Source organism: Molothrus ater, chromosome 18 (assembly GCF_012460135.2).
Source record: "Molothrus ater isolate BHLD 08-10-18 breed brown headed cowbird chromosome 18, BPBGC_Mater_1.1, whole genome shotgun sequence".
Lineage (NCBI taxonomy): Eukaryota > Metazoa > Chordata > Aves > Passeriformes > Icteridae > Molothrus > Molothrus ater.
Window position 1 is genome coordinate 5,375,318 of NC_050495.2, and position 286,347 is coordinate 5,661,664.

The 286,347-nt window shown below is 43.8% G+C and overlaps 10 protein-coding genes across 18 annotated transcripts in view; 3 read left to right on the forward strand and 7 right to left on the reverse strand.

Annotated features, from left to right (window-relative positions):
• Positions 1-6,790: 6,790 nt before the first annotated feature.
• On the reverse strand, positions 6,791-22,980 carry PITPNB (phosphatidylinositol transfer protein beta). Its single transcript, XM_036393245.2, has 11 exons — positions 22,921-22,980; positions 21,966-21,996; positions 20,970-21,115; positions 20,311-20,402; positions 20,176-20,183; positions 18,983-19,057; positions 17,738-17,821; positions 13,703-13,780; positions 13,086-13,196; positions 12,434-12,556; positions 6,791-8,579 (listed from the first exon to the last, which is right to left on the reverse strand). The coding sequence occupies exons 1-11, from the start codon at positions 22,938-22,940 to the stop codon at positions 8,529-8,531; spliced, it is 819 nt and encodes a 272-aa protein (XP_036249138.1). The 5' UTR covers positions 22,941-22,980; the 3' UTR covers positions 6,791-8,528.
• A 2,617-nt stretch (positions 22,981-25,597) lies between these two features.
• TTC28 (tetratricopeptide repeat domain 28) lies at positions 25,598-134,539 on the reverse strand. 3 transcript variants are annotated; one of them, XM_036392964.1, is made up of 23 exons: positions 134,456-134,539; positions 128,497-128,775; positions 73,081-73,228; positions 71,210-71,482; positions 70,074-70,204; positions 57,378-57,885; positions 53,424-54,765; positions 52,578-53,101; positions 50,872-50,981; positions 50,574-50,703; positions 50,005-50,223; positions 47,915-48,080; positions 45,089-45,229; positions 41,511-41,655; positions 40,447-40,626; positions 38,746-39,466; positions 36,907-37,031; positions 35,644-35,875; positions 35,181-35,257; positions 33,137-33,160; positions 32,203-32,332; positions 31,565-31,672; positions 25,598-31,094 (listed from the first exon to the last, which is right to left on the reverse strand). In XM_036392964.1, the coding sequence occupies exons 1-23, from the start codon at positions 134,537-134,539 to the stop codon at positions 29,467-29,469; spliced, it is 7,425 nt and encodes a 2,474-aa protein (XP_036248857.1). In that variant the 3' UTR covers positions 25,598-29,466. The 3 variants fall into 3 exon arrangements, with proteins under 3 accessions (XP_036248857.1, XP_054372694.1, XP_036248859.1); XM_054516719.1 differs by lacking the exon at positions 33,137-33,160; XM_036392966.1 differs by lacking the exons at positions 128,497-128,775; positions 134,456-134,539 and adding an exon at positions 104,769-104,876.
• Positions 134,540-136,665: 2,126 nt separating this feature from the next.
• On the reverse strand, positions 136,666-148,624 carry CHEK2 (checkpoint kinase 2). Of its 4 annotated transcripts, none has more exons than XM_036393620.2 (15): positions 148,382-148,624; positions 147,186-147,437; positions 146,542-146,666; positions 146,136-146,283; positions 145,295-145,385; positions 145,079-145,187; positions 144,001-144,054; positions 143,398-143,459; positions 142,811-142,910; positions 142,263-142,349; positions 141,397-141,560; positions 141,070-141,185; positions 139,730-139,815; positions 137,493-137,573; positions 136,666-136,897 (listed from the first exon to the last, which is right to left on the reverse strand). In XM_036393620.2, exons 2-15 carry the CDS (start codon positions 147,430-147,432, stop codon positions 136,802-136,804), a joined length of 1,566 nt encoding a protein of 521 aa, XP_036249513.1. In that variant the 5' UTR covers positions 147,433-147,437; positions 148,382-148,624; the 3' UTR covers positions 136,666-136,801. The 4 variants fall into 4 exon arrangements, 3 of the variants coding, with proteins under 3 accessions (XP_036249513.1, XP_036249515.1, XP_036249516.1); XR_004981233.2 differs by lacking the exon at positions 136,666-136,897 and adding an exon at positions 140,598-140,777 and having other exon boundaries at positions 137,547-137,573; XM_036393622.2 differs by lacking the exon at positions 148,382-148,624 and having other exon boundaries at positions 147,186-147,462.
• A 152-nt stretch (positions 148,625-148,776) lies between these two features.
• HSCB (HscB mitochondrial iron-sulfur cluster cochaperone) lies at positions 148,777-152,455 on the forward strand. 2 transcript variants are annotated; one of them, XM_036393455.2, is made up of 6 exons: positions 148,777-148,976; positions 149,043-149,139; positions 149,528-149,617; positions 150,074-150,218; positions 151,089-151,136; positions 152,298-152,455. In XM_036393455.2, the coding sequence occupies exons 1-6, from the start codon at positions 148,777-148,779 to the stop codon at positions 152,387-152,389; spliced, it is 672 nt and encodes a 223-aa protein (XP_036249348.1). In that variant the 3' UTR covers positions 152,390-152,455. The 2 variants fall into 2 exon arrangements, with proteins under 2 accessions (XP_036249348.1, XP_036249349.1); XM_036393456.2 differs by lacking the exon at positions 149,528-149,617 and having other exon boundaries at positions 148,870-148,976.
• Positions 152,456-152,979: 524 nt separating this feature from the next.
• On the reverse strand, positions 152,980-162,880 carry LOC118693121 (solute carrier family 2, facilitated glucose transporter member 11-like). Its single transcript, XM_054516790.1, has 13 exons — positions 162,716-162,880; positions 162,326-162,415; positions 161,241-161,339; positions 159,556-159,716; positions 158,754-158,878; positions 158,391-158,520; positions 157,734-157,882; positions 156,701-156,888; positions 156,088-156,198; positions 155,876-155,977; positions 155,266-155,341; positions 154,704-154,831; positions 152,980-153,787 (listed from the first exon to the last, which is right to left on the reverse strand). Exons 1-13 carry the CDS (start codon positions 162,731-162,733, stop codon positions 153,569-153,571), a joined length of 1,596 nt encoding a protein of 531 aa, XP_054372765.1. The 5' UTR covers positions 162,734-162,880; the 3' UTR covers positions 152,980-153,568.
• Positions 162,881-163,290: 410 nt separating this feature from the next.
• On the forward strand, positions 163,291-169,997 carry CCDC117 (coiled-coil domain containing 117). The gene is made up of 6 exons (XM_036393008.2): positions 163,291-163,373; positions 163,479-163,762; positions 164,362-164,412; positions 164,755-164,988; positions 166,383-166,520; positions 167,053-169,997. The coding sequence occupies exons 2-6, from the start codon at positions 163,485-163,487 to the stop codon at positions 167,303-167,305; spliced, it is 954 nt and encodes a 317-aa protein (XP_036248901.1). The 5' UTR covers positions 163,291-163,373; positions 163,479-163,484; the 3' UTR covers positions 167,306-169,997.
• A 1,719-nt stretch (positions 169,998-171,716) lies between these two features.
• XBP1 (X-box binding protein 1) lies at positions 171,717-174,768 on the reverse strand. Its single transcript, XM_036393009.2, is given in 6 exon segments — positions 171,717-172,715; positions 173,471-173,554; positions 173,557-173,625; positions 174,133-174,270; positions 174,348-174,444; positions 174,528-174,768. Coding segments are annotated over 6 exon segments (1,155 nt in total). The 5' UTR covers positions 174,737-174,768; the 3' UTR covers positions 171,717-172,157.
• A 10,695-nt stretch (positions 174,769-185,463) lies between these two features.
• On the forward strand, positions 185,464-251,752 carry ZNRF3 (zinc and ring finger 3). 3 transcript variants are annotated; one of them, XM_036393051.2, is made up of 9 exons: positions 185,464-185,866; positions 221,171-221,296; positions 237,929-238,003; positions 241,310-241,441; positions 242,375-242,485; positions 243,459-243,626; positions 245,533-245,635; positions 246,360-248,105; positions 249,123-251,752. In XM_036393051.2, exons 1-9 carry the CDS (start codon positions 185,627-185,629, stop codon positions 249,164-249,166), a joined length of 2,745 nt encoding a protein of 914 aa, XP_036248944.1. In that variant the 5' UTR covers positions 185,464-185,626; the 3' UTR covers positions 249,167-251,752. The 3 variants fall into 3 exon arrangements, with proteins under 3 accessions (XP_036248944.1, XP_036248945.1, XP_036248946.1); XM_036393052.2 differs by lacking the exon at positions 185,464-185,866 and adding an exon at positions 186,492-187,006; XM_036393053.1 differs by lacking the exon at positions 185,464-185,866 and adding an exon at positions 194,277-194,347.
• A 196-nt stretch (positions 251,753-251,948) lies between these two features.
• On the reverse strand, positions 251,949-282,083 carry KREMEN1 (kringle containing transmembrane protein 1). Its single transcript, XM_036393054.2, has 9 exons — positions 281,888-282,083; positions 272,272-272,434; positions 269,310-269,401; positions 264,566-264,690; positions 263,978-264,131; positions 262,851-263,183; positions 262,063-262,221; positions 260,807-260,891; positions 251,949-260,061 (listed from the first exon to the last, which is right to left on the reverse strand). The coding sequence occupies exons 1-9, from the start codon at positions 281,964-281,966 to the stop codon at positions 259,899-259,901; spliced, it is 1,353 nt and encodes a 450-aa protein (XP_036248947.1). The 5' UTR covers positions 281,967-282,083; the 3' UTR covers positions 251,949-259,898.
• Positions 282,084-283,613: 1,530 nt separating this feature from the next.
• SUSD2 (sushi domain containing 2) overlaps positions 283,614-286,347 on the reverse strand; it is a 17,240-nt gene continuing 14,506 nt past the window's right edge. Inside the window, 2 exon segments of the mRNA XM_036393625.1 lie at positions 283,614-283,921; positions 284,231-284,321. Coding sequence (XP_036249518.1) covers positions 283,909-283,921; positions 284,231-284,321 — 104 coding nt within the window. The 3' untranslated portion in view covers positions 283,614-283,908.

Consider the following 286,347-nt stretch of genomic DNA (forward strand, 5'->3'; position numbering starts at 1 on the left):
CCCCGCCGGGCGGAGAGCCCCGCTCCGTGCCCCCGCCGGGCAGAGAGGTCCCGCTCCGTGCCCCGGTTCGTGTCCCCGCCGGGCGGAGAGCTCCGCTCAGTGCCCCCGCCGGGCGGAGAGCCCCCGCTCTGTGCCCCGGTTCGTGCCTGCGTCCCCCCTTCGCCCCGACGGCGGTCGTAGAGCCCCCGCTCCGGCCCAGGGTCCGTGCCCCCGATCCGCCCCGGCGGCGGGCAGTCGGGCGGGACGGGGCGGGCCGGGACCCTCATGCGTTCCTGGCCGCGGAAGGGCAGGGTTGGGTGCGGGGGATGTCGGGCGGAGTCGCCGGGAGAGGATGCCCGGATTTGTCTTGGGGCACCGGCGCCGCCGCCTCTCCCTTCCCCGGCCCGTCCTGCCGCTTTTCTGGGGGCCCAGGGCCGGCAGCCCCGGGATGCCGCCGCTCCCTCCCGAGCCTCTCCTCGCCGTGGGCACGGAACGGCCTTAGCCCAGCGGCGACGTCGGCCCCGGGGCTGCACCCCGCACCTCGAGTCCGTGCGCTGCCCCAGCGGCTCGGCCCCGCTCCCTCCAGAGCCACCCCAGCCTCGCTGGAAAAGTCAATTTTGCTGAAATCTTATCCCCAGCCAGGGCTTGGCCCTGCTCGCCCAGCACCGCTCCTTCTGTGGACCTTGGTGGGAGCCACATGGTGTCTATAGCTGGACAATGGCAAACATGGAAATAATCTCAGCCGAAGTATTCTGACAGTAAAAACCGAGCGTTTGGAATGGCAAGGTCGGGGGCTCTGCGTGGGGTTCTGCTGTCCCGTGGTGTACTTGTGGGAAGGTGGCTCAGCCCATTTCTAACCTGAGATGAGCTCTGGGGCTGCCAGCCTGCAGCTCCCACAGCTCCCGGGGTCCAGCACGGAGCTGGGAGCACTGGTGGGAGCGTGGCCCTGGGCTGGGGCCAGCACTGACAGGTCACCCGTGTCACAAAGGGTCACAGTCCCCAGCCAAGGAGAAGGAAGCCTCTCTCAATCAGACCAAGCAGTGAAAAGTGTATTTTCTAAAACATATTTTTACTTTCATTCTTGGGGTTTTGGTCATCTTGGGGGAAGCAAGGAAAGGCATTATTTAAATAGTTGTAGCTGCTGGGGATTATTTTCTAAATTAACAATAGTAATTGTGCCTGCCAAATCCAAAGTTGAGGGGATTCATTTATTTCAACTCTCCAGACAATAGCACAATTTTGGGTTTCATATTGCAAGCTCTGAAAACCAAATAGTGGGACTGATGTTTAAAAAAAATAATTCAAACAACATCAATTCATCAGACTTAAATCCAGCTCTTTCCACTGTGGCAGTTTAACTTGCACTTAAAAAAGTTGCTGCTCAGCAAAAAAAAAAAAAAGAAAAAAATTCCTTTTTAACAAAATGAATGCATCATACATAAAACATCACGGACCATACAATTAGTAAGCAAATGTAAGAGTTCAGCTCAGTTCATAATTATTCAGCAAACCTATTCAGAATGATTTTTTCTCCCTCCAGCAATCTACTGTGTGGGCTCATTACCACTGAAAATCTAACGAAGAAACCACCACAGAAACTGCACAAAATAAGCCCATATGCTCAAGACACTTTAGCTCAGCCAGCCCTTAGCAAGAGCCTCTTAAACCCTGACATGGAGGGAACCAACCCAAGCTCAGTTTGCACTCCCAGCTCTCCAAAGGTGTCCTGTCTCCAGTGCAGCTCCAGATACTTCATTTGTAGCCACTCCCTTGTCCCCTGTGCTGCCACCAACGCCTGCTCCGTGTCACACACCCCATGATGGGCTCTGTCCCTGGAGCTGAGGCTCCCAACAGCCACCGCACTAAAGAACTGAGGGGTTTCTCCTGGCAGGCATTTCCCTTCCTAGCAGGGATATTCGGTGAAAGGAATTGTAATATTTTGAAGGACAGGTCTCCAAATCTGGCAGCTGACATTTTCAGGGAAGTTTTCAGCATTTCTGCTGGGAACAGTTTAGGGAAACTATTGTATGTCCTGTCTCTCAAACTACAGCGCAGGTGGTGGTGGGACGGATGCAGGAGGAAAATGTGTAAAATGATTACACGAGCTTGTGAGTGCAGGGAGTGCAGAGCCAGCTCCCGAGGGAGGGCATCACTCCACAGGGGATGTGTCTGTCTGTCTGTGTGCATCTGCTCAAGCTCCTGAGAACAGAAGGGTTTTGGGTATGGAAGGGCTCTGTTCTGGACAGGTCCCAAGGCCCAGCTGTGCCCAGAGCAGGCAGACCTTCCCTGCACATGGTGCCTCACAGGGATTTGCTGCCAGCACGGTCACACTGCTGAGCTGGGAGGCTCCAGCTAAAAAGAGACATGTAGGCACTCCCAGTGATCTGACCTCTGCCACTCCTTTTCCTTCCCTGCTTGAGTGTCTGGAGGTGACATGGTTTGTAATTGAGATTAAAGACAATTTCATCTGCGAAACCTGATTTGCATTCAGTTTCTGGGAAGTTCACCTTGCCGGTGTAAAAATTTCATGCTTAGTTTTACCAACAATGTGGTTTCTGAAAAGACTGAACCAAATCCCTTCAAGACACTTTACTGCTTCCCATTTTTAAAAATGCATAGCTGAATAAACAGAGTTAAGGGACTAAAACCACCTCAGTCATTTCCCATAGGGGTAGACAGCATTTTCAGAACTTAGCCCTTCACAGGGATTTTCCTGTTTGGTTCTTCTGCAAGGTTGGTTAAATTTGTTTTAGTTCCTTTACATGGCTGCAACCTTAAGCTGTTTATCTTTCCTGTTTGGGTTCCACAGGTGCTTCAGTGTGGATCATGATATTTTCACAATATCAGTAGAGTTTTTCATTGCTGCAAACACTTTTTTTTTTACCAATTTGATATATTGGGTGCCCTTTATCCCATTAGGTGAAAACTTTTGCAGCACACAGGGCACTTTGGTGTATATATTATGAACACCAAAAATATGTTTTGATTGAACATATAATTTGGATGACCGAAAAACAGGATAGTGCTAAAATCATACAACACTGAGAGTGTGCGTTAGTAAAAACATAGGAAACCCTAAAGCAATTTTTCCGGTCCATAGCACAAGTCTTGGGCTTTATTTTTCCTCTTCAAATTCCCATCCCTAAAACACACATGTAGGATCAGGTATTGGGAATATATATATATATATCACAACAGAAATAGACAGAAGTAGTGAATTAGTTTGACTGCAGGAAAAGCAAAAGTTTTATGTTTCCTAAAATAGCTCAGTGAAACATAAATAACAAAATGGCACCTCTCTGTATGGATAACCATGTTTATCCATACAGAGTTTCATGGTGGGAGTTTGTGTGACCAACTTTGTTCTGCTGTTTTCCTAAACTTGAACCAGGTGGGAATTTATACAAGTGTGGTGGAGCAAGAACAATCTTTGAGCATCTGGAAAGTCTGGCTCACTGTGGGTGATGCCAGAAAACCACCAAAGTTAATTCATTTTTCATCATCTTATAAACTGAATTACTGTGAAAGGAGAGAGCCAGAGGGTGTTTTATAAAGTCCTGATGACTTAATTTCCCCTAAGTATTAGCTTCAGGAGAGCACTTGCCTTGGTGGTTCCTCTCCCCATCCTGCCATCCCCTGGGATGTCACACACCGCGGTCCAGTCCTGCCCGGACAGCGCAGGGCACAGCGAGGCCACTGGTGTGGGTTTGGAAGTCACTGGTTCTCAGGAGGTCACCCCCATCCCTGGGGCCCAGGCCGGCTTCTCCTGGAGAGCCTCCCCCCCCGGGCTGTGTCTCTGAGCATCCCCTGCATTCCTTGGTGCCCTGTGACCGCTGCCATCCTTCCCATTCCGTCAGGGCTGGGGACATGCTGGCTCCAGGGCTCCCTGCCTTCGGCCCCTGACCTCCTGGAGAACACACTGCACATCCTGGGGTGACTGATGCTCGAGTCCACAGGGCCTAGAACTCAAACCAGCAGGCAAATAAAGCTGCTCCTGCGTTTGTTATTTATCGTGTTACTTCATAAGGTTTAACAGCACAACGTGCGTTCCTGAGCCACTGGTCAACCTTGGCTCACAGTCCTGACTTTTCCAATTTAAATCAAGTGCTCCTGCCCACACACTGCAGGGGGAGAGGCATCCCAAGGCAGCAAGAACCCGGTCCAGCAGCATGAATTCACCTGCCCTGCCTAAAGAATGATTTGCTTTCCAGCAGGAATTATCCAGCACTATTGGCTGCTCCTCACAGCTGCCCCGGCTGCCCCTGGCCCTCGCCGAAGCCTCGCCCAAACCTCCCATGTCCCCGCCAGAGGCACAAAGGGTTAACGATCTCCTGCTGCCCACAACCATCGCTCCTCCACCACCACGGCCCCTCAGCATCTGTACAAAGGGCCTGATTTAATCCGGGTTGCAGACGACTCACATTGTACTCGCAGCCTCGGAGTGATGTTGGGTGATCAGGTTTCCAACTAATATCCAAGGCACAGCCCGAGCACTGAGCGGGAACAAAGGCACCTTTGTTACTGGAGAAAAAAAAATCCCCTGAAGATATTAGCAGTGCAGTAGAGTTCAAACTGTTAAATGATTCAAATATTATTTAATGAATACATTTGAAATGAGGTCTCACAACCCAGAACACTTTTTAGATCATCATTTACAAAGAGCCGCCTCTTCGCTTACTTCTTTATGAAGTTGCTGCTTTCAGATTTCAATTATGGTCATTTTGCTCCAGCCTTTTTTAGGGACTTCCCATGTTGGTGTAGCTCCGTTCTTTTTCTGGTATAGTTTAGCCAGTGACTACTGGGTTTTTCAGAAGTCCTGATAATCACACTCCTTTAATTTACCTTGGACCGTGTGAGAAACAAGGGAGACAGAGCCTTTTGCAAAAGGAGCAACACCATTAGGTGTTGTTCTAGAGGGTGCTAAAGCCAAGCTTATAAAACAGAAATTTGGTAAATAAGCATATCAAGATTTTAGCTGGGATTGGAGAAGCTCTATAGTTCAGGTTCAACAAATACCTCAAATTTCTTGTGTGTCTTAGATATGCAATTCTAAACCAGAAAGCCATGTAATTCTAGAGAGAAAAATTAAAGAATAAAGGTAGATGGGGTTCAGGAAAGAAACATGTCTCCAACCTGAGGAATAAAGTTTTTAAATTATATTAGAGCTTCCTGTGCTTATAGCAATAAGAAATCCAAGGCTGCTCTGAAGCACGGACAGCAGATATTGTCCCTAAAGGGTAACAGCAGCACATCTGGGGCTGTGCTGGTGCCTGCTGAGAGGTTTTTAAAAAATACAGCATAAGTAGCAAAAGTGGGGAAAGAGCACCAGAACAAAATGACTACAAGTATCAGAACAAGCACCAGCATACCAGCAAAAAACAGCACAGGGCAGTGGCAGAAATACCTCCAGACTCTGTCTTCAGGTGCACTGCAAAGAAATCACCTCCCCTCACACCAGGCAGCCTCCTGGCTCTGCTGCCAGCGGCTGGGACCTCAAACAGCCTCTGCCGAGGAGACAGGGACAGCAGCACAGGATTTCACGTAACTCTCATTAAAGTCCTCATGCAGGTGATGCCTCAGGTGGAAGTAATTGAAAATCTGCCTCCAAAACCTGGGCTTGACACATTATCATCATAATCTTTAAAACTACTGTGCATGCCAGAGCTCTCTTTGTGGTAGGGTTTGCACACTGAACTCTGCCCACAGCAGGCATCAAGGAGGAGAGAGGCTCCCAGGAATAAAATGTCTGCAGCCATCACTCTGGATAATCTCTGCTTCCCTACAATTATACGCTGTTGATTAAAATTAATTTTTCATATAAATTCAAGCAAGTAGAAAGTCTTTCATTAAAAGTTACAAAGCTTCAAAGAGAATCTTTTCCCAATGACTTTATCAAGACAGAATTCAACGGAGAAGACTCTTGAATTGTATGAACTGAATAAAAACCACAGCAACAGCCCTGTGCTTCAGATTTTGCCATAAAACCATGGCACTGCATTTCAAGGACACGATGGAGCCCCTAAACATGGCTGCATCAAATGAGGCTTGGAAATGCAGAGTAAGTTGTCTTACAGGACATTTTCAGATTGCTCAGAGTATTTAGAAAGACCTGAGGGTGGAAAATCCCAAAAGACCGAAAATCTCAGCAGAATTTTTTCCCCTGACATTTCTCAGTCTACATGTAAAAGACAGAAATCATTCTCCTTTCTCTTCAGTGATTAAAAATCCTCCAGAATAAAAAGCAAATTCCTTACAAGTCTCCTTTAGATCACACTTGTGTACAGCCAAGTGATGGATTTCAAAGGTTACTGCTGGAATATGGTTCCCAGCAGTCTATTGCAGTGAGTAACTATCACGTTTACATATCCATTACATCAAAACTACGTTACACTTCCACTGCTTCCTGTTGGCTCACCATCTGGAGGCTAAACAAGCTGGTAGTAAAGACAGAATTCAATTCTGCATTTACCAAAGGAGCTGTGCAAGCCTTCATTTGCAGCAGGTGATTGCACAAGCTGAGCAGGCAGAGCCCTGCCCCAGAGCCAGCCCGGGAATGGGACCCCAGGGAGGGACATCCAGGAGCCCCTCAGCACCTCTGGTGCCCCGTGGGGGGCACTTCCCTCCTCATGCCCAGTCCCACCTGTGCCAGCCCAGCACCTCACAGTGAGCAGCCACAGCACAGAGTCCTCCCAGCTCAGCAGGGTCAAGGTTCCAGGCGCTGCTCAGCCTGAGATTCCAAACCAAACCCAGCCTTTGGGACCCCAAACACCAGCTCAGGAGCAAAATGTGAGTGCCTGAGATAAGAGACAGAGCTTTTTATGATCAAATTTATTTAATTAAATTTCATTGCCTGCTTTACTTGTCAGTTGCACCAGAGACTGCCAAAGGAAACAAAACATTGTACATTCACTACAAGATTCTCTCAAATTTTCACAACTAGTCCAAATCCGTGGAAGTCACAGGGCCCCTTTCCCTCTGCATTGCAACACATTAAAAATGGCAGGACACAAACTCCAGCACTGAGACCTGAGCTCTTGGGTTCCAGGGGTACTGAACGACCTCTGTGTGTGGTTCCAGGGGTACTTCAATGACCTCTGCATTTACCAGCCCAACCTCCTGGTGGTACAGGACAAATAAGCACTGAACTAACCCAGAAAGGAAACCAAGCACATTAAATACTGTGGGGCTGGAGGGTGGCTGGTGCAGCACGCAGGTGAGGCACCAGCACCAGGCAGGTGTGGCAGTGCCAGCGTGCCCAGCACCAGGACAAGGTGCACAGCACACCTGGCCCCTGCTGCCAGTGCAGGAATGTTTTGTCACTGATGGTAACAGAAATCAGAGCCCTCCTGGGAAGGCAGGCAAGGCTTGCCCTGCCAAGGCTGCTGGGAAGAAACCAGGCATTAATAGATCTTTATCTAACTAGTGCTTTTAAAAATACTTTTTCTTTGATCTAACAAGCATTAGGTTAATATCCCCCTGTTATGTGCTCTGAATGGTTCCTCAAACATGCTGAAGACCTTTTCCCTTTGGAGTTTCCTACAGGAGGCATCTGTTATCCCAGGGGCTCTCACACATCAGCCCCACACAGACAGCAGGGGAATGTGTCAGGGGCTACAGCTGAAACTGTCAGCATATCTCAAAGTCTACATCTCCCAAAGTGTATTTCCAACATGAAAACAGCTAAAATCACAATTATATTCCATTGCTGTGTGTGAAATCCAGAATGCTTGCATGGCTTCCAAAGAGAAGCTCTGGAAAACAGCCACTGCACTGGCAGGAGAATTCCTGGAAATGGAAGGGCTGACCCTGTCCTCACTGCCCAGCCTAAGATACACTGGAAAATGCTCTACAGGTACTGTCAGTGTACTTGTCTAAAAAGCAGGTTCTGAAAAATTTCAAGTTGCAAATTACTTTATAAATCACAAACCATTTTTCCTTAGTCTTGCCAATTTTAATGAAGAAAACTGTTAGCATTTCAATGTACAAAAGTCCAATAAAACATGATTTTTTTCTTTTAAATCAGTGAGTGGGTAAAGTTTGGGTTAAACTTATTCAACAGTAAAAGTCTTCCAATTTCCACTAATAGAAATTTTTTTTCTGATTTGACTAGAGGATAATGACAATCCAGAAATAAATAGCTATAAATACATTCATTGTTCCTATTTCAAAAACTCATCACATAGGGAAGACATAAAACTGAAATTAACTTGTTTGAGTGTTCCTTTACAATGAGAGATGGACAAGTTAGAGCAGAGTGACTTGGACAGGAGAGAAAACAAGTAGGGCAGAAATTGGTCCAGTATTGACATTCATGAACATACCAGTTAGCAAAATTCATCCTTTAAATGACACTACTCAGTTGATTTTTTTATTTGCTTGGGGTATACATAATGAAAGCAAGTTTTCCTTGGAATCTTTGCTAGGACAGGTATAGCACCCAGAGAGAGACACTGTAACCACCCCTTGTGTCTGCATGTGTGTGTGTAGTTATATACAGAGTCATGCACCCACACACACAGCCAGGATCCGGCACCGGCGTCCGTCCGGCGTCACTCGTCATTGGCAGCACTCGTTCCTCTCACTTGGCCTTGGTTACGCAGCTGTGGAGAGAGGAAGGGCAATTTCTGCATCAGCAGCTGCTTCACACACAGCTCCAAACACACAGGGAGATTATCTCCAGGGAAAAGCAGGACAGGGCCTCAGAGTCACACCAAAGCAATGCCGGCTCCTGAGGGAATCTCAGTGGGAGCTGTCCTTGGTCAGGACCTGCCCCCAGGGCTGGGAGCAGCTCCCTTCACTGGGGAGCCCACACAGATCAGTGGCATGTGGAACCCTTGGGCTGGGATGTTACAACAGTCCCTGTGAGGAACAGCAGCACCAAAGGGCTGGGCACAAGCACCAAGAGCCTCTAACTCCTGGAGAAGCTGCTCCTGAAGTAACACCTCTGACACAGTTTGGTGTTCTGGGTGGAACCGGATTTCTAAGAACTGAAAGTGTTTGGAAGGTGATGCTCCACAGCTTCCCTGTGTGACATGGACCAAGTCCAGAGACCACTTTGCTCCTGTGTGTGCAGCAAAGTGATGCTGGCCTGTGTGACTGGAGCCCAGAAGGGGCGAGCATTGCCACGACAGCAGCACATCCCACACCTGGGGTGCCTGCACTGGGCGAGCATCAGGCACCAGGGCAGGTGCCCAACGCTGCAGGAACTCTGATCCCAGCCTTAGTGCCTGCATCAGTGCCCACCTGCTGTCCTGGGCACCGTGGGTCAGCCCCACCTGCTGACCACCACACCACTACTGAGCAGGAGGAAGGCAAGGCCCACACGGGTTATGTGGACATTAAGATGATTTCTGCTAGCAATTCCCATCCAAAAGAACATTAATCCCTCTTCTCCTTTTCCATCCAGCAGTTGACTTACACAGCTCGCTTTGCCTCAGAACCTACAGAGAACTCCTCTAGACGTCCGCAGCCAAAGTGCCTCGAACGGAACCCTTCTTACGCATCTGAAGTGAAATAAAAGGTGAGCTCCACACACAGAACCTGCCATGCTGTGGTTAGTATGAGACAAGGAATGACCTGCAGGGCCAGGATCTGCCTCTCCCTGGCCAGGGCCAGCTCCAGCTACAGCTCAGGGGGTTTGGCCAGGCTATGGTATTTCTTTTTGGCAAGGAGACCTGGGAACTGGAGAGCAGCTGTAACTAATGCTGCTTGAATTTTTATCAAGCCCACGATGCTCCAGTATGGAATCACTGCTCAGGGTACCCAGTGTGGCATCTCTACCCTCACACAGGCATGAGAGAGGTTGGTCACAGGGCTCTGGCTGGACCTGATGCTTTCCTACTCTGCACTGATGAGCTGATGCATGTTTCATGGAGCAGAGGTGCTTCTCATCTCCAGCAGCCAGAGACAGAATCCACCAAGTGAAACATAAACAGTGATAAAAAGATGGACTGGGATAGAGGAACTCTGGAAGAACACTGATGAGGATTCAGAGAGTAACAGAAAGTAACAAAAGCAGAGATCCTGACTATAAAAATCGACTGAAGATGAAGAACAGGAGCAACAAAAGAACTGGAATGTGCACAGAACCCAGAGAAAGATCAGCTCGGAGCAGAAGGAAGAAAGGGTGTTCATGAGGAGGGGAAGAGAAGCAGGACACTGTGGGGGAAAGAACATGCACTGCCAGCCCTGCTTTGTGCCAGGTTTGGCTCTCAGCATCACAGAACTGCCTAGGGCTGCCCTGGCCACTCCTGACCACTGCAGGGACGGATCTCTGTGTCACACTGAGCACCTCACCCCTGAGCACTCACTTCCCAGAGGTCCTGGCCATAGAACACTCTTCACTGGGGATGTAATGGCAGTTACTGGTGAGCACAATGGATGCAGTAGTTGAATATGAAACAAGATGACAAATTATTTTGGATAAAACTAGCATTGATATTATTTGGCAGTGACATTTTTGCCCTTAGGTTGTCTAATAATGCACTGCACCATAAACCCATGGAAATTACATCATTTATAGGTGTTTGTAGATACCCCTTGTGCAACAACTGGAAAAACCCCAAGACAGTAGGTCTTCTCACTCCTCTCACATTTCACAGAAATCTGGGTTAGTGTAACATCATACATTTATCTTGTGAAAAAGAACAAACCAAAACAACCCAACTTTTTCAACAATACACAAATTCCAAATTCCTGACACTAACATCTTACACAACAATTTATTTGTAAAAAACAATTTGCCTTTGCAAAATGAGAAAATATTAAGTAAATTTATCTGATGTTTAAGAATGAGGATAAATGTTACAGCCAGACACGTGAGCTGGGTTTGGCTTAAGGTAAGAACTAAAAGAGCAGCAAATATTTTGGAAAAAATATTTAAAAGGAGCTACTTACCAGTGAGAAATGTGAAACAAAACATCCACAGTCCACAGAGACACAAAGGAACAATTTCACCATGCACACAGGTATGTAAAATTCTGCTGCCTTTCTCCAGCACACCTCTGGTGTGCACTCCTCACTGCCACTACCCTTGCTCAGGGAAACTGGATAAAGTCTGTTTCAGTCCAAATTAAGAACTATGGATGTGCAAAAGGGAACCCTTCTGGCAAAAGTCAGTTTGGAGAGGACAGCTGTCATGCTTCCTCCTCCACAGACACCTGGGAACTGGTGGCTCTAGGAACAGGATCAAGCATAAATTAGAATTCAAGAAGAAATCCCCATGATTTGGGAAAACAATTGCCAAAAATACCCAAATGCCCATGAGAGAGCACAAGATCTGCTCACGAGAGTGAGTGAACACCAACCTTGTCCACAGCACATTCTGGGGCTGCTGACCCAAACCCTCCAGCTTATGGGCAAAGAGCATTTGGTGCTACAGCTCAGCACAGGACCGTGAAGAAACACTTTTCCAAATGCAGGAAACATCCCTTCACAACACAGGCTGTTCCACACTGCTTGGAAAGCCCCTGGAGAGCACAAGTGGGGAGGGAGGAGCTGCAGCTGCTTTGGTACCAAGAGCAAAGACTCACCATGCACAGAGCACAGAATGTGCCCCAGGGCTCCTGTCCAGGTCTGGAGCCTTGGGCAGCCAGGTCAGAGGTGTCTGGCATGGCTCAAACCAGGCAAACAGCAAGTTTTAGCTGAAGACACATTGTGTCTTGGAAGAACCAAGACACTGGAACTGTCTGGGTAACCTGATTGGGTTTGAGGCATGAAGCAATTGTCAAAATGGGAAGGAAATACAACTGCAAATCCAAGAACGGCAAAAATGCCAGTGAGATTGAACATGGGAAAGGCTCATGCCAAAGGTTATGTTCTGTAAAGACTTTACAGAAGAAGGCTTTCTTCCCAGCCTGTGGTGGTGCTCCACCTCTGAATGGAGAGAGCAGGGACAGTGCCCTAAGGCTGAGCTTTCTCCCAGACATCCGCCCACGTGGATTTGGTCCTCACAGCCACTAAAGCAGGAAAACTGACATGATCTCAGCTGACTTTACTGACTTTCTTTTTGGAAGTAAGACTTTGGTTTGGTGTGCTAATCAGAAGTGGAACAGCTGACAGGTGACACAAACTTGCTTGAAGAGAAAAAGTAATCAGACCTAACGATGAGCAGAAATGAAACAAAGCAAGACACGAGATAGAATGGGACAGTGACAGCTTTGAGTTCCAACCAACAAGTGGCAGAAGGGCCCTGAGTGGGACTTTTGCAGTGGGTGTGGTGCCATAAACACAGAGGTAGTCAGGGCAGACATCCTGCAGTTAATGACATCAGAGGTACTTACCTTAAATCAGCACAGAATGCAGGAGCCCATGGGGCTGCACCCAAGGGGCCACCATCAGCCATTGCCCAAACACACACACAAAGGCATGGACACCACACAAGTTGCCTATCAGTCTCTGCACAGATATATCTGCAGGTAGAAGCACACACAGCCTTAAAAAAAAGCTTTCTTACCGCTTCCAGCTCCTTCTGGGTTTCATCCTCCATCCTCCTGATGTCCTCCATAGTCAGCTCAATCCACTTGTCAATCCAACAGAACAGCTGGCGGTGGAAGTTGGTAAATATCCTTTTTTCTTGCTTTAAGAAGATAAACAGGCATTAGATCACAGCTAGGACTTGCTAAAGGCTGCTGAAGTGATAGCAGCTGCTCAGTTTGAAGAGTTAAAATCTTCAAGTGAGTGCTGCTTCACACTGCTACAGATTCAGCCACCTCACACCCCTGGATCCAATTTAAATTCACCTCATTTCTCAAATGCTTTAACATGGAAAGAATGAACAAATTTCACTATCAAAAAAGAGTTTCAACAAAGTTCAGCCATTCACATTACTTGAGAATTATGAAGAATGTTGTTAAAATCTGTTCCAGCTCCAAGGTGGCAGCAGCCAAACCAGATCAGCCACTTCCTGAAGACTTTGCTTTTTTTTTCCCTAGAGAATTGTTCTGGTAATTCCAGTGAAACCCCACTTGCAGCAAACCAAGACACAAATGGTTTGACAGGCTGGGGAAAAGGACAGGAATTTCCTGGCTGTGAGGAATAGGAAACTACACCACTGTTCCTGCTCAAACCCCCACATCAACACAGCCCCAAAACGCAGAAGTACTCACCTTTTGTATAAAATTTTCCACTTTGTTCTGCAGTCCCCACCACTTAAATTTGATGGTCACCAATTTGTAAGCACACATTTTGGGACACTCCTCATCAGTTGCTAACTCCTTCTGTTAGGGGATAATAGAAAAGAAGTTTTAATACTTTAAAAGTTTAATTATTAGAAATTATAATTATAATTAGTGCAGTAGAATGATAAACAGTATAATTTATAGTAAATTAATGAAATTTAACGATGTTGTTATGATAACAAAATGTGATTCTAAGCATTATTACAGAAAAACAACATTCTAATCAGTAACCTGGGGCTGTTCCTGACAGACTCTCTGTGATTCACTCCAGGGCACAGAATGGGATGCTCAATTCCTGTGGGGGTTCTCTGGTGTGCACACACAGCCCATTCCCTCCTAGGACAGATTCTGATGGCTGGCAGGGGGTACTGGCAAGTTCTGTGCTGCTTTTTGGGGTGTCACATGAGGGATGCGCTGGGCCACAGAAAATTTGTTCCTCAACTGGAGCTGAGCCAAGCTCTGAAGGAGCCATGAACTTTGTTCTTCTGCTGATAAAGAATTCCTAAGGCTGTAACAACAGTTCCTAGAATAGAAGGTATTCCTACCTTCCAGTTTGGCCCCAGAGGTCCTCTCTTTGTCTTAACTGACTGGAATAATGCAGGATCTTCATCAGCTTTGTAGTCCTGCAACATAAACCACTCTGAGAGTCAGAAAACACCACCAGATTCAATATCCCACTGTGTAAAGCTTCTGCTGGAGCAGGATGGGTGCAGCACAGCTGCCAGGCTGGCTCCATCACCCCTGCTCCCAACACAACACAAGAGCTCTCCAGGGCTGCCCTGTGCTGTGCACACTGTGAATCTGCACTGTCCCTCTGGGTCTGTGACCCCTGACAGGAGGAGAAGGCAATAATTCAGCAACCAGCATGCCAAAGCTATTCAGGCTGCAGCACATGGCCTCTGCTGGGGAGGCAGAACAGGAGGGAATCGTGCTCAGGACTGCCTTTTAAAAATTTCACACAACCACTGGATAGAAGACATTGAAGTGAGTCAAGATATAGCAATGGATAAACAATTCTGCTCTCTGTAACTAATTGTTGGCAGAACTGCTGCTGGTTTGGGGCAGCAACATGCCAAACAGAAACACAAGAATTCCACCTCTTAGTGCCAGTTTTATAAATAAAGCAGGTACTGCATTGAGACAAGCCTGAATTTATTTTCACTGTGTGAACATCCTGCCAAAGCAGAGCTCACTGTAGTGGTGTGAGGCATGAGGCATTTAAACTGAGCTACATGTGCAGCCTTGATCTGCCTGGTTTATGGAGTGGAATGATTTGTCTGGCTTCCCCAGGGACACTCAAGTCCACATGATGCTGTTACCTGCCATCCCACCTCCCTCTGCACAGGGACTGCTAAAAAGCAACTGTGCTCTTGCATTTAGGACCGACATAAAAATAACCACAGCTGGAAACACTGGGGAAGAAAATGTTGTCTGTGAGTAAAATGTAGGAGTGAAAACAGAAATTCCAAGGAAATAGGTGGAGTTTTCTATGCTAGAGACAGAAGCTTTGAACCAAGACCTTTTGGAACTCAGTTAACCCAAATCCTATTAAGGACAGGAAAAACCCTTTCTAGACTAAAGCCTAGATGGACAGGAGAGCATTGTAGGAACTCATCTCTACACACAAATCCTACAAGCATGCAGGGAAGAAGACTGGACTAGAGCCAAAGTACAAATAAACAACAGTTCTTTGCAGAGTTTAAGGAAAATATCTGTGCAGCAAGAGCTTAACTCCTGACAACAACAAGTCCTTCTTAGGAAGAAAAACAGGCAGCTGCTGGAGCAAATATTACAGCTCAAACCCCTGAAGCCCTCTGGAAAGCTAGACAGGCAAACACCAGCCTGCAGCAGCATAACAGGACAGAGGAGCAAAACCATTTCAAAGAAATACACAAATACTATTTCCCAGGCAGTTTCTGCTCAAAATCTAGTATAATATGCATGAATGTAACCATCTATTAAAAAGAATGGTTTAGAGAGACTGTGAGCCACATACAATAAAGCAATATCACAACAAACCCTGGGCACTTCTTTACAATTCTCATTCTCAGTCTTTAGACCTGCTCAGAGTGGTAACAGCTCCTGAGAGCTCATGATTCACTATCAAACTGTATAAAAATTCAAACAGGACAGAAGGATTTTAAGAAAACTTTTAAAACCTAACATGAAAATTACACAAGTTTGATGCCTGATCTTCAAACCCATGAAAATGGAACTGAACGTGGAGTGGCATCACACTAACTAGGCAGGTGGATACAAAATCTGGCTTCCAGCTCAGTACTGTATTAGTGTTTTAAGCAAGAGAATGCACATACTACTGGTGTTATGAAGCAAAAAACTCACAAACAGATCCTGAGGAAGGTACCACCTACCAGAACTTCCCTCCAACATCATCCACAGCTCTGTGAGTGCTCATTCACAGCACACCAGAAGACCAGAATCAGGTTTATCCAAGTATGCCATACTCCCAACTCAGTGCATGATTCCCATATCTCAGAACTGAAGCAGTCACCAGCACCACTGTACATGCCCTGACAGGCACTCGTGTTTTAGGCAGATTTAGCTAAATGGCTTTTAATAAAAAATGCCTTGCAATCACTGCCATCTCCTGAAGAGTCCTGCAGCTGCAGCACAGCTATCAGGGGAACCATTGCCTGAGATCACCTTTGAAAGAATGCCAAGGTTCAAATGGGAAATGGAACCAGCCTGGCTATCAGGGACACACATCGTGGTGCCAGGCCTAGGAGGTAAAGGTCACTAGGAACAGGCTGGGAGAGATGAATATTTATAAACAGGCTCAAAAGAGAGCTACAAAACTAAAAGCACATCATATTTGTACACAGATAGGCTGTCCCATGGGATGTGTCATTGCATGATGACTCCAAGGTTCAGCATTAACAACGTGGAGCTGTTTAGCTGCCCATTGTGATAAACTAAGTCTGAAATGGGAGAGATCCACCTATCAAGCTCTGCAACCTGAGAATCTTTTAAAACTTCCTTACAGACTACAAAAGAGCAATTCCTATATTCTAATATATTTCCTCAAAGTATAGAAAAATGGACAGCACACAGAAATGCCAACTCCAAAATCCAAATCCATGTGTAATCTGACTGATTCATACAAAACTGTAATTTTAGAACTTTCTTTCAAGTAATAAAGATCCACTATGAACAAGACATTCAATGTCTTCATTGTACAAAAATAGCTATAAACCTGATTTCAATTGTTTTCACTACACTCTACTTTTCTACAAATTATTTCCAAAACCACAGCCTCCCCTGATTTTCATCAAGTGCTCATTTTTGCTTACACTTTAAAAAGTCTTTCTCTCCTGGCAAGTCACTTTTATATACAAACAACATAAAGTGGCACAGACTGCATGCTGGAGATGATTAAGAGAAGGCAGGGTTAAATGTGTATCTAAAGAAAGTCACAACTGTCACCCAAATTATTTCTATACATACTTAAATGAGCACGAGTCAGCATGTCAGTCTTGGCAATTTTGTTATGATATAGCTGAACTTCCAAGAAAAAAGAAATTCAAGTTCCATTACCTAAATTTGATAAAGATATCAGCACAAATAGAAAGTGTCTCTCCTGAAGTCCTAAGAAGTAAAGAGAGAGAAGACAAAGGCCAGAAACTTCAGACTTTTATAACAGAAGAGACTTCAAGTGTGGGTCCCAGAGGATTCCTGGTGTCTCATCCCAGAAGGGGAAAACAAGTAACCAGCAAGGATGTCAGTCTGCAGGTAACTCAGAGTTACCAGGCTCTGTTAAGAGTTTAATCACAAAGCCAGGCTTTGGCTAATGAAGTCAGGACTTAGCAAAACCGAGTTTCTGGGAGATGAAATGGAAATAAAAAATTCAATCACATGGTGAAAATGAATCCCAAGTATTCCTACACAAAAATGGACTACACTGTGAGCTTGAATCTACAAATATCCTCTAAAATATTTGCTAAACGTGGAAATGGTGTTAGAAGTTTATAAAAATGAAACAGAAATGTAGAAATTTAACAATGTAGACATGTACATCAGAAGAGACTTAAGACTCTGGATGAGACCACTCTGCATTCAGTTTTGATACTCTGTAGGTCAAATACACAAAATAAAAAAGAGGATTTTGTACTGAAAACAGTTCCAAGGACTTCCTGCAAAGGAGTCCTCTTCCCAGAACGTAGGATATCCAAGTATCTACTTTCAGAAAATAACAGTTAAACAGTATAAAGAGCCTCTCCCTGTACAAAAACAAGAAAATCACATTTATTGTGCAAACACAGTCTCCATATTAGTGCCTACCATTTCCCTACTGTCCAAAAAATATTACACATCCAACAGTCCAGCTGTTACAATTTAACAAACCAGGCAACAGCCCCAGAAGATCCAGATGTGCAGAAAGAATCAGCAGTAAAACCAAAGAAGGAAGGCAGGCACATAAATGAATGGTTCTGTCAAAGACACTTCTCATGTCTCTATTGGGTGAAATCCACTCCATTTAAACTTATTCACCAAAAACACAAAGCACAAAAGGAATCAGCTGCATGCTACATCCCAATCCCAACAGTAGAACATTCACTTACTCCTGGTTCTACTTGAGTTCTATCTGCAATGTCAATATGGACAACCTCAACACTCTTCCATGTGTTTGGATCTAAATTGTGAACCTGCAAAAAAAAAAAAAAAAAGGAATCATTCCCATGCTGGGAATCACACAGCAATCACTTTGTGCAGTACAGGGGTGTGCCAGGGCGTTATTCAGGATGCTGTAAAGGCAGCATTCTCCAAACCTACCCCTTCTTCCTCTGCCTTTCTCAAAGGGAATGATCTCCACAATTACAGTTTAATTCACTCACTAATCAACTTTAAACCAGCACAAAGCCTTCACTTCTTGTGCATTCAGGAAACCTGGATTTAAGATTAAGCTCTATTCATCTGTCACATTTGTTAGCACTAATGAAATCAAGCTCTAATTACAACCATTACCCATTCCATAATCTGCATGAACTTTTGGAGCTAGAAAGAAGGTGTAAAAATTCCAAGTGCAAATATGCAGATTTCAATAACCTTGGTTACTGATCTCACAGGTTCCCAGAATCATAGGACTGCCTTGAAGGTGGAGCAGGTGCAGTCTGAGGGTGTGTGAAGGTCAGAGGATGGAATCAGCTCCACACCTGTGGTCTGTCCAGCACACCTAAACTCAGTTACAGCCAGGGGAGCTGTCCAAGAACAATCCCCCTCCTGTGTAGCACATCCAGAGTTACAGCTCACCCAAGCACTGGAAACAGTCTGACAACTACTCCTCTCTGGATGGTTTATAAATGTTTGCCACTACAGATCAAAAATTTCCTGAAGAGACACAGGAACCAAACTGATTGTCTGAGGAGAAAACAAGAACATCACCAGCTGGGACAATTCACAGAGGCAGCTTCAATATTTAACTACAGCATTCATAGATCAACTCCAGTGCTCTTGTGAAACCTGTTTTCAAATAAATCTATCAGCCTAACTCTCAGTAGCACGTCCACAGTAAAAGAACATGAAATCACCAAAAGGACCTGCTGAAAAGCTATAAAGCTATTTAAGTATTTGCATGAAAATCAAGCATCTGTATTGACTTCTAAACATAAAAACCAAATCCCTTCTCCTGATCTCCTAAGATGAGACAGCTTGACCACCCTGCAAGGACTGAAAAATGCTCTTCTTGCTTTACTCACTGGTCAGGCATTGACTTTATGCAGTAATACTCACCATCAGCAGGTATAAAATACTTTATCTGTACTAATTGTACAATTGCATTAAGCCTTGGTATCCAAACCCCAACTCACGTTCTCTGTTGTTCCCAAATCTGGTTTATGCCAGGTCTCAATTTTTATGAAGAAGTCATCTTTCATGTATTCATTCTGTAAGAATTAAAAGCAAAAGGCACAAGTCTGATTACACCTCTCTGCTCCAAGTTCAGATAAATGGTATCTACAGACATGCCACTACTAATCCCCGACTAGCAACACAATATATTGAAATTACCAGAGAAACAGCCCCTTACCTACACACAGAAATAAGTATATGATAATCTTAAACTAGAGCAGTGAGTACTAAATTAAAACCAGTCATGTTTATGAAATCCAGCTCTACCTGTGCACACCAGTAGAAATAACCCTGCCATTTGCTGTCCTCAACCCTGAAGTTCTTTACCTCAATGTTCAAGTAATTTTCAAATTATCAATCCTGCAGTTAGATGTTACTGTACAGCACAATGACAATCATAAAGCTGGATCATAATGGTCCAGATGCCACCAAGTTGTGCATCTAAAGAAAATGACAGAGCCCTGCTGATTCCAAAAGTCAGAGGGCACACACCTGTGTGCACAGGTACCAGGATGAGTCAAGCTCAACAGCTCAAACTCACTTGTGTCACATCCACATGGTAACAATCTAAACCATGTTTGCAAGGGAGCAGATAAAGCAGTTTAACATTTAACTAAAAGTTGTCATTAAACAGGTCACCAAAACATGTAAAAAAATCTTAATGATGTGTCTCCCATGCATCTTAAAAAAACAAACCCAAATCCTGAGCTGTGCTGATCCACTTAGGCTCCCAGTTACCCCATTTTAACTGGGGCAGGAATTCATTTTACAGCAATGGCATTTCAGACAGGCAGGGACTGATTCCTCCTCCCTGCTCTTCCTGCATTCAGGAGTGTAGAAGCCTCTGATAAGTCACCTTTCCCCCTCCCACTTTTCTTAGCATTATGTCTTACCAGGACAGGCATTATGTATCATAATTAAAGGCATAAAAGAAGACATAAAAAATGAAATAATTTCTCTGACAAATTACAGTTCTAATTATAGCCACGTGCAGACAAATAAAGTAAAGGGAGTTACTTTGTTATATTCTACACCAGGAGTCCTAGCAAGGCACATCTGACAGGCTGGAGCCAGACAACTGTAATGGGTAGTAACAGATAAAATATATCTCAAAAAACCCCAATATATGATTGGTAGGATTTCAAATACTCACTGTCACAACTGGAGTTGTAGGAAAACACGTGCAATGCAAAGGAAAAGAAAACATAGATCGTTATTAGATACAATTGTTTCTGAAGAGTTTCACATATAAAAACACCAAGAGAAGAACACACAGGGGGAGACTCACTTGTTCTACAGTAGGGATATGCATTCCAGGCCTTCTCATGGAACACCAGGGAGCCTTCTGGAGCAATCATCCTTACAAACCCAGGGACTTTACTGGGAAAACAAACATGGACAATGTGTTTAAAATCCTGCCAGCTGAAATCCCTCACTGCTTCCTCCCACTCCAACAAGAAAGGCACATTCTACCCAAGCATTTGAGGGGTTATGATGCACATTGTCACCTGCAGTGAAATACACAGGACCTTCAGAAACCTTCCTGATCATGACATGGTTGAGAAAAAATGGGAAAGGTAAGGATAAGGTAACTGAGAGTGAGCTGTGTGACCATGAGGAATGCTGTGCTATCCTTCCTCTTGCAGAGCAGCAAAGACACCTGCTGAGGAAGAGCACAGCACAGAGCCCTCACCTCCAGCTCCCTGGCAAGCAGCTCCTGACCTACAGCAGGAACTCTATGCCCCACTCATCTCTGACTCCTGTCCAGAGCAAGCAACAATTCCTTCAGCTGTCCCAAACAACTATCCCACATATTTAAAATCCACAGTATTTCACATTTCCCCACTCACCAGAGCACTCATGCACAATTCAGCAAATTAAACCTCACCCTTCAACATTTCTTGCTCGATATCAAGGGACTACAACATACATCAAGGCTTTTCTCACCTCTTTAAATGATAGATTTTGTGAGTATATTGCCCCTTCTCGCCATCCTGTTCATAAGGCTCGTTTTTTAAGACCTGAATTCCTTCCCCACCTCCTGTTTCGTTTTTGCTAGCTTCTGCCACAGAATAAAGTTGCCCAACTTGATACTGCAAAAGGAAGAGAGGTCAAATGTTAGCACCAAAGTTGGCCAAAACCTTTTAACACGTTAAAAACAATTAGCTGTTTCCTCTGACAATTCAGTAGTGCAAAAAAGACTATTAGCAAAGTAAAATAGACCATAGAAAAGATATTTAGTGAACTCAGACAACTTTTTGGCAACACATATCTGCAGCTCACAAACACCAGGTCTACACCCCAGCTGTTCCACAGCCACCCAACACTTTGGTGCACACCAGAGCTTCATTTTTCCTATGCCAAGACCTAAGTGTATTTGTTGTCCTTCACTGCACCAAGAAATATCAATTTTGAGTTTACAGATTTTGGAGTGACTGATTTCCAGCTCTGAGCCTTCCCAGTTCACACTTTCAACCAACTAAATGCTGCCCTTACAGGACCCAGGACATGCACACTACAGAACAAATGTGATATTTCTCTCAAAACCACATTCAACACCCTGTCATGACAGAGATCCTATCATGACTCTCATTTAACTGCACTTCAGTGCCACTGAATTGCTGGCTTCAGGTCTGGGAAGACAATTCCTTCACCTGTGGCTTCAGGAAAAGGCTTGGAGTCCCTCAGTGCTGGACCAGCAGCAAAGTGCTGCCACAGGGCACAGCTGTACTGCTGGCAGAGGAAGGCTCAGAACACCTCAAGGCTCAGTGCTGCATTTGCTTCCTTGGAAATTCCTTGCTCAGAACAGGGATCACACCTGTGTCACTCATCTCTGTCAGTGCAGCCACAGCACAGGGAATGTTTGGACTCAGGCTGGCCACAGTTCTGACACAAAACCCCCTCCCAGCCCTGAATAAAGCAGGGAGGATGAGCAGGACATACCTCTTGCACGGAGCAAGGTAAAACCACTCGGCTGAAAGAGGAAAAGAGAAAACTCAGTAAAATGAGTGATTAGACTTCATCTGCAGATAACAGATATAACACAGATGCTAAAGAAAGAAGTGTCAAAAGAAGCCAATTCAAAATTTCTCTTCAGAAATCTCTGTGATAGGAAGGCTTTGGATATAACCCAACAAACCCAAATAAAGTGCAATGCCAGACACAAAAAGAAACACAAGGGATGGAACATGTTAGAACTCGCACAAAAGAGCCAGGAAATCTGAGATCTACTTCCAGCTCTGCCACAATAACTTCGTGTTATGCCAAATTTGTTTACAAACTTTTCAACCTACACATTACCTGTACTACCACTGACAGTCACTGCACTTTAAAACAATTAGCAAAGGGTGGGACAGAGGAACAAACCAGCCTGAGCGGTGCTGGCAGGAGCCCCCTGGGCACGGATCTACCCATTGCCAAGGAGCTCCCGGCGCCACCGAGCAGGGAGCCGGGAGCAGGGCAGGGCTGCGGCCCCGCTCGGGGCTGTCCCCGCTGCCATCGGCGCCGCTCTCTGAGGAGAACGGGGACGGAGCCCCCGCGGCTGCCCCGGCCCGGCCCGGCCCGGCGCGGAGCTCGCGGAGCAGCCGGTGCGCGGCCGCGGCTCTCGCTGCGGGCAGGGCCCGCCCGGCCCCGCTCGAACCGTGCCCAGCGCCCTTTCCCGTCACGGCGGCCCCGCCGCACGGAGCGGCCCCGCGCCCCGGAGGGAGCGGCGACCCCTGGGGCCACACGGCAGTAGCGGCGCGGGCGGGCCCCGGCGGCGGCGGGCGCGGCCGGGAAAGCCCCGGCGGGTCTCGGCCCGAGCAGGGCGGCGGCGGGCGCTGCGGCGGTGGCGGCGGCCCCGGTGCCCGCTCCGCTCCCCCCGGCCCGGCCCCGGCGCGGCCCCGCCGCCCCCACTCACAACTCCTTGATCAGCACCATCTTCCCGCCGCTCCGCGCACGCGCCGCTCCCCGGCCAGGCCCCGCCCCCGCCCGCGCGCCCAATCGCGCTCGGGCCTCGCCCGGAGGCGCGCACGCGCCGGGCGCCGCCAATCCGAGGGCGCGCAGCCCCCGCGAGCTCACACCTCACCCGTCGGCAGCCAATCAGAACGAGCCGGGCCGGCTCCGGTGCGCCTCCGCCCTCCCGTCGTTGCTGACGGGGTGACGTCATCGCCGGGCGCCGGTGCGGGGCGTGAGGGGCCCGGCGGGGAGCGGGGATAGAGAGCGGGGCTGGGAACGGGGATGGGGCTGGTCTAGGGTGCGGTGCCGGCAGTTCCTGGTACCGAGCGCGACCCTGCAGGGCAGCGGGACGGACCCTCCGCACTGCCGGGCGGGCCGGTGCCGGACACCCCGGTTGGCCGCTCCGGGCCCTCACGCCGCCGTTGCCGGATGGGGTCACCCGCGGTGTGCGGGACGTCAGGAGCTGCAGTGTTGGTGAATTTTGGGAGCCCGGTTCCGCTGTCACACCGGCTCCACTGCCCTCGCGACACCGCCCTTGGCGCTGTGCCGCTGCCCGCCCGCTCCTCTGCCACACTAAAATTCCCTTTTACACTTTTACAATCTGCTTCAAGCAAAATCCTTCGCTCGCGGATCGCGGTTAACCCTGGGCTGCCCCGGTGTTGCCACACAAATGAAACGACAGAAAATCCGTACAGCCTCGGTTTCCGCGGCCAATGCCGCCCTCTTGTGAAACCATTTCTTTTCGCCTCCATCGCAGTCTCGACAAGGACAGGGATTAATAACGACCTGACAACCGTACAAGGTTCAGCCGGGCTGGGGCTTCCACCTTCAGCTGGCGCTAAAAAATACAAACTGAAAGGAGTCTGCAGGTCTGAAAGCTCAGAAACATTGAAAGAAGGCTGAAATCAGCCCCAAGTAGAGGAGCCCTTCAGGCGGTGAGGAAACTGGAGGAGAGAATTGCCGTGGTAGCTCAGGGGTGTGATACCGGGCAGTGTGACAGGGACAAGTTCTAGCGAGGCTCCTGCTTGGGGGGTGTGAATACCACAAAACAATCCTCAGCAGAATCCAATTACCAAATTCCTTCTGGTAAATAATCTTCCAACACATTCCACACGTTCACAAACACAGGAGCAGCAAATGAGATAAGAAATGTTTTGATCATTCTTTTCTCTGCTTCTCTCACAGCTTCCTCTGTTCAGAGGGCATGTGAATACCACAGGGGGGAAGAGAGATGGGACCACCTAAGGCCTGTTCTTTGTGTTGAATTTGGCTTTCTCCTGGTTTACATAATGATGGAAGTTATCCTGTGGCAAAATGTTCCCTAAGAACAAAGCAGCCCGGAAATATACTTCCACTTGGAGGTTCTCAAAGTTGTAATTCAGGGATAACTACAGAATTTGCTTAAAATAATGTGTTCTAAATATATTGATTTGCTTTCTCGTTCCTGAGCATTACCTTTCATTTTTATCCCCAGATGTTTTCCACAGCCATGCGGGCTTTTGCTTTCCCTCTGTTTGAAATGCACACACAAACATAAAACCAGGGAAGCTGGAAAGAAAAAAACCACCACAAGCTGCACACTTGTGTTCCAGTGGTGCATCCTTTTCCCCAGGGGTGACCCATGGTCCTCTCTGCAGCCCCCAGCTCCCCTTTCCCTGGAGAAATTCCACATTTCCTCTTGCCAGGAGCCAGAACCAATGAGGTATTCTCCAAAGGACAGAAATGCAGATAAAATTCAGCGTTGCCAAACACTCCTCCCCCACATGAAAGGCTGTATGGACATCTATTTCCATGGAAGTCCTTGAGTGGTGACTCAGGCCTGCCCTGGCTCTGGCCATGAGGAGCAGCAGCGATCAGGGCTGTAAATCTCAGTTTCCCCAAGCATTCAGGATTTTCCTTTATTTGGTTTTTCAGAACGCTGGCAGTGTGCAGAGCCTGCTGCTGCTCCTTCCCCATATGGACAACATTTGTGTGGTGTTTGCTCAGTGCCCAAAGCCTCTGTTTACAGCTGCATCCTGCCACACACCAGGGTCACAAGCAGCCACATCCTGCTGAGCCCAGGCCTGGCACACACAAACCACTTGAGCCCACTCCAGCACAGCCCCTCTGGAGGAGGGAACGCTGCCCCAGGAGCTGCTGCTCATGGCAGGGCTCCAGCCCAGGCTCAGAACCAGCACTGCCAGTGACCCCTGGCTGCTCTGAGTGTGCAGCCTGCAGCCCCAGAGCAGCTCTGTGGGTTCAGTTTCGTGGGTCTCCAACACTTCCCTGCAGTACAAGGGCACCTTTCACGTGGGGGCACAAGGATTTAACTCATCAAGTTCCAGCTGGCATCAGTATGGGGAGAATCTCTTATTCCTTCAGCACTCTCACGACCCTCAGAGCTCCTCCCAGCCCTGCCAGTCCTCTCCTACAAGAGATAAAAGTGAATACTGGTGCTCCCACCACCTGTCAGGAGGAGGAAAAGCAATTTCCAGTGAGCACTGGTGACAGGAACACTGCATTGCACAAAACGGGAAGTTCCAGAAGGAGCTGAGGAGAGCTGCCCACAGGACACTGTGGACACCAGGGGAGCTGGGTGTGGGGTGAGCAGAGAACCAACAATCACCCTTCCCAAATCCTTCCAGATCAAGACACTGAGGCACTGAGAGAACTCATGCTTTAATAGACACTGAAATCACAAAGAAGAAAAGGCCAAATGCCTTAGCAATTTCAATAAAAATATGAAAATCTTTTTACATGGTAAATTTCATAATATAAAAAGTTTAATGCTGTCTGGAAACAGAGTTTTAATTTACAAAGAAAGTCCATAGAGGCCAAACATGGCTAACACTGCACGTAGGGAGAGCGAGTGCTGAAGGGCTGCTGCTGGGAAGCCTCTGCTGAGCATCCTCCTCTCTGGGTCACTGTGCTCTTCTGCAGCTGAGGGAACCAGTGCCCACACACAGTGCAGCCCTGCTGGGCAGCATGGCAATGCAAAGAACCCAAAACTGCTCAAACCCATCATCACCATCCAGCTGAAACTACCAATGCTTCCTAACAGATTCTCAGACACCTCTGTGCCCCTGGATCTGTTCTGCAACTTGAAGAGATGTTCACAGAACGAGCTTGCCCTAATGAAAGAAAATATGGCCTGGAGTGATATGCATGGGTGTAGCACCCCCTCAATGCTTTTTTTCCTTGTTTCAGTAAGGTATGATTAAACAGAAGGAAAACCAGTATCAGGCCAGAGGTACAGGCTAACCAACAAAATCAAATTAAACTAGATTTCGATCACAGGGGTTGTTTACTGTTCCCATTTAGTCGGAGCTAAAGACAGTCAATAAAAAATCTGAAATCTCACACAGTAAAAGGTACAGGGCAAAACCAAAACATTCTGTGGCCTTGGGGAACGGTTGCATGTGGCAGGTTTAATGTGGAAGTGGTTAATACCTAATTGTTATTGCTCACTGTATTACGCAGTGTTGTCACTTGTACCATGCACAAATACAACAACGACAAATGCATTAAACCCACAGAAGGAATTCTAACAGCAAATGCAGAACATGTGATTTTCATTTCCTGAATTTCTCTACGTATTGGGCAAACCTGATAAAACTCTTTTTTTTTTTTCCTCACAAAGGGGTTGTTTCTCATTCAGGAGGTGGAGGAGTGAGGGACAAGGTGTGCAGTGTCTCCCAGCCACGAGTAAGCATGCATTTCATGGCTCCTGGCAAGCCAATGGAAGTGACCTGTGCCAAGTCAACGGAGACCTATTTCCCAAAAGACTTGTTCTAGTGACACTCACCTTCCATATTTATACAACATCAAATTCCCCAAATACTGAACTTTCTCTACATCTGAACCCTTCCCTGCTTCTAATGCTCCCCCCTCCTTAAAAACAACAACAGAAGAACCACTCCCCCACACCCCCCACCCCGATTTAGCTCTGTCTGAAAGCTTTAAGCCAGCATGAAACCTGCTGGAGCACAGAAATGGGTTGTAACAAAATGGCAGCATAGAATTTCTACAGGTTAAAAGATCCTTTAGTTATGGAAGTAAACTACAACAAAGAGGCTTATTTCTGGCGTGTTATGCAGCACTACAGGGAGTATTTGCTGTTGCTATAAACAAAAAGCTGCCCACTTCCATCCTGGGTGTTCCTGGGATGTCGTTTCAAAAAGTTTATGCTGGTTAGAAACAGAGCAGGTCACATGAAGTCTCTCAGCAGTCCTGTGACCACAGCAAGTGGCACAATCAACAGCATCTCTGTCTCCACAAGGGGCAGACGCTGTGCTGACTCATTTTGGCCCACTATTCTAATTTCTCCTGCCAAATGACACGAAGGTGATGTTTAGCACCAAACCATCACAGGAAGATGTCATGTACAGACAAATAACTTGCACCATAATGAGTTGAACAGACTGACTCAACTGTTCTGCTACATTGTGTACGAGTAGGTAACTACTCCTTCTCTCTGCGCTGAAAACTTTGGTGATCCCCCCTCCCTAGTTAGCTGGCTGTAACAACCCAGCCCAATATCCTTTGCCTTTAGTGCTTGTGTTCATTTCTTGCCACAATGAAAAGGAAAACATTCTCCTGAAACCAGCAGACTCCAGAATATTCTCACAGCATGCATCTGATTATGCCTGCGAGTAAGCTGAGCCTAAGCATTCTCATGTTTCCATATCAGAACTGAATTCTCTGCCCTGCTATCATGCTTTTCCTCCAAGATCCCTAAGAAAACCACAAATCATCAGATCCACATTTACAACAAGAGCATCCAGCCATGCTAAGTACAATTCTCTGCATCAGCAACGTACTCTGGTACGTCCACAGAGCTGCCTGCACTCTCCATCCAGCTGCAAGACTGGAAGTTGACTTCAGATCCAGCTAAAACTCAGGGCCTAATGAATTCAGCCTCACAACACCTCTGTGAGGTAGGTAGGTAAGTATTTACTATCCCCATTTAGATAGAAAGGGAAGACGAGGCACGGAGAGGTGAAGTGATTAGCCTTCAGTCACTCAGCCAGTTCTGGGAGTGCAGAATAGACACCAAAACCTTGGTGATACAGTGCTCTGACTTCACAGCCTGGGAATACCTTGTGTGGATCTGAGCTCACATGGTGGGGTCGATGCTGCTGCACCCCACAGCTTCAGTGCACGTAAACCATCACTGGGATCCTGATCACAGCACTGCATTCCACAGCCCTCTAGAAACCATCTCCAGCCTGCCCCAGCTCCTAAACCCCACCTAGCCTAGAGAAGCTGACTGTATGTGTCGCCCTGGGGGTGCTCTTGGTCCCTTTTCTTCCACATGTCAGAGGGCACTCAGGTTCTGCATCCAGCCCCTCCGCTTGCTGCCTCGCCTTCTGCCTCCAGCTGCACCAACACTGGCACACCTGCTCCAAAGGAAACTTGTTTCCACACCTGCTCCAAAGGAAACCTGCCCCCACAGCAGGGAAAAGGCTCCCAGACCTGCCTGCACTGAGCCCTGGCAATGATTTAGCAGGATCAAGGAGGGATTTTTTTGGCCTGGTGATGTCTGAATCACACACACTGATATCACATTCTTGCCTGCTGTGGAACTGCAAAATAATGTTCTGAGCTGCAGCATCTGCTATTCTTTTCTGTGCTCACTGAGCAGACAGAGATGTTAAGTATTGCCCAAAACTTGCCAGGATAAAAAGTTCACTTTCACAATGTGGTGTGCCAGAGAGACCAGAGCACTCAATAAAACCAGAACTTGTCTCTCTGACACACTCACTACCACACACACAGGCTCACCTGGTTTGTTAAGCCCCAAACATTTCCTTCGAGCAGACCAACCAGCAAAGTCTCATCTGAGGGCTTTCCCTCCAAAAAAGTTACCTGAGATGCAGATTTTAGAGCAGGGCACCTCTCTCCTCTTGTCTTTGTTTCACCAGTCTCTAAATGATGCACCAGAACTGCCAGATCCTGCTGCTATGGAGTTTTACTGACAGCAGTTTCTGGTTTGGCCAACCTGGCAGAGGTATCTAGAGGCATGTGGTCCTCTCTGTCAGCCTTTGAAAGCAGTCGAGTAAATGGCTCATCCTTCTACAGGCAGAGACTTGTACCTATGTTCTTTGTGGTACACAGAATGTTCTGCCTCCTCTCCCTTTCCTCTCTAACCCCTGATATGTGTAATTTCTCGACAAAAACCCATCTGTAAAACTTCCGGTTAAGAAATACAAGGAGGTGGCTTAAAAGCCAGTGTTTAAGGAGCAGACAAGCAGATACTTTGCACCTGCTGCTGCAAATACTGAATACTACAGAGAACCTGTTATCAGGTGAGTCTGGCCAAGGTCCTGATAAGGGAAACAAAAACCCTATGTGTGTGAGGCCGTGTGCCCCCACAGTGACAGCAGGCCTGCCTGTCCCATCCCTGGGCACTGCCAGCTGAGGGCATGACCACGGCTGCTTAGCTACTGGTTCTGTTTTGGTAAAGGCAAGTGGGCAGAAGCAAATACTTCAACAAGACTGTAAGTCATCAGCTGGTTCTCGGGACATTTCAACATTTGGAGGAAGGGAAAAATCTTCCTGGTGACAAAAATTTATACCCGTTCCCAGCTGGCAGCCTCAGGGGACGCACAGCTCCCAGAGTGTTGCCAGGTGAGGAATGAGCTGATGTCATGGAATTTGTGGTTTCAGGGCATCTGTGTCCATTTGGAGGGATCTTCTGTGGTGAAGCAGTAAGGTGTTGCCCAATAGACAGGTCCTTCAGTTCCAGCTTCTCTGCACTTTCTTCTTTGCTGTGCCGTGGTGATAAATTGAGCAAGCTGAGGACATCTTTCTTAGAAGTCATTGTTCCAGGAGCTCCTCGGAGAATCTTTATTGGACCAGTGGAGTGGTGGGGAGTGCTTTGCCAGAACATCTTTAAGTTGTGAATTGCTTGCACTTTTTCATCGATGGCAGCCAATTTTAATTTGTCAATGTCTGGGGCATCAGCTGGGCTTGAGCGAGCAGAACCAGCTGAGGAATAGGAAAGAGCAGGAGATGGAGTGCTGCCACCAGGAGACTGATGCCCTGAACTCGGAGAGATATTTCTGGGTGATTTAGAAATGTGAGCACTATAAGGAGAGCTGGGGTACTTGAGTTTAAAGGGAGGCTGCTCATTTAAGGACCCATGTGAGTCACAACCCGGAGATGGCTGCCCACTGTACTGACCTGTGCCTTCTCTGTTTGACATCTCCGACGTCGTGGGGCTGTTATAGCCAGAGCTCACCTTCTGAAGGGATGAACTCCTCGTTGGAGGCTTTGGTTTGATTGCAAGAGGGGAAGAAGCCTGGTTCCTGTGGCTGGAGCTGAGCGGGCGGCTGAAGGCGCTGGTCTCCGAGGAGCGGAAGGCGGACACGCCGCCGGGGCTGGGAGCCCCGTCCTCGGAGCTGCTGCTCTTGCTGATCTGGCTGCTGCTGCTTCTCTGGAGGCGTTCAACAGCAATGAGGTGACTCTGAGTTTCCTCCAGAATTTTTTGGGCCAACTCTTGTGGATCAAGCTTTGGATTACTGTCCTCCTGGGATTTGACGGTGCTGTCAGTCTCAGTGCTAGACTGGTCAGATTCCCCAGTATCAGAACTTGCAAGTTTCCCAACTTTTTGGAAAGGTGAATTTGGGCTGGGGATGAGAGTCATTTTAACAGGAGAATTTGGAGTACTTATGCTCCCTTTGGAGTTGATGGATGCTTTAATGCCTCCATTCTGACTAGTTTTGGGCTGTTTGTGATCAGGGGAAAATCTTGGTTTTATGTTTTCTTGGTAACTGGCCAAAGGCTCATTGCTGATTATAGAGAAACCTTCATACTCTTCCTCATCTTTGCTGGCTGCAGTGGCTTGTGGTGACAGCTGGCTCTGAGCTGCAGACCTGTGTGGATAGATATTCTTGGGCCTCTCATAATCCTGCCTCCCTCTGTGTCCTGCCCCATCCAGCATGTTCTCTGGCTTGGAAACAAAGCTCATGGAAGAAGCAATGGAGCTCAGGCTGTACACAGAAATGGCATCTGAGGCAAGGCTGTCCGGACAGGTAGGAGAGAATGGAGGGTTTTGATACTGGGGTACAGGGTTGGAAACAGACTGAGCAGAAGCCAGTGACTCCAGTGATGAGGAACTGTCCAGGCTAAGGCGCTTGGGCAGCTCTGTAGAATCTGAAAAAGAAAAGACAACATTATGCACATGCCTCTAGATACACCATAAAATCAAATAAAAGCAGGTAACATTCTAGCAGAATTAAGAGAAAATGCTACAAAACATGTCCTCAGGTTCTGTGCTACCTCAGAACGACCAACTAATACTTAGGTAAGGAAAAAGAAGTGCACAGGCCAGGCAAGCACCTCTGTCCAAGTATCCTAGATGGAAGCTGTCAGTTCATTATCATTTTATTTCTCAACACAAAGAATGAATTATTTGTCCTCCAGTTGCTGGACACTATCTCCAGCTTCTGCTCAGACAAGTCCTTCCCATACAAAAATAACATTTACTCCAGTCTCTGTATCACACCTGGTCTGTGTGACACATGTGTGACCTCTGCAATGATGCAAGTGTGAGATTTCAGCAGAAGCCATTCTGATCAAATCACCAGATGACACAAGAGCAAAAACACACTGAACAGCTTTACCAAAAAGTGCCAGCAAGGATTGTAGAGCAAAGTGCATGGTCCTCCTGGTAGCTTGTTTCCCAGTTTTCAGAATGACCTCCTCTTGGCCAACTTCACAAAGGTCAAAACCTGTAGTGGGACATGGAACAGAAAACTACAGCTCACAGAAAGACACTCTGTCTCAAATAACAATAATCTCATTTATAACACAGGCAGAACAGAGAGGAATGACAGCCTGCAGCACCCTCAGAAGGATGACTTCACCTCTCATGTGCAGTTTGTTGTCTGTTTTTTTCCTGTTTAGCACACCTTCTCCAGGTGTTGGGAGCTTTGTGGCTCTGGACCGGGATCACACACACTCATTAACAAATCACTCCTGTCAACACTTCTGTAGCTGCAAATTACTTGGAGTTGTCAGGAAATTATATACCAAACACATCTCAGGGGACAATGTTCTACATGCCAAACAATTTATTATTAATTCCAGGGTTTCTCACAGAAATAGAGCTGAAGAGCACAGATCTTGGAATTTGGCAAATGCAGGCTGGGCTGCAGGGGGCAGACAAATGTGAAGCTGTGAGTCTTACCAGTGTTTCAAGTCCCCACATGAGACACCAGCAATGGATTTAGAGAGACAACAGAAAGAAGTGTTTTCCTACCTAAAGCTGCCAGAAATTCATGACAGCCAGGCAGCCTCCAGAGCTGGACACTGATGGAGACCTGGATTGGTGCAGAGGGGAAATCTTGCTCCTTTTCTCCTGCTTGAAGTTGAACCAGGACTTGATGCAGCTGAAGACAGCAATACAGACATTAGCCATTCCTTACAAGTCACATCACTGCTTCTCCTACAGCCACTGATAAAAGCAATGCCCTCTGCACACCCTTTCCCTGGACACCCAGTTCAGCTGCTGCTCCTGAACAGAGCAGTGAGATGGGAAGGTCTGGGAAGAAGGACAGTTCAGGGACAGCAACATCAGACAGCCTGGAACAGCAACAAAGGCAGGGACAGACCAGGGGTGAGGGCTGGGGGGTGGCCAGTGGAAACTGAGCAAGAAGGAAGCACAGCAGGAACATCTGTGAAGGGAAAGAAAAGGAAAGAGATACTCTGGGGCTGCTCACAGAAATTTACTAAAGCCCATTCCATAACTGAGCCATACTCCTTATGCAAATCCTAAGAAACTCATTAACTGGGCAGAACAAGTCATATGAAACCATGGAAGACTTTCCTAACATCTCCATGGCCTCCAGGAAAGAAGTTTCTCAACTGTGCCCAAGGGACAGGAGTAGCGAGCTAGAGAGAAAATGTGTTTATGAAGATCTGACACAAATTAAGATGCCAGGATCCAGTGTAATTCACCAACACAGCCAGGGCAGCAAGGATGGAAAGCCATTAATCAGGGACCAGCTAACCTCAGGACCACCCATCTCTCACAACCCACAAAAGCTTACACAGGCCTTTTTCCACAGTAGCTGTGTGGAGCAAATCCCAGGCCTGAGAGTGGGAGCAGACAGGGTGCAGCACAGGGCAGGGTGTGCAGTGACCCCTGCACTGCACCCTGCACCTCAGTGTCCCCCCCTGCACATCATACTCACCATTCCCACCACATTTCTAACAGCCTTCGGGCAGCAGGCAACAAGAAAGGAAAAGAGGAGAAAAGAACATGGGTTACTCTGTGCTACAAAGTGCCTGTGCTGAGGAACCTTGCAGGGACACATCCATGTCCAAGCCAGCACCCTGACTGCAAAATGCTCTGTCCAGAGAAAGAAGGGAGCAGTGGGAACGGCCTGGGCTGGGAATCCAACAGCATGGGAACAGGCAGCTGGAATCTGGGAGTGCCCAGCTCATGACAGCTCAGACACTTAGCAGGCAGACACTCAGGCCAGCCCACACTCTGGCAGGAGGCTGAACATAAACCAGCCCTTCTCTTGTTTCCTCTGGGACACAGAACTGGTGCTCAGTGCAGGCAGAAATCACTAACTTTTCCTTGCACATGCAGTAGTCTGAAGTTCTCTCTTTTGTGGCTCCTGCCTTCTCTTTTGTACTCAAAATAAGCATTTTCTATCCAAGCAGCTGCTCAGGCTCCCACCTTATTGCTTCACTAATGCCAAGAGCACTCACTCCCCTGTGATGCTGGTCACCCACTCAGGAAAACCAACCAGCAGCACGCAGGGACTGACATTCTGACCTCCTGCTTCTGTCTGGAACAAAGTCTGCTTTCCTCTGGGACAGGCAGAGTCCCAGCTGCTCACACCATCCACTGCCAAGAGGCAAGAGAGGAAAACAGCAATAACCACAATGGAGGGGAGAGCTGCTGAAAACCACCATGTAACAGGGTAGACTGGTGCAAAGGGGAGTTCTCTGCCAGGGGTCTGGGCTATGGAAGAAAACTTGCAATATCTCTGCCAGTATTTACTCTGTGGGGCAGCGAGGAAAGGGTGTGTCTTTTGTTTGGTAATTACCTTGGGTAATTTAATTATCTGAGGCAGGGCAGCAATCATGAAGCCACCTCATTAGCACTCTAAGGCATTTTGAGCCATGGGAATGTTGTCCTGTCCTCTTCACACCCCTTGGACCTGGCCTCCCTTGGGTGGCCATTAGGGAAACAACCCTGAAGTTAACCACACACATCTCAGGCACTGAGGAGAGCCAAGGCAAGAGGCAAAACACCACCAAGGACACTGGAAACATCTCAGACATCTCAAACTCTGCTGCAGATCCTAACAGGGTCCTAACAGGAACCCTTTCCTTGGAGCAGGCTCATCCCAGTGGGCTGCCAGAGCTGCTCAGCAGGTCACAGAGAGGCTGGGGCTCTTCTCTGGCTTTTTCTGCAGACTCCAAGGGCAGCCTGACACCACACAGAACCAATCCCAGCTCCCCATCACAGCATTGCCTGGAATGTTTCTGCATGGGGAAAAGGGAAAGACAGTGAGATATAGGCCCATTCCCTGTGTGAGTGTGTCCATGTACTACAGCAAGCAAATGATGAAGAGAAACCTCATTAGAGGAGCACTCAGGACAGTCAGAACCATGGAATGGGAAGCAGCCAGGCTGGTGGCACAGAGAAAGGTCAGGTCAGGCTAGGCATGCTCCAGAGACAGGAGAGGGGAGAGTGTGGAGGAGGCTGAGGGGAGCAGGGAGAAGTCCCATCACCACAGGTAGCACTGCCCTTCTCCTAAAGACCAGAAATCCCTTCCCTGGAGCTGTGGGCACACACAGGAGCAGCACAGGCTCAGGGAGTTTTCTGACAGACCTTGCATTGTTCACAATCAACCAAACCTTGGGACTTCAGTAAATAGAGTGGGCAATGAGCAGCCAACGTGGGCCTAGGCAGGATGGCCAAACAGCAATTGAGGGTGTGCTACTCAATTCCCCCACGCTGCTGGAGGGATCATGCTTTCACTTGTCACTGAACAGGGAGTCCCAGGGCCATGCAGCCCTGCAGCCACCTGCATATTTGCCTTCTGGACACACACTTTCATTCACACAAACAGGCTAGTTTAGAATTTCAACCCTCAAGTCTCCTAGCAAGCTCTGGGTTGATAAACCAGGGCATCAACCATTCTGCATATTTCTGCATTTACTGACCTGGGAAGAGCCATTTGGAACCTGGTACTGGAGGAAAACCTCCCAACTCACCCTGTTGATAAGCTGCTCTCCTGTTTCTGAAGCTGTGATAAGTTTACAAAGTGCCTGAAGTGCAGGGTTAGGCAAACCTGAAAAATATCAGCAGAAAAATCTGTATCTGTTTCTTGACTGAAAGAAATGCAACAAGCCTGAACAGAACACACACTTGGCTAATTGCTAAAACCTCTCCCCCACATCACTGGACAGCTCTGGAAGCAGCAGCAATTTCCAGAAAGCAAAAGGTTTGCATCTGATGACAGGCTTCCTGACTGAGAGCTGGGAGAGAGGAACAGTCACCTCACGCTTACTCAACCCAGCAGCAAATGATTCTCATCAGTGGCAAAATTTTCAGTTAACATTTACTTTTAGAACTTCTTCCCAGTCCAATACATTGATTTCATTGCTGTAAAACATCCCTTTTTCACATGCTGCCATCATGAAAAGGTGTGAAAGGCTGATGTCTGCCTCCTCTCACCTAGGAGGGACTGGATGGTGGTGCTGCACTGCTGCAGCCTGTCCCCAGGGTCTGAGGTTGGGAAGAACACTGCTGCTGGGAGGCCGCTGGCTGGTGGGTCCAACCGAAATCCCACTGCTGTCAGGAGTGCCTGCCAGCCTGGAATGCCACCAACTTTATTCTCCACACTCTGCTGGGAGGTGTACATGGAGTTGTGCTGCCCGTTCTGGATTCGCTGCAATGATTTCTCCACCTGTGGGGAAATAAAACACCTTCTTGTACAAGATGCTGCTACTGACTGCTTCTTTTTACTGGAACAGCAGGCTGGGAGACAGCAAATCCAAGATTGATCCTGGCCTGTCTCACACAAGAGGACATTAGTGCCTTGGAAAGAAAAGCTCCAGTAACTCAGCTTTCACAGCTGCAACATCACAGTGATGAGTGTCAATATTCTCTGGGACGCTGGGAACAATAATGCCACAAGAAATGAAGTAGCAGTTTGTTTGGGATAGTTTCCTGTAAGCCTGGCAGCTGCATTTTTCCCTAAAGATGATTCACCTTGGGGTTCCAGGCTGCTTATTACCAGACAAAGAGCCTGCAGCCACACAGCAAACAGGAAAGAGAGATGAGTGTCCACAAACCCCAGCAACTGGGAAGACCAGCAATATTCACAGGTTTCCATCATTCTGTGGATACTTCACACTCCTGTGAGACCACAGATGATGCACTGGGAAGAAAAGTATTAGAAGTCATGAGTGATCACTGCAGCCACCTGGCAGTTGGCTCCGGTCCCACTGTTCCCCAGGACAGACTGGTGGCACAGATGGGGACAGAAGGGCCTCTTATCTTCCAAACACACAGAGACAGCAGTGACTGTGCTCTGTGTTTCCATGACTGCCATGTTCAGAGCTATTTCCCTGTATAAACAATTAATCCCAATGCTTACCCCTTAAGCAGAAACCCAATTCAACAGCTAATGCAAAGCAGATGGGTCTGGGGAGGATTCTGTCACAATACAATCTAAGATTTTGCTTACTTTGCCTCTTTTTGCACTGAACACTTCCTTAGGTGTCCAAGTCTTTCCACACTGACCCGGAGTTTTGCAAGAGGATACCTCATGGCAGGGGAGGGGGGATGAAGGTGTATATATAATTTTTATCAAGTGGGAGTGGCTGCACATCAGGGAGTGGCTGCTGTTCCACTCATGCCCTCAGGTGAGGGTGTCTCAGGACTGGGTGGGCTGTGGTGCCACTCATGGCTGTGACAGTGCTTCCCTTCCCTTACCAGATGAAGGAGAACACGCAGAGCATCCCGGGCCCTGTCAGGGTGCTGCAGGATCTCAGTCAGGGCCTGTCCTACCAGTGAAGAAGGGCTGTTCAGCTTCATATCACTCCCAATAAGCATGAAGCCTGCAGGATTCAGAATGAGAGACAGTCAACCTCCTGTTGTTATGGAAAATGCTCAAACCAGACACAGATGTCCTCTGCCCTCAGACCAGTGAATGATGGTTCACTGTACCTTGCACAGGGACATTCTTTTCCCAGAGCTGCTGCCCACTCCCTGCCCAGTCATGCAGACTGAACTTCCAGAAGTTTCTAGATACTTCTTACTGTCTCCTGCTATTAAATCAATAGTGTCTTCCTGTTCAAGCAGGCAGAAAACCACTGGATTGCAGCTAAACTTGTCCAGGCATGCTCCAGGTCTCCTCTGCAGCCACAGAAATCAACACATGCCAACAGTGGTCATAAACCAGAACTCTGAACATGAAAAGTTTTTGCTGTTCTGGTCAGAAACCTGTCCTGACTCATGCCCCATTCAATGCCAGACTCCCCAGATGCCAGCACAAGGAGCTCTTCATGTCCCTTCCCACTCCTGCAGTGAGGATGCAGCTGCTCCTGGCTCTGCTGCTCTGTCCATGAGGATGCAGCTGCTCCTGGCTCTGCTGCTCTGTCCAAGACTCAGTGCCAAGGGCCAGCAGTGGAAGTCAGGGACTGTGTGGGATGGACTTGCACAGTGCCATGGAAGGGGCAGTACTCAGACAGCCTGAGCAGCTGAAAGCCTCTGCTTGCTGGCAATGCCAAGCACTGTGTCCACACTTTCTTTTCTGCCTAGGAAGTGGTCACTTTTGGGGCTTTTTAGTGCTCTTTTCTTTTGAGACAGAAATATCTTGGAAGGAAAATAAAATCCCAACTGAACTGTGGACTGTAACCTGAACTCAGCTCACAGCTGGTACTACCTGAACCACATCCTGATGCTGGACAACATGCCTGAAATCACTGTCAGCCTGACTCATTTTAACATGTTCCCACTCCTCCAGCCATATGCAGTTCACACCAGAGCCATATTCACCACAGTTTCCTGAGCTAAATAACATGCTTCTGCTGCCTGTGCAAAAATCAATTTGGGGAATGCCTGCAGCTTTCAAAAACCAGGCCTCATGCCAGGAAGAAAAATTAGGTTTTCTGCACATATTCCTGTCACAGCACTGCTGAACTCCAAGACTTTGTCATTCCAAATCTCAAAGTACAGATCTAATTGAGAGGGAGCAAGAACCAGCACTGCACAAGGAACTGACACTGCTGAGACATTCCCAATGGAAGCAAGGGAAACCTTTCTCCTAAAAGGACCAAAGGAATAAGCCCTACAAGGTTTATGTCACAAAAATCACAGCTACTTGCTGCTGCTTCTAGCAGCACTTCTCCTGCCTCCTGTGGAAGTGTCACTAAATTTTCCATTTAAAAGTCTGTATGTGTGCTCCAGCTGACTCCATCCCACGGACACAGGAAGTGTGAGCCTGGAGATGTCAAACATAGAGAAGGAGTTGTTGTACTGCACTTTATTTCTTTCCAGTCATGAAACACACTTCACCTCACAACTGCTTCTAATTATACCAAATCCAGACCCACCTACTGTGCCCAGTGAAATGCTGATGGGTCCTGTGACACTGACATTCAGCCACACTCAGCTGAATCAGAGTCTGAGGCACAGGGGCTGAATTCCGGGAAAGCACAGGGCACACACTGCTCCCAATTACCTGCCAGCACTGCTCCCTGCTTAGCTCACATAGTTTGGCAGCTCCCTGGTTAGAAACCCATCTGATTTTTTCAGAAGAAGACTTCCTACCTGCCCAGTTGGCTGGGTGGGAGAACTGCTTGCTGCTCTGCACAGTTTTCATTGCTTCTCCCAGGGCTGCGCTGGCTTTCATCCCGTTTAAGAGAGAGGAGTAGAAGGCGTGCACAAACATTTTGGAAGCAGCCACAGGAATGGGCCAGAGTGACACAAGGACACACTGAGCCCCAGCAGCCAGGAATGCTCTTGTCAAGCCAATGACTCCATCAGAAGTGACTTTGCTGTTGGACTCTTGGTAAGAGCCAAGAACCACCAGCTTGACAGGAAGACGCAGATCCAGCACATCAGCTGCTGTAAGCAGGAACTCCTGGAGAGGAGGGCAGTCTGAGATGCTCTCCACATCACTGGCATCATCCTGCATCCTAAGAGACTCTGGGATTGTGTAGGGGTTCCCAAAGGAGCTCTTGCTGCTGGCTGGGTTGCTGTCAGTGTTGGGTGTCAGGACCAGAGCAGCCAGTTTCCAGGAGACGTGGGTTGCGAAATGGACGCATTCTGCCTGAGTCAGGGCACTCATGACTCTCTCTTTTGTTGATGAGCTGCCAACTAAGGGCTGGCAGCCAAGTAATTCAGATACCATATAGGCTTCCTCTTCTGCAGAGGGCATGGGTCCCCAGAGCCACCTGTCCATAACTGCTGAAGGGAGCTTGGGATTTCCTATCACAGCTGCCATTGAGGTAGAACTGGAGTAAGCAGGAGTATTCTTCCTCACATGGGACTACAGAGAGAAAGAGAAAATGCTGTTCAAAGATCTGATTTCTATGGCCCTGGAAATAAAATATCCTGTCCCTTTGGCTCTAAACATAAGTCTGGTTGTCATAATTACAGGAAGACTGGATTTCTTTAGTTTCTTCTGTTTAACTATTCCAAGGAACACCTTTGTTTGAATCTTCTATCCCCAGATCACAGATATAGCCCAGGTCCCTTTGAGGGCTGCAGCAGAGCTAAAAACATAAGAGCATTCCAGGTTCTCACATTCTGGAACACCACCTGCAATCACTCGCTAAGTGGTTCCTCATACCTGTATTTCCAAGATCAGCATCAGCACTGCCAGCAGCAGGTGCTGCACACGGCTGATGCTGAATGGAACAGCAGTGATGCTGACAAGATTCAGACCCTTCTGCTGTTCCACTGACTGTGCTTAACCCAGGGCAAACCAAGATGTGCCACAAAACACTGCCCAGCAAGAGCAAATGTGATTTGGTGCATTCTCCCAGAAATGCTGCTGCCAAACCTCAGCATGAAGATACTTCTGCAGGATTCACCTGTGGGATTTGCTTTCCCTCATAGCTTTGGTGTCCTGAGACATCAGTGGCCTTCCCCACTCAGAATGCTAAAATGGAGGTGAACATACCAGCAATGTGACAGGACAGTCAGCTTGGCAAGGAAGCTCAGCACAGATCACAGACACCTACATCTCTATAGTTCCACAGCCAGCACATGCAATCCTTTAGAGGAGGACATCCAAATGATCCAATCCCCTTGTCCTTCCTGGCATGCCTGGGGCTGTGATTGAGTGCTGCAGGAACTACATCAGAACCTACTTCAGAGCTGTGGTGCTCAGGGTGCTCCTCACACCCAGGGTGGCCTGGTTGTGGTTTCTGTTGCTGTGTGTAGCACAGCAGGACAGAGCTGCTGCCTTGTGAGCATGTACCAGGACCTGCACCAACAGGAGAGGTTTCATAAGCAGTGTCAGACCTTGGAGCTGGGGTTCAGTGACTGGATGGAGGGCACTGCAATGAGGCTGAAGCGCTCGTAGAGGTACTCGTTGGAGGAGCTGCCCTTCAGCAGAGCAAAGGGAATGAGGTACAGTTCTCCCTCCAGAACCAGGACCAGCTGGCGGTGGCGGCCCACAGGCCCACTGGAATGCATCAAACCCTGAAAAGAAAGAGCAGAGAATTAGTTTGGCCCTTTCACTCCACCCATGTCCCTGCCTGCATTTCCCAAGCATGAGGCTCTGCTCTGACCCCGTATCAGTTTGGAAACACCCACACCAGAACCATGCTCTGTGTGACACATGAGCACGTCCTGTGCAGCTGGGCTGCTGCTCACCTGTGCCCAGCCAGTTCCACGGGGACAAGGGAGCACTGAGGGCACTGACCTGTCTGCTCTGGGTCATCACCCTGGCCTCAGCCCACTGGGGCCCAGCCTCATCCTGGTTCTGCAGCTCCTTCTGCTCCAGCCTGAAATCTTGGCTAACCCCCACCACCTATGCCTTGTCACTATTGTCATCATCTTATCCTTTGTCAGAGAATATTCTTTCTGATATTGAATTTCTAAAAAGCCATTTCCTCTGAAGAGCAAACCATCTACAGATAGATTTGTCCATGGCCTGCACTTCCAGACACTTGACGTCATCATCAACCCAGAGTCACTAAAAGATCTAACCAGGAAGCATCTTATGGATGGAAGTGAAGCAGAGAGATTAGTCAATAGGGAACATGCAGCTGGGCACAAAATGTGGCAACTGCTCCTGGTCCCATGTAACTGTGGAAATTTATTCCTCTAGTGTATCATAAAAACAGTTAGTTTTCACTCCAGGAAAGAGTAACTTCAAAGCACTGCAATTTGCTCCAGCTTAAACACTGGCAGCCCACAAAAATAAAAAAAGGCAGGAATATATCCTTGTCTCTAGGTGGTCACTAAGACCCCTTCCACCCCAGACTGTTCTGTGAAAATACCACAATTCAGAAATCAGCCCCAAGCTGTTTGTTCTTGCTCTCCCACACTGAGAGGGTTTTGGTGTCTGTGCAAAGCCTTACTCCTTCCATGGGTCCTATCAGTAAGTCGTAGAGAGCACGGAGTGGGGGCTTGGTGAAAGAAGTCTGCCTCCTTGGAAGTGATGATGTTCCATCCTTAACAGGAGACATGGTACTGCTGAACAGGCTGGTCATGCTCTGACAGCTCCTGCGGGCAAAAGCCAAGGGAGAGGTTAGCTGCAGGAATCTGAGCTGCCCTGACTTCTGACAGCGACCCTGTCACCCAGGGCACTCTGCTCTCTAAGATGCTTCATAGGAGGACTCCAGTCTACCATTCAGCTTCACACCTCAGTGAGCAGTGACATTAATGGCAGGATGAACCAGCTGCAGACAGCACATGACATTGCTGTGGAGTTTCTCTCCACACTCCAGTGCCTCAAGTGCTGTTCCCAGCTGCTCCTGCACACCTATGGGCAGCAGCTGTGTGCAGGCAGGCATGAGACCCACTGACAACTGACCACAGCCACAGGAGGATTTGCACTTGGGCTGTGCACAAACTGACCTGGTGATGTCAGAGGAAATGTGACAGCAGGCAAACCACGAGACATCAAGATTCTGCACTTCTCAACACCTGGTGCCCATTTCTGATAGTCCCACAGAGCTCTGCACGTGATCTCCTGGCATCAGCAGCCACAAGTGTCTGCCCTGCTGGAAATGAACTTGCCCCATTCTGGGCTTACTAGTCCAGCAGCTGTGCTCCCCAGAAATGTTATCCTTGGCTTGGGACCATTTTATGTGGAAAGGGTAACTTTCCAAAACTTTTTAGCAGGTGAACATCAAAGGAAAGGTAGGGAGGCCCAGGACATACCCCAGCCATTTCTGATACATACAAACACACAGACTCAGAAATTACATTTCCCCCTCTCTTTCTCCCCTCAGCTGCTGCAACCAGCCTTCTGACCCAGCTCACATCATGCCTAAAACCTACAGCTCTCTGAAGAAAAAAATGCTTTTACCACCCACAAGGAATTTCCATCTTATGGGCACACAGGAATAACCTAAGAGTGCCAAGAGAAGCCTGGTTTCTGACTGCCCATGCCCTCCAACCCAGAGATTCCAGTAACAGTATGAGTATGCTGCTCCTGCTGCTGCCTAGAGCTGCTGGAAACTCATCTGGGGGATTTGTGCAGCAGGGTGGATCAGCACAGGCTTGGCACTGTGTGCTCCCCTCACACCCATCTGCCCTGCTTCACTGCAGCACCTGACTGCAGGGTTCAGCTTTATGAAGCACAGATTTTAACATCAGATCAGGAAAGAAAATCTGTGCAGGGATATCCAGTGGTCTCCAGGACCTTGTGCCCTGATGCTCCCTGAGTGGCTTGTTGCCATCAGGCAGCACTTGCCAGCCCCACAGCCCATGTTCAGCCATTGTTACACTCTCATTTACTGCAGGGAACTGGGGCTTCATTACTCCCATCAGCAAAGCCCTCCTGCATCTTGGGTTTCCCAGCCAAGCAGCTCCAGATTTATTTCTTCACCACTCAGACTGCTTTTTATGAGAACCAATCCAAGGAAGCACCATAAATCTCTCACATCTCCTGCCTCTGTGTGTGTGTGTGTGTGTACACAAAGAGTGAGGAAATCCACAGGGGAGGATGGACAGATCTCTTGTGGCAAGTGGAGCTGACCATGAGCCCTGGTCAGCCCATTCTTTCCTCCTAAAGAAGCCAGGAAAAGGCTCCAGGTGCACTGATGATTTGCACCTTGCTCTTGCAATGCAGAGGATCCCCTGATGTCTGAACAGTGAAATCTCTCATTTGGAAGCCTCTGCTCAGACTCTGCAGTGCTGCTGATTTATAACCCTTTGTACAGGCAGCCTAGCCTGCAGCAAGCAGAGAAACAGCACAAACAGGCAAGGCTTAGCTCTGCTCCCTGCCTTTGTCTTGGGGATGCAGGAACAAAGCAAAGCCTCAGAGAACAGGCTCAGACTGACCTGGCTGCAGCCTCACAGGTGCTGGCTCTGCCTGCTGAGGATGAGTGGCTGGGCCCAGGCAGAAGGAGGGGTTCATCCCAGACCGGGACAGAGCTGCTCCTGCCTTAGCACTAATTAGGATTTTGATCAAGTTAAATACTCCCCATGCCAGTGGGAGGGATGAAGTCAGGTTGGTGCTGCAGGGGTCTGACAGCCTTGGGAAGCTGGAGACCCATCAAGCCTTCCTCAAAGAGACTCTTCCTAAAGATGCAGCCCTAAATCCACATTCAGGGCCTTGACACACACACCATACAAAGCTGCAGTAAGCTCCAGAAAACAGCCAGATCTGAGCTCCCTGTAGATCCTTTCAAGGATCCACAAGTATACTATTCTCTGCATAAAAGCACCTACCCTGAATTCAGGGCTCAGCAAGCCAGCTGCAAACAGATGTGGCAGTGTTAGCTCCATCCCCAGGTCCCTTGCACAGGCAAAGGGAGAGGGGCAGGCAGGGAGGCCATCCAGCAGTGTCTCCTTATTTTTTCACCTCAGTGCTCATTGCAAGAACATCACAGACACGGCTGCTTCTAATGCTTCCCTGCTTCTCTTCTGAGGGTGCTTTTAGTTAAATACCCAAGATGCCCCATCCCTGGGCTGCTCCTAAGAGCTGCAAACTACTGACAAGACACCTGAGCTAAGCTCCTAGGTCTGGATTCAAAGTAATGTATGTGGCTCCTGTGAAGCAGAAAGACAGATGTGGCATGGTTGGCCACTGCAGTGTTCCTGAAGATTAGCATTCCCTGAACAGAATCACATCCTACTTTCCCCTGTAATCAGAAGGACAATCTTCTCTCTTTCTAAGCCTGATAAACTAGCAAAACATCTCATCAGTTCTGGGGATCTGCCTGTGTGATCCAAAAGTAGCAAGCAGTCATAGTCCTTCATCAGTGCAGCAGCTTGAACAGATATGCTCGTGGATTCTGAAAAGAAAACCAGGCCAGTTGCTGGTGCCAGCAGGCAGCTCCCAGTTCTGTAGGGATGATGTAACAGTTCACAAGCTCCACTGGTGGTTCACAACACTCCAGGCTGATCACATTTTCTTTTCCAGCTGAGAAAGGCCTAGGGTGTCCTGTGCTCATAAACCACAATCGAGCACAGATCCAGTCAGAAACCCTGGGTTGCATCACGCAGCCACACTGGAAAAATTCTGTCCTCAATTTTCTTTCCAAATGGTTGCCTTAAGCCCTAATCAGCACAGTCATGTGAAAGGCTGAGAACAAGTTGTAAGAGGCAGAAAATGAGTGGAGATTTGCAGCTAGTACAATCCTGTAACTCTGGAAATGCAGCATATTCCCACCTAATTGGTACAACACTTGAGAGCAACAGAAACATGTATTTCTGTAACAAGTGTGCAGGAGAGAGCTCCAGGCTGTGCATCTCACACACAAGCAGGGACAAAACAGCTGCTTGGAGTCTCAAAATCAGCCCTTGGCCAGGAGAAGAGCAAATTCAGAAGAGCTTTCCCTCTGGACAGTCATCAGTTACAACGGGGACCAGTCCTCGCTGGCTCTGCCCTTGAGCCCTGGCTGCACCTACACTTGCAGTTTGGAGAGAAGCCCATCACCCAGACATCTCCTGCCTGCTGATCCCCACAGCAGTGCTGCGTTCTCACCTGTTCAATAGGTTGTTCCTGCTGACCATCCTCAGGAAGCCAGTTGGGTCAGTCATGGAGTTCAGCTTGTTATTCATCTCCTCAAACTGCTGGTCCATGATATCCCCAGCTTCACTCTCTGTCTCGCTGCTAGCACAGGCTCTGGGGGGAATCAGTGAGATGAAGGGTCACTGATGCAAGAAGGAGCAACAGCTTGATGACAAATGCTTGGCCAGTCTGAGTAAAAATGTTTTTCAAACAGAAGCTCAACCAAACACTAATGCCAAATCTTCCCTGGCTTGCCTTTTGTCAGGCATATAAAACAGCCCCAGCCCCATTTCCTCCTCTTCTGGGATTCCTCAAGGTTTAGTGAGTGGCGCACACAGGTGGGAGTGCAGGACCCTTTCTGTGCACTGCAGGCAGGGATTTCTAAAGCTGCAGCACAACACTGAAAAGCTGAGTCTGCAGGAAACACCAGCTCAACCCTTATCTGCCTAAGAACACGTGTGAGCACATCCTTTCCAAATCTCCACAGCTAACTTCAGGCTCCACATACTTCCTTCACATAGCAGAGGGAGCTGTGCTGCCACTCCTGTTACACAAAGAGAGAAAGCACACAAAGATTTACTCTGTCAATGCCCCAAGTGAAGCAGCAATACAGAGAAACAGCCCAACAATTCTGAATTCCCAGTCTCCTGATATTAATATCTAAATTTTCTCAGTGCAGTTGGGGTGCTCATGGTGGACTGGGTTTGGCTCAGTGAGCATTTTGCATGTGAATCATTCTCTATTTTGTACCCTTTTTTGTTAATGTTGTTGCTGTTACTGTTTGTTTCCTTGTCTCATTGCTGTTTCCAGTAAATTGTTCTTGTCTCAACCCACAATCTTCATCTTTTGTGCTTCCAATTCTCTTCTCCAGCCACCAGGAGGGAGAGAGGGGGAGGAAGCAAGCAAGCAGTATTGGGGTTTGGGGAGTCTCAGTGGGAGAACCAAACTGGGGAGTTCCATTCCTAAACCACAACAACTGCACATCACAAACCTTGGAATTTGTACATTTAGGATAAACCTAGGATGCTACCTGATGAAGCCTCCTTGCATCCCATTTCTGCTTTTTTTTGGGTTCCTGACAGCTTGAAGCCTCTCCTCAAGGGCATGTTTCCCAATAAAGAGCACAGGAATTAAATGAACACACAACCTGTACTTGTGCAGGCAACCAGAGCTGTATCTCTGCTTCTGTATGGATCATGGATCTCTTGTGAGTGAATTTCCTGGTCAATATGATTTATAACCTGTAAGTCCTGACAAAAGCCAATCACTTCATGAACACTGAAATGGGGACAGCTGAACCACAGACGGGGGATTAAAATAAAAACAACATAAGGGGAAAAAAGGAAGAAGAAAATGTTGTCAACAGCTTCTCCCTGAACATTTTTCCTCCAGTTGAGGCATGCTCAGCTCTGAGTCCTGGCACAGTTTGGAGTAACACTCACAGCTCCTTAAAGAGGCAAAAATCTTGAGTTCATGAACCCAAGAGAGCAGGTCACATGCTCTCCCTAAAGAGAGTGGAGTCTGTTCTGACACAAGTTCAAGCAGATTTTAAAATCGCTTACACTTCTTTTTTTTTTTTTTTTAGCAAGAATGCATTACTTTGAGGATTAGTTAGACCAGCTGAAAGAAGCCTTTCTAGCAGAACCTGAAGGCTGCAGTGTGGAACTGAACATGCTGTGCATCCCTTCCCCTCCAGAAAGTGTGAAGCCATGCTCTGGAGACTCAGCACTACCTCTGACCCTGCTCACAGCAGCGTGGACACAAAAACTCTTCAACCTGAACCCCAGAGCACTCCAGCAAGCCAGGACTGAGCAGTCAAGCTCCTTTACATGTGCTGTGCAGATTCACACCCTGCTGCTGGGCAGAGCCTGGGGCTGGGACTGAGGCTGGCAGCTTCTGCTGGGGGGCTGTGGAATCAGCAGGGCTGAGGGGAAGCACTCGAATAACAGAGGGAAAGAGGTTTCAAAGTAGAAAGTGATGCTCACCCACGTGGAACAGCCAAGATTTGTTTGCTTGATCCCCTGCATGTGATTTTGACATGGGGAAAGAATTGACTGCCCATGATTGTACCACACTGGTCCAAGGATCTTGGAGAAAAGCATTAAACCCAGAATCCTTAACCAAAACCATACCCTTACCACTACCACAAAGTGAGGAAGAAGCTGAAGAAGCAGATCCCTGCAAATTAAAAACTCATCCCAGAATCTGAAGACTGAAGGACTGCCTTTGCCAGGAGGAGAATCTGTGGTGACAAACAGTTAAGGAAGCTAAAAATTGCATGTGCAAAACTGCTGCATGAGGCCCAACTGCAGATTCCAGTTACGGATCTTGTGTATCTGCATATCTGCAGGCTAAGACTCAACAATCAACATGTGGGTTCTAAATTATTCACTCAGCTATAGCCACAAGCCACATTGGGGGGGGGGGGATGGTTAGAATTTCTATGGTATTTGCAGTTTTTCAAAGCAAATCATTGAAAGAGAATTAATTACACTGGAAACTGTAAGCAGGATGAAATCTGCCCATATGCAGTCAGACATGGCACCTGCCTCCTCATCCAGTCTACAGATTGACCACACACTCTCTGGGTTTGGATGTTATTTGCATGTGCAGAGAGTTGTTTGGCAGGAAAATAATCATGGTTACAAAAAACAAAGCCTTTTTTTTTTTTTTGCTGCACTGAAAATTTGCCCCTTCTCTGACTCTCAGCTCTCAGACTTCTCAGTCAACTAGCTCATCCCAAAATGTAATAAATTCAGGTGGGAGAGCAGGATGTTAGAGCCCCTGATCCCAACTCACCTGGTGTAGTAGGAATCCACCCCCAGAGCCTCCCTCACGCTGGAGATGTGCTGCTCCAGTGCTGAGTTTGTCAGTGTCTGCAGGGCCACGCTGTTGGCTTCATGGAAGTCCCCAGCATTTTCTGTCAGGCTGTCACCCAGATAATATTCATGGAATTTCAGAATTCCTGCAAGGCACCAGAATCAGGAGTTATTTCTGCAGGGCTACAACAGTGCTGCCAGCAGCTGTCTAAGAAGATGGCACAGCCCCAAGCATTTGGCATTTCCAACAAAACTGGGGCAAAGTGTTCTATGCCAGGTCTCCACTGAACTTCTCCAGCATTTCCCAGCCTTGTTTTTAAAATCTGGGTTTGTACTTTGCAGATAATGGCTCAAAGGCACAAAGGCAAGGAGAGCTTTTACGAGATGCTCAGAATGCCTTTGCTATTGCAGCACTCAAATAAATTATAAACCAGATCTTCCATACAAGCCCCTACTAGAGTAATTCACATTTCAATTGATGCACATGAAAAATACCTATTAATAGCCTCTGAGAAAATTAACTGAACACACAAGGCTGAACAAGAGTGTTGTTACTACAGCAGAATCTCCTCACATCACACACAGTGATTTCACTCTATAAAAGGAAAGAAGATGGATTAAAGCACAGTGAATTATTAAAAGATAGCATTTCACAATAGGTAAACCAGATAAAGGCCACTTCCTGTTTTGCTGAGAATTCCACTGCTACTGCAGATAAAACCTTCCTGCTTTCAGACTGGTCTATTCTTCCTGAGATAATTAATTCTGCAGCCTGTGATCAACAGTAAAAGGCTGCTCTGGATGCCTTAGCAGCATCAATTATTACACACAGTCAGAGAAGAGCAGAGGAACAAAGAATAAAGCAACTCCTTCTGCAGCCACAGCAGCAAACACAGCAACAGCCAAGAGGTTCTGAGGGTTCCACATCAGTGGGACAATGAGGACCCTGGGCTGCCACTGAAGCTGCTCCCTCTGTCAGTGAACAAGAACAGGTCACCATGGCTGGACCAGAGTCACTACTGAAGGGCTCCCAGCAAAGTTTCCTGAGCAAAACACCACAGCCTGTACCCTTCCCATCACCTGATAGAACCTTCAAAGAGGCAGCCACAAACCACGGACTCAAACACTGCTTTTCTCCAAGGCTCACTCTGGGCAAGGAGAAGACTGATTATGATGCCCAGTGGCAAATTCTACACTTGATCCATGTAATTTTAATAAGCTCAGCCTGATAGTGATACTATAGAATTATTGGCATTTTATTGTGCAAACTACAGCCCTGAAGAGCCAATTAGTGACTGGATGCAGAGCAGGACAATCCCATCTTACACTCAGACACTGCAAAACGCTCCCAAAAAGTGTCTCTTCCAACCACTGTCACCCCATCTAAATCAGGCATGTGTGAGTGCTTCCTTCCCTTTCTGAAGCATTTTTCATGCAGTCTAAATAGTGCTTTTTATCTCTCTAGCTTTGTCATGATGAAGGGCTGCAATTATTAAATTATATCCAGAAAGAACTTGTTAAAATTTATAGTCATCACTTTATTAGATAATGAATAACAGCTGTCTGCAAAAAGCAATCCTCTTCAAATTAATCCTCCTTGCTCCTCTGTGATAAGTGTTTCCACATTCATGTGAGGATCAGGCAGTTCAATGGCATATCAGGAAGTGGGGATGCCCTTCTGTTTTCTGCAATCCACTTCAGTGAATAAACCTCAAAAGCTTTTGGAAGAATAAAGCACAGAACTATAATTAAAATAGGGATTCTTATGCAGAGAAGATTCTCATAGAGCCAACATACTTGGAATTTCATTACTCTTCTGTTCTGCCCTGTGGGAAATATAGACAGATTGGAGGTTGAAAAATGAAAATATTAAACATTTCCATCTCCAGGTGAACATCAAAGTCCTGAATAAGCACTTCTGAGTCATTACTGCTGTGGCTATGCCATAGCTTTTAGTCTGTTCAGCTTTAAGGTACTAGATGGAAATGATTCCCTCCTACATTCACTCTGGTCCCAAATTCATTCCTATTCTTCCTGTTCCCAGGCTCTTGTGTCCAAGAAGGAGCTCACCTGCCCCAGGAGCCAGCAGCCAGCTGTACAGATAACCTGCAGCCAGTGAGTAGTAGAGAACAAGTCCCCTCTGGCCATTCACAGTCTCCAGGACCTGGTCAAGGGTCACAGGAGAGTAGGGATCTGAGTCTTGCTGCCCAGTCTGACGTTCCACGAGCAGGTCAGCAAAAGCCCTCGTTCGTCCTCTCTCTGCTACTGCCAGTGCCTCATCATGGTGACCTGAAAAGACAAAGCCATGTCTCACACCTGACCCAAGTGTGGTCTGCAGTGCCACATTCATGGAACAGGGACAGCTGCTATCCCAGTCCCAACCTGGGGAAGCAGTGCCTCCTATTTCCCAAAAGAGCAGTCTCTGCACTGGAACACAGTCTCACAGGATATATTTGCTGCAGGCAATAACACAATGAGCCACAGGGAGGCAAATCAATGGAGGAAGCAAGGAAGAAGAACCAAAGGTGCCCCAAACTCAAAGAGAGAAACCCATCATGGTGTCCTGAACAGAAATGCTGTGCTGTTCACTCCTGGCATGAGCCTGGAGTTCAGCCTCAGCATCTGAAGGCATCTCTTACCCAGGCTGACAAGAACTCGCTGCAGGGCCTGATAGGAGGATGTCTGCAGGTCAAAGAGGGACAGCTTGTAATCAGTGCTCAGCTGCACCTCGTGGCGGATGGTTTCAAACAGCGCGGAGGCGCGGTACAGCTGGGAGGGAAAACAGCCACAGTCACCTCCTCATGGACACCACACAGCACTGCCAGGGCCAGCAGCCACCCCCTCAGGATGGGGAGCTCGGCCTCACAGCCTCCCTGGGACACACCAGACATCTTCTTCCCAGAGAACAGGAAGCACACGGGGCAGACCATGGCGTACCTGGTGCTGGGACTCCTCCAGGTTCCCGCTCGCCCAGAGGGAGAGGCCGAGGCCGTGACGGATCTTGGCTTCATCTTCTCTGCGACCCAGCTGCTCTGCCAGCCTCAGTCCTGGAAAGGAGTTAGAGTGAGAGAGTGCCAGAGGGGAGAGGGGGACTGTGGTCTCAGTCCAAGGGGGTTCCTGTGCAGGCAGAGACAGGTGTGGAGCTGCCAGCACTGGAACAGAAAGCGGGGCAGCACCAGTGGTGGGGTGGTGAGCAGGGCAGGGACGGCACCAGGATGACCAGTGGGGCAGTACCAGTGCTGGGCAGCTGCTGCCAGCCCTCACATCAGCACCAGCATGAGAGGTGACAGACACTTCCATGGACTGAGCCCTCCCTAAGTGAGGTTAAGGCACCATCCCCTGAGACACACTCAGTAAGCCCCGATCAGGAAGTTCAACATTTAAACCCTAAAAGCCTAAAAGCCACTCAGACAAACAAAATCACATTGAGCTGCCAAACACTGCCAGAAAAGACACCTCTTGCCACATTCCTGGCTTGCTTCCCATCAGCTCTCCCCAGCCCTCTGGCAGGCTCTGCACGGTTTATGTGCTGAGCCTGAGCAGAGGGCAGGGGCCTGGCCTGAACGACCTGGAGCTCACTTCACTTCCAGCAGCACTTTCTGTGCTGTCCCCCCGCTTCCACACACTCCAAACCTCTGCCTTGGTGGCTGGCCCCTGCTGACAACAGGGACACCTCCTCTGAGGCACCTCGGGTTTCCCCCAGCCTGGGGAGCAGGGCCCTGGCTGTCACCATGCAGCTCAGCAGCAGCTAGCATTCCCAGGCTATGCAGGAATTCTGCAGCACACCAGGAGAAGGAGCTGTGCTTCATTTCTCCCCTTCCAACAGCATACTGGAATCCTGCCAAGGTCAGTTTCATGAAAACCAAACTAACTGATGTAATACATCCTTCGGCCTCCAGCTTCATACACTCCAGCTACATTGCTCATCTGCTGCATCAGAGCCTACAGCCTGATCAGCTGCTGCCTGCATGCTGCACCCCCCTTGCAGCAGCACAGCTCCCAGGCCAGCACTGACCCAGCACTCAGCAGTGGCAGACAGCTCCTGGACACCTCAGGCTGAATTTCCCTCACCTCTCTATCAAACAGCACTTGTTTTCACTCAGACTTTAGAGGAACTCATCCACTTTGTCTCACTCCTAGGTGAACATGTTAGAAGAGCAAGGCATAAATCTCTCCTAACAGACATCTCAGGATCAGAGAGATTCATCACAATCCTCTGTGATTTTCCCAGAGCCAGATCCTGGTATGCAATGCCATTTATAGAGAAGGTTTACACCTTCAAGCACAAATGAGCTTTACAAAGAGACTCTGCTAGCTACAGTCTAGATTCATTCTTGGAGGCACCTAAGATGCCCTGAGGAAGGCACAGATCATGCTTTGTCTAGAGGACACCAAGAAGGCTCCAACTGAGATGGCACACTGGCCATAACAGCTCCATAGACAGCTACTCACAGATGCTCAGCAGTAGCTGTGGATGTCTGCAAGAGCTTCTGCACTTCTGTTTATTTCTAGAAGTGATCAAAGGCCACTGTCAAACACATCCTTTTTGAGCCATGTTTACAGTACCCCATCTCTCCCTGTCTTCAGGTCTCCCTTCCACCCTTCTGACCCTACATTCTCTATTGTGCAACTCATCCTCTTACCTTCCTGCAGGTACATCACAGCCTGAGAGTAGTTCTGTAAAGCATGATGAGTCCTCCCCAGGCTGCTGTAGGACACAGTTTTGGCCACGAGGTCGTTCATTTGCGCCGCGATGCTGAGGTGCTGCTCCTGGTACACCACAGCCCTCTCGTAGGTGCCCAGGGACTCGTAGGTGAGGCCCAGGTTGCCGTAGGCACGGCCCTGCCCCGCGGGGTTCTTGGTCTCCTCGGCGATCTGCAGGTCCAGCTGGTGGTACTGCAGGGCTGTCTCGTACTCGCCCATCTGCTGGTACACCCCGCCCAGGCCACAGGCGGCGTCGCTCTCCAGGGCTCGGTCCTTCATCTCCCGGGCGATGTTCAGCTGCCTCTCCAGGCAGGAGATGGCTTGCTCATAGTTGCCCAGCTGGCTGTGCAGGCTCCCCAGCTCCCCGTAAGCCTGGGCTTTGTTAAATGCCTCGCCCAGCTCGTGTGCTACTACAAGCCTCTTCTCAAAGCACACCAGAGCCTGCTGTAAACTTCCCATGGCCCTATAAGGGAAGAAAACAGCAGTGTTTATTTTGCCGGTATTTCCTCGAGAGAAGGTGTTTTGCCATTTCCCCCAGAGGCCAGGGGCTCTCCCCCAGTAGACATCCCCAGCACTTCTGAATCAACCTCCTCCTCTCTGGGCAGTGTCATCAGCTTTGTATTTTGAGCTGTCAGCAGAGTCCTCAGCATCCACAGGACTCTAACTCACTCCTGTGTCACATCACTTTGTGTGTGTGTGTGGCCCTCAAACACACCCATCAGCACCACACTGCATTGATTGTACTTGTACTTCCCTGACACCAGAACACACGTGCAGCTCCTTACCTGTGCCCACTGCCCAAGCCTCGGTAGGCCTTTGCCTGATCTTGCATACGGTTCAAGCTTTGAGCCACAGACAGGTACTGTTCATAATACTTTATAGCTTCCTCAAAATCTCCCAGAGCCTCATAACAATCTCCCAGGTTCCCATAGGCTCGTCCCCGATCCAGTACGGATTCGTTCCCGCTGAGCTGCTGCAGCATGGCCAGCTGCTGCTCAAAGTAGCCAATGGCTTCCTCCATGACATTCATGTTCATCTTGGTAATGCCCATGTTACCGTAGACCTGGGCTTCGATGCTGGGGTCCTTCAACTTCTGGCCCAGCTCCAACTGCTCTTCGTAGCACTTGAAGGCCATGGTGTACTTCCCAAGTGACATATACACTGCAGCAAGGTGACCATGTGCTCTGCATTCACCCGACATATCCCCCAGCTCCTGGTACACCTCCAGCTCCTGTGTGTGGTAACCCAAAGCCTTGTCACACTTCTGCACCATCCTGTATGCAGAGCCCAGGGCTGCATAGGCATTGGCTTCCAGTCTCCTGTCTTTAACCTGATGGGCTAAGCTCAACTGCTGCTCATAAAATTTTATTGCACCATGTACATCTTTTTTACAGACAAAAATATCCCCCAAGTTCCCCAGAGCTCGGAATTTGGCCTGGGAATTGTTCAGAGACTGTGCCAGGGACAGCAGGTACTTTTGACACTCCTCTGCTTTGTTGAAGTCCATCAAGGCTTTGAAGGCCAGGCCCAGGTTGCAATAGGCTTTGGCTTGGCTCAGCTTGTCATGAAGATCCTTTGCTAAGGCAAGATCCTGCTCGTAGTACTTAACAGCTTCCTCATAGTTCCCGAGGCAATAATGAGCATAGCCAAGGTTGTGACAAACCTTCCCCTCTCCTTCCATGTCCTGCAGCTCTGGGGACAGGCGCAGGTACTGCTCATAGTACGGAGCTGCCTGCACGAACTCTCCTCGTGTGCAGTGGAAGTTGCCCAAATTGCTGAGGGCTCGTGCCTCGCTCTGGATGTCCCGCAGCTCCCGGGCGATGTTGAGATGATTCTGGTAGTGCTGCAGAGCACGGTCGTGGGCCCCCAGCGCCTGATAAGCAACAGCCAGGTTGCCGTGTGTGGATGCCTGAGAAGCTCGGTCGTTGACTTCCATGGAGATCTGCAGCTCCTGCCGGTGGTACTTGACGGCCTGGTCGTACATGCCCAGGGCGTTGTAGGCGTTGCCCATGTTGCCGTAGGCCCGGCCCTGGGCCGCGTAATCGCTCAGCTCCTGCGCTATGGACAGGTGTGTCTTGTGCAGCCGCAGTGCCGTGTCGTAGTCACCTTTCATCTGGTGAATGATTCCTGGAAAACAACAGAAACCAGCTCAATAAACACAGAGCCCTGTACTAAACCTCTGCAGCACCCTGCACACCAGGACTGCCTGCAGCCTGGCCCCTTCCCTGCCGTTTGTTCAGCCCTTCTGCCTCCTTGCTTCTTACAGGGAAGGCCCTGGGAAGGTTTAGGTTTCATGTTATACAAAAGCACCCATTCACCACGACAACCAGACACAGTCTGGCCCTATAAAATCACTGTTTATTTCCAGAAGTGATACCTGGTAGCTCCAGAGCTCAGACTCCACATGTTCAGTGAGACAGCACTTGCAGATGCTTTTCAATTTCAGTTGAATCATCTTGCATTTGTTATGAGACACGGGAACAGGAGCTCTGATTCTGCTGATGATACCACCTACATTTCAATTAAACTCTGTGCTAATAATGCCTGTGGCTACTTTGCAAACACCTGTGAACAAGCCTGGAGGTTTGGGAGCCACTGAAGGAGGCCCTGCAAATGTTTTTTGACATTAATTCCAGAAGCTTCAAGAGAAAATATCTGGCATCTTTGGGCAACATGATGAGCACATGAAAAGAGGTACAGAAGTTCTCTTGGAGCTGGAAAGAGGCAGCACCGAGAGACTTTAAATTGTGTTCTATTAATAATGTGAACTGTCTTCTCTTCATCATAGTGGGAACCCTTAAAAGCTGCAGAGGCTGCAAAGCCTGGTCTCCACATGGAGCCTGAGTGTTTGGAAATACCAGATGCTTTGCAAAGGTTGAGAACCTGAGACTTCTGGTTAAACTCCACGTCTTGTGAAAGGCTGATAGCTTGTGCTTCATCCTCAGTCCATCACCTCCTGCTCACCTCATCCCAGAGTGCAGAGTATCTCCCTGCAGAACACTGCAGCAGCTGGGCTCTGTTACACTCCATGTCTGCCCTGCTTAACACCGGATCACGCACTTAAGGGTGCTTTCCATCTGCATTAGGGAAATGCAACAGAAAATGTCTGTTGCTTCAGCAGAGAGGCCAACTCTAACATTCTGGCCTAGAAACACACATTTAGATACATTTTTTTGCCTGTCAGCAGGGTTATTTTGATGAGGTTTTGTTTTGCATGTGGATTAGATGAAAGAGACAATTAAAACTTGACTTTTTGATTGGTACTGGATGCGTTTTAAACAACAATAATAGAGTGTCTCAACAAGAACTGCATGTTCCCTTTCTCCAGTATAACTTAACTCTGACAGAGAAGACAAAAAATACAGCCAAATAACAGCTGAAACGTGAGACCCCTGCGCTCAGAGAACTATTCTAACACAAAGTGTGGAGTGGCTGAGTCAGCATACCAACTCAAAGTTATATTTAGGCTAAAATCCAACACTGAGAAGCATTCTCTGCTGCAGCAGTCCATCTCTCACATCTCTGCATCTCCCCAGGACTGCAGCCACAGCGTCCCCAAGACAAGGTCCCACACTGGAGAAGAGATGGGGAATATGGTTTGTGCTTTGCTGCTCATGCAAGGCCTCCTCTCCCAGCCCTCCTGCTTGCTGGGTGCTGTCACATTAACAGAAACCTTGCTCATGCTCACTGCTCTCTCATGCTAAGCAGCCCACTAGCATTTTTGCATCACAAACCTATTTTGCCCCACGGATCCGCCTCAATTTGTGTAAAGGAGGAGATTTGCAACACTAATTAAAAAGCTGTGATTGTTTTGTTTTCTGAAGCTCCCCTTATCTTCTTCATTCAGCTCCTGAAGACTCAGCTACTAAGAGAAATTAAGTAATTCATCAAGCTCTTTTCAATTACCTGCTGTTGATAACATCAGAGTACAATTAGCATCTACAAATGAACCAAGTGCCAACTGCCAAGCAGAAACAGGAGCTGATTTACAGCGTGGGGCAGCCTGCAAGGGCTGGGATTCAGGGGCTGCCAACAAACACTTATTTTGATATCCCAGCACCAGCCCTGCTTTGCTGTTCCCAGCCAACTGAGAACACATCTCAAATAACAGCTGGAACACTGGCAGCACAACTGCCACAGCCATGGCAGAGATGGAAATGCATCCTTGGTAACTCCCACATCTGGTGCTGTGAGGCAGCAGGAGAAACAGGCTTCACTTGAATGGAACTGTCTCTCCCAGCCTGCCAGCAGCATGCCAGTGCTGCTCCTTAGGGGAATGCAAGACTCCTACACCCTAGTATTTCAATGAGTATATTTGGAAAACAAACTTAGGTAGGATTTGATCCACGTGTATCTCGACTTACAAGGCAGCAATATATCAAGAGATCCTGCTGACAAGCTCCCAAAGAAATGGCCAGGTAACATGCCACATCACTTCTTGCATTAGTGCAAAACCTACATTTATTCCTAACTCCTGAAGAGCTCCCCAAATGCATTTTATCTTTTCATTTCCCTTTTGCTGTGAGTTTGTGCTTTCTAGTGTTCTTCTAAGGAATTTAATAATTGAACACAGAATACAGTACAGCAGCACACAATCTGCCAAGGGCCTGTTTAATTTACTAAGGCAGCGTGGTGAAACTGGGGTGACTAAGAAGACAGCACAGAGCAGATCTTGGCCATCCTAAGCACTGATAGTCTCAGCAGCCCATGACAAATTCTGCTCTCTGTCAGGACCTTACCTAGATTGGAGGAGGCTCTGCCTTCAGCAGCTCGGTCCTGCAGGCTCTCAGCAATGTGCAACTGTTCTTCATGGTACTGCTTAGCCCTCTCCAGGTCTTGCATACATCGAGCTGCATGGCCCAGGCCAGCATAAGCTCTCATCTCAATGGCCTTCTCAGCCAGCTCCTGGGCCAACTCCAGCACGTAGTTGTGGTAGGACATGGCTTTGTCGAAGTTCCTGCGGTAGTGGTAAGCACTGCCCAGGTTGCTGTAGGCTCGAGCTTCCTCCCGCTTGTTGCCCAGCTCCTTGGCAATCTTCAGGTGCTGCTCGTGGCACTGCACTGCGTTTTCAAAGTCCCCCATGGCAATGTACACTGCTCCCATGTTGCCCAGCTCCCGTGCCTCGGAGAGCTCATCCTTGGACTGCTTGGCGAGGAGCACGCACTGCTTGTGGCTGGCCAGGGCATTGGGGTAGTCCCCGATGGCTGTGTACACGTGGCCCAGGCTGCTCAGTGCTGAGGATGCTGCCTGCAGGGGTAAGGGAGACCATGTAAGTACCAGCACTCATGGCAACAAGTCAGATGGCCCCAGTCCTAGAAATCGAAACCATGAGAGGCCATTCTGGTGAAAGAATGTGACTACCAACTAGAAAACCTGCTCTCTGCAGCTCTAATCTGCTCAGGCAGCTTCTGTGGAGGCAGCAGGAAGGGATGGGGCTGACTCAGGAGGACATGGGTTGGACTACCTCTTTCTTTGATGTGTGCAGTGTGTGTTTGTACCTGGCAGAGGGGAAGGACAGCACTGCAAAGATGCAGAGACTACTGAGGAGACAGAGAGAGTGATTGCTGTAGTTAACAACATCCTTCCATACCTCTGCTTCACCAAGCACCATGCTCCAAAGAGCACAGCTCTTATTGTGCAGCATCAGGGCCCTGAGCCTCACACAACCCTGGGAATGCAGCAAAGACATCAGCATTTCAGTAGCTGGATCGTCCGTCCCTTAGGCGCATCTTACCTAAATATAGTGCTGTGAAAACCCAAGTTCCTACCACCAAGAAACAGCTGTATTTAATAAGAAAAATTATCTGAAAATCAGATTCTTTTGCCCCCTGCATCTCCCAGGATGCAGACCTGCCTTCCACCTGGCAGAGCCAGAGCTCCCAAGCAGTCAGCAGGGCAAGGAGCCAAGGGCAGGGATGTGTTCCTCACACACACTGCTGCCTCAGCAAGGCTGCTCACTCCATCGTGCCGACCCCGACTCCTCTGCAGCTCCTGCATGTGCATTTCCTTTGCTGCCCAGCTGTGACCCAGTTCCAAACCTCCCAAAAGGAGCTGTCAGGGTGAGGGCAGCCGCTGGCCAAGGGCTGCCACTCATGGCTCCTGGGCAGTCCTGGCAGTGGTCCCAGCTCCTCCTCAGTGCAGCCAGACCAGCTGCTGTTGGTGTGGCCACAGGCTGAGCTGGGACTGGGTCCTGCTCCATGCTGGTCACACTGGCTGCAGTACTGGGGTGGTCTGGCCCTGGACAGGCTCTTCAGCAGCACAGTGACATAAATTCTTGGCTGACAATGCGAGGGAGAGCTCTTAGAGGGTTTGAGGGGGCCTGTTTGGAGGCTGCTACAAAACCAACACAAAAATTATTGCTCTGAATTGGACTCCATTTTTACACAAATCTTCATGAAGCTCAAATACTTATATTTAAACTTATATACAGTGTACTGAGTCATTTGCAACCTAAGTAGGGAAAAAAAGGGAAAAAACAGATACAGGCAGGCCCCACTTGGCCCAGACCAAAGTGGGGCCCATTACAGGCCTCAAGATGCATCAGAGCTCCCTTCATCCTGATAGGAAGCATCATGCCCACTGCTGTGGAACAGGGCAGCAGCACCCCCTGGGCCAAGAAAAGCCCAGTACTATGCTGTGAGAACTGATCCAGCCTGAAAGTTCAGAAATTCTACAACACTGGCCACCACCAGCAACAGAACTTCTGTTATTGCTGGGAAGAGAATAGAAATGTCTTTCTGGAAAACAAGGAGTCAGTGAAATCTGGTGTCTCCTGGGGCTGCTAAAATAAAAAAAGTGGACATCCATGCGTGCAGATTGCTGAAGAGATGAGCTCTGGCCAAGAGCCATCAGGCAGAGACTCAGATGATGTTAATGGGCTATGGCTGGGGAAAAGAGGCATAAATGGAAAGCAGCAGATCTCAGATTGTGTGTGCACAAGAGAAACTTGACAGAAGCAGGGACTGCGCATCCCACACATGGGAAGAAATCTTTAGGATGTCTCCTAGAATGGGAAGCAGATGATAGGAATTGAAATTTGTGAGGCTGGAAATGTTTATTCTTAGGGCTCCTAATCCCTTAGCCCAAGAGCATGCCCAGGCTCACATTAAAGACCTAGAATGAAGGGTACAAGCTTGGCAACCATTCTCAGAGCATGCAAAAACACTTGGCTGACATGCTTGAGTGCCCAGGGCTGGATTATCTAAACCAGGATGTGGCAGGAGGACAAGTGAAGCAGAAAAGAAAAGTAAGTTGAAGGAGACAAAAAGAGAAATAGAAAATAAAGGGTGAAGAACTGATGAAAAATAGCACAACTTGATTACAAAGCTGGGGCTGTTTTGTTTTTTGTGGCTCACCCAGACACACAGACAAGGCAGGAAAGCCACCTCTACCCTCTGGTATGTCCTTCATTACAATGGTCCTCATATTTTATTCTGCACCAGCTTCTGCTGTTACCTGAGCTGAGAACAGCCCTTCTCAATCCTCTGGGAGTCAGCATGAGGACAGCCTGTGGCACTCCTGGCTTTCCCAGGCTGGGGCTGATTGTGCAGCAGCAATCCTCAGCAAGATAACCATCAGTGCTCTATGTGCTCTGGGGGCAGTAAGGGCAGCCTGCCCCTAGAGCAGTGTTTAGGAACAGTTTGGTGATAACATCTGCTGGGTGACTCCAGTGACTCACTTCAAGGAATTAGGAATATATATAATATGAATTTATCCAGAAGATAAATTTATGAGTGTGTATTTAATAAAATCCTCCACATTACAGGATCCACTGGGAACCCCAAGTGGCTCAGCCCCAAGAGGGATGGGGTGTTCCCTCCTCACTGGCAGGGAGAGCACACAGCTGCCACATGGCAAACAGACTCCATCTCTGCTAGCACACACCTCTGCTTGGTAGCAGGGTGAGACTGCAGCTCCATACCACAGGGGGCTTGCAACAGCAAACAAAGAAAATCAATGTTTTATGTATCTGACAAAGACAAATTTTACAGTGGGGGTTGCTTACACCTCCAATTAAGCAATTTATCAATTTAATAGAAAGCAGATTCTTCTGCCATTGAGCTGAGGCACAGAAGGGAGCTCTGAAAAAGATTCCTAAGTGCTCTCTTTCTCTCAGAAGCAACAGCCAGCTCAGGTTTTTCAGCTGAGTAAGGCAGAGTCTGATGTTAAGCAGATGTGCATCACAGAATGGCACCTGGCAATTCAGAGATGCATTCCTTAGGTATTTCACCCTTGCTGGAGAATGGTCATTTGCCAGTCATGTTACATTTAAACAAGCCTTCACCTGACTGCACAGCCTGCTTAAATAAGAACACTCTATAATCATCCTGAAATGGACAAGGTAATGGAAAATGTTCTGCCTGGTATCTCACTGTAAGGTACCCTTAATCCCTGAACACAGACATTAATTAAGACTGATCAGAGATGGAGCATCCCTGCTTCATGCTGCTTCTTTCAAATTCCCTTCTCCCTGTGGGCACAGAGTAATAGCAGCTTGATCTTACAGATGTAGTAGAACTGTATGCAGCAAATTACCATGCATATTCATCCCAGCTGTCCTGGGGGCAGGCAGCAGCACCCCTAAAAGCCAGTGAACCTCCTCATCTGCCCCCCATCACCCCTCACCTGCATGCCCTTGCTCCTGAATGCAAGCAAAGCTGTGCTGGTTCACTGAGAGTGCTCTGAGGGTACTGAGGGGAGCAGATTGTTCCAGAACAGACACACACACAGAGCTCTGAAAGTACAGGCTGAGTGCTGTGGGTAAACACACTCAGTACAATCTCACTGTGCCCTCCACTGCTGGAATTGCTCCAGGTAGGAAGGGCTCAGGATAACTGACACCAGGAACACATCCCAGCTCTTTCTCAACAGGAGCTGTTTGTTTTACAGGTAAGGACCAAGGAACTGCTGTGTACACAGACAGGACAGCACTGTGATGGGGGTAGTTCCAGGACCTGCTAAAATGATAATTTGCTGTAAATTGCACTTTAGCTCCACTTCTATTAAGCCCCTTCATCATTTCCTCAGAATCCACAGGTATGCCTCAGCCTGCCTTGGACAATGGCTGATTTATGCACAAAGATAAGTCTCACATACAAACAGAGCAGGTGCCCCATCAAAATTAAAACTTGTCCTTCTCTCCTCCCTTCAAGGTGAGGCTGATGTGCCAGTGCCACATCTAGATTCTTCCTTTGTGTGCCATGCTTTTGAAAATCAGAAAGGAAGCAGCAGGCAATATCCTCCCTTCTTATACATGATCATACACACAAAGAAGGAATGGATTTGCTTTTAGACAATTATTTACTGAGGGCAAAATATACTGCAATCAATATCCCTGACAATCAATATCCTTATTTATTTGTAGAAAATCTCAGTCTTTAACAAAGAGCAAACCCCAAAAAAGCCAAAGCCATGGAACAGCAGCACTAATATCTGAAAGCCTGAAAGGAGCTTTGTACCTACCAAATGAAAGAGAACAACAAGAAATTAATGGCACAATAGAAAGACTCAAAATACACAGCATAAAGAGATGGTCCTGGCTCCCATTTGATTAATGGGTAAAATTCACAGAGCTGCTGCTCACGACAGAGCCTGCCATGGACTGTGATGACAGTCTGCTCCCAGTCCTCTCTGTTTTTACTTGCTCAGGAAATTGCTAATGTTTCAGAGAACTCCTCATTCTCCCTGTTCCATGGCAAAAGTATCACACAAAGTACATGAATCCAGGCAAACCTGAGCAGCACTGGGGGTTTGACTGCCAGAATTCACAGTTTTTCCTCTTCAAGGGGAATGCTGACTTTCAGCTGCTCATTTGGAGATCAAAATAAGGCTGCTCCATTCCACTGACTCCACCTCCTCCCTTATCATTTAGAAGCAAGGTGCCTAGTTCTGCCTAGAACACTTGTAAAAGTAAACCTGAGCTACACCCTTAACAGAGTAATTCTGCAAATAGTTTTGACCAAGTTAGCAGGGTTTTGCTGGAAAGCTGGAAGCAACAACTATTTCATTCCATTTTTTAGGGGTAAATCTGCCTGTCACTCGTACTGACCAGGCTGTTCCCTGTGGGAACTGGTGCAACACCCCTCACCATGTGGTGCTGGGGACCTGGGGGAGTGGGCTGCCTCTCTGGGTGGGCTCTGCAAAGCTCCACTCATTCTGCAAAGAAATCACACAAAAAACACCAGCCCAGGAACACTGCAAAGGAGATCTCATCATCAAGCCTACCCATCACCTGGGGTTGATCTATCTTTACCCCAAGTAGCCCAAATTTGGTCGCTTTCTGGACATAATCTGAAAGGCTCCTGTGAGCAATCTCTTTAGGGAGGATGGCTGACTTGACATTTTTAGTGGTGATGTAAGTATTCCTCAGTTAAAACCACAAGCTTCTCCACAGTGGTGACCCTGAGGAGTGACTCATACCCTGGTCAAAGTCAGGAAGAATAAGCCAGCAAGTCACAAAGTTGGATCTCACAAGTTCAGAGCAGGCAAAGAACACATCAACTCCTACAGCAGTGTGCTGACCCGTGCCAACCCTTGCTACTCTTGTTGGACATCCCCTCGTTGCAAACTCAATCCAGAGGAGAAAAGCCCTGGCTGAAGTGCCTCCTGAAAACCCAGAGTGCTGCAGCTGCAGCTCTTGCATGAGTTTTCTGCTTCATTTCTTTTCCTGCAGCCAGGTCCAGGCCTCAGCAGCAGGCTGAGCTTTGCAGACACTGTGAAAGTAAAACCAGAAGACTGCATTTCCTTCAGCTAAAATCCATGTGCTGTGGAGGTCAAATGGGGACATTTAAAGGAGATCCTCAGGAAGTATTACATTTCCCTCTTGAGTCACAAGTCCAAACAAAACAAAGCATATGGCCTTTTAGTGCATTCCCAAATTTCCTGCACCAGTCAGATTTCTCTTCCTTCTGCTTAATCCTATCACTTTTGAACCAGACAAACCTGTATGAGTCTTGTCAAGCTGACTCTAAAAAATCTGCTGAAGACAGAAAAAGGCAAAGAATTTATACTCTCAGATAAAAATCCAAATGATGAAGGTCAGGCTCTAAGGCTGATTCACATCACTGAACTCATCCTTTGAGGCTCGCAGGTGATTCAGTCTGAGCTGTAATGCAGCACTAGTGAACCCAGAATTAGAAATTAACTCCAAAGGTAGGTTCTTCTCCCAGAAGCTGGCACTCAGCCTTCCTCCAGGGTACAAGGCAGTCTGCCCTGGATCCCTAATAAAGCAAGACTGCTGTCTGCACTGAGAGGCTGGAATCATTTCCTCATCACAGCCTGTCTCTGACATCTTAGTCTATGTTTCCAGGCATGACAAACTGCTTTAGCCTGAAGACTCTTTCCAGTTCTCATTTGTAAGGTATTTATATCCTGTCCTCATTTTCCAGATTGTTTGCAAATATAACAAAACAACTGTGGTCGTAAGATTTTCAGATTTTTCCTTTCTGAAGAATGTGGCAGCCCCAGGGCCAGACCACCTCTTTGTATGGCTGAGAGCCACACACATCCCACGGGCAGGGACACTGCCACGGGCTCCCTCCTGCTGCAGCTCATGAATGGATGGGATTCTCCACACTCCATCCAAGACTGCTGGTAAGGAGCACATCCTCTATGAGATTTAACTCAGAAGAACAGAAAAAAACCCATTCTGCTGGTCCAAACCAGAATTCATACAAGTTCAGGGAGAAGGCTGAATCCATACAGCCCTGCTATTCACTGAAGATGTGGCTTTACAGACAAAGCAGGGCTGGAGGGACACCTGGAAAGCATTTCCCCTTCCCCTCAGGAAAGGGCAGAAAACCTTGGCTTTACAGAATTTACAGATTTCATTAGAAAGGAATGATCTATCTTTCCTTCTGCATCTCCTTCTGGAAACAAGAGGGTGAAATTTGATCTTTGATTTGCACAGCCTGAAGCGAGGAGCTGCACTTTACCAAATGCGGGAGCTTTATACTGAGTTTCATTGCTTTGAAGGGGACTGGGAAAAATGACCAAAACTGCAAACCTAAATAACTACTTTGTGAGATGCTCCCAAAGTATGTTCAGACAGTTGCAGAATGTTCAAATTCCCAACAGAATCCAACCAAGGATTATGTCTGCCCCAGTAACCATACTCAATAATACTCCTCCTCCAGGGATGCCAGTGCTTGGTGACCCCTCCCAGCCATGGCTCCAGGTACATCCAGCAATCCCAGGTTTATCCATGGCAATGCCCTTTGTAGCAGGAAGCAGAGCACCCAGCTGGATTCTGGAGTCTCCTGGGCTGCAAGCCCATGGTTTCTCTTTCCAGTGGGAATTTCTGCATTCTGGTATTTCCCCTGCCACACAAGAACCCTCATAGATATGCCAGAGCAAGGTGACACAGAAAACCCACCAAAGCCTGCTTAATAAAGATCTTTCTTCTGTGCTACTTAACTACTCAGTTCTAATTATCATCTTCATCATCCCCATTTCCTGCAAATAGTCAGCCTTTCTGAACAAAATCTGCTGAAGCTGCAAACATGAACTCTGCCTTACATTTGCAATTGTTTTAAAAAGCATCCTGAGACAGCAAAACCTGGCTCATCAAGTTACTGAGCACACCCACCTGCTGCAGAGAATTCCCAGAGCCCCAGATGCTCCTGGAGATGTCCAGGGCAGCAGCCAAAGGCTGATACAAAGGGTCAGTAACAGGAGGGCACTGAGACCCAGCAGTTCTGCACCTTTTCCTGCCACAAAGAGCTGCTTCCAGAGGGAGGTGGGGGGAAATCTCTTCAAAACCAGGCCAGGAATGGTTGCTACAAGCTGTTGGTCATCATGAGTCAACCCAGGGGCAAGACAATACTGATACAGTCCGTCAGTCTGTCCTCTGTAGGAGTGTGCCCATTGTTGACAGAGTGACAAAACTGTCCTTTGTCCCTTCAAAAAGGAAAGAAGCCCAGAAGTTTCTCTCCTTGATTAGGTGAAAAAGCCACCCCACTGATAGGCCTAGGGGACTTCACCTCAAACTTAAGGATAGCTAATTGGATAGAAGCCAAAAAGCCCCACCTGAGCAATTCACTAGAAAAAGAAGTGAACAAAGAAACTAATTGCTTTTGTAAGGTGTTTTACCAGGAGCAAGGACCTTTTGCACCTGGCTCGATTTTTCTCTGTTTATTATTTTGCCTTTTATTAAACCTTTTTGTTTCCAACACTGCAACAGAAGCCATCCTGCTGATTTTTATGCCTCCAAGGGCAGCTGAGCTATCTTGGGTGTGTTACAGACCTCCAAGAGCTTATTAGACCTGGCTCGAGGAGGCTCCTATAACAGTCCTCAGCTCTCTGCCCTTCCCTCAGGCACACTGCTGAGAAAAGGGACACCAGAAAGTGCTCAGCTACACCTTCATCCCAGCCCTAGGAGAATTCAGGGCTGCAGACAATCCTCTTTCTCACCCAACACTTGTGTTCACTCCTGCATGGTGCAGAGATGCTGCAGCCCAGGGAAAGGCTCAGCTCAGCTCAAAGCATGCCTGCCAGCCAACACAGAGGGGCTGCCAGCACCCAGTGGCTTTCTGGCAGCAACATCCTCCCCAAGAGCTCCCTGCTGGCAGCACAAGCACTCATTTCATGATGGTTGGTTTGTGATCCTGCCATGCTGCCCTGCTATTTCTGAACAGCAGGGCTGTAATCGAAGGCGTCTGAGGGCCCAGGAGAGCAGGGAGCTATGAGACTGAGAGTTCCTGTGGTGTCCATGGGCTCTGCATGGCAGGATTCAAGCACAGCCTTTGTCAGGGTTTGGACACTGCACCCAAGAAGGAGCTCCACAGTTTTCCCTTTCCTGTCTATTTCTGCTTGTCAGCCACTCACAGCTCCAAAACTCAAGTGTTACTTCTCTAAATGAAATGCTCTGGAAGGAACATTCAGAATGGTCATCAAAAAGGGCCACCCCAACCTGTCCCAAGAAATCACACACCACTGGCTCTACACTGGCACTCTGGCCCTACAGAATTCCTAATACAAGACAGTTCTGGACACCTGAAGAGCAGCTAGCAATGAAAAGGGACACAGGGGACTATTCTCTCACATTTACATTTTGATTCTATTCTTTCCTCTGATCCTGGCATAGCTCATCGGCTGCATAATCCTTGTCTAAATCACAGCTTGTCATCTGGCATCAACACACCCTACCTACATGAGTTACCTGATGGTTTCCAGAAGATTAGGCTACCTGGTGTTAAAACCAAAGCAATTAATTCAGAAATGGAGTACAGACATAACACTCAGCACCTGCCTCATGGGCTGGTGTAACTGCAGCCCTTAGCCCACTCTGAGGAGAAACAGGCTGCAAGCTTCTCCTGCTCATCAGAGCCAGCTTTTGTGACAAGACAACAAGCTAAATAATGTGATGCAGTCTTCCCTGCTAACATCATCTGCCACTCCTCCTCTGGCACATTCTAGCACCTTGGCTGCTGCTTTGGGGAACCTCTCTTTGTACAACTCCCAGCACTTTCATGAGCACTAAGCAGAGACTGGAAAAAAGAGCAGCAGCCCAAGCTAGCAGAATGGGATTTCCTTGGCACATGAACTGCTGGACAGTAGTGCTGACATTTCAGACACAGAGAGCAAGGAAAACATCACAAGAACATGAGGCTGCTGCTGCACTAGGACAGGGCTGTGATTCTTAATCTATCTTTATCAATCAGCAAGGAATAAAGACTACATTTCACTCCACTGGAGCCAGGTCTGCTCAGACTGGACCTTCTTGTTCCTGCCCAGTGGCAATGACCCCTGCACAGGCAGCAGTTCCTTCCTGCAGGACAGGAATGAGTGAACTCCAACAGCCTGCAGCTGGCTCTGAATGAGGGAGGAAAAGACAAGACCAGGGGCCTCACCAGCCCAGGAAAGTTTGATTTTCCACCTCTGCACAAATTGCATGGGCCTTAGTTGGAGCTGGTGCCCAAAGATCAGCTCCTGAGGTGCACACAGGCTGAGCCAGGGTCCTGCAGCCCCCTGCCCATGTGTTCCCTGTGAGTTCAGATGGGCTGTGAGCACCCTCCTAACTCAGGATGGGATGGTTACACTTTGTACTGCTGCCATGGGGCACACAATGAGTGATGCCCACCCTGCCACCAGTGACAAGGCAGAAGCAGGGACAGGTGTAGCCACAGAACCAGCTCATTTGAATTTCTTGACCAGCTACTGAAGCTGGTCAAAAAAATCCATCCCATTCCTTACCTGAGGTGTCTGTTTCATGGCGCCCTTCACAGCACCTCACTAAGAACAAGTCTTCTCCCTCACCTGCACAGACCAAACCCACACTTGTGTTCAATCCCCCAAATTCCCTCTTAGAGACACTACAGTCACTGCCAAATCCCAGTGACACCTGCCCCATGCTCTCTCTGGACACAAGGACAGCAAAACAGCTCTAACTTCTCCCCACACTGACTGAAAGAGCAAATGGCCTGCCTGGACACAGAGCCTGTGTTTGTAACAGGAGCTGCACAGACTCCCTGGGCCAAGGAGGAAAAACATGTAAAATCCTGAGTCTCTGGGGGCAGCTGAGATCTTCCCTGCTCAGCTGACAGCTCCCCTTCTCCAGACCTGCATGGGGAGGGCACACCTGAATGCTCCAAACAGACCCTCTGCAACCTCCTCCTCCATTTATGAGCAGCACAACACAGCAAACATTTGCTCCAGCAGCCTCAGAACCTGACAGCCCCTCCAAAGACAGCAGTATCCCATACAAAGGAGCACTTTTTACCTTTTCTGCCAATTCTCTGTACAGTCAGGGGTAAAACAATTACCTCATTACAGTCACACACCAAATTCCCTTCTGCTGGAATTCACATCAGCCCTACTGCAACTTTATAACATTTGCATTATAAAAATGTCTGCAAAGGAGGCCAAGAAAAACAGCTTTTTGTTCAGAGGAAGCTCTGTGGTCAAGATGATGTCATCAGAAAGCGCCAAATTAATTTCCTGTGGTTACATCCTACAGGAAATCCAAGAAGCTCAGCTTTCTTGCTAAACCAAGTAGTCATTTGTTGTCAATAACTGTTAATTATGTGCCCAGATGTGTCATGAACTAAGGACTATTAGGATTAGCCCTCATTCCCTGGACTCCCCTCAGTGAGATCTGTTTAAATCAGTGGGCTGAACACCAGGAAAATGCTCCAGCCCCACATCCCAGGCCAGCCTGGGGTTCTGGGGCTGCTGTGCTCTTGCCAGCACATCAACTGCCCTGCTGCTGCCTCCATGCCCCACACCAGGGGATGAAACCCATGGGGCTCCTCCATGGGGCAAGAAACCCCACAGAAGAGCAGCAGCCACACAGGTTACTCTGTCAGCAGCAACAGGGACCCCGATCAAGAAAACTCCACAAACAGTGACAAGTAACAGCTTTTCTGCTTTTCATGAACAGAAACAAGCAAATCAGGAGGGATTCAGGAGGTTTTCCAGCTGGTAAAATAATCAAGAAAATGTCTAGGAAGTCCCACCCCCAGCCAAAGTCCTTCCACAACCTACTGAAAGATGCATTTTTCCAAGGCTTACCTGATATTTAACTTACCAAGTTAGTAAAGCAGTAAAGCATTCAGCAAATTCTAGCAGATTTTTTCCACAACTTGCCAATGGGAAATTGATCTTCCTCAGCTTTTAGATCTCCCCCAAAACCACTTGTGCTTACATGAATTCTCACCTGCCCTGCTGCCATGCAATCATCAGTCTCCATTTTCCCACTCACACTAGAGGGGAATCCCTGGAGCAGGGGATGGATTTTGTATCTGTGCACTAAAATATTCTGTCCTTACAGTGAACTTTCAGTAGAAATGCCTTGGGACAGCCTCCTCAGCCCATGCAGCCACTTCCCTGCACTGGCAGGGAGCCCAGCATAACTGAATGGTCAAGGCAAAGCACATCCTGCACAATTTGTTTTCAGGTTTGCATGGGTTCTTTTTGCTCTCACTGGTGTTTAGACTAAGTGTATTTTATGCAAACACTGGGGACAGGAATCTTGCCCATTTCTTGTCAGGAAAAGGCACAGCTTGGATGCAGCTTAGCAGAGTCCAGGTCAGCAGCACCTGTAACACTGGGAAATGTGCTGAGGACAGAGAGGGCTCAGCTGCAGCAACGTGGTACTGACACTGACCCAGCAGCAGCTCCCACCCCTGGAGCCCAGAGCCTCTGAGCTGTAGGAACATGGATGGTAAGGGAGAGGGAGGCAAAAGGACCTGCTCAGAGCCCAGAGATGGGGGAGGCTAATGGGCAACCCAAGCATCCTGCCCCTTGCATTCACACATCATTATCTACTGGTACAAAGACTTTCCTTAACAAAACACAAGTGGACACCCAGGAGGAGAAGCCACAGCTCCCAAATTCTTGGGGTAAAACAGGGCAATCAGAAAAGTCAGTTTGACCTCTCTGGAAAACCATGCAGTACAGACTACCAGCCTTGACTGTTTAAAAAGCTTCCTACCTACCTCTCTGTCCTTGAGCTTCATGGCCAGCACCAGCTGATGTCTGTGGTTAGTAAGGGCTTCCCGGTAATTTCCTTTGGAGAAGAATGCAGAGCCCAGATTTCCATGAGCTCGGCATTCTCCTGTCTGGTCACCTGTGTCACATGCAAACAAAACAAAGATTAGCTAAGACAGGCACTGCTGGAAGCATCCAGTGGGAAGACTGAAACATGGGGTACAAGCTCTGGTGTGAGAACCAGCATTAGAACAAACTCATCTTTATGTTTAACACACAGCCAAACTTTCCTCTTTGCTGGCCTTCAGAAACTTCTAGCCATCAAGCCATCAAGCTTATTTTTAGAACTGTTTTACTTTCTTCTGTGGCCTAACACTTGGCAATTTTCCATTCCTCCCTGTTTATTCCTTGCTTGACATTGTGAAGGTCAGACAATGGCCAAGGCCTAGAATAAGCACAAAGCATGCCAGCTTTCTCCAGAAAGCAATTCTGCAGCACAGCTCAGCTCAGATGTACGAAGTACACCTACAATCATCTTCAAGAGAGCAGTTCCTATGCTCTCAGTGAACAGTCCTGGCTCGAGCCCTTGGGCATTGTCTTTCCAGCTCTGCACAGCCTGGGCTTTGTCTCACACCTGTCTGCTCTCCTACAGCACCCCACGAAGTCAAATGTTCTCACTGTTGTGCAGAATGTACTAAACTCAAGAGGGATTTTTGAATTTGTTTATTTTTAAACACTCTTTGTTCATTATTGTGTCACTACTGATTTGTTCCTTCCCTGGCTACTGCTCCAGAATCTCAACAGTGAGTACTTTTGTCCATCTTGGAAAAGCAGATGGCTTAATTTAAGACTCATGTAAGCTTTTGAGGCCGAGTCAACACAGGCAATAAGAGCAATTCTCACATACATGACATCAGGTAATTAGAAGACCCAGTAAAACCTTAGCACACCCACTGATCATCTGCCCCTTCACACAGGCAGGCAAACAGGGATGCACAAACCTGCAGTCTGCACATTTCAGAAGCTTCAGATCAGATTTAGCAGCTTGTGAAAACCCACAGAGCATTCAAGAGATGGCTGATCATTAACTTAGCTCTTGATTTGTTTCACCAGTGCCCACCCAGCACCCCAGGAGCATTCTTACCTAAACTCTTGGCTACGTCCAAGTCCTGCTGCATGTATCCAGTGCTTTTCTCCGTGTTCCCCAGGGACCAGTAGGCGCTGCTGAGTGCAGAGAACACCGACCCCCGCAGCTTCAGGCTGCAAGTGCCAATCTTCAGGGCAGCCTCCAGCACCACCACAGAGGCCCCGTGGTGGCCTGCAGTCAGGAGCTCCTGGCCAATCACAGACACCACAACAAAAGGGCTCTTGTCCAGCTTCATCTTCTGCAGTTGTTGGTAGGTGGGCTCCAGGGACTCTGAAGCGCAAAACCGAAGACAGAGGTACTCAGCAAACCAAGATATTTGCATCAGGAATCACCTTCACAAGTCATCTTGATTTTTTTGTCAACAAATGACACATGACTTAAGGGCCAGACAGCCCAAATTCAGTGAAGATTTATTAAGGGAGCTTGGGGCTCAAAGGTACCATCTAAAATCTGGCACATCAAGACAGATCACCTGGCAAGCTGCTCTTTGCCTTGCAGAAAGCACTTCAGGAAGGCAGCATAAAAACAGAGCTTAGAGCAGCCTCAGCATAGAGCAGTCTCATCCTGAGCTCTGAAGTCTGGCCTAATGGCAGAAGGAATACAGAAGATATCTGTGGAATTTTTTAGGAAACTGGAAATGGGCCAACTGCAGTGTCTGAGAGCATTGCAGTTTTTGCTCTTTCAGCACAAACCTTCAGATGAATGTCTGCAAAGTCTGTGCCTGTCCAGATACTCAAGCACATGATGTGTGCTAAGAGAGGTGACCAAAACTGCAGAAAGAAGCTGCTCCTCCTGCAGGAGACAGTGCTCCTGTGGCATGATAGCACTGGACCTGCCCAACTGCTTCAATCTGTCTAACTGCAGCAGGGAGCACAGTTGATACACAGCTGCAGGGCAGTTAGCCAGAGATCATCCTGCCAAATTTGGGGATGCTCCCACAGAATACCATGTAGCCTGCATTCTAAGCAGCAGCCTTAGTACCTTTGGGTAGCAAATCAAATTGCATTCATCAGGTAACTGCTGTATAGGCCAGAAACTTCCCAATGAATTCGTTTTGGAGGATGGAGAAAAACACTGTAAAAAAGCAAATACCAACAAGGATATTTTTTCATTTCAGTGCTCCTTGGCTCCTAAGCCCTGTGGCCCCCAGCACCATCTGCTGAGGAGGACAATTGCCATGTTCCCTCCTGACTAGCAGCATTAGGGCATTGCAGCACAAAGGCTGCAAGAGACACAGAGCTAGGAGGAGACAACCCCCTTCCTCTAGAGAAAAAAATCTTGGAAACGGGGACACGATGAAAGAGAAAAACACTGCACAGCTCATATGGCTTCAAGGTCTCTGTGACTGCAAACACTGCTTGAACAGAAGCAAATTAGCAGAGCAGCCTTTTTGCCTTCTGGAATGCTGTGTTTTCAGAGACAGCAGTACCACAGAAAAGCTGCTGATGTGCTCTTCTGGGGCAAACACTGGCCTGGGGCATTTCAGATGTGCTGCTCCCAACCTAAACATTGTGGGAAGTTGCTCCAGTAACAACACAGACAGTGCCACAGCAGCACACACCTCTGCCTGCACTGACACTGGAGAAGGGAAAAATGAACAAGGACTCCATGGGAACTGCTGTACAAACCCAGTTTGATTCATCTCCAGTGCCCCTCAAGCTGGCTATCACCATCTTAACCAGAAAGACAGTTTTTGTTCCTCCTGTAACTTCAGGCTCCATTCTTGGCATCCTCCTGACTCGGCAGAGAAGCCAAATCTTGAAATCTTTCCCTTCAGGCCTCCAGGTTCTGCTGTGCTCCCATTCTGGGACTCCCAGCTCTGGCTAGCTCAGCAGCAGGTGAGACCCTGAGAACCCCCATGTGCTTACCTCTCATGGGAGACTTCATGGCGGCCTCGACCATGCCCACCAGGAGCTGCAGGCTCTTGGGATCCTGCGCCAGCCCCGAGGCAAAGGCGGCCAGAGCGTCCGCATGGCGTCCCAGGTACTGCAGGGCCACGCCCTGACGGAAGTATGCCTGCAAAAACAGAGGGAAAGCAATGCCCATCACAAACAGGAACAAATAACACAGCTCCTGCAGGGACAGAGGCAAAGCAATGCCCATCACAAACAGGAACAAATAACACAGCTCCTGCAGGGACAGAGGCAAAGCAATGCCCATCACAAACAGGAACAAATAACACAGCTCCTGCAGGGACAGAGGCAAAGCAATGCCCATCACAAACAGGAACAATAACACAGCTCCTGACAATGCCCATCACTGAGCCATCACAAACAGGAACAATAACACAGCTCCTGACCTCGTGCTGATGGACAACAGGCCACACCATGGCACCTCTGGTCATGAGGTTACAATCACTGCCACCAACACTGCAGTCCGGTCTGTGAACCCCACCAGCATGGACCCCTTCATTGTGATCACCTTCTGAGCTTTAGCAAGGCCTCTGAACTGTTTTGGGAACCAGGGTTGGTTACTTCTAGTAAGGCAAAGCTTTCCCCTTGCATTTGGCCCAATACTAGTTCTTAACTACTTATAACCAGTACTTTTTCTCAAGACCCTCCTGTCCAGTCTCGGCTCACACAGACCAGAAGCAACTCACTTCCTCTCTCATCAGCTCTTGCCAATGAGCCCAATATCAACATCCAGCACTAGCAGGGCCCAAAATGTACTGAGAGCTCAAGCTGCAATGAAACAAAACAAAGATGCAGCCAGGAGCTGAGCCTTCTTTCTCCACTGTCCAGCACTGCCCCACTTGCTAAGTGCACTATATATACAACCCACACACACATACACATGTGTACATTGATCTATACAAGCTTCTTAGACTAAAGCAAGACACTCATAATTCTGAAACAGTTTACAAGACCATTTTTCTTCATTTCTTCATTTTCCAGAAAACCATTTATGGGAACCTGCAATACCTTCAAAGTAACTTGTATCTCCTATCACTATGTATCTCAATTTCTGCATCAGCAACATCAATATGCAGCTGCAAAGCCTTCCCATACAGAGCTCCCAAATCTGCACAAATTGGCATACCAGGAACCTACACACAAAGCAGGAACTTCAGACACACACTCTGCTCACATAATGAGCACAGACAAAGCCCTGGCCCAAAGGGTATCCAGAGCTGCCTGGGGGACACTGGGGAAAAAGACCACAGAAACCACAATCCAGTATTTACAAAGTATTCAGGTATTTGTAGCACACACATCTGGACACTGTGTTATAAAAAGGTCTTGAATCTTTAAGCACCTTTGATGCCTGTTACTCAGGTTTTACCTTCATGCCCAGCTAATATGTTTCTAATGCAAATTTTGCTGCATTTTGCGTTCGTTCAAACCTATTTCAATAGCAAAAATAAAGAGGATAAAGCATTATTTGTATTATTTAAAAGTGCTTTAAGAACCAATACTGCTCCTTGAGATTGGCTCTCTTGGCTAGGACCTCCATCACTCTCTCTCTTGGTCCATAATAGCACAGAGATCTGGATACATTAGGTATACATCTGGGAAGTCTTTTTACTTAAACAGGAGAAATCTTTAATTAATTTTTGAACTCGTTAGAGCATTCAGGCACTTTTGGACTCTAATCCAGGAAGGTAGAGATTAAGGAAAATCAGAAATGATGTGAGAAATTTAGAGACATGAATATTTAATCTCTTTTCCATTAGTAAGTCTTGATTGTAGAACCCCTTTTAATGAATTCAATGAAAGCAAAATGCTTTTCATTAACCTTTAGTATAAATGTGTTCTTATTGAACCAAACAAGTCACTGTACTGGAAACCCAATTCATTGTTAACTAGATTACAAGCATGAAGCTTTAAATCAAAGAAAATACAAAGAACTAACAACACACAGCAGCCACCAAGCACAAGTCCTCCCAGCAGAGTGTGAACTGTCACCTAAATCATGCTGTACACTATTAAGTCTTGTTTTTGCAGAATTACCATCTAATTGCTTTCTTTACTGCCTGATGAGAGAGGGAGTTGGACACAGCACGATTCTGACTGGGACCTCTGCAGCCCACAAGGCTGCTTGGTCAGGACAGCCGTGCCTGCCCGGTTCAGCTCTGCAGAAGGACACACAGCCACCAGCACTGAGCTCCATGTGGGCATCTTCAGCACCTTGTGCTTCACTGGCACATCCTGAATGCTGACAAATAAGAAACCCCCATCTGTCACCATGATATTTTCTGAAAAATCCTCTTGGCCCAGGATTTTCTCCTGGGAAGCTGAGAAGCCTCAGAGAGGAATGAAAACAATAATTATCTGATTGCTGCTCCTGTGTTTGCTGCTTTGGAATGTGGCTTAGACATTGTTTACCAACAGGTGAATGTTTGATTGGTTCCATGTGAATTGTTTTAATTTAATGATCAATCATGGTCCAGCTGTGTCGAGGCTCTGAGGAGTCACTGGTTTTTATTATTAATTCTTGTGAAGCTTTCTGATGTATCCTTTCTCTTTCTTAGTATAGTTTCAGTATAGCATGAATGGAATGGAATGGAATGATGAATAGAATGAGAATAGAATAGAATAGAATAGAATAGAATAGAATAGAATAGAATAGAATAGAATAGAATAGAATAGAATAGAATAGAATAATAAATCAGCCTTCTGAGAACTTGGAGTCAAATTCTCATCTCTCACCTCGTCCTGGGGACCTCACAAACATCACACCCATCCCCTGAACCCTGCACATGGAGGGGACACACAGGCTCCAGGTGACAGGAGGAGACAAGACCCACAAACATCCAGTTCAGTTCCGCACATTCTGAACATCCTTTATGGAAAGGGCTTTTATCGCTCCCCACATCTATTCCTGGAAGTGCCCCTGGAAACTGCTTAATTTGAATACAAACACAACATTCAAAGCCCAAAAGAGAACCCTATTAATCATAGCAGAAAGTACAATTTTGGCCTATTTTTCTCCTGCAAAAAACCCTTCCTTCCTTCCTCTTCCAGTTTCCAGCATACACGAGAATGCTTTCTGCACATTGTGTTCCCCACGGACCTTTAACTAAATAAATAAAAAGCATTCACATCACCTATTTCCTCCCCAAGAGGCACTCACAAGTTAGTTTAGCATTGGAATGAAGACACTGTAGCAAGGGGAAAAGTCTGCAAAAAGGAAATGGTGAGAATCACCCTTTGGAAGAGGAGAGGAAAAGGGAAGGCAGGGAGCCAGCAGCTGCAGCTGAAGGAATGAGCCAAGGAGCAGCTCCTGGTCCCGACACAGACAGAGCCTTCCCCTGCTGAGAGAGCTTTAAATTTTAAATCACATTATGTGAAGATACTACAGTGCTCACTCTACAGTAACAGTTACATTAATTTTCCAGTGATCCCAAATAAGAAAAAACTATCAATTCCTTTTAAGAAGATTAAAGCAAGGAGAGAGACAATGTTTCACTAAATACAAGACAGAAACAGCAGGTGTTTTCTAACCTGGCTCTCTGCATTCTCATTGTCTCAATACAGACAGCTGGAACCATCCCTTTCATTTTTGCAGTCTCTGCACCACACTTTCCAGGAACAAGGCACTGTGCAAGAAGAAAGCCTCATTCTCAGCTGGAATTTGGCACCAGATGCATCTCCCTCAATGGGAATTATTTTCTCCTGTCCTTGTTTTAGCAGGATGGACACAGCTGTGCTGTCCCCACCCCCAGAGTCCCAGCATGTCAGGGATTCCCAGCACCTGCACCCACCCCTCCAGCCCGAGCTCTGCCCAGCACACCCAGTGCCTGCAGAACAGGGAGAGAGCAGCTCTTGCCAGCGGGAGCCCTTTGGGAAGGGAAGAGGATTAAAGAGTCCACAGCAGTTCTACAAAGCAGCCAATCTCATCAAGTCCCTGATTCTATGTTGGAGAGGCTGTTAAGTGAGCATTCCCACACATCTCTGAGAATCAAACACCACTGCAGGCTCTCACAGCCAGGTGGGCTCAGCCTTCTGCACAAGAGGCTGAGCTTCTGCCCAGTTACCAATTTCAAACAGCCAAGGGAAGGAGGGAGGACAAGGAATAGATAGCACTTCTTATCCATAACACCTTTGAAAGCACTGTTGATATTCTGGAAGCAAAAATAAGTTCCTCTAATTAATTAACTGGCAAAATATATTTGGCACTTGAGACTTCTGAGCCATGCAAAACACAGATGCTGCTCACACTGCTGGCCTCAGGACAGAACCCAGCCAGGTGAAGTGGCAAAGCTCCCAGCACAGCACCCAAAGGAGAATAAGTCTTCCTTCCCCATTCAGGCTTTCCCACCCATTTTTGCACACTTGCCTCATGTTTTTCAGAACATTCCATGTTTTCATGGCTGGAATTAAGTTTTTTACTGCTTTTCCTACCCTCAATATAATTTTACCAAACTTGTATGAGCACAAGAAGAGCACAGGGCAGTTCTGGGGGCCAGGCCACAGCACAGTCAGCATCTGCCTGGGCAGGCACAGCCCCTCTCTGAAATTCTAAGCACAAGTCCTAGGTTTTCTGCCCAATTTATTGACCCACGTAGTTTCTGTACACACCAGTATTTTCCACTTGTGTTTATTATAGCCCATTTAATGTAAAAGGAGAATTTCTGTCTGTCCTACTAGGAGTTGCCACTGGACTGATGGCTGCAGTGTCCAGGGAGCACAAATAAACATGCTTATTAGCTTTTTTGATCCTCATCATTTGAGATCCCATCTAGGTAACTGTCTAGATCCTGAATACTGGATTTCCCTGTGCAATCTGAAACAGGATTAGAATGCAAATGTCATTACTGAACGGCCAATATCAAGAAGGGAGCTGAAATTTTTATTAAATCTTCTGACATCAATATGCAAGAACTGTTTCAGGCAACAGTAACTGGTTTATAATTAATACAAAATATACAATGAAGATAAAAATACAGTACAAAGACTGTACAAAAATACATTATTTACACAGCATGTAAATAATGAATAGGATCTTTAAGTTCCCCAAGATTTTGCTAAATAAAACTAAGTCAAGGTCCTGCCCGCAAGGAATGCAGCAACAGATTCTACATTTGGGATCTCCCTCCCTGCTCAGGAGCTCCTGTGCCTCCCCCCTTTCTGCAGGAATCCCACTGCCATCACAGGCCACCCTGCCCTGACAGGCTCACCTGGTCCCTCTGCCACCAAACCTCACCCCACAGGCTCATGGACATGGCACAATGCTGGCCAACTTTAATTGGATAACTGAGACAGAGGAACAAAACTGGAACAGCATCAGAAGAATTGCAGCAGAAAATTCCTGTCAAACAAACATGGAAAACGTGAAAAAAAAGCACCTTGGTCTTAGACAAAGGCTGCCATTGTACACAGGGGAGGAAACTCCAACCACCCTCGTGCTGCTGTCAGCTTCAGATCCTGGACAGTCAGCCATGGGGGCAGGAAAGGCAAACACACAGAAAATGCTTCTTCCATAATGCTCCCTTGGTTTGCCAGACCAGGAGAAGATGCCAAAAACAGCAGGAATAATCTCTGATGCATTCAATGCCTGTTCTCAGTCTGCAGAACACCCCTTGTGCAGTCAGAGGTGCCCCTCAGGGCTGCCCATGCCAGCTGTGCCCAGGGCTGAGCAGAGCTTGCGAGGGACCAGCAGAAGGGAAGGGATGTGTGAACAGCTGCCACAGCTTCTCAGGGCCAAGCACCAGGTTGGATCCATCCTCTCCCCTTGTAACTGTTTTACAGCCAAATTTTAGAGAAAAATACGGACAAATCTCTGCTGTGGGATTTCAGGAATGCGAGGAGAGGGAAGACTGCACTTTAATTCAGAACACATGTAGCACATGCATAAATACTGCTGCTGACCACACCAGCTGAATTCCTGCTTTCCCAAAATTAAGGTTGTACTCCAGGTAACACTTTTCCTTCACAGTCCTACATCTGGCTGACACCTGAACCACAGCTGTCAGCCTGCCCTAGAGAATCAGCACAACAGATTTGTTGTCTCTGTAGTTTTGTTTCTTTATCTTCTACCTGTTTCCAAGATGCCTCTTACAGAACTACACTACTTAGAAATGGGAATTTCCTCTAAGACCCATGGAGAATATAGAGAAAAACAAGATGGGTGTGTGTGCAAAATATCTTGCCTGGTTTTATCCAAAGAGCATTTAATCATTCTTATTAACTGTGCTTCCACTACCTGCTAATGGGATTCTGTGCACAGCTCACTTGCCCACCTGGAATAAATCGAATTTAATCAGTAAATAAAGAGTCAAGCCTTTGTTTACTTAGTTGAAGTAAACAGCTCAGCTTCCTCCAGAGATCTTATCCTTGCTGCTCCTTTCTGACATGCTTCAGGCTTACTCTAGGAACAGCAGCTACATCCTGGAACCTCTCTTCAGAAGACATCCCTCTCCTTCCCTAACAGCAGGTGCCAGCAGTCAATCTTCCTGTCTTTATCAGCTACAACTCTTAACCACCACTTAACAGCAAGAACCAGCCATGAGTGGAGGGAGGAAAGTGCTCTGGAGGAGTAACAACCAACCTGTCAGTGCCCAAGTACAGCACAAGGAAAACAGAACCAGCCTCTTCTGCCTGAGGCCAACAGGCACAGCACTGCAGCATCTGCTACAGATCCTCCACAAGGAGGACAGGGACAGTTTGGCACAATTTTTGGCTAAACAGCTTCTTTTAGAAATGGCAGAAGAAAGGATGGGCCACCTTTCATCCTGCTCAGAAGTAACACTGGTCTTTGTAAGATATTATTAGATATTTAACAAATACATAGTTATACAAAACTTAAACTAAATGGATTAGCTGACACCCATAGGTGGCTTCTCAGGGAAGCTTGGGGCATAGGTAGGGCTGGTTTGAACACTGTTATTACCTGGTGCTTAGTTTACTTTCAGCACTGTACTACGGACCCCAATACTGGGCCCTCTTGGCTTCACTCTCCATCTGTAAAATCCCTGTGTCTTGCACTTCCCAATTATCCTACCTCCTCCTGGTCTTAGCTGTTGTTTGATTGCTGTGAATCTGAAAAGCATTTAGGGTTGTTTTGGAAGCACTTTTGTCTGCACTGAAACAAGATACAGCAGAGGTCATTTAACAACCCTTTAACAACTTTGGTGAAGGTAATTCACCCAAATGACTCAAAACCTCTGTAACTGCTGGAAGTCAGATAAAGTTTGATCAGCAAATGGTGATTTGTGTCTCACAAGAATGAGTGAAGGGTAATGTTTTAAACTAGCATTTCAGGATTTTAACACAGTTCTTCCAACACAGCAGACAGACTACACAAGAGCAACACTCTGCATGCAACCAAACATTCGAAGAGAAGTGAAATACACCCTGAGAGCCACCAGAATTACACTGGGCTTTGTGGAAAACAAGCCCCAAAACTACTTCCTTACCACACATCTCCATGGGTCCATGCTCAAGACTGTCCTGATCTTAAGCTACATCTTTTCTTACTGGTGAAGTAGAAAAAAAAATCTGAGCAGTACAATCCCCAGAAGACAACAGTAAGATAAAATTCACAGCAGTTTGAGCACAGGATAGCAGTGACTGCAGGTGGGGGCTGCAGAGTACCTGCAGTGGGGAGTTGTTCCATATTCCCTGGAGGAGCAGCTGGTGCTCAGCAGGGCTGTGACAGAGAAGCCCAGCACACACCTACTGCAGACATCTCCTGCCTCTTGGCTCACCCTGCCAGCTCCGCCTGCCAAGGACAAAGCTGATGACAGGGGAGAGGGGAAAAATCAAATTTGCAAAAGTACTAAACATATAAATCTCTTTGGCCCAAGTGAACGTGGGAAAAATTCTTCAGCAGGGGCGTCCCATTTAGCAAGTTTTGCCAGATCATTACTCTTGTAATGCAAAGGGGAAAAACATCAACACCATGTTTCCCTACAATGATTCGCCTCCTTTATCACAGATCTCTGAAGCACCAAGTAATTTAGTAGTTGCTATGGAAACTGCTAGTTTTATTGAACAGCCCTGAAAGGGTCAAGAGGTACCATCAAACTGGCCAATTGTAAATTATTTCCTTGCTAAACATCTGCTTTATTTTAGTTGCCCTACCACTTCTCTGTTTTGCTGTTAGAACAGTATCTGGATGGACTCCAGAATAGGTGTCATTCTTCAGTGGGGTTGCAAGAGCCAAGTCCAAAAATAGCGATTTTCATTTTCTAATACACTGCAAAATCCTTCAAACAATGGAGCCCTACTGAGGGCAGAACAGCAAAGACCTGGGGACTCTTCCCTCTCACACACACCAGCACCAACTTGAGGCAGTGGTAACCAACACAAAGAGCTGGTTTTCACCATGATCCCTGGGGTTTTCACATGTCTGCTTGCAGCAGCCACAAGATGAACAACCCATCAGACTGATCCACTTGTGCCTTCAGAAAAGGGACAAAACAGCAGTAGAGCAGCACCCTGCCCTGCTCAGCAAGCACCCAGCTCTTCTCAGCTTTGCAACCCCAAGAAAATACAGTCTCCCTTGCCAGCAAGGGTCTGTGCTCTAGGAACAGAAAACACTGCATTGCCTGTACTGGACTACCAGAAAACAATGTAATCTACCTTCCTTTATCATACACAAAATGGCACCAGAGGTTCCAAATGCTAGTTAGCAGCTTCTATTCCTACAGGCCAGGAGAACAGCAGGAGTACTGGCTGCATTTCCAACATTGCTATTGAACTCACTGGATTTGTGTCAGTTCCATAAAAGTGCCAAATTTCTTATTATTCCCATTTACTGAATGTGGGTCTATGGAGCAGGCTTCCTCTGTGGAGGACATGAGCAGCTCCCCTGTGCAGAGGCACTTTCTGTCTCTTCAATATCACCTGGAAATTCTTATTCCAACATCTTTAACTTGCCTTTAAAGTTATCTTTAAGTAACCTTTAAGTTATAACTGTACTTAATTCAAATAACTGGAATGGGCAGGAGAGAGCATTTTATTACAGAACATACCTGAATTTAAGAGGCTGCATGCTTTCTAATGACAACCATGCCTAAGTTCTGTGCCCAGGGCAAGCCAGTAAAGGGCAGGCTCTGTTCCCTCCTCATACATTCTCTCCGTTCTTCATCTGGCTGAAATTACTCAAGTGATGACAAAGAAAGCAAAAGCTGTGTCTATGTAGACAAGCTCTGGTCTTTCTCACATATCCTGTGAGCTCCATTACTTGTGTAAGGTCTTGGCTTGGAAGAAAATATTCTAAGTTCTGAAGTATTTGGCATGCCTTGGTATGGTGACTCCAACCTTGATTCAGAGTTTCCATCCCCAGGAATCCCAGGAGAAATGAAGATATTTTTCTGTACATCCACAGGAAAATTTCTCCTTCGTCAGGCAATGAGTTCATAGTATTAATTTCAGTTCTGTTTTCTAAAATTATCCACCACAGACTAAAATTTCCACACAGCAGATACTGGGGCATTGCTCTGTTAGGATACACTCAGCAGAAGGAATTCTCACAAGGCAGGGCTTGCCTCAAGCCTGGACTCCTGAGAAAGTTATCAGGGCTGTACAGAAACTGCAAATCATGCAGAAATAGCTACAGAGAGACCAAAACCAAAGAGAAATGTCTGATGTGTCACAGTTCCTTCCAGCTCATGGGAAATCACTACATCTGGACTCTGATGCAGGCAGGTGCCAGGTGGTAGAAACACAAATATGAGGGGACATGCTAAGCCAAGAGAGATCTTGCACTTCCAGAGGCACAGTTCAGGAATGCTGGAGGAGAAAACCAAGCAGTGCCCTGCTCCAGGACCACAGCCTGCAGAGAGCAGAGGGGAGTCCCAGCTCACTGGAGCTGCTCAGCAGCAGAATCTGGTGTGTTAATTCTCTCCTGACTAACAGACACAGCAACTGCCCCTACAAAACCAACAGCTTGATGCTTATGGCACTGAGGATCTGTTCAGCATTCTGCAACACAGCACCCCATGGTAACAGCTCCACTCCAGGAGCCCCTGGGCACAGGCAGAACCTCTAGCATCCGGCAGGCACCACTGGCACAGACCTCCTCAGCTGTGCCCCCGAGGACAAACCCTTCCTTAAGCATTTCCTGCATCCTCCTCTTCCACTGGCCTCTCTTTTGGCACTTCCCAGAGGATCTTCTGACAACCAGGTCATGGCTGTTCAGCTGTGGAATTTGTGCAGGGTAAATGCAGCCACAGTGAAAACTCTGTCCCTAGGGAAGGAGAAAGCTCACAATAATTACAGCTCACTGAGAAACCTCCAGCAATGGGGATGGCTGTAGACTCTTCCCTGTCTGTGAATTGTACAAATTTGAACTTTGGGTGAGAGGTTTAATACAGTAAGCACCAGGCAAGTCTCCCCCACAAGTACCAAGAGCAAGCAGGAAAACAAAGAGAAGAAAGCACTGCCTGCTGCTTGCCACCGGCCTGCAGCCCTGTCAGAGTGCCAGGAGGAGAACAAGAGGCTTAGTGAATAATTGAAGTTACAGTGATGAAATCTCAGAATGTCAGAGGCATAATACAGTTTTGTAGGTTTCATCATGAAGCCTTGAATTCCCAAATAAGACACACTGAATAATTTATCTCCGTGTCAGTACTGGGTCATCAGCTGCTCACTCACAGCACGCTTCAAGACATTTGAATGGGTCTGAACACACTAAAGAACAGGGTCCAGAGGGAAGAGGTGATGAAAACTCAACCCACTCACCCTTCCAAACACTAAGCTCAGATAAAAATGTGCAGAGCCCTCAACCATGCCCAGTGCATGAGGTCCCACAGGTTCTGAACCTGCTTTAGTGCTGCCCAGCACCACCTTGCCCCAGTGCTGCTCCTCAGCACAAGAGACCAGGGAGCTCTCCTGTGCTGGCTTCAGGCTGGCATCTGCCACCCTGTCACCCAGACTCAGGCTCATCCAGCTCAGATCCAGAGGCTCACCTGTCTGTAGCATCTCAAAGCCCCCAGCCGCAGCTCTGTGCCACTAAAAACCACTCTGTGCCACTAAAAACCACTTGCTCAGCAGAGCAGGGGATGAACACTGCACAGCCTTTGCCCAGACATCATTTGGAGCTTGCCAGGTAGCTATGTGCACTCAGATTTTATTGGTTTAGGGCTATTTTTTTTTTTTCACATTTTTAGCATTCACTGCTGGGCAGGTACCTGTGCAGCAATACATACCCAGCCTGTTTAATCAATAACTGTATGGCAGCAAGTAAAAATCCCTGCATTTCCAAGTGGAATTCCACAGTTGCCACACCCAACCACCCATGATGGGATCAGAGAGCACAGCTCAATCTGTCTGGGCAATCTGCTTTCCTAGAAATCTGCTTTAGATAATATGAGCACACAGGCAGGTCACACACAACAAAGCTTGTAGGATTTAAATCAATTCTCAACCATCAAAGACTTTCCCACGTACTAATATCCTGAAACAGCCCTCATCAATACTGACTGACCTGGCAGCATGAGTAATTACCTCCTAGTTCATCCTCTAAATGACAGAGGAATCCTTCCCAGCTGAGCTATTCCCCTGAGCACCTCCCTAGGAAGAAGGAGCAGTATTCAGAAGCAGAGCTGCATGCCTGTAGCTTTCCCTGTGGAAAAGGCAAGCAGTCACCAAGGAATTCCCCTTTTCACCTATGCTGACAGGAATTTTGTAATATATTGGATTATTTGAGAGGGAAAAAATTAAATGTAATACAACTACACCTGCACATATTCTTTTGGCTTTCACAATAATAAATTTTTTCTGTGCTTCTTTTAAAAATGTAATTTAAATGAAAGAGTCTAGATTAAATTGCAGTAAATTTCCTGAGGCATTAATTATGTCCATTCATTACTTGTAAGATAGAACAAACTTTTCAAAGGCTCTTGGTATCATCACATATACAGTGGGATTTGTGCACTGGTGATTGTAATTAACTGGATACAGAGAGTCAGAAAACACCTGGGTGCTAAAAAAGGCAGGGGAAATGTTTCATTAAAAAAAAAAGTGACACAAGAGTCTGGAAAGAACTGGTCATTTAAATGACAACATGCCAGACAAAGGCAAAAGACAAGGAATGAAGAAATCAAATTCACTTAAGTGAGCACGTGTGTGCACTCATGCATATGCAACAGGAAAAAGACAGCCAGCCACAGATCAATCATGCTAACAGACCATATGAACATCAGAAAATGCAGGTCTGAGATAGTCTGTATCCAGTGGGATAGAAAAAGAGACATAAACAAAGGTACAACTGCAACAACTGCCCCAGTGTCACTGTGTCCCTGCACTGTCCTGCAGCAATTTTTTCTGCAGATCAGTTAAGCAGTCTTTCATTCAATGATTGCCTAATTAAGTGAAAAACAAGAACATCATCCTTTAGGTCTTTGTTAACACTTCAGTAAATAATTCCAAGCTTTTCTCTCATTATATGACAATCTTTCAAGGCATCTGTTCTTTCTCATCACACATCTCCAATATTCTTCCAATCAGGGTGCCACGGGTCAAGGACACCACTGTGCAAGATGACAACCACCACACTGGGTCTAACAAAAGCTCCTGCAGTCACCTATTTGTGACTCAGTACAACTGGAAATGGCAAGAGAGCAGCTTCATCACAGCCCACAGCTTTAAATGGGAGAAAAAGCTCCATTCTTCACTCAACCAGACAATGAATAGGTGAAAGTTAAAAACTTCTCCTGAAAAATGAAACAATTAGGAAGTGCCTTTTTCTGGGAACATGCTGCTTTCACAGCAGCATGACAGAGGTTATTTTGAACTTATTACTTCTGCTAGATTCAGCTGTAAGTAATTAAATTTAGTCATAGAAGTCTGATCTATAAATGGAACCTACAGAAGCAATTACCAGAGCTTCCACTGGATCAGGAAGCAATGGCCTGCTCTGTTTGATGTAAACTGAAAAGAACATTATTTATACTGCATGACAGGTCACAGTAACATGGTCCCCTTGCAGAGATTTGCTTTGAAAATTACAGTTTTCAGTGAAGAGAGTCACAGGTTATAAATTCCAGCCATGCTCTGCTCCTTCCACTTGGACAGTCTCATGGCCAAAAAAGACAATTGTATGACACAATTTTAAAAGGACTGTTTTGGCTCCTATTCTATTCTACACTCAGAAACCACATGAAGGAGAAGTTAATTAAACATGCAAGAGATGGGGTGACTAAGCATCAAGATTTTTTTAAATAATATATTTTGATACTTTATTTTGGTCTGTTTGGAATCTATACTGCAGAATCTGATGGATCTGTGAACCCAGTGGGTCTCTCTCAGCCCAGCTCCTGAGCATGCACTTTTTCCACTCCTCAAACCACCTCTGTACAACTGGACTCAGTCAGAAAAAGCTTGCAGAATTGTCTGTTCTGAACACAGTGGTGGAGAGGGGCAGCCTGACAACATCTGCTGAGGACACCAAAGTGAGTGGGGAAATGCATACTTGGGAAGGGAGAGCCAACCTGCAGGAATACCAGGATAGGCTGGAAAAGTGTGCAAACAATTTTCTATCTTTCTCCACAGGCAAAACCACTGAAGTGCACACCAGCTTGTGCAGGAGAAACAGCTGAATCCTGCTCTGCCTTGTCAGAAGATGAAGAGCTTGCGTGCTGCTGGAAGTGAGATGTGCCACATGCTCACAGAATCTGAATCCCCATCTGGAGCTGCAGCCAGGTAGCAGAAGGTCAAGGCAGTGAACTCCTCTGTGCTCAGACATCAGCACTGCCATCAATATTTCATTGCTCCCCTTCATGGTACAGGCAAGGATAACAACCTACTCTTCAGCATATTTCTTTTACTTCACAGAGGAAAAAAGAAACAATACTCTGTTAGCAAGTGCAACACAATTAACAGAGTAATAATGATGAAAACTACTGCACCTTGTAAAATCTTTGCTTGGTTATAAAGAGTTCTTCTGCTACTAATGGCATTGTGCAATGAGGTCTGCAGCAGCTTGGCAGCCATTAGCAATGATTCACTGCCACAAGGCACTTCTCAACCAACATATTCAGGAATCTGAATTCTGAAAGCTTTTCCTGGTCAATCTCTGGGCATAAATACATGAGAAAAACAAAGGATCTGTGAGGAATGAGCACAGATCCCCACACACTGAATATAATATAGAGAATTGTTATAAATATGCTATAGGGCATTCACTACCAGATGTCCTAATTTTTTCTATAACACAGAAATTGATATTTTCATATTTATAATTTGATAAGGAATGTGCTAGGGCCGTCTCTTACTGGGACTGAACACACAGATTATGCACACATTCATGCTACTGTGGCAAAATTGCAAACACACAGCCAAGCTCTGAAAAATGGCCATGTGATAGTTCTCACACAAGGCAGCCTACAGCCAGAAAATAAGTCAAACCTGCTTTAGCAGATCAAGAAATCCTCTAGCAGTCTCTTCAGAAAAATTACGTAGAGCCTGAAGCCTCTTAGGCCTGCCTAGGACAAACTTTTTTGAGCCCATCTTGTATTCTCATTCTGACATTGTGTTACAGGTCTCTCTATAACAAAACCCAAACCAAAAAATGCACAAACAAAAACTTTTACCAGAAAACCTGAAAAAATTCCTATCTGGGGAAACCTGCCTCCACAAGATTGCCTGTTTGTCAGCCAACCATCAGCTGCTGTCCTAACCTGGCAAACACCACCTCAGACATGGGCACCTCTCACACCAGATCCTTCCTTTGAGGAAAGCAGTTGATAAACAATGATGCTGACATGTAATTCTGTGGCTATGCATTTCATTTACAGCTGGGAGATTCTGTACAACAATCCAGGAGAAAAGCAGCCAGCAGCCACCATATTCCCAACAAGAGCATCTGCTCCATGCCCAGCAGACACAGCAGTTCCAGCCACAGCAATTCTAATGCCATGTGCAGCACCTTACCCCTGCCACATCTCATCTCACATCTATCCTAGAGAGGGACACAGCAGCTACAGACCTGGGTAGGAGTAAATGTTCCTTCAGTAATTCAGTCCCATTTAAAAAAAAAAAGAAAAAGTAATTCAGCAGGGTCTGAAGGTTTCAATTTCAATCATCTCCCCTCTGCCCTTTCACGTGACTGCTCCCAAAGGAAATCCTGCTTGGAGGCATCACTATTTCATGTACCTGAGTCAATAAGCCTCTGCTCTGAAATACACAATACCAAGAGAATACACTATCCCAGTGCCTTTAAAGACACCCATCCCTACCCTACGCACACTCTGATCCTCTCTTCTGCACACACAGGACTCAGTACATCTCCTGCCAAGCATCTCTTCACATCACTCATCACCTGCCTCAGCTCCTCCTGGCTCGTGCCAGACCCCACATGGCTGAGCACAGCCCCCAAGAGCAGGGACAGAGCTCACCCACAAGCACAGGACACTGCCTCAAACAGGTTATTTACTATTCCCAGCCAAGCAGAAAAAATAGACTGCTACAACAGCTTATACTGGCAAAGGTATGTTAGATAATGTAAAAGATTTGCTTTAAAATATAAACAAGGTAGAAAATGATGACAACAACCCTCCTCCCAGGCTTTGGTATTATAAGCAGGTGGGAAAGAAAACTTTCAAGCCACCACTTCAGTTAAAATAAGTCTTTAGCTTGAAGACAAAGAAAGATTCAGCTGCAACTGAAGTCTGGAATTTCCAAAACATGTTTTGCATTTATTAAGATATTATTAACATCAGTAGAGAAGATAACCAGTCAATTCATACAGCAGCCCAGACTCACGTAAAGATTGTTAAAAATGCAATTCAGTGACAGAGGTAGGAATGTAGCTGCCATGAAATGCAGAGCACAGACACCTGGCACAAGGCATGAAAGCAGCATCCTGGAAATACCATCGAAAATAACATTAATTTCTGCAATTGCTGGTTCTGCAAGTAAGGTCCTGGATCCCACTTTAAAGTCAAGGCAGCCCAAACTGCTGAACCAAAGCAACACAGCTACTGACTGTGTGAATATTCCTCTTCTGAAATGCCAAGAACCTGCAGCAGGGCAGAGGCCACAGAGAGGTGACCTCTTCTCAGGCTGATCACATTAGCCTGATGTAAAAGCCAGGAAAGGCCTTTTTCTGACAGCTCATTGCTCTCTGTTCAGCCAGTCCCACCCAAGCTGGATGGACCCTGCAGATGCAGCCACAGAGGCCAAAGGGACATAAAACCAGAGAGCCACTGCTGCACCAATCTTCACTTTACATTCCTACCTCTATTTAAAACCTTTTGTATGCATTCATTACGAAATTAAAAAGCAATAGCTTAAGTCACTGGTTTTACAGCAAAAGACAACTGAACACCCAACCTCATTGTTTGGAAATTTTCCTATTTAACAGCTTTTTGCCCCTTTCTACTGTAATTCCATTGCCCTCATCATCCCACATTGAATAATCTCTGCCTGACACATCCCTGTTTATACACATTCCATAATCACAGACTTTTATGTTCCCTACTCAGTCAGTTATCCAAATGATACAAATTCAGCCCCTTTGATCTTTCCTCATACATCAGTCCCTCCAGGCCCCTAATCACTTTTTTCACTCTTCTCTGAACTCCCTCCAGTAATGATGTGATTCTAATCCTCTGAAAGGAGAGGGTTTTGGCTCCAGTTCTTCCCACAGATGCAAGCAAACTAATTCAGAGAGACTCCACAAGCTCTGTGCATAGCACTGTCACCAGCCACCACGCATTAGACAGTGACACTGAAACAAAGATGGAATTGTGTTGTGAATGCTGGAGAGCCACAAGCTAAAGGAACCACAATGAAAATTAAAACAATGAATTGATCAGTGCTTTATACAGTCACCAGGACTTCAGGGCAGTTTCCTGCCAGATGCTCTGAAGAAGCCAGGGTGGCTGTCCCAGGGTTTTACAGAAGTACAGCTCCTGTGGCAGCTTCATGATAAATAAATACCCCAAGAAAATGGTGCCCTGCCCACAGCCTGAGAGCTGTTTCATAGTTACCCTGCAGCAGCTGCAAGTGATGAGTCCTGCTTATATTGGTCAAGTGCCTGGCATCCCACCAGAGGAGGAGACACTATTCACACCTCCACCAAAGACCCTGGCCAGCTTGAGAGCCTCCAGAGGCTACACAAGACTTGTCTGCCATCATTCAGAACCAGTTTTGAACAATTTCCAAACTGAACTACAACAAATTTACTCCAATTTGACAGCCAGTAAGTAAATAACCATTAAATTCTATCCACAGATGTGTTGCCTGATTAGTGCATTCTTTGCTACAGTTCTGGCAAAGGAAGGTACATCAGAATCCACAAGACTTGCCTGCTGCAGAAAACTTCCCATTTTATGCACAGGGATTATACTGGGTCACCGATCATACTGGAATTACAGGTACTCCAAGCTGGATCCCATGGGCACACCACCACCTCTCCTCTGGGGAAGATGCAGCTCTCCTGACTTCTCACCCATCATGTGAAAGCCAGAAGAAGCCTTATGCAAAAAACAGATGGCAGAAACAGCTCAAAATGCTGCATTTCAATGATTAAGAGGTATCAGAGTAAGAGAGAGACAGCTTGTGTTGGGCCACAAAGCATTACATCTGAGACTGTATGTCTGGGAGGGCACTGTGCTGTGAGCATGGAGAAGATGGAATTCATCAAAGCAGGATTCAAACCAGAAAAATGCTGATGGAAGCAGGATGATGGGAATTGCAGGCACAGCAGGAGCTGCCATCTCAGCACCACTGTAATGGCCACTGGTGACACGTCTCCATGGCAGCGGGGACTGAGGTGGAACCAATGCAGGAGAGGGGACAGCCCCAGTCCCAGGGGACAGGAGGCCAAACAGGACACACTCCAGTAGTGGCAGATGGGCTCTTTCCCTCATGTGTTCCTAAATGAGAGACTTGAGATAAATGGGAATGAAAACACTCCTGAAGTCAGTCCATGACAAAGCCAGGTCCTGAGCCTCAGCACCTCAGACTTTCCCCATCAGATGGAGGCACAGGGCTGCAGTGGAAAAAACCCAGGATAAGAACCCCTGAAAAAGGTCTTTAAGTGACCTTTTGCACAAGACAAAAGCAACAGTGCTGTCTGCATCCCAAGTGCCTAATGAGAGCAGGTGAGCACCTCCATAGATTCAAGGCTGGTCAAGTGAGTGACATTAGCTGTGACATTAACTCAGCTGGTCAGAGCATGGTGCTAATAATGCCAGGGCCATGGGGCTCATCCCCATATGGGTCATTCACTTAAGAGTTGGACTTGATGATCCTTCTGAGTCCCTTCCACCTCAAGATTGTTCTGTGATTCTGTGAAAGAGTATTTTCCAACAAAAATAAGTATCAGGCAAGGAAATGCCTGTGTCCCACTGGTCAAATGGATTCAATTGGACATGGCAGATGAAACAGCAGCAATACAGAGAGTGGGGACACCTGCATGTAATACCTCCACTCACTGTCACAACCCAGACAGAGATGGGGTACAGCTTCAGGTGAAGACAGTGATCCTTTGGACACTGGGTGAAATGGCATGAGACACATCCTAGCTCCCAAGGGATGAACCACAGTACCTGTGTACACAGCACCATTACCTTGGGGTGGGGTCCAGGGTTTCTAGGATTTACTACAGAAGCCACAGACTTTTCATGGAAGTAGATAATTCAACCACTATCAGGACCATAAGGACTCCAGCAGACTTGTTAATAATGTCTCTGGAAATGACTGCAAGGTTTGAGGTCACTTTTGCCGCAATGCAATGCAAATGAGTCCAGGTTAACATAGCTAACACTTACAATGGGGTGAATCCTGGTTTTAACTATTGAACAAAAACATAAATCAGTCAATGCCGAGATGATTAACAAGATAAGATTAAGGTTAAAACTAGAAGTTTAAAAGTAAATGTGGCACCTGGCAGGTCATCAGTCTTTTAAGCCTCTAGGGTGTAGATGCTCTAAGCAAAGAGGAGGCAGCCAAAAGCTCTGTGTGAAGGTTACTGGATCTGTTACTGCCTTGCCACATCACAAGGGACATTACTCCTCCCTAAACTCAGCAGAGTGAGCCACAGACCATCAGCTTCCACTGCCAAAGACTCAATGTACCACAACCCTTGGATAGGGTAGGATCTGGGAAGAAAGAGCTAGTAGGAGGTTGAACATACAAAAAGAAGCACAAAGAAAAGAAATCAGCAACTAGAATGGCAGATTCAATTTCATGTCTATATCCTAACAGCTGTGAATTCAGCTCATAACAAAAGTTTTAGTCAGAAAACTATATTCACCCATTCTGCTTGTCCTAGGCTGCATATCTGCCTGTCATTCAACTGTCACACTTATCCATTCACTGTGTACTGTGATAACAATTGTAAAGAATTTTAATTATGCCTCAGAAGACACATCATCTCCAGGAGAGAGAGAGAGACACATGGTCCACCTGCATATTTGAGTCTAATTTCCCTCAGGAAAATTTTCCTCTAATGCATTATTTCACATCAGACAGCTTACCACACAGAGCAACTTGCCAGGCTGCACTAATTGTTATCAGTTTGGGGTTTATCACGTTCTGGTTTTTAAAGCCATGTACAGAGCCAGTCAGGATTGTGAGAGCACAAAGACAACCTATTCAGGGGGTGCTGACCTACAGAAGAAAACAAATGCTGTAGATGAGAAAATGAAGACAAAAAAGACGGTTATTCAACCTGTATCCCAGAGCCTCAAATTTAAGCATGACTGTAACTGGGCAGTTCCCATCTCAGTGCCATCAAACTGGATCTCTTTGTCTGATATCAAACTGAACAGGGAATTTTTGCTGCTAAGACCTTTGTTCTATAACAGTGAGAACCTAAATGCATTACTAGTCTTCCAGGACTTCTTCTGTGCATGGAATAAAAACTAGGGGAAAGTTTAAGTAATTGTGGCTTTGGGGAACTTTGTATCTTCCTCACTGAGTACCTGTGCAAAATATTAAATATTTCCCTGCATTTCTTTACCCACAGACCTAGTCATTCTAATCACTGCACACTTTGATATCCAAAATAAAAGACATCTAGACTTGGAAGAGAGAGGCAAAAGGCTGCAAAGAACAGTACCCAGGCCACTGGAACTCCTCCTCACTAATTATCCCAGAGTGTCCATTTGCTATGTAACCAAGGGAGAAGTGTGTCAGACTGTGGCAAAGCTGTCTTCAGCAGCTTATGGAATGTTTCTCCGGGCCCTGATGCAATTAACTGCCAGTAAAGTGCTGAGGCAGGCAGAATTAGGAAGCTATAACAAATCAAGTATATAATCCTACACCATTTACATTTAAAACAGCTGAATTGCTTTTAACTCAGAGAGCTGTAGCATGTTTACAATTTCATTTCATCTGATCTAGATGTCCTATTCCCCAACCAGGACAAATAAAAAAATCCAGTTTCAAGGCAAAAATGGGGAAGACTCAAAAACAAGGTACAGATCTCCAGAGCTCCCTGACCCAGGGGACAAGACTGGCCATCCTGAGCCACCAGCACACCCTTAAACTCACTGCAAACACTCAGAACCACTAAAAAACCAAAAAATTATTACCCCAGAAGCTCTTGTTTAGCTCAAAGGAAGTTTGAGTAATGCACAATATGGAGATTGCTGGGTCCAGGAAACACTTTCCCATAAAAACAAGCATGCACAAACTCCAACATTCTTGCTGTAATATCCAGTTAGCTGCAGAGAGAGCAAAGCAACTGCTGCTGAAGTGTTATAAAGCTTTGTGGTGGGAGAAGGGGGAGGTTTGAGGGGAAATGGACATTTCCATAGACTCTGAAGAGCTCTAAGGAGGTGTATTAGAAAAATCCCAACAAACCACAAACAAACACACACACAAACCTGCTTCTTAAAAGACAAGGTTTGACAAGGTCTTAAGCTTAATCTACAGTGTAAGAAAAATAACATACACTATTCAACACTAATGTATTCAGCAATCCTGGCATAAAATGGTTGGGCAGACCCAGATCCAACAGTTACTGAGGACAATGGGAATTTCTCTGCTAACTTAGCTGACTTTTAGCCTGGACTGTTGGATGGACTTTGCTGCTAGTGCTCAGAAGATAATGCCAATTAGAAAGGAAAGCAGCACAGAGAATCCACCAAATGCTTTTAACTTCTGCCAGCTACACAAAGAACAGAATTAATGTCTCAGAAAAACATAAAAGTGACACCTGTACTCAAACAACTCACCACCATCCAACCATTACAACTGGGAGCAAGTGCTGACACATTTCCCTGACTCCCACAGCTGCATTCCCACCCTTCCCCAGGACAAGAAGATGCAGGACACCCAGGGGTGCTGGCCTCGCTGCCCAGCACTGCACAGCCACTCACACTGCTTTAACTGCTTTAACTGCAGGAACAATGCTGATTTCAAAGGATCATGGCTTGTTTAGAGTCACCCGAGCTGGAGCACAGCTGGGGCTCCTGCCCATATGGCAAATTTCTCTCTTTAATCTAACTTTGATAGTGAGATGTGTTAAATCTTTGATTTTATTGGCAGATACTGACTGTATTTGCCTAACCTCTGAAGCCTGGTGATTGACAGTGTTAATGTACTTTTTAATAGATGAAAAGGGAAATGACAGCTTTTGGCTCACTTTCAAGCACATTTCTTCACTGCAAAATACTCTACAGCTCAACCTGCTTTTCATGCAACCTAAGAAATCTATTCTTTATAGTGTTGCTAATAACTGGTGGCATGCTGAAGAAAACTGTAGCTCAATAGGAACACTTTCTGTGGGAGCTACTTGACTTCCTGAAGGGAAGATGTTTTCTTCCTTTCTTTAATCTCAGCTGCATTGATCTGATCTTAGAAAATCCCAGACAGAAGTTAAACACTACTTCAAAATGACTTCTCCATTCTTTCTACACCAAACAAAGCTTACCCTCAGACTTTTCAAGTGCAGCAGTTATAACAAGGCACTGGTGCTTCCAGCATCAAAGGTGATCTGTATGGACTGCTGAGGCTGAGGGACTGCACTGCTCCACATGAAGGAAACTGTTCACAGAATCACTGGTTCTATGGTTTGGACATTAAAGCCCATCCTGTTCCACCCCTTGCCATGGGCAGGGACACCTTCCACTAGCCCAGGTTGCTCCAAACCCCATCCAATCTGGCCCTGGACACTTCCAGGGATGGGGAAGCCACAGCTGCTCTGGGCACCCTGTGCCAGAGCCTCAGCACTCCCACATGGAAGAATTTCTAGCAAGTCTGAGGAGGGGGAAGCTGTGGTTTGCATTACATGCTGTGAGAGACTGGCAAAGGTGTTTCTCTTCCCAGATATCCTTGTCACAAGTCTGCATCTGAGTAAGAGCTAATACTCAGAACCCAGAAATTCATGAAAGGGCTCTCCAACCATAACAGAGTAACATTTCTATGGAAAATGGGACGGTGCCAAGTCATAAGAGTCTCTGCAAAGGCCTAATTAACATGAATAACACAGCTGGATATTTTATGTATCACCTAAGTCCCTCCTTCCTGCCACTTAAGAGTAAAAATATTTGAATGTTTTATGGAGGTTAATTCATGCTTGCTTAGGTGTGATTCCACTTTAAGAGAGGGCAGAATAGACTCTTGCAGCCATCCATACAGGAGGCACAGGGACAGCCTGTCTAAATGGTGTTTGCTGAAGGAAGTCACAGCAGAGGAGGTTTGTCAGAGAAATGTGAATAGTTGCCAGAGTATCAAAGGAATTGCCTTTCTTTCCATTCCAGACTTGGGTTTCAGAGTAGATGAGCTGATATCATCACCTGGCAGGTTACAAGATAATCAGAAAAGGAAAGAGTAATGGCAAAGTACAAAGAAAAATACAAAGAAATCTAAAAGAAAAACAGCATGGTTTACCAGGAGGTCAAACAGTTGGTTTTATCCCTCTGATGGCTGTTCAGTTCAGAATACAATCTGGCATGCTCCCTTACAAATACACAACATCATATCAATTAATCTGAGGTGGCAGCAGCTCCCAGACCTGCACAATCCCTTTGGACCCTCCACCAGAGCAATGGCCAAGAGAAGCATCTTGGCAACCAAATCCTCTGCAGTGTTTTACCATGGGCTGCATGTCCACCACTGCAGCACTGAGCCCAGGCTGCAGAACCTGCCCCCTCCTGACACCACTGAGCCCAGGCTGCAGAACCTGCCTCCTCAAACACCACTGAGCCCAGGCTGCAGAACCTGCCCCCTCCTGACACCACTGAGCCCAGGCTGCAGAACCTGCCTCCTCAAACACCACTGAGCCCAGGCTGCAGAACCTGCCCCCTGCAAACACCACTGAGCCCAGGCTGCAGAACCTGCCCCCTGCAAACACCACTGAGCCCAGGCTGCAGAACCTGCCTCCTCAAACACCACTGAGCCCAGGCTGCAGAACCTGCCCCCTGCAAACACCACTGAGCCCAGGCTGCAGAACCTGCCCCCTCCTGACACCACTGAGCCCAGGCTGCAGAACCTGCCCCCTGCAAACACCACTGAGCCCAGGCTGCAGAACCTGCCCCCTGCAAACACCACTGAGCCCAGGCTGCAGAACCTGCCCAGCTCGTGAGGTGCCAGCTCCAGCACTACCCACCACTGCAATACCCAACTGCTCTGCTGCTCCATGGCAGGACAAACAGCAGCTTGTGTCCAGAAAAGATTCAATCACTTGTACAGTAACCACACAAAGTGTTTCTATAAACTGTTTTCCATTAAAAGGACAGAAATTATTTGCAACTGAAGGCACTACGCTTAATTCTTATTCAGAGTCTCAGACTAGCCTAACCCATAAACATTCCCACCTCAGCTGTGCAATTTTATTTCAATGTAGGCAAGAAACTATACAAGCCTAGATCTGGGTTATTCACATAGCTGTAGGCACTGAATTGTTAGTGCTGCCCTGGAAAGCATGTAATCATAGCTTGCAAAAAGTTGTCACACTTAAGTGCATCTCACAATCCTCATTTACTCCATTAAATGTAGTAAGCTACTAAATAATAAAAACAAGAATAAAAGAAACAATAAGTAACTTTGACAGGAAGACCTGTATTTTTATATAATGGGGAAAAAAACAGTGGTTTTTTTTTAAACATGACTTTTTACCCTCTATCAAAAAAAAATTAAAAAATACAAAAAAAAAACACCTTACCAGCAAGGCTCAGAGGGCAGAGAGGTGCTGAGGAGCCAAGCCCCCTGCCACCAAACACACTTTTCAAAGGTCACTCCCAAGCAGCACAGCCACTGGATCCACACAGCATCAGAGCCTGCCCCAGGATGAACAGGGAGCAGCTCTGGCCAGGCAGCTGAGCTCCTGGGGAACAAACCCAAGCTATGCTGACAGCACAATCCATACAGCTTTAATAAATATCCCAGTAGGAATGTTACTGACACTTTTAACTGTGGCTAACCAAAGCGTAATGGTCTCAGAGATTGTTCCAATTAAGCTGATGACACAGACAGGTATTTTATTATTTATAAAGCCCTGGTTTTTGCAGCATAGGAGAAAGCAATCTGAGAGCATTTCCCTATTCATTACTCCAAACCTTTTCAAACCAGCATCTCTGCAAAAAATCCCTCCATGCTGGGCTTCTGCTGTTACCCCACATTAGGCTCAGTTATGAACCACTGTGTTTGCCTCACAGAGGGAATCCTTTTCCATTCCTCCAAAGACAAGATTTCCTTCCCAAACACTCTGTGGCTGAACCAGTCCATCCAACCTGTATCAAGGAATTCTACAATTTCATTTTGCCTGTATTTTCTCAGATTTGTATGCTTAGCTGCTCCTGTCAACCTAATACTCCAAGTTCCAGTTAAATACACTCAGCAATACAAGCAGCTGCTTCTCTTACAAATTGACCCAGGAATCTCTATTACAAGGGTTGATTTACCAGAGCATGGTATTTCTACATAAATAAAGTAACACAGAGAAGAATGTTACAAATATACTAAAAAGCACTAATGTCATTTGGCAGCTGAAGATTTCATTCTTTCCACAAAACATTGTGAAGTGACATTGAAACCAATCAGAAAGACTTCAAATAATGAAATTATTTTCCAGTGTTCAATTCAAATACACAACTCTGACAAATATGTACAAACACAGCAAGATGATGAGCTGTGCTTACAAATCCAACCTGACTCCAGGGTGCAATGCAGGTACAATGTACATATCATGCACCCTTGCTATAAGGGATAAGTTCTGACCTTACCCAGCTCTCACATCCTCTTCTTTCACCTCCACCTACATCTAACTTCATGCTCCTTTTTAACCTCTTTTGTCAGCTCTTGAAGTAACAGACCCAGTTTAAGAGAAGCTTTGTGCATGTCATGGATTTTTCTTCTAAACCAAAGCCAGCTCTAGTAGAAATTCAAATGGATGAGTAGGACTGAAGGGATGATTTTAGATGTATCAGAAGGTTACAAGACCCATACATAGGAATTAAGGAAGATTGAATTAATCATCTAAAAGGATTCAAATATTGCAAGTAGAGCAATTCCATTTCCTAACAGGAACAAATTCAAACAATTTCCCTTGCACAAATTTCCATAATTACAAGTAATAATTATCTTCTACACTGAAATTCTGCAGTACAGCACTTACTGCAAAGGACATTCCCATCAAATGCTCTATTTAGGAAATAGAGGAAGAATATTTTTTTTGGTGAATTGTATGTTGCCATCACATTGATTAACCCACGCTTCTGCTCTGCCAAAATATGCATCTATCTTTGATAACCTTAACAAGAATCACCAAACCCTACTTAATGACCCTATAATTAGGTTTTCATAAAAGCCTAAAATATATGGATTTTTAGAAGTGCATGCAGAAGAAGAGGAATAGATCATAGGCACAGATTACATCAAAGGAAGATCAATTATAGCACTGCATATTGGACATTCAGTTCTGTTCTGCTGAGGGAATCAAAGGCTCCAAGACAGCATTTGGATATGCATTCCTTTTTGGGCAATAAAGACAAGTATGGCAACAGCTGCTCCAGTATTTGTAAAAACTGTATAAATGCAAACAAAATACCAGAGGTTACGAGAAACTAATATTTGCATTTGTTGCTTTTGTGCATAAGGAAAATGTCTGTCAGCTGTTCTTCTTGTGCATAAGGAAAATGTCTGTCAGGAACATGTAATGTCAGTTATTCACCATTTTTCATAAGCAAATATGTACAATCCCACATCTCCTGTGACCAGCTGTGGGAGCAGAGTCCACTGGACTGCTGCTGCCCCATACATCTCTGTTATCCCATAATATCCCGATTCAGCCTGCCAGCAGTACAGCAGAACATCCTGCTCCAAGCCTGTGGGAAGGGGAGCACAGTGTTCACTGATCTTCTGCAGTGCTGGGCTGAGCTTGCTCAAGGCACAGCATCTTCCAGGCACTGCAGAACAAGAGTTTTCAGAGCAAGTTTATCAGAGCTCACCACTGACCCAACAGATAAACAGCATTATCAATGAGTGTTCAGTGTGCTGAAAACTCTAAATGGTCACAGACAGGTGAAAGGCAATCATCCATACAGCAGGAGACCCTGAAGCACAAGAGATGGGAAAGGCAACAGCAATTTGATAGCAAGAGGTAAAATGATAACATTTTGGGGGACTGTCCCCTCAGAAGTTGCTGGGTCTTTGCTGTACACAGTACAGAAAAAGAGCTTGCACAATACCAAGCAGGTGTCAGGTATCTTACAATGCCCATAAGACTGGAAGTGAAGATACAGAAATTCTCATCAGATATAAAAAAATCTTAGATAATGCAATGTAGTTACACAGTGCACATTTCATCACAGAAATTTGTGAGAAATGGGCTAAGACCTATCAGGATTTTGCAGACTTTTCTACTGGAAATATTCAAATCAATATTTGTTCCCACCCAGTCAGCCTTGCCCTCGAGGAGGTGCCCTCAGGCTCTCCCCTCTCTGAAAGAAGCTTTTTGATTTCAGTCATTGTTATGGGGAAGGCAGGACACTGGTCCATCACAGCAGAACAACAGATTACCAGCTCAGATCGCTATGAATTCAGGCATAACATCATTCCAGAGCCAAGGACTGGATTGCCTTAAATGGAAAAGATCTGCAATATTTAACAGGTCAGGAATACTATCCTTTTCTGTTTATTTAAGCATATAAGAGGGTAGATTTAGATTTTAAAAGTCTCTTTAAAAATATAAAATAGGAAAGCTCATGAATACTCCTCTGATAACTGCCAGTTATGAAAGTGGGGAAAGAAGCAAGGGTGAGAAAGGAAAAGAAGAAAAAGGGGAAAAAATATTTTTTACAAAAATTCATTTCCTTATTTTAATCTAATATGAACAGAATTCTGGAAAATCAGTTCGACTTTCCAGCTTAGAAAAATCATGGTATTTGGCACATCAATAAATCCTCATGCAACCACTCCCAGTGCTGCCCATCACCTGCCAACCTGCCCAGAGAAGGACACCAAGGTCAGCTAAGCTCGTGCTCCTCTGCAGGAATTACCAGCCTTGCAAGCATTCCCCAGCCCCTTTCCACAGCATAAACCATTTCACCCCACAAAACAGAGTGAAAAAGTGACTTTTACACCAATAGCCCACCCAGGGGCCTGCCCATTCCATTCCCCATGGAAAAGGACTCTACAGCCTGTGACATTTTAGCTGCAGTACAATACAGATTGCAATCACTGTAGATTCCCCACAGTGCTTGCTTGTAAGAGTCACACAGACATCATTACTGACAAGAACAAGGTCACAAAAAGGTATTTCATTGTTTCTAGTGAATAACAGAGGTTGTCCCAGGAACCCAAACACTCCCATTCAACCCCACTTCAGCTCCAAATGGCACAGCAAGAAAACAGCTCCTCTCCCATGGAGAACATGATGTGTGTGCCCAGATTCAGTAGCAGCAGGAACAGATGGAGCCAGGAATGGTGGCACAAAGTTACAGATTACAAGAAAAAAAAAACATAAATCTGAGCTTTTGGATCCTACTATTACACAGTGACCAAGATGAAATGCACTAATCCAGTCTCCAGCACGTACTGAAAATGCAAACAGAGGACATGGACATACCATAATATACACATTCAGATTTCAAAAAACAAATACAGATCTCCAAGAGAGTAACTTATGGCAGAGAGATAATGAGATTTGCATGAATTTCCTAAGAGCATCTTTTCTTCTGTACTCCAGGAAAACTGAAGAAGCTGTTTGTACACAGAGGCTTTACACATGAATGAATCTTCTTACAGAAATGTTCTGGGTAAATATGCCTAACTTGTGGCAGTCAGGAACAAAGGGATAGCTCAGCTCAGCCCTGTGTTGCTATTGATGATTTACTGAATGCTTCATGACATCCACACCCACCACAGTCAGTTCAGATTTTGTCCAGCATTTGGTCACAGAATTGATTAGCAATTGACTCCTCTGTGCAATTTTGTTTAGTATCTAAACCAGCTGCTGTTATCAGGCTCAAGCAGGCAGAATTTCCCACACTGCTCCTACATATAAACAAGGTACATTTCATAAACATGAAGCACCACTTCATACAACTTGCTGGCTTGCACAGTTCGGAAAGAAGGGCTCTCATCTGAACTCCAGTACCCCATCAGGCACTCACAAGTATAAAGACATCTTTATTATTAACCATAGATTCACTATTCTCCATCAGCAATCATGACCACACCACCATCCACGCCATTTTCTCTCTCCTTAGCCCAGAGGCTGCAGCAACCCCTGGCCAGCAACAGGTCAGAGCAGCCCAAGGCAAGTCCAGGGCAATGGAATCCAGCAAAAATCACCATTTCACTGATGAGGGAGCCACTGGAGCCAGCATCCTGTGGGCAGTACATGTGGCTCTGGCAGCAAACTGTACCCTGGAGCCAAAGGAAGCTTCAGAAAGAGGTGTTGAAAAAGGAAAGATTTACTTCCAGAACTACAACACTGTCAGCCTGCCCTCAGTGCCAGAGAAGGTCGTGGAAGAGATCATCAGAGAAGGGAACAGAGCTGGGGAAGGGTCTGGAGTAAATCTGATGAGGAGCAGTTCGGGAGTTGGGGAGGCTCAGAGGGGATCTTCTCCCTCCCTACAGCTCCCTGAAAGGAGGCTGTAGCCACCTGAGGGTCATTCTCCTGAGTAACAAATGACAGGACAAGAGGAAATGGCCTCAAGTTATACCAGGGAAGGTTTAGTTGGATATTATTGAAAATTTCTTCATGGAAAGAGTTGTCCAGCCCTGGCACAGGCTGCCCAGGGTAGCAGTGGAGTCATCATCCCTGTAAATGTTCAAATCCATGTGGATGTGGCACTTGGGTACATGCTTTAGTGGTGAACATGGTGATGCAGGGTTGACAGTTGGACTTGGTGTCCAAACATAACAATTCTATGAAATTCCTAAAATCTGGGCTGCTGAACACACTGACATGGCTGATTTTATGCTTTTCAAAGAATATGATCAATGTAACGAATCAGTCGTGGCTGCAGCCAGACCCAGAATAATTCCTGGCTCCTGAGATGCTGTCAGTGCAGTTGTGCTCACCCAAAGGCAGGGGATGGCTCATGCTGGAATTCCAGCCTGACTTCCCAAGGCAACAGACTCACACACTGCACTGGCAGCCCCTGGCTCCTGGGCCCAGTGCCTGCATCCCAGGGCACTTGGCCAGCATGGACCTTGCTCTGGACTAGAAGACAAGGATGCAGGGGAAACCTGGAAGGAAGTGGAGCCAGAGGTGAGTCACCAAGGCCCACAGGAAAAGAATCTTTATTCGTTCTGATGCTTGTGGGAAAAAATCAGTAAACAACAGTCATTTTTTGAACTTAAAAACACACATGGTATACAACAGGAGTATTTCAGTCACAAGCAAATTCAGTTTTTCACATTCTATACAGCAAGAGAACCAGTTACACATTCCAGGCAATAGCTGTATCTGTGAATCACCAGACAAAGGAGCATACTCCAGGGTTACACACAGGACTAATAAACTGCATGAGATTCTATACAGCACCATTTCACAGCTGTGAAAGCAAATAGCTCTCAATGAGCAAAACACCTTAAACATTTAATAATAAAAACATGGGTAAAGCAAAACAACACAAGTATAAATAAATAAATCAAGGGAGACTCCTGATTCAGTGAAGCAGCACAGGCATTCAGCTCCTATTTGGGTATTCTAATAGGGACTAGGCAGGGAAATGACTTCTCGGAAGTCACTTGAGGAAAGGACCAGCAGTACCACGGGCTGTGGTGCCACTCAGTGCTGCCCTGCCTCATTTTCTGTGCCACTCAGACCTGGGGCAGCAGAACCTCCTGCCTGGTCTGCACAGCCCCTTTCCCTGAGGCTGCTGTGAGCAGCACATGACGCCAGCACTGCAAGGGCACCGGGCCAGCAGAAATCCCAGCCGTGCTCACGTGAGGCTGCTGGCAGCACAGACCGAAGAACCTCTGCTGAGATTCCCTGGGACTACAGCTGAACGCACAACCTACTCCAACACGAACACAGTTTGCATCACATCACATCAGGAACAGGAATTATTTTTTGCTCAGACAAGCCTGACAGTTCAGAGAAGTTCAGCTGTCTCGTGTACCTTCTACACGATCAAATTTGGTTGCCCTAAATCAACTCGGTTTGGACACAGACAATAATGCAGGGAAAAAAAATAACCATCTGACATGGTGATTTAAGCATAAGTGGGTGAGCCAATACTGCCGAGTGAATCCTGACACTCTGAACAGAATCTTCCAGAGCCGAGGAGTCCAGCCAACAGCCAAGAATAATATTTCAGTGGTTCAGTCAATACAGCTGTAACCATGGCCTGGAGGGGTTTCCACAGCCGTAACCACAGGAGTGACTGCACATTCACTTGAAAATAGTAAAAACAGACATTAAAAAACCTACAGCTTGTAGACATCTTAAAACCAGTTTGAAAGGAGGCACAGAGGGACCTAAAAAATGCACCAACACTCCCACCAAGCTTGACTGTCATCTGTTTATCCTTCTTACGAGACAATGACTTGAAATAAGAACTCCTCTCACTAGGTACAATCACTTGCTTGAAAAAAAAACCTGAAGGAACAGCTTCAGACTAGCTGAAAAGAGATGAGGTTCCCGTGTACAAAGCCTGAGTGATCAGCCGGAGCTGCAGTGGCACAAGGCACGTTCCAACCAGGACAGTCTAACACCGCTTATTCGCGTCTCACACTCACAGCCAGAGACACTCTCATGCCTTTCACATATGATTCCGATTTCTTCCCTGATGTAAGACACAGTATCACACAACATGCTACAGAAGGAGCCCTGCTGGTTCAAGCAGGCTTTCCCAAACGAAAAAAAAAACAACCAAAAAACCAAACAAAAATCTAAAATGGAAAAAAAAAGAAAATAAAAAGTTTAATAGTCCACAGCTGCCAGGAGCAAAGGGTCACTGCCGCAGAGGGGCGGCACAGCCCACTCGCTTTGCTGGGTTTTCCCTTCAAAGAATATCCATAAAACGCACTGCCAAGCGCCACGGAACAGCGTCCTGGCCGCGGCCCCGCACGGACCCCGCGCACGGACCCCGCGCACCGCCCGGCGCGGGCCCTCCGCGGGCACCGGGAGCCGCGGCCGTGCCGGGGCGCGGCCCGAGCGCCGCCCGGACCCCGCCCGCGGCACCGAGCGGCGGCGGCAGCTCCCGCCGGGGCCAGGGCAGCGCCGAGGGAGCGGGGCGGACCCTGCCGGCACTCACCTTCTTCCGGGGCTGCCATTTCATCATATTTGTAGAGCGGGGACGTGCAGCATCAAGGTGGCGCTGGGGCGGCGGGCGCAGCGGGGCCGCAGCCCGCGGTCATGCTGCCCGGCCCCGCCGCCAGGCCCGCGCCGCGTCCCGCGGGACAGCAGCCGGCCCGGCCGCGCGGGCCATGGGCGGGGGCTGTGCCCAGCCGGCGGCTCCGCCCGCACCGGTCACGCCCGGGGCCCGCGGGGCGCGGCCGCTCCCGGGCGCATCGCGGGCGGCGAGACCCGAACCAGGACACGGCCCCGGCCCGGCCCGCCCGGCGCGCGGCAGCTCAGGGGCGGCGCCCGCCTGGCCCCGCCCCCGCCGCGCGCCCGGCCCCGCCCCCGCCGCACGCGAGCGGGCACGGACGCACCGGGCCGGCAGGGGGCGCTGCGAGCGGGAGCGGCTCTTGCGCCCCCTGTCGGTGTCACCCGGCACACGGGGACAGCCCCCAATGTCAGGGGCACACGGGGACAGCCCCCCTGTGTCCGGGCACGAAGTGTCCAAGAACGGGGACAGCTCCTGTGTCCGGGCACACGGGGACAGCCCCCCTGTGGCACGGGCACGGGGTGTCCAAGGACGGGAACAGCCCCTGTGCCCGGGCACGAAGACATCAGGGCACGGGGACAGCACCCTCGTGTCAGGGGCACACGGGGACAGTCCCTGTGTCCTGCACACAGGTGAGCCCCGGGCACACGGGGGAGCGGCGGTGCCGCAGCAGGAAGGGCTGTGCTGGAAGGGCTGTGCAGCCCCAGCCCTGCCCTGTGTTCACGCTCTTTTCCTGCGGAGCTGTCGCTGCGAGGGTTAGGGCTGAAGGCAGAGCTGGGCACTGTGGCCATCTCCAAGGATCCAGTTATTCGAACATCACACAGCTCCAGCCTGAGCTCAAGGGCTGTTCTGAGATTGCTCTAATAGGCTCAAGAGAGTAACAAATCCTTAGGGTATGAACACAACACAGTTTAACTCCAGGCTTACATTATTGAAATGGTGCAGAGGTGTAGTTTTCATTGCTGTGGGAATGACCAACAGTGGAGCATCTTGGAGGTAAACAATAAACGTAATGGCAAAATGTAATATCAAAACACAGGTCAAAAAATATTCACTGCCAGGTCCCTTGGAAATACAACAGTTGCTTCTTTCCATCGCAGTCCTCAGTCCCAAAGGACAGCATGCCTTGGGTCTCAGGGAGGCCAGAGCACTGATAGGGGTATTTCAGCCCTGATGCTTAGATGCAACTCCCTTCCACAGTGACACAAAACTCAGACACAGACCCAAAGCTGCCTTCAGCAGGTCCCATCTTGTCCCACTGTCCTCAGACATGAGCTCTGTGTTCTGTTCCCACACCTTCCCCTGGATTACTGACAGTGCACATGGCAGCACAGAGTGAAAAGTGAAAAATAAAGCTTTGAAACGCAGCAGGGACTGAAAAGAACAGGTGTGACCTGGAACAGGAACTCCTGCTGGTTTTACTCCCCAGAGCTAGTGTCTCACAGAGCTCTGCCCTTCTATTACACCAACAGCAGAGCAGTGGGCCCTGAAACTCAGATTTCCATAAACTGAAAAACTGGTATTGACAATTCTGAAGAGTTCTGCACATAGCAGTTGGTGCCTGAGTCAAGAAAATAAGTGCTCAGCATCAGACAATGCCATTCTCCACGTGGCTGTCAGAAGGAAGCTTCATCAAATTCACACAGATTACAAAATGTGGTGTTTTGACATAATCAACAGGAGGTTTTTGAAATTCTTCCCAAGTAAGGATAATTAAGTGGAAGCAATGCAGGAGCTGTTGTGAGAGACTGTGATGTACAGTTAATGGCTTAAACATTGTTATGAAGGACTTTTTGTCCATTATGGCAACACTTGCGTAAAGAAGCTGAGACCACCAAAGCCCATCCCTCCCTGGATGTGACCCCTGACTGAAGCATAAGGGAACTTGAGATAAGATAAAGGTGACACCACCTCCAATCATCTCAGGTCCAGTGACAAGGAAATACATTAACAAACATATTTTATTCCTTTTACTACTGTAGAGTGAATAATGGTCATAATTTTGGCCAGCTAGTACAAAATAATCCAGCACAATGACAGCCTACACCAATACTTTCTATTTTTTACTATCCTTGATTTACTGGTTTTTTTAAAATTTGCATTGTAGAGCTGACAGTCCAATATATGGTCCTCCTTTCCTACACTCAGTGAACATCAGAAGCAAGCTGTGCATTATTAGACATATCTGATAGCTCTCAATCTTACAACTCAATGGATAAAAAACCTTTTAGAGTGTCTTCTTCAAATTAATCTTTGGCAAGAACCTAGAACTGTCTGATCTATTATCACATTTCTTGCATAATCCTTTCTTTTCAATAAATTCTAAGTTGATATCTTTGTTACACTTTGAAATTCCTTCTGCTCAACCCAAGTGAGCATCACCCCGAAACAATCACACAGTGCAAATAGGAAAAGGTCCTGTTGGAGATGGTTTGTTGTGCAGTTTGCAGGTCAGGCTATCCAAGCAGAATGAGAATTCAGTTCATTGTGTCACTCTACTTAGATAGCAGCTAAATTGGCCAGTGCTGGTCCATGAAGACTCAGAGTAACAACCTGCACTTTCCTGGCAGTGTGAGATGCCAGCACTTCAGTAACTCCCATACAGCCAGAGCACTGCAGACCAAGCTCCTAACAGCTGAGTCCCCTGGCAAATTCATGAAGGATAATGAAATCAAGTCCTTTAATTTCTGAATTTATTAAAGCAGCTTTCAATTCATTACAGGGCTTCCATGTCTGTCACTTTACCCCCCTCCAGCCAGAGTGCTGAAGGCAGACACAGCACCTCACAAGGGTTTACAGATGAGACTCTGCATGAGTGACTGAGCTACAGCAGCTGCTGAGCAAGCCTGGCCTGTAAAAGGGAAAAAGGAGTTCAGAAAATTCTGCTCTGGGAGGAGGGAACTCCCTTCAAGTGCAGGAATTCTCTTTTAATTACCAGACCAAGTCTTGTGACACAACTCCATCTATTTCACACCCTTCAGGAAATAAAAGGTCAACACTCCATCATTATCCATCCTTTGGTGTTTCAAATGAAAGCCCTACTCCGTGCCTTGGAGAAGAGAAGGGAAAATGGGGGGGATAACAGGGGGAAGAGAGGTGATAATCAGAGAGAGAGAGAACACAGTGCCCTCAGTGCCCTGTTCCATCATCCTTCCCTTCACAGAGCAGTGAGAGTCTCTGCTGGCACCTCAGTAGTGACTCTGTTATATAAGCATGGTGTGCTGAAATATCTGTGTGATAGTCCTATGGCAAAATGTATTTCTGTACTTCCATGGATAGGAAACATATCCTAAATTTTAACTGCATCTTACCAAGGAAGGTGTTTGCCTTCTGAACTGTTGAGACTCTGTTATTGGCTTAGGAGGCTTCAATTCTACCCTTACATGATCCTGAGCAGAAAACCATGTTTGGGACCTGCTTCTAATTATGACTTGCCCCTCCTTTTTTCCATAGGAAGTACAATTACTGCTGCTATGGAGACAAGTGTAATTCAGGCAAGATGTGGGTCAAAGCAATACTTGGAAGGCAAAGACACAAAAAAGCAAACACCCTTTCTGCTATCTGTCCTCTCCTGGAGAAGAGGAGTCTCCCAGTCTTCCCTTGCCAACTTCCATCATCATCTGCTGTCTCAGGTAAGGAGGAGCCAAATAAATCACCTGTAACTTCTCACCAGGAGAGCTGCTCTTCCTCCTTTGCCCCACCTTACCCAGTGACTCCAGCCATTCACAGGATCTGCCAGCACTCACATCTTCAGTGTCTCTGTGGGCGTAACAGCCTCAAATAAACTCTTACTAGCCCAAAATGGGAGATTTACATTAATTTAGTGGAGAAGGCTATACAAACTTAAATAGTTTTTAAGGTATACTTGCAATGTTATCAGGTTCCTGAACCAAAACACTGCTTTTATTCCCCAAGATCATCCCCTCTGCTTGCCCCTCAGAGTACACCTTAAACACATTCCTATGAATTCTTTTCAAAAAACCCAGTTGCAAGCTGGATTATCTTACATGCAGACACTAGTGAGACTAAAACAATCTTGTCCTTCCTGGTACGACGCTGCTTGGACAAAAGGCCTGAGATGATCATTTGCTGGAAGAAGCAATTGATTCAAAGGAAAGGTTTGTGTTGAAGTGAAGGAATTCTGTGTCTGAATATGAAATAACATCAAGCAGGATAGAGGATGGCTGTGGTACCTTTAAGGACACACTTGCACTGAGGAAACAGATCCATCAACGCACTGGAGGAACCAACAAGCTCCTAAATCCTAGCAGCAAATTAAATGTGAAACCTTTCAATTATGGTTTAAAATCACATCCCCACTTAGACACTTCTCCTAAAGAGGTGGACTTCAGACACACCTGACAATGACATGAAGAAAATGAAAGATAAAATAAATTAAAGTCAAACTTATTGCTTTAACAATTAGCTCTTCTGGAGCTCACAGGTGAGCAGGGAGGGAGTTTGAGTTTGGTGACATACTCTCCATATTAAATTTGTCCTGTTTTCAGGATACAGAACATACCTTCTCAATTTAAAGAAATCATAGGAGCATATGAAAAGTTTTAATAAAAATTCTTTTTTAGCTTTGTCTGAAAGGGCTACACAATAAAACTATTGTATTGTAAAGGATCTGTTTTGTCTATTCTAAATTTCTCTTCCACACAGTGGAAATGTAAGCATGTTACCCAAGCTATCCTACTCCTGAGCCCTGAGACACTCAACAAAAGATCCTGTAACTGTCAGAAACAGCCCTTAAAACTCCCTAAGGACTCTTCTCTTACTGATTTAGAATGATAGGCAGTTCACCTGCTGAACTTCCTTGTAAAATGTGTACCAGGAATTTTGTTTGTGTCTGTTCACATTTTCAGTCAGGACTGTATGAATAAGAGATGTGACACAATTTATCCATATGCAGCACCATATCTTCCCAAAGCACAGCATGCTGTATCTCACAGCTGCCCTTTTCACTGCTGCAGCAGTAAGAAAGCAGAGGAAAGAAATGAACTGAACTCCTCTACAATGACAAAGTGTCTACAGACAGCCAATGAGCCCTCAAAACCAGAATCAGATAAATCTTCTTTGGAAAGATAGATGTTCAAGTAGCAACTCCTTCTACAGTTAATCTGAAGAATCCCTTGTCACTGTCATGTCAGAGATAACCATTTCAAAAGTGGGAAACAAGGTGTTGTAAAACCCTACAGCATCATTGAGATCATCGGAGCAGAGACAATTTGGCCTCTCTGAGGAGTCACATCTAAGATCCTTAGAATAGAAGAGTTCCAGTTGGGAGAGACCTGAAACAATCACCCAGTGCAGTTTGCTGAGGAAAAGCATCTCCAACTCAGCACTACAATGAAGGCTTCTGATGCAGTTTTAGTTAGCTTCACCCCTTCAAACAGGAAAATTAGGAGAGCTCACCAAAATAGGAACTTGAGACGCTGTCAGTGACCAAGCAGCCCCAATTAATTTTGTCCTACAGCAGTGAAGCCAGCACACAAGGCTCAGTCAGAACCTGACTTCAATGGCATTTTTCTGCATAAAGTTCTGAGAGCATTTAAGAATAACCAGGACAGCTGTTGGCTCCAGCCTAAAAATGCAGAACACATCTGTTTAATTTACCTTCATGTGCTCAAACATCCAGCACTGAAAAAGCAGAAGGCTTAAAGAGGTACTAAAATTTTTCTCTGTGGAGAAACAGAAGGAGACAACCATGCAGCAGTTTCCATTCATGCCTGACAGGAAAGGTGAGGGGTGAACTACTTGCAAGAACCAAAAATAAAAAAAATATTCAATCTGTACCTACATAGAAGTGTTTACTGATGATAAGAGATAGGTTTAAAATATATTTTTGAAGGTTATGTAAATGGAAGTTAATTACTATATATTAGATTACTCCATAATCTATTTTTGCAATTAGCATCTTTTCTTACTGAAGTTTTATTACAAAAGGTGACCCCACAGCAGACCCAAAAGCACAAACCAACTCTTGAAATCTGTTCTCACTTCACCCTTCTTTTTCTTCAGCACAGATTTTTCTATTTAAAAAAGTGAGATTACCAGCACATACCTTAGAAACAGAAGCTTTTTGCACAGGCACAGGGCAAACAGGAAAAAATAACATTATCTGCTTCCCTGGAATGTCTGTGCTGATGTGTCTGGACCCTTTGGAACAAGGACTCTGGTGTCACCCACAGACCCCAAAGCCCAGGCCCCACCATGCAGCACAGAAAACACAATTAGAACTGAAATGTAATTATGTAATTATAGCTGGAAAACAGATTGTGGTAAGTATCTTTATCCTCATACACAGTAACTTTGACAGCAGGTTCTGAATGTGGGTCAGAAATATTAAAAAAAAAACCAAGCGTGGGAAGGAATTACCTGAATGAAATAAGCAAAAATAAGAAAGGGGAAGAATTATCCAAAAACTTTTCAATTTATTAAGGTCTAGGAGAAATGGAAAAGACTCAACAGATCTTGAATTACCCTGCTACACACGATGCCTCCTTTATATGCTGCATGTACAAGCAATGACAGACAAAAGAGACACAAATTGGTTTGATATTCTCTCTGCCTGGGCACAGACTTCCACTGTTCAACACAACATCGTAGCAGGCTGTCAGAAATGCAGTGATTGTCAGGTTTTCACATTGCTACCCAACCACCATTCTATAAACATCAGAGTTTAGGTAAAATGCTGCCAATAAGCCCATATATACATTTCAGAGAAGTGTGCTGTTATTCTTCTCCTTCTAATTAAGTTGTATAAAGGCTTAGGCCTAATTACCATGACTTTAATGTCCTAAAACTGAAACAGTTTTACAATGGTTTATTCCAAATAATTCCAGGCTCAATAAAAACCAATAAAATAAAATAAAACAAAATAAAAATAAAAATAAATAAATAAAACTAAAAATAAAATTTAAAATAAAATTAAATAGAAAAATAAAATAAAATAACAATAAAAATAAAAATTAAAGAAAATTAAAGAGCTGTTGTTGCTAGCCTCAACTGAGATGCTACAGGAAGCTCTTATCAAGATAGACAAGCTGGTCCCAAAATCTAACAGCCTGGCCTATTAAATCTGATTTTTTCTGCTGGGGGTCCTAATCATTCTAAGAGAACAGACAAAATCTGGGAACATACCTCTTGTAGATCCATCTTCTAAAACATGAAGAAGACAGCAAATGGTGCATCTTGTTTATGAGGAAGAAAACTCCTTTCTGACGCCACTTGTTAGAAGTTTATGCCTTGAAGTCTGGGAGCAGTAACCACACCTATCCAAGCACAGGGACACTTACAGGGCTGTGCCCTTCCCTATTAAAACAGCACAGAACACAATTTGCCTCCTGAGTTTTCCAGCTGGAGAATCACCATGGCTTGCTGAGGCCAGGGTCTCACTGCCAGCACGGCAGAAGCACCTGGGCATCCCAGACAGGAGGAACCAGATCCCTGCTGTGGTACAGTCTCTGAGCTCAGCAGAATCATTTCTACTCAGTAAGTGTACAATATGAACCTTCTGGCAACTCACAGATCTCGCATTCCTCCGAGAGGAACCATCAGAGCACCCTTAAGCTGATCCTCAGCATGGATCCAAAGATTCCAGAGTGGCAATTTACCTGTGTGATTACTACAGGAGACTTCTTTCTAGCCTTGTACACAGACCAGCAAGATTATAATACTATTAGCTAGCAATGATCCTTTTAGCAGGAAAAATCATCAGTAAACATAAAAAAAAACATAAAACAGAAAAAAATCTCTCAAGCTTGAAATGTTCCATTTGGATAAAGAATTCCTGACTTTCTGTAGGCGTTCTCCTGTTGCTGCCTTCCAGCATCTCCCCTCCTCCCTTTAATTAGAGCCTGTGCAAAAGGAGGGAGAAGCAAAGCTATATTTAACTCTCTGTACACCAATGACCAGATAACATATTCTGTACTGGAAAAAAAATATTTTTAGTTGACCTCAAAATCCAGGGGAAAAAAATCTAGGAAGAAATCCCATATTTTCACCCTGAAATACAGAAAAGCTTAAACCCACCTTTGGCTTTATTGCATGTGAAGCACTGTTGGGTAAGAGATTCAAATAATTCCAGGAGGCCAGTTAATCTGCAGAGAGAGCTGTGCATCAGTAAAGAGAGCAATGTCTGGCACCAGAGCCTCTGCTGGAATGTGGAACCATCCTTAATAGGAAGTACAAGTGAAAATTGGAGTCAACAGATTCCTCTGATTCTCCTCTGCTGCAAGTAACTCCTATGAAGAAGCCCTCAGTATGTTTTCTGCATAAAACAGGAATTTCTCCGAGCTCATCTCAGAAAAACACTGGGAAAGGCATTCTGCTCCCAAGAGCAGAACTTGGGCTCCAGGACTGAGAAACCCCATGGAGTGTATTTGTACTGTGCACAGAGCGTGGCTGAGCCCAGGCTCAGCACAGGACATTTCTCAGCATCTTTACAAAGCTGCTTTTTCCATTTTTCAGAGCGCACATCTGGCAGCGCCGCGGCGCGAACAGCAGTTCCTGGCTCTCAGTGCATGTGTTCTGCATCCCATGACATCATGCACTCCTCAGCCTGCCAAGGAGCAGGCTCTGCTCTACAGACCACCAAAACAGAGCCCCAGCAGCCCTGTGGGGAACAGGGCTAACTTCCAGCCCCAAAAGTTTTCCCCTTGCAAAATCTTGTTCAGTGTTTCATCTGTTGTGCTGCACTCTCTCCCACTCACATCCATTACTCAAAAGCAGTTTTCAAATCATTCCTAAATTGCTTCTATTCTATCCTGCCTGTAAAGATATTTTCTTTGCACAAGGCTGTAACTACTCAGTTACTTCTCAGCAGAACAACCCTTTTTCCTTTTATTCACAGTGGGTTTTTAACTCTTTAACGACCTGAAAACTGGGAAATCTGTATTTCCCAAAGAAACCTACATTTGTTTTTCTTTGCTATGGGTAATAGTAGGTGGCACTGTACAGATTGATTGTTCTCTGGAGATGGGATTAATGGCTCATCTTGTGTCATACTCATTACTTAACACTGCCTCAGCAGCACAGAAGCTCTCTGGCACACTTAAGAAAATAGGTTCTACATTGTAGGGCAAATCAGAAGAAAAATAATTCTATTACCTGAAAAACGTTCATGCTCAAAATCTTTCAAAACCATTTAAAAAAAGGCAGACAAATGCCAAGACCAAAGACCCATGGCTTACACACTTATTGGTGGAGAGACCTGGAGCCAAGAACTGCTGCACAATTAAACCCTGGAATTTACCAAAACTGGCTCTCTGCTCCAACTCCTGTTATCAATCCCAAACTAATCAGCCAGAAGGAAATAGACTTACAGATACTGCAGCTTGGTCATGAAGTCACAATGAGAGATAAGGCTGCAAGACTTCCCTGCAATAATTTCACTAACAGAGGTGAAAAACAAGGTCTCTAAACCTGATTCCTCTTAAATACGGCTTAATTGTCAAAGGGGAGAGAAAGTTGCACCAGACTGATATCTCAAAATGACAAATTTCAGTTTTCTTCTCATGCAAAGTGGTCTCGTGCAAAAGAGCCAACTCACTCATCAGGAAAGGGTCACTCAGAGGTTATCCACAGAAACAGGACACAGCAGAAGCCAGGTCTGTCACAAATTACCAGGCACATTGGCTCGAGGCAGCAGCAGCCCATAAATCCATTTCTCCCAAGACAGTACTTGCATTTCTAGATACAGTGATTCCACATCTCCTTTGCTTGCCACCAGAGCATTTCCAGATATCAGTCTAATGTTCCAGAACAGAAAAATGAGGGCATTTGAATGATTTCAAGTCACTGCGCTCCCAAATGAAAAAGCAATTTTTTCCTATTGCCTGCCCCCCTGACTGAAGGTTCTCAAGCCCAATTGCTGTGTTTGGCATCAGGTAACTGCACTCAGTAATTGTGGCTACTGCCACTCACTTCAGAGCACTCTTGGAAAGGTCACCCAGTTAACACCCTTGAATTTCTTTTCATCCAGTATTATTTTTAAAAAATAATTATTATTTTAGTATTTTTTCCAGTGACAACCAGTGTTTAAGTAATTTTCTTTATATTAATAAAGATTAAAACATGCTATATGCACATAACTATGTGTTTCTCACACTGAAATGTATGTTTTGTTTATTCTACCTCTTCCCCTGAAAAAAATCTCATATTAATTAATTACCACATATGATACTTCAGGGATAATGTACTTTCCTTTTTACTTTTGGTAGGGAAATACATGATATAAAGAGAATCCCAACTGTAGATAAAGTAAAAGACCTTAGAAATACCAGATTCAAAAAACACTGAAAGAAGGAAGAGTCAATCTGGCACTCCTACTATGACTGTCACAGGGTGGCTTGTTTTGACTCAGGGAGTCCTGAATATTTCTGGTCCTTCTTCACTTGTAACAGCAATGCAAGGAAATTCATGTTCCTGAATTTCAGTTCTGTGTCTGTTTTCATGGCAAGTTATTCCTGACAGAGTCTTTATAGAAGCTTTAAAGAAAAGTTATCCTGTGATCATAAAGATGGAGCACTAATGAGTTTCATTAGAATGCAGTGCATCAACCCTAGATTGAGACACAGCCCAACATGATTAATTACCCTCTTGGAATGGCTACAGCAAAACAGAGAGGGCTATCAAGGCTATCCTCTAATAGCTGAGTCCACCCACCTCCTCCACCTTCCTGAAGAGGTGCTCTCCCTTCCTGCAGCTTGGCCACCACTGTGACAGCTGTGGGTGCTGCCAGTGCCAGCTCAATAGATGATCATCTTAATTCATCATCTTCTCTATTAGCAATTACCCTTGCTCATTTCAACAGCAAGGTCAGTCTTATTGAGCACATTTCTTTCAGAAAAGTGCCAGTGTTCTAAGCATGAGTTTTTCAGCCTCAACTACTATTTAGTTATGTAAAAACAGGAATCTTCTTATTTCACGGCTAAGCTTATAATCATGTCCAATCAAACTAACTCAAAAATTATCTCAATTACTCCTCTGAAATGCATCAGCCAATTCCCCAGTTCACCCAGTTACAGCAGTATCAAAAAACTAGAGCTGAAAATGTATTTACTTGATTTTTACTTTTCAGAACATCTTGAAAAGAGATTTGACTGCAAAGATAACTGAACCCTATTTGGAAAGCAGACTGCATGTAAACCTACAGGTGTTAAAGTTTATTGTCTTTATTAAAAAGGCATTATCTTGAAAGCCGTCACTTTCTGTAGCTCTGAGATGCCCCCAATGAGGGTTTAGCCATGAAATATTAGGCACCTGAACACACTGTCCATATGCTCCTCAAACATTACAACCACCAAACTGCATGAAGGATCTCAGCACACGTCCCAGTCAGTCATCAAAATTAAAATTTTTCAGTTATAAAATCTCCTCCATATCTTGTTGTTCCCTAGCTTGTTCCAAAAACCATACACCTCCTAGAGATGCACATTTAAAGACATTTAGACTTGATGGTCTTCAAAGGTCCCATCTCACCCAAGCCATTTCATGTGAATTCTGTGTTACAATAAGCATAGAATACGGGCTTGAAGCTCCCAAAGGATTGAGTCTTGCATTGGTAGGAACAACAGAAATTTCACAATAGTCCTTCAAGGGTGTCCACTCTAGAACATTCCTGTGACGTGTGCCAGAGGCTCCCTCAGTGACCTCACTCTGTGTGTGGCACAGGCACGGCTGGGATGTGAATGGTGCTCACACACTCTGTTATTTCCCAAATCAGGACCTCCATGCCACTTAAGGTCCTTGGCTCTGAGGGTGGGGAGGCCCTGGCAGAGGTTGCCCAGAGAGCTGTGGCTGCTCCATCCCTGGAAGTGTCCCAGGCCAGGTTGGATGGAGCTTGGAGCAACCTGGGACAGTGGAAGGTGTCCCTGCCCATGGCAGGGGGTTGGAACAAGCTGGCTTTAAGTTCCCTTCCAACCCAAACCATTCTGTGATTCTAGGAAAAGCTCTACTAAACCCTACTATGTCTCTCAGCAGCTGCCAAAAAGCTGCAAGCCATACCAGCCCCATTTCAGCTCTTCCATTTGTAACACTTCTAATGAGCAGATGGTTAATTTTTGTGAGCAGGGAATAAGAAACAAAACAACTTTTGTTGGTGCAAGTGTCTCAGGGTCCTTTAGGTTATAAAACCCAGTTGTTTTGGATATCTGCTTAAATTTTTGACTGCAAATTTAGCTTTCTCTAGATTACGAGACAAATGTTCATATCCTCCATTTGTTTTCAGGTAAAATAAAAACCTGCCAGACATTGTTCAAGGCTTTTTAGCTATTTAGAAGTTGGGAAATACTTCAAGAGTAAAAAAATTTTATTGTGCCTGTTTCCTGTCTATTTCCAGCAATAAAATTTTTGTACCTCTAGATCACAAACAGTTGTGTTTCTCCACCTTTATTATTGCCACCTCACTAAAAACCAGCAGATGAAATTCCCACACAACTGAGAGTACCCGACCTTCAGAGCCAGTGCCTCAAACACAACCTCAGGCTGAACCTGAAGGCTACACAACACTGAAAGTGTGAATATTTGAGCAATGCTACTGCTCACTTCAGAGGCCAAGGGACTGAGGCAACCCCAAAAAAAGAAAAATAACTTAGTAACAAGCTTTCTTCATGTTGTACTGAGAGAATTTTTGGGGGTTGTAGCACTAGAGAGATTCACAGAGATACCTAAAGTAAAATGTAAACACTGCTTTCTTTACCATGGTAGAAAGCAAAAATTCAGTTAAATGTACACAAAAGCCCATCAGAGACCTCAGCATTTGAAAGGCCAGGGTGCTCACTGCATTTACCTTCCTGGCAAAACTGTCTTTAACTGAGAGTCACAGAATGGAGAGCTGTAGATCTGCTACATTCAAGTTGCTTCTTTATGTTCTACAGTGTGATTTTATGAAACATGAATTCACAGAAGCTCCAGTAAATTTTTAATTAGTGAAATACAGATGGTTATTTTCATACAAATTTTAAATTTTCCTGTTTCTATGAAGCACCAACCAAACCCAACACAATGTGCACCGTATTTACAAATGCTTAAAAATATTTATAGCTCCAGATATGATTTATCACTGTACTGAACAGTATTGAGCACTCTAAACTAACAAACAATAAAAATTACATTTCTGTGATTTTTTTTTTGTTTAGTATAGACAAAATTTAATAAAGAATAAAATATAAAACAAATTTTAAATATAAACAATTTTGTGTGGGGGCACAGAAGAAAAAAAGAACAAAAGCATTAGTATTTGGGAGGAGAAATTGTGTGAGAGCACGAGAGACAATGGATGTGTCTGAGCCAGGAGTGAGTTGCTGGTTTGGATCATTAACTGAGAGCTCGATGCTGCTCCCTCTGCAGACTCCAGGATCAGTATCCTCACCCAGAGCAGAGTGTGAGATCAAGCAGAACAAATGTGGGAGGGCACAAAATCATACAGGCAACTGATTTCTTTTTTATTCATTGGAACACTAATTTAGACTCCTTAAAAAGCACATTTACTATACACACTCCTCTTATCCACGCTCCTTTTTTGCTGCATTCCCTATTCTGCTACAGCTTTCCAAAGCCTCAGTGACTGTACCTTGCAATACCAAACACTTCCATCTGAGTTAAGTGCACATATTTTCTGCTTTAAGCCTAGGAGGGCTCAGTGCTGTAGCTGTCCTTTCCCAAACAGTCACAAAAGCCATTATTTCTCAGCACACTTTCAGAGTGCAACCAAATCCAAGAAGCTGACATTTTTTATTTAGTACCCATGGGCTATAACCATGAAAAATTTACTCCCTGAAATACAGTTGCATGCATTTCCTATCCACCCTACTCATGATAAAAAGTAATTTCCTTGCACAGCCTGGTAACAATGGCAACTGAATGAGATGTATCACCATAAAATAAACATGAGCACATCGCACATCTGAATTCTCCAGAGTGAGACTACTACTCTGTGTTCCCAGAGAACATTTAAAAGAATAAGAGGCCTTGAAGCTTGACATGTATCTCTAAAGGCATGGGAGAGGATTCAGGGCAACTGTCATTAAAATTAATCACTATTAGTGATCACAAACCTTCAGTAACACCGTGGCTCGCTGCAGGAGAGCTATCAGGGCCAAAACAAGATGTCTAAGCAATGAAAACCAAGAGCTGATCAAGAACTTATAGGTATTCCTGTGTGATAACTGGGGGGGGCTAAAGGTTACACAACCACAAAATCTGACATTAGATTGTTTTCCAGTTACTACTCATCTGGTAAAGGAAAAGCAAAGGAGAACCATTATTTTGTATTCTGAACCAATTAAGAATGAATTACAGTGCAAGAAAAAAAAATAAAAAGAAAATTAAAATAAGAAAATATGTCTAGAATTCCTATCCTGAGTTATTGCAAAAGTCCACCAGAGTGAGGCAGGACCCAACCATGCTCTGCCCAACTCAGGGGGGAGCTGTCCAGCAAACACAGAACTGAACGTTACAGGGTTAAAACCACCTTTCACCAGCCTTTTCACGCATTCAGAAAAATTACAAAACTGAATTCCACTAGATGTTATGGCTTCACAGGACAAATGGGCTCAGAAATTCAGTTCTTGAGAAGCCCATGAGTGATAATGAAGATACAACAGCTCAAATGTAACCTCGAGGACAGAAAGCCCCAAAATCTCTGACAGCTGCCTGACATGTTTGCCAGGTAAACCAACCCCACAATTCCTCTTTCCTTAACCATCTCCTACCCACCAGGGCTTCAATTCCACCATGTGGCCCTTCAGTCAGCTCAGCACAACAATTCTCATGGAAGAGCCAACACCTCCTATAAGAGGGGAACAGAGCTCTCCAAAAGGCAGAAGAAGGCTCTGTGTGATTCTGTGTGTGATTCTGTGACACATGGATCCCAGGGCTTGTGAGGATGTGAGTTTATAAAGTCACCTTTAATTACATAAATCAGGAATTATTAAATTATCATTGAATTGTTTAGTAGTTTATTTTGTATAATTCACAATCCCCTTTCTGCTATGTCTCGCACTGCTTTTTTGTGTTTTATTTGTGAAGGACGGGAGCCTGCAAGCAGATAGCCACAAGGAGTAAAATACTTGGCAAAAATTAAACCTCCTTTTTCACCCTGAAAAAAGCTGGAAAATTATGCCTGAACTACCCATTAATGCAGTGTTTCAAGAAAGTTTCTTTCCACTACCCATATGAGACAAGCTTCTATTAACAAATGTTTCATCCAAGTACATTCTCCCTTTGTTAGCATCCAGAATATCTAGGGCTTGGTATACATCTTTGAAGAAGTTCATTAAAAATGAATCATAAAACCATGAATTTAACACTTGTCTAAATAAAAAATAAGTTTTCCATTAGGGAAGTGAGCACTGTATTAGCTCTAACCCAAGAAAAACCAAAGGAATAGTTTTCAGTTCCAGACCTATCAAGCACATGGAATAGAATTTTGACCCTGGCTAACAAAAGCCATCACATACACTGCCTGAGGAGAACAGTCTCAAATACTGGACACTAAGAAAAATGCCTTTATTACATTTTTATATATACTTCAATATTAATATGATAATATGAATATATATATCCATATAATTTTTTGTACGAGCTGGTTCCTCAACTGTTTTAGAATGAAAAAAGCAGCACAGGAATTTGCATACCACTGCCAACTTCTGGTAAAGTCATCAGAAATTACAAAAATAACTGCACTGAAGAGCATAAAAAATTGTGTCTATGATAGACTTCTAAGAACTTCTAGAGAAATTCAGTTATTTGACTTCCAGGACAGAAACTTGACATTCCTGACTGAAGGGAAGAAAGGAAGAGTTCAAAACTAACATAAACCCAGAAAATAAAATTGAAACTAGAGTGCCCATTCACTACATGATAGAAACTACAATATTGTTCAACCTCTCTTTTAAACTTCAGGGGCAAATTCTCTGTCAGTGGATAATAGCTGATAAATAGCAGTGGATAATAGCTGATAAATAGCAGTGGATAACAGCTGATAAATAGCAATTATTTCTGTTGTTCCATGTAACACAAGGGGCTTTATAATTTCCTCTTTGGAGCAAATGAGAAATCATGTACAAAGATGCTTGTGGCAAAAGGGAAATGTCACCTGCTTTGTGCAGCAGTTCAGACCTCAGTGCCCTCAGACACAAATGGAGCAGTGACTCAGAGAACAACAGGTTATAGAAATAAAAATAATTGCCACAAACCTCTTCCCTGCTTGCATTAGTTTGAACTGTCACCATGCTCTTGTCTCAGAAAATGCCTGTGCTTAATGCAGCAATTATCCCTGTGCTGCATCTCCTGCTTGTACATGATCACAGCCACTTCACATCTCACTCGGCTGCAGGGAGGGAGATGGAATGACCTGAACAAACCCCTGCTGGCACTATAAGGCCAGGAAGATGGAATGTTAAGCCCTGGATGTATTTTCAGCTGTCAGGGAGCTCTCAGCAAGGCCCCTGCTAATTGGCTGGGTTTTCTTGCCCTTGGCACAGTGTAGCACACTGTGTAAATGGTATCCTTGAGTGCTTCCTACTGACTTGCTAGTCAAGGCAATTTCCTGCTTTCTCCATTTTTAGTGTTTTCTCCTGTCTACCTGCTCTCATAAACTCTCAATTTAATTTAATTTCCTCAGAGACTGGTTGGCATTGTAGGTCTGTGATGAGGATCCAGTGAGGTCCAGAAAGGCCATGATGTATCAGCCTGTATACCCAAAGAAGAAATGCAGGTTTATAAGAGCATTCTTGTCTATCACAGAGAAACCAGGTACAGCATCCTTGAATGCACTCAAATCCCCTCCTGTTCTTTATTGTCACTCAGCCACCAATGGGCAGCTCTCAAAGGAGAGGAGGGCTTGATGCACTCCTTATCATCCACAACCTCTTAGGCAGTCTCAAATTCTAGTCCTTGGCCAACCAGAACTACAGCATAAATTCAGAGAGCTGGGACCAACCCAGGATGGCAAATCCTAAGAAAAATAGGACTATTTGCTGTAGAACAAAACCAAAAATATCTGAGACATGGTTGTTGGTGATTTGATTAAACAAAGTAGCAAATAATGTAATTGTAGCAAAAGGAAAAATAGATGGGGATAAGGGGCATAAAGACAGTAGGGTAACAAAATTAGAGTAAACAATTAAAATGCAAAGACATCCAGATAAAGTGGATGCAAAGCAAAGCATTTCAGAAAGCAACAGCTGCTCTCCTTCCACTGCTGAGCATCAGTGACACTCAGGAGCCAGATCTGCCAGCATTGCCCTGCCAGCCACTCCTGCCTGATGTCAGAAAAACACAGTGGGCAGCAAGAACAGCACCAACTGTGGAAAGAAATCAACGAAATTCCACTTAAAAGTATCTAAAAAATGTGAATTTCTGCAGAGCTGAAATGAGATCCCAGGCCCTGCTGAACGCCTGAGCACAGAGCGCCCTCTCATGTGCTTCACTCATTTCTCCACACATCCCTCCAACCCTCCACAATCCATCTTCACAACCAGTCATCACTATGGTCATATTAACAAAGGAATTTATCTCCAAGATGAGAAAACTCAACCGTTGTATGCTGAGTAAAAACAAGGAATATATATCTCATTCTTAAGAATAACAAAATTGAAGGAACAAATCTCTGAAGAACCAAAAACTGAGCAGAAAAATCATCTGTCAGTTAACTCCTCAAGGTTTGGGTAGGTGAGAAAAAGCAACAGCAACACATACTGAGGTTTTAGTCTGAAACTATGGGGTACAAAACCCCATTGTGTAAATAAATGAAAGCAGTCCAAATGTCTTAAAATGCTATCCAGTGGTAATGTGCCTGAATCACAATGAGCAGGTAACAAGATATTTTTCTTAAATATCACCCTTGCAGATCAACCCTCACTTCTGCAGTTCAGAATTACTTCTTCATTTGTGCTTTGGATATTCAGATATAGCAGGAATAAAAACCACTATACCATTCCTGCACAGTAATATAACTAGTTCCAGTGGCAAGAGAGCTGTGGGGTAAAAAAACCACCATCTTCCAGGAGGGAAATTTCCATTACACCATTTAGACTAAGTAGAATAACTGCAGTTAATTCCATAAAAGAAAATTTTAAGTTGCTTTATTCCATATACAAAAGGGTTCCGGAAAACAAAGGAAGGAATAATGAAACCCTACAGTAAGTGCTTGGAAAATTTGTGTTGATTTGTTGCATGCTGAGCTCAAGTACCTCTATAAGCTTTTCCAAATCTAAGGCAATAAGCTGATTTCTTAGAAAGGAACCATTTTTCTTGTATACTTGTCTAAGACAGACAACCACTACATGTGAAAATACTTTTCTTTTTTTTTTTTAGGATGACATAATCATAGTGTCATCAGTCCACTGTGTCCCTGTCCCCCACTCTCATGTTGCACTGCTACTGCTCTGTAATTTTAAGAATTTAGGGAAAGGAGAACCTACACAACTTATCTGCATTGCAGTTTTCCCCCAGCAATGCCACAACCATCTCTTCTGGTGCAGAGAATAATTCCCCAGTGAACCTGACTGTTGGGAAAAACATTAACTCTATAAAGCTGTCAAAATACTACATGATGCTCATTATTTAAATATCTAAATGGGAAAAAAAAGTAGGGGGGAGGGAGCAGAAAACTTTTAGGTGAGGGTGGTCAAACACAGGAAAATGTTGCACAGAGAGGCTGTGGAGGCTCTACCCTTGGAGATATTCAAAACCTGACCAGACAACGTCATGGACAACCTGCTCCAGCTGACCCTGCATTCATCTCTAAGGGTCCCAGCCAACTCCAGCTCTGCTGTGGCTTTGCAACACAAAAAGACAGAAAGAAATGCACAAATCTCATGATAATGTAACACAAGTTCTAGCAGAGTGAAAAAAGTCAGTTAAATGGTTTTATGTATGTCTGAAAAACTGGAATGCAACTTTCTGCAAATTAAAGACAGACTGTGAGCTGAAGGACAGGACTGGAAAGTTCCTTGCTCATCAAATTAAAAACAAGAGGTCTATTCATGAAAAAAAGTTATGTGGTCAAGTCACATTCTTTGCTCAGAAGTTTTACATGAAACCAAGGGTGGGCACTCTGCTTGCCACTGACTGAGAAACTCTGAGGTTGCCAGGGATTGCTAGAGCCTGTGAAGGTTTGTTTATAAAGATGGGCAGGCAGTCAGGAGAAGTGCAAGTGGGCATGCAAGTGTCCCTTCTTCTTGTAAAAGTCCTGGTCAAATGACTGACAGCTGGAGGCACTTAACAAAATCCCAGTGCAAGGTTTCTGCCAAATTCCCCTACGGTGAGATGACAACACCTAAACCCCTCTGCACTGCAAACACCCAAAGGCTTCACAGCTCACAATTTCCCTTTCTTTTAGTTCTTTCATTTTTTTCTCCACTAGAGATGCTAAGCCACATTTTTAAATTGAGACAATAATTTTAAATTAGGAGAAACAAAGACCATAAGAGAAAGTCGTGCCTGATGAAAAGTGCTGTAATTTTTCCTAGCTACTTTTGAATTACATATGCACAGGGCATTCCTTTTGCATCAACCACATTCTTCAGACTATTCAGCTTTTCTCTAAAAGGTGTTCCCTCTAAAAAAGGTTGATACAAAAAGGTGGTCCCGTTTCAAGAAATAAGATTATTCCCTGCCTAGTGGCTTGAACAGTTGCAATAATCAGAGATCATTACTGAACCCTGATCTTTGATTTGCCAGCTTGGCCCCCTCTCATTCAGAACCCACTGTGCTTTTCAGGGAATGCTGCTCCTCAAGCACCAGTCCCTGGGGCTTCAAACAGCACAGTGTCACTAATGGTACAGTCAGCATCCTTCTACTCACACAGGACAAAGAAATCAAATCAAATCAAGGTACCCCTCCGAGTGCTGAAAACATCCATCTTTGTGATTCTTGCTTCCATTTGTCTTAGGCTGTGAATGTTCCTATTAGCCAAATGTATTCAATTCTGACAAAGTCATTTCATCTCCTGTTAATGAACAACTTTTCTGTTGAGAGATCAAGAGAATAAATCAATGCCAAAACCCAGTTAATTGTTCAGTAGCAGTAGGCTGTTTGTACCTTTTGTTAGCTGTCACAGCACTGAGCCAGCACTCAACGGGAAGTGAAATCTACATTTTAGCACAGAATTAGGTCCAAATTTCAACTATTTAAGCCACAGCGTTTTTCCTATAATGTGAGGATTTAAAAATACCTCAAAATCAGCAAGAACTAAGGAGAGACTATTCAGGTATCAGAGTCACATAATATATATCCCTCCATTTTCATGCACCATGCCTAAGGCTGTGCAGCTGTGAAGAGAAATAGAAGAAAAATTTTCTACAGCACAACCGACAGCAAAACAAAGCAAACTGTTCAGTGGGAAATCAAAGAACAAAATGAGCATGATCTGATTTGCCTCTTGGATATTTCCAAAATGCAGTTTAATTCCTGAAATATTCAGTTATCCTTTCATTTCTCAGTGCTATGTACACAAAATATTTTTCAAATAGCAGAACACACAAGCCAGCCCTCTCAGACAAAGGCTATGAACAGGTTTATGTGCTGCTGTTATAAACATGTTTCAGCCACACACAACAAGTTCTTGTGGTCTGTAAGAGATCTGATGTTTCTCTCTGCAATCACTTTCTCATTGTTCATGTCTTGAGCTGCATAGATAAGAATATGCATTTGTATAAACACACCTGCTCATTACCCAACATTAATTAATGCTTTAAAGAAAGATTTTGGGGCGGGGATGTTAAGAGCATGTGACTTTCAGCCACAGATTTTATTGAACTGATGCTAACAAGCATTAAGTGGAGTAGGAGCAAAAAAGTAAGAATTAACAAACTACCTAAGAAATGTAGTTTGTACCCAAAGGAGGAAAAGAAATATAGAAACTTATATTTAGTAGTTCAAAACTCAAAAAACCTGCATTCAAATTAATGTTTCAGCTTCCTAAGGGAAAGGAAGTCAGGTTCCCTATTTAAAACTCAGCCCTTTCAAACCAAATACCAGTTGTCCCTACTAAGCTCCCTCTTCTGGCTAATTAATAAACTTGCTTAGACTTTGTATGCAGAAGTTTTGATTTTCCCAGTTCTGTTCTATCAAAAGAAATCAATTCTTTTAAAAAATTGGTAAATAAAGGTTGACATTGAAATATACAAGTTTCCAGCCTTAGACAAAGCCCTCCTTTTGTCTCTGCAAGTTCCACAAACACACACAAGGAGATAAACATCCCTGTACTGTGTAGGGACACTCTGCAAACTGACACTTGACCATTTGCACTTCCTCTCAGCTTCTGAACACCACTGCCTATTCTCTGCTAGCAGATATTCTTGAAATGCCTGTGTTCAAAACACACCACACTAGTTAATTTGTTCCCCAAAGTACACCCTTCCTTGTTCTGGCAAAACCTAGGATTAAATATGTAATAAAAACACAAATACACCTTTTAGGAATTGTAAATGTTGAAAATGAAGAAAACAGAATCACAGAATAAAATAGGTTGGAAAAGACCTTGGAGATCATGGAGTCCAACCTGTGACCTAACATCACCTTACAGCCAAACCATGGCACCGGGTGCCTCATCAAGGCTTTTTTTAAAAACCTCCAGGGACAGTGACTCAAGCACCTCCCTGGGAGCCCATTCTGAACCTCTCCATCTGTGAAGATAAATCATCTCCCTGACAAAGCAGGACTCTCTTCTAGTGTGGACTAATTAAAGTCTTAAGGAAGCATATGAAGAAGCTTTTCTAGAGGCTAATAAACAACTGTAAATGAAAATACAATAATTAAGAGTGATCTGCTTTGAAATAAAAGAAAACTTCAATAGTTTGGAGCCCAGCTGGTGCAGAGCACCATGCTTGCCACCTGCTCTAATTTCCGAGGAGAGGAACCTGGGTGATGAGTCTGCTCTTAAACTGCACCTTTAGCTGAAGCGGCTCATAAGGATGGGTGAGGGATTGACAGGAGAAATGGAATCTGGAGCAGATGCTGTTAAAATCAATTAGCATGCAAAGGGCTGGCCCTGGACTAGCCAAGGCCAGGCAGCTACTGGAGCAATCAATGGCAGCTGGTGGGAAGCAAGCCCAGGAGGAAGAGGCAACCAACATCATTTGCTCTATACAAATGTTTCCTTACATAGTCAGTCTTACTGAGAATGCCAAGATACATATTTCTTCAAATGTTTGTCCAAAATACACTACACAAACACTCTTCGAACAGTATTTTGAAAGACCTTATCATTCTAATTTACTAATAAGAATGTCTATGCTACCTCTCAAAGTTTTGGAACCACATGTTCTTGGATGCTGATGAATACTGACTACATTAAACATTAAAACAGATGTCTGGTCTTCACAACCCAGGAACCATGCTGTGTTAAAACAGTAAAATAGTAGCATACTCCCACTGGGGAACAGTATGCTTACACAGAAAACTGTTTAATAGCCAACAGGTAATTCAAGTCAAACAACTTTAAACAGAAAATATGTTATTATGTGGGAGCGATGGGGGGAAGGACAGTCAGGACAGACAGAGATGAGAGATCTCTGAAGGCAGGTCAGGAACTTGGGGTTTATTGCAAAGGACCTGGGTGCAGGGACCCTGCTTGCAGCTGCCAGCCACAGCTCAGAGCAGACCCAAGAGAAGTAAAGAGAGTGTGAAAGAGAGAGAAGGCAAGAGGGTGGTGAAGAGAGAGAGAGCGAGGTTCCCGTTACAATACAATAAATCTTCTTTTGTGTAGAATATTCTCATTCTCACTAACCAATCTAGTCCAAGACACAATCCTATAGCATTTATACATACAGCCTGTAAGAATCATTACATTACCATACTGTGTTACATTTTAAACTCTAAAAACTACTCTTTGGACCCCTTCTGCCAAGCTAGTGGGGTCTGCTCTGACCCTTGGACCTGCCTGCAAGCAGAGAGTATGTCACAGACACATTTTATGAAAAATCCTTTTGCCAGGATTTTTTCTCCTGAGAAGCTGAGAAGCCTCAGAGGAAAAGAAAAACAATAATTATCTGCTGCTGTGGAATGCAACAGGTGCATCTTTGATTGGTCTCATGTGGTTGTTTTTAATTAATGGCCAATCATAGTCCAGCTGTCTCGGACTCTCTGCTCAGTCACAAGATTTTATTATCATTTCATTCTATTTCTATTCCTTGCTAGCCTTCTGATGAAATCCTTGCTTCTATTATTTTAGTATAGGTTTAGTATATACTTTTCTTTTAATATAATATCTATCATAAAATAATAAATCAGCCTTCTGAAACATGGAGTCAAGATTCTCATCTCCCCCTTCATCTTGGGACCCCTGTGAACACCACCACAAGGGTATTGTCTCATCAAAAGGGCATTACCTTCAGCTGGCCATACCACCGTTTTCCAGTTGTTCAGTAACTGAGGTATCTCAAAGTTTGCTTTCATTTCAATCTCGCTTATAGTTTTCATATTCTCAAAATCTTTTGCCGGGCAATCATATTTATAAGGCATTCCTGTTCCATCTTCCCCAACATTATTATCTAGAGCTTTTAGCAAAACCAGACTTTAGCACAGAAATACATGCACTCTTTTACACTGGGTGCTACATACGTGACCAACAACGCCACAGGAGTTCCTCCTTCCCCAGAAGAACGATAATACACAGAGGACAAATACAGCCCCTTACCTTTGGCCATTTGGGATTGAGGAGCCGTGCCTTGATGGCATCATCCAAGGCCTTGTCATACTGGTGGATTTTCATGTAGGCTGCAGAGCGGTTGCTGTAGAGGATGCAGTTCTGGGGGTCCACGCCCAGCGCCTCGTTGTAGAGCACGATGGCCGTGTGGAAGTCGCCGTCATGGCACGCCTGGTTGCTCTGCCGAACCTTCTCCACAAACTCAGCTTTGCTCAGCATGGGACTGTCAGGACTTTTTCTTCTCAAGGATTTTGATCCACAGAAAGAAATCTGACAGGGGGGAAAAGGGAGAAATTGTATGTTAGTGTTAAGAAATGCTACAGAAAAATAGATTAAACTATTAGAAACTGTACAGCAAAAATTAAAGCCACCAGCATCACTGCAGAACAAATGATGAATTAAGAACCAGATTGTTTAAAAAGTAAATAGTTTATCTATTGAATCTCTTTTCGAGGGGAGTACCAGAAAGACTCTTGCAAAACATATAATTCCCTATGAATGATGTCTTCTAGACACAAGAGCAGCTGCAGTATGTTTACATGTGCTGCACTCCACATACTCAGAAGTGCTTTCCTCCTCAGCCATGCTACTGGATTCTACAGCACTAAGCAGAGCTGCCAGGTAGAGAACAGGTGCCAGCTGTGAATATGATGTTGTGCATCTGAAGTTTGGTATCACAGAGAAGCACAGGCGTACACAGACAATGGAAAAATGTGTAAAATCTCTTAAGACCAAAGAACCTGCCCCACAATCTCTACATACAACCCTATGCAGCTGCAAATTGTTCATATTTGGGAAGGGAAGGAGGAGTTTTTAGAACCACATACACTACAGAAGTAAGTAGGACATACAATTTATTTTAATAACAGAACAGTCATCCTTGGCAGAGCTACCCTCCCACAACTTCAGGTAATACAAAATAACAAAGAAAAAATATTTAAGTCTTCTAATTATAAGACATTATTTAAAGTGAGCTGTATAAAATCCTAGTTCCGTTGACTGTGGTGGTCTTTTCCTCCTTACTTAACTTTCTACATTGCACATTTTCCTCAACCACCCCTTTGCAGTCAGTGACTGTTTCTGTCATGCAAACCCTACTCTATCCCAAGGACACTCAAGAACTCAGCAGAACATCTTAGTCCAACTCTCATCACAAGGCAGCTGGGAGTTCTGCAGTAACGGTATTTGGCAACAGGCAACACAATACATATGGTAACATACAAAGTACTTGAAAATATTCATTAAAGGTTCAGACTACTATAATTAAGATTGGTGTCATCTAGCTTTAGTCCTGCAAATTGAAAAAGTTTAAGAATATCACACATTGTTACCACAACACAACAACCACAGAGCTTAAATACATTACCAGAGCCAGCTGGGGAATATTTTTAAAGGTGGAAAGGGAAGCAAGCTGCAAACTGACATCCTGTCACAAGAATCAATTGGTCTATAGATTTTTTTTTCCCTTTCTTCCTTAAGTCAAATAACAACAATAGAAAAGCATCAAGTTAGAAACTACTGATTTCTTATTTTTCTTACTATATCCATTCTTTTCTGACAGTGTTTGTGTGTTTGTCCAAACTTTTTCTAAACTTCTCTATTGAAGGAGATTCTATTCTTTACTCAGGCAATCTCCTTACACTGCTTCAAAATTTTCATCATTTAATTTTTTTCCTAATATCCAAATCTCCTTTATGTCAGTAAATGTACTGTTTCTTGTCCTGTAGTAGACTGAACCAAAACCTCTTTTCCTTTCATCTGTGAGGGTTGCTTTTTCTATAGTATTCTTGCTAATGCTAGCACTGAACACATTGCTTCATTCAAGCAGTGCAATAACTCACACATCTGTGAGATCTGACAATAAACTTCATCCCATGGACACTTTGTTGTGACCTGAGGGCAAGCACTGAGCATGAAGATTCAGCAGCTATTACGTGGGCATGTGTCCAAACACAAAGATGAGGAAACCCTGAGAAAGGTAATTGGTCAGCAGAAGGCTTGGAGGTAGTGCAGGAAAGGGGACTGGTGAGTACCCAGGTGCCAGGGCAGCAGTTTCTTCATGTGTCTTTAAAGGTGGCTGCTGCCTCCCTCCCTGAGTATTTCCTGGTCACTGACCTGCATCAGGGACAATGAAAAATACCAGATGTCATGCATTTCCCACGCTTTTATCACATTCAGAAAAATGCAGCTTCCACCAGCAGCACCACAACAAGCCATGAACTTAAGTTACTCAAAAGATAAATATTTCAAATAATAGATTCCTCACCAGCTGTGGCCGTAAGTCCTCTAGCAGGAGGCTGGCCTGGTGTGAGGGCACAGCCAGTGTGAAGGCACAGCTGCCCCTAGAGAGCTCAGGGGCATCAGTGGCATCTCACCCACCCCTCTGCCTGACCACAGGGACTCTCTGGAGCTGCAAGCCCAGGACCACCAAGAGCTACTGAACCCTCAGCAAGGGCACAAAACACCCAGCCCAACCTCGAGGAGCACCAGTGAGACAAGTCCAACAACAGCTGTCTTTTCTGGCAGTTTATTATGCACAAACAAATGCACACACAAAGCTGGTAATGATCCTTCCAGAATCACACTGTGAGTCTGTAACAACAAGGAGAATCCATGAGGACACATCCTCTGGGTCCAAGTGAAGTGGTTTCTGCCTCTAATATCCTGTGACGCTAAACAATCTCATGAAAAAGAAAACTATGATGGTAATTTGTGGAATATGTTCCTGTTTAATTCCTGCTATCATGAGAACTACGTAAGGCAGTAAAACATCATGAGCTAAAAGAAAAAACCCTGAAACAGTAAAACTGAGTCACTCTGGCATTCAAACCACAAATAAAAAAAGAGTATGATTATGGTACCAACCCACAAAAAGTACTCATTACAAAGCCATCCCCACTTTCCACTGCTCACCACTGCTCCTCTCCTGTTAACACAGTGGAAGGTGATGGTAATGCACATTTTTGGGCTGCCTAACATTTTGCTACAGAAGGTGTTTGCATGTTCTAAACCAACGCTAAAGAAGAAGTTTCTTAGTGCAGCAGAACAAATAAGGTTCTAATGAAGTGCAGAAGAGGATTTAGTGAGAAAGTCTGAGTTAGAAGCTCATATATTTCTCATAAATTAGAGGATGGCATGAGCTTCTCAACACTACTTCTCCAAGCCAGCATAAGACAGCAGAAATCAGCTCTTAGTGTCATGTCAGACAGAAGCTTCCACAATATCTGCTTCAGATCAGACTCAGCAACAAATTTCCTTCACTTGTGAGAAAGTCTCCTCTGGCAGAAGGTGCTCAGGATTCAACCCTGCAGGCCATGCAAGTGGAGTGTTAAAACACACACAACCTTCCTTGGTCTTCTTCAAGACGGAATTAACTCCCAACCACCTCCAAAGCAAGCAGGAACTTGAATATACAGCAAAGCTTCTCTTACAAGAAGTTTTGTCTTCACTGATCAAGCTTGTTGAACTTAATCCTCCCTATGGAACATCCATCAAATACAAGAAGTGCCCATACACACTGAGAGATGTGTCTGAACAGCCATAGGGAACAGATTCCCAGTGAATTCCAGTAAGAATGAGAAAAGACAACAGCAAATCCACATTCTGCTCCAAGAGGATGAAAGAAAACAATGTGATACAAAAGTAAATGTTTTATCAAAACACCAATGTTACACCTCAAAGCTTGTTGGTTTGTATGTAATTCCTCTTATTTAATGCTATGTAATGCAAATAAATATGCCTTATACAGATGATCTCTTGGGTGGCAAGTCCACAGTTAAAACATGTTTTTAAAAAAATTCTTAATAACATTAAAAAAAGATACTGTAAGTATGATATGTAGAATTTTTATATTTAATTTATATAATTTTAATTTATATAAAATGTTTATATTTATTAAATTATATAAATAGCTCAAGATACTTATTGAAGCAACAGGAAGAGGAAACAAACCAAAAAGAGGCAAGCAGAAAAATTGGCATTCCTAATGGATTCTGAAAAAAGAGAGTGACAGTAACTTAGGCTAAATACAGGTTTCCAAAATCACCTTAAATCTGTAACTGAGCTTCCCTTTCTAGGAAAACCTCTACACAACTTATATTTTAAACTGTAAAATGGTTTTATGATTTCTCTGCATATTCTGGGGTATTACTGTTTTTCTGCAATAGAAATTGGCTTCAACAAGAGCCCAAGAACAAATAAAGCACATGAAGTGTGTCCCTGATACCTCCCAGCAGCCAGCACTTCAGCCAGGCTGCACCACACTCCTGAAGAGATACAAAACCTTGCCAACCTTCCCCTAAATAGAGCAGAATTTCAACAGAAATAGTGTGGAAAGAAATGAAAGACCACCAGAACTGGAGGCTTAAGCCACCACAGGATGATATGAACTTATCAACAGGAAAGAAACAGATTTTTTTCTTAACCGGAGCTCAAACAAAATTTTCTATAGAAAATGGTTTTAAAAATTTTTTTTTAAAATGGAAAAAAGTTGTGAGCTTCCAATACTGAGCTTTAGAGAGATCTGCACTTGTTACAGCAGTTAGATCCACCCTAATTTAAGGCATCCTACATATTGCTAAAAATTGTAATAATTACAACTGTAATTGTAATAACATGTTGCTAATAATTGTAATTGTAATTAATCCACAGTTAAATTTAAACAGTACTTTTTGGTTCATACATAATTTTTAAAACTAGTTATTGTTAACAGTGATTATATATATAAATATAAAATTAAATCACAAACTATCAATGAGGAAACAGACCTTTCCTTCCGATCTGTCTATGAGCCAAAGGCAGCAACAAAGGAGTGATGGACCAGTAATCCAGCAAAAACCAGGCATGAACAGTAACCTCGCTCACTCGAGGAACACCTGTTAGGGCAACGTTCAAAGCACATCCACTCATCCGTTTAGGAATTTATCCATTTGCCACATATCCATTTCAAAGAGCCTATAAAGGGCTCCATTAGCACCTGAAGAGCTCTTGTTCCACACCAGAAGAAAGCCGAGGAGAGATATTATCTAAGATTGTGAAAACCTCCAAGGAAAAGGAAAGGCACTAAAATTATGAACAACTCCAGAAGAGAAGAGGACGACAAGAAGGCACAGGCACCCGGCTCTCTGGCTTTCAACTCTAAATTCACTGGCGACAGCCAAGGGCATCCCTGGGGCTGCAACACCGAGCTCGGGGAGCGCAAGCTGCTGCCCGGAGCAGCATCGCTGATCGCCACTCCGTGCTCAGGCACGGGCAGAGCCACATCGGTGACAAATTGGTGACATCTGCTGTCACCCCTGGCGCGCTGACTGAATCCAATCTCCGGCTTCTAAGCTCTGCCAGTGACAAAGCCCTCATAACCAAGTTCACAAGAACTTTCTGTACCACTGGAGCAGGGTAAGGAGCTCTGCAGCGCTGCCAAGTACACCTGACACGCTCACCTCCAAACTTTGCACATTTCAACGAGATTCGAGTTTGTTTACGGGGGCGCCAGAGCGAGCACAATGCCCATGCCGACATCCGAGCTCTGTGCTCGCGAGGGTCCCGCTCCAGCTAGCGGCGGCCGGCGGCGTTCGGGGCGCACAGTCCCCGCTCCGGGGCCGGGCCCGGGCCCTCCGCCGCTCCTCACGGCCGGGACCCGGCCGGGACTGCGGCGGGACCCCCCAGGCAGCGGGGTCACTCGCGGCACCCCAGCGTGCCCAGGGCGAAGGGAGCCGAGCGCTCGGCCTGGCGGCCCCGGAGCCCCGGTAGGAGCTGCCCCACGGCCGCCCGGCCCCTCGCCGCGCCTCGGGCCACCGGGCCTGCGCCCCCGCCGAGCCCCATCCCGCTCCGCGGCGGGACAGCCGCCAGCCCGCGCCCCGCAGCTTCCCCCGCCGCCCGCGTCCGGCTCGGCCCGGCGGCTCCTTGCCGCCTCCCCGGCCGCTCCAGCGCTGCCCGTCCGGCGGCAACTCACCCGGGGAGGCTCCGCGTCCTGCTCCCGCCGAGCCCGGCCCACCGCCACGGCCCCCGGCGGGGGCGGCGGCGCCTGTTGCTCCATCGCGCTGCTCCTCCTCCTCCTCCTTCTCCTGAGGGGGCCGGGGCCGCCGCCGCCCCCGCCAGGCCGATCCCACTCCGGCCCCCGGCGCCACGTTCCGGGCCCGGCTGAGTGGGACCCGCAGTGCCCCGGCCCCGCCCCGGGGCTGGGCTCCGCCCGGACCCCGGGCACCCCCGCCCGACGGCGCCGGGCCCGCGCCGGACGTCCTGCGGCTGCCGCCCGGGCTGCCCCGGCCCGGCCGCTCCTCTGCGGGCTCCGGCGGGAGCAGCGCTCGCCTGTCCGCCAACACGGACGGGCTCCGTCCTCACGGAGGATACGGCTCTGTCGCCGTACGGGTGGGGGATCGTCGGCCAAAAGCAGTGGCAGCCGGAGCTCGAGAGTAAGCGGGGCCCACACGGACCGCAGGTGGTGATGCTGGTCACTAAGGACACCGCACTGACCAGGCACAGCGAGCCTCAGCACTTTGGTTAACCCAACTTCCAACTGCTGTGACCCATCCTGCCTCTTGAAATGAACAGGCAAAATGCAATATGCTGAAGACTCTTGTGCTGCAGATAAGTGATAAATAATGTCTTACCTATGTGAAAATTGGATGCTGCTTCACCTTAGCGAAACTTACTCTTCCACAGAAAAAACTGTGAAACTTCAGAAAGCTTTCTGCAATCAAATGAAGAACACATGGCCAGCAGCCCAAAGGTTTGCCCTCAAATGAGTGAGATCAAATTTAGGACATCATTGGAAAGCAGGTGTTAGTCAGGACCCCGGGAAAGGACCCAAACAAAGCAGTTACTGATTACCCAACAACTGTGGGATGTAAAAAATCATGGAAGAATAAATTATAGAAGTTTTCTATCCATTAACAAATTGACAATGTAAGTCAGAGCTAGGGAATTACCTTCTCATCAGCCATGATGCAGGTAACTGTATCTTTTAAAAGTGACTGGTAACCAAAGCCAAAAGGTATCAACTTTTGCAGTATACCAGGACACAAATCTGGCCCAAACACACTGCATCTGTGATTCTTTTATGCAGCAAATGGCAGCTGAGTGTTCCCTTCTACTTCAAATGAGCTACAGCAAGAACTCCCTGAGGATGTGCCACCAACAGATTTGCACCCAAAGATAGACACACACCTTTGTTCCATCACCCCACTGCATCTGGAGCGGACTAGAATCAGTGGTTTTGTTTCCATCCAGATGCCCACGGATGTTTCTCCATCCAATCCTTTAAGAAAGGTATCAATGTACAAGAATCAGCATTTTATCATTACCATTGGTTAATATCAAATATATCAAAACACACAAGATCTCTGCAACGGCCACACACAGGAAAGTGAATCATGAATATCTTAATTCCTACCCGACATGGGTTTATTCCATAATGCATTAGGTTTTATTCTTTACAAATCAACAATCTTAGAGTAGATGCCTTTAACCAGAAGATGCATGTTGAACAGAGTTACTAAACTGTTCTCTCAGTCAGTAATGATAATAATCAGTAATCCTTTAATAAGAGGCACGCAGTTCAGAATCTTCACCTAACAGGCAAGCAAGTTTTTCCTCTCAGTCCAATTCCTAGTTCTTCCCTGACAGGAATTTATACATCTTCATCTCTTGTTATCATGTTTCCTCTTACTCATCCCTCCTCTGGGAAATAAACATGGTACACAAGTGTTAAAACACCATGCAGATGGTAATTGTTGCTTTGGAAACCAACCAGCCCCATCCCAGTGCACAATGCTGTGATTCTGCCAGTCCAGCATTTACTGGGAAGCTTTACCTGAAGCCCAGAGCACCTCAAGGTCCATCAGAAGTTTTACATCTCAAACTGAATAGTCTAAGTGTCCTCAGAAGTCTGTGGGCAGCATTGTGTCAGGTAATGCTGTGTCTCAGGCAAAAACCCAGCAAGTTTAGTATTCCTTCTTCATCTCTTAGGACTAAGCATTATTTCCATGCCTAACCTAGAAATTGGAAAAGAAGAAACAGAGAATGTAGGTGGGGATGAAGCTAGCCTAAAAAAGTGTTAGTAACTTAGTTCAGGAGTTTTTCTGATACTTTCCTTGAGTCAGACAGCTGGATGGACTAGAACATGATTAATTGTGCAGATTCTCATGCATTCACAGCAGTCACTTCAGTCTTACAAAGTTACTTTTATTTGAAAATTATACATCTTCAACAGTTTATTCCATTATTAAGATTTTTCTTAATAAAAAATTCCGCTCTCCATAAAAAAGCTGTCATTAACAAAGTCATTTTCTCTTGCTTTTCACCTCATTTTCTGATAGGAGGTAGAAGGAACAGCACGTTTAGCAGAGCCATTGTCTTCCTCATTGTCATGGGGACGCTTTCTTGTTGTGGTTGGCTGGAAGAAAAACACAGGAGGCTCCAGGAAACCAGGTAAGGCAGAACCTGACTTTCTGCTTGCTCCAGAACCAGAGGTGTTGGACAGTGTGACCAAAAACTAACCCATGTTTCTCTCCCAAGATCTATCTAATTATATTTGATGGTTCTCATCTAAGACATTGCTCCCAGCTTGAAACAGCCACAGTTTACAATTTTCCTAATTAGCATCTGGTGATGAATGGCACAATGCTGTCCTAACCTTGCACCAGCAGAATTTTTACTTCAATACTAAACATTAGTGACTTGAATCCATTAAAAAAAATACATCCAACAATTTTATTCTAAAGATAGGAATAATCCTTTGAAGCCTAGCAAGTGTTTCTATACATTTAAACACTTTTCTGTACATTTAAACATTTTGTCAACATAAAGTGTTGACAAAACATGGAAATCCATTGTTCAGGAAACAGAACTAACCAGCAGGCTGCCACATACAGCCCAAGGGTACATTTCTCTAAAGTCTCAAAATTAACTGATTTTCTTATTAAAGATTACTTCAAAATCTAGTTTCTCTGTCCATCAAATATGAATCTTCAAATATCTACTGCACATACCATTTTTGATGTTTCTGGTGGGCTCATATTGGTACGTGTCTGAGCAAGTAGCTGTTCAAATGTAGTTTTCATATCCTCATCCTGCAATAAAACCCAGCATCTAAGTAGTATATAGAATATTTAAGGGGAAAGCAAAGATTGGGAAAATCAAAGAGAAGTGAATGGGACATTCAGTGCTAGAGACAATTAGAAATTAAGATCATTGAGGTCCTAAGGATTTCAGCTGTTTTAACTGAGTTTTTTAGGTGAAGGCAATGGAGAGGTCCCTTTTCCTAAGCAATGGAGTATTGCAGTGTCTCCTTTTTTATTTAACTATTCCTAAGTGCTACAAAAAGGATTTGACTCAAATATCCATTTAATTTTATATAGAATTTTGACTTGGTTTTTTTCCAGTTCACCTGATTTGATTGTGGCTACATTTGAATTGATGGATAAGGTAAGAAATATTTTTCCATTGATGTAACAAAGACCTATGGTTTTTCTTCAGCATGCAACCAAACTAATCTTGTACCATTCAAAAGACTTCAGTGAAGATTTCAGAGGCAGAAACAGCAATAATTGTTTATATGCCTTTAGAAAATGTTTTATTAAGTAAATACAGGTAAGAAGACATTTCCACTGAGCAGTACTTAGGTTTACACAGCTCAACAAGGTTTACACAGCTCAACAAGTTTTAAAGTTCTAGATTTGAGCAAAGAATGGAGTAAACAACTTGTTTTGAAAACACTAATTTGAAAGCACTACTAGTTTAAATAAATCTGCAGAACATGCTTATTTCTAGTAAAAAATTTAGAAATTTCCTAGTGCCCCCAAAACGATCAGAGGGCTAACAGGGCACAGAGACAATGGAGTTTCTCCTGCTGACTTGTTAAGTCGATACTTCCAAACAACACAAGAGGGAGAGAGGAGCCAGTAACTCCTCACTGCTCACAGGAACAGGATTGGGGAGCTCTTGGGTGCTATGAGATGTGTGATACCCTAAGCTGAGCATGCTGGATGCTGGCCTTCCAAGCAGGCAGTGTACATCACCTATGAGCACCTGGCACTCTTAATAACAGCCCCTGCAGGGAAACAGCTCAAAGAACAGCAGCTGAGTGCTAGATGACATCTGGATTTATGGCTGTGATGTTTTCTGGAACCTTCTGTCCTGTCTTCAAAATTAAACTTAACAGTAAGAGATATCCTTACATGGAAAATATAATCAAGTTAATAACAATTTGAATATATATACTGAAATATCTTAAATTCTTAGCTCATCTAAATCAGTCATCTATTTCCCCTTCCTCCTTATACATATCAGCAATTTTTAAAATCAGTGTTGCATATTTCTGAGTAATTTTTCTGCTCAGATTTGTAATTCAAATGTAAGAATCTATACCTGATTAACTCACTGTAGATGTTACACACAAAACTACAGTTAGTAAAACCCATGAATGTCAGGAAATGCTTCCTGATGCCCAGGAGCATAATCAAGACAAGTTAATTACTTTAAAGAGTAATCCACACATGTTTTTTGTCTCAGAACACCCATCAGCTGTTGAGCACTGAGGGATACTCCCTTGCTTCCCCCATTTCTTATGCTCTTTACCAAAGCATCTGAAATTCTGCTGTTCCCAGCAGGGGAACAGGAATAGCCTTGTGCTTGGTGTGAATAAACAGAACCTGTTGCATGGCTCAGATGTAGGCTGGGTGACATTTTTCAGCCTCTTCAAGCAAAAATATGCAATAAAGCTCATAGGTTGAGTGGGTACCTCTGCCAAAATTAAGAAAAGACCACCTAAAGACTATCCCTCTCAAACCTAGACTGTAACAGGAGGTAGGGAAACCATCACTTCCTACTCAGAGGGTTCCAAAACCAGGGACATTAATTCCTGCAGAGCAGAGTAAAAACAAACTAGTACTGGATGCTTGCCAGAAACAAACGGCACTGCCTGCCCACACAAACATCTGAGGAGATGGGGCTCTGTTCCAATGCTCAGAAGGAGAGGTCCATCCTACCAGAACCACAGTCAGACCTGGGCTCTAAAAAACACATCTTGATCTCACATGTGAAAGAGTTCTGGGAAGAGGTGTCTCAGAAGGGATGCAGAAGCTGCTTATTGTATTGACAGAAGGTACTCAGGAGACTACTCCATGCTGCTTTTGCAGTCTCTACAGGGACTAAATCTTTGAAAACACAAGATATGAACAAGTTATCCCTCAAACAACTCAGCTTTCACTTAAAACCCAATTCCTACCTGCAGCCAAGGATGCTCTAAGGCCTCCTCTGTGGTAAGACGTTTGCTTGGATCCACCACTAGCAGCTTCTTCACCAGATCCAGAGCTAAGACAATAAAATGAGCTGGTTGGCCTGTGATCAATACAATCATTACCTGAAATATGCCTACACCAAAACTATGTGTGACAATGTGCCTTACACCCCTTCAGAGCAATGCACACAAGTGCAGGGAAGGGCTGCAGACTGCAACCATCTCTCCTTCACATATACACAACTCAGCAATTCTCAGTATACCAGAATTACCCAGAGATATATTTAGCATATACACAGTTTATGTTCTGAGCATGCACAGGAGACAGCTTAATTTATCCTGGTTTACAGTGTCTTAGAAAGCAGATTATCCATCTGGGAAAGTGGGAGAGAAGAGACAGGACATACACATGTATGCTTAACATAAAGTTTCATCTTCTTAGGAAGCTGCTTAGCAGACACTGAAAAATATGGCATTTATGTTGTATTTTATTACTCCAAATCTCCCATAAAGGAATTTCAGCAAGATTTACTTTTCATTTGATCAGATTATTCTGAATACATACAAGTAGGACTATGGAAATTATGTTAAGATTGTACATTCTCATGAATGTCTGATTTATTATTGAATAAGCTCCAAGCTATCCAGGAAGGCATTACATTTGATAAGTTTATTAGACAAAGGATGACCACATCATTTATTAGAAACTCCTCTGCACATACAAAGAAGTGTCCAAGGTAAATACTACAATTATTTTGTGCATATAAAATGTCCTGAAAAACTAAAAGCACACAGACAGTAATTATCATTTTAGTTTGCTATGCAAAAACTCAGTTTCACAGACTACTTCACTTACAGTGGGCCAAACATAATAGATGATTCCTCAAATGTGGCTGACTCTTTCAGCTCAAAGACTAGCACCATGAAAGGACTCTCTTGGAACGTTTGGTTTTTAGAATTCTAACTCGTATTCCTTAAATTCCTGGTATTTTTGGTTCAACACTTGAAGAATCTTTAGGCAAAGTCTGTAGACCAGCTTGATAAAGTCAGAAGAGAAAGTGAAAAGAGGAGAAATAGATGTATGTGCCCACAAACTCTATACTTGTGTGGTTAATTATGCTAAATACTACTAAGAAATCTCTTCAATAATAAAGTATGTTCTCTTTTTAATGCTTTAACTATGAACTTCAAAAAATATATTTAATATATTAGCTTAAAAATTAAACATATTAACACACAGTGTGCCATGCAGCTGAAAGGAGGATAAAGGAAAACAAACTACAAGAAAAGAGGTAGATATTTTGCTACCCACTGTGCTGGAGTCATACCCATGTCTGACACATGCTTCCACTCTTTTGGAATAAATGTGTATTTTCCACGAGTGATTTGATCCCTCAGAGAGAGCTGAGTGTTTTGCTCATTGAATGGTGGATATCCACACAAGCTGTATAAAAGAAAAGGAGTTAAATAGCACTGAATCTCTCATACCAAATGAAACACTGAAATCACACATTTTAAGGCATCTGCTATGGTAGTGTTTTTATACTTGTAGAGTTTTAAACTTTCACTTCCTCATATAGACACTGAAGTTGCCAAGTCTCAAGCCATGTATGTCAAAGACTGCCCAGTGAAGGTACATCTCCACAATATCTTACCATACAAAAAGAATAACTCCTAAACTCCAGCAGTCCACAGCTCGGCTGTATCCAGCAGTCCCAAGTGAATTTAGAACCTCAGGAGCAAGATACATGGGAGTACCACATAATGTTTTCATAAGAGAAGCTTCTCCAAGAATCTTGGATTGTCCAAAATCTGTAATCTTGCATTTAAAAATGGTAACACCACATTACATATTAGGATGGAGTGTACTAGAACACATCATATTGTAGACATACATCAGGAGGTACCATTAAGTTTCTTCCTTCCAAGCCAGTTCCAGTACATGACTATGAATAAAAGTCACCCCAAACATTATTAAGTGAGAATGGGAGAGGAGGAAGAGGGAGAAATATGACAAAGGATCACACTTTACACTAGCAAAAATACTCTAAGATATGGATATAAATGGACAACTACAGATTAAAGGTATTGTAGCCTATTAGAAGAGTTTTTGTCAAAAATAAGCATTTCAGCATGCAAATATAGTCAATGCTTTCTCAACACAAAAGAAAATATACAACCCTAATTCCCCCCCCCCAAAAAAACCCAAAAGAACAAAAGAAAAAAAATCACTGTCACCACACAGCCTGGACATTTGTGGGAATGCTGTCTGTAATTCAAGAATTTAGATTTCATTGGGAAAAATAATTGACATTTGAAAATAGATATGTAGTGTATAGGTTGAAATATCCGTAAAAGTAAAATTACAATTATTAAAAAAAAGGTCTATGTTTTAAGTTACTTCATGGTTTGTATGAATAATTCCATAATATCTTTTTGGCTGTGTTTAATGAAATATCAAGAAGAATGTGAAGAAACACTCCCAAATTTCTCCATTAACAAGAAATGTAGTTTTCCTTACCTTTACAAGACATGTTTCTTCAGTAGATGAAAGTAGCACATTTTCTGGCTTTAGATCTCGGTGTATAATTCCATTGTCATGAAGATACTAAATACATACAGATGGGTAATTAAGGAAAAACAGATTATTAACTTATTTTAAAATGTAAGCTTTCCATTTTTTCTCATGGCAATGGCAGGATAACTGAAATGGCTGTGTAAGAGGAGGGCAAACATTTAAAGCTTCCTAACATGAGACTGTCCCTTAAAAAAACAAAGCAAAATGAAAACAAAACAAAACAAAAAAAAACCCACACCAAAACACCATCACAAAGAAACAAAAAAGCACCTTAGAAATCATTATGCTTCAAATGTCAAATCTCATGCAAGCACAGTGTGCAGACCCATGTTCTGTGTCACCTTTGTAGGAATTCTGCTTTTCTGTCTCTCTCTTGTTAAACCAACTTGTTAAGAACACTGTGCTGATTGCTTACATGGGTTCCAGCAATGACAAGTGACAGAAAAACTCATCTTAGTGACTTTTTTTGGGTAGAATTCACAATGATGTACCTTTACTGCCAGCAGCATCTGATAAAAGTACAACTTGCAGATATCTTCTTTCATCTTGATTGGCCTTGACACTCTGTCATACAATTCTCCTCCTTCCATCCTAAAACAAATGCAGGCTAACAAACCAACATATAACTTCCAAAAGATTCATCTCATTAGACAAGACTAAGACCAAAACATTTGGCTATTCTGGCTACAGGGAAAGAATATATTTCTGAAAATGAGTGAGCAACATCCTAAACACAGCACATGCATGGCTGAGTTAAGGTCAATTTCTTGAGTCTTCACTGGCAGTTGTTACATGATTTTTGATCAGCCCCCTCTTATGAGCTCAAAAATAAAAAAATAAAATAAAAGCAGCAATCCAAAACAGCAGCAGAGCAAACAGTACCCAAGCCCTGAGTGCCTACAAAGAATAAAGGATGATTTCTCCTGGTTATCCTAGCTCCTAATCTTACAAAGGTTTTAGAGGAAAGTAGAGGCCAGCAAAAGGAAAACAAAATAAGAAAAGCAAAACCTCCACAGCTCATTGTGGTTATCAAAAAAGCATTTCATTTTATGCATTTACTTTCAAACAGGTTACTTACAGTTCCAAAACAATGTAGTAATCGTCTGCTTCAAAGAAGTTTTTAATCTTGATTAAGCAAGGCTAACAGAAAAGGAAACACAGAGACACACAAAATAGAATAATTGGTAAAAATTAATCCTAAAGTTCTTATTTCAGTATTTCAAACCAGGTCACTTAAGCTGACACTTAACACAAGGGACTTGCAAGCACCCCAGACCACACCCTCAACATTTTATCTATTTTACATGGAGAGGAAAGAGAGATACAAATTCAATAAATTGCCAGTGAAAACTAGTCTTTACATTTAGTCAATTTGCAGCATCTACAAAAACTTGCATCAAATAAAAATTTCTGCAGGCAGTTAAAACTTCTCCTGTGATGTTTCTTCTCAAATTTATATCTAAGTTATCCAAAGCTTTAAAATCTCAATCTGCTAGGATATAATACTCTTAAAAGAATAAAAAAAGACCCATTCAATAAGTTACAAGGGAAATTATATATCTCCTTTAACACATTTCTGAATGGATAAAATTGCTCTTTCATTAATACACTAAAGTCAGTAAACTAAACAAGTACATACAGGAGAGAGCAAAAAATAATAAAAATGTATAGTAATACTCACATGATCTATTTTCTTCAAAATTTCAATTTCTGTATTGATATTTAAACCTGGGTTCTATTAAAAGAATCAAATACCATATTGGGTAAGACAGAGCTGTTCTGGAATAAGACATATGAGAAATAAGAGACAGTACCAGGAAAGACATAATTCCGTGCCTTTTGCTACTCTTAGTGACCGTAACATACAATTTTTTTTCATAAAATTATCAGATACCTTCAGCGAATTAAATAAACAGAGTGCTGTCACTATCTGGAGCAAGATATTGCTCCAGACATGAAATTTCACTGCAGGTTAGAAATCCCCAACTAGCTTCCAAATTAAAAAAAAATAAAATTCTTTTTGCTTATATACTTGTATTTAAACAGCTTTTCTCCCTGCAAGATGCTTTGCAGATGGGCCAACCTAAAATTACATGCTACTATTTTGCAAGTTAACATAAACAGATTCTCTAACCCGTGGCTTAGGCTCAACTAATGAAATCAGCTCAGCAGGGATTTTTTTGCTCTTCTTCCAATCCAAATCAATCATCTTGGAAGACACAACTTAACCCATACACAACATTCCAGATATACTCCTGTGCCTGTTTTGTAGAATGCCATGCATCAGTAATTATAATTCTCAACAGCATCTTGAGCCAGTTGTCTTTGTACTTCTCCAAATTCTGGCTTCTGCCATTAGACCTTCCCTAAAGGCTTCATACAATTTTCTTAAAATGTATTACGATGAAGCATTCAACAAAATTAGCTTAGTTGGTACATTTATGGTCAAGACTGTGCTGGTTATCTTGTGTCTATCTGATGCATTTTAGGACATAAACCAAACCCTGCAAGACTCCACTCCACCCATTGTACACATCCCATTAACAGCACTAAATGATGAAAATAATGGCATGTGGTCAAGGAATAAAACCAAGAATTTTGTGCAATATACAAGATCAAAAAGCATCTTAAAATTAAATACTGAAGACATTAAGTAAGAAAATCCTCATTTAAAGATAGCTGAGGAGTCTGAGAAGCTAGCAAATATTCCAGGACCACTGCAAGGTGGCCAAGACAGACAGACAGACAAAAATACTTACTTCTTCACTCAGGCCACTTGCCACAAACTTCCGTTTATTGATGATTTTCACTGCAACTTTGTTACAGGTGCTCTTCTCAAATGCCAGTTTGACTTCTCCACAGGCACCACTACAACAAGAGCACAGCTCTGTCAAAACTCTGTGTAACGAGTGCAGGCAAATGAAAGCATAATTTGGAGCTGGCTGCTTTCTAACTTTCTGAATAAGGATGCTTACCTTCCCAAAGTCTTTGACATAATGTATTTCTCTCTGAATTCTTTAGGAAACATCATCTGATCATCCACCGTAAGATCAGAAAATACAAACACTGGGAAGACAAGTGGACATAATTTTCCTATTATTAGGTTTAATTTTTTATTATAACAAACAGCTATGTTTTGTGAGCTTTTATAGTCAACAATATAACTGAGAAAATACTGCCTGCTAGAGGAAAAACTAAATATATGCTATAAATTATACCAGCTATGGATTAGCAAGGTGATCTTATTGCTAAAAAATTACATTTTGGGATTAAATTCACAACAGTCTTTAAGTAATTAATTACATTTAAGGACAAAAGGAGCAAAAATTTCAATGTTCCAGCAAAGATCAGAGAGAAGTAATAATCAAGAAGACAGCATCTTAGTGGAAAATCAAAGACAAAGAAACAAAAGCCCAGCCTTGTTTATTTTTACGAGGATTTTCTATTTATTATGCAGGTATTATGCAGGTTAGGTATCTGGGGTTTTTTTTTTCAACTTCTCTTGAATAGCCTGTTTCCCCTGTTCCCACCATCATATGCACAGCTACTGAAGCCCAAAAGGGTTTCAAAAACAGGAAAAAAACCTATAAAAGTTTATACTCTAGTAAGGTGCTGCCTGATACAGATTTCTTTAAGTTTTCTTTTTCAGATTTTTTCCTAGGGTTGACATGAATAATTTTTTTGTGAGTACTAAAACACCTATTAATGAGATGTGCTCACAAAGCAGCTCAGCTCCCAAGAAACAGACTCAAATCAATGCAGAAACAACCTCTTGTCAGTACATGAAAAATCTACTAAAGTTAAAGCACATTTTACCCTTATTGGTCTGTACAGACAATGCAATTTCAGAGTTGTGTGTCAGTGGAAGCCTCCTCCCTCTTCCAACGAGCTCTCTATTAACAAATGTCCCATTTGCACTGTGGTCTTCAATGTAGGCAACATAGGAATTTCTTGGACCCATTTCCTCAAAGAGAAAAAAATGGGGAAGATGACAGTAAAGAACAAATGACTTTACAATAAAGACATGATACACTAAAAATTTACTATTGTTGACTCAAGAAATGAGACTAAGTTTATTTCATAAGCCATATGAATGGGGTATTGCCAAAAGTCACGTTAAAGGAGTCAACCCTGAAGATACTCTGATTTCTTACGATTTCTGCCCCAAAGTGTCTTTCTGAATTACACCAAAATAGACAGAGTTAATATTTTTAGCACTTACCCTGAAAATTCGGAAGTGCTTCTTGCTATAGTTTTGGTAGAAGCCAGTCTCAGACAATCCCAGCTTAGAAAAACTGTAATCACAGCTTTTGTCCCTCCCAAACCAGTACTCCTCATTGACACAGTCTGCAGAGGAGGGGAAGGTACAGCAGAGAGAGAGAGAGAGAGGATGTTGCAGGAAGTTAATAACTATGGCACCACAGAATGACCCCAAATGGTAATGGAGAGGATAACAGAGACAAGATTCTTCCCATAGAATCAAGTTTGTCTTAACTCATACAAAGCACCACACCTTGTCAAATGCTTTAATAATTTTACCCTCTTCAGCAGTGGTATTTTTAGTTCACTGTCAGCAATATAGAGACATATAACTAAATAAAATAAATTATAATTTTTTTAATTAAGCATATAACAAAGAATATGCACACCCCAGAATTTCTGTAAGTCTATGGCAGCTGTGTATCTGAGAACTCAGTGTAAACACTGGGATGTAGTATGGAATAAAACATTATAGCAAAAAGTTCCATACCTAAATTTGCTTGTACCTAACTTGAAAATGAAAATACACTGCTCTTCAGCAAGCTGCTCTGAACTTTTCTGAGATCCTACAAAGAAACCAAGAGATTTATTACAGTATGCACCTACCACAGTTGCTGAAACCTTTTCCAAGTGCAAAGAGTCGGCCCCAAGGCTGAGGAACCAGCTCTTCAGATTCCTGGTCCTCAGGGATGGAGGGAAGCTCCTGAGTGGGAACCGTGTCCAAGGAACTGAGAGTCCCAGAACTTAAGGAAGACTGACTAGTGCTCTGTGAGCCACTGGAAGAACTGGTACCACTCTGAGGCTGCTGGGCACTCTGAGACTGCTGTGCTTCACTTCCAGTCTCTCGAGACATGTTGGCTTTAAAAGAGAATGTTGAAAAACCACAATTACTACAGCAAAGTAAAACTGGCAAACACTCACACCCTGCACTAATAATGTCCAAGTCCATTCTCAGCCTCAAAGAAGTAAAACTTACAACCAAAGCGTGCATGTCTGGGTTATACGTAAATTCCCAGGAAGTGTGCAAACCAGGATGGTTTTCCTTTTAAAAGGCAACGAGGGGCGGCCTCTGCTGGTTCTAAAGCAGAACTAGCCCTGATTAATTCCCAGATTGCAGGCAGCGGCTGCGCTCTGACAGAGCATCCCCGCACCGAGCAAGGGACCACGGCTGGTCCCCGACACAAAGAGAAAACCGAAAGGAGTAAGAACTGTAAAATCACATAGGTTTTCTGGAAAGCCTCCGAGAGACTTATCACACCTGTACATAATAAGTGTACAAAACCTTGCCAGATTCAGACACTGCCCCGGCAGCTGCCGGTTAATTTTCACACTGACCCAATGCAGGAAACAGCCCGGAAATTCACAGCCTGCGGTGCCTCCTTCTTTACTTAAATGCTACCCCAGGCCCCCTCTAGCCAGCTTCCTCCAGCACAGCAGTGCTCACGAACCTTCCAACCTTACCACCTGTTTATGGGGTTTTTAGCTCGTGCCATAGAGTTTAATGTATACTTCTCCTTACCGCTTTGCTACATTTCATTACAAGCCATAAAACCACGACAGCTCCCAAGTTCCCTCACCCGTCCCGTTCCTTACAGGTGTTTACAAACACAGGCGAGGCCCAGAGCTCCGCCCGCAGACAGAACAGAATCACGGAGCCATTCGGGCTGGAAAACTCAGAGGCCATCGAGTCCCCCGCACTGCCAATGCCACCGTGCCCCTGTCCCCTGCTCCCACACCCACAGGGCTGCGGGACCCTCTAGGGATGGCGACCCCACCTCTGACCCGTGCAGCCCTTTCCATACCAGCGCTTTCCCTCGTGTCCAACCTGACCCTCCCTCTGAACGCTCAGACGGCGGAGCCGGGCCCCAGCGGCCGCTTCGCACCGTGCGGCCCTGCCCGCCGGAGCTCTGCTGCCCCGGACCGGCACCGGCACCGGCGGCCCCGCCGTCCCCACGGAGCACTGCGGCCCCGCGCCCGGCGTGTGTGTCCCGGGAGAAGCGGGGCTCGCAGCCCGCGGCGGCGCCGGGCCGGGAGAGGAGCGCGGGGCGGGGAGCGGGGCAGGGCCGGAGCGGGACCCGAACTCACGGCTCGCGGGGCTCGCGCCGTCGGGCCGGGGCCGCCGTGCGCGCCGCGCGCGCGCCCCGAGCGCAGCCAATGAGCGGGCGGCCCGCGCGGGGGCCGCCGGGAGCGGGGCGCGATGCGGGCGGCGCTGCGGGCGCGGCTCGGGTGGGCGCGCCTGGCGCTCCGTGGGGCCGCGCTGGGCCGCGCCCCGGGGCCGCCGTGCTGGAGCTGCGGCGCTCCGCTCCCCAGCAGCGATGGGCCGCCCCACTTCTGCCCCGGCTGCCAGGCTCTGCAGCCGCCGGCGCCGCGGCCTGACCTTTTCCGCCTGATGGACTGGTGAGTGTGGGCGGGGCGGCCGCGAGCCCGGCCGGCCGCGGGTCTCACCCGCCCTGTGTCCTGCAGCGACCGCTCCTTCCGCATCGACCCGGGGCAGCTGCAGCGGCGGTTCCGGAGCCTGCAGCGCGCCGTGCACCCCGACCGCTTCGGCAAGAGGCCGCCGGTGAGCCCCGGGCCGGGCGGGGGAGCCGGGCCGGGAGGGGCCCGCGGGGCTCGGTGAGCGCCGGACGAACTCGCCTTTAGCCTTCGGCTGCGTGGCGGGGTCGCAGTGTGGAGTCCCCACGTCTCTCCCGCTCGGGGAGTGAGGGGATTCGCCTGTGTTTGTGTTTCGGTGCTCAGAGAGGCTCTGCCGTGGATTTGCGGAGGAGGCGGACGATGCGGGGCCGCTGCGGTTCGTCAGGCCTTAGCTGAGCGCAGTGCCACAGCTGCCAGGTCCACGGAGCCTTCTCCGTTTCACACGCGGACTGCTGTGGGGACGCTGCTGTTCCGCATGTAACAAAGCGTATTTCGCCACTTGTAATTAGCTTCCATTATTTGCCATCCATTTGCAGAAAGAGCAGTACTACTCTGAGCAACACTCTTCCCTGATCAACAAGGCCTACCAGACTCTGCTGAACCCTCTGAGCCGAGGCCTCTATCTAGTAAGGTCCCCGTTAGGTATTGCAGTGTTCTGTGACTCACCCTGGGGCTAGTAGGGATCCCACCCTCGATTCAGTCCTTAATGTGCTAATTTGTGCTAATTCCTCTGAAGAGGATCACCAGAGATTAAAGGGAGACCAGAACCAAGTTTGTCCACAAATTAATCAGCATATTATCTCATTTATTACTCATCTTACAGTAATTTCACATCACACGTGGTGTTTGGCTATGGCTGCTCATTCAGAATTTCAGTCTGGCCCATGGCAGCCTTTTTTATGTTTTTTTTGGTTTATGGTCAGCCTATGTATGGAGTTAATTTTCAGACTGACTCAAAGCACTGTAGGTTTATCAAATATGAATCTGAGTATGCCCCACTAAGAGACTTAATATTAAAGAAAATAATTTCATAGGAATGGATGTGGGAATATTTATTTTCAAATTCCCATTTCCTCTGCCAGCTGGAGCTGAGTGGAGTGGAGCCAGCAAAAGAGACAGACTGTGATGGAGACTCAGCGTTCCTTATGGAAATCATGGAAATTAATGAGAAATTAGCAGAGTCCAAAAACAAGGATAACCTTGAAGAAGTTGAAACTTCAATTAAAGGTAGGTTATGACTTGAGGAATTTGTTCAGAACTAGCATACTGAATCTTGTCTAATACATGAGTGTGAAAGCTTTAAACTGTGTTGGTATATTTCTTGTAATGTCTTCAATTTGTGTTAGTCTGGAATTGACTCAATGCAGGAGCTTCTGCCCTTTTCACCTCTTTTCCAATGTTGTCTTTACCTATTTATGCATCACATCTGTCTTCATGTGATACATTTGTATAACAGAACCTATTCTGATGTCAAAATAAATTTATATAGACAATAAAAAGGAATTTACTCAACCTTCATCAGGTTAGTCAATTGTTAAAAAAAAAAACCTGTCAGAATGAAATTTATTAAAATGCTTGTCTGACCACACTAAATAATGTTATTTATAAAGGCATTGTAGTTCTTTCACCTTCTTCATCTGGCAGCCATTATATTAAGTGGTTATTCTCTTTACACAAGCAACTTTCTTTCTATATTGTTGGTGATACCAAAAACATTTGGTTTACTGATATATTTAAGTTTTTTCAATAATAGCTATGTGCTAAAAGCAATTACAATAACTAGGAAAAAAACTGAGTAGCACAGAAGAAAGTCAACTGTAGCAGGATAAACTGATACACCAAAAATAAGTTAGATTGCTGGGAAATTAGTGACCACTGGTGTGCATTGGAATTGCTGTCTCAGTATACCTGTTTAAATAAAGAAATACATGTTTGAAATGAGAATTAAAACAACATTGACAGCATTATAATGAAAAACTCGCTTGGCTCCCGAAGGCTGAAACTAGTAATGAACTTTCCCACCACAGGCAGTCAGAATGTAGTGGTATCAAATATCCTAAGTATAACAAAAAGTAAATGAAATCATTTGTTTTGCAGTTAAACAAGAAGAACTGACCAGAGAGGTGACTGCAGCTTTTGAAAGAGGTACCTGATTTTATGAAGTTTTTAGCTGCCATACATACCTGTCAAATGCTTAAAACTCCACATTTTCTTACTGGCAAATATTTCCTGAGCTATGGAATAGAAATACTGCATTGACAAGGGTTCTTTGTTAGGTATTTAGAATAAGTACTTCTAAACTGACATTCCTGCTGATTTGGGAAATTCAGGACCTCACATTAAAAGCAAAGTCCAGTACAAAAGTTCCATTCATCTTGCGTCTAAATAATCATTTTCAATGGGAATGTAGATGCTAAGAAATTGTTTGTGTGTTTCCCAGAATGCTGGGAAGGACAGTTGTGATCTTAGACATGTTCTGAGGTTTCACACTCGAATTTGGGGGATGTTGTTCTGCAGTCCTGGAGCTGCAGCAGAGCAGTGAGTGCTTTCTTTGCAGTGAAAGCCACAGCTGCTGTGTGGCAAGTAAAGGCCTGTTCAGCATAACGTTTTGAGGACTTCCTGTGCAATAATCAACGTAACTTTGTTCTACAGCCAGTGGATAGGCACAGGCTTGAACCATTCCTGAGCTTCTGAAGCTGGGAAAAAACCTTTGTGTTTGTGTGCCATGTCCAGAATGCTGCACTTTGGTCGGGGTGTGTGGAACTGCAAACATCACAGTGGTGCTGGCTGTCCCTGCCCATGAGGAGTTACATTCTGTTACTCTGTGCCATGAGAAGGATTGTGTTGCCTTTGTCTGGAGGTCATAAACCACCCTCCCCTTGAGCAACAATTGTTTCAATATGAGTTTTGGAATTGGCACTGTCCAGACCAGACTCCTTTTATTTGCATTTTTCAGTTATGTCAGTTGGTCTATTTATACACATTTTAAACAAAAACATTTGTCTTGCCTAGTGGGTAGATCAATACTGCAGCCATTTTAGAGGAGTCATTGAAGGGCATTCATCCACATTTCTTTTCCAAATTGTTCATTGTTACAGGTTTTGTGGAACATTTGAGTTGAGATGTTCCCAAACCATCTGGGGTTAAAACAATAGGCAGCATGGTTTTAATAGAGTCTGAGTCCTTGCAGGTCAAGGACAACTCTTGGTACTAAAACAGGTGCTGTCACTGCAATCTTGAGATGCATTTTGAAAATGCAAATTCACCTTTTCTTCTGTAAACCAGTAATGTTTTATTTCATTTCAGATGATCTTCAAGAAGCCAAGAAGCTGCTAGGAAAAATGAAGTATTTTGCCAACTTAGAAGATAAATTAAAGGCCAAGAAGATCCCTTCCTGATGTTGCCTTCTTAGCTACTAAGAGTTAGTGTTATTTTCAATTAAACAAATGGTTTTATTAGCAAAATCAGACCAAGGGTGTTTGTTTCCTATACTTCCATTAAAAGCTTTAATTCTGAGAGGAGGAAAATAAATAGAAAAGAAATCCATGCTTGCTGCAGCACTTGGGTAACAGATGGCATTTGGAAATGCTTACAGCCAGGAAAGGTTGCACTGGTAAGGTGGGCCACTGTCCTAGCAGTGGCAGGTATGGAAACAAATAACAGAGAGGCACACAAACACCAGATGTGAGATTTCTTACTTCCTAACATGTGAAGAATTTATTTTAAGTTGAAAAAGAGTCCATGAAAAAATACTGGAGAGGGGGCAGAAGGCTCATTCAGCATGTCCTTCAGGCTCCCTGTAAAGGTAAAAAGTATTTAATTCCTGTCATCTGTCCTCTCTGCTACTTCAGGCTTTTGGGTATGTAGATCTCAGTCTGATGGGAACTAACCTCCAAAACTAGAAGAATTTTTACTCTGTTGCATAGTTTAAAATGTTAAGATGCTAGGTTAGGGGAAAAAATAAACCAAATTGAAACCCCAGGCAGTCTTTTATCAGGATAAAAGTTTTTTATTACAAATACCAGTAATCAGAGAGTGCTGTACTTTCATTGCACAGTACAGTAGTAGGAGTGGATGAGGAATGTCTTTAAGGCTTTCAAAGTTACATAACTGGAAAAACAGAAACTAAATACCACTATTTCTATACAAACTGGAATATCAGAAATACTGAAATAGATATTTCAAATATCAGCTATCATTTCTTGCGTGGGTTTTAACAAGAACTCAGAATATTACACTCAGCAGAGCATTTGGATATGCCCAGTGACCCCAACTGAACACAGGGCTTTGAAATGCAAGAGTTGCTGAATTCTCTGCAGAAATCTGCCAGAGGGCCTCACTGAACATCCTCCCTGGCATTTCTGCATCCCTACAGCACCAGGTTACAGCTAAATATCAAGTTTTCTGTGGATAATGCAATATGTTGTTAATAGTATTTCAGCAATACATGTTTTAACAGCAGTACTAACTTGCCTTTAGTTACACTTCCTCTAAATACACAGGAAGATTTAATAAGCCACTTGATCACTTATTACAAGGTTCATAATTTTCACTGAAGTTCTGTTGCATTTGTGAAATTATGCAGAAACCCTTAAAAATTCATCTTGGGGTTGCCTTCTTTCATAAAGCTCCGTTTCCTTTTTCCTGGCATTTCTTCCAAAATTAAGCTTGTTAAATTCCTTTTTGATTTCCAGAAAAGATTTGTTTTTTGTCTCAGGAATTATGAGGAAGATGAAAGCAGCAACAAAGAAGCACTCCAGTAAGAACACCACAAAACAATACTGCTTCAGCCCATTCTGAAAATAAATGTGATTGCAACATATTTCAAGAGTAATAATAGTAGGTTAGAGAAAACAAGCTTTTTGTCTCCATTTACACTTAACATTGCTGCTCAGATAGTTTTCTAAAAGGAGTCATTCAACCTAATCTTTACCTGTAACTTTTTAGATAAAAGACTGTCAAGTGCTGTGCAATTATTGGGAAGACTTTATTATAAAAATAAGATAAACTATTTAAACAGTCAAATGTCACAATCTAGAAATCAACATTTACTACTTAGCTGTCACATATTTTAAGATTATATAATTTAAGTTTCTCTGAATGTTAACATTTTTCAATGCTGTGCATTAAAAAAAACCAAATGTCTTACTGAGAAGCACAGCTCAACCATGAAGGAAGGACAGGCAGATCCAGATACCCAGATTCATTCTGTTCCTGCAGGTTTTGCTGTCAAGAACATGTGCTAAAACTAAAAATACAAAGCTGGATATGAAAGCCTGTCTTGGCTTTCCCAATAATCTGCTTACAGAACTCTGTCAGTTCAGCAAATTCTCAGGGATGTGACTTACTGGCCACAGGTACCACCTCAACATTACTTTGCCATAAAAGCACAAGGCACTATTAAAAAATGTTTTGTGTAAATCTCAGTATCTGATTAAGTATTTCTGTTTTTGATACCTTCTGTTTTTTTTCATCTGAACATGAACATTGCCCTCCAGTGCATTCCTTTACTTTTCATTTATCATATTATATTGAGGTTTGTGATGTGTAAAAAATACTTTTAAAAGGGACTGAATCTAGTCAAATTCATTTGAGGGGCAGTGTGCATCCTGGTCAAGTGTCAGTAATATATACAAGTGTATATAATGCAATACAAGCAATAGGATGGAAGCTGGGAGCAGATGAAATGGAAATTGTGCTGTTCATACTCACCACTATGAAGGGAAAGAGCATTCCAACTGTAAAGAAACTAATCCAGCTCACAGTCCCTGCAATCATGTAGGCAGCAGGACGTGAGGACTGTACAAATAACTCAGCTGTCAGGGTGTTTGTTATGCCACCTGGGATGGTTCAGAAACAGAACAGAGAATTGTGCTGAATGTCAACTTGAGGTATTTCCAATGCTACAAAAGACTGAGTTGCTTTTGAATATGCCATTAGCTGATCTATTATAATTCCTAACAGCACAATTCTGAGGCTGCTGCCCTTGCAGGAAGTGTCCCACTAAAACACAGCCCCATTTCAGCAGCACAGATCAGGGAGCAGGCCCCTTCTGACAAGTGTAGATGCCCTGTGCTCTGAAGGGCAGAACTGAGCCCTCCCTCACATGTAGCTGCCCTGGAATCATGCATGGTAAGCCTCAGCTCTGGGCTACAGGATGGCCTCACCTGGGTTCCCCAGCCAGAGCAAGCAGCTGTGCTGCAAAGGCCTCTTGGCTGTGTGACACCCCAGCCCTCCCAGACTTCCCCCATTCACACAGATTCCTGTGCAATACCTGGGCCCAGCCCAAAGCTCAAGATGAAGGCAAATACACACATCATGCTCATGTAAGGCACCCAGGAGTACAGCTCCTGAAACAGAAGACAATGAGAAGGTTTAGTTCAGATTTTGATAATCCAGTTTTAAAGTCTGGCTTTACAGTTATGTTTCTTTCTGTATTTTATTTCAATTAAGACCAGCAGTCTTTCACTACTCTTTTACAGCTAATTTATTTAACAGTTCTGCTTCAGAGACATTAAACAGTGTTCATTCAATGATTTTTACTAAATCATATCATAGAATTATGTAGTCATAGTGTGGGCTGGGCTGGAAGGGGCTTTAAAGCATCCCAGCCCTCCCCTGGCCATGGGCAGGGACACCTTCAACTATCCCAGGTTGCTCCAAGCTCCATCCAGCCTGGCCTTGGACACTTCCAGGGATCCAGGGGCAGCCACAGCTTCTCTGGGCACCCTGTGCCAGGACCTCAGCACCCTCACAGGGAAGAATTTCTTCCTGCTACCTAATCTAACCCTGCTCTCAGCTTAAACCCATTCCCCCTTACTGTGTCACCACGTGCCCTTTTCACTCCTCAGTCACACTGGGTAACAGGAACGAGTCCTTTGCACCTGGTAAGTCAGAGAGAAGGTCAGAACAGTGCACCAGAGAGTCATGAGGAGATAACCCCCAATGATAAGGCATCTTCTTCCCACATAGTCTATCAGCAAGCCCTGTGGACAAGATACAACCTTCTGTTAATATACTGATCTCATTTTTACCAATATTCTTCAAGAAGAATCATTGCTTTTTGTACTGGGAGGTAGAACAAACTGCTCCTTACACAGGAGAGGGCTGTGAGACACTCACAAACTCCAGTGCCAAGTGTCACATACGGGATTTTTTCTGCCACAATCCCAGCTTGTTCAAAAACGTAAGTTGCATAGAAATAAATCTACAACAGAAAAAAAAAAAAAAAACCAAAAACAAACAATGAGGTTTTTCTGGTATTTAAAACATTGTCTGGAAACAAAGTCATGTTCATACTAAACAGATAGATTACTGTATTTTATGTTGTGAGTTACTAATTCAACATAAGCAGCAATAACAATCTGTTAAATTCATGTCTTAAGTAAATATATTGCTATCATAAAAGCCAAGAGGATCAGTCAACTTACTGAATATGCTTTATATTCTTAAACCAGACACACTGGGATAAGCTGATCCACCTTTATTTATTTTTCAGAGGAAGTATCAAGTCATTCTTTAGAAAAGTTTGCATACCAGAAACACAGAAATGAGAAAAAAATGAGAGAGAAACACCAAAATAATGCAAGGACATTCTTTCCAACTCATCCCATTTCACTGAGCTTCTCCTCATGGATCTTTTGTGTTAACAAATGGTTGAAAACCAGGTGGAAATGAAATACTTATTTAAGCTGTTTGTTCACTCTTACAGCATTAATGCCACTGAGCTGCTGGCCCATGGTCATGACGATGACAGTGATCAGCTGCCATCTCACAGCAGGGTCAGTGAACAACTGCCAGGGCTTCCTGGCTTTCTCCCCATCCAAGGCAAAGCATTCCCGCTGGATGTCTTCCATCTCCCTCCGATACTCTGAGGAACCATGAAATCGTTTCAAAGCTACAAAGAGAAAAAATCATTTACATTTATCTATTAGCCACAACTCCTGGGAAATAATCTCTTTTCATAAAGACCTGGTTTTTGTTAGGATATGAAAAATTTGCTTTGTGACTTGCTTGTTCCTTGATGTTTTTTCAATACTTTTTGCTGTGGTGGATTTGGAGAATTCTGTGGCATTTCTTTCCTTCTTTTTAGAGGAATATCTGACCTTGAAATATTCACTAGGCAAAATATTTTGTATCTGAACCTCAGACCTTCAAATAGTCTTTTCCTTAAAGGACACTCTTGCCATTTTGATTAGTTTTGCCTAAATTCTAGGCAGATATTGAGTCCTTTGTTATGGCCTTGACTTTAATGTTGCCAATGGATGCAGTTAGTGAGCTGGAGCAAAGACAGAAAATTCTTCTCCTAAGGCAAATATAAACAGAAGTCATTTGGACCCCAGACTAAAATCTTTACAAATGGTCTTAAAACTTAAAGACTATACAGCATCAGTTCCTTTAAAATCTTCATGATTAAACATATCTCAAATTACAATCTGTCTTCTTAAGGTCAACAGTAGGAGTTTTGATGATTCTGTTAATGAACTTTCCACTGAGAGTAATCAGCTTGGAGCTCCAGTCAATGAACTTATATTTGAAATAGGGTAATAAAGTTTTGTTCATAACCCATTATGGGCTCCTGAGTTCCACAATCCCTTCTTCCATATAAGCTCACTGGAGGAAAAATATGGGCCAAAAAGCACTAGATGATACAACTGTGCTGTGTGGATAAAGATAAAAGGAGAATCTGGAATCCAATATATTCATTGTACCCTTCTGGAGAACAGAAAGTATAGATATTACCTTTGGCACAGCTTAGCTCATCACCTCTGTCAATAAGAAGATATCTGGGACTTTCAGGAAACCATGGAAGGAATAACAGTTGGGCTAATGCTGGAATACAGCTGCTGGATAGCAACAGAGGCCAATGCTTTTCTCCACCCAATAATTCTCTGTGAGAAATGTGGAAAAAGAAGGCAAAGAAATATAATAATTAGCTATTGGTTACTATTTAATGCAGTCTCTGCTCTTGGAACTTCTAAGTTCCAGCTGGATGAAGGCCTGAGCAACTTCCTCTGATCACACAGGGGACAAAAGCAGTGCTAGTGCTGTGATACAGAGATGTGGATCCTTTGCTCTCAAGTCCTTGCCAACATCCACTGTCTCCAGCAAGAAATTGGCAGAAAACTTGAACTCAGCTCCAGTGTGGCTGCTTTACTGATGCTGTTCTGGTGACCCATCTAAACTGACACGACTCCCCTGAGGAGACAGCACTGATGGTTGGCAGTTGTAGCAATAAGGTGACTCAAGCAGGATTTTCTTCTCCCAGGGGGACCTTGTGTGTGAATTCTAATGCTACAATGGCACAAGGAACGTGCTGCAACGAGCTGTAGGAAATTGGAATTCTTTACATAGGAATAATACAAAACAGGAAAAAAAAACCCCTCAAACATTTCTTACCTCAAACCAATTATTTGTCCTGTCAGAATTCCCCCAGTCAGAAAGATGGAAGTCCCCATGGCCAAGCCACCTCTGAGGTGTTTTGGGGCAAACTCCCCAATATAAAGAGGCTGCACACAGAGCCCAACACCTGCAAGTAAATGGAAAAAACATTTTCCTATCAGTAGAAATTGCTTTGCAAAGCAATTTACTAAACCAAAACACACACAAAGTGGGACTTAATTAATTTCCTATTCATTTAGCTGCCTTCAGATTCCAAGCTAAACTACAGAACATTTTCATCATAAAACCTAAAGGATCAGAAATAACAATAATTTATCATTCACCGTAGTTTATTGATAGTAGGAATAAGAAATCATTCACCTGAATTTATGCCAATCAAAAACCTTCCAGCAATCAGTAACTCAAATAATCCTGTAGGAAAACTGATCCCCATTAAAATGGAGGCTAGTATTGCTATAATATTATTCATCAAAAGAGCTCCTTTCCTAAAAAGGAGGAACAAAAATAAAATAAAATAATAATAATAATAATAATAATAATAATACCCACAGAACAAACAAAAACTGATTAAAACAAACAAAAAACCCCCAATGTCTCAACCAGACATTATGGAAATATGTAATAATGTGGGTTTTTAAAGTTTTCTTTTCTGATAATGTGGGGGGATAAATAGACTTTATACTGAAGAAACATGCTATTCCCTGGAAACCCAGATATCTGATACAGCTCCTTATGTTTTTAAAATGTCTAAACATACGAATAATGTATAAATATGACAGAAATTCCTGACAATGTAGGAGTGGGGTTTCTTCATTTAGACAAATGAAGTGCAACAGATGAAGCAGCATGTCCTTACTGGCACAAGGGCTGCAAATGTGTCAGGGGGAAACTCATGTCTCCAACACATTCCGTGTGCACTCCCCTACTCAGATTTCAGTAAATGTAATGCAAAGACAAAGGTCATAACTCAGGGCTCACCCTTGAAAGTCACATTGGAATAAACTGTAAAATTGTACTAGAAAACTCAGCTTTAAAGTGACAAGACTTTCACTTTCACCAAGGTACTCTTTTCTCCCACTCTTTTCCCATTTATTTACTTTCTATTCCAGTGAGAAGGTAGGAAAAGCAAACATGTTTTGATATGTCTGCTGCTGCAACTGACCTGCCCAGGCGTATGGCCATGCTGCCTCCAATCAGGGCTCCACACAGGCCTCCGAGGGAAAAGATGGAAGCAATGACAGACCAAAGAAAAGTCAGCAAATCTGGATTTAGCTCCTTGTGATAACGACTGCTCCAGGTCTCGTTTAAGAACTTGTGTATATGCTGCAGGAGAAAAGAGTGATGAATGTGCAGCATTTTATACAGCCCTACACACAGCACTACAAATAACTTGCACCCCAGTCCTGAAAATCAGTTCTGGGAGTTAATTCTAAGAGATATCAGCTGACTGACAGAATGTTCCTTGACCACAAGGAAGACTTTGTGTTTCCTACACCCCACACTTCAAAGGCTGCAGAGCAGCTCTGCTTTGTGCCCTGCCTCAGGTGCTGCAGCAGAGGAGAAACACAACCCTGACATGCACTGCCATGAGAGAGCTCTGAGGTCCTTCTGAACAAGGAGGGGAACAGGGTGGATGGTTGGCCCTACTGTTTTTAGGAACATCTCACAGCACAGAAGCCTTGCCACCTAAAAAATTTTACTGTCAGGGGACTCATTCTGACACTTGGTCTAAATCTCCCTGCCTTAGTATAGTCCAAAAAGTCATAGTAAAATCCCTTTTTCAGCTCTAATAATACTCCACCTTACAGTATTCAGGTGTCAGAACTTTGAAGCTGTTATTCCACATGCTTGGTTTTCTAAAATTTGCCTTTAGAAACACTTGAACTGGCATGTATCTGTAATCAGAGGCTCCCTGTTCTTTGCCTGCAAACAAAGACTACAGAAGAACCAAACTTCTTGGACTCTCTCCCTCTGTTCCCAGCATATGACCTGTTCTTTCACAAACAGCCCCTCTGAAGCTTTGTAAAAAGCATACAGTGTTGAAGCAAATTCAGTCTTCACAGTTTTCCAAGCAAATAAATCAGCTGGTAGCAAAACTGATACCCACCATTTTCACAAGAACATTTGCTCAGATCCTTGAGTCATCCACAAAATATGCAGAATCCTGGAGGCTACAGCAAAGAACGCTCAAGTAACAAGTGAAAATATTTACAAGATACTCAGACACTACAGATGGAACATTTTAATTCCCTAAAGAGATCTTTTTCAGTAATCTGCCTTGTGATGAACACCTGTAAATAGTGACTATGCTTCCTCCCTGTGATAGAAAGAATGGGAATGGCTGAAAGCTGTGTCAGGGGAGGTTTAAACTTGACATTTGGAGAAACATCCTACAGAAAGGGTGGTCAAACAGAACAGGCTTCCCAGACAAGTGTACAATGCTCCAAGGGCATTTGGACATTGCTGTGAGTAATACACTTTAACTTTTGGTCAGCCCTGAAGTGGTCAGGTAGTTGGAGTTGGACTAGATGGTCATTGTAGGTCCCTTCCAACTGAAAATGTTCTGGGCTATTTTAGTAATCAAAAAATATATTACTTACTCAGTTAATCCTTCTAAAAATAAAGGTACTTATGAGGCATATTAACACTTTTGTCTGACACAGAATAGCTCTGACAGGAGGTACTCACAAACAAATGCACATGAAACCACTTAGGAAATGAACAAGATTCCTTCATATGAGAGGAAGAACTGCTTCAGTTCTCACTGTGATCACAGCAAAAGCACATTTGGCCTCGTGGCTGAGTTCAGAGGGGAAACAGTCCAGTGAATAAAAGATGAGCTTTTACCTGAGTGGGTGCATTGATAATAGAGACATTGTACCCATACTGAAAGGTGCCTCCAATTCCAACAGCACAAACAGCCAGGAACAACGTCCAGCTGGGGAGCTGGGGAGCAAAAGAAAATCAAGGCACTTCAGTGATCAAATTTCCCCTTCCTTCATATATAAAGCCTGTACATATTTCTTTTAATAAACTTCTATTCCCTGAATTTCTCATTGTTAGGTATGTAGATTAATTCTTCATCACTCTCATTCTTGGTCCAGTTCCCAGAAATGCTGAGTTATTCTAGATATTGTACTGTATTCTGACAGAGCTGTGTCCTTCCTAAAGATAATTCATCAGCACTTCCTTCCTTCTTCCCTCCCTCCCTGAAATTTGCAAGTTGAAATTGATCTTATTAAAGTAAAATCCAATTTACATTTCCTTACAGTTTCCAAGAATGAAAAGTGTTTCTCTGAATGTCAACCAAAGCAATGAATTAAGAGTTATAAGTATGGGCTGCAGTGACTATGGTAGAAAAAACCAAAATTGATGTGGTAAATACTGGCACAGCACACTCAGATCCTTACAGTAACTAAGTACTGTAAACCTATTTTGTGTGTTTTATGGGTACAACTGGGAATCTAGCAGGAACAGAAAATAAACAAACAAACAACCCAAAATAATGAACATACTTCATGTAACTTAGGTTTTATTATGACAGATCTTTTGCTCTTCATGCCCAAATCAGCTGGGCTCGTGACATTGGTATGCTGTCTGACATCGGAGTTAGGAGAGAGCACAGATAACAGCCTCATGTGTTCTGAACTCCTGACAGTTTGTAAGGGCGTTCACTTCATTCCAAAAACATGACACAAACAAAATTCAATTTGTATTCAATGTAAAACATCAGAACCAGAAAGTTGCTTTTACAGCTTCCACTTTCTAACACAGCCAGGTGTCCAAGGAAAGCACAAAACCTTACGAGTCTAATCACTTAATGTATTTATACTCAAATGCTAACATGAAATTCCCACACATTTCACATCTGTACATCATTGCTAAAACTACAAACTCCCTGCAGGATCCACCTTCAGGATGGTTCTGCTTACCTTGCAGGGCGAGCTAGACCCTCTGAGCAGGGGCTGGTGCTCCATTCTGAGCATGGGCTGAATTAGATTTCCTTTGCAAAATTTAATAAACTATGTTACAGGAAAAAAAAAGGTGCCAAAGAACTTAAGTTACTAATGTATTATTAAGACACAGCTTTAGGTTTTTTTCTTGTCATTTTGTTTGATCGGTTTTGGTTTTTTTCCTCCCCGCCCATTGCGACTCTCCTGAAGGGTTCTGAACTTTGTGACAAGGATGTCCAACTTCGATAAAGCCTCGCAGCAGCCTCAGGGAGCTTTCCCACCTCTTACAGTGTGTACATGCACTGTCCTTCTCTAACTCCGCGCAGAACCCGCAGCCCCCCGCAACCAAAGACAAGGACGGGCGGTTACCGTGTGCCTGGGCGCCATCCCTCTCTCCTGCCGCCCGGGGCTCAGCTCAGCTCCGCTCGCCACCTCCCCTAACCCGCCTGAGCCCCTCAGCTGACCGGGATTTGGCTGCCGGACCGTGCCCACCCCTCTGAGGGGATTAAACCGGGCCACGGACAAGAGAGGGGCTGTTCGGACACTCTCGGGGACACCGCGGCGCCCCCTCACGGGCCACGGACAAGAGAGGGGCTGTTCGGACACCCAAGGAGACACCGCGGCGCCCCCTCACGGGCCACGGACAAGAGAGGGGCTGTTCGGACACCCTCGGGGACCCCGCGGCGCCCCCTCACGGGCCACGGACAAGAGAGGGGCTGTTCGGACACCCACGGAGACACCGCGGCGCCCCCTCACGGGCCACGGCGGGCGGGGACCGGGGAGCCCGCGGCGCCCCCTCACGGGCCACGGCGGCGGGGAGCCCGCTCCCAGAGCGCGTCTCCCACAGCACCCAGGACTACAACTCCCACAGGTCCCACAGCACTCGGGACTACAACTCCCAGAGGTCTCCCAGTGCCCGGGACTACAGCTCCCACAGTGCCCGCGGGTCCTTATCGGATCGCGGCGAAAGGCCTGGAAAGACCCGGGCTGTAGCGGCGGCCGCAGCCGCGGGTCCGGCTCGGCCCGGGTGAGCGCGGCGGGCGGAGGAGGTTTCGTGCGGGAGCGCCTCGGGCAGGGCCGGCGTGTGGCGCAGCGCGGATTGCGGCGTTGATGTGCTCTTTCTCCCCCGCAGCAGGAAATGGCAGCGCTAGGCAGATCCTTCCAGGGCATCCCGGCGGGCCCGGCCGTGGAGCTCCCCACAGCGCCGGCCGCTGCGCCGGAGCCTTTAGCCGGCGGCCACGGCCGTCTGCAGCCGCCCGGCATGGTCATGGCAGGGATCGGAAACGACGGCGTGGACGGACCCTCCGGCCTCTGTCTGCAGAGCAGCTTCGACCTGGCCTCCCTGGCCGCGCTCGGCAGCCACAGCGAGGGGCTGACGGTGGCCCCGGTGAGCTCCTTCACCAGGAGCCGCAGCCAGTAAGTGCCAGAGCCCTTCCGCAGGGCCCAGGCTGTGGGGAGCTGCGGCGGGTGCTTTGCGAGGCGGCTGGGATTTGTTTCCATGTAGCAGTGTTGCGCTGGTAGGAGGTTAGAAAATTGTCTTGTGCTCGGTTAAGGACCTTGAAGCTGGCTGGGGGGGGGGGGGGGGGGGATGAAGGAGCCGTTTAAAAGGCAAGAACCAGCATATTTGCGTACTTTCAAACTCATTTGTTTCAGTATTTCTTCAGTATGTCCCTGTGATACAGAATATTAAGAGACTCAAGCTAGGTCGTGTGTTGCTTCTTGAAGCATTTGAATTTTAGACCAAAAAATTGGTCTTGCCCCTTGTGGAAAACGAAATAACGTAAAAGAGAAGAAATCAGCATGGAATTCTGTTCAGAGAAATGAGCAATTACAGCTGCCTTTGACTTCCTTTGTAACAATGTGGTTATTTATTGTCCCAAACTTTTATTCCCATCACAGCTGGTGACACACTGTCACCATTGATCTCAGATGAAAAGGGAGGAAAATATTGTTTGACACTATCAGTATAACCAAAAGATACAATTTGAAGCTAAGTAACTGTTTTTCTTTTGTAGTGTCTCTGTGCGATGTGGAAGGAAGCATAAACTAGAAGAAGAGGCAGAAGGGTAAATTAATTTGTCTTTTATAGCCTGAAAAATCCTGATTTGCTTTTTGTTTTGTTTGAGCACATCTCACCTCCAATACAAACAGGAAGGAAATCTATCATTGTTTCCATTTGGAGCTCTTCCCTTGAATTGCCCAAATCCATTTCTATTACCTAATTAATTGTGTGGCACTGATTTTTCTGAATAGGTACTCACATTTTGCTAAGAGCAATGTGAATTCATTTTCTTTGTTGAGGTTGCATTGCCATAGAGTGTCAATGCTGCTGAAATGCACTTTACATTTGTTCCTGTCGATTTTCACGTTTCTTTTTTTGACAATTGTAAACTTACTTTGTTTCCTAGCTGTCCTGTGCGGAAGAAGAGACTGACAGGAACCAAAAATTGCTCTTTGAATCCCAACACTGAAGAATGGATTCTTTGTGCAGGTCAGCAGGCAGCTGGGGAGGTAGCAAGTCAGTATGGTGGCAGCGGTCCTGAAACTGCCATGTTAGAAATTCCCTGTGAAGAAATGGATCAGACAATGGGGGAACAGCAATGCGAGGTTGCTCGCAGGAAACTTCAGGAAATTGAGGACAGGTAAATGCAGGGTTTGAGTAGCCTGGCTTTGCTGAGCTTTCCCTTTTTTGGTGGGCATTCAGGGGTAAATCTAGCACTTAGCAGTGTGATAACACTGCTGTAAGTCTGAGATGAACCTTCTGTTCAAATGATTTAATTTTAGGCTACCTATGGTTGGTCCCGTGAGTCTTCAGGCTGATCTGAAATTTTGGGTGCTAGAGCAGGAGATGCTGAGTAAATGACACCCTGCTCCCAATCATTATGTAGCTCCAATATACCCTAATTGGGTTTAATGCTCTTCTGTGAGCATCCAGAAGCTCATATTCTAACATTTACCTGCTCAGGCTTGAGCTCAGGTTTTTTTCAACCAATTGCAGCTTATTCTGTGATTTAAACTTAAAATAGATGTGAATTTGTCAGTGGAGGGAGTAGCATGAACCAAAGAGGTCTCTCTGCACATATGCAGTAAGGCTGAGATTCATCTTGCTGATGGTGTGATGTGGGTAATTGGGTGGCTATAGACAGTCTGCTGTAGTCTTTGAATAATTTTACTGTGCATTCTGGCCCTTGAAAGATTTCTAGGAATGGCATGTGTATGTATCAGTTGATTGCAGGTGAGCTGGTATTCCAAAATATCTAAAATGACCACTGCAGATGATCAGAAAAGCCTAAAGTTATAGAAATTTTAAAACAAGATTTTTTTGTAGATTACTCCATAGATCATGCATAAGGAGAAGCAAGGTACTGTTAGACTGTTATTTTTTTTAATGGGTAAATCAGAGTAGTGAAATCTGTCTCTATTATCTGTCTGTGTCTGCTTTGGTCTTCTTGGAAGATTGTTCCCTATTCTTCCCAGCTACACTGCTAAATTTTCTATAAAACAAAAACCAAAAACAAAGGAGATGCTTCCATTTGTTCTAAACACTTCAACAATTTGTGCTGATTTAATCTCAGAAACTGGCACAGCGTTGTGAAAAGTGAAGCATTATTTTCAGTATTTCCAGTACCTTTGCAATAATTCTCAATTCCAATTCTGGAGAATTGAGCAGGTGAAGCAGCTGCATAGCTGAGACTCACTTGTGTAATGTGACTGAATCATTCAGTTTCCTTTGGAGGGAATTTCTTTTCTCTCAGTGTGTGTTTGCAGTGACACTGCTGGGATAACACAGGGGTAACAAAGCTAGCTCAGGTACCAGGAGTGGCATTGCTGCTCGAGTGGCTTCTGAGAGTCCTCCTCAGGGTGTTTTAGCCCAAGAGAGCCTCATGTTAACATGGCCCTGCTGCTCCTGGTACCCAGCCCAGGTCAGAGATGTGCACAGAGCAGAGCACATAGATGTGACTGTAGTCTGCAGTGGATGTTCCTGATAACAGTATGCTCAATAGTGTTTATCTCCCTCTTCCCCCTCCATTCCTAGGATAATTGATGAAGATGAGGAAGTTCATGCTGATGGAAATGTTAGCAATCTGCCCACTCTTATCCTGTCAGATACCCTTAAGAAAGGGATGAAGAGGGATTTTGGTGAAGTCCTGACAAAGAAAATAATAGAATCTATGTAAGTTCTGGAGGAAATCATGGTGCTATGTAGCTAACATGTGCAAATGAAAGGAGAGAGACCTCGTTTCATGTTTATGGAGATGTCCTTGATTACTGCATGATGCAGCCAACATTGTATAACACACCACTCATCTGGTTAAAATAGGAAAAACTGTCCTAATGTAAAAAAGAAATAAGTGTAATTGGAGTGGCCATCAAGTATGTGTTTTGTACTCCTCATGTCTACAGAGTGAAATCTGTTGAGTGAACCAGTGTCAATTTTGGTTTTGTGTATATGAATTTCCAAAATGAGAAGATCTTGAAGTGTGACCAACGGTGGTCAAGTTTGGTGCAAAAAAGAGAGGAAATACAAGGTTAGAATAGAAATAAGGGAACTAGGGAATAGGGAAGAGGAAATTTAATAGGGGGGGGGAAAAAAGGTATTTATTTTCTGGAATATGGTTCCAGGCTAGCTCAAAGGATGAAGATCTTCTGCATTTAATAGCTGTGCTTGGAGAACTTAAAATTTACTGAAACTCCATCCCTTCTAGGAGCCGTCCTTCTATGGAACTCGTGCTTTGGAAACCTCTTCCTGAATTTATGACAGATAAACTGAAGTCTGTTTCTGTTAAGAACTTCAAGCAGCAGAGTACAGAAGTATGTCAAGCTAAGCAGCCAACACCAAGAGCTCCTTTTGACCCACAGACTGAAACGTTCCCTGGATCACAACAGACTGCCATGTCTCCAGATCCATATGCTAGTTTGGGAATATCTGGGTGTGCAGAAGAAGAAATGGAGCTGTAGATGCCAGATTTTAGACTGGAAGTGGTGAGCTTCTGATGCCTATTGTTGATGTTTTTTGATTATTTTTTTCTGGTTTGATGTGTGAATCTCAAGTTATATTATTTGTTTTTTTGTTTTCTTACTAACAGTCATAAGCACACCACAATCATAGGGTGGCCAGGAAACACCCTAAGATTTCTGTGTTCCAATCTCTTAAATATTCTTATTTTTACTGAAAAGGTAATTCAGAGGCCTTTGGAACAGGGAAGTAGCTTTCCATCTTGCTTAATGGTGAAATATCCTCTTAATTGCCCTTGGTAAAGCATAAAATCCAAATAGTGAATGTAACTGTGGCTTAAGCCACACTTTTGTCTTACTGAGCCATTGAAACTGGTGCACATACTATTCTTGGCCATTTGGTTTAATTTGAATTACAAAATGTAAAGGAAGAAACATCTTCAAATCTAGTCATGGATAGAAAAGCAGTCCCTCTGGTAATACAGCTTTTCACATCATCTTGTTTGGACTTTATGTAAACTCAGATGTAGAAATTACACAGTCCATGGGGTGCTAGGGAAGGAATATTACAGCTGAGCTTAAGTCTTCTGATTTGTAGAAAGTAAAGCCAGCACTTGTACCTTGCAGGATACCTGCTAACTTCAGTCATCTTTGGTTCATTGGCTTCTAAATTTGATTTGTGGGTTTTTGATGTTCCCCTCCCCAAACAATGCAAAGTTTGGAGAAAAGTGGTTCTCAGCAAAGAGATTCACATTCTACATTGTGCTGAGATTCTCTATATGCATGGAGTTGGAAAGTCAGTTAAGACAGTGTAACTTCTGATGAAATGAATGGCATCCATTGATTTGGGTAAACATGATAAGTAAATCAGATAACAGGGATAATGGTGCTTGCTGCCATTATGAGGCTCAAATGCTGGGTCTGTACCCAAGTCAGTGGCTTTGGTGCTGAGGTAAAGGAGATGCCTGTGTTTTTCCTGAGAGAATCTAGACATAAAATTTAAGCCACAGTATGTGCCAATAATATAGCATCACATTGTTTAAACAGATGTTTGCCAAAAGAATTTTCTACCCTACACAGGGTGCCAAGGAAAGGAGTTCACAATGAGCTATTGCTTGTACCTTTTCTCAATGCACAGCAGTTTGTTATGCTTAAGGTTTTCTAACGTGTTTAAGGGTTTTATCTTTTGTTCACAAGTCCTTGAGCTTTCTCAGAGATACCTGAATTGAGGCTTTTCATAAGAAATCCCTTTCCAAGTAACAGGTTCTGTTCAGAGTCCTATGTCCAATCTAGTTTTGACATCTTGCTAACATAAAGGAGCGAGTACACAGGAATGCAGCTGCAGAAAATCTACTCTTCCTCTGCACAGCTAAAAGATAATCCTTGTGATAATATTCTTCACTGTTGAATAACCCATAGCTAAAAGCTTAAAATCAGTCTTCTCTTTTTGCAGTCCTTCTGGTTGTTCAAAACATACCTGTTTGTTAAACCCTGTTTATCTTGCTGCTTTTGTTGAAGGTTGTCTGAAATTTCCTGTCTCTTGGTAAAACATTTTAGAGTTTCACTAAAAACACTCCAGCATTTGAGTAAGATATTATTCTGGAAACCAGTATACACCTGTACCATTCTGGAAGGTTTATTAAGTTGAACATGTGCAGCCTATCTTGCTATAATGCCTAATTTAATTTCAGGGTCTGCTATAAATCTTTTGCATGAACTGTGGAAAATTTCTTATGTGTTATTAAGCTGCTGAACATCTTTTAATACCTACAGCCTCTGATGTGCTCCAGTGGTTGAGTAGAACATAAAGCAGTCAGTTTGGAGAAGGCTGTAGTCACTGCAGGTAGAAAATGTGATGCCTCCAAGTAAGTAACTGGTTTTCAGCTTGCTGGATTATAGTTAAAGTATTTTAGGTGAAAGCTCTGAATCCTAAATAAACTGAAAAAAAAGGATGAAAATTTCAAAAATATGATGAAACCATCTCAACAACATTGAAACTGCAACAGAAGATTTAAAAAAACTCTGGGAGGCTTAAATACATCAATTGATGCAGTTGTTTTCCTCTTAAAAACACCCAATTGCATATCGGATTTGCAGAATTTGTTGTAGATGGCTTTTAAGCATACTTTTTTTCCTCCTAGGTTTGTACCAAAGGTTGACTTTCAGAGGTGTTTTTCCTCTTAACTCAATGCCAGTAGGGCATCACTGATCTGTTACCTGCCATCTAAAACAACAATAGAGTGGTGCACTGTTGACAAAGACTATGAGATGGAGAAAAACAAATTGTCTAAAAAGTTTGCTTTGATAGAAAACATTTGCTTTCATTTTTTCACAATGCATTTCTGCCCTTGTGGTAGGAGACAGAGGGGTTGAGTTGCTTAAATTGATGGAAGAGTGGGAACCAAGTGACAGGAACACTGAGCAAGATCCTTGCTAACAGCCATCACTTGGAGAGGGTGATTGGATGAGAGATCAAGCTGTGGGCATTTACAGACTTCTGTATTTGTGAGTTTCATTTGTTGTTGTCTTCATTAAAAGACTTTTATTAATGCTGTTCACAAACGGGATGGCAAATGCGACGCAGTATTAGGAAAAACATTATTTTGAAATACGAAAGATCCGATTCTGGTCTGTCTTCTCTTGGGACCAAATCACCCTTTGTATGTCAGTTTTCAATAAATTTTCTAAAATATTTTTTAGATGACTGTTTCATTCCTGGTAAGAGTGATAAAGCCTTGGGAGTCTATGTGAAGTCCTTCAGCTGGACAGTAAAGTACTCTTCTGGCTTAAGAAGATTTGAATTTATCTATGTTATGTCAAAGGCATGCTCTTTTTTTCCTCCACAGTATTCAGCAGGACAAGGGAAGGCAAGAGCAGAATAGAATAAACCTGAAGCTGCCAGGAAGGAAAAGTTATTTTAAGTCTCTCATAGGCCTCTGACAAAGCAACAGGGGTACCAATTAATGTTGCTATAGCTTGTGTTTTGAGATCTTTTATTTGACTTCAGAATAAAACTATTCAGAACCAAGCAGGCTAGGTATTTTTAAAGTTAAGGAATGTTTGAGAAGAGTTTTAAATTCAGATTTTAGTAATTTTGTTGGAAGGTAAGACTTGCTTTTTTTGTGTACCATCTTAGTGGACTTGATTCTAGTAGAAAATACTAGTGCTCATAGGGATTTCTCCATGGTAGTAGGCTTCCAGATGCCAAACAAGAACTACTTCTGTGTTTTTAGTGGAAGAGGTCTCAGTAACTATTAACACATTGTTGTGGGACCCAGTGCTTGCAGTAAGTCAGGATGAAGCATGCCAGGATAGAGCTGTTAAGTTGAGAAGGGGAAGCAAAACAGTGTAAAGACCACATCCTTGAACATTGCTGTCTCTTGTGCTTAACAAGGTTGAAATGTTAGGCACATCCCATGTCCTACTGTGATGGAAAGGAGACTGTAATACAATTTCCTTTGGATTTTTTAGATGTTGAAATGGCTTGCTCATGGCTGCCAGGAGGAGCTGGGGCTCCATAAAAGGGTGCTAACAGAATGTATTGCAAAACTACTACAGATCAAATCCTCACTTCCGCTTTTTTTGGATTTGCAACAATTTGATACTCCCTCTTTTCCACCGTGAAAGTAATTTATTCTTCTGACTGCTTGGATTTTAATCTAAATTTGTTACACTGCACAGCTGTAGTCTTTACTTCTACCCACTATTCAGGTGGAATCCTTCAGTATAAACTAGGTTACTCAAGCTTGTAATCCAAAGCAGTCCTGTCACCTTGAATGTTACTGACTGAAACATCTCTGGTTTTCTTTCTTCCCCACCCCAAGTTATTTTTGCCAAAATTGAATGCAAAACATGAAATAGCACTGAAACCAAGAACAGCTGTGCCAACACCTGCAACAGCTCTCTTATTTTCAGTACGAAATTTCTTCTGTCCCTCCAAGTTTTTAAAAAATGTTGTGATAAATACTGGATACTGGAGCAAATGGATGTGGACAATGAGAAGTCCTGCTGTGGTATTTAAAATTGGCTCCTGACAAGTCCATTTGATGCTTCAAGATTTCCTGTGGTCATAGAGAATCTGCAACCATTTTCACCCACCTCCCCTCAGACTGAGAGAATTTTGGACAGCAGTACTGGCCACCAGGGTGCCACCACTGGCTTGACTTTTGAATATTCAGACCTCAAGCTCCTGCCAGGTGCCTGCCTCACAGAGGCTGAAGGTTTTGCTCCAGTAGCTCTGTCTACCACATCCAGTGCCCCCAAAAGAGAACTGCTGAAGCATCCAGCTGCAGACACCTTATGAGCAGTGCTCCTCAATGCATTGTGGCAGGATGAGACACTGAGGGACCTGAACTTAAATTCTCCAAGGCCCAGATCCTCTCCCCTCCCCAGTGAGTTCTAAGGCAAAACAGGGTCAGTGAGCTGCACTGCATTTTAATTGCACCAATACAGTTAAATATTAAATGGACAAAGCAACTCTACATAGCAAATGGAAAACAAGCATTTAGTGAAGCTGTAAGACTTAGAGACTATTAAGATCTAGCCCAGTTGCCTATACATGAATATCCCAGTTTAGTTTTTGGTGTTAAAATTTAACTGGAAAACAAAACATTTTCAGGTTCAGAGAGAATGAGCAAGTTATTGAGAAACAAACCTGCCTCTCTCCTAAGCCAACACTGACTGGGGGGGAGCCAGGGCAGGACAGGACACCCCAGGCTTTTTCATACCATCAACTAGCATGGTAAAGGTGAGAAACACTTTTCTGAATGGACTTGATTTTGCCCACATAGACCCCGAAGGGGCATTGCTGATTTCCTGCCAGGACAGTTGCTCCCAGGGAGTTAACACTACCACGTTAGACACTGATGAGCTGGGGAAAGAGTTCCTTGGCAAAGCTGTCCTCCCACGCATGGTCAGCGCCAAGCGGGGACGATGTATCGCTGAAGGGAGACAGGGATCCTTCATACCCAGAGTCACTACAGCCATCCAACAGGTAGCTTGAGGCTTCAAGGCTATGACAAGAAGAAAGCAGATGAGAAAAGCCCAGTTCAGGCATGAAGCTGTCTACAGGTTCCTTCTTCACAGACACTGGGGCTTCAGGGATGGCCTTGTTGTCAGATGAAGAGAGATTTTCTTTCTCAATTTTCACTAGCATATTGGTTTGGTTGGCCACTTCAACAGGAATCTCCACTACCAGGGGTTTTGTATACACGTGATCAAACCTTATGAGTTCATTAATGGCTTCCAGCTTGGCTGATGGGGACCCCAAAGAGGGAGAGAGGGTGGCTGGTATGGAATTTGTTTCTCCAGAGATCTCTTCCTCCAGCTTTTCCAGGCACGTTGACTCTGAATCAGCATATTTGAGAAACAACTCTGGGTCCAGACTGTCCAGAAAGCCCAATAGGACATCAGACTGCAAAATGAAAGACAGTGTTAGAAAGAGAGTTTATTACTGTTACAGCCAAACACCAAATGTGGCCTCTATTAACCTCCATATGGAAGTTAATATACACTGATGCAATCACAGTTGTTTTACCAAGAATATCATCAAACATACAGTTAAGGCAGTTACCTATCTTGCAGAAATTCACAGAATAGGCCAGGTTGGAAGGGACCACAGAAGGTCACATCTGGTCCAATTTCCCTGCTCAAGCAGAGTCATCTTAGAGCACGTGGCACAGAATTGCACCAGATGGTTCTCAACTGTCTCCAGTGAGGGAGACTCCACACCCATTTGGGCAATCTATGCCAGGGCACAGTCATTATTTGCCCACAGCTTTTTTTGTAAGGGTACTGGCAATTCCCAGGGAATTATACATGCATTTAAGATTTACAGCCACTATTAGAAACTCCTTGAGATCTTGTACCCATCAAGTACAAAGACCACAGTGCCTGCTGGCTACACAAAGCAGGGACCAAAACCTGGCTTAGGCAGACCTGCACACAACCAAAGCTGTGGGGACTGGGTTTTTTCATGTGGGTATTGTTGAATTCCTATACTCACTGGATACAGCCTAACACAGCTGTTCTGATGCTCAGGTCTGGCATTCCAAGATTTGGAATAAACAAAATCACCAAATGATTTAACATCAAAACATTACAACACTAATCTTAAATCTTCAGTAATTCTGAATTTCATGGACAGTTTGTATAGGACTGGATGCTCACCTCAGAGTCTGAAGAGTCACTGCCATCAGAATCCATGTGGAAACTATCAGAAATGGTGACTGCTGGGCCTGCACCTGCTGCAGAGGAACACGTAGTCTGAGTGCTGCGGACTCAGCGGACCCGGTCACCAATCTGATCTCATCCACCTGGGATTCCTTCACAACCTGTACCAAGACAAAAACTCAGTCATTTCAAGTGTTCTGGCAGGCAGTACAGTACGTGATCTTCAAGATCACAATTCTTCTGCTAAGGTTTCCAACACAAAATTCCCTATTTGCTTGTACTGTAGGAACCTGAAGGTAAGGTAATTTCCAAGTTAGCTGATGCTTCCCTACTCTTGCACATTTATTTTGTTTGACACTTTTAAATGAAAGCCTGACCCTCTCCACCACATCTGAGACATACCTACATGACTGTAACAGTTTTTACTTCACCTCTATATGGTAGAAAACCAGAGAAAACTGTCTTAAACAGCCTGGAAGTAGTCAGCTTTCTACCTCCCACATTACCCATTTCGACTTGGCACCCGAAGAGTTTCAGAACAGCCTCCATATGGAGGACAAAGGTCTTTGCGGCATATCCCTGCCCACAGCCCCGAGGTTGCCCCGGGATCGGGGCAGCTGTGCCCAAGGCGGGGCGGACACGCCAGCAGCGCGGCTCACCTGGAACTCGTCACCCTCCTCCTCCTCCTCCGTCTTCAGAGCGTCCAAACCAAGGCGGCAGCGGAGCTCCTGGTTCTCCCTCGCGAGGTCACACGTCCTTTCCCGCAAGAGCTGGTTCTCCCGCAGCAGCTTCTGGTTCTGCAAAGAGCCGTGAGGCAGGGAGGCCGCTCCCTTGCTCCTCCTGCTCCAGCCCCGTATCTCTCGCAGCCCCTTACCTCCTCCTCCAGCTCCACCACCTGCTGCTCCAGCTCTGTCATCCGCGCCTTCTTCCTGTCGCGGGCACTCTGGGCGGCCACGCGGTTCTTCAGCTTCCTGCGGGGCAGAGCGGCCGTCAGCGGGACATCTTGTACCCACCACGTACAGCCGCAGCCCCGCCACCGCTGCCCCGCACTCACCTGCGCAGCGCCTTCTCCTCCGGGCTCAGATGCGTGAGCCGCTGCCGCTTGCGGGCCGGCTGCGCGGTGTCCATCCCCGGGAGGCCGGGGTCGGCTCCTGCCGGCAGGACAACGGACAGATGCCGGGAAGCCGCGGCGCCGGGAGCCTCGGCAGCTTTGCTAGGGATGAGGAGCAGCCGCGGGGCCGCGGCACCGGGCAGCGCTGCCATGGCGGCACAGCGGACACGCCGCCCGCGTCACCAGCGCGGCTGACTGCGCCCTGCGCCGCCCCGCCCGGATTTCTACCATCGTGGCTCTCGCTCATTGGCTGTGAGGCGTGACGCCACGGCCGGGAGAGCCCGTGATTGGCCCGAGGCCGCGAGCAAGGGGGGAAGTGAATTGCATCAGACAAGGGGCTGCGGCTGTGAGGCGCTGGCGAGGGGCGGGCGGCTGTGAGGGCAGAGCGGGGCCGGGAGGGGCCCGAGGGGACCGGGCCAGACTCGGGCCAGACCCACGATGGCGGTGGCCAAAGTTGAAATTCCTTCAGAAGGCAGTGAGCCGGGCCTGGCGTGACGGTTCAGCTGAAATCTCCCTCTGGTCTCCTTCCCGGAGCCGATCTGTCACAAGTAGTCACAAGCATAATCATGGGGAACACAAGTGCCACGAATGGAGCTGTAGCAGATGCCATAAGAATGAACTTTTTAGTCTAAGAAGACTAAAAAGGCAGCGATGTTAGTGATTGATGAGTGGAACTGCAGGAGACCATGCAGAAATCCCTCAGGGGAGTCGAACCCTGAGGAGCAGCCGAGCTGTGTGGGAGTGAAGTGAGCACTTCTGAGGTGTCTGAGGGAGGAAATCACCCTGCCCTGACGGGCTGGTGTCAGATCTGATAGATCTGGGGTTCAGACAGAAGGTTTGCAGGTAGAAAGCCTAGAAATGCTCTGCCCATGGGAATGCAGGTGTTCAGCAACCTACGGGCAGCAATGCACAGGTTGCAGGGCATCGAGGGAGTTCGAACCTCCGGCAGCTCAGCCTCTGCAGCTTTCCCAGTTTCCACTTGTGACAGTTGCCAACGACCTGAATAGTTATGAAATGTCGAGACTTTGGCTGCTCACAATTATTTTTGAAAGCCATTTGTACATTGATTTTAAATTAGTGGAGATGTTAAACACTAAAGGAAAACATGAGCTTTAGAAGATCAAAGACACTGGTGTGCTGGTTTGGCATTACTCCAGCACTGGAGTTCTGCCAGGCTTTCATGATACAGAGAACAAACTGCATTTGTGAGCTTGTGTTTGTTCTTTTCTTGCGCACTGCAGCATGACATTGAGCTAAGGCTGAAAGTTCATCTTTCTACTTTGACACCTTTGTGAAAAACATGGCAATTTTTCAATAAGCCTTTTAATCGGAGTGTAAAAAACTGTTTGTTCGGGTCCTGCTAAGCCCCTGAGACACTGGCCATTGGAGATACTGCTTCTCTTTTGTGTGTCTCTTCTGGATTTGGACTCATGTTTCTTCTGTAATTCCAATTCCCACTTTAAAGTGTTACTTTTGTCGACCAAAATGCAGATTCAGTATTAATAACTGCTTCAGATTTCAGACATCCATTTCGAGTTGCCCTTATTTGCAAGAAAATTGGGGTGAACAGGGCTGCCTTACATTGCTGATTTATAATATTTACAGCTATACTGGGGAGATCTGATTTATCATGATATGATTTATCATAAAGATATCCATATGTCTTGGTATTATGACTGAAGAAAAATCCTAACCTTCTGTCTGCAGGTGATTTACTTTTCCTATTTAATTTTACGTGGAACCAGAGCCCATGAAAAGGACCTTTCCTTTTGCAACAAACACTTGTGATCATGAATAAACGACAGAAGTGCAGGGACATATGTGCTAGAAGTGGTGCCTGAGCTACTTCACAGTGATGTGTAACCAACAAAAGTGGAAGCTGCCCTTGGCACTGGTGGTGTCCATTGTTACTGAGTATAATAACAGCATCCATTACTGCTGGCAGTAATAGCTAGCAAAAGAAGGGCATGACACCCTGCATTCTAGTCCTGTTGAACAGTTTTAGTAGTTACTAAGACAAGCTCTGGGGCAGTTGCTGAGAATATATTTAGGCTCACAAATATTATATACCATTAGGATATATAAAGTGTTTCATTAAATATATGGTTGAGTCCCTGGGTAAAAGAGTGCCTAAGAAAAGTCCATAAAGCTGGTCTTACACTGTGACACTCTCTCAGAGAGTTTTAACAAAAAGGCTTCAAGTTTAATTCTGATTTCCATTTTTTTTCCCCCTTCACTGTTTACACATTCCAGTCTTTGTATTTTTCTTTTTTTTTCAGTCATTTGATTTAATCCTGTGATCCACGTGACTCAAGAATGCTTCTCACCCTGCCTTCACCCTGCTGGGGGGTTCAGCACTACCACCAAGGATGTGCCAATGAGGATTCTGTTGGCTGTCCTGCCAGAAACCACATTAGTTCCTGCTAAAAGAGCTTTATGTTTTATGTTCCAGGTGGCCAACCCACCAGAGGAAATAATTTTGTTTAACAAAGGTGGAGAGGCTTTACCCTTGTGTAATCTCAGATACAGAGAAAGAAATGTGTGTTCAATGTTATCTACACATGAAAAAAGGGGGAATAGGGGAGGAAAGTAAAATGGAAGAGGGGGGCATAGAGAAAAGATAATCTGAGAAAGAGCTTGCTTGCCAGATGTGTGTCTGAAAATACTTGGATGGTGGCCCAGGCCCCCAAGATCTTGACACCAGCTGGAGTGTTCCCATACCTGTATCAATAGCTGATTAAATGAGAAGAGAACCTGTTTAGCAGCCTAAAACAAGGTTATTCAAAACCTGTAAACTAATTTTACTTATTCTTAAATTTTGTCATTACACTTTTGGATTCAGGAGTGCATTTTTAAAAGTTTTAGTGCTCTCAGTCTCAGGGAATATGCAGAATCTGTATCCTCTGGCTACTGCAAGGAACTGCCACCCTGCCTGCATGCTGTCCAAAGTGACATTGGCTTTCCCTTCTCTTAACACTGCCACAAGCAAGCCCTTCAGAAAGGTGATTTTCACTCAGCTCTCATCCTTTCTCCATTAATACTTAATAAATTATTTGGATTCTGCTTCATTGGCTTCTGTGATTGTTCCCAGGTTACCACTAGAAAAGCATGGAAAAGACACAGTGAGTTCAGCTCCAAACCGTGACTTTCCTAACATACGTGTACCTTGCATTCCAGTTCCTTGTCCTCCTGTCCTCGTGTCCTCATGGTCCACCCACACGTTACTGGTACTTCCAACCACCCAGAATTTCAAGGAAGAGTGAGGTAGGTCTGCCTGAGTTCCGTCTTAGATCTTGGTTGTGGGCCAAAGGCATGGGCTGGAGAGTCTGACTTTGGTCTCTTTATGGTCCAGTCCTCTGACCTAGCTGATTTGTGGTGAGGGAGAGATCCCATCACACCTGTACCTGAAGTGACTCCTGTTACACCTCTTCTAATACCTTCAGGCCTTCTTGCTGGAGTTCTGTCTGTATTTTCCCCATAGCAATGTCCCAAGCACTGCAGGCAGCATCAGTTGGCTCAGACAGCCCATATTTTGTGACAGAGATGTCTCACACACCCCTCTTTAGGGTTATCTGCCTCCCCATGCAATAGAGTTGGTTTTCCCATCACCACAGTCAATGAAATCTTGCTTCTGATTCACAAAACAAGTCTGAGTTAACTCAGGCAACACTATCAGTGTTTCTGGAACAAAAGTATTCTGCAAGTTGAGTAGAAATTAGGCCTTTTATAAGGCTTTAGTTCAGGAAAAGAGGGTCCCCCTTCAGTGCTACAGGAGTTCCCAGCAGCCATAGGCACTGAGGTTCACCTTGCAGCTTCTTTGGACAGTTCAGTTCCATTGCCCACAGCAATAAATTTCAATGCAGTACCTCATAAGAATGGGGAGATGAGGAGCACACTGCCCAAAAGCCAGGTGTAGATGCATGTATAGCAACTGATTGACTTAATTTTTAGAAAATATGAACCTCCATTGTGGCCTTCTTCTGTAGTGACCTCTTTGCATCACAGATTGTTTGGCAACAAGATCATTTCATGTTTCACAGCTTCTCACATTTTGTGTGAGTGATTCCTTTTGCTATTGTTACAGAATACAAGATGGCAGATTTTTCTTAAAACTAATGATATATTGTCATTTTGAGTGATAAGTCAATTTGAGATCAAGCAATCTCTATAAAAGGCTCACAGTGTTCCTTGCATCTCCATAATGGTTTTTTCCCCCTGAATTTCACTTGCATTGTAATTCCAATTTGCTTCACTTTTAGACTCCTCTGAAACTCAAGAATTCACTGGTCTCAGGCAAGTCCAGAAATTAACAAATGTATATAATTTTGTAGCAGTGGCATTTTTTTGCCAATTTACTAATTTTTCCAGAAAACTGACATGCTTATTAAACAGCAGAAGTCCCACTGTAGAGAACAGCTTCCTAATCCCCCTCACACTGCCAAGGATTGCTGATAAAGAGAAAATCAATCTGCTTACAAGGACATGGCAGTATTTTGAGATAAAGATCTCTTGATTTGATTCTTTCTGTCAGTCAGTGAAGGAAATTTCTCTTGCACATTCAGAGCTTGGAGCAAACCACTGGGAATGGTTTGGGAATTTAAAAGAAGACAAGATATCCACACCACAGAAAGGCTGGCAACCCTGTGCCCAGTTCTGGAAGAATGAAAAGTTACTGGAAAACTCTGCAAACATTAGTCATGTAAACAGATCTTTATACATAGCCACTGGATGCCCTTGGGAAGGTTTATGCCATCTGCCAGTCCCTGAGAGAATCAAACAGCATTGGTCACTTAGCCAGGAAAATGGGCTCAGGTCAGGTGATCTGTTTGGTGGGCAGCCCTGATCCCTGCAGGAATCCCACAGGTCAAGAGGAGGTTGTAGTTGTCATTGCTTTGCTTTGTAGTTCTGGCCTCTGCTTCCAAGCAGCCTGGCCCATCCCCTTCCCACACCATTCCTCTACTGCTCTATTGATTCTGCTTCCATTGCATGGATTCCCCTTTCCCTTTAAAGGTCCAGCTGTTGGCCCCCCTGGTGCTTTGCTGTGGTTTGATTGTAGTACCTATTCCCATGTGTAGTCCTACTTCATCTCTTTGGCTTTTCTCTTTCTAGCTTGGTCCCAAGCACAGTGTTCCCCTGCAGGGTTCTCTCCTCCTGCTGGCAGGAAAATGTGAACCAGAGAGCTGTGCAGAGTATGCAGGACTTTGGGGTTCTGGGAGATGCCACAGGAGCTCTTGTGCTCACCTGTGTACACTGATGCACAATGACACATTAGAGGTGATAGTCACAAGCAAAAGAAAAAAAGGCAAAGGCCCTACACTGACTTGAGATGATGCAGCAAGTGCATTTTTTGGGGTGGTTCTGCAGAATGTGCTTGGGCAGTACAGGAGAGACTGAACTTGCTGCTGTGCTGTCCCAGGGAACCAACAATGCTGTTCTGGGTTTTGTGCCAGTGTCTCACACGTTGAGCAAGCTCTCTGAGGAAAACACTTAACTTGAAATATCACATACCTAAAAGCTCCTGTTCCAGTAAGTCTTTTTGTTTGCACATCCTGGTTCAGAACTGGAACCTCTTCTTGGAAAATACCCAGGGAGGTAAACAACCATGCTTAGGAATACTTGATGGCTGCTTCCTGTTGGCAAAAGCCAGCTCTTCTTTGGAGTACTGCCAGCATTTAAAAGGGAAAACCTTTTCTTATTTCTTAGAACTTCCCTAGGCTTTGAAATTATTTTAGAAGTCCAGAGCCCCTGAGAGTCCTGGAAACTTTCTTGTTTTGTAATTTTGAATTTATTTCCTTATATTCTTCCATCTGGGTACCCTTTTGTATGCAGAACTCTGTCTCCAGCTGTCATGTGACCCTGTATGAGAAGAGGAAATTATCAGGAAATGTCAAGTTATGAATCAGTTCTGTTTCACCATAGGTTCAGGACCCAAAATGTGGGGGATATTGTCAGAATTATCCATCTCCTGCCTCCTACATTTTTGATTTGCTGACTCCCCAGAGGGCACAGGGTAGCAGCTGGTGTTCAGAGAGGGACAAGTCTATTGTGGTTTGTCTTTGGTATCCTCACTGATTTGCTCTGTTAGCATTGACTTTAATGATAACTCTTATGTAAACAGGCAGGGACAGCTAAAGCCCTTAATCTACTAATTAAATAGATCCTGTACTAGTACTTGAATGTGGAACATGAGTCCTTTAAGGTGATTAATTAAAAGTGCCAGTCAGATCTTTTAACTTAGGTGAGTCTTTAATAAATTAGATGACCTAAGATGAAATAGAGTAAATAGTTTTTTAACTCACTGTCACATGAATCAATCCATTGTAAATGTAGGAATTCCTTCATTTTAGCCAGTAACATTTGAAGAGTGTTTTTTGCTTTTGGTACTCAGAAGCAGTGAAATCTATTTTTTGGCTTTAGCATAGAGTTCTTCATATTGCAATTAGTATTTAGTATTAGCAGCTGATACATCATACACTTTAACCATGGGCTGCAAATTTATTCTGTGATGTTTATATATTGTTCATTTTATATTATTGCTTGAAGTAGGGCTTCATGAACAGCAACTTGTACCCTATATTTACTCCAGAAACACTAATAACAATGTTGAATTAAATACAGAAGTGTCAATATCTAGATTGTATATAGATATGTGAAATATGCAGGGTGTGTTATTTATATTTAATTTCATTGGTGACTTCTTCGATATTATGAACGAGGAAACTGCTAAGCATTGACCTAATGAACACATGGAATTAACAGTAGTCTGGGATTAGTGCAACTGTAACTGAAAGTGAGTAGATGTGACACAGAGCAGTCTCAGGAACACAGCAGCACAGAGAAAGACATTGCTATGGATGCATTTGAGGGTCTTTCTTGCAGAATGGGTACTGACAATCTTGGAAAATATGGCTCCAGATTTTTTCCAAAACTATTCTGTTCCTGCCACCCCTTCCAGAGATTTTAGATGACCAAGAAGCATATAGAAATAATTTCCTGAGTTTGTTTCTTAGAATTGTTTTTTCTGCTTTTGGTAACATGATCTGCTGTGCCTGCCTGGTGAGGGCTCTGAAGGAAAGCATCAAGCATGGCAGTATTGTCCTGCAACTCTTATTTGAGCTTGTACTGTGTATTGGGGAATAGTTTGCAAAAAGAAAGGACTGAATTTATCTAAATAAGGGTATTTTCAGTACAATCTACATAATTCAGTTTTACAGACCTGATTCATTATTATTTTTTCCCTTCAGTAGACAGCTACATGTACAGAAAGGTGAAGGGTTCCCCAGTCACCACAGATTTGAAAGACTACACATTGTTTAAAACATTGGAAACCTTAACTATTCAAATATTAACTACAAATTTTGTTCATGAAAAATTGTTATAATCAGAGTTGCTGTGGCTAGTCAGTTGGTTAATTTGCATTGCTTCAATGCTGATTTACTTGGATGAATTGTGTTTCCAAACCTTAAACAGCAAGAGGCAAAGCCACTTTGCACGAAATTTTTTGCTTAGTACAAATACCCACACATTCTTAGTACAAATATCCATTGACAAAAACTTCTCTTTTTGTTCTTTAATTAAGCTGACAAGCTACACTGGTTTGTTACTTTAATTTAGAATAATTGCTGATAATGACAAAACCATCACTTCCATAAATCATCCATCTCCTGCCTCCTACATTTTTGATTTGCTGACTCCCCAGAGGTAGCAGCTGGTGTCTCTGATATCCTCACTGATTTGCCTGTTAGTAAAGCATCTGTAGTAAAAATGTTGTCCATTACGATGGGCTTTCAGGTCCAAAGTTCAATGGTGAGGTTTGCCTGCAGATGCTAGATGAAGAAGATTCGGGGCTGTGGGAGATATTTTAACCCTTGCGCTGCTGCCGCACCCTCCGGCCCCGCTCGGGCTCCGCAGACGCCCCGGGCACGTCCCGCGGCCCCCGCGGCTCTCGGGCGCCACCTGCTGGTGACCGCGCCGCGCTGCACCCGCCCCTCCCGGCCCCTCCCCGTGGCCCCAGGAGCTGCGGCGGCTCCTTCAGAGCCGGAGCTCCGCAAGCGCCCGGGTGTGTCCGAGCAAAGCTCTAAGTCAGCCCGAAAACTCTCTGCTGTGCAATTCTGTCTCAGAGAAAAGGGGCAGGCGTGTACATGTCCCTGAATTTACTGGGGAAAGGACAGCACTTGTTCCTATTGCCTATTAAGAGGTACACCAATATAATTTACTTAGGAAATAAGCTTTGCAGAGCAACATATAGGGAATGTGGGCAATAGTCTGAGTTATCAGTTCCTGAAAACACCTGGACTGGTGAATGAGTTGACCAGGCTTTTTATCCTTCCTATGGACAGCTGGTCTGCTCTGAGGAAACAGTTTTGGGCTTTTTCTATAATGTTCATCACATTCATTTTGTGATTGTGTATATATTGTGCATATATTGTGCATGTATTATGTGGCTAACTTTGTTTTCTCTCAAGAGCAGAGGGAAAAGGGTTCTATAATATCCATTTCTTTGTAAGGAAAATGAGGTGTAGGAAGTTCAGTGTCAAAAGCATCCTCTAGTGTTGATTGTCTGCTTTTGAAATAGAATTATAGAATTGTTTATGTTGGAAAAGATCTGTAAGACAATTGAGTCCAACCATTCCCCCAGCACTGCTAAGCCACTAAACCATGTCCCCACGTGCCACATCCATGCATCTTTAAAATCCTCCAAGGGGATGGTGATTCCACCTCTATCCATGGCCCCCTGATCCAATCCTTGACAACTTTTTCCATGCAGAAATGTTCCCTAATATCCAGTCTAAGCCTCTCCCGATTAAACCTGAGGTTTTTTTCTCTGGTTCTGTCACTTGCTACTTGAAAGAAGAGACTGAGTGCCTAGAGGATGCTTTCTCAGACCATTTGGCATTGCACATAATTTAGTTTTGCTCAAATCACAGCTCTCACTGTCCTCAGCTGTAGTTATAAATGCTTGAGACTTCTGTATTCAGACCCTGGGCCTCAGTTTGTCATTCAGGGGGAAAAAAAAGAAAACATATCTGAAGTATTATGGCATAACTGAATTGTGAACTCTATACTGCCAACTGGGCAGGATGCCAATTAGAAATATTCGATGCTTTAATGATAGACAGTCCATTCTCTTCCTGTAACTTCCTGTTTGGATTTCTGCCCAAGTCGAGGGAACTTGGTGACCTGAGACCTAGTGCCTCATGTCACTCCTCAGTATTTGACTGTGAGGCTGCTCCAAGGCAATTTTGCTGTCTGTGGTCCAAGTGGAATCGATCAGATCTTCAGCAACTCTTATTTTAGGCATAGGATCTGTCCACTTGCTGTGCAGAGCCCCGTTCACATCTTTTTCTATTGGTAATTTCCAGACAGTTTAAGCTGTTCCTATGTTGATTGTGATGTAGGAGACCATATGTTGGCTGAGCATCAGCCATTTGCCTCATGGGGGAAGGAAAATCAAGTAGAGGTAGTTTGCACTAAGGGATTAAAATGTTTCTATTTAGTACACTAGATGCCATGCATTTCTGAAATTGTACTGAAACATACCTGTAATCAAAAATTAGCACCTGTTGACCACATCTAAATTTGCATAGTGCCCCACAGTGATGTCCCTTGCTAAACATGCAGTAGTTTTGTGGCCTTTGATCCCCTGTACTGTAGTCTTAAGTGGGTGCTTTGTGGTTTACTGTAGGAGCCTAGAGTTATGGTCCTTCTTGACCCTTTGCCACTGAAGAAATCCTCCGTGATGTGTTAGGCTAACATTGCTCACTGTGTCATGCTAAGGAAGACACCACCTTGTCTTCACCTGTAACAAAGTACATATAGGAAAAGAGCTGGCCATTTGTAGATTATGGTATTATTTCTTCTGCCATTGAATTAGGGCTGGGCTTTGTTTCCAAACACTGTGTTTCATAGCCAACAAGGGATCTTGGATCAGTTTGTCTCAATCCTCCTTGTGACTGAGTTACATTTTAGGCTGTGTAACACCAGCATATTAATGAGTTCCATGACTTAGCTGTACATACTTTTAATAGAAAAACGTGTAATTGGCTGACATCCAGTTCTTGTGCGAGACAGCAACAAAAATCATTACCAACAAAATCATTACCAACACATTTTCCCCTCATCATTGATGGAGGTTTTGCAGGCTTGCATTCACAGCCAAGCGAAAGAGCCCAGATAACCCAGCCTCGCTTAACTCAGATTCAGGGGCTGGGATCAGGGCTCCGATGAGCCTAGACACAAACGAGGAGCCCGCCGGGTGCCACCTGCGAATAGCTGGCACGGCCGGCGTGCAGCGCAGCGCTGTCTGCGGAGGATGGGCTGGGTGCCCGTGGTACCCGCGCTGCCAGGGCACTGCTCCGCCCGCCGGAGCGCGTCCACCCGGGCCGTGCCCCCGCGCCCGGGATCCGCGCCTAACGCACCGGGCATGGCCGGCGGCCGCGGCAGCGCCGGGAAGCGGCCCGGCCGAGCCGCTACGGGCCCGCAGCCCGCTGGGCAGCGCGGCAGCCCCGGCACCAGCGGGCAGCGGCCCCGGCACTGGCGGGCAGCAGCCCCGGCGGACGCGGGCCCAGGCGGTTGCCACAGGTCCCGGGGCTGCCCTTCGCCTCCCGGCCCTGCAGGCCCGGCCGCGTGGAGAGGCGATCCCGGCAGGGCCGTCCCGAGTGCCGCTCGCTCTCAGACCCTCGCGGGGCCGGGCCGAGCCAGGCCGGACCGCCGGCAGCGACGGCAAGCGCTGGGCTCGGCCGGGCCCGGCGGGGCTGCGGGCGGTGTGTGCACGGCGGGAGGGACCGAGCGGGTCAGCGCGGCGCGGAGGGCGGGGATAACCCCGTGGTGGCCGTCACGTGGAGCAGATGAAAGGGAAGCGGCTTGGCAGGGCGGAGAGGAGCCGGGGCGAGGGAAGGGGAGCGCGGCAGCGAGGAGCGGGGCGCAGCGCGGCGGGAGGGCCGCTGCCATGGGACGCTGACCGGCCCGGGACCCCGGCCCCGGAGCTGGAGCCGCTCGGGAGAGATGCGCGGCGGCGGGGCGCCGCTTCCTCCCGCCGCGCGATGAGGGGCTGCGGGGCCGGCGCGGGGCTGCCCGTGCCGCCGCTGCCGCCGCCTCTGCTGCTGCTCGGGGTGCTGCTGGCCGCGGCGCCGGGCGCGGCGCTGGGCAAGGAGACGGCGTTCGTGGAGGTGGTGCTCTTCGAGTCCAGCCCCAGCGGCGACTATACCACCTACACCACGGGGCTGCAGGGCCGCTTCTCCCGCGCGGGGGCCACGCTGAGCGCCGAAGGCGAGATCGTGCAGGTGAGCGCGGCCGGGGGGCGCCGCCTGCCCCAAGATGGCTCCGCGGGCCCGGCACCTGCGGCACAAAGCGGGGCCGGGCCCGCCGCCCCACGTGCGCCGCGCGGCCCGGGACGCGGTGACAGATGCGCGCCCGCGCACAAAGGCCCAGCGCCGGCCTCAGCTCGCGGGGCCGCCTCGCTTTGACAGCCGGGCGCGCCGCGCGGGCTCCGCTGGGCGGCGGGAGCGGGCGGAGCCGAGGCCGCCCCACACGCGCGACGGGATCCGCTCCGCTCCGCTCGCCCCTCCGCTGGGCGCTGGGCGCGGGGCCGGCGGGCGGGCGGAGGCGGGGCCGCGCCGGGCGGCCCCTGCCGGTCCCGGAGCTGCCGGCGGTGCGCGGCCGGAGCCGTGCGGAGCTGCTCCGCTCCGGGGGCGGCCGGGCCGGGCCGGGCCGCGGGGGGGGCCCGGGCTGGAGCTGGCGCGGCAGTCATGGGGTGCTGAGCCCTCGGGCTGTGCCGGTCGTTGGCCGCTCCGCGCCCGGCGGCGCTCGGAGCTGGAGCCGGGGCTGCTGCGCTCGGGGTCCCTCGGAGCCCGGCTTCCACCGCGTCACGCTTCGTGCAGAGCTGTGCTTGGCTTGCTCACCAGAGAAATGGTTCTTGTCTTTGACTGAACGCACCTACCCTTTACTCTTACTGAAACTCTTGAAGTGCTTATCTAATTCCTTTGTAGTTGCTTGTAATTGCTGACTTTATTTTTTTCCCCCCTTTGGCTAAGTAGAGAAAAATTACTTGAATTGTGTTAATTGTGTTTTAGTAAGTTTGACTGTTAAGCAAGTGCCAATAGCAATCTTTATTTCTCTTTAACAGCTGTGGGGTTGGTTTGTTTGCGTTCCATATATGTATGCATATGTACACATACATACACATGTAAATATACATACAAAACTTACAAGAATCTAACTGGTAGCAAGTAGGTTATAGAAACAACTGTTAAAGCTCTACAAACACAAATACATTACTACTAAAATAACTTTTTTTTTTTTTTTCTAAGTAAAGAATATTGCTTATGAATGCTTGATATTTCAAAACAGTTTCAGCTGGGATGATTTCTTATAAAAGTTCTCTTGGAAGCAGAAGAGTTGTGAGGCCAAATTGCTGATGTAAGGTAATTTTTCAGAGAAAAGAGGGATGGACCCATTAAGTTATAATTATGACATTTAGAAGAGGTGGTGCTAGTAGGGGCTGGAACTGACATGGACTTTTCTTTAACCTTTTAGTGCTTTTTCATTTTAAGACTTAATAGTGTCTTGGAGGCCAGCAGGAGACTTCAAAGGTTCTTTGTGTCAGGTGTTAGTATTAAGAACAGAACATAGGCTGAGGTCATACTTTCTTGGTGACTGTAAGTAAGAGTGGAGAAAAAATAACCTGTTCCATTAAGACTCAGATTTGCACAACTTGAAACAAGGGTATTAAATAGACTTTGACAGGCCTTACTGTTTGTAACATCACCTGCCTGCTTCCTCTTCATGCCTGAATAGACAGCACCCCAAATAGGAAAAACTACAGGGAAAGTCACATGATGTGGCAAATCTTTTACAGTCATTTATCACTCAAAAATTGATTTGCTTATTCATCTGGATGCATGCTAGATAGCATATGCCATGGACAGGTTTGGGGTATTTTTGTTTAATGAGCTGTGTGTGCTGCTCTTTTTTTCAGAGGAGGGAACCTGGCAGATTCTGTTCCAGAGCAGCTAGACTGAATGCTATCAGTTGTATTTTCACTGTTGAGGTTTTAGATTGCATATAACATCTCTTGTCAGTGTCTTGCTTCCTCTATCTCATCCTGAAAGAGAGTTTATCAGAGCCAAAACTGATCAAGGTTTTCACAGCATTGTTTTGCCTACTTTTTTAAGCTGGGTTGTATTTTTGTAGAACATTTTGACTCTGCTGTTCTGGGTCATCATTTAACGTTCACAGTGAGGTTCAGAAAAGGCTCATGAAGCTGTTGCCACTCAGAACCTGTTCAGCAGCAGCTAGTTGTACATCAGTCAGGGAAGCAAGCTCTTCTTGGCCCCAGCCCCTTTGTCAGTGCACACAGCTCTTTCAAGAATAAGATGCATTTTTCTTTAAGATGAAATATTAGAAGTTCTTGAAAATCAGGCACACATTAAAGAATGGATCAAAGGAATTGTGGTTTTGGGACTACACAAAGGCTTACTTTTGTTTATGTTAATAGCATCAATTACTCATTGGTCTTGAAAGTCTGAACAAAAAAACCCCAACCTTAAGAAACAATGCACTTTCAGCTTTTGATAGGTCATACATCCACTCCTGAACTGGTTATTGGTCAGATTCCTATCCAGTAGTGGTGTGCTATTATATTGTTTCTCAAGTTATTGTGAATGAATCTTATTAGGGTCAAGTGTCTCCCCAGAATAACTCTTCAGAGAGATGAAATGTTCATATGCCTTCTTTCATGTGGCCACAGTTTGTATTCAGCAAACTCATCCTTATGTTGCTGTGTCAGCTGGTCCTTAAACTGCTGGAAAGTCTAACAATTTTAGTGGTATCTGGCATACAGGAACATCCCATGTTTCTTGGGGCAGTATACTGGCCATTGATATGGGCAAGAGATTGGAAGTTGCAGATGTTTGGTTAGAGAGTGACTGTGAAAACCAGACTTTGTTGAAACCTCTAAAATGATATTGCTTTGAAACAAATTATCACTGGAGAACTCCCTATGGTTGAAACTTCCCCTACCATTCAGGGCAAAAGTTCAGATGTAGCCTTGTCTCAAACTCAATGTTACATGGCCACAGACTGTGCTTGGACAGTAAAAATCACTGATTTGACTAGCAATGGCTTTATTGCTCAGAGTGAGATTGTGTATCTTAATCTACTTGCAACTGGTGAGATCCTGTTCCTGTTGCTTGTTCAGCTTGATAGCTAAGCTGTGGAGCATCTAATATCATGTTTCTTATAAAGTTATGGTTGTGATTGGACTGCTCAGGTGAGGTGCTTGGGAAAGAGGATCAAATTTAATGCCTGTGATATGTCAAAAACTTTAAATTATGCGCATTCATCATTGTCGGTTTTCTCTCAGTCTTACTTTTTTTGTATTCCTGCCTTAAATATAGTAATATGGGTGGATTACTGATATGTACAATTTTGGAGAGAAAGAGCATGGAGGAGAGATTTGAGGATTTTATGGGTGGTTTTTCTTGTGCAATGGAAGTCTGTGTTTTGGTTGGTTTGTTTCTGCTTGGGAGCCTCAGCAGGGAAATGATGAACTTTATGTAGCCATTGAACTGGAGCAGTGTGTAGATGATGTAACAATCTCCACTTGCATATATTTTTTGTGCTTAAAAGGTAACAGTCTGGGGAGAACAAGCATAACTCAGTGCTTTAAGCTCCAGGAATAAAACAGAAGTGGGACACTTCCCAACTTCTTGCACGATACTTCCTAGTAGCAAATTATTGCCCATCTTTCTCTTGTAGAAGGTGGGGAGGCTTCAAACTGGACTGCAAGACAGTGCCTGTGTGTTCCTTCCTTCCTTCCAACTCCCTCCTACCCCTTACTTCAATGGCTTTGAATATTTCCTCTGTTTTCTCAAAATGCAAAAGTTACTAAAGGTTGCAAACTTCACTCGAAGCATTGGCAGGTTTTGATGGTGTTGAAAGGAGTGACTTGAAATAACTGTGCAGATACAGAAGATGTCTAGCCATGATCAGAGGAGGCTGAATCAAGGGAATGTTTGTGTCCTTTGAGAGTGGAAGACAAAAATAAGTATTTTCGGGTTTTTTTGGTTGTTCTTTTGTGATCATGCAGGTTAAGTTTCTTCTTGCTGAGTGCCTGAAGGCCTTTCAAAATGAGGAAGTGGAATTATTTGTGGCTTTGAGTCACTGTTTTATTGAATGTTTTCTTTGCTAGTTATCCTCTTAGAATATGAAGATGCCTGTGATTGGGTTTGTGTTAGTTTCCATACCTAGCTGTGAATCTGTGGCTTGCAGTAATGATCCTGAGGACATCAGGCACAATGCATTTACCTGGGCTTCAGGTTGGCTTTGTCATTGTGTCCTTAAAGGAAGAATAATTTGCTTTCAAAATAAGAGATTACTTAGGCAGAGGCTTGCATGGTTGTTATACCTGGACAGCCTTTGTAGAGTGTAATGCACAGGAGCTTGCTCACAGCAGAGGTGTTGTCTTGGGCTTGATCTCAGGACAGACTGGTCCAACTGTTTCACAGTTTTATCCCTCCTTCTGTCTTTTTTTTTTTCTTTTAAAGTTTCAATCATGGTTTATCCTGTTGTGTACTGTAGTTGAAGACAGCCTGTTAAGGTGTTTTGTTTAGGTTTTTATCCTCTTGTACTGTTTTGTCTTGACACTGAGCACTGTTCTCACACCCTGAGCTCCAGCCCAGTCCCATCATTGCTGGCTTATTTTGCAAGGAGTTGTCTGTTCTCATTGCCTTCTAGCTGTGATATTGTAAATAAGGATGCCTATTTTTTATTAATTCTTCAACACTGCAATATCTAAGATGTCTCTTAGAATGGTGGTGAGAAGACCCAGGAGGGGACTGATCTGAGGATGAGGTACCAAATTCAGTGATGAGTTACTGGTTCTGGAGGAAGCTCAAGTGTCTGTTATCTTTGCACAAAGCTGCAGCAATACCAGAATCCTCCTGTCAGAACCTTGTTGCAAGACTAAGGCAGTCCTTTGGAGAAAGGGTGGGAGACACAGTAAAAAATCCAGTGAAAGATATTTAAGAATGGAGAAGTTAGAGTGGAAAGAACAAAAAATGCTAATGTGACCCATTTAGAGGAAGAGGAATAAAGTAGGTTAACCAAGTAAATAAAAGCAGAAAGCTCACAGCACTGGCTCAATACTCAGACCAACCAGTGCAATTTCCATACTTCCAAGTAAAGGTGGGGAATCAAGTGGGGAAAATAGTTTGTGGGAGTTCAGGTAACTTTTCTGCATGTGTCTATATGCTTAGTTAAACTTCCTCACAGTTGCTGAAGCTCTGCACTGTTGAAAACCTTGCCTTTGGTGGCAGGATGCTGACCACTTCCTTTTCCATGTGCTCCTCTTGCTTGTTTCAGAGTTGGAAGTAGGAAAACCCATAGAGGAGTGGTGCTCAAAAACTGTTCAACATGCATCCATTTGGAGAATTTTTTTCATTTATATATATTTATTTATGTTTAGACTGGATCTACGTGACTACAGTGGCTTATATCTAATTACAGCCTACTTCATGGTGTTACCAGCAGTTGTGGCCAGCCGTGCCCCATGGGTGGAACTGGCCCTCAGCCCCCCTGAGCACCTCTCTGGTGCCCTTGCTGGGCAGCACAGCTGCTGCCTTAGTCTGAAATGACACCAGGTGAAGTGTCTACAGGACATTATTCAGTGTTGCAGACTTGGAGGCAGCTCTACTGCAAGCAGATCTTATAGGAAAGTCTTGAGTAGTTGGATAAAACCATTGATTAGCATACATAGTAATTTTCTTCCAGTTTATACCATCTTGTGGTGGAGTGTGTATTTAAAAAGGCTCCCTTTTTTATTACAGTCTTCTAGTTCTTGTTTTGGAATTGCAAAGTGAGGCCCTTCTGAACCAAAATAACTTGCAGAAATGGTTTTTCAAAGTATGAATGCTTTCAGGAGGCCAGCATTGGACTGGTTAAGGAAAGATAAGATCTGGATGCAGTAATCTGTAGTGCAATAATCTGGTGTATGTTCTACCCAGTTATGTAGGTGGTACAGGTATTTGCATTAATACACTTTACTGCATTGGAAGTGCTCAATTTAGGAAGCATTAAGTGTTAACTGGTACATACTATCTCTTGTTTTGGGCATCTGCCCTGCAGTATTCAAATATGTTCAAACCAGAGCGTGTGCCTACACATAAAAACAGAATGAATGCAATTTGAATGCTTGGCCTTATTTCTTATTTCCTGGCTTAAAAGGAGGGCCCTTCACACTCACAGAGACCAGCAAAGGAAAAACAGATTGTTTTTAAACAAAGGTGTGGTTTGAAGTTGTTAAAACAGCAGCAGAAGATTCATGTTAAAAAAAAAAAGTAATCATATTTTCTGCATTTTTTTGACTGCTTGGCACAAAGCAGAGGTGACCAGGGAAGTGTGATCTTGCAGATTCCCAACTGAGACTCCCAAAATTTGCACTTGACTGCACTTATCCCATTGGTGAAGCTGTGCTTACATTAGGCTTGAGCAGCAGTGCTCAGGAAAACAGGCCTCTGGTGACTTAGGGTGTCCTCTTCACAGTGGCAGACTGCTTTCATTCATTTTTTTCAATTTCCTTTTCATGCTGCTTAGAGACTTTTGTTGTTGCACTTGGCTTTAAGATGAAGAGCCAGTTTACAAAGGTTGATTAGGTGCCTGTTATGTTCCAGACACAAGTACAACCTTAAATATGCAGCTTAATATATGCAGACTCTCTAGGCTTCCCAGACACATGTTACTCGGTGCATTAATGTGAGGATTTTAGTTGTTTTCTAAAGCTGATGCCCAGCTTAAGCTTTCTGTTGGTTTCCTTGAGCTTAAGCTGCTTTATTATTTTGCATAATTTTCAGCAGTAAAGCAAATGGAAGAGGCAGTGAGGAGTTGACTGGCCTGGGAAGAAGGAAGGGCCATGGTTTAGAGTCTGCAGTCATGGTTGGAGTACAACTGTTTAATTAGCTGTACAGGCATGCATGTTGCAAGTATGTGCCTCCTACTGTGAATTTACTGCGTGTGCTTGGTAAGCAACTTTCAAATACTTCTGATTGTAGTGTTTGAAAAATTGCTTTTAATTCAGAAAAGATTCTACTTTGTGCCAAGATCTGTTTTCCTACTTTGAGGCTTTTGATGCTTGCCTGCTTTAAAAAAAATACACACAATAAAAAGTGGTTTAAGTGTGGCTGTGAAAAATCCTTCTTCTCTACTTCTTTATCCATTCTACTCTGCCCCTCCTCCCCCAAGCAGAAGAGGCTCAAACCAAACTTGCAGTTGAGTTCACCTTTGGAACTGCAAGTTTTGAGCTTTTAAACTGTCTGCTTTGATGACACATTAAGAAATGCACCTTTGAAGGCCTGAACTGGAAATGCAGAAGGTATTCTGTGTGGACTTTTTACACTGGTGGGTCAATTTCACAATTCTGTGGTTCATGGAGAAGAACCTCTTTTTACAGGCTGTGTGTTTTTTTAAATTTTACTTTACTTTCCTCACAGAGACTGCCCTTGAACTTTTATAGACTTGGATAAGTGGTGGCACTCATAATTGAGCCTTGATCAGTTTTACACTAATAACAACAGCAACAGTAATAAAACCTGTGTCTCAGAGATAAAACATCAATATTCTATGTACAGCATGCCAGTTGTGTGCACTAGTGTTTCCTGTTCTTTTAGCCTGTCCTTGCTGGCTTTGGAGGTTAGGAAATGCAATGTAGAAGTTGCTGCCCTTTTCTTAGGCACGCTGGGTTTTTTCTCCTAAAGCAGTCTCTAAAGGTGTGTGTGATAAAGTAGGGAAAGGTATTGGTCACCATTCCAGTGTTGTATTTTAACAGGTCCAGCATGCTTTCTCATACCTGATTTGTATTTATTTAGAAACCTTTTAGAGCAGATGCTGTCTTGCCTGCTGTGAGAATAAAGAGTAGATGAACACTTTAGGATTGGATGCCAAGCTGGCAGATATCCTGGATGATGTGTAGCAGGGCTGGGAGCAAGAAATGAACTCTTGAAACAGTGCCAAGGGATGCTGCTGAGTTCAGTATTTAAGAGGAGCCAAGGTCTGGAGACCTCTTTTTGCTCAGAGACAAGGTATCCCCAGTCTGGTAGCCAGCAGTGTTCTGCCTCCTTAAAAGATACTATCTTTTACACCCCAAAACTGCATCTGAAGAAAAGACTTTGTGGACTGGACTAGTTAATGCTAAAGAACTTCCAAAGTATGATAGTATTCTGGTTTTCCACTATTTTATTTCAGAAAACTACTCTGCCAGAGTTGCCCTGCCCCCATTCTGAACTGTCAGGGATAGTCTTTTTGGGTTTGGATACTGGGAATTGGCAGAGTTTGTTCTACAGTGAAATAACACAGTTGTAGCTGCACATTGGGGTAAATTTCTCACACCCGACCTGAATGTCCTCAAATAACAAAAGTTAAATGAAGTGGTCTGCTCTCCTGTTGTCTACCACTCCTGTTATCTTCAGACAACCATGGGAAGGTGATTTGAAATCTTTCTGGACAGCTTTAGTATTACACATAGATCCCTGATGTGGAATAGCCAGCCAGAATGTATGCACACGTGTGTGTGTGTGAGGGATGCAGTATGAACAGAATCTCTGTTTCCAAAGTCTGTGTTAAGTGTTTGTTTCAGGGGCTTGGATGGGAACTTGCCTGGAGCCCAGAGACATCCCAGCCTTGGAAGCTGTATAGGAAGAAGCTACTGTCCTTTTCAGGGAAAGGGCTGAAGTGTCCTGAAAGAGTTAAGCTCTACTTAGCTCACTCATAAGGTATTTAATATCCTTATTAAACTCAACTGCTGGTTCACTTTTTTTTCCTCTTCTTATGCTGAATAAAATTTCTTGAAGAGCTGAGCCTCTGCCTCTCAGATCAGAGGCTCACATGTTGAAGCTGGCAGTGCTAGAGGCTAGTTCCTATCTGTGTGACAGCATTTTTAATTTAACAGGACTGGCTTTGATGTTCTTGAATATTTATAGGCAGCTTCAGATCACTCCAGTATGTATTCTTTTTAACTGGAGCAGAAGTTCTTCCTCACACAACAAAATTTCTTTCCCTCTGTTTACTCTTTGGTCTCTTTTGGATTTGTAGACATCAGAGTGGTTTTATGTTACAGAAATATTGCTTAAATACTTACTTAAAGGGGGGAACCACTTTTCTAGTTCCTGCAGCTTGGGGGTAGTCCAGTAACTGGATCATAGCTCCTTGTTTGAGCCTTGCTACAGACACAATGTAAAAGAGATAGATGCAGTAAAATAGAATTTGAGCAAAACCCAGTTACAATGAATCCTTCTCCATTATCTGTGTAAACTCAGGTGGGTCTGCAGTGGCTCAGACCTGGAGCACCCTCAGGAATCACAGAAATGTTTGTCATAGACCCTAAGGAAGGAGCAGGTTGTGGTGTGAAGAGGAACTGAAAACTTGGGATTTGGCTCTCAAGAGGAGCTGATCAGAAATTAGGGAAAAAAGTTTTAGAAGGAAATCGCCCCTTGGATCATTTGACTTGAATGAAACTTTGACCAGCCTTGGACAGGAGTGTTAAAAAAGACACCTGATGGATGAGCTTTCATTCAAGTGTTAACCCATCTCAGGCTTCTTTGCCTCAGTGCTCAGAGGCTGCTCAGAGCTGGCTCTGTGCTTCAATGAACAGAGATGTGGGGTTTGGGCACTTCAAATACCTCTGGTTTTGGTGTCCTGGGCCTTGTTGTGATTCACCTTTACCTTGATGGTGCCACAGGAGGCAGCTTGTGTGTCATAAGAAAGTGTTCCCTCAGCTTCTGCTCTGGGCTTCTCTTTTCCCCCTTCCCTGCCATGTTCCCCTCCTGCTGTATCCTCTTAGCCCTGTGTGGTGGCTGTCATGTGGATTCCCTTATTCCTGATGTCCTGACCCACAGAAACATTGCCATGGCCAACTGGGACAGCAAAGCAATGGCATTTTTTCCTGGAACTTCTCCATGTGGATGCTGGTAGTTCATGCAGATTCCTGTAGCCTTCTCTGCTGCACTCCCTGTTTGCTGTGAAGTTCTGTACACTTGGTGTTGCAGGATGATCTCCTAGGTAAACTCGGAACACCATTATTGAAGCAGCAGATTTTTGTGTGTATTATTTTGAATGGTTTCACTTAATAAAAAAATCTGTCTTTCAGTGGTGATAATTTGTTTTAATGTACAGCCTACAGAGGAAAAGGTCTGTGGGTTTAGATGTTTCTGTTGTAGATGCAGTTCTCTGTTGGTACAGCCTTTTCTAGTTCAGCAAGTGAAATCAATGTCACTGCCTGGGTGGATAAATAGCACTGGAAATCAACCACAGGAGGAAAGGGCTTGCTTTCTATTTGACATAAGCAGTTTGCTCAAAGAGTAAGGCTTCTCTTGCTATAGACATTCAGCAGGGAAATGGAGACCTGTAACTTACTAATGAAGGAGTGAGAGTTTCTGAAATATGCCAGTAAACAGAACTTTGTAATGTACAAAACTTGAGAAAGAACTGCATGGCTGCTGGAGTGCCATTCAGTGCTTGTGTCTAGGGATGGGTGGATGTGATAGTGACTTCATTTTTCTTTAGTTCCTGCCTCCAAACTGTTGTTAACAAATTCCTTCTCCCTACATACCCTGAAATATCCTTGTGAGACAGGAAAATGATCAAGTGTGGAAATACTCAATACTTCTGTCTCTGGGCAGGATTTCTCCAACAACCACAAGTTGTGCTAGGGGAGGTTTAGATTAGATATTAGGAAAAAAATTCACACAGAGGGTTGTAAAGCATTGGAAAAGACTGCCTAGTGAAAGTGGTGGTGTCACTGTCTCTGGAATTGTTCAAGAAATGTGTGGATGTGGCTTTTGAGGGCATGGTTTATTGATCAACATGGTGGTGTTGGACTTGATCTTAATAATGGTTTTGTGATTCCCTCTGTCAGTGTGCTTTTGTCTTAATAAGAAGTAATAGACAGTAGCATACATCTAGTTAAATGTAATTGCAGTGAGAATTTTTGCAAATCAAATTACTTTTCCGTCCTTAAGTTGCACTTGGTGTCTTAGAATTCAAATTGGTGAAGCTGGGAAAATATTTACTTCCTGTGTAAGTGATAAAACATACTGGGTGGTAAGGATATTGCCAGCAAATAACCTTGTAGATAAAGATATTTGTCAGACTAGGTAGCACTACTTAAGAAGCTGAATTATAGATATATATATATATTTAGCAGTTGTGCTATCCAAGTACTGGTGAATGTTGAAATCTTGTCATTATAAACATTCCAGATAAAATGGGTTCTGCAGTCTTTAGAACAGAATCCACAAACTGATGCAATCTGTTCTTGTTCTTGAGACAGCAGAATTTTGATCTAGGTTAGGACTAGTTCAGGTAGGAAAGATAGAGAAAAGTAAAAGGAATCCTGAGTATCTGTCAAGGGCAAGTTGTGGGGAAGGGAACTTTAATTTTTTTACAGCATTCTTGCCAGAAAAAAAAAAAAAGCTTGGAACAGCAAACAAGAAGAACAAGAGAGAAGTTGAACAAGCCTTAGAAGAAAGCCATCCTAAAGCAGTTGCTGGGTACAGCACACTGTAAACACTGCCCAGCTGGAGAATGTCCTCTAGCACTCTCTCTGCCTCTGGAGGCATGGTGGTTATGGCTGCTCTGCTTTAAGGAATGGTTCATGAACTGTATGATAAAGGAATTTAATCTTTGTATCAGTAGGATAATGTGGCATATCCATGCCCAACTGCAGGGCTCCATTTCTCAGCAGAGAACAGCATTTCTTAGTCTGAAAGAGAATGTCTACGCGAATTTGCAGATTTTTGCTGTTTGTGTTATGTGGAATTAACATTACAGACTGTGCCTCTGGAAGGAGGAGTTGGTTTTATTTCCCTTTTCAAGCTGAGACAGCTGCTAGAAGAATAGAATTTTAAAAAACCCAACAATATCTATTTAGAGATAAGGCAATTTACATTAAAAATACTTTTTTTAGAGTAATTTCAGGCATTTTCAGTGCTCCTTCAGCTTGATTCTTAAGGATACAGAGTACATTTATAATTGTGTAGTGATCTTTAAAGCAGTTACGAATGTGCTGTTTGACAGGGACTTTATGGGTACTTTTTGGGTTGGTTTGGTTTTTTTGCTGTCCCTTTAGAAATCTGTCAGTGAAATGTCCTTGCAGATGCTGAGGGATGACTGCTAACAGTGAATGAAACAAATTATTGGAAGCATGAACAAAATGGGTTAGAACAAAACACATGATCTGCTTTGCAACAGGTGAGCATATGCTGCCTAACTGAAATGCTAGAAAAGATTGCTTTGAAATCATGAATGTTTTAGGAAAATATTTACATTTTCTGATATTGCCCTGTTCCTGTCTCTCATTAGCTGGTGGACAATTGATCTCTGATGTTAAGACCTCAGGATCATATTTCTAGTACTGAGGCAGGTCCTGGATTATTCAGTGGGTGAATAAACTTCATTCAAGGTGTTTAAAATTTGGCAGCTAATCCTGGCAGAGCAGCAGCTCTCCCCTGCTGTCCTACAGGTTGCATTTCCAAGCCCACATTGTTGCTCTCTGAGGTGGATGGAGAGGAGTGGGAGCAGCTTCTGGAAGGGCTCAGGTGCTGGTTACACCTGAGATTGTTTCTGGGGCTGGTCACAGGAACCCTGATGGACAAGCAGTGGCTGATGTTAAATATGGGTGGGTGAGCAAGGGAGGAAAAAGAATTAGGTTTCTCTGATTTCTTTCCTGGTGCCTTTTTCTTGCCTTTGAATTCTCACTTTCTGATTGCTTTTAGTTCCTGTGTGAATTCTCAGGGCACTACCAGGGAAACACAGAACTGATTCTGAACTTCAAGGTGAAAATGATTTGCAAGAGAATGAATAAAAGTTCATGATCCTAATGTTTCAACCCCACTCTTCTATAAAAATTAAGACAGGAAAAAATTATAATAACCTCTAAGTAATTCAATTAGTCTTTGTGTAGCTGAATTTCTCTTCTCATCTATCTTTGAGGGTAGAGAAGGAAGCGTTGGTTTGTTTTGAAATGTAATTGGTTTAGTCCTGCAGTTGGAGGTATTTGATAAAAGCTCTTTGTTGTACCTAGCCACAAAAGTGCAGTAAAAGAGAATTAAATTAGGAAAAGAGAGAACTTCTTACATATGATGCTCCTTAAGTGTTATTTTTAATATGTTTTATCTCTGGTCCCTTGGACCAAGTCTCAGAGACACTGAAGGAAAATGCCAAGGTGCTGTTGAATCTTGGAATTCCCAACCCAGCCCTGCAGGGTCTGTTAAAATAATCACTGGTGCTGAGTCTGGTTATCCTTCAGGACAATTTTATAGGTGGCACTATTTCTGTCATGTTCTGATATTTCATGATGAAATTACTTACAGATGGGTTGCAGGCAGAGAAACTAGGGTTGGTATTTATTATCTCAAGAGACCTTCCCTTTCTTGAAGAAAGCTAATTAGTAGTGCTCTGGAAATCACTTCAGTGCCCTTCTTAGGGTCAAAAGTAGGGATCTGACAGAGAGAATTAAAATGCAGATAAGCAGATCCAAAAGCTGGCTATTCAGACACATCTCAAAGTTCCAGCAGGATTTACTTTTTTTTTGCTCTAATATTGCCCAAAAGATGGGTCATGCATGAATAGTTGCATCAGTGTGCTGGTCTGGTAGGTAATATACTGCTTTTGTAGTCCATACAGCAGAATTCTGAAAATTGGTCATCACCTTTATTTTCTAGTATATTTTGTGATAAGAAGTGTTTGCCAGCCACCTTTCCCCAGCCTGCCTGCCCAAAGCCAAATTAAACTTCTGAAATTGTAGTGTGGGATTTTAAGCTGCTGCGTTGGTTGAAGATGTCTCTAGACTGCAAATGAGAAAGGCAGAGCTTTGTTTTCCCCTCAAATAAATATTAGAACATTATTTTAACTTTTAGAATGTGATTTAATGGCTCTTGCAGGCCTGACACATCCCCTCACATAATCACTTGTGCAAAAATGTTAATATAAAGTTAATACTTCTTCCAGGTAATAGTGATCTGTTATCAAATATTTTGGATTCTGTTCAGTGTTCCAGTTCAGCACTGGGAAGGACTGGGCATGGCAATTGGCCTTGAGCAGTGTGTTGGGCATTCAGGCACAGGCACTGCTGCCTGACATCGAAATTCCTGGCACACGCTTGCCCTGGTCGCTGTCAATTGCAGCACCAAAGTTTTGCAAACAGCCACAGCTGTGTTTTCATGGTACAGCTCAACTGAGTTCTCTCTGGTTTATCTGTCTGGGAAGGCTGCTGTTGAGATTTGCCCAAGTTGTTTCCATTGTCTTTGGAAAAAACAATTGAAATTTTGGGTCTCCTGTGTGTAGAGTTTGTGCTGACTCCTCAGGCTCTGCTCTGAGTGAGTGATGCAGCTGTTGCAAATATTAGCCAGTAGAAGTAAAGTAATGCAGCACCTAGAACATTGAATATTTTGAATGGGAATTCAGAAACCTGAATAATGTAGAACTGGCTGTTGTTTCTGCATATTCTGGTGCGAGTTTCTTACCCATGTTTTGTAGAGATTTTCAGTGAAGGAGCTGTTCAGGCAGCCATATAAGTCATATATATTGGGGATGCTTTTTAGCCAGTTTTAGGTTTGCACAGAATCATTTGACAGGTAACTTTTCAACCTGCATTCAAATAAGAAGTTCTTATAGGTTGTAACCTCTCTAATTCTTTAACCCTTACTCCGTTTCTCCAGCTTGTGTACTGAGACAGGTCCTGTAGAAAACTATGCTCATGAAATTAACAACTTTATCACATTAAATGCTCAGAGTAAATCATAATTTTACAGCTTCTCTTCAGTTCTGACTGTTCTTAACTTTGAAACCATAGTTCTGAAACCACAGAGAGGTTGGAAGAGGTATTTCATGTGCTGGAGGTTAAAGATTCCTAGCAGTTTTAGGAGAAAAACTCAAGACTGTTCCTCTATTCAGCAAAATCAGGTCTGAGGCAAAAGCACTTGGCTGTACCTCATTGCCTTGCACACCCAAAGTGTGTATCACACACACACCCCCCAAAGCAAGTTTTATTGCTTGTGTTTTCCACATGTGCACCCCTGACTTTGCTATTGGTAATCCTGTCCTGCTCTCTGAGCTTTGGGACCACCTCGAAATAAGTGAGACTGCTGAAAAGAAGGGAGAAAAAAAGAGAAATTTTAATGGCACCAGACAGAAGGCAATGTGGGAAGTTATTTACTGTGGCAAATCCCACATCCTTATTACCAGAACTGTCATAATGGGGGTGGCAGTGCTGCAGCAAACACTGTTTATTTTATCCTTCAGAGGAAGAGACTTACCTTGATATACCTGCAGCACTCTCCAAAGGAACCCCTTCTCCACTCTGCAGATACAGGATAACATTTGACAAAGCAATGAGGAGTTGAATCTATCTGAGCTTTCATTCTCTGTGTGGGTAACAGAGGTGCAATTATTTGAGAAAACAGCTAGGTGTGTGTGAGAAAAATAAAAATTCAGAACTAAAATGTCCAAACTAAAAATGCAGCAATACCTTACCCTGTGTTGTAATCTGGATTAAGGTTTTGGCAGCACATCTACCAGGTTTTGAGAGCTTTAAATACAGATGTGCCTTAGTAAAGAAGATACAGCTGAAGTTTGAGTGTAGCCTTGTACAAATACAAGTCAGACAAGATGTGATATAAAAAATAAAGTATAGAATAAAAGCAAGATTAGAAAAATGGCATGGACAGCCTCACTATAAGCAAGAGTATTGTTTTTAATTAATTGGCAACCTCTGTTGTTTAATAACCAAGCAAAAAGAAGCTTGGATACAGTAAATCCCAATGGTTTTTGCAGATTCTGTAATTGAAATAGATGAGTACATATGCTTGAGTATATATGCTTATGTCAGACAAAATGAAGTGGCTTGTTTGAGATCAAAGTTCACCCATCCTCTGTTGATGTAAAGATGAGTGCCTTTCCCCGGATCTGTGTGTTGGTGGAAGGTGGATTGTAAGTGTTTGTATACAATTGTGAGCCATCTGGGCCTGAAGCAAAATGGGGACCCCAGGGAAGAGGAGGGGAGTGGTGGGCAGTGGCCCACTCATTGTGTGCTCCAAGTGCTAGGGAAATAACTGCAGAGTCTGGAAACTCCAGCTTCATGGGGAACTTTGGAACAAAAGTAATTAAATTGGTCCGATTTTTATTTTAAGAACAAAACATTGAGTGTCTACCTCTACAGTTGTCTCTCAGCAGAAAGACAGCCAGGCTATTTTCATATTTTCTGCCAAGACTTATTTGAGGTTTCATTTGTTAGGAAACCTGTGCTCCAGCTTGTCACTACTGTGAGAATGGGTGGGAGGCCAATGGAAGCATTTAGTTTACTGGAGTTTGTTGGATTTGTGGGATCCTTTGGCCTGACTTCAGAAGGTATTTAGATAGTTATAGCTGACTTGACATTACTGAAGAGAAATGATGTCTTCTAGCTGTTTAAACAAATTCATAATGTGTTATGGAAAGTATCTGTGTGATATTAGGAAAAAATTCTTTACTTTGAGGATGGTGAGGCACTGGCACAGGTTGCCCAGAGAAGCTGTGGATGCCCCATCCAGGCTGGATGGGGCTTGGAGCAACCTGGTCTAGTGGAAAGTGTCCCAAGCATGGCAGGGGATTGGAATCAGATGAGCTTTAAATTCCCTTCCAAGCCAAACCATTCTGTGATTCTATGGCACACACAAATTGATTTTATGAGTCCTAATTTTTCTGACCTCTTTCTCACCTCCAAAACAAGAGGAAGGGGAAATGGGAATGTGACTATCAGCATGTCACTTGTTAGTTAAGTCCTGAACACATCAGAATTAACATTTAGGCTCCTGGTAAATTTTTTTTTTTCTTTACACAGCAATCCCTTGCTGAGGGCAGGGATATTGGGTACTTAAGAGTTAAATAATCTTGCTTTGGAAGCAGCTGAACAGTTTACACTCCTTGCTGGGCTGTACAAAAATACTTTTCCTTTGAAGTGCTAGGAGGAGCGGCTGAGGGTAAAACCTGGAATGGGGTTGTAGCAGTTTGCAGTGGGCTCAGCTTGGAGCAGGCAGCTGCCTGCAACTGCAGGGTGAGGTGGCAGAGAAGGTCAGGCTTTCTTTCAGTCTTGACATCACTGTCTCAGTCTGAAGGCTTTCTTTCTGAAATTCTTCAAATGCTATCTAGTTCTTAAAAATTTTTGGATTAGGACACATTGCAAAAAATACAGATTAAAAATATCCTTGCCCATAAAGGCGTGAGAAATACAGGGGTCTCGTTGGAAGTTCCTTCAGACTGCTTCTGATATGATCTGGTAGTGAAGTGCACCCTGCTGCTGTCTGGGATGAGAAGGATTCACTTTCCTGAGTGGTGTAAAACAGATGAAACTCTTGTCTGCAAAGAGCTTTCCAAAGCTGGCCAGAACCTGTGAAATTTCAGGCCTGATATTCCCCCTCAGCCAGGCTGAGCTCTCAGTGCAGAGCTGACAGGAGGATGACAGCAGTGGCACTTGGCCCGCATGGAGGAAGCTGAACCATGATGTTTGCAGGAAAAGCCATGGGTTTGTAGCCCTGTGCATCCTCTGCTCTCAGAGCTCTGCATGGCACTGCTGGGGGCTCTTCTGCAGAGCAAACCTTGCCATGGGCAAAACCTGCTGCACGCTGGCTCTGACACGCTGCTGTCTCCTGCCAGCACCAGCATGGAACCAGACTGACTGAAGTTGCTCCCTGGTTTTCTAGAGCAACGCTGTCTCTTGGATTAATAATCTCTTGTCGTGCATTTTTTTGGGAGCTGCCATTATGTGAAACTGAAGAAAACAAATTTCCTTCTAGCAATGCCATTAAAGGGACAATCAAAAGCAATTTCCCCAACAGCTAATGAGGGGCAACATTTAAATACCTGGCTATATCTGTTGAAGAGACTGTGATGGTAGTGCTGCAGGTCAGATCTCCAAATTTCAAGTTAGAGTTATTTATAATAATAATGATAGTGTCCTTTCATCTTTACTCATTTCAGAATCAGTCACTTGGCTCTTGGTAGGATCTCTGTGTTTCTTTCCCTGCTGCTCTGCCACTCAGTCTTTAGCTTTCTACCTCTGCCTTTTTTTTTTTTTTTTATCTTTGAACAAAAAAAAGTGTCAAGAATTCAATTGCTAAAACAGGCAGCATTTTCCTCTAGGGTTTCTGCAGTTGCTTTGCCTGGCTGAAAGACTAACCCTAAGTTGTCAGGGTCATCTATTCTTTAAGAGAGGGAGCTGCAGGCGCTGGCAGGAGGGCACAGGCAGGCTGCCCACATGTTGGTGCAGTGCTGTGTGTGCTGTGTGTCTGCTGCTCCGGGATCACAGGGCACACATGCCTCTTCAGAGTGTTCACAAAGCTGCTCTTGGACAGGAATGGGTGCTGCTGCCTTTTCCAAAACTGTGCAGGCAAAGCAGATATTATCAGGGCTGGCCCTGGGGCATAAAATAGAAAGATCAAAGGAAGTGGCAGCAGCACACAGAGGCTCTTCAAAGCCTGAGTAAGGGAGGATTGATAGAGAAAAGGAGAATGCTCTTGCTGATGTAATCACAGCCTGTGAGACAGGTTGGTTTTTTTTTTTTTTCTTAATTTAAACAAAGGCACAAAGACAGTCCTTGTTTGTTTAGAGAGGTGAAGCATGTGCCACAGAGATAGAGCAGGGATACCTCACTATATAGAAGATTTTCGTGAACAGTGTGGAGCTCAAACATTTTGAAGTGTCTGCAAAGTTGCAGTTTTTCTTACTTTACTTTGCACAACTCCTGCATGTGGTATTGTCTCACTTGTGGCGTCCATGTGGAATGAAGTAGGAAAATGGCAAAAGAAGGAATGCTTGTTTTCAGGCTGCAGTCCTTATTAAAATGGAAGCTTATTTTGTTTTCTTTGAGAATGCCAGTTAAAAATTTCTGGGATTTTTATGAAAAGAAGTTAAGCACAGGCAAGGTGGAATTGGAGGGGAAGTGATAAACCAGATCCTTTGTCAAGAAGCACAGGCTTGTTCAGGCACAAGCTGTGAATTGGAAAGAAACAGTTGTTCTCCCCCTTTATCTGTGGAAAGGGGGAAGAAGAGGTGGGACTTTTCTGGAACAGATGTGCAGGGGTGGAGGGAGTTTTCAACCTTCTCTGTTACAGACCTCACTTTATATGCCACAGCTGCAGAAGTGTTTCTGAACCTTCATTTTGCTTATAAAAGTCTCACCTTTATGATTCAAAGGGAACCTTGTGAAATTATGACCTAGAGCATGGTAGTCCAGCTTTTCCACCCAAAAGTGTGCCTGTATGTTGTATGGCAAATAACCTGAGCTAGCACAGTCTGATACCCTAAAGTTACATGAAGACATGACTCAAAGCCTGAATGAGTGACTACTACCTGAAAAGCAATATATATCAATTAATATAATTGCATTGATTTTACATATGTTCTGGAGCTCAGGCAGGACAAGCTCTTCTGCTGAGATGGTGAGCAAAGCCTGCATGCCTCTCTTGGTATAGACTGGAGGTCCATGGGAGGGAGAGCCTGTCCCTCTGTAAGTCTTTGGGAAGCTCTTAACTCCAAAACTTAAACTCAGCTTCACCATTTTGCATTGTTTCACTTATTGATTGTTTTAGAAGAAAGACTTAATGGGATTATCTCAGTCCCAAAATGTTTTCCAGGATGCCAGAGATCAAAGTGGTTGTTTCTGCTGACAAAATCTACAGCTTTCCTTCCCCTGTAGGTCTGAGACCATTTGCAGTGCAGTTCAGAGTAGTACACAAAATTGTGGTTCTCTGAAGTTTGAAAATCTATCATGAGGGAAAGGTGACTCCCTATATTAACTTTAATGCTTTCTTCTTGGGTCAAAGCTACATTTATAGTCTGCTGAATCAGTTTATTACCTTAACAAGGCAAGTAGTAAGGTCCCTGCTGAAAAAGGGATTCATCCTCTTTGTTGTGGAATATGTGGGATGATACTGGCATTCTTGTGTTGCCTCATGTGGAAATTTCTAAATTTTGCTGGTCAGCATCAAAACTATTTCTCTTCAGCCTCCTGCATGTCTCCTCTGCAATGCTGCTTCTACAGATGTGTGTGATTTGATACTTGACACTAATAGAAATTGCTTCAATACACTTAAAATACTCTGATTTTGGTTTTTACTTAGCAAACCTTCAGGCACCAGGAAATTTGCACATCTTACAGAGCTTTGAGATGGGCTCTGACATGTACTTGTGTTAGTGCTGCAGGCACTTTCCCCTCACCATACACAGAGGCTAGAGAAAAATTCTGGGATGGGAATCCTAGCAGTTACCATGACTTTCTGCTTTAAAATATGTTCTTTTTTGGAAATCCCATCCAGATATGTGAAGGACAGACTGTTCCAGTCTGTAGAGGACAGTTAATAAAGCAGAGGTTTCTCTGCCCATAGAACAGGGTAAATTGATGGGTTCTGCCATCAGTATGGCATCCCCATTCTTTGCTTCTAGTGAGCAACAGAATGAAAAAAAGGGAGGTTTTTAGCTGATTTCCTGTATGCTCTACTGAGTTTGTGCAGCCACTTCTGCCAGCAGTTATCTGTGGCCTTTGGATTCACGCAGCCAAGTGAATTAACACAACTGCCATGCTGAGTTAACCAAAAAAGCTCCTCTGCTCCAGTGACTCTGGCAGAAACCAGTAGCAGATATTTGTGAAGGAATGCAAGATTAGAGCAAGCATATGGTGAGAATTCTGCAGTACATGCTTCCAGGCTCTGCCAGCTTATGGCTCAGGTCTTCCCATAAGGATCAAGTTCTACAGGAGAGCCCTTAATGGGTTTTTCTTTCATATTTTTTCCAGTCCATTACTTCATTTGTTGTCTAAATTTGAGAGCACACAGGGAAGATCTGTTTTGGTTTTGGGGGTTGCTGGACACTGTGACATTGTGCTTTATTTTTGAAGAGCAGTGGAGTGCATGTTGTGCATGAGGTGTAGAACAGGAGTTTTATTGGCATGTCTGACAGGTACCAACTTAAATTGCTCACTAACAGAATTGGAGGGAAGACAACTAAATCTCCAGAATTTTTCTCATTCTCTTACTGTTCAGTGTGAATTTTTTTTTTTTTTTTTGAGCTGCAGGGGAAAAGAACGTTGCCAGGAAGTAATTGTTCTTTCTGTCTCTTCCTAATTCTGTGCAGCAGCTGCCTTGTCTTTAGCTGCTATTAATGGTCAGAGCTTTGTGAACAAAGGAGCGTCAGGCTGATGTAACTTCTTCCTCTGTTAGACATTCCCTCTGAAGCCATCTTTTGTCTTGATAGCCCTATTGTAACCATTCATATACTGATGAATGAACAGGAAGCTGATGATGATAGTGAGCAGATGAGTTTGATCATGAACAGGTTTTACTCAGACTCCAGCCTGAGGGAGTATATAGAGGAACAGAGCTGTAGCACTGTCAGCTACAACGTCTGATTTGTTCATTCAGATTTTCTTTTGTGTAAGAAACTAGGAAAGGTTATTAATCTAAGAAGAAATGGGCTAACTTTTTCTAGAGAACAACAGTATTACAGGTATAAATACAGTAATTCTGTCTGTGGACTCGTCATACAAAGAGAAGATTACTTGAATGGCTGTATTTTTTGGGGGGATTGTGATTTCTTGAGCTAGAATGACTGCTTCAAGACTGGTGGTAAATACTTTGCTGTACTGTTAGCTACCTGAAAGAGGCTGCATGTTGTGTGACAGTCAGTGAAGCATCCTAACCATGGCTTTTCCAGCACAGATGTTCTTCTCATGTGGCCTTTGGTAATTGTGATATATATTAGCTTTCTATAGATAGATAAACTATTCTCAAAATGCCTGATGGAATGGACTCTTACATTTATTTTTAAAAATGAACAACAATTCAGTGTTATTGAAATACTACAGACAAAATTAGAGGCTCCCCAGCAGTGGAGGGCAAAGAGGTGCTTGTGAGTGTAGTTGTTCTTTTCACAGTGCCTACCCTTTCCTGATTTTTTTCATGATTCAGCAGAGATTCCATTGACTTTGTTTTTATTTTTGTGTCTGTCACATTTTCTGCTTTCCCATTGTTTATATCTGGTTGAATGTGCCTTTTATGGACCGGACCTTGGTTAAAGGGATTCTCCCAAGTCACAGCTGTGTGTACAGCAGGTTATCAGTGCTGATCTTGGTTTAATTGTAATACAAGCTGGAGGCATGCACCAGGAAGAACAAAGGAGCATCATAAAAAGCTTCTCAAAATTGTGGCTAGGATTTCTTTTCCTTCTTAAGAATAGAGTGTATTCTGAAAACCTTATCCTTACACTAAAAATTTCATGGGAGGTTGCAATTAGTAGGAAAGGTAAGAGAGCAAATTATGAGAGAGCAAAGCAGAAGACTTGGTGAGCACCACTGGACTCCAAGAACTGGAATGCTGCATATAAAAGTGCAGTGCATTGTAAAAGTGGAAGGGGAGAGTAGATAATGGAGCAGATAGATCACAAGCTGTGGATCCTCTGAGTCCTGTAAGTGTGACATTCATTGGAAGAGACCTGAATTTTACCAGTTTGGAAAAGAGGCTGTTGACAAGAGACTTTGAGTAGAGTCTGATGCCAAGACAGTGATTAAGGAACAATTTTTGGTTGTTCCTTGCAATACGATTATCAGAGCATTCTCAGTGAAACTCACAAAACAGTAAAGTAAAAGAAAGTACATTTTAAAAATGGTAGGTTGTGTTTCTTGCTGTAGGATGGTGTAAAAGCCATAAGTATGTGTGTCATTCCAAAGGAATTAGGTAAAAACATGGAACATAGATGCATTGCTTACTTAAACACAGTATTTTGGGTGAAATATCAGTTCTGGAGATCTTAATCATGTATAGCCATAATTAAGAGGCTGTGTAAAAGCATAATCATTCTGTATTTTTTCTGCCTTTCATATTCTCAGAATTTCTGCAGTTAGCAACTGCTGGGGATAGGTTACTATGCTGGTTGGATTTTTGGTCACACCCTGCATGGCTGCTTTTGACTTGCCCAACATTGCACAGGAATCCTGTGGCAGAGGAAGCAATTCCATCTGTTGGGAAGCATTCAGCTGCTTTAACCACAACACTGTATTTTCTTTTCTCATAGTATCTTACCTCATTCCCTGCACTGTCCAAACTTCCTGACATGTGAGGGGAATGTCCTGCAGCCAGCACTCATTCAGCCCTCACTGCTGTCTTTTTGGAGTGCATTTACAGCATTAATTTCCCAATCAGTGAGGCATACCTCAGTGTTGAGGTGTGCCAGCAGGAGATACACAGCACTACACCCAAGCCAATGGGCTTGACTGGATTTATTTGCATGGGTTGTATGCCAGGGCTGGAGGAGTTGATGAGAAAAAGGGGGGCAGCATGGGGTGGGGAGTGAAGTAGTCAAGGGCTGGTCAGGAAGAGAGGAGAATTGAGGCAATAGATTAGTGACCGTATGAAGGAGGAATCATCTGGAAAGAGATGGGAAAAGGAGGAAGAACTTCTGATGTATCCTGAAGTGCAGCACAAGCATCTGAATTTTAAGGCTGAATTGGGTTTATGATTTAAATTATTTTAATTATGGTAAAAATTTAGCATTAGAAACTTCTGGTACCTGTTTTTTTTCCACCCATACATAGGGTGCTGTAATATGACAAGTATGTACATTATTATTTCTCAGAAAAAGCTGAGAAAACCTGTTTTGGGTTACTATTCTGTAAAACAGATCACTTTTTGCAGATTTTTATTCAAAGTGGAATTGAATTTTGCTCTTAGATCAGGAATAAACCTCTTGTAATGAAAAGGGAGTGCATCAGGTCTCCAGAATTCCAGAAACTTCCATTATTGTTTGTTTGACTTTAAATAACATTAATTGAATCCTCCAGGCACCAAGTGCAAAGTTCCTGCAAGTGCCTTTGATAAATGAAAAAGAGCAAAGGAAGTGATAATTAGTTGAGTGCAGAATAGTTCTGATTCTGGTTCAAGATGTCAAAGCATAGGATGTGAGCAGGGAGTGAAACTGGCCATCAAGTCAGCTTTTGATCTGTATGAATTGTGCACTGGACTGAGTTGTGGAGCCAGTGTTACATTTAAGTTGGTTATTTCCTGTGCAAAACAAAACCAATTAGGCCTGAAAGAGGGAGGATGAATTTCACAGCGTGTGAAATGTTTGCAGAGACTAGCTCAGCAACGTGCTACGTTAGAATTAAGCATAGCTTTTTATTTTCAAGTCATTCTCTCTAGTACAGAGCATTCTTCAGTGGTGACTCAGGGTAGAGCTAATCTTACTCAAAATGGTTGCCAGTTGCCACTTGGAACAATAGGAGCGAAGCCACAGGCTGCCATCAGGTGGTAGTTTTTAAGAAGGGCGTTTTTTCCCCAGTGGATTTGAGTGCTTTCTGTCTGCTAACATGAAAGTTTGCAATGTGCACTGAATTCTTGTAATGGAAAGTGTTGAAACAGTGCATTACTCATTGCTTTGCCTGAAATGGAGAACCCAGTGCAGCAGGTATTATTCTTTTATGGAAAAACCCCAATATTATGTTTTCAGGAATAACTCTTGGCACCTGATTTACATACTGGCTTGTACTTTCTTTTCAAATACTCAGTTCCTCTCTGGGCAGAGGCATCTCACCTTCCAGTAAAGGAGATTGTGTTCTGTTGTCACATCCTGTTCTAGAGCCTCATCTTGTGTAGCCACAGAAGAGACTTGGGCTTCAGCTTATTTCCACAGGATACAGGTCAGAGAGATTGTGCTGACTGGAGCTGACAAAGAAGTGCCTTTAAAGCAAGGTGTGATGTTTGGATTTTGCCAGAAAATGTGCAAAGCAGGTGCAGAGCATGAAGGGTGCTGTGGAAGTAATTTCTTGAGAACTTGATGCTGGAGAAAGAGGAGACACTTTGGAAGCAAACAGTGCCTATTTGGAGACCTCTGCTTTCCCTTTTGGGTCCTTTTCCAGTAAGAGTTACCTAGCACCCTAAAATGTTTTCACATGGGCAGAAGCCATAAATTGAATACAATCCATTGAAGTAATCTGGGTTATCAGATGAAAGGAAGGTCAAATTATAAGTTTTAGGAAAGGAAAGCTTGGAGCACAAAGTGGGGAAACAGGGATATGAGAAGGCATGTGACAGCTGGAGTTGGAAACAGAACTTCTGTAAACTTCACTGGTTTGTGTGTTGGTCCAGAATGGCTTATGAAAGCTAAAGAACCTGACCAAAAGGCAAACTTTGAGAAACAATTTAAGATGAACACTACGTTCAGATTGTAAACTGTCACAAAGATTTTCTTGGAACATCTTTTGGTTGCTGCAGTGTAAGCTAAACGTAAATGTAGAGACCTGGAGAGTGCTTTGTAATTTATGACAAAATTCAACGCAAGAATATGATAGTTATCCTCAAGTCAGCTGTTTATAAATTTAGAAATCTTGAAGGTTAAGCTTCACAGAAATCTGCAAAGATAAGAGATAAGGGGAGGTGTCCTAAATAGTCTAACTAATAGCAGCATAACAAAGAAGTAAAGAAGACCCATAATACCCATAGCTGATTCCAATATTTTTCTTCCTCTGATGTCTTGAGAGAGATGTGTGAAGGGATTTGCAGTAGATTGGGTCAGAACCGGTTTTATGGCAGAGGAATGAGGAAAGACTGAACAGAGCATGCAGCACAGGTACTTTCATATCAAGACAGAGGAATAAATACAATTCCTTAGAAATAATGCAGTGTGGGAGGGAGAGTGTGGAGAAGAAGAGTGGGTGCTGGAAAGTCTGGTCTGGGCAGTGAGAGCAGGCACTGCTGGAATCCCACCTCTGCTGGGCCTGTGCCTCAGGGTGTGCTGCAGGCTCTGGGAACTGGGAAATCCTTATTCCACCACTGAGCTGGGAGCACATCTCTGACATGGGGGTTTGTTTGTCTCCATCACATCACTCTGAAAGACACAGAAGCAGTGTTCTAGGTTAGGCTGTTCAATTTTCGTCATATTCAAAAACTTCAGAGAGCATCTTGTGCAGCACAGGCTGCAGGGACTTTTCTATTGGCCAGAGATTGTGAGGTTCATAGAGTCTTGAAAGAGTGTGTATGTAAATACTCAAAAATCAGTTCCAGTTTTTCTCACACTAAACTGAGAAACAGAGTTGATCTTTAGGCTGTGAACTATTACATTTCAGCCTTGAGAAAACTTACTTTTCATGCTGACTAAAGCCGACTGTATCTGTATTTTCCTTCCCTAATGGTACTTCCATACTGATTGCAGTCAAGGGTAGAGATCAAGAATTTTCTAAATATTAAAACCTTTTTTGCTGTCAGCTTTTTTTTGTACTGCAACCCAGAGGATTTGTTCAAGCCATGTAGCTTTGGTGCCATTTGAATTAGCACTCAGGCTGCCACTGTGCTGACAGCAACTGAAACTTCATGCTCCAAAACACACGCTCAAGAATTGTGTCTGTTCATCCTTAGCAGATGCCAGCTGCTTCCCTTCTTTGTCTGTTTTGGGGAAGATACTGGGCATGATGTGGGAGGTAAATATAATGAAATTATTTCTATCCTACCGTTACTTGATAATTCAACAACTGTATTTTTAAGCTCTGTCAGCTAATTAAGACACTTAAGAGAAAATTAGAACAAAGTACTGGTTCTATCAGGGAAAAATGAGTTTTCTAAAACAGAACTACAATGTTAAAATTTTAATTATTTCTCGAATTTTTAATTTTTTTGTTAATAATAGAGCAATTTTGATTCCTCTTTGCATTCCGATTTTACTTCATCTGTTAGATTTCACTGCTTGCATTTGCAGCTGCTTTTCCTGTATTTGAGGGCTAGGGGCTTAATTTTACATTTGGACATAATGTGCATATTTAATAAAAATGCCTGAAAAAGTTATGAGAATTCTGAAAAGCAGAGTCTGGGATTGCTCTTATGTTGGCTTCTAATTTTTATGCAAATATTTCAGGTAGCTAGGAGTCTGTTATTTGTTATTCCACAGTTTCTCTTAGAAAAATAACACAGATTTTGTTGGGTAGTGTTTGCAGGCAGTGTTTATTGTGTGACTGCCTCCCAGGCTCCAACTCTGAAGAGGTATTTATGTTTTCTGTGAGCAGTAAGGAAACTACAGCTGGCTGTGCATTATCTGCTGTACCTTTTCCATCCCTCTTCTAAGCATAGTCACTGAGACAAAATTTTAATTTTGAACTGAGTAGAAAGCTGATCCTTCCTGCTGCCTTGTGCCTAGTGCAGCATATTTTACACTATACATCTTGATGAGTTTAAACAGCAGTTCAAGTGTCTGGAGTGCAAAAATGGGTGGAGAGAAGGATTAAAATATCCTAACCCCTTCTCTTTTGTGCTTCCCCTGAAGCAAAGTGCAAAGCTGCCCACTTTACACTGCCAGCTCCAGCTTTATCCTCCATCTCTGAATTTCCCTGCAGCCCCAGGGGAAGCTGCACCTCTGTGGCTCTCCCACAGCTGCTGGACTTTGATGAGGACATGCCTTCGCTCTTTCCACTGGCCTCCCTTGGCAACCAGCCCTTTGAAGATGACCTCTTGCTGTTTGCCTGTTGTCTCTCTTGTGTTGGATTATAGATGAGAGGTTGGCGTGAGGGGAAGGGGGATGGAATGGAGTGTTGTGCATTTTAAGCCTCATTTCTTTCTGCGTTCTCACCTTTTTTTTTTTTTCCCCTCTCTGTGGCTTTTACCTCTCAGTGTAGATAAAATATTGTCATGCATATGGAAAATGGTTTCTGGCAGAAATACAGAGTTCCTGCTTGGCATGTGTATGTAGGACAAAAGAAGTTTGATTAGTGTTGTGGTAAGGACTTTATGTTCTTTTGTAACAATCTACTCACATTAGTTCCCTTCCCCCATCCCTCTTTTTAAGTACAATATTGTTCTTAGTTATAGGGCAGCCTTTCTCTGTGTGCATGTTTTCTGTCCCTCTTCCCTCCCTCTTGCCCCAGTGAATGCTTCCTCTTGGGGACAGGACAATATAATCACCTTGGTAATGAAGGCCGTGGTGTGAGATGGCAAGGGATGCTCTAGAGCTCTGTGCCTGGCTCACATTTTGCATGGACACTACTTCTGGAAATCCAAACAATGAGACTTTGCTAAATATTGAGAATATCCTTCATGAGGGTCTTATAGGGGCAGTAGCTGTAGGGGAAGAAGAATGGTATTATAGGGGATCAAACACATCCAATTTTCACTATGGTGAAAGGTGAACAGGTGAGGTTATTTAGGACAGAACATTGCAAGTAACAGTGGTTTTTACACACTTTTACAAATTCTACCATCTCCTTTTTCAAATTTTCTCAGTGATAAAATTAATCTTCGAAGTTAATAATAGAAAAAATTAATAATTGAATTATGGCAAGGAGAGAAGAATGGTAGTTGACATTGATGTGGAATATTGATGAATAAAGGCAGGAGTAATATGTTTGAGGGTATTTTACAGACAACATGCAGAAAATAATCTGGATGTACCTGTGTATGCAGCTGGAATGCTTCAGTGCAGCATTCCACCCAAAATTAGAAGAACAGGGTGGGGGGGGTATCTGTGATCTGCAGATGTAATTAGTATATCCTTATACTGCTGTGTAATTGGATCTTCACTTTCTAACCCAAATGATGCCACAGAAATAATTTGTGTTATTTTTAACTCCTCTTTCTCTCCTTCCCTACCCTTCTCTGTCTAACAAAGTTCCCCACAAACCTGAATGCAAGCAAACCAGCTCTGCTTGTTAGTAGCTCATTGCAAAATACACAAAATAATATCTTCTCTTGTCAGAGGTCACCTCTTACTACATCAAGGACTGCCTGGAAAGCCAGGATCTAGACCAGTTCAGGTGTCAGAAAAATGAACTGCAGTGAGTTTGGATGTCTCAAATCAGTACAAAGAACACCTACAAAGAACAGTCACTGCTGGTCTGGAGTCTCACAGTACTGTGAAATTTTGGGTCAGCATCAGATCTGTCAATCTGTTAAACTTCCTTGCTAAAATTCAATTGGCAAATAAATAGTTTTGAGACTTTTCAGAGCTGTGTGCTTTTGTAAAATGAAATACTACCTTCTCTGGTGTGTGCATGTGTGTGTGTTGTCTTCTGATTCCCTCCTAAAAGTCTTGGAATTTTCATCCCAGCCAAATTTCCTAAGTGTGCATCTCGTGTGCTTTTGGCAAGGGAATGCAAAAGGAAGTTTCTTTTAGGCTTCCTTATATGAACAGCTTCTGTCAGCTGGGTTTGGGAGCTTGTTTGTTTGGGGTTTAGTGTTTGGTTTGGTTTTGTTGCTGTTTGTTTGGGTCTTGTTGTTGTTGAATAGTTGTATTCATTCTTTCTGGGCCCCAAACACTCCCTAAGGTTGAACAAATCCCATTATGTTGTACAGTCTTTGTCAGAGTGTCTTCATACTTCCTACTCCATTTTCTGCTAGAAAACTTAGTTGCAAAGTATTGGTAACTCCTTATCAGGCCTTTAACTGAAGCCAAGGAGATTTTATGGCAGTGACCTAATATTTTCAGTTACTAGTCCCTGCTTGAGTGCTATGGGACAAATGCAGTTTTTCATGAGATGTAAGATTATCCTGCTTTTCCCAGCCAGTTATGATTATGTCTAAAGTTTTGGTAATTAGTGTTGGGGGTCTAATTAGTGTAGTTTTGGGGGTCTGTCTTTTTTGTTATAGAAACAGAAATTCTTTTGTTTTATCATGTAGCTACTGGCCTTCTTCTGCTGAAAGTAATTTATGAAGGTATCATTGTATTCCAGATTTTCTCTCTAATTTCTCCCATCCTGAGTGACATTATGCCTTCACTTTTTGCCAGCATCTTTCCACCAATTTAAAGGAGGAGGGGGAAGCCACAAGTGTAAATATGGCTTTGTTCTCCTTTGGTCTGTCAATACCATGGTGGGAGAACTCCGTGTAATCAAAGCACTTAAATTTCTGAGAGAAGAAATCTTCCTTCAAATTGTCTACAGTGTGTACATCCTTTCATGAGAGTTCTGCTTTTTGAGATGCTTTAAAGGAAGGATACACCAGTTTTCTGTTTGAATGGACCAGGAGCTTCCTTTGCACAGTGTTTGGAATAATAGTGTCCAGCTGCCTTGTTGCAATAGATTGCTCAGCTGCAAAGCTTGGGCTGTACAATCCCTGCTTGTGCAGCAAATCTGGTGCAAATGTGCTGAGTTCATGTTTGTAAACATGTGTTACTGTGCACATGCTGTGGCTATCTGTGGTGTCTCTGAGCTGGGACAGTCCTAGCAGGAGGATGCCTGGGAATGTCTTTCAGGCAGTTCTCCTCCTCTCCTGAGGGATTTGAAGCTGGACCATGGCACAGGTGAATTGAGTTTGCTGATGAACTAGATCAGTGCTGAGATCTGGTTCCCTAGTTAACAAAACCTCTTTTTGGCTGCTCTTCAAAACTTACTGCTCCTTTTCACAGGATCTGCTGGGCTTTGTGTAGCACTGGCCAGTCTGCATTGTAGAATTTGCCCGGCCTTTCCTGCATGGTGGATGTGTCCACTGAGTATCTCTGGTTTCACATTCAATTACAGCACAGGCTGGATTTCTCATCATCCCTTTTGGCATGCTTCCTGGAGTAAGTGGACTGTGAGAGGATTTCAGGAATGCCTGATGCTCTTGCTGTAGAGAAAGTTGAGTGGAAGCCACTTGTGGGTTTGGTGCTGACCACTGGCTTGGACAGCATGGTCACAACTGATAGCCAAGAAAAGCGCCCTGCTGAACTGCTCAGGTCCTATCATGTTACATTTTGTGGCAGTTTGGTTTTTTGCAGGATGTACTTCTTTAAAACAGAAAAAAATATGCCTGAAAGGGAAAAGAAACCATATTCTAACGGAGTTTTCTACTTGTGCTGGGGAATAAACTTTCTTCTCTGCATGGCAAAGCTGCAGAGGGATAGGGAAATGTTTCTGGCTTTCACCTTTTCCAGAAAGGCTGCTGTGTTCCAGCTGCAGCCAGCATAAAAACCCTCATGTTTTACCATGAGGCTGCAGAAACAATAGCAATGCGTAACTTTTCTTAAAAGAAACCCTGTTCTTTAGTTCTTGAAAAATTCCTCCCCCTATTTGTACAGTTTTGGATTGCTTATGTGTAATGGCACATTCTACTGAAGCCTTTTTCAAACAGCAATGACACAGTGGAGTTAAGGCCTGAGGCTTTTCTTTCTGGTGGAGTCTAAGTAATGCTGGGTTGGAATATTGCAGTCAAGAACCTTAAATCAGTTTTTGGTAAACAGCTTGCTGTGTCAATACAGAAGAGTATGTGGAGAGAGGTTTCCCAGATCTGTCTTCTTGGATTTTGCAGATGAGTGTGGCATTCTTTTCCTGGCATCAGGGGTCTTCCCCCAGTCTCCCATGACCTGTGAAAAATAATAGAGCTTGATGTGCAATTACAGCAACCAGCTCTAATTAGATATTTGGAGGCATCCTCTGATTCCTTGGACACCTTATGCCAGGTTTGCATGGGTGATTCCTAACTCCATCCTCCTTACAGCTGTTGGTTGCTTGCTTTGTTACTGCTTTGTGCCAACCCCATTCAATAGCAGACATTTATTGTTTGCAATTCTTCTTGCTGTTAATATACTTGTTTGTCTTCACATCCCTTGCCAGTTTGAGCTCCTAATGGTTGCCTAATTCTCTGCATCTCCAAGGAATATTTCTGTATTTGTGAGTGTGCCCCTTGTTCCCTATGTCTATTTCATCCAGCTTCTGGAGAGTCTAGGACCAAAATACTGGATTGTCTCTGAATCAGACACTCTGCATCCTTAAGTACTTTTTGGTGAATGAAGTTGTTATTTGTTCAAAATCTGTTTGGTGACTTACTGCATTTTGGATAAAGCATCTACATTCAGTCCAATTTTTGTGTTTAATAAATCTGGTTTGACAGGGGAGATGCTTACTACAGAACTCCCAGCAGGGGTGTACTAATGGCTTTTCTGCTTCCTGTAAAACACATTGTTTGGTTGCCTTAATTTCACTTGGGCCTCAATGCACTTCAGATTTTGGATCCTTCCTTTAGATGAAGCTTCCCTGGGAAAAGGGAATTGGAGGAAGGAAACAAGACCTAGAGCTTGGGAGTGGTGGCAGGACACTGAGGGGCTGGGTAACCAAAAGTGTCTGAAGTCTGAACTGAGTTATCAGGCTCTGCTTCCATACACCTGGGCTAAGCCAGGAAAGGAATCTCTTCCTTTCAGCTACCAGAGGCTACACCTGGTTTAGGAGAAAGCTTTCCCTGCTGATAGAGTTCCTATTCAGGTTGACTAGTTTTTTATGTTTTCTTTTGAGCACTGCAAAACCTCATAAATTTTATTTCAAAAGCCTGTCTAGTGAAAGAATGTGAATTCATGTGGACAGAGATGAATCCATGCCAAGTGCATTCCAGGTGGGAAAGCTATATGGAGTGTCTGTTGTTTCAGGCTGTACAGCAATAAAGAGTTTAAGTCTTCACAAAAAGACTGAATAGTCCTGCTCCTTTTTAGAGGCTTGTGCACTGTAGTGTTTTGAATTTGCTTTTTACTGTGACATTTTGAAACTACTGATAATTTTCCACCTCACAGAAAATAATTAGTTTTATTGTTGCCATTGTAGGTTGTCCATCATCTCTTTTGTTTAGTGTGTTTAAAGTCAAAGATGTCTGTGATGGAGAAACACCCTGGATCCTTCCTGGGCATGATAAATATTTTCCTTTAGCCTTACTTTTTTGTGTTCTGTGATTCAGTGATTAATTCACTTGTGTTGTGACAGGAAACCATGAGAACATGGCATACACATGCACTGGATGAGTCCTGTCACCATCAGCCCCAGTGAATGGTGTTTCATTCCATGTGGGCACCTAATCAGAAGTAACTCCAGTGTTTCAGGCTTGAATTCTTAAATTCAAATGCTCTTGTTGCACTTCTGGTTGATATCTCTGGTTTGGAAAATTACAGTACATTTTATCTGTCATGATCTACAGAGATCACTACAGTGTAAGCTTGTGGTATCCAAGCAGAATCTACCAACTGCTTGTGGCTTGTAGTGCTGGAGTGCTTTTCTGGACAGAAAGTTTTCTGTCATTGAAGGCCATGTCTTATTTGCCTTGGTGCTGATTCTGGGGTTTTTCTGAGTCTTTAATACATTTTTGTAAAAGGAAGAGAGGAAGCTCTTTCAGGTTTATACTGATTTCCAGGGACAAAACTGCCGAGTGTGCTTGGTGAGTCTGATCCAGAGGGTCATTCACACTTGGAAGCTGGTACAGAATAACAATATTCCAGTGGAGAGTGGCAGTGGAAAAAAATTTCTGTTCTTTTGGCCTTCTACCTTCTTTAGTCCTTTTTCTCTGGACTAAAGTGGGTAGAACTGTTATTTATTCTGTGGTTGGGGAAAAAAAGACCAAAGCTTTTCTATACATGAGACTGTGTGTAGAAAGATCCTGAGCTGTTCATACAGCATTTTGTAATACTATAATGCCTTATCCTGGCAGACATAAAAAAGGGCAAAAGGGTGAAAGTTCTCTTTTAATCATCAGGACTTTTTAGGTGATAGAGTTACAGAGCAAAGTATTCTTCATCTATTGGTTTAATGTTTGTCTGCCCTGTAACACTAACCCACATAAAATTGCTGCAGCTCTTTATAAAGTTATTTTAGACCCTCAGCAATGTATACAGATTTTGTAACCTTGGATAAAAGCACCTGAGTCGTGGTTTCAGTTTTACCCTTTCAGGCATGTGCAAAGTGCCCCAGCATATTTCAATGATTTTGAACTAGAAAGTTCTTAGATATGGGTTATGGTTTCAAAGCTCAGTTGATATACCCTGTGTCAAGGGAATTACATCAAGGAAATGGTTCTCTGTTTCTTTAGATGCTTGATATTGATTAAAGCTTTGTGTTTGCTTTAAGGATCCCATGCACTCTTTGGGGGGTTGATTATGTTGGTATATCTGCCCTGGCAGTTTAGGAGAGAGCACTCGGCCTGACTCCATCTCTGTTTTTATGTCTGTGCTGAAGAGTTTATCCATCAGATACTGAGTTTATGGAGTGGTTCATCTTCCAGTGATAGTACTTGCCCCCAGGTTTTAGCTCTAAGTTAAATTGTTCATCCATGTGAGGTGGTAGACAGCTCAGCAGTGTGTGGTAGTAACTCATTTAGAAAAAAAAAGAAAAGGAGAAAGGTTAAATTAAGAGCCTACCTAGTAGAGTGTGGCTTGTTTTGTTTTTTTTTTTTTCTTGGAATGTTTTGGTGATGAATCTTGAAAAATAACAAGTGGTAGGAAAATCCCTGTATTGTGTCAGTTCACTGTCATGTTTCCCATATTTTACAGTAATCACCCAAGTTATTCAGAAAGTTAGGGCCCCACAAGATAATATAAATAGCACTCCATGTATTGTATCACTTGCAAAATGGAAGTCAGGGTACAAGACATGGGAGAAAAGGAGAAAAGGACAAAACGACAAGCTGGTGATGCAGAAGTGATGGTAGGATTAGGGGCCATTACATGGTGCTACTTTGCATGGATTAGTGAGGGGTATATATATGTAAATTATTGAGCAGTATAATCTCCTCCTATTATAATCAGCTACCAGAAAGCAGAGTTGTCATACTGTTGGTATCAGTTCCTGGTTTTCTTCAGCTAGTTTGATAAAGTTAAGATTTAAGGAAAGACACTAAATTGGATGAAGTACAGACTTTTTTTTTTGCAAAGACCTCTGAATATATGTTAAAGCCTGGGAAACAGGCAAGGGTCTGTGAAACATCCAAGGAAAAAGAGAACAAGGAGAAGACAGTAGACAGTATAAGAAGTGAGATGTGTGACACTCTAGTTTATACACAAAGATATTCTCCTAAGGAAGGGCAGCAAATTTGGAGAAGACAAACGAGGTGTAGGAAGCTCCTTGCCATAATAAAATTAGAGTAACTACTGTAATTAGAGTAACTACACCAAGTGTTGGAAGGAGTAGGAACAGATTAAATATTTGAAATTAAAACAAAGGCATATTGTTGCCTAGAGTAAGAAACACAAATGTCTGAAAGGAGACTGAAGTTTCTCACTTCATGATAGCCCTACCCCCCACATCATTTGGGTTCAGAAAACAATAGAGAATGCTTCACAATGGTTAGGAAGTTTCTTGTATCTTACTTTGGCTTACATGACAGGCTTGTTTCAAAGGATGACAGCCTGTTAATACTGTGCAATTATTTAAAAAAAAAAGGTGATAATGGCTCTGAAACATGGGGTCTGGATCTTAATGATGTGTAAAGCTTTTATAAGGGACTCTGCCAAGCAGTTCGTATTATTTCTGTCGGTTTGCAAGGAAAGGTGGCTTGCAATACCAAGGAGGGCTTTGTAGTTAAGAATTTTATATCTGAGCAAAGGACTTAAAATCACATTTAATTGTTAGCCTTAGATGATTTTTAATAAGCAAGATGACAGCTTACATAAATTTGCAAAGATTTTGTACTCATGGCATGCTTCAGAAACGTTCTCAATTCTTCATATATGCAGCCTTACCTTTCAGTTTTTCTGGTGTATCTTAACTTAAAACAAATATACTTTAATCTATTATTTGTTATTATTTTTTATGTATGTATGGTTTTGAATTCTAATGATTGGCTAAAAGTTTCTTTTTGATTCTGTTTCAGATGCATCCACTTGGACTGTGTAATAGCAATGATGAGGAAGACCTGTATGAATATGGCTGGGTAGGAGTGGTGAAATTGGAACAGCCAGAGTTGGAGCCTAAGCCATGCCTCACTGTCTTAGGAAAGGTAAGGGGATAGTTGGGGACTGCACCTAAATGTTTCTTGGAAGGATTAGTTCCTTTCTGAGAAAAATCAGCAAGAAATAAACCCAGGGAAAATTCCCCTTACTCCACAGAATATTCCTGTTTTGCTTGTTTTCTCTCCAGGTACTTCAGGGAAATATGCTGTCCTAACTCAGTTGATAGAGATGGTGATGGGGAGCTGAGCATTCCCTTTTTGAGTTCTGTAGGAACCTAAGAAAGATGAAAGCAAAAATGGCTTTTTAGCAGAAGCAGTTTCGGAGTAGAAAGGGTGAACTGCAACTGTGATTCTTACTTGGTCAAAGCAGTCAAAATGAAAGCATCTTCCTGGTTTTCCTTAGGCACAATTTTCTAAGAATACATACATCAATTTTCTCTTTTTGGGGAAAGAGAAACTTTCAACCCTAGAAAGATTTAGTCACTTTAATATCAGGATAGATACCTCTAATAACAAGTGAATTTTATTGTACTGGTCAAAAAAATAAAAAATTTCATCATCCTGGAATCTCACCATGGATTGGGGCCTCTGAAATCTTAAATAAAATGCAAAGCTTTTCTCTTTGTTTTATGGGGTGAAGTCACTAATATGCCATTACTGCTCCCAGATATGTTAAAAAAAGAAAGGTGACCTTCTTTTGTTCATGCCTTAGAATTTTTGAGTATTGAGGTTATTATATGTTGGCATTGAAGTCTAGAGGGTTTGAAAGTGTGTGAAAGAGCATAGGCCACCAGTTCTACCAGTAACTGAGTAGTTGAAAAGTACTGCATAACAGGAATTCATCCTAAAATCCAGCTGCCTAAATTTGGTAGGATTGTGTTGGTGACTTGAGGTTAGCAGTGGATCAAGGAGCAAATAAAACTGCAGGTTGACATTTTTTAATGTAAAACTTGATTCTGTAAATTTATAAACAAAACTTCTAAAATCTTCACCTTTCCAAGGAAATGGGAAGCCATCTAATTGTCTAAAAGTTGCTGCAGGTTTAACTTGGGGTATATGGAGAAACACATGTCTTTAAGAAGTGGCTTCCCTTTCTATTGAATTTCAGCATAATACAGGTCTTTTTTTCTAACTTGGAAAACTGTTTTTGTTTCACAGAAATTCTAAGTGTTGCTTCTTTGTTCTTAGAAAGATAATCTGAGGATGAGATCTTGTAAGGATGGGAATTAAAGATTTAGTCCTGAAAGATGCATACTCCATAAGCAAACTCCAGGAGTAAGTTTAATTTTGAGGCAAGCCATTTCAGGAAGGAGTCTGGTCAGTCCCATCTGTCAGGCTCTTGAAAATTAAGTGATGAAATAGATGTAAAAAATGGATAAAGAAAGTTGAAGCAGAGCTACCCTGCACCAAAAAAAAAAAGATAAAATTCTATACCTGGCCCACTGCTTTGTGCCCAAATCCCACCATGTCCTCTATACTCTCCATGTCCCCAAAGCCACACCCATCTCCAGAATAAGTTCAGCTCAGTATTTGCTGATGTTTGCTTCCTAAAGCTTGGCCTGCTGAGCAACAGACTCTGGCTTTGCTTCAGGAGCTCTGTAGCATCTGCTTTGATGAATAATGATGGTGATATGACATGGGGTGTGTCCAGAGAATTAGGGCAGGGAGTTCCAAATGTGTCAGTTTATGTGTAGCAATTTCAACAGGTGAAAAAAAGTCTGGCCAAGGTTCTAGTCAATACTGCACTGCATTTCATTGTTCTGGATTTTCTCTACTTGTTCTCCTCTTCCTGAAATATTTCTTTCCTATTTCATGCTCTCTGCTGTAGTTTCTCCTCTCCATCTTTTGCTAGCAACCCTTCTGCTGAGTTCTCACTCTACTCAAGTTATGTCCTGATTTAGAAGGACTTCTCAGAATTCTTGGAATATTGACTGCAGATAGCAGCAGGATCATCAGCCCTGAGCTTCTTTCAGGTCTATCAGTTAAGCCAGCCTGACTATCTTAGCAGTGAGAATAAGTTGTGTTGTGATTGTTTGGGTCTCTGAAATGTTCAGTTTCCATGCAGTTTGGTACACAGTTGCTATGTGAGGATTCAGTGTGGCTTGTGAACTATTTTGCCTGGGTAAATATCAAACCTGCTGCATGTGTATATGTGTCTTCTTCTGGTTATTTTTAGGACTTGGCAGCTGACTTAAAAGAAAATGTGAAAGGGAAAGGAATGGGAGAGGGAGAGGAGAGGAAAGGAGCATGGGAGGGAGAGGAGGAAAAAGAGAAGGAAAAGAAAAAAGGAAAGGAGTAGGGGAAGGAAAAGAAGGGAAAATGGGAGAGGGCTGATCTTGAACAGGGAAAGGAATTGGAATTTTTTCCATATAGAACAAGAGGAAGAAATCCAGGAGTGCAAACCTATAGTTTGTTCCTCATTAAGTTTGATTTAACCTGCCCCCAAGGTGGGGCATCATAGAGGTGATATTGTTGAAAGTTTGGAATATGGTGGAGCAGAATGTAGACTAGTTAAAAGCTGAAGAGGTAAATTGCATGGCACATGAATCTGGTAAGAAGTTTTGTATGTGAGTTTTTATTCTTATTGTTGGTTTTGGTTGTCAGGGTCTTTTTTCATTTAGGGGTGGTGGTTTTGGCCTGTGTTTTTAGAAGTTCTATTCTAGTTGTTTATCCACAAGGAGCTGTACAGAATTTAATGTGTCCATTTTCATATTGATTTTGTAATTTTCATATTGATTTGTAATTCATATTAATTTTGATATTGCTCATCCTTCTTAGTCATTGCTTGTCCTTCTTTATATGATGTAATGGAAATAAAAGTGTTTAAAAAAATGTCTCTGCTGTGAAGAGTGCCTGTGGAAACTGGGCCTTGGTTGAGGCAAGGAGTGTGTGTGGCAGCTGTGTTTTACCATTACCTTTGATCACAGTGCAGCCCTGTTTGAGGCCATGCTGCATGCAGGCAAAGCAAAGGCCTGGGTTTTACTGATCTTATGAGCTCCTGAATAGGGCTAGAAGGGGAATGACAGAGGAAGAAGAAAGCTTTTGGAAATGAAAAGGAAACCCCGTGAACCCGAGCAGCATTATTGGCTGGATTTGCCTACCAGGGAGCCGCTCAGTTTCTGCCAGGCTAATTTTGCTTCAGCCTCTCTCCCCCACACCCCCAACCCCACCTCCCCCTCTCTCCTTCTTTCAGACTTTTTTTGTTTTTGAGGCATGGCTGTAGTAACTTGGTTCTCAGGCTGGGAACCCACTGAGCTGTTGCCATGGTCACTGGGAAGCTCTTGGTGCCATGTGCTTCAAAGGGAACCTTTCCCCTCCTGGAATTCCTGCCTTCCCTCTGCACACAGCACAATGAGGCTCCTTCACTGCTCCAGCAGTGGCACTGTGCTGGAGGAAGGGAGCAGCAGGGTTGCCTGCAATACTGATTGCCTGCAGCATCCTGGCAGGGCTGGGGAGTTGGAACTGGGTGTTCTTTAGGGTCCCTTCCAGCCCAGACCACTCTGGGATTCTGTGATCCACTGCACCTGCACGTGTCCTCTCCAATATGCAGACCCCGGTTCTTCCCCCACCCCAGTAATTTTCAAAGCAAATTGCATCTGTCAAGACACTGAAATACAATTCAGCAATACCATTGTTTTTTAATCTCAGTACAGGATAGCGAGAAAATGCTGAAGATTTTCTAAAAGTAGCACTTTTTCCCTTTCTGCAGGATTTGAAGTCCACAAGAAAGGATTTAGTTCTTCTTTCTCTTCCAGGGACTGCTCTTCTCCTGTATTAATAGGATATATGTATTTGAGGATGTGCATCTGAGTATAACCTAACAAAGACAGGATGTCCCTGCTACTACAGCTTCCTGTTTTCTTCAGATGAAAGAAATCTGTAATATGAGGAAATTCCTGGCAGTTCTTCCAATATCCATTCACTTCTTTTCTAAGAGCTTATTTACAAAAATTTAAACACGTACTAACTAGAAGAATCTCTTGTTTTACCATGTCATCATTATTATTATACTAGTGAGGCTGGGGCAAAAATCATCATAACTTGAAAATGGACTTAACAGTTGAACTGTGATTCCTAACCTTTTGTCTAACAATTTAGTTTAAGTATAAAAATTCCTATAAGGTAATCAAATAAGAATTTATAGGGCTATGTTGGTAGTTTAGTTCCTGAATAAAGAGAGATCTGTTCTAAGACTTGAGAAACAAGAAGGCCTGTGAGGAGTCCATTTTAATATTTTTCTTTCAGAGTTAATAAAACTAATAAAAAAAGGCAAATTAAACAAAAGCAACTTACACCTTTATATTAATAGCCTAAATTAAGCAATCAGTTATGTGCTCTGGTTGGTTGCTGACAGTATAAGTACACTTTTTGTTTCTTTGTAATTAATAGTTTTATATACAGTTTGGATAATTTCCTGTAGAAATGGATATTGAATTTAGGCAAACGCTCTTCTGTGCTAAACTTGTTCAGAAATTAGGACGGAACTATGCCATAGATTAAGATCTAAAATTAATGAGAGACATGCCTAAAACCATTGGTCAATGTTTCCAAAACTTTGCTTGTTCAGATACTTTCAAGTGGTAGTGACAGCTGCAGTAAGGTACCCTGTGCTGAGTCCTTGCTGCATGCAGTAGGAAATATTGTCACTTCAGGAAAACTTCTTCTATCCATTGAAGTTGTTGACAACCTTTTTTTGGTATCTGTTCCACAATTTGGAGACCCTTTTCTACCTTCTGTTTGTTAGCTTGTGTTTCTTCTTTGCAAACAGCATCCAAAAAGCATCTGTAATTATTTTTGAGGCAGTAGTCTCAAAAATTAGTGGCAAAATTTAATCAATATGAATGAAAAGTAATAATACGATTGATTTTTTTGGCTGGTTGGTTTATTTATTTCACCTGAAGGTTTGTGCTGACTGTGTAGAGTCCAGTGGGGGTAGGAACAAGAGGAGATCAGGGTCTACTTTTTGTGATGGCAGTGTGGGTATAAATGTATGTCAGACTACAGACTGAGAAAGGTTTTTTGGCAGTATAAACTTAATATTGGTTGTTTTGAACTCCCAGACATTCTGTGTTAAGAAGGAAGTTGTTATGAAGTAGAAGAAAGCTTTTTGAATGAGACTAGACTCCTTTGGCTGTGGACCAGCTGTCAGAACTATATTGCAACGTCAAGCATGGCAGAACTCTGATCAAAACAAAAACTATTGTTTTTATCAACCCCATTGTTCTGTAATGAAAAAGGAATATGAGTTTTAATGGGGAAAAATAGCATCCTGGCTAGTGTTAAGGATTCAGACTTTCTGAATCAGTTATGTTCTTTAAGAGTCTTCGTTAACTTGGCATTGATTTTTTTTTTATTTCCAAGGTTTGTTATCTTAGCACTACCTAAAATTAGAGTTTACTGTGAAAAAAACATAGTATATATAATTGTAATCCCTGCCATGTTTGTGTTTGTCCTTACTGTGTTTTTTTCTAAAGAATGTATTGAGAAAGAGAAAATTATAATTTTCCCAAAGCACCAAAGAACATCATAAGTACTGTAATATTATAATGGTTGTTTCTTGTTATTCCCCACTTCAGCATCATTTATAATCTCCAGGACACCTGAAATGTTAAAATCCATTTTAAACAACCATAAAACATATTTTAAAATTATATCTGAAGTGATACTGTTATTTGTGCAAGTACTTTTGATGTCATTTATGTTTTGACATGAATTTTTCTTACTTCCCCAGTGCTAGCAGTGTGATCAGACATCTGCACCATATAGACAAAGTGACTTCTAGAATTCTAACAAAACTTTAGCATAGGTGAGATCAGAAGAGGGAATAATACATGGTTTTCCAGGAAGAAGATGGCTTTTCTTAATGGCACAGAGAAAAAACAAGAAGAAGAAAAAAAAAAAGAGCTTTTTTGCCAAATGCTCAGTGTATTTCTGCTTCCCATCTCCTTGCCTGTTCACCCTCCACAGATCATACTCCAGCAACAAGGCTGTTTTAACAGATGAAGAAGGGGGTTTGAATGGGAAAGAAAAAAGGAAGAAAGGCTGCATCTAAGAGTGTTAGAGCATTTGGCCACTGCATGAAACAGCAGTGTCATCATTATAACTGAATTCTTGAGTTTATAGGTACCTTTCTCATGTATTCCCTCTTTAAATCCTCTTATTCCATCTCTGCTTTCCACTGTAATTCCTGCAGTCCCTTTGAGGAGAGAAGGGAGAGATTGAGCACAGGAAAGAGAACTGACAGGCAAGCCAGCTGAAATGTGGGGAGAGGAAAGGTTTGTGCATGGATTGTATGGTGAAAGATGCAGAAGGAAAGAAAAGAACTGGATTAAAGCCAAAGAGGAGAGAGCTCAAAGGAAGGGCCAAACAAGGGCTGAATCAGGTTATGCAGTTCAGAAGAAGTAGCTCTGTCGGGTTTTCATTCATGGGTACTGCTGAGCTCTTTCCATTGGTAACTAGTGCCAGCAGTCTGTTACTGTATTATTTGACTAACTTTCTTTCCATGTTGCCTCCACAGTTAGGAAAAGCATCAGCTATTCATGAACAAAGCCCTCTCTCGTGTTTCTCCCTCTGGGCACTCCTTAGATTTGCCATTGTTGGATTGATTACTTTAAATAAAAGTCGCCACTTTTAGAGTTGAGTCCCTAGCAGTCCCCAGCACCATCTTCACTCCTTTCTAACCAACTGTGGAGCACAGCTGCTTCTCCCTTAAGCTAAAGAAGCAGCTGTTGTTGCACTACATGTGTTACTGGAGTTCAGCTCAGTCAGATCTCCCAGTGAAACTAATGGAAGTCAAGGGCTGAGTAAAGACTAAGGAACAATTATTTAAGGCATGCTGCACTTACAAATCATAATAATAATATATAAATGCTTTATCTCACTTAAGTTTCTGGACCCTCATTATTCTATGTGTCTTGGAATCCTTTCAAACATTTAGAGTTGTTTTTGTTTTACATGCAGACTCTACCTATTTCTCTAACAGGAGAAATGCGTAGTGGCAAGAGTTTGAAACAGAAAAGTGAGAGAGCAAGTAAATGGTGCTGTGTTGGAGTGTAGAAATGAGCACAAAAGAACCCTAGCAAGCAGAATCAGATAAATGGACCAGAAAGTGAAGAAAATAAGGAGCAGATATGGAGGCAGGGAATGGAATTATTAAGGACTTCACAGATGAGTGACATGCCTAATTTTGGTGCACTAGGAGACAGAAGGCTTTGAAAGAAATTGGAGAACTTCGGAATGTAACCAGAGCTGCATCAGAGGGACTCCAATATTCAGAAAAAAATTGGGCAGATACAATTGACAGTGGTAAAAAGCTGGATCCTGAGAAATTACAGACATAAAGTGGGAATGTTTTGCAATGATTTTCACAAGACTGAAAGGAAGGAAAGAGAAAAAAAAATTACACAAATTGTGCTTCATATCCTACCGCTTTGAGATAATTTGCCAAAACATGTTTTTCTGCTCTAAACACTTTATCTTTTTGATGACCAGGTGATATCTAGAGGTGCGGCTTTGGATAACATGATGATTTAACATTTGTACTGAGTTCAAGGAAATGACTCCAAATGAAACAAGTGATCATCCTGTGAACTCAAAATGAGTAGGAAGTGCTTTTTAGTCAGTGTAGGGAGTACTGACTGAGCTACTTAAAATTCTAGCAGGTTAGTTTTTGAACATTTGAGTTGGACGTGTTTGTGACATGAATTAGGTTATACAGATTAATTATACATTATTAGTATTTGCACTGCTGTGGCCTTAGAACTGTTCAGTGGGGATATGAAACTCTCACAGAGAGTATTAAAAATATCACCAGAACGTATGTGTTTTAGTGCATTAATGTCTCAGTTCTTGGCCCATTGGTGGTTTGTTCAACTGGTAAGCCAAGAGAACACATCACAGACATGTAATTTTTCAAAATGCTCAAATAACTTGGTCCCTTTGGGATAGGAAGATGGGCCTTAGCACTGAGGATCCAAATAGTGAGCTTTTAAATGGGTGTTGGGAGGAGGAGGTATTTGCAAAGAGCACAGAATCCATAGACTTGAGGTCCATGGATGGTGTTGAAACTCCCAGAGGGTCGCTTCAGCTGAGTGTAAGGGTGTAATGAGCCAGTCTGACTGTTTATGGGCTGTGGTTAACCTCTTGCAAGTTAGGATTTCCTGTCGCCAGCAATGAGCTGTGACCGCCAGCACCACAGTGTTAATGATGAGGTAGGGGCTGATGAATGGCTGGACTCCAGACAGCAGCCTTCACTGGCAAAGAATCAAGTGGCTAGAGGGAGAAAAACATTGAAGTCTACAAGGGAAATAATGCAATCTCCAGAACCTATAATTCCCATGTTTAAAAAAAGAAAGGGATAAAGAAACTGGCGACAAATTCAAAACAAGTGAAGCTTTTATCTCTGCATTCTGAATAGAAGATTGTTCTTCAGCAAAACTGGCTGTAAAAGCCAGGCCAGTTAAAACAATATGCAGGCTGCTTGCCTCCAAGTAACCAGAAATTGTTGGCTCAGAGTAGCCTGTTCTGAGGAGCCAACCTGCTGGGAGACGTTATCCAAGCAACGGCTTGAATGTAATTCCTCCCGCTGTGGAATGGCTCTTTGGCAAATGAAGACCCTAATTAGAGATGGAAGGGTTTCTATTTTGTTTTTCTTTAATCCTTGCCCTGAGGCCTCTGCAATACAGCCATGTCTCTGCTTGCGTGGAGAGAAGTTTCCAGTTTCCCTTTGTAACAAAAATCCTCCACCTTTTTCATTTTTGTTTTCCCCTTCTTTTATCTTTTTTTTTTCATTTTTTAATTTTTTTTTTTTACAGAGTCAACAAACTAACAACAAGGGCCCACCACAGTCTGGGACCTTGAAACTAAACTAATCCAAAACCGAGGATAACTGTTTGGAAGAAGGGCCATATCATCCTGGATTAGCCAGCCATGAACGTGGAAAGTTGCTAGCTAAACTGGAATACTGGCCCACCATGCAGATTTTTACTATTGAACTTATTATCCAAGCTGATTCTAGAAGTAGAGAGGGAGGATCTCACAGTATCCTACTGGATTCCAAGGGAATCCCACATGATTTTTTGTTTATTCAGAAAGATTGAAGTACCTCAGTAGGGCTTAGATGCCTTTCTGCAGTCTTGGATGCAGATGCTCATCCCTACCAAAGAGGACAGAACCTCCCGGGCAATGGACTGCAGCACTTTGATATGTGTGGAAATGAAAATACCTTTGCTTCTTCTCAACTCATCTTGGTATATATCATGTCTATCTGAACATACTGTTAGGGATTGCATGCAGGCACTTAATAACCCTGCCAAGAGCACTGCATTTTCTGTCACTATTGAGATATGGATTTATTGTTTCATCATCTCAGATTATTTTGTTATCTCTAAAATGTCCTTGCTCACAGTAGATACCAACCTATTGATGAAGGTCAGCTTCCTGAGGGTGAGGCTAAGCAAGACAGATGATACTAAGCATTCCCCATTACACTGACTGAGGTTAGGTGGAATTCTTTTTAACAATTTTAAAAAGTTTTGCCACTTCTTATTCTAAATACAAGACAATTCTTATAATTCCTTGTTTTCCCTTTTGATGTACATAAATAGCAGTTTATAATTCTAAAGTTAGAGCACATGCCTATAGGAGGAGCTTCAGTACATTCTTTTTAAACAGCTTGGGTACTGCAGGGATGCCTTTTTATAGTGGTCTGCATTAATAGTTTCTTTAATTTACAACTCCTCCAATGCTTTCTTATGTATCTGGTTTTTATTCTTTCAGCACCACAACATGCTTGCATGTATGTTTACACAATTATCTTAGGTCTGTTTTGTTTTTCTATCCATCTACTTTCAGTACACCCTCAGTGAAAAGGTTAAGAATTATCTGGATTGGCTGTAGTAGTATTTTATAGCTTATGATATAGCACATACTTAGTACATAAAATATCCTCATCCTGTGACCATTATATTTCAAAGGTAACTGTATATAGAAGTTCTGGGAAAAGCTTGAAGGGGGGTTAACCATCAATTTTGAATGCAGCCACCCATTTCTTGCTGAGTGTGCTAGGTTCTCTGTGAATATGTAATCTAGTTCAAGACCCCAGTCCCCTCCTTTGATCCCTCCCAGTGCTCACCCTTCTCTCTGTGCCTGTGCCTTGTCATAGCAACAAAGCTGCTGGGCTGCAGCATGGTGATGGCAGAGCTCAGCCTTTGGGACCGAGTCCCATGACTCTGAAATGGATCTTAAGAGATGTGCAGCCAGCAGGCTTTGCTGTTCAGGATTAAAGAAATGTCCTTTTCTTACTGTTTTTACTCGGTCTAGACTCAGAACTGATAACAGCGTTTCTCCCTAACCCCAGAAAAGAGAGACACTTTAGTTTTCTTGTTCTTCATTTAAACCATCTGAGAGCCTCTCAGTACTGAGTGGTATGAATCATACTGGTGTGTGTGTATATATATATATATATTGTTGACGTGATTATGTCTGGCATGAGGTGATAGTTTTTTCAAAACTGCTTTTTAAGGTTCCTTTTTTTAATTTACTGAAATATACATTGGTTTTAAATTGTGATGATGCTTTTAAATTTTAAAATGCTGCTTCACACTTTCTATACTTCTTAATTGGTAAGCAACTGTTGTAATGCTGTGTAATTCAGAATCTATAGGGCATATGTATAAATCATATCTCAAGGTGCCAGAGAATTTGAGTATTCCAGTCAGGAAGGAGTTTTCTGCTGGTGTGATATATGGGAATTTGACTGTCTTGGTTTGATTCTCTGCCTTTGTTTTCAGACAGAAATATTCAGACAGCAGTTTCATTATCTCAGAAAAGGTTTGAAATGGCATCCTGTTTATGCTTGGCTTAACTGAGTTTCTGGAATTACCAGGGAATTGTACATTAACAGGTCTGAAGCATCAGTTGGTTAATTTGTAACTTGTGCTGTTTGCAAAGTAGATGGCTGTCCTTTTCTCCTTCCTCCTCTGCCCTGCAGAATTGGCCTGTGGCCTGGCTTGCTAGCTCCAGTGTTGGTTCAAGGGACAAGGTATTTTTTTGTGATTGATTGAACCTGATAGCAGTGTGGGGGGAGAAAAGAGAGAGGCCTGGATTGTTCAGATGTTGTTTGTATTCTGTGTAGCTCTGAGAGAAAAAGGTTTTTGCATTTTCACAGTTGCAAAGAAAAGGTGTATTTGCACAGTGCTGTGGGTTTTATGTAGGGTTCTTAATGATGAGCAGGTTTGGATGTTATTGCCTAGCTTCATGTGATGCCATTTCTGAAAATCTAGTGCTGCCATCCATAGAATGGGGGTGCAGTTCATACCCACTGCTTGTTTTAATAGGGTTTTTTAAGGTATTCCTCTCTCCTGAAGAAGTTTAGGGCTTTGAGAGCATCAGGGTCGGAATACATTTCAGCTGACTGGAATGGCAAAGTGGCAGTGGCAACATCTCCTTGTCACAACCTGCAGATTCTTCATGCATTTATGTAAGAACCAGTGGTCTCCTCATCATTAGGAGTTCCTGGGTTTGTCCACACTTAACTGAGGTTTTCTCAAAACTGCAGAAAGTGAAACCCTGATAAGGTAGGCTCCTAATGCTTGTTTCAGCACCAAACTTGTCCTCTGCTAATATAAAAATTAAAAAAAAAAAGTAATGAAGACAAGTCTGCAGAAGTGTTATAGTTTAACCACACAACCACAGCAAACCTCTACTACAAAAGCCAATATTATAGAACGTGGTACAGCATAGTCTGTATCATATCTCAGTAATATTGTCTGTATCTTTGTGGTGTCACTTGATATAGAGAAAACAGGTGCAAATCAATTGATATTGGAATAGACTTTGTTACTTTTGAGTCTGCTCAAGAGAAGACCAAGACCACTGAGTTGCTATACCCATCATTTATTTTGGTGAAATATTGCAGATGGAAACCTTATTCCTTCAGCTGTATTCCCTAGCAGTCAAGATTGTTGAAATCCTTGAACTGCTTTTCCAGAGCAGTAAAACAAGAAACTGCAGCTTTTCATTGAAAATCTTGTTCCTTGCAGTCACAGAGTTTGCAAGTTGCATGCCACTGAGTGTTGCTCATGTGTTACCAGTACACTGGGTGAGAGGCTGACTTCTCTTATTTCAAAGCACCAGAAGACAGCTGATGATAGAATCAGCTATGAAAAACGTTCCACTTAACACTGCTTGCATAATCCCACTCTTTTGTCAGATTAATGGCCACTGACTCCACCATGTAGAGAGATCTGACAGAGACCATTGGATCTAACTGATGGGCTGGGCATATCCAGAAAATATGCCTCAAGTTCAATAATTATTAGTTCATAGAGAAACTGAAGGGGAAAAAAACCTTCAAAAACTGACAGAGAAAATTCAGGCTGGGTCAGTTGTCAGTTAAATAAGGACATACAAATCAATTTTATTGACTGCTCTGTTCAACAGTCCGTGCACTGATTTAGAGTAATACCATATTTTCTGCCCCAAAAACCAAGATGTACTGAAAAAATGAATGGCAGTGGGAAAAAGCTGTTCTTATACCTGTTGGAGCTGTGCTGTTACCCTTAGTTCTAGCAGCATTTTGCTTTCGGGATCCATAGGACTGTTCTCTGTGTACTGTGTCCTCATTTTGGAGGACAAGCTAATAATGCTGACACCCAATGGAATAGTTTGCTAAAAGGAGTTTACTGGCATTTGTACTGGTTATTCCTTAAACCATTGCCCAACCTCCTCTTCCCCAGCTTTGTGAGTTTCTTAACCCAGGGAATAAATCTACCTGCTCATGTAGCACATACCATAATTGTAATTAATATTTGTTAACTAGAGTGTACTAAGTTCTAAGAAGATAATACGTAGAGTTGGGTGAACAAATCCAGGAAGGAGGGCTAGGTAGTTTTTAATGTAAAAACATCTGTGAGAAGGTCATTTTATATCACCAGGATATGTCTGTGGCTTATACAGGCAGCCAATACTTTTAAAGCATACTTTTTTCCCTTCAGTCCATCAGTATTATCCAGGATGTTAACTTAAAAAAGTTTATTTATAAGTAGTAATCTGGCTCTGCCAATAGCCATTTTCAGCAAAAGGTACTCTCTTAATAGATATGTAATGCATTACTATGTTGATGTAAATGGCAGAGCTTGCAGTGCTTAATGAACTTTGATCTCCCCACCTATAGTTTAAGCCTCGGTCTTTCTCTCATCTGTAATTTATTCACTCTCTGAAATCCATTAGATTTAAGTGTTATGTCCTCAGGTGCAAATACTGCTGGATATTGTCAGGGAATTCTAACTCTGGCAAAGAAGTAAATGTAATGAATAAGGCTGATGTTGTTGGTATGATTTTTCTCTTAGAGGGGAATCTTGTTAAGCGGCTTTTCTTAGGATGGTTTCTCCACTGTTGCATTCTAATTGAAACAATAATTGGAATGAAACCATACTAGAAAGAAGAGGGGAGGAGATGCTTGCCATGTTCATTTGTGCAAGCATGAAAAGTCCTTCAAGATGTCAGGAAGGAGCTGAACTTTACTGTTTGATTGTTGCTGTCCCACCTGAGTGAACGAGAGGAACAGTGCACCTGTTTAATAATTATCTGGTCCCTTGGGATGAAAGTTTGCCTCATCAAGGAAGTTGTTACTTCCTTATTGTATTTGCCTGGCCCACAGGGAGGTAGTGCAAAGCTCTTAAAATCTTTCTGGTGTTCTTTGAGGTAATAACTTAAAATTCCTCAGGCCTGGAGATGTGGAGAGGTATTTTTCTTGTGGCTCTGTCACATGCAAATCCTCTTATCTTACCTAGATTACAAGGTCTAGTAAATTCTGCCAGATTTTCATCTGAGACAGTATTTAATGTGCATTTTATTGGTAATGTCCATTGTTCTGTAGTAGCATAAACTCTAGATTCTGAACACAGAGGGACTGAGAGGTGGTTGTCGCTATGAACAAAGTGATCACTTGAATTATGAGAAGTGCAATTACCTTTTTTTTGTTTGTTTTCTATTAGTCTTTACAAAAGGGGAAGAATACTGATACGTAGTGATAGCCATTTGTTTTAAGCCACAGAAGACAATCACAGAAAGAAATAGGTCTGGCAAATGAATGGGAATTGAATTGTGGAAATGTCTGATTGTTTCCCACAAGTATTATAAATGTAAAAGTATGAGCTTATTTTTCCCTCTCATCCAGCTTGTGTTTATTTTTGATGTAGGTTTGGTCACTTTGCTTAGAAAAATGATTTGAGGGAGTCTAAATGCTGGCTAGCCCAAAAAGAAAAAAATCACGTGCCTATTACAGACTGGCATTATTTTAAGTGGGACTTAACATTGCTGTGCTATTTTGAGCTGCCCTGATTACTGAGGAGTGGACAGGGTATTTTCAAAGACGTTTTGACTTTAACTCTCCTGCGGCATTTTCGGGGATGCAGAAGGAGCGGCGGTGCCCGCAGGTGTTTCGGGTTGCCCGGAGCCCCGGTCACAGGTGCGCTCCAGCAAGGAGGGCAATGCCTAGCGAGCAGAGGCGATCGCGGCCGCTCGCCCTGCTGTCCTCCCTCCACAGTGCCCGGTTTTACAGCCGAGCTGGAGGCGGGGGAAGGCGGAGGCAGCCGCGCTCTGATCTGTGGCCAGCGGAACCTGGTCCGTCGGGCGGCCCGCAGGCCGCGGGGCCGGGGCCTCGAGCCCGCCGGAGAGGGCTGGGCCCAGCTCCCGCTGCGGGCCGTGCCTCTTTAGCACCTTGTGCAGGAGTGCTCCGCGCCTCCGGCAGAGGAGGTTTGGCTGGAGCAAACCTCCAGGCAGCAGCGGCTTTTCTTGGCTATCAGCATTTAAACGCCAGTAAATCCGCGTTTCCCCGCTCTCTCCGCGGCCCCGGCCCCTTCCTCTCCCCTCCGTGGCCGGGGACAGGCGGCGTTTCCGGCGCGGGGGCGCTGCGGCCGCAGGGGGGCGCTGTGCGCGGCCGCTGGGCCCTCAGGGCCGCGGGCCGGGCGAACGGGGGGAAGGCGGCCGGAGCCTCGCGGGGCGCGGTGAAACGAGCCCGGCTTGGTCCCGGTGAAACGAGCCGGGCTTGGCCCCGGTGAAACGAGTTAAACGAACCCCCTTTGGCCCCAGTGAAACGAGCCGGGCTTGGCCCCGGTGAAACGAACCCCCTTTGGCCCCGGTGAAATGAGCCCCACACTTGGCATGATGGCCACACGAGACACCCCTATTTGCCATTAAACTCCGCAGCATAATTTTCTTTTTTACTCGGTGCTTTTCCTTTCTTAAAACCTGCTGGTGGAAACTTGTTGCTCGTTCAGTGTATGCACCCAATTTAGGAGTTTTTATCAGCGCTGATCTGCAAAATCTCTTTTAAAATCTGTTCAGAGATCAAGGGGCCCTGCTTGTTGACTGATCATCCTGAAAAAGCAATCTAAATAGCCTGAGCAGTTCAATAAGCAGCGTGTGTCTGTGAGGGCTGCTTCTAGGGAAACCTGCATGAGCCCTCACCTCAGGGCTACTGCAAAGGAGAATGGGTGGTGGATTCCTTTCAACTCTTCCTCCCCAACAGTTCTTAGTCATTAACCAGGTGTGCTGACTTCAAAGGGGACAAATACCTGGTGGGCTGAGAAAAAGCTCTAATTTGGGAGTTGGTTTCCCTCCTGTGCTGTCTGATGGGCCTTTTTGATTTAAAATAAAATACGAGAATAGAGCAAAGCAAGTGATATTTATATATTCAAACCAAGTTCTCTGTATTGGCCAACATTTTTCCAGGAAACTGCTGAGTAATGTTTCATAATTTATTACTTTTATTTGTTTTTCTTATGTCTCAATATAAGTTCAAGTTTTGGTAGTCTCTGTGGAGGGCCAGTGCCTTCTTGTTTAGTACTGTGGTGGTGATAGCTGTCATTGCTTGGAGAAATAATTTCTTATATTCTGTGTCCATAAAGGCAATAGGATTTTGAAAAGTTACTGGGAATGTCTGCTTTGTGGAGCCATTGAGCAACATTTGAACAGTACATACAGAGACACACTGGCAGAAGCAGGATAAAACGCCTGTGTTAGCCTTGTTTTCTCTATCCCAGAGGATTTTAGTATCTTCTAATGCCTTCTCTGTGCAGTTGGTAACTCCAGGTTTGGACTGTAGTTGATGAAAAGCTGTGCACTTACATAGCTCTGATCAGCATAAGAAACGTATGCAACAGTTCTGACCTCTGATGGTCAGAAAAAGCAGTATTCTCTGAGGCACATTTTGAGATTGTGACATCCTAGTTTGTGAGAATGACACTGAAAAAGTATAAAGAATCCTGTCCACCTTAATTTTCTACACTAGTGAGCTTGTCTCCACTCCAAGTCACAGGGAAGATGGTTTTTAATGGCACTTCCAGGTAAAATGGAGGGAAAATAATATAAATTTTAAAAAATTCTTCTACTTAAAGTCTTTGGAGGATCTAAATCTCATTTGAATTCCTTTAAAAGGTTGTTGAAAGAAGAGTTTGAGAAGAAAGGAGCAGAGACACTGTAGAAGCTGTAGTGAAGTTTAACTACATTCCATGCTGGTTCAGGAACTCCTGTTTGTAATTGTCCTGTCACTTGTTTTAACTACACAGAAACACAAAATGTTAAGTTTTGTATCTGGAGGTGAGGAGAGGGAGTAATTTTTGAGTTAAGAAGTTATCTTTTGGGGTGGGACTGAGGATGCTGTCTTTCTTATTGCAGGCAAAACGAGCAGTACAGCGAGGAGCCACAGCGGTCATCTTTGATGTTTCTGAAAACCCAGATGCCATTGATCAGGTATGCAGCAATGCCAGGCAGGAAGCAATGCAGGTGTTGGGAACCTGGCAGAATGGGAAAACTTTGGGGAGTTAGATTTTTCTTCTTGCTTTTGCTAGAATCCAGAATCCAGGTCTGGGATTACGGTTTTGAAAGAGGATGGAGGGAAATTTTTTGTGGCCCATTATCTAATCAAGGAGGTTTTCTTTGCTCAGCTCTGTGTACAAAACACAGGATGTTTGGCCTATCCAGCCTGTGATCAATAGTGTTGTTGAACAGCTGCTATTTTTGAGATTGTGAAACAACTTTCAAACCTGATTCTAAACAAGTTTCTTTTTAAAGCTTATAACCATTTCTTTCTCATTTACAGCTGATGATTTCTGCCTATGTATTTTGTGGACAAGCAGGGTTTTTCTTCTTTTTCCAAGTCTTGTTATAACTTTCGTCTTTTTATTTGAAGTGGGTGAGGTAATAGCCCTATGAAAGGCTTTAGCATACTTCAGCTAATTTTGGGTTATTTCAGGTGAAGAAACATAAGCACAAAAATAGTCTGCATTTGGTTTAGTTCTGTTTTGTCTTGAAACAAAACTGCTGTTTCTGTTACAGCAGAAACAAGTGGAGCTGAAGGTTTTTAAGTGCAGCCTGTACTTCTTGGGGGAAAAGAGAGATCATTAATGTTTACATTAAAGAAGCTGGCTTTAATTCTGAAATCTGTTGGACAAAAGAATGCAGAAGATCCTGTGCAATGGATGCTTTGAGTACTGTGGTCTGCATGTGCATCAAAGTTGCAGCCTTGATCTTGAAAATATTCACAGGGATATTTTTCCTCCCCTTCTCTATGCAGCAAAGATCTCCTTACAAAGATGTGATCTGTCATTTTGTATTTTTTAACTCTGTATTACAGCTTCTGGTTACTTTCAGCCACCCTGCTCTGGACTTGGGAAGCTGAGTTACTGTCTCTTGCTCTTTTCCCTCTTAACAACAAAAGCTTTCCTTGCTTGATTATAAATAATAAACTGGGTGCATCTGTCCTCAAGAGCTGGGAAACTAGTCTAGTGGATGTTTGAATATTTTGGGTGTACCAATAAAATGGAAGGAGCTTAGTGGCTTAGAGCAGTAGCTGACACAGTGAGTAGGCTCTGTTAGATGAAAGAGCAGTAGCCTGTGGAAACACTGGCAAACAGGAGAGCAATGACTGGATGTAACTTTCATACTCTAAAAGTCACAGTTACTGGATTGGCTCTGTTCTCATGCTGCTCTGGATGCTTGTTTTTAATGGATTTTGATTCTCATCTAAAGCTTTTCAGAACCTTTGACATTGGGGTGCTAAGTAATTTGTCTTTAAAATAAATACCATTTTGGCACTCATAATGGAATTGTGGAAAACAATGACAGATAACATGGAGGGAAAACTGACATGAGGTAATCTGGGCTATCTTTGGTTCAAATGGAAATATCCTAAGACACTGAGGGCAGCTGTTTAGGAAGTTTTCTCATGTATGCTTGTTACCAAGCACTAGAACAAATAAGGGAGATTTCTTTGAAAAGGAGGAGTGGAGTATGATGAAAGCCAGTCCCCTCCTGCCAGTCAGTGAACAGCAATTGGAGGCAGGCCTGACCAGAAGAATTGTCCTCAGATAATTTGGTAGATGCCAGATAAAAGGACTTTGCCTAAATGGGTTTTATTCCCATTGATCTGAGTATTTTTTACTGTAAATTAAGAATGAAACTTTTATTTTTAGAAATGCTCTCTGAAGTCTGACTTGTTTCTTAGTTTTACTTTTGCATATTTGAAGAGGAGTAACAGCACCCAGAGCAGCATGGTTATAGCAAGAGTCTGACAATGTGCAAAAATGACTGAGGAACTGGGAGAATTCTCTGTTGAGCAAGAAATCATGAGAGAGAGTGCATGTGGGAATGGAAGGACAGTGATTGGATTTGGCCCTAGGCCAGCAAGGCTTGTAGACACATAGGACCCCTGGATACTGCAGTTAGTTTTCAGCTCATCACAAGACACCTGCCTTAAAAGTAGTTTGATCAGTGTTCTCAGAAAATCTGTCAAATACTAGGGAGAATCAATTTTAAAAAGTCTCAATGAAATCTGTTCTCATCATCTGGTCAGTTTGAGTCCTTTCATCAGGATGATGGACCAGTCAGCTAATAATTTCTGCATGGTTTAGCCAGAACTAACAGGTAGCTCTCAACAATGCAGATATGTTAACCTCAGCCATAAGATATTCTTGTTCTATTTGCTCCCATTCCTGTCATCTCATTCCTTTTCCCTGTACCATTTCCATCAGCTTGTCAGTGCATTGCTTGTTTTTTGTCAACCAGCCTCTGCATTCATATTTTACTTGTCAGTCAGAATAAGCTGTATGAATTTATTGTGTTGGTGCTGTTTTTTAACAGAACAATTCTCTTGTGTAGTTATAACTCTCTCTGGTGCATAATTTAGCAGATTGTTGTTCTGGATTTGTTGGCCAGAGAAGTTGCACGTTCTCCACACTTGCAGGTTTTCAACATCTGAGTGGATAAAGCTGTGAGCAGCCTGATTTGATGTCATAGTTGACCCTGCCTTGACCATGAGGGCTCATGACATACCTTCCCACACACATGATTTTCTGATTCTATGATCTGGCCTTTTTGACAAAACATAGCTGGACCTGGAAGGAAGTTTCAGGGTGAATTATGTGGTCTACTCAAATGATTTAGACTTTGAGGCCCCCTCCATCCTGCAATCAGTAAGTCTCATCATTGCTAGAATTCAAGTAATTTTGAATGACTTTGTAGAGTTAAACATCAGAAATTAGTAACTTAACTTAGCTAGGTACAAAGAACCTGAAAGACAGGACTCTGATATAAGATTGTTCAGAAAGAAATTTCCATGAATAATTTCCATGTGAAGAAATTTCCATGTGAATAATGTTGAAATTGAAAGATTGATAAAACATAGCAGGGACAATTTTTTTTGAATGTGCAGATTTTTATTCTTCTTCATTGTGAGGTTTGACATTACAGTATTAATATCTGCTCTGATACATGATGCAGCTAAGTTAAAGAGGCTGTTCAGAGATAGCATTTGCTTGTCCTTAATCTTAAAAAAAATCATAAATAATCATATTTAAAAAAAAGGCAGCATAAGTCAAACACTTAATTCAGGTTTAATTCTGTGGGATACTTAATTAAAGGTCTGTGCTAGAAGAGAACAAAGGTGCTTGAAATCAATTCCACATTCATACTCCTTAACCATTCTCTGCATTGTCCAGAAGGAAGGTGTTTTTCCTGAAACATGCCTTTTGAGAAGACTATTTTTTGTTTTTGTTCTAGCTGAACCAGGGCTCAGAGGACCCTCTGAAGAGACCAGTGGTGTATGTGAAAGGTGCTGATGCTGTCAAGCTAATGAACATAGTTAACAAGCAGAAAGTGGCACGGGCCAGGATTCAGCATCGCCCCCCACGGGTGAGACTTCCAGATCCTTTCTCTGGGTATCCCAGTGCTGCTGTTACTGCAGGCAGGGCTTGCTCACTGCGCTGGGGGTGAAGATGTTCTGATGCTCCTTATGTGCATTAATGCATGTGAAATTCTGTTGACCTTAATAAACTGAGCACTGTGGGCAAGCAGCTGGACGTGGTGTAAGTACAGAATCCACAATGTGGCATCTGCTGTCTTTCAGAAGGATGCTTTTGAGTATACAAGTGGCTAAAAAATTCACACAGTAGAAGTTTTCCTTTTTCTTAGTTATTGCACACTCCTGAGGGTTCAGGAGTTTTGTAAGGTGGTTTGTCCTGTATTAACTAATAATTCTATGTAGTATTTTAAACATAGATTAACTATGAGATTATCTGATATTTGTAATTGTAATATAAAATGGGTTTTCTAGACTTTTTTTTCCCCTAACACTCCCTATGTATAGTTTACAGAAGAACAAAACTAAAGGTGATCAATGTCCCAATTACCTACTTTGGTTTTTTGTTTTTCGTTTTAATGGAATCCTTCTGTTGAGAAATGTATTTGAGAAGTGGGCCATTTTTTTGAAAAATCAAATGTTGATTTTCAGTCACTTACATGCATGAGCAACTCAATAAGCTATAAAAATTAGTTTTGATGTGATGCACTCAGTTAAAAAAACCTGAATTTTGCAGTTCAGAGATTGTAAACCTGACATCTCATGCTTGGCATTCTGTGTGTTCTGCTCACTTGCAGTGGCACATGAAACACAGGTTTTGTCTCAGAGAATCCCAGTTAATGAACAGAACAATGTGTACCCTGACTTCTGCCATTCTGACTGAGTACATTCAGCAATGGCCCCTGGGAAATTTTAAGAGAAAGAAACATCAGCTTTGAGTATGATCTAAAGGAAGGAATAATAATACCTTTGTTTTAATTTTTAAGCAACCCACAGAGTACTTTGACATGGGAATTTTCCTGGCCTTCTTTGTGGTTGTGTCTCTTGTTTGCCTCATTCTTCTTGTCAAGATCAAACTGAAACAGCGACGCAGTCAGGTAAGAGCAGTAGTGGCAATTCACCAAATGCTGAAAGTTAGCTTCTCTTACTTTGTCCTAAAATGTGCTTTGCAACTTTTGGAAATGCAGGCCACTGACTTACAGTAGCCATCTTGGTGGCTGTGTGGTTTTATCCATGTGTGTAGGCCTTTGGAAGAACTTGAAATATCTTTAAAGGAGATTTACATTGACCCATGATGTTTGTTCAGTTAAATCATGGAATGAAAACAGTGCAGAAGCAGTTCACTTAGGCACTGGGAAGAAGGAACATTTCTGGTTGCTCACAGGACATCAGTAGCACTGGTATACTTCTAAATGAGTCCAGACTCTTGCTGCTGTATTGTGGAGAGGATTGAAAATAAATCACAAATCTTTTCAATAGGGTAACATCTGTTGAAATGGGAGGGGTTTTCAAGGTAAAAAGCTTGGTTAGGAGAAATTCCAGGTGACATACTTAGAGTTTGTCCTGGAGGAAATGATACAGCTAATTTATAATATTTCATTTTAATCCCTTTCTCAAGTATTGCTCCAGGTAATATGATGGTAACAGTATATTGGGGCATTACAATCAATACTGATATAAAAAAAAAAAGTTCTGGCTAAGCTTTATATGTTGGCTTGAATAGTTGCTGCCTATCAGTTGGGCAGTTGCAGTGTATCCCATTTGTCAGCACCTTCATCCAGTTCTAATTCAGAGTAGTTTATCATTCTCACTTCTGCATGTGGCATACATTCTTTTCCATGAGGCTTCTGATCTGAATTCTAAGTAGCCTTCTCTCTGTTTAATTTAAGAAATTATACATCACTTGGGCCTGACATGATCTGTAAGATATGTTATGGTGGTGTTTCTCTGCTATTACACTCTAGTCCCTTACACAGCAGCATTGGCTTTTTTTTTCTTTTTCTTTTCTTTTTTTTTCTTTTTTTTTTTTATTTTGTTTTGTTTTGTTTTGTTTTGTTTCTTCTCATGTAGAATTCCATGAACAGGCTTGCAGTGCAAGCACTGGAGAAAATGGAGACCAGGAAGTTTAAGTCCAAAAGTAAGGGACACCGAGAAAGTAACTGTGGAGCACTGGATACACTCAGTAGCAGCTCCACCTCTGACTGTGCCATCTGCTTGGAGAAGTACATTGATGGGGAGGTAAAGGATGAAAGGTTTCTTCACCATGGGCTGGGAATGTAGGTGGTTTTAGCACTGTGCTATGTGGCTGGCTGTTGGGGATATTCTGTGCTGAGGTGGTGCCACTTCTCAGTTGGATCATACTGAGCAGCCAACGTGGCCTCAGCTGCATCCTGCAGCTCTAAATTACCCGTGCTGCAAAGTGAGAGGTGAGGGATCCCATTTGCAAGTTGCTACCTCCACTGTTCTTGCATTTCTGAAGAGCAAGTTACAAAGAAGGCAGGGTTGCCTCAGCACTTGGTTCTCTGGGTATTTTTGACAAGTCATGCACTGAGGTGATGATGCATGCAAGCTCTGCTGGACGTAAGGAATATCCTCAGGGTTTTGCTTTTCAAGATTTGATGGCACCCTGTCTTAAAAAATGTCAAGTACACAGCACTGCTGGGAAACCAGAGGAGAGAAGGAAGAGAGGTCAAAACATTCAGGAACAGTTTTTTGACTCCTCAGTTACAATCACTTTATTGATGTCAGGGCTTGCTGTCCATGACAGTTCAACTCAGAGGAAGCAACAAAAGGGTGAAATAGCAAATGGGCTCCTTAAAATAAATAAAATAGAGGCAGTCAATATTCACAGCTATCAACTTCCTTTAGAAAGATTATGTGAAGACATTTTATTTTATCATAAAAGAGTCATAATTTTTAAGGCAATAGAAAATAGCAGCTGCATATTTGAGTGCTGCAAGGTGCAAATAGAAAGTTTAATGGAATTTGTTGGTGGGAAATTATTCAGAGTAGCAAGGATGAAGGTAGACAAGGACTTCAAATGGGCTGTACAAACTGACTGCAAAGGAAATTCAGGCATGAACTTCAGTTTGAAGTGATAGAGACAGGGAAGAGCTCCACATATATCAGGGATGGGTTGGGAGCTGAGCATTGCTATTCAGGAACAAGATCTTGATGCTTTAGATAGCTTTGTGAAAGCAAATTGGTGGCAGTTTATCTGCTTTGTGGCAGTTAGAAAGGTAAATCAGATTCTAGAAATGAGATGGGAAAGTCTAGAGAGCTGAACAGAAAACATAATTACACCACAGTGTAAATTTAGTCATGTTCTTACTTTAAGTACTGTGTCTTTCTGACCTCAACTCACAAAAGATATGGAATGGAAAGGAAGATGCTTCAGGAAAGGGTAGTCACAAAATGGTCAAACATTTTGAATGGTTTCTGTAAAAAACCCCAAATAATTGAGTGGGCAAGGACTCTTTAGACCCAGATTGCTTGGGGACAGGGGAATAAAGTTGTGTGGTGTTTCCCCACCAGGAGGTAGTAGCCCCATGGAACTCATTGCCAAAGCATGTTAGAAATCGAAAACCTAAGCTCATGGGGAGACATAAGCAGCACTTGGAAGAAAGATTTGTTGCAGGTTTCTGAGATATCCATCAGGCTCAGGAAATCCTGTAGACAGATCATAGCTGAAGGATAAGAGTCCTGGGCAAGGGAAAAAGTATCATATACACTGTGTTGGTTTTGCTTTTACCTGAGTGTTTTCCATTGTGAATAACTGTAGGAAGGGTACATCATTACTCTTGATTTCTGTTTTTTAAGTTCATTGAATATATTAAAGAAAACTTTTATGATGGCCTTCTTAAAGGTGTTGGGTCATAGGGACATACTAAAAAAGTGTCCTAAAGAAATGTCCTATATCTGCATGGAATCCTAAGGTGCCTGCAGACTTTTCTTTTAGAGACAGCTGAGCACTACCTCTTGTGCTCTTGGCTGTCTTGATGCCATTTTTTTCCTTCTTAGCACTTCAAGACTAGAAATCGCTCCATTTAATAGCCAGGTTGAAAAAAAAACTAGGAACAAGCTGTTAAAAATTCATTTGTTAGGAAGAAGTAGATTTTTCATGGTGCTTCGTGTGTTCCTGTAGGAGCTGCGTGTCATTCCCTGCACTCACCGATTCCACAAGAAATGTGTGGATCCTTGGCTGCTGCAGCACCACACCTGCCCTCACTGCCGCCATAACATCATAGGTAAGTGCTGCACTGTGCATGCTCTGGTGTCCTGTTTATTTCAGACAGCTTGAAAAGATGAAATAAAAAGTGTCCCTGTTTGTGAATCTGCGTGGAGCTCCCAGTCCTTACTGTAACATAGCCCTGGAAATACAGTTAACCCCAAACTCTCAGAGAACATCTGAGTGCCCCTGGCATAACCTTGGGCTGGGGATGATGCCCAGCTGAGGGCAGTGTTGTGTTGTGCAGCCCTGAGTGCGCGGACACATGGAGAAAAGGGATATGTTTTCCCTTGAGAATTACAAAGAAAACAATGTATGGGCTTTTATTTTTCCATGGTTTTGTAACTTGGAACGTGGTTTCCCTTACTTGCCCTCTTCCTGCTTTCATTTCCTCTGTCTTAAGAAAGTTTTCTGGCGCTGCACATTTATACAAAAATGCGTAAAGTGAAAATTTGAGCAATGACTTCCAGCCTCTCTCAGCCTCTGCAAGATGTTAGCAAAAGATTTTGTGTATATGAGAACAGTATCTGAAATAAATTCACTTCTTTTGCTTTTTAAGCAAATACACTTGGGTGTTTCAAAGTTTTCCAGACATGCTTGTGAGTTTTGTTTTGCTTTTTTTTCCTTCCATGTAAAAAATTGGTGCATAATGTAATGACATGGGAAACAAAATATGCTTTCTTGCATAAAGTAATTTTATTCCCTTCTAGTTCTACTTCTCCATTCTTCTTTCTCTCATTCAGAACAGAAGAAGGGGAATGCAGCTCCCATCTGTCTGGAATCCATCAATGCAGCCCACGGCCGGCAGCAGAGGGTGATCCTGCCTGTCCATTACCCAGGCCGAGTGCACCGAGCCAGCCAGATCACAGCGTATCCCACTCGGACCAGCATGGACCCGCACGGAAACCCCATCACCCTGCTGACGGTGGAGAGGCACGGAGAACAGAGCCTCTACCAGGCCCCTTCCCCTGCCTACATCCGCAGTTATCAGCCTATTCACTTGGACCATGCGTTAAACACCCATCACTGCAGCCTGGAGCACAGGGCTTACTCTCCGGCTCACAACTTCCGAAGGCCCAAGTTTGGTGGACGCAACTTTTCCAAAGCAGCGTGCTTTTCCCGATATGAGACCATGTATCAGCACTACTACTTCCAAGGCCTTAGTTACCCTGAGCAAGATGGACAGCTTCCAGCTGGCATTGCCTCAAAGGGTCCTTCCCGTGCCTTTCAGCCTGGTAGCAGCGTGCTTTTCCCTCCTGTGGTACATGTAATGCCCTCGTCCCGCTTGGAGAGTGGCAGTACCTCCAGCTTTAGCTGCTATCACGGCCACCGCTCGGTGTGCAGCGGGTACTTGGCCGACTGCCCTGGCAGTGACAGCAGCAGCAGCAGTTCTGGTCAGTGCCACTGCTCCTCCAGTGATTCCATGGTTGACTGCACTGAGGTCAGTAACCAGGGGGTTTACGGGAGCTGCTCCACGTTCCGCAGCTCTCTGAGCAGTGACTACGACCCCTACGTGTACCGCAGCAGGAGCCCTTGCCGAGTGGCTGAGGTTGGTGGTGCAAACAGGGGGGCAATTGTGCTCTTGGAGGGCTCTCACCAGGATGAGCTCCCAGCTCACAGTCATGGCCTGGTGGGTGCTGACTGCCGGCCTGTGCCAGCTTCTTCCTCAGGGGACCAACTGTCTAATTGCAGCATGGATATGAACTATAGCAGTAATTCCTCACTAGAGCACAGGGATCCAAATGGCACTACCTCAGAGGGAGGACCTGAGGCCACTCCTGGTGCTGCCTTGGATGTTAAAAGGAACTGGAAGAATCCAGAGATAGCGGGGTCGATTTCGGAGCAGGCGTGCGCGTGCTGCTTTGAATTCCAGCACTCTGCCCTGGAGCCCAGCAATGGGACAGCTGACTGTAGTGCACTCTTCCTTAGCTCTCCACTGTGGGGGACGTGTGGCCAAGGAATTGAACCACAGTCAGGGAACACCCCAGGCTTGTACAGTATTAACTCAGACCACTTACATAGGACAGATGGGGTAAAATATGAGGGGTTGCCCTGCTGCTTCTATGAAGAGAAGCAGGTAGCCTGTAGTAGCACCAGTGGCAGTGGAGGTGGTGGCTGCTATACAGAAGACTATGCAGTGAATGTGCAGTACACGCTTCCTGATGACACCTTGCCAAACTGCTGTAAGGGTGTATGTGATCTGGGTCAACGCATTCCCATCATTCCTGAAGACAGAGACTGTGAGCTGATCCTACCACCAGAGCACCAAGGGACCCACATAGGAGGCTGTAGCTCCTGGGATGGAACACCTGAGCTAGACACTTACCTGCACTGTCAAGGTGTTGGAGAGGTACAGGTGGAGAGGGAGGTGTGCTATGAGGCAACATCATTCCTGCAGCAGAACTACTCTCAGGAGGAGGAAACTGGAATGCCCTTTCCCAGTCCCACTCTGAACTCCCAGAAGCTGATGATGACCACAAAGGCCACAGGTAATATATGAGCTTTTTTTGATTACTTGCTACCTTTCTGTGTTAGTGGATGAAATGCTGCCAGCTGCCTAGGTACCTGCAGCCATAAAGGTTACTCCATCCTTCACATAAGAGCAGGTTATTGACTAGCCATTTGCCCAAAGAATTATTCCCTGGTTACCTGTGCTCATTTGGTCATAGCCAGAGGAGGAGAAGATGATAACTTACTAATTAACTCTATAAAAGCTTTCATGCTCATCCTTTGTGGGGAGAGGCCCCCATTAGAGTTCCCACAGCAAGGGACACTGTGCTGGTCATGGCAGCTGTGGTGAGTTGCCTAAGCAGGCAATGCCACTGTGAGAGACAACAGACAAGCTGAAGGGTTTGGTTTTTTTTTAAAAGGTGAAAATCTTGGAACTGCTGTAGAAGAGTATGTGGGAAAATCTCTTCTGTAGACATGGACAAGGGGGGAAAAAAGAGCTACTCACAGACAGAGGGGGATATTTCTTACCTGCCTTGCTAGGGTTATTTTAAAGGGTGTTCATAGTATCACAAGGTACCCTAGTTGGGAATGGACCTCAAGCCATCATCTAGTCCAACCCCCTGCTCAAAGCACAGCCAGCTCTGAGACCAGACCAAGTTTGTCAGACCAAATGTATCCAAATGTCAGTCTGGATAAACCTTCAGGGACACAGAGTGCAGTCCCCTTCTGGGCTCCTGTGGCTGTGCTTGTCTGCCATTATGGTCAAAAGATTTTCACACTTCAGCTTAACTTCCTCACCTCTGGTTCAGAGTGCATGTCTGTGAGGACTGTGGTTTCATCACTGGGACAGCCTCCATGCAGGTACTGCAGAGCTGCTGGGGATGCCTTTACTGCAGGCTGAGCAGCCCAGATCCCTCAGCCTCTGCACACCAGGTGCTGCAGCCCTCTGAGCACCTTGGATGTCTGTGAAACTCGTCACTGAGTGTCTTGTTTGGGGGCCCAAGCTGTATGCAATACTCTAGATGCAATGTTCCTTAGTTTTCTTTATCCTTCAGGTGCTGGATCTCATCCCTTGGAGAGAAGCCAAATCAGTGACTAGACCTGTCCAGATGATCGCGGATGGAGAAGCGGAGCTTATCGGAGACTCCAAATTCTCATGGACTTAATTTTTTTTTAAGCTTTGACAAACACACAAAAGTGGTAATGTGGAGAAGTCCCTCCCCTACTTCCTCTGTGTTCACATCAGTTTGATTGTCTCCTTTGTCCCTCCTGCCTGAAGCCTTCAGGCCTTGATTTGTGTGCAAAGCCCATGTGGGACATGGTGTGGAGCATTTCTGAGCTCTAGTGCCATTTCTATATTAATGACAAAGTGTTATTTATATTTTCTTTTTAGAAGTGACCTCTTGCTGAGAGGTAACACAGTGTGTTAAATAAGCCAGGCTATGTGTAGATGCTGTTATCTCCTACTTGAAGGAGTCCAGCCTTTGATAAGCTCAGGGCTACACCTGCCTTAGAAACCAGATAGCACCTTGAAATATAGTAATCCAGAGGGATACAGCTGCTGAATGGATGCTCAGATATTGACTAATCCCAGTAGCAAATCCTAGCAGCCAGCAAGTTATGTGAGTGATTTTGAGGGAGGTGAAGCATTGGACTGTCTCCTTTCTCCTCTTCCCTTCTCCTCCCTTTCATGCTGCTCTGATGGTTTGGCTAGGAAGGTGTCCTGCCAATAGGATTAGTTTCAACAGAGTGGGGGTAAGGAAACTGAGAGCTCAGAATGTTCTCATCCTCACTTCCTCTATTTAAACCGTGGACCTCATTGTATCTTCTGACCAGTGAAGAATGCTGGGGACCTCTCCCTCAAGCAGATGCTCGAACAAAGTGCTTAGAAAGGGTATTACCTTTGTAGGTAATGAACTTTTCCTTCCATAGGAAGTTTTTCAGGCACCTGTAGCCCCTGTTACAGCTGTGAGGAATGCTGGCATGTGCAGGAAAGCAGAGCTTGCAGTGTGCTCACAGCTTTGCTGGCTCATTTTGGAAACAGGGTTTCTTGTTTCCTTACAGGCTGCAAGCATGCCTAAGGGAAGCAGTGCTTGTCACCTTTTGTGTGTGTGGCAAAGTGAGGGACTTGGTTTGATCATTGTTTTCTTCTTTGCTGTGGTTGATGTAGCTTCCATAGATTGATCTGTTTTAAAGGTTTCTTGGGCCCAGCTGGTTGTGCTTCATTTTTGTCTTGTGTACAGAGTGCTCTCTGTACCCCATTAGCCTGGGCACATACTTTTGTTCTTGTTCTTGTCCTAGTGGGGATGTTTGTTATCATGAGATAATTTATGTTGTCACTTCTGATAGCAATTGTTTCCTGTGGAAACAGCAGCTTCTGAGTAAGAGGCTACCATAGCATGGGTTAAATTGCCTGTCATGCTGCATGTGCCTGAGGACACAGTGTCATCCTGTGGTGTATTCACAGCAGGAATTCTTCTAAAGGGAAACGAAGTATTTAATGCCCACAGTGCCAGTCTTCTGAAAGATTTGTCCTAAGTTCAGTACACTTTGGAGATGCTTCAAAGACATGAAATAGAGATGTACACTTCATATTCTGCCAAAGCAATGTCCTTGACAGCACTGGGCTGGTTGTGAGACCCAGCAAAGCTAACTTGTATTCTCTGTAGTCCCAAATGAACTATTTTAAAAGAAGGAAACAGATATTTAAGAAATAACAAATACATTCATCTATTTCCTTTTGCTTTCATACCCAGTAAGTTAGGAAAAAAGTTCCACCTAAAGGAATTCACATTACATCTTTTCAATCAACAAGCACCAAAATTCAGCTGTTCAGAGAATTAATACAAGGCAATATCTGGGTATAAGATTAAAAGAAAAATTTCAATAAACACATTTTCTGTGTATAAAGTTTATTAAAAACTTATTCATTCTCTGAATGACTGAAGTAAGTGGTATATGTTGGGAGAACAAACTCTAAAGGTTGTGATTTTTGGAATTTTTTTTTTTTAATTTTTAAGTCTTACTCTTTCCTTCCTCCACTAAAAAAGAAATGCATTTTAGAAGCTATGGTACACTAGCTTGGTTATTCTGCTTGGTGTTTTGTGAGGCACTGTAAAGGCTGCCTAAGATACATTGTACTCTGTAACTAAAACAGCATATTGTGGTAAAAGCGTTTCTTAAAAAGATTGGAATATTCTGGCTCCTGGTGATCCCAGATGTGCTGGTCCCACACATTGTGGAAATCTCTGCTGGTACAAATCTCTGCAGGCCGTACCACAGACACCCTACAGCTGCCTTCTGTGCTGGCTCTGACATTTAACATAAAACTCTCTGTCCAGTGCAGACTTACAGGCTAGCTGGCCATGATAGATGGTTTCTATAACAAAATGCCTTTCTACTACTTACATGAACAGTTGTCGTTGTGTTTGGCTCATGAGGCACTATTTAAAATGTTTTTAATTAAAATTGTCTTATAGCACTTAAAATTGTTTTGTATAAAATTTGCTGTAAAGATTTGTAATATGGTCAAAGGGCTCTTTCTCCTTCATTACCATTTTTAAAAATGTTTTAAAAGCTATAAAGCATCTTGTATATATTCTGTATATGTATAGCAGCACATTTCATGTATGGAAATATGTTCTCAGAATATTTATTTACTAATATATTTATCTTAAGCCATGTCTTATGTTGAGAGTGTGTGACATTATTGTAATAATCACTGAAAATCACTAACACGAGGCCCTGTAAATACATGATAATTGCACACAAAGATTTTACAGTACTTGCCGACCAAAAATGATTTAAGAGAAGTGTAGTTACTTGCAGTTTTGTAAGAAAGTGTACAAATGTCTGTATTAAAAGAAAAAAAAAGGCAAAACCACACAAAAAATACAGTTTTATTGCATATACATGTGGGAGTTGTCCTTCTTGTTTTGGGGGAAAGGACATAGATAACTGTTCTCAAAGTACAGTCCTAGATATACTGGGATGAACTCTAATAAACAACATTTTTTCCTTTTTTTTAAACACCAGATAGATGGATATGTATGTACCTTTACACAGCATTCCAGTTACTGGGGGTAGGAGTCACACAAGACCCTGAGCCCCCCAGGCACATGGAAGTACCACATCTGCTAAAAGAAATCCTCATTTATGTTTGGAACCTGCCTGTTCCTCATGGCTGGGGAACTGAACTCTTGTAATTTTAGGTAAAAATAATTTATTGTAATTTATTGCCATGAAATAAAATTGTTTTGAGAGAGCATGATACAGGTGGGCACAGCTGGGTAGATCATAGTTTGAATAGTCAAGATCCAGGTCCTTTGCCCTGGATCATGGAATCACTGGTCCTGCTTGAGTGAAAATCAATATTGTGGTGCTCATTTTGTCAGCAGAGAGCACAATTTCATCAGAGATGTTTATGCAGACTCCAGAAGAGGGGAGCCTGGGGCTGTGTGGCTCTGTGTGTGTATGTACATGTGTATTTATGTATGTTACTGTGTCAACAGTTCACCTTCATGTGTTATTCATTTCCCATCCAGTGATACACTCATGGAGCCTTTTCCAGGATTCTCCAGCTTCTTCCTTCTCCCAGAGATTTCCACCTGGTAATCCCCTGGACTTTCCCCATCTCTCATCCATGTTCAAATGCACTGTAATTCAATCACCTCAGGATTCAGCCAAGAAATGAGCTTTACTTCTCTCCAACCCTCCTTGTTTCATGTGTGATAACTCCATTTGGGATGACAGACTGCTCAAGAGTATTATTTGGTAAGGGACCCTTCACAGCACGAGGACCAGTTCCCATCCTGACCTCAGGTCCAACAGAAAACCCTGGTCTGTGTGGGAGGCAGGCACAGCAATGGAAGAGCAACAGGAGCAGGTGCTGCCCAATTAAAGTATGTGCCCCTTTTTCTGCTCAGTGAGCAGAGTCTTGGCACTTGCCAGTGATTGCAGATATGCCTTTAATATGCAAATTAGTTCACACACCAGTTGTTTTTACAAAAAGCATAAAACCCCCGTGCGTGGGTGGCTGGTAACTCATAACAGGTCACACCTGAATCTCCCTTCTCTTCCCTCCCTCCACCCCCTGATTGCTGCTGCTGTTCTGTTTTCTTGTTCCCTGTTCTGAAGAAAACTGCCAGGTGATTGTGCTTTTAGGAACAGGACATGGCACCACCCTCAGTGTCCTGTAGGGACACAGCTTGGGATCATTGGCAGTGGGGCTGTGGCTGAGCCCCATCCCCAGAGGGCACAGCTGTGAGCAGCAGGTGAGCAGCACTGACAGCAACGAGCCATGGAGTGCCCAGGGGCACTGAGCAACCACCAAAGGAACAGAGGGCACCCAGGGGCAGGGCATGAACCATGAGGGGCACCCGGGGCAGTGAATAAACATGAGGGGCACACAGGTGCAATGCATCAACAGGAGGGGATAAAAGGTTGGGCTAAAGGACCAGAAGGGCAGATGCCTGCAGCCTTCTGAAGGGACAGGATGTTACTGTGGATGGGCAGGTGCCTGAAGCCTTCTGATGAGGTAAGGTGTTACTGTGTATGGGCAAATGCTCAAAGCCTTCTGAAATTGTCTGGTGACACTGCACTGTGGCTGTCCCAACTGTGCCACTGTCCCACAGAATAATCAGTGAACCCACGTTCTGTCTGCGTGAAACACAGCAGGGGTGAGCTCGTGTGTGGTGCTTGGCTCTGTGTGAAATTCTGTCTAGTCTTTGTTGTGGCTTTTTAAAAATGACTAAATGTAAATATTTTCTGTTCAAAATGAACATTTGGATACTTGGTAAGGGGGGAGGTTCTTTTTACTTTTCAGGTTTGATGCTTAAGGGACAAATTTGTGACAAAATGAGAGTCCTGTTGGGCACCACAAACTCTACAGAACCTTGATACCGTAGGAGAAGACAAGCAGGAGCAGATTATTCATAGTGGGTTGTACATTATTGTAACACTTGGTGTTTCTGTAACACTATCTGCAATATTGTGGGCATCTGTCAAATCCTATGGCAGCTGTTAGGTGACGTTTGATGCTGCTTGGGTAGTGTGAAGAGAAAAATGCCTTAAAAGGGTGGCCATGTCCATACCCTGTGGAGCCAGCCTGGCCTAATTCTCTGGCCTGGGAGACAATGGCATACCTGAAACCAGATATTTTATCTTGCAGTGAAAGCACCCTGCTCCTGTGACTTAAATGCTTCATAGAAAAGTGCCTCTTTGAGAATAAAGAACACATTTTCCTCGTGGGGAATGAAACTGCTGCTTAGGAAACAAGCAAGAAAAAAGAAGGGAACAGTTCCCAGAAAGAACCAAAGTGCCAGAGTCTCATAACCAGAATGGCAAGAAAGGAGAGCAGAGTAACCTCCCCTGTGTAAGGGGAGGCCTGTCCCCTGTGACAATTGTGTTTCTAAAAGAAAAATGAGTTTTCATGAAAGGGTGGGGACAGTTTTGGTATTTGTTACTGGTTTTCTGGTGTTTACATAAAAGGTTGCTGAAGGTTTCTTAAAATGTAGCATTATTTTGGCCAGGAGGAATTAATTAGAGAAAAGATGAATCTTGCAAGAAAGTGGAAACAGCATTACATAATGCTGTAATTGCAAAGCAAACCCTGAACGAATTTATACAGTTTTCAAGAGTTTGAAAACATGTAAACTGAAGACTTTCAATTTGCTGTTACCTCAGAAATTGTGCCTCAGAGCAGTATCATACTTCATATGTAAAGTAATCATTCTCAGCTCTAATTACTCTCTTCTAACATGTACAGCAGGCAGTGCTCTTGTAATCTGCTGGTGAACTGCAGCAGTTTCTGCCTCCTTTATTTCATGCTTGTATACACTTTAGTCATCCTAACTGAACTCCTCCTGCACAAATACACTGTATTTATTTTTTCATAATTATTATTTACAACCATTTGCTGAATGCAGGGTGAACAGTTACAAACACAGTGCATACTTCAGCAGTGACTCACCTCAAATTTGATTTATTCTGGTTTCTTGACAGCCTTATGTGGTTCATGTGATAGCTTTTGGATTTGGAGCAAAATGTCTTTAGCTGGAAGTTCATGATGCCAGATTTCATCCCAAAGCACAGGTGCTCAGTAAATCTGGGAAAGTCTGAGTGGTGTGAAATGTGTGTGTAGTGGGGATGTGTTGTTAAAAAAAATGGTTATGGTCTGAAGGCAATTGTATTTTTCACTCTCAAGGTAGCAGAATTGTTCAATAATGTCCAGAACAATATTCAGGTGAAACTATCAGTGAACTGTATTTCATTGGAAGATTGTGAAATACTGCTGCAAGGCAATAGGAACCAGTTGGACAAGTTTTTGTCAGGAGTTGTTTTTGTAGTTCACCCTTCCTTTAGGCAAAGTGGTGCACCAGAAAACTCTGTTCCTTCCCACTGCCTGAGAGGGCTTATTAAGCAGAAGATGAAAGTGGAATAGCTATTTATGCTCATTCAGTGGCAGCCATGTGTCTGCTGGTGTGTTTGACCTGTAGTCATCCAGGCTGCAGATTCAGTGCAGTTTCCAGGGCTATCCATAAAAATCTCCTATTTATATTATTGCTGGGGGGGTTGGAATACACAGACTTTAATTCTGCAATCCCACTGGATTGCCTGCATGAGCAATGTGATAAACTTCCTCAGCATTGTCCTGGCAGAAACAAGTCCTAAAGAAGATTATGTTAATGCTTGATTGAAAAAGCAGATTACATGTTAGATGGTAAAAATCATCCAGAGAGTATATGCACATGAATTTGCAGAATCTTATGAACAGCCTAATACAATTACAGGCTAGAAATGAGATCCAAAGGAGGAAAGTGTTTCTTACAGCAATTGTTTTATCAGCATCTATTCTGTCACAAAACTGAGGCTGAGTTCCCTTATTCTCAATGTCTATCATATACACCAAAGAAGTAGCTTTGATTTTTTCCCTATGGTTACAGTGTATAGAAAATTTATTTTTCCCAGAGTGTAAACCAACATCTTTTCTTCCTATAAAATGTTAGCAAGATAGAAGCATAATATGCTGTATTAAATAATGCATTTCCTATACATATACAAATATATATATTACTATGATAACACATCACACATTTTTACATAACAAAGTCTCTATTTTCCCACAACATAACAATATTAAGATAAAAATACATATAAAATCACGTAGTCAACAAACTAAACTAGTTTTAAATGTAGATTTTGAAGGGGAAGGCACTTGTCCAGCTGGCCCCTGTGCACCTGCAGTGCCCACCCAGTGGAGGCTGCTGGGTGCGGGGTGAAGGCAGCAGGTTCACCCATGGCTGTGGCAGCTCCTGGGGCAGACATCTGCCCTTGTCCCAGGGCTCATTGTCTGCCCAGTGTGCACCCAGGGAGCTCTCAGCTCATCTCCCTGTGCCACCACCCGGGGAGCACGGGCACAGAGCTCAGCTCTGTGAAAGGTAACTCAGGGAAGAAGAAGCCATGGCAGTTTTTGACCCGGTCAGTTTATTGCACCACTACACAGCTGGTCACACCAACACAAGAGCGAGCAGTGGGCCAGAGCAGGAGCTGAAATCCCTGTGAAGGAGGAGGCAGCTCCTCATCAGGATTTGGTTGCCACACCAGTTGCTTTTGACATTGTAGCCAGTGTCACCTTTGCAGCCTGTCCAGCCTCCTGAGGGGACTGCTAGGCAGGAGCTCAGAAGGCTGTTCAGATACAATTCCAAACAAATGCTCCTTCTGCAGTTATTTTCAATTTGTTGGAGAACACGGTGTAGACACCACCCTGCTGAGGTGTCCCAGCTCTCAGCTGCCCGTGCAGTAGGGGCATTTCTTCTGTGGGATTACAACACTTGTGCATGGTCACACTTTTTGCTTCTTTCTCCCCCAAACCCTTACAGCAAAGATCAAAACCTGCTGTGTTCATGGATACCACATCTCTTGGCCATAAATCACCACACCCTGAAGTGTCTGCACTAGCAGTGTGAGTGACCCTACCACATTTGGAAAAAATCCACACTGGAGATCTACCTGCTCCTCATGGTCTCAGCCAGGAAAGTAATAAGTGCTATTTAAGGGACCCTGTCCATGAATTTCCATCCATTGCTCTGTTTGCTAGCACTAGCAGGATCTAGAATCAGCCAATCTGAAAAATTCTGCGTGGGGGAACATAATTTCTTCTATGTTTTTATCAGTGTATTACCCATGCATTGTTTAATACTAGTCCTGTTGATTGTTGCCATGACCAGTTAATCTGCTGTAAGTGCTGGTTTTATGGGACTTTTGTACATAAATTTGATTAATGCTCCCCATGAAAGTCCCATGAAATACAATTTTATTAAAAAAATATTTGAGGAGCTAAGGGAGCAATGCAAAAATCTCATTTCTTAAATTGTGTAGATTTTTGCATTAGTAGTGTCAGTCTTTGTTGCTGTTTGTAATTATATCTTCTCTAATATTATAGTGAAATTAAATTCTTCACTAATGAAGAGAAGTGTAACATTCTGTATTTTCCTTTCTGCAGTAGGTGTACATCAGTCACTGGGTGTTCCTGATGTTTTTTATCACCATTAGGTAACTGCTTTACGAATGTCTCTCTGACAAAATGTTTAACTTGCCTTTGATAAGGCAAGCAAAGCTTCATCACTTTGTGATAAGCACTGTGTGCTTGTAACAGCTCCTGAGGATCTGGCAGCACACTGTGATTCCCTCTGCAGGTTTCCTGTTAGTGCACTAAATTAAGGATGCTTAGGAACCAACCTGCTTTGTTTTGCTCTGAATGTCTGAGGTGAACTCTTTCTCCACACAGCATGATGTAAAACCTTACCTTTAAAAAAGGCAATTTCAGATCTTGTGTTGGGTCTGAAACAGACAATGGTTTTTGGTCCAATGTGGTGACACGTAAGAGAGAACCAGCATAGCTTTTACAACTTGTCCTGTCTTCATTTTAGCTAATACTGTAATTATATTTTCCTGTATTCTTTCCAGCAGCTCATGCAAGAAAGTACTAGATGTTCCCATGCTGTTCCATTTTTTATATAAACAATTCCATAATTGCTGGCTTAGTAAAGTCTGGTTTCTTTTAAGCATGCATTGTGATGTTGTTCAGCTGTCTCTAGCACTCATCTGTGGTACATAAATCAAGCTGGACTGAATTCAGTTCAGGTAAAGACCAGATCTACAGTGCTAAGGCACAATATTTCACTGCTTAATTCTTTGATGCCCTGATTTTTCAGTGAAATCTGTAGTTCTCACAAAAGGGAGGGAGTTATATGTTCAAAAACGTAAGGGCAGATACTGGAATGAATTTAAACTCAGTGGCAATTTTCTTACTTTTCTTAATTACCTTTTGTAGATGCACTTAATGGATGTTCTCTGACTGCACATCTGGTATATGCAGACCATTGGTATATGTTCAGACTTAACCAGAATTAGTGTTCAAACTTAACCAGAATTAGTGTAGATTAGTGGTTCTCAGTGAACCTTCTCTGAGTTTAAAGAGCTGCCCACTGTAAACTTTTTCCAGTCAATTTATCTGACATTTGCATTGACAGTTTTTCCTAAATATCTTGCTGGTCTGAACTTGCTGAGGCTGAAAGATTCACTGCTGATCCCTCGGAATCTCTTGTTTCCCGCTTGTGGTGGTGGGATGAGAAATCTGAGTATTGTGGGTGGACAGTCAGTCCACCAAAGAGCAGCAATAGTTAATGCTGTCTGTTGCAATTCAAAGAAAATAGTTCACAGATCAGAACCCCACTGATGTTTTAGTTCTTTGACAAGTGAGGCAATTACCTTAAAAATTCAGTTCAGTTTTAGTGCTGCAGGCAAGGAGACACTGCTCCCAGGTGAGCGTCAAGGCAGCTGTTTTGTGGATGCTCAGCTGCACAGCCTGGCCCAGGGGAGTTGGTGATAGCAGCCTACAGCTCTGTACAATGTTTGGGCTGCTGAGATCAATACATGTGACTTCAGAGCAAAAATTGGTTGGTCAGCCTCACTGATAAAAGTTCAGTGGATTATCTTTGGACAATCCTTTAAGAAGCCCTAAGCTTATACCCAGAATGAATGCTGGCTCTCAGGCTGGAGAACAATTAGTTTTTTAAAGGATCACTGTGAATATGAACAAAATTATCATAAACATTGGTGAATGATGGGCCAGACAGAGTCATTTAAAAGGCTTCAATGCTCCTGCAGGCCTTGACCTGGTGAGCTCTAGTCAACCAAAATGCATATTTGTTATAGAGGCATCCTGAATTTGATTTTTTATGTTTGCATCTCTGCTTGTAGACACAGAAACAGAACATGCAGAAAGAGCACAGCACTGAGCAACCAGGCTGATCATTTTTCCAGTCTTTGATTCCCATTCCACTGTATAATACCATTGAGATGTGTTTACATCAAGGTAAATTAGCTCTGTTTGCTGAACAGGTTAGCAGTACCCACCTCTGTCTTCAGCTTGAGAATAAAAGGACTAAAGTAGCCTGATCTAATACAGTGGCACAGGCAAGGGGGACACAAGAAATCCTCAACCTGTAAAAACCCCTTCAGTAACCTTGGGCAGGGGTACAGGACATTTTGAATGCTATGAGTTTTTACATCTATTTTAAGTGCAATGTTTTAAAGGCAGTAATTAACAGCACTAAAGACTTGAGGAGCACCAGGTATTTCAAAATTATTGCTGCAATTAAATCCGTTGTCACTGCTATATCCAAGAGAACAGCAGATAGGCAAAGTCACTCAAAGGCCTTTGTAAATGGACTTTTTGGAAAATAGCTATGAGGTTGGGAGGAAAAAAAAGGAAGAATAATCTCAAGTCACCTGGATTTTAAGGAGATCAATTCTTGCAAGATGAAAGCTCAGTCTCCCACCAGTGGATTGCAATCATCTTGTTGATTTCGAAGCTTTTTCTTGAAGATGGATATTGATGTGGATGGTTGGTAAAATATACTCCAGATCTCACCAGCAGTAGTGACATCACTGCAATCCTCTGTTTCAGCTGCAGCTGGAATCTGGTGGGACCTAGGAAACAAGAGTGAATTCACTCTTGTGTTCAAGTGCTTGGGTAGCTGTGGTTATTAATGTGTCTGCACTGGGAGTGCTCACAGCCTCCACTGCATCTGTGACATTTCTTTCTACCTGATGTGCAAAATGTAGGTTTTTGGAGTGTTTCTTGGTTGGCTTGATCAAATGAAAAGTTAGGCATCCTTCTGCCACCCTAATGACAGCACTGACATTAAGCAAAGAGGGCTCTACAGACTGGAGTTGTTATTATTATAGTTGCTATTAACACAAATGAATTTCCTTGTATATTTTTAAGCATGTTTGTACTATGTAAATGCAATGGTCAGCATTTTGATTTGTTGGTAACTCACCCATCATTTCATTCAGTGAGTGTCCATCTAGAGGACCCAGAATTTACTTGGTAGGAATGTAGAGGTTTTAATTTTTTCCCTGCAAAGTATTATCACAATTTGACCTCTTCTCACCAAACCTGGATGTCTGATAACATTTTCCTCCTTCCTCCTAAAGTACAGATCTTGTCAAATCAAGAGCAGAAGAGATAGTCTAGTAGCAAATGCTATCCCAACAGGCTGGAAAGTTAAAAAATATGCTTATTTAGGATCTTCTATGAGAACACAAATATGTAATATAGCTAACTTGGTTTGGAATATGACCAATCTGACAATGGGAAGGCAGAGAGGAGCCCCAGGTTTGGTTCAGAGCTGAGATCTTGGGTCTCTGGTTGGTTTTGCTCCCCACTCACCTCATGGTAACGTGCAGAAGTATCTTTGCTATTATGGCTGTGGCACTCAGGATGAGCAGTGCTGCGAGGCTGTATATTGTCCATTCTGCAAAAGAGAAGAGGGGCAGCTCTCAGTACATTCATTTATTTACAGTCTTTACAGTAAGAGTATTGCATGAAAGGAACAAACAGCCTTTTGATGCTTTATTCAAATCTGGAATTTGACGATGCCTTAAACCTGCAAGTATTTTCTGCAGACTGGCACAAACCATACAACTTTCAGTCAGAACTGCTTTTTTCCCTTGCAGAACTCCTCCCAATAAAATTGAAAGCTGGCAAAATTCAAAGCATATGCTAGTAAAATTATCTAGGAAAGGAAGCAGAAGTTCCCTTCCACCCACTGCCCCATTCCTCAAAGCATTGCCTGTACATGATGATTTGAACAGTATTTTTGGAACTGCATAAAATCCAAGGGTGCAGTTTCTGTTGGTGTTCCTGGGCAGTTTAACACTAAGGCAGCTTAGGTGTAACTGTGGTAAGCCAGCATTAGGCTGGGCCTGGTCCCAGACTATTCCTGGGCAGGTTCTGCACCTTGGCTGGTTTGGGTGTGAGCACATTTCAGGTTTGGGATGCAGACAGCTCCAGGACTGTGGGATTGAGACCCAGCTCCAATGAGACATAAAAGCAGATGGCCAGGGTGGTTTAACAACAGGAGAGAACAAGTGATATTCACTAAGAGTGCATTTCCAGCCTTCAATTACACAGCTCAGTAATTTCCTGAATTCAGTGATGTCCTGAAGCTGAGTTCTGAACATGACATTTCTCAGTGAGCCCTCCCCTACACCCATTAACTTGTCTAGTCCCCTTTGTATTACTGATGAGGCTTTTGTTAATTGGGATAACAGGGATGCAACCAGCATTCAAGCCATTCTAGACTCTACAAGTAAAGTTTGCTCTTTTTTCAGCAACTTGTGCCCTTCTGTGGCATGCAGGTCACTAAAGGTGATTGCAGTAAGGAGGCTGCTCTGACTCAGTGTTTTGAGATGCTTTCATTCTCAAGAACTCACCATCTTCACACTATTTCTGACTTGGCTGAGAAGTGTTTTGAAATGTAATGAGAGAATCCCAGTTAGTGCTAATTAGACTGAATGAAAATTCATTTTTTAGTAAGATGCACAGTAGATCTGCTAATGAGGAGGCAGCAAAGGAAATAGTGACTCCAGATTTTGCTTTGGCAAAATGGTTTTTCCCATTTCCCCATTTAATGGTGTCATTACCAGGCATGGAGCTGGTAGGATGGCTTGGGCTGGTTGTGATGACATAGAGTATCTTTGATGACCGGGCTGCATTGATGCTGAGATTTGCTTGCTCATTTGTCCTCTCTGGAAGGGTGTGATTCACTGGGATCTTGTTTTGGTGCACATTGTCCTTCACAGCTGAAAACACAGGAGTGTGATTACAGTAACAATCTCTTAACAGGTATAACTGGACTTTATTTTGTGCTTATAAACAGGCATGCTGCTCTCTGGTTTACATAAGAGAACTCAAATAATCAAATTATAGCTGATTCCTAAAAAGCCTGTACTTCAGCAGTTTGGGGTTCTCAGAATTTTTCTGGAAGCTGGTTTTTCATCATAACAGTAGGTACAAATCAAGGACCAGAACATTTTCTCCTGATGACTTTTAGCTAGAGAGGAAGAGACTGTTGGGAGGAGCCAAGATAAACCAATGTGCAGATGGATTATTGTTTGTTTTGTTTCCCTTTGCCATTTTCTAATCTGTTTTAACAGGAAGATCTAGAATTGAATTTTGAAATTATGAAATAAATAGCCAAGTGCAGGTTTTGAAAGCCTGTATTTTGCTATTTATGATGTAGCTGACTGGAATGTTCTAAACTGAGAGAAATTTTGGCTAAACTTTCACCCAGTGAGTAGTGGCAACAAGAGAGATGAAACACCTGTTAGATAAGAGTTAAAATATTTGTTTTTTAATTGCCACTTCAGAAATCTCTTGTGTGAATTAAATGCCTCACTGAAAGGTAGAAACACCAAAGGTAGCCTCTTACCTCTATACCTGATAGCAAATCCCTGGGCTTGATTGATGTCATCTGAGAAAAAGTACAAAATTACAAAATCCAAAGAGATGTTAAAGGTGTGGGGAGGCTTGTTCTTGCCATTAAAACGAGCCAGAACGTGGTAGGTGTAACCATCCAGCAATTCCACCATATCTGTAGCATCCTTGATTTCAAAAAGGACAAAGGTGAAGTGGATTTGAGATGCTCCTGGAACTTGTATGGTCCAATAACAGACTTTGCCTGTGCCATATGTGTCAGGGAAATCTGGGGAATAGATCACAGCTGTAGCAGAAGTGTAATTCCCTCCACAGGCACCAATAAGGGCTGTGAAAAGAAGAGGAAAGGGAGGGAAAATGGGAAGAAAGAAAAAAAGAGGTAATACATTAATTTTGCAAAGCTTTAGCACCCTATAGATTCTAAAACTTAAATGTGACTTGAAGGTAGACTGGCTAGGCCTGCAGGATGCAGTGTCTGCAGCTGCTCTTTCCCTCCCTCAGCACAGCTTTTGTTGCCTTTTCTTGGAATGCTTATGCCTCATTACTCTGACTCACGCATCAGTCCTGAACTTTTGTGTGTAACCAGGTACCCTCTCCTGCATCCCTGCAGAAATGGGATGAAAGAGAAATCACTGATTCAGGGGCTTCTACTCTAAACCTATCAGGCAGGCAAGAAAGTGGATTAGTGACTATTAACTCTTACTGCTTAATGACTGATATTCCTTCACAGCTGTAGGAAATTGGAAACTTAAACACCAGTGAATCCAGAGAGAACTCAAATGCCACCAACTGACAGTGCATATCCATACATGCTCATACAATTTTTTACTCTCTAGTCAGATCAATGCCTAGGGAGTTTCTGACAGCTGACTTAGTACCACTTGTGAAGAAAGTGAGAGAACCTCTGGAGCATGAGCAAGCATCGTTTCTCGGAAGAGCTATTTCACATTATTAATGGATGAGAATTTTAGGCAGAAATGGAAAGCAGCTTTAATTTATACTGCATGGAGGTGTTTTGCTGTTTGGTGTGCAACAGTTCTCTTTGTTTTGAGCCTTTTCCCTAATTTGCTGAACATGTGAGGCCTCTCCTTTGGGAAGAGCTGAGCCTGCTTCAATACTTACTGTCAAAAAGAATGACTCTGCCATCCCCACCGCAGGGCTGAGTGTGGTCTCCAAAGCAAACACTGTTGCATTCCGTGCTGGCTGCCTCCCCGTATCTCCAGTAGTCAGGATTATTTCCACAGAAGCAAGCATAACCTGATTCCATGCCTGCAAACTTTGACAACAAAGATGCATAAGGAAGGGAGGAAAAGTATTTGAAGGAGTGACAGCGGGAGGTTGTTTGAGCAAGAAAGCTGGCAGCAGAAAATGTGTGTTTTGGAGAAGTATGATTACTCAGAGGAACCACCACAGGCTATTTTTGTTTGGGCTGTCAGGATGCTACTTAAGACTGGGGGGAAAGATGGAATGGAGGGCACCCTGACATAATGGCAGTAAGCAACCATATTTTCCCCTGTGTTATTCATTAGCCATTTGTCCAGATTCCTCTGGATGCAGAGAGAGGGCTTGATCTCTGCGGTGGAAGTCCAACCTTAGACCTCCCAAAGGTTAAAAAAAAATGGGGAAGAGGAGAAATACGACAGAGACCTGTAGGCATGTTGCCATTTTTGTCTTTGAAAGCATTCTGTAAATGGATGGGAAGGAAATCACCTTGAACTGCTGGCTGCGGCAGGAGCTGATGCACGTCTGGATGGTGAGCTTGTTGGAGGTCTCGCTGGTGCCAGTCAGGGGTGGTGGCTCCCCATGGTCCTTGTAACAGCCCAGATTTCCTGGCACTGGCAACAGTGACACAAACCAGTCATTCTAGAGTGCCTGTAAACATCCCAGATCACTTCATGCACTACCTGGTCACTGAGCAGCTCTCTCTATGTTCTGGGCTCGATGCTGCCCTATGGGAACTCTTTGTTACTCATGCTCTGCATGATTCTTGTCATATTTTCCAAACACACCCAGGGATGAGTGATGGGACAAAAGAGTATCATATCATCTCAGCAATATACCTGTAAGACTGTCTAGCTGGTTTCAGTAAGCTGCAGTAAAATATACAAGATAAATACCTTGTTCATTTCTCCTGAAAGAGGCAATTTAAAAAACCCAAGGCATTAAGTAGGTTCAGGGGGGTTTTGTGGTTTGTTGTTTTTGTTTTGTTTTTTACTACTGGCATGCATATTCTGAAAATGTAAATTAAACTGTTTGATTTCTGTCTGACCTTCCAAACGTGACATTCTGGAAGTTTTCAAAACAGGATATTTGAGGGAAGGAACCTAAACTGTTTTAGAATGGAGTTTGGCAAGTTTTATGGGAGAGACTAATATAGGTGAATTTCCTAATATTTAAAACTTGAATTCTGATATGAATCTGAAGCATCATACAAGGAGATTAAAAATGAGCAATATTACTTTAAGAAAACAACCCATCTATTTACATTTAAATGATGTCTCAAGGCTCCTTGGTCACTATGGGATATCAGAGTTTTCTCCCTTCAGTGCTCTGTTTTTTTTTTGGTTTTGCACTTTTCATCAAAGCACTGGAATTTAGCCATGACCACCCCGGGGAGAGGATGTGGAGTACAATACAGTGCTGGGATAATGGCATAAAATTATCCCTTGCCCACTTGTCATATCTATTCACATGCTTGAAATTAAATCTGTTACTAGCTCTATGTTAAGTTTTATTCTTGTGCCAGATTGACATGGATTCTTTTTGTCCACCTAACTGCCACAGCTCTGTTTGACATGATGTGCTCAGAGACCTGTATGAGTGTTTTATTTATGTAGTCATTGGTATTAGAGTACCCAGTAAACTTATTATAAATAATGACATAATGTTGCTTGAAATACTGTTCAGAAATTAATTTTGTTCTCTAAGAATACAATTTCAATTATAAATACTTGCATGGAGTTATGGCTTTGATATGCCCTGCAGCAACATTCATATAAGTACTGAGACTTCAAGTTACAGCCTGATTTAACATACCTTTGGAAATCCCCACTTGCAGCCCCACCCCAGCTGAGTACAGCTGGGCAGATAACTCATGAGAGAGCTCATTCTTTTTTGTATTGTGCATGATTTCACAGCCCTGAAAAAGCTTCCTAGTTATCCAACCTAGCTCATTTTCCTAAGAGACCTGGGATTTTAATTTTTTTTTTCTTTTTTTAAAGTAGCTTTATTAGTGAGACCTTTCAACCTTGGCTCCAGAGGATTAGTACTTCAGTATGCAGAGAAACCTGAGTAATTTGAAAACTTCTTAAATTTTTTAAATAAATCAAGCGTACATCCTAAGGCTAATAAGTCTCTGGTGTCCCAGCATTATTTTAACATTCTTTGCTCTTAATATTTAGCTTGCTAAAGAAACTTGGCAAAAAAAGTGAGGTAGTCAGTGTTCTGCAATTACTGTTCATGCTCACCAGTGGTATTTCACTATTACACTGTCTTCACCCATTTGTATCTATTTGTCCTCTTCTGCTTAAAAGGTCACCTCTTTTGCACAAGCATATTATTTTTCTTTTAAGCAGCATTTGACTTAATGAGGTCCTGGCAAACACCACAGTTTCTACATTTTACATGTTGAGGCACATATTCAATACATTAAAATATGGAATTAATCCTTTTGAGCTCAAAACCATGTTCCAGCTATGCTCATCTGGCTGTCTTTGAAGAGCCTCCCAGCTTTTTGCACATGCACAAATTGTTAGGGCTGTCCTTGTTCCTGTGTTCCATACAGATCTGTATAAATTACCTGGCCCTGCCATTTAACACCTCCTCCATATTTCAGTCAAATTTATTACATTACATCCATGCACACTGGAAATATGATTCCAGTAATGAAATCTGTTTATGAGGAGAGAGTCATGTGAGTCATAAACATGAAGATGTAGTTAAGTGGTAGAGCAAGCCTTTCTTTCTTTCTTTCACATTTTGGAAGTGTAAGTTGTTATTTCCTTTGAACTTAAACCTAACCTCATTAACAAGGAGACCAAAAAAGTCAGGAATAGCTGCAGCACTGCAAACAAACCATCTGAAGCATTCAGTTCTGAATGCTCCATGTGAGATGCACATGTTCTCTCAGCACTCAGAGCTGCAGCCTTGCCTTTTATTTTGTTTCTGTCCATTCCAGTCTGCTTAGCAGACATGAAAAAGGAAAGAGGAAGAAAAGGGAAGACAAAGCTCCTCCTGGAGTAACTACCACTGTCTTCTGTGATTGTACTCATCCATCTTCATATAACACTGCTAAATTCTGTATATTACCTTTGCAGAATGTCAGAACACATTTCTGACTGAAGCATGTAGTGTTATGTGTAAATATTAGGGAATGAGACACATGAGATAATCATGTGAATTCATCACCACAATGAAAAATTCTTAACTGTAGATTCTTAATTATTGTTCAGATGAATCATTGCATGCAAATCTCTCTAGGCAATCAAGATGCTTCATGTTGTTGGCACTGCTATGGTATTATGTGGGCACAGTTAATAGGTAACTTATGTTCCAGATAATTTTCTAGTAGTAAATATCATTAAGGAAAAAAAGCTTATATAAGAATTTTTTCTCTAAAAATTTCAAATAGGTTTTTTTTAAAAAAACAATTGCTTTCTTGCTCCATCACAAAAGTCAAGTTTTGCATTCAAAAACTGACTTTGCATTTTATTTGTAACTTCACAAGATAGTTTTGATGGTCCTATGACTTAGCATCATGCTTACTGAAAACAGAAAGTGTGGTGAAGAATAAAAGATTTTTTTACACAGCTTCATAAACCATGAGGTTTGTATTAAGATTTGGATGTGATTGCAATGTACAGTTTGCTCTAAATTGCTGCAATTCCTTTTTCTAGTATCGAGTTTCAGTGCAATGCTTGAAGCAGCTGCTACTGGTCAAAAGGACATTTTGTAAATGTAAGTCTGGATTATCTGTGCAAGTAAGTGTCCAAGTTTAAATCCTCTGCTCCCCACCACAGAGAAAATGAGCAAGGCTGGTTTTAAAAGGATCCTTTGTGTAGAACAAATGGAGTGGAGAGAATTTGTCTTTCAGCTTTTTTCCTGGTGCCATATCCAGATAATTTGTTAACATCTGTGGTCTTTAAAGAAAATGCAAATTCTTTCATTTTAGACCAAGTTAAATTTCTTAATTAGGAGGGTCAAGTTTCTTAAATCATACCTTATATATTGGTAAAATAAGTAAGATGTCCTCTGAACAATGAATATCAGAGTGTTGAGTGATTTTGTGTTATTTAAATTAGACTCCTTAATCTGTGTTTAAGTCTAGGTAAAAGCCATCTGTCTTAAGGTCACACTTATGTATTTGTTTGCCTAGCATGAAGATGTGAGTCATTCACATTCATAAAAACCCCAAAACAACAAAGCTATGAACAAAGTAAAAAAAATCACTTCAGCTCCGTTTTTCTTTCGTCTGGTTTTGCTTTCTGAACTTCAAGTAAGAAATAGACTTCTTCCAATCAAATGTATGTCCACATATGGACACCTGCTCTGGTGCTTAGCAGTGAAGACCTAAGTTATGCCTTAGAAAAAGAGGGTACTTGCACAAAAGAAGTTAGGAAAGCAAGTGAAGTCATTAATGATTAGACTTATTAAAATGTGTAGCCATGGTTGCTTGTTAACATGCAAAACTACAATATTTTCTTAGTATTTGGGCATATTTTAAACAATGTGATTTGGGAAAGAGAATTTTGGAAGATACTGACACAAATCATTACATTGTGGACACAGTAAAAATAGAATACATTAAAATATTAAATTCTGGAAAGAAGCTTCATGTGAGTAGCTTGTAAGTGATCTGATTTTAAAAAAATCAAACTAAGTCCAAGTTGTGGTTTCACAGCAATGCTAAGTATCTGCACCTGCCAGAGACAGAATTCTACTCCAGAGTTCCCATACAGCACACAGACACCTTTTCACTGTGTCCTCTCATATTTTCATGTTTCCTCCAAGCAGTTCTGCATATGATGCTCTATACACATTAAACTAATGTAATTTATTTCATGAGCTAATTGCAATGAAGGGACACATATATACCTTGTAAAAACTCCTTTTTTGTTTTTCTCCTCTAGATTTTAATAAATTAATGATCTATGGATTCAAAGAGCTAGCAGTACTTCACATGTTTTGTGTGACTCCCTATCATACAGTATTATTTCTAAATAATATCATCCAGTAATTCTGAGATAAGATGAAAAGGATAACAGTGGAGGAACGATTCAGTAAGCTTGTCATTAACTCTCAGAAACCTGTTTAAAATACAGCTTAGTCTGCAAATGAAAATAAGCTGTTTTGCCTTATCCTAATTTGTGTTTGGAAATCACCACCCACTGTTGTGGAACTGCCAATCTCTGCTCAGGTGAGATGGAGGCCTGGAAAATCTGCAGGGTGCTCTTACTTCGGCAGGATGGGATCTCACAGTATTTCCAGTATATTCCATCTTCATGTTCTGCAATATAGCACCATGGGCTGACATCCCCATCAGGGTTTCTGAAAGAGAAAAATAGTCATTGAAATTTATCTTCTTTTTCCTAAAATAACACCAAAAAATCAATCTTATTAAGCTTCAATGGCATTACTATTTTTGCTCTAGTACCTACCAAAAATGCAAAGTTTTGCATTATCGGAAAGTTCAGATAGCTTTGGTTATTACAGTATTCATCAAGCATAAGATGCTAGTAATGTCTAAAATGTAGCTTTGTTTTACTCTAAGGTGAAAAGGTGTAGAGCTGTTTCTGGTCAGTACTGACAGAGAGGAAGATTTTCTGTCCCACATCCTGTGTACAGGTTCCATAGACTCATAAACTTGATTTTCTGCCTTGGTACAAAATAGTCCAGACTCCAACTTTCTGTGTGTATGGTGATAAAAACACTTAGCTGATAAAGGCTTCTGGGAAAGACCAAATTTTTTTCCTCCCTTTAAATAAAAGTGTGATTTAACCATCAATATAAAGAGATCATTTCAGTGATCTCTTTATATTGATGGTTAATTCCTTATATGTCCATGATGATGATCACTATTTTTATAATTATTTGCTGTTGTGTAGCACCACTTACAAATGCATACCTAATTAGTCATTAGGTTATTTAAAGTTTTTTCTATATACACTGTGAAAGGCTATTCACATTGCAAAGATCTATTTAAGAGAATAATTTCTTATTTTGGACAGTCAGGTTAAAGTATGACTTTTTCTTTTAACTAGGACCAGTTGCAATCTTTTTATCATGTGCTTTGGCATGAATTCTATAAATGACACTGCCCTACTGAAGTGTCAGTCCAGCTGCATCTTGTCATTTATGCCTATTAACAACTCTTTTGTGGGAGATCCAATTTTAGAAATTCTGTGGATGTTTTTTGGTCAAATAGCAGACTGCTGAAAACAACTGGTGAGATGAGTGCAGTTTAGATGACTAAAATGCTGCTAGTTAGGCTTTCAAACAGATTAGTAGAGGCAGTGCACCAGGAAAGTCTAAGACTAGCTATGCTAGGAATTTAGGTGTAATGCAAGAGCCTCCAGTAGCTAAAAAAAGTAGAAGACTAAAACCAAGTGAAACTTGTACTTGAACTAACCCATTTTCCCTTGTTGCCAGAGTTACAGGAATTTTTGCAATTACATCTTCATGACAGAAACCGTATGTCAGGAATTCAATCATGAGAATGGCACTCTACATAGAAATGCCTTAAAAATGTGAGGAAATTGGAGAGAAACATGATGAACGTCTTTAGAAATCTTTGTCTTCAACCTCAGAAGTGCATGGCAGTTAGAAAGCAACTCTCTGTCTTTCAAAATCTCCAAAAATCTCAGTCCTCATAATTTTGTTATGGTTGAACTGAGTGAGGCATTTCCATCTTGACAGGGTGTCTTGCAGTAAACAAAATGTTCCAAGTAAGGACCACCCATGGAGAGGTAACATGCTTCTGATTAATATTTCAAGTGTAAAATTTGATTATTCAAATGTTGTCCCCAAATCAAATCTCAAGTCTATGTATTGTGTCTTAAAAAAGCCCTGTGAGGTATGTGCTGCCTGAGAAAAGGGAAAATCCACTTGTCCATTGTCATCAAGCAGATGAATGTCAGAGAAAGAGCTAAACCAGCTGTATTGCAGACCTCAACAACATTTGCTATAGATATATTCTGGCATTCTTAGTGACTTTCCAAACTTCTTTCAAGGGAATGTGAAGTTAAAAGTCATCCATTAGTTAGGACTCTAATTCCATAAACCTGTGAGAATATTCCTAGGCCAAGTGATACAGCATAAGGAAGAAAATGAGGACAATCTAATACTTAGCAGACTCGGGTAAAAAGGCTCTTTTTGGTAATTAAGTAATTTCTCAGGTTTACATATCAGATTATAGGCTTCTTGCTCCTTGTAGCATTTACCACGTTCTCATTTGCTAAGTAAAGCAAGTCTCAAGTAAGTGTTTTTTGAGTATCTGGATAAACATCCAGTTTCTCATGCATGTTTTTGCTCAGCTTGTACATGTTTTGCTTTGTACTAACTAAAATATTAGCCAGAGATGACTGCCAAAACTAAGATCCTGTAGCTATAGCCTGTCTAGAATATTGCCACACAGCAACAATCAAAATTACATTCTTGATTCTGCTATTATTATCAAAGAGAATTCAGTGGCCACTGTATTTTTCACAGCTCTGCATTAATATGCCTACAGAGACAGCTGAAAAAAGCCTACAGAGCCTAAATATCTCTGAACTTAAGTTCTGATTTGGCTCCTAAATTCTGAAGTCCTTACTTAAGTTTTGTTCTAAGTTCTACCCATAGTTATGGAGGACTTTCTCTAGAAGGCAAGGAAACAGAAGTGCATGTTTTAATGCACTTAATCCATGGTTTAATCTGGTATTGTAACCCCTGACAGATGAGATTCTGAATTCAAATAACTCTAAATCACTGATGCTCAATTAGAATTTTTAGTGACTGTATAACTTTCATTAGCACAAAACTTGGGAAGTGTAACAGAACCAGGGTTGTGTGTGAGAATAAAAACCATCCAGAGACTCCTCCAGACACTCACTGCACTGTGTCCTTCTAATTTGGATTATTTTTTTTTATCTCCACCTTTTCATTTAAGTAATCTATAGTCTTTCTCTGTTGTGCCACCTTATAAATTAGACACATGATAGGGACTGTGCTGAAAAAGTGTGGGAGCTGGCTTGAAAAAGTTATTCTGTTAATGGTGCTGATAGATTCAGGGTACTGAAAACAGGGTAAACCAAAAAGTGTTAGATACCCATGGTTCTGACCTTCTTCACTGTATAAAAGGACATTTCCTAATTTTCTGTCAACTGCTTACAGTAACACTGGGCATGTGGGCAATGTTAAAGCAATGGGATATTTCTTACCTGCAGTAGTTGTGCTCTCCAAGCCCTCCCTCCCCATTGGGATATTTCACAGTATTGTAAGGATGCTCAAATGTCTCATTCCAATAAAGACAAGGTTTCCCTGCATATTGGGAGGTCTGGTTCTGAGTGCCACGGTAGTCAGCCCCGTTGGCTGTGTAGCATTCTAGGAAGAAAGAGAAATGGAAAAGAAAGAATGTGTGTAGGTTTAGTGCTTGTTCTCTCCTCACCCTCCACCCCATATCCAACAGACCATGTTTCCTGCATTGTTTAGGCAGCTAAAGATGCTGGCTAGGATTTAAGCTTTCACTCAGTCAAACCTCTATTCAAGAGATTATGATGTCATTACTTCAATAAACAATGTATAAGACAGGTCTGATGAGAGGTTTACACAATTAACATGCATTTTCTGAATAACACAATACTTTTTTACTTTTACTTGTGTTTTACTCATTTACTCATGACTCTGTGAATTGTTAATTTCCCAAAAATGAAATCATATGACATTATCAGTCTGGCACTTATCAGCATATTAACCAAAATCTCATGCCACTTCAGCTAAAGCTGTGACTATCTGTACTTTACAAAGTGAAAGACTTTGTAAGCATGGATCTTACCAACATTTATATTCTGATTTAGAAAAATTCTTACATATTGAATTGCCTTAGAAAGGGACCTCCTTCAGCAGAGTACAATCACAATACTGTGATTTGCTACTAAAGCATTTATGCTTTCAGATTAAAAAGTATAGGTCAGTATTGTTCTGCCTCACTCACTCATATTTTCTCCCACTTACATTTGTTTTCCTAGCCTCCTAATACTCAGCAAGTTAGAAACCAAAGTAGAGAATGATTTCACTAAATACATTAGCCCCTTCTCAGCTGAACTACCAATTTCCTGCTGCCTGGCTTTGCTGGGCCTTGTTAATCCCAGAATTGTGGAGTGGTTCAGGTTGAAAGGGACCTTAAAGATCATCCAGTTCCAACCCCCCTGCCATGGACACGGACACATTCACTGGACATCTTCTGATGAAATAAATATCTAAATGCATGAACAATTTCACTTTTGCTGAAATTGCCAAGCATTTTTGATTAAATTATGCAATGTGAGTGTGGCAGAGCATGGGAAGAAGTTGCCCAGCAAGGCTGTAGAATCTCCATCCTTGGAGATATTCCAAAGCCACCTGGACATGGTCCTGGGCAACCTGCTTTAGGTGACTGTGCTTGAGCAGAGCAGCTGGACAATGTGACCTCCAGAGGTCACTTTCATCACAGCCATTCTGTGATTAATCTTCCAGGAAGAATGATTATAATTAGTTTACCATAAATAAGTCCATCCTGCTTATAATTAATAGTTGCTAACATTTATCATCCTTGCATTTATTTAAGAATAGGATTAAAACATAACAGTCTGGGACAGAATTAAAAATGTTGTGTTACACTGCTGTAAACATTTCTTTGTACTGGACAGCATTACTGGGGAAATTCATTGAAAATTAGCTTTCTGCTAACTATAGGGCGTGAAACCTCCTGTTTCATCTGATAGTGTTCTCTGTAGAAACCATATTGCAGCTGCAGAGATGTTCTACTGCCCTGAGGGAGTGGGAGAGTGCTCTGAAGTATGTGCTGATCTCAGGTGTCCCTCATGAAATCTAACTTACAAAACAAGTCTAGAAAGACCTGTGTGGCTGCAGTTGGAAGAGGGGAAAAAAACCCACCCACATTTTAATCCTGATACTAACAGTATACTGTTTTTGTATTTAGAACTACTGTAGAAGAAAGAAAAAATGGATTATTAAAACCATGCCTCTGAAATTAGTTTAGTCTGGGCTCACAAATATCAGAATGGTACAATTATAATAATTATTTCAGAGTTCTATAACACAGCAGATGAAAGACAATGGTTTTGTGCTTTCACTGCGCATTTTCATGCCTAGGCAAGTTGGATTTCTATTAAATGAAATTTTGTTGCTGAAGGCACATAGAAGAGGTGTCTGCACAGCCATTAATATATTCTGCTATCGTCTGTGGACAGAAAGGTGTATAATTTAACAAAAACAAGCTTCAGGTCAATACTCCTCCTTACTGTAATTTACCTGCCTTAGCAAAACAGGTGGGCTGCATGCATTTGCTTAAAAATGCAAATCTGAGTTTCCAGCATTCAGGCCACCACAGATATTTGTGTAAACATGAAAAAAAACCCACTCTAAGGTCGTGGCTGTGTTGCATCTTTCTTCAATACCTCTTTTACTTGGCAGTTAATATAAAAGCTTTTGTAGGTTATAGCTGAAAAATATAAGCTAATGAATTTTAGCAGAAAAGAGAAAAAAATGTAATCAAAATAGATAAACAAAATGATAAGCAGCAAAAAGAATTTGTGAAAAGTGATAAGCACATCCAGAAAAGATATCTACATTAGCTTTATGCTTTAATTCTTTTTTCTTCTCACTCTTAATGAAAAGCAATATATACTTCCATCTACTCAGAAATGTAACGAATGCTACAACACCTGAATTCAGTCTGGCACACAAACTAAACTGAAGTTAACTTCAGTCCATTTCAGGATCTGCTAAGACTGGCCCATGCTTTAACTTGCAGTAGTGACTTACATTTTCATGTCAGCTTTTTTTAACTGATTTTCTTCAAACTTCACTGTACTTTAAGAAAAAAAAGGAAGAGTCAGAGCCCACCTATCTAGCCTACCTATCTCTCTTCATTCCTCTCAACTGCAGTTTTTGTTCCCCAGTCAATAGGTAGCTGTATCAGTGCCTCCTGTGTTCCTTTGTGCTGTCAAGAGATTTGGTGCCAATGTTTCAGCTGAGTTGTAACAAAGCTCCCCTGGCTTAGATGTGGATGTGGAAAGGGGAGGCAGTGAGATACCATGCAAAATCATTGATTATCCCTGAAACACTGAAGTGAAAACTTTAAGTCATGGAATTTAGCAGCTGTTATCAAATGAAATACAAAACCTTTTGTGTTACAGGGAATTTGGATTTTCTTAAGGATTAATAACGATTTTGCCATAGCATGGGAGTGCAATATTTTCAAATAAATATTGGCATTTTAAAAAAATCAGGTCAATTGTCCTTGCTATGCTCCCTCCTGGCTTCTTGAGCACTTGCTCACTGGCTAAGCATGGGAAAATGAGAAGTCCTTGATTTAGAGTAAGCACTACTTGGCAAAGACTAAAAAATTCTTCTATTTGTCACACGCAGTGATTTCATCAAATTTTGCTGCGTGACAGCCAAGACACTACCTTAGTGATTTCACCATGAAATTAATACTCTCAATGTGCTGAAGGTGCATGGTTTGTCTGCAGAAAGGCCACTGTCCCATTTCAAATCCAAGCCCTAAGATATTCTGGAGAACAGGAAGTTAGAACCTCCACCCTACTTTTTGTCTTGTACCACTGGTGCAATAATTCTGTGAAAAGATGAGCTTAAAAAAAGGTCACCTGGATTTGTCTGCACAAAAGTAATTCAGATGAGGTCATCTAAATTAAACAGTCAGAAAAGACTGGACTGTATGGTGTTGGTAAAACTTTTCAGTTTACTCAAATCACCTATTTCTCTTTGGTAGATTATGCAAAAGGGAGGGAGAAAATATTAAATCAACCAGCAACAATCACCTCTGTGTTGTGGCACCCTTAGGTTGAGTGATACTCCCATCACACACTAGGGTATGAAGCCCCTCACTTGGAATGTACCATCAGAACTGTGACTCAAGAAAATTCATATGATTCTGTGAATTTCAGCAAGCCTTATTCCTTAAAGTTCTGTAAGATTATGGTAAACTGTGACAGAACTTGCACTGTATCCAAGTCCCAGTGGCAAGGACAGACACCTTGGGGACACTACAAGCCCCAAGAAGGCATCAGGTTGCCACTGTGTTTCATAGATTTGCCACATGGATTTTGTTCAGGCACACAAGGCTCAGACTATCCTGTCAGCTATAAACCTCTACTGAAACACTAGGGTTTCAGACAGGACAGCTGAAAGAAGAAAACTGTGACCACTCAAATCTAGAAGTGTGTGACCTCATACTTCTAAGATCTTAGTCAGCTGGGTTTCAGACATAGTCTGAAGTAGAGGCTTGTGTCAAAACTGTGATTAGAATCAGTGTCCGTGATGATTTCACTCAATTAACTGCCTAATGACCCTGCTGCTTCTGCTGTGTCATGGGGATGTCTGTAAACAGAATTAATCAGAGATTAATCAAGAGATAATTAATCAGAGAACCTTTGCAGTGGTTCTAGTCACAAAAGGTTCCAACAGATGCTGTTCATGAGCCTTGATGAGAAAAGAGGGACAGCACTTTGTTGTCAGGGCTGTTTAGTTTTCAACACATCAGGTGCCATGGTTGACAGCAAGTAACTTTTAAAAATGAATGCTGAGGCTAGGTAAGCATGTACTGAGTGACAACTGCTAGAACAAAAAAGCAGAAAACAAGACTAGGGATGTTGTCCACTGTAAGTGAATACTCAGTGTGTGATACAGGTTCACAATTAGTTTTATTAGAGCCAGATCAACATTTGGAAGATCAAACAGCAGCTGTTGTAGAAATTCTTTCCATCTGTGTCGGTTTCTTCTTCAATGTAGGGACCTTACAATGATCATTTTCCTTTGTTACTTTGGGACTGCATGGCTGCCTGCACTCCACATGGGCGCCACTTTAGGATCATTTGAAAAATTAAGGTAGTGCAGACTATAACAGCCTGATGTTTTATTGATGATAAATCACTGACATTTCAGAGTCTGCACTGGCTTCCAACGATTTTGTCAAAGACATCTACCTAGAGACACTACAAATTGCAGACTGAAGGGATGGAGGCTTCAGGATGGTTTAAATGACTTCTTAGAGTACTTTCCAAGTTTGAGGCCTGTACATAGCTTTTGAGACTGAAAATTCAGAATGACAAACTTCTTCCTATTCCACTGGAGAGGAAAAAAAACAAACCAAACCACTTTGTTTGCTTAATGTTTTCAAAGCTACTTGGAGCATTGAGCAGTGTCCAGAGAGACTGACAACAATTATCAACCTGAAACTGGCCTACCCAAGCCAGAAATTATCCTACCACCTACTGCCCAACAATAAGCAAGGTTTTCTTTTAAAGATCTGCAGATTAATGAAAGATAAATGAAAGTGGCTACTATTTAAATCTTGGGTTTCATTACAGCATTGTAATTAAATGTAAGGTTGGACCAAAAATTAAAGGTTCGTTGAATTTACGTGGTATAACTGCCTGCTCAGTTTTCACTTGTTTTTCCTACAGCCTTTTAGAAAAGTCAGAAAAATGCTTAAGCAGAATATAAGGGTATGAAACCAAGGGTGCCAGGTCCGATAATGACTCAGTGTGGGTTGCCTGATGCATGTTCTTGCAGAGTATTCCAAGAATAATTTTAAGTCATTTCCATTCTATCTAAACTGTTCTAGCTCTTGCTGGAGATTGCAATTTAAGCACTCCTCCTTAAATGAAAGCACTGTATCTAGGTGCAGATGGCAACAGTTACAGGCACTAACCAGATGCTGCAGCCTCTAATTTGATTGAAAGGGTATAATTAGACAGCAGAAACACTTCAATGAGAAAGTAATGCACAGAGGAAAGGACAGAAACCACTTAACTGATGCCAAGATACCCCGGCAGTGACAGAGGCAGGGGCCCACGGGTGGAAGGGGCAGAACACCACATCACCTTCTTCAAATGAGAACGTTTCTGTTTCCCTAGAGATTTGAATAGGGATTCTATTATCATAGGTTGCCACAGTTCTTCATGTGGGAACACTGATTAAAACCAGAAGAAGCTTCAGGAGATGAAAGACACAAATATGGCTTCTGTGGTCATTATTAAAAATATTTTTAGCATTGCAATGGTTTTCTTTGAAGATGCAGTTTTATCGACTGAACCAAAAGTTAATTTGCATACTATCATATGAGTGGTCAGGAAAAAAAAAATCTCATTCCATATTATGATGCAAAATAAATGCTTTTGGGAAGTATAAGGCTGATTTAGATCTACCCAAGTAAAAAAATAGTGTACTATTTTTGCATTTCAATACTTTTCTATTCCAATTCATACTAATATAATACAACCACTCATCAAAACTGTCAGGCTTCTGTGCCTGTGCTGTAGCAGTAAGAATCTCTCACAATAGAACAGTTGATACAAGCTAAAGAAAAACCATCATGAAAGAATTATCTTTGTTTAAAATAGCAATTTTCAAAATCCCTAGAAACAACTCCCCATTTCTTAAATTAGACAGTTAAATTTTGATGTGATGCAATGAGGGCACTTGATTAGCTGATCATTTTTTCCTTTACAATGTGGGGGCACTTCATATGTAGTTTAAGAATTGTATCTGCTCATTCTACATATCCATGCAAACACACACAAAGACATACACATTTAATTTTTTTAAGTCCTCAAATGCAATCATTTTTGCTAGTCAGAATTAGAGACCTAATTAGCACTGGTCCAAGCCAGAGAGTAGCCACAGTGAATATCTGATTCTACTTGAATTATGCCACCTGAAATTTGCTCAAACCTTCACTGAAACATCTCTCGTAAAAATGCACATTCCTGGAAATGTACAGACATGCAGAGTTGATACTTGTGTTCCCTGGCAGCGTGTGAGCTGTCATATATGTGAACTTGCTATCCTTGTGAAATTTTGACTCTAATTGTCAAGCTAATCGCTTTTCATCACTTTTTATTTGTTTAAAAAGAAAAAATCTGTCTGGCCAGACCTTTTCTGGAATATGTTGGAAGCAGATGAGCTGGGTTATGAGGACAAGAGACAGTTCCCATTATTTCTAAGTGCATTCTGTCCCTTTTGTCTTTTTATTTGTACAATACAAACATGCTATATTAGCCAGAGCTTTGCAGCTGCTGGCTGGTCCTCAGCCACAAGATGCAAACACACTTGCTTGCCTTGTGATTCTTTATCACTGGAAGTAAGAATGTGTGATGTGACCCCATAAGAATTTCTGTTCCTTAATACACCCATTTGTTTTCTTTCTTTGTGAAGTTTTTAAACTGTTGTTCCCTTGTCAAGTGTGGCAGGGCTGAATCCCTTTGGCACTTCTATCAGGATGGGCCATAGCCACTGTGTGGATGAAGGGAGTGGTGAGTTGCACAACCATTATGGTGTGATATGACAAAAATGAAAATTTTGCAGCTGGCAGCATGTAATCCCTGCCTCCCTCCTACTTCTTTGGCTCCATCCTGCTTAAATCTATTCACATAACTCTGGATTTTGAGTTATGCTCTATGCATGTACAAGCACGATATGCTGAAATGTCTGACTATTTCATCCCCTATCTGCCTAGTTAGAAAGAAAAAAAAAATTGCTTTTTAAAGTATTTTTATGAGGCTTGCCTATGGCATATCAAGTAGAACTGCTTCTCTGAATCACTAAGGCTTAGAGAGAATAAGATGACAAGAGATACCAGGTTTGTAAGAGAAGGCTGGAATAACAGCTCAAAGGAAAGACTCAGCTGGGAAAAAAAAACCAAGGACATGGTGACTCAGTATTGCTAAATGGAAAGAAAACAGAGAAAGGAAAAAGAGATTGATAATCACATACATTTCTGATGGGGAAATTAAATGAATGGTATAAATACAGAAACTAGAAATTACAACTTATTGCACTGAGTATGTAAAATAACATTTGTTCACCAAAAGTAACATTTGCTGAAGGCATTTCCATTTATTTGGCCTCACCAAATTCAAACAGTCCTTTAATGGTCGGTAATCTATCCACACACTTCTTATTTCTGATCCACTTGAGAAATTATGTATGGCTGATGTTTGAATGCACACATGCCAAGGTTTGAATATAGAAATATCAGTGTTTGAGTGAATAGAAACTGTTGAACATTGCATGGCAAAGCAGAAATATTATGTGGAAAGTACCATAGTACTATGTGCAAAAATGGTTGTTAATTCACTTTTATTTCTGACAACTGGAGTAATTTCTCATATAGTAATTCCTCAAGTTTTTTTCCTATCTAAGCAAGTGATGGTGACACAGTTTTTATTTTGACTGCACTTTACAATAAACTTATAAGGACACGCATTAAAAAACCAGAACAAGAAACAGGCATTAAAAACATACCATACAACAAACTGCCTTCCAAAAGCAATAATAATGTTTGTCATTTCAGAATTCTGCTAGATTCAAGTGTAACCTGACACAGCTGATCCTGTTTCAGGTCTGTGGGATTCAGGGTCAAGACGAGGACCCTTGTGCAGATCAGGAACTCTGCAGATCCTGTACCCGCCATACAAATTACAAGTTGCTGTATTTGCACTGTTTGCAGGTTCTTGAGCAGAAGACACATGGGTGGCAATGCTTTCTAGATCCATTCTCCCTTGCTGCACCTTCATTTGGAGGCATTATATACTCTTCCCTCCTCCCCCTGCCCCAGCTGCTTGTGCTCAGGCATTTCTGTCCTCTTTAACAGCCCAACATTCATGCTGGGCCATATCCTCCACTTGCTGTCATACAGCCCTCCGTGAGAGACATGGTTACACATGGGGGGTTCTGTTCAGAAACCTTACAAGCATTCTTCAACCTAAGCAAAGGATGGAGTATCCACTGTGTGCACCAAGCACGTCCTAATGGTGCTGGGAAAAGACTCTTAGATATGGTCCTGTCTAGGCAGCTCTCTAAAGGCTTATCTGAAAATACTCTCATGTTTTACTTCTGAGAAGAAGTAAAATTTACCAGAACTTTTTTTTGTAAAAGATTTTTTAGTCCCTGCAAATCACTGTGCAAGTATTTTCCGTTTCTAATTAGTTGCATCTACAAAAACTTGATGAGCAAGTATGTGTTCAAAAAGGAGAGCAAATTCTACTTTGTTAGAAGAAACAGCAATCAAGAATACACGAAATGTATCCAGAAGGACCACACATCTGATGGCTGCGACCATCTGGAACTGCCACTTCTGATCTTGCAAAGCATGGCCAATGTTTACCAGAGGAGAACCATAGTACTTGAAATCATTAGCAACAACTAAAACGAGGACAAAAGGATGCCGAGAAACTTTTGAGTGAAAAATCCCCTTAGGAGGTGAAGCTTCAGGCTTCTAAATGGTGAGAGGAGCCCAGGCTTGGCCGGCAGCTGGGGCAGCACTGCGGGCAGGCGGGATGGGATGCTCACCCTTCAAGCTCTGGCTCTGCTGCCCCAGCGTTTTCCCCAGTGACACAAACAATCGCACGCCCCTCTCCCTTTAAATGCCTCCATTCCGCAGATCGAACCACTTTTATAGAGAAACGTGCTGCTCTTCTTTCTCTTACATCATGCTTTTACAGGAGATCCCGAGCTCCCACTTCAGCAAGCACAGGGAGAGCCTCAAATACGCCGGGACTCCAGGCAGAAACACCCGCTGGCTGCTCGCACGAGCAGCTTCGAGCCCGGCACGGCTCTGCCGAGCAGGAAGGGACGTCGTCGAGACCTCCAAGAGGCGCTGCCGGCCGGCAGAGCCCTTCCGCGGGGGGCTGCGGGTCTGCGGAGCTCGGGGAGAGCCTGCCCCGCTCGCTCGCCGCTCAGCCCGGCCAGGAGCTCGGGGAGCAGCCCCGATCGCGCCCCCCTCCCGGCTCCCCGCGGAGCGGCACTCACCGGACAGGACGGGCTCCCGGCAGCAGCTCAGCGCCAGCCCGGAGAAGGCCAGGACGGCGGCGAGGGCGGGAGGCTCCATAGGCAGCGGCCGCCGGGCCGCGCCGCGCTCGCAGGCGGCAGCCCCGGCTCTCCGGGGGTGGCAGGCGGCCGGGAAGAGCGCAAAGTGCGGGAAGCGGAGGCCCTACAGCATGTGTCCTGTGAGTGCGCCCCGGCGAGGTGCCGAGTGGCAGATGAGGGATCCTATTACCAGCCATGTGACAGGAAAGGATAGAGACCGACATCCCAACCTGCTGCGGCGCGGGACCGCAGGGCTGCCGCTTCCACTTCTGACACCGACACGTTCGGGCTGGTGCTGTTCGCCCCGGGGCAGCGCTTTGGCCCCGCGGAGCCCTCCTCGCTAGCCGGGACGCCTCACTACAAACATACACACACAAACACACAGACTCCTCCATCCCAGCAGCGACCCAAGGCTCGCTCTCGTCACTCCCCTCGTACCCAGTGTCCCGCGGAAGAGGTCGGGCAAGAGCCCGTCAGCCCCGTGGCCTGGCGCGGCCGGCCGCTGCCCCTGCCCCGCTGGGCTCCCCCTGAGGGTGTCGGAGGCGATGGGCGAGCGCAGGTGCAGCCCGGCTCTCCTCTCCTTGAAGCCGCGAAGGCACGGACGGACACGGCACAGGGAGAGAACGCTGCAAACTTTCTGAGGGACGCGGGCGGCGAGGTGCCAGCGCCGCACGCTGCGATTTGGGGCGTCGTTCTAAAAGTGGAAAGGCAGCAGCCGCCCCACAGACCGGGGAGCGCTGGCAGAAAGCAGCGCGGCTGCTGAAGCCGCCGTGTCCCCCGTAGGCCGCGTCCCGAGGCGGGCGGAGCTGAGGCCGGGCGGGGGCCGCTGTCCCGGCCGCGGGTGGCAGGGACAACCGCACAGACAGAATACAGACAGCCACACAAACAGGAACACACAGCCGCACAGACAGCCACACAGACGGGAACACACAGCCACAGGAGCCCACCACGCCCAGGGACCCGGGGCATGGGCGGGCGGGCACGGGCACGGGGACGTGAGGGGGCACCCACGCCTACAGCGCAGCACACCCAGAGCGACAACACAACACAGCGGCCAGCAGCTCCCGACCGAAAGTGGCATCGTTGCTTTCTGAAAACGCACGTGCAGAAAGATAGGGTTTGGATTTGTGGTTTGTTTGGTTTGAGTTTTTGTTTGTTTGTTTTCATCTACCTGATGATCCCAAAGGACAAAGTGTCAGGGTGGTAATGTCAAACAATCGTCTAAACTTTTACAAAGTCCTTACTTGGCCTGTGAGACATTTTAGTAATGGTAGAACAGCTTTGCTAAGAACCAACCACACTAAAAAAACCCCCACACTAACAGTTAAAAAAGCATTGAAAAAGTTGCTTTGTCAGGAACAGAAATAGGGCAAACATCCTTTGTGCAAGGTACATCCTTGTACCCCCTTAACAACACTGCTGTGTAATCAAATAGCAACCCATACAGGCAGAGAACAATTTGTCATTCTGAAGGGGAACAATCAAAATACAGTTTGTAGGCCTTAACTATTGTATCAATACACAGTGTGGATGCATCTCACTTTTAGCATACAGAAACCTCCTGCCATATAAAGCTGTAAGGTTGATTTTGAGGGGGAAAATATGCTTACATTTCTTTTGGCCTTTGTGACACATATAGAAAGCAAAAAACGGTCTTCATACAGTAGCATGGCTTTACACATATATTTTAATATCATGGCATAATATGCCACATTCTTATTTCTTTGAGCTGAATTCATTGTGAATGTAGCATTTTTGAGTGATGAAATACTGAAAAACAATATCAGTGTTCTGTTAGCTTGGCACTGTGCTTTTTTTTTTCTTTTTTGTGACAGGTTCAGAAGTATTTAGTTCTTCCTCACACATACAGTCTTCTTTCCAAGGGCTGGAACCCCATTTTGTTTCCGTTCACTCAATTTCGATTCCGTTCACTCAATTTCGATTCCATTTTATCTGGCATTCTATTACTTGTGAACACTGGAACAGAGAAGGATTAAAAATTTGTAACAGTTGCTGACAAAGTTCAGAAAATTAACCATATCTCCATTAACCATCACTCAATCCACCAGTATTCCTGGCATTTTCATTCACTATGCTGCCCTCTTTCTCCACTAGTAAGTTTCACTTACAGTTCAGTGTTTATACATCAGTTGCACTTTTTTTTTTACCTGTAGCACACTAGCAGTTTGTTGCCAGTGGTCATCACTAAATTATTATTTAAAAAGTCATAGCAGTTGCTATTTCTTTAAGAGGTTCATTTGTGTTTTCAGTTCAGTCAAGGCTTACCTCTCCTTTCTGCATAAATAACCCAGACGTCCCAGGACCGCAAGGCCAACTAATCCAAATACACTGCCAATAACAATTACTTGTTTGATAGCTGAAAAACAGAGACCAACCACAAAAAAACCATGAAGACTTTGATATACATATTTTCATATCTGTTTGAATGCAATTGCACGACAATTTTTGAAACTGTACATATAGTATTAATTTTTCTATTCTCTTTATTTGTGGAGCTGCCTCCCTTGGCAGTGATATTGGACTGAATGTCCAGAGGTCCTTTCCAACCCTTTACCCTTTCAGATTCTCTGAAACTGGTAAAGATTAGGAACTCACAGAGTTCCTACATTTAACTGTTAGGGCAGGTGGCTGCAAAAGCTTTGTAACACAAAGGGTGGCTAGTGGTTAATTTGTAGTCAACATTTTGAATGTGCAATATTGATGTGGAACTGTCAATCCCAAGAACTGAAATGGTTTTCAATCCTTATTCCGTACGGTTTGATTATTTTAAATATTACCCCTATTTTGGCATTATTTTTTGAAACTACCTTTGCTGCTTAATAATCTACATAAAAGAGAAGTGACTGCTCTGATGTGGGTACACTGAACTGCATCAGAGAGTTCGAACACACTAAAACACAAAAAGTGCCAACTTGATTCTGTGACTGCCTAACAAGGACACCTGAAAGAGAGAAACAAACCAGATTATAAAACAAATTTTGAATAAAAATTATCATTTTGTTTTCTTATTCTACTAAGCAGTGGCAGATTAGATTCCCATATAAGAATATTTGTAAAAGTTAGGAGATGCAACATGTGGAATGAACTGTCTGGGAGAAACAATAATTCCTGCATTTTGTATCTGAGCCTTAATACATCAGGGCTGCATTTTTGTCAGCCCTTCCTTCCATCACTTTGTCACACCTGCCCAACCCACAGCCTAGCACACAGTGATGGCAGAGTGACAGAACAGACACTTCTATGATCCTAGAACAGATTATTCAGCTGCTGATCTGGTTTATAGTGAAGTTTAAGGAAAGAAATGAGGTACATAAACTGTTTCACAAGCATTGATCCATCATCCAGTAAATTCTTAACAAGGCTTAATGTTTGTCTTACACATCCCTCACAGGGAGGCACCCAGTCTCTGCCAAGTGATGAGAACTCACCACTGGCTAAAGTAGTTAGTCCAGTAGTGATTTGCCTCTGTTGTGAAATCTTTGTGTTTAGAAAAAGCATAGAAGACTAATGAGATTTCTGACAGCTTTTCAAAATGAACAGCATTTACACAGAGCCTGAGACTGGAAAAGGAAACCTAAATGTGAATAGAGGAGGAGGGGGGGAAAGGAGAATGTAACCCAAAAGACAAACAAAACTAGATTGCCCTTGATATCACCATATTGTCTGTCTCAGAAAGACTCTATGTACATATGTTGCCACTATCTTATGATTTTTAGCTGGATATTACATCTCATTTTACTAGAATCTCCTTTTTGCTTTTGCTGGATGTCTTCTTTGTTCTTCCTCTTTGTGATATTCAGTGAAGAGAGCTTGCTGTGGTACTGGCAAGACTTGCAGTGGGATTGTAATTAGAAGCATAGCAAAATAATTATTAGCAGAGGATTTCCATGGAAACTTTAGTCCAAGGAAGCAAAACTCAAAATCAACAATATGCATGCCCAACAACATAATTTGTATTTGAAGTTTCAAAATACCGAAACAGATTTTGTAAAATAACTGGCATTACATTTTCTTGTTTCCACCTCTTCCTATCCAATTTCCCTGGTTCCCATGTCTTTATTTGAAATATTCTCTTTTGAAAAGGCATATAGCAACTAAGAAAACCTTGATGATTTGCAGACAGAGCTTGAATCTGATGTGCTACACAACTGCAGCATCATGAGCACAGCACTGTAAAGAAATACACCTGTAGGCTTAGAATAACAGAGGGCTGGGCCCTGTGCTCCTGAGCAGCCTGAAAGAAATAACTTCAGAAAGTGTGTGTTTAATAGTTCACTTTCAAAGTAAAAAAGTGACTGCTGATCACAGTGGCTAGGTCAGTGATCATCCATTCAGGCACCCAGAAATTGGGAAGGGCTGTCCATTAATTTTGTCACCATTTT

What these genes read in the sequence shown, in the direction of transcription:
- KREMEN1 (XM_036393054.2), bottom strand. Translation starts at nt 281,966, where the DNA reads ATGGAGCCTCCCGCCCTCGCCGCCGTCCTGGCCTTCTCCGGGCTGGCG. An exon ending in TGAGATCCCATCCTGCCGAA is followed by an intron (nt 264,691 to 269,309) that starts GTAAGAGCACCC and finishes CACTGTTGCCAG; the next exon opens with TGCCAGGAAATCTGGGCTGT. An exon ending in CAGAGTCATTCTTTTTGACA is followed by an intron (nt 263,184 to 263,977) that starts GTAAGTATTGAA and finishes TTCTTTTCACAG; the next exon opens with CCCTTATTGGTGCCTGTGGA.
- CCDC117 (XM_036393008.2), top strand. Translation starts at nt 163,485, where the DNA reads ATGGCAGCGCTAGGCAGATCCTTCCAGGGCATCCCGGCGGGCCCGGCC. An exon ending in CTTCAGGAAATTGAGGACAG is followed by an intron (nt 164,989 to 166,382) that starts GTAAATGCAGGG and finishes CTCCATTCCTAG; the next exon opens with GATAATTGATGAAGATGAGG. An exon ending in AAGAAAATAATAGAATCTAT is followed by an intron (nt 166,521 to 167,052) that starts GTAAGTTCTGGA and finishes CATCCCTTCTAG; the next exon opens with GAGCCGTCCTTCTATGGAAC.
- ZNRF3 (XM_036393051.2), top strand. Translation starts at nt 185,627, where the DNA reads ATGAGGGGCTGCGGGGCCGGCGCGGGGCTGCCCGTGCCGCCGCTGCCG. An exon ending in GCCTCACTGTCTTAGGAAAG is followed by an intron (nt 221,297 to 237,928) that starts GTAAGGGGATAG and finishes TTCTTATTGCAG; the next exon opens with GCAAAACGAGCAGTACAGCG. An exon ending in TGAAACAGCGACGCAGTCAG is followed by an intron (nt 242,486 to 243,458) that starts GTAAGAGCAGTA and finishes CTTCTCATGTAG; the next exon opens with AATTCCATGAACAGGCTTGC.
- HSCB (XM_036393455.2), top strand. Translation starts at nt 148,777, where the DNA reads ATGCGGGCGGCGCTGCGGGCGCGGCTCGGGTGGGCGCGCCTGGCGCTC. An exon ending in CTTTTCCGCCTGATGGACTG is followed by an intron (nt 148,977 to 149,042) that starts GTGAGTGTGGGC and finishes TGTGTCCTGCAG; the next exon opens with CGACCGCTCCTTCCGCATCG. An exon ending in GACTGCAGCTTTTGAAAGAG is followed by an intron (nt 151,137 to 152,297) that starts GTACCTGATTTT and finishes ATTTCATTTCAG; the next exon opens with ATGATCTTCAAGAAGCCAAG.
- TTC28 (XM_036392964.1), bottom strand. Translation starts at nt 134,539, where the DNA reads ATGGAGCAACAGGCGCCGCCGCCCCCGCCGGGGGCCGTGGCGGTGGGC. An exon ending in CCACCCAGCCAACTGGGCAG is followed by an intron (nt 37,032 to 38,745) that starts GTAGGAAGTCTT and finishes TGAATCCTGCAG; the next exon opens with GCTTCATGCTTATTGGGAGT. An exon ending in TGAATTTCTGGCAGCTTTAG is followed by an intron (nt 31,673 to 32,202) that starts GTAGGAAAACAC and finishes GTCCCACTACAG; the next exon opens with GTTTTGACCTTTGTGAAGTT.
- LOC118693121 (XM_054516790.1), bottom strand. An exon ending in TTATCAATGCACCCACTCAG is followed by an intron (nt 159,717 to 161,240) that starts GTAAAAGCTCAT and finishes TTTCTCCTGCAG; the next exon opens with CATATACACAAGTTCTTAAA. An exon ending in TGAGCTAAGCTGTGCCAAAG is followed by an intron (nt 156,889 to 157,733) that starts GTAATATCTATA and finishes TTCTCTTTGTAG; the next exon opens with CTTTGAAACGATTTCATGGT.
- CHEK2 (XM_036393620.2), bottom strand. Translation starts at nt 147,432, where the DNA reads ATGTCTCGAGAGACTGGAAGTGAAGCACAGCAGTCTCAGAGTGCCCAG. An exon ending in GAAGCATGTGTCAGACATGG is followed by an intron (nt 139,816 to 141,069) that starts GTATGACTCCAG and finishes TTATTGTCTTAG; the next exon opens with CTCTGGATCTGGTGAAGAAG. An exon ending in TAGAGCATCCTTGGCTGCAG is followed by an intron (nt 137,574 to 139,729) that starts GTAGGAATTGGG and finishes GTTTTATTGCAG; the next exon opens with GATGAGGATATGAAAACTAC.
- PITPNB (XM_036393245.2), bottom strand. Translation starts at nt 22,940, where the DNA reads ATGGTGCTGATCAAGGAGTT. An exon ending in CTCTGGGGCCAAACTGGAAG is followed by an intron (nt 13,197 to 13,702) that starts GTAGGAATACCT and finishes ATCCCCTAACAG; the next exon opens with AAGGAGTTAGCAACTGATGA. An exon ending in CCCAGAAGGAGCTGGAAGCG is followed by an intron (nt 8,580 to 12,433) that starts GTAAGAAAGCTT and finishes CTCTCTCCACAG; the next exon opens with CTGCGTAACCAAGGCCAAGT.